The sequence below is a fragment of the Harmonia axyridis genome, chromosome 7 (assembly GCF_914767665.1).
Source record: "Harmonia axyridis chromosome 7, icHarAxyr1.1, whole genome shotgun sequence".
NCBI classification, from domain to species: Eukaryota; Metazoa; Arthropoda; class Insecta; order Coleoptera; family Coccinellidae; genus Harmonia; species Harmonia axyridis.
The window spans coordinates 31,473,700-31,762,057 of record NC_059507.1 but is presented as its reverse complement, the minus strand read 5'-3'; the positions used below and the strand labels follow the sequence as shown (position 1 = coordinate 31,762,057).

The following is a 288,358-nucleotide window of genomic DNA, read 5'->3' as shown; positions in this document are numbered from 1 at the left end:
CTCTATTGTATATTCCCGAGAACCTTATGAATAAGAAAGTTGTATGCACAAGTATCACGAAAGACCATTGTTACACTAATGCAGGTACATTTATATCAAGTATTGTGCCGACAATTTCGGATAAACACAGACATTATGTCTAATTGCTTTTTGTCGCCACATACTGTTTAAAATTGAATTATTTGATTTGTTGCTTTTTTTTCCATTTATGTATTCAGATGAGACTCTAAAAACTGATTTTTAGGGGTGGTTTCGCTTATTGGGCAACAAAACTCCTACCCAGGTTTCTACAAATTTAATAAAATTAAAATATATCGATCCTTTTCACTCTAAACAAATAATATTGAAATAAAAACTCAACCAGAAGCAGTTTTTTATGAATTACTGTGTTATTAGGATGGAACCTCTTCTGTAGATTATTTTCAGCCTTCTAAACACCAGATCTTAGCAGAAAGCTATAATACTGCAATTCCTATTCAGCGAAGTTGATGTAATAACGCCAGATATTACGAAGGTATTCTCTCAGTTTCAGGAACTAAAGTGGTTTACCGTACGTACTATTCCAACTTCCATATCTCAAGGAAGTATTTTTTGATATTTTTCAATCCCAAGATAGGTTTTTTGTTGTTTCAATCCCACGGGAGGTGCTTTGGGAAAATGAATAACGATATTAGAATATGAAATTAAAACTCATTCTCAGATTTCTAACCACGAAGTTATAAAGAAATGATCATATTTATCATAAAATAAACCTGAGAACGAGTTATGTTGAAATTATTTGACACAAAAAGAATTCTACCAAATCTGTTTCCACAAGATGGAAATAAAACTAAAAAAAAACTACTGTTTCAAAATTAATCAATTTGTGCTGGTGAGATTATTACATGTTGAATGCAAATATTCGTGTCAACGCCATCCCGACAGAATTCTCGCTGATAAATAAAATTCAAAATCTCAAATCCAACTAGAAATGGCTGAAATCTAAAACAAATTACGTATCTTTCCTGAAGTCTCGATAATTATTGAAAATCTTTCAGAAAATTCTCTGTTTCCTTCTCTAGATACGCGCATCCGCATCCAGACCAATGACATATGATGAATTGACAAATTACCACTTCTTTGAAAATTCCAGTAGCGTAATATGTACTGAAGCGTGCAAAATCGTTGCAGTGTGCACCGAAGAGAATTTTGCAGCTGTAAATGTAGCTACGCCGCGCTTCTCATCTTGTTGGCCATTCCTACATGGAAAATTGTTCGTAAGGATCTTGGCTCACGTGGCTCACTTTACAAAATTGAATCCAAATGACCATCGTTCACAATGGATTTTTTTTGATTGGACTAATTTTAAATTGACCGAAAATGATCATTTTTATTGAAGAATTGTCTTTAGTGATGAAGCTCATCTGTGATTAAATCGCTTTGTCAATAAGCAAAATTGCCGTACGTATCATGGAGCAAACACAATCCTCAAGCCATTAACGAATCACCATTACATTGAAATTAACTATTTGTTGATTTACACGCTGGCGGCATTATCAGTCTTTATTTCTTTCGAAATGAGGAAGGAGCTGCTGTTACGGTGAATGGTGAGCACTACAAGATTTTAAGATCTTTGAGAAACAATCATTAGGGTGAATGTGTGATAGATGCCTTAAATACACGTGTAACGCTTGTATGAATTCTATATTTATTTTCAATGTTTCATCTATTTTAATCAGACCTCTTTCCTCTTACCATATATTCTAAGATTTTTCTTGGAAATACGAATCGAATGAGAGGAATTGAATATTGTTTGAATATTTTTCGAACGGTTTTTAATAAAATTGAAGGACAATAAGAGATATATGCCTAAGTTTCTGTGGATACGATACGAAAATTAAAGATAAAGCTACTCCTAACCTACCATGGAAAAGTAGCAAACATCCTAGAAAATTGGCGACGAATAGGATTGGAGAATCTCTAGGAAACTTATAAAATCTCAACTTGTGCTTCTGATCATTTTTCAGTGGAAAATTAAAAACTACCTTGTTGTCCTGAAAAAGACACAAGAACAGAGAGCTAAGAAATCGGGATTAAAAGAAATAATCAATACCCAAGCCTTAACAACAGACGAAACTTTTTTGGATGAATCAGATTATGACGTTTATTGCAATCGATGTAAACGCATGAAGACATCAGACGAAAAATAAAACCAATACATTGTGAGAAATGAAGAAATAGATGTAACTTTTGAAAATTATATTCTATGAAAATGTAAATGTACTAAATTAATTAATTCAGACAGAAAATACTAGTACCTTTAGGTACTAGTTTTCACAGAAACGCTAACAACATAAAATAATGTTGGTGAAGCATTACCAGGAGATGAATTTCCTTACAGCTCCAATGTTACATCACGGGTCCCTCCACATTGTCTACCAGCTCATAAATGATTCATAGTTTGCGCACATTTTTCACATGGTAATATACGAAATATTCAGGGATTAACCAGTTCAAACATTCATTAATGCCCAAAATCATGCAACCCAATTACTATATGGCTTCGTTATGTCGAAATCCCGACACTGAGTTTACTTTCGCTCCAAACATAACGGCTCTAGCGGAAAATGACTACCATATTTGCATGGCAAGCGGTCTACGCGGTGTAACTACGCTGTCAGCTGCTATATTCGATTCTAATATCGGATTGTTTCCGTCACGATGGTTCAGATAATCCAATATATCTAGGGTAGATCCTCAGTTGCATCTAATTATGACGCGAATATTTCTTCACACCGTTCCTTGCAATATCAACAGTTTAATATCCTGGATGTCTCGATGAAGGGAACGATTCACTCTAGTCGTTGACTATTAGGTAGTATTGAGGAAATGAATGGATAGATAGATATCCTTTATTCTCTCTGAGAATAAAAACATCACTTTATATTATTCTATTCATGAAGAATATTGGAAATGAATATTTCCGTGATTACAGATCAGATCAGGTTAAGATTTTACGTGTAAATTCATTTTAAGCAAAATTCTAGGATAGCGCTATCACAAGCAAGGAAACTTGGAGCAGAATACCACAAATAAAAACCTAAATTTTCATCAAGCAGAATTCAAACACTCTTGCAAAATTAGTTAGAACCATAACTTTTCAAGCAGAATATCGAAAAAATCCTTGGACTTGGAATTCCATGGAATTCTGGCTTACACTCAAAATAAATATTATCACAATTTGAATTAATTATTTCATGGCTCGCACTTGATTACGACTTTTAAATTTTTTGATTTTTTACATGAAATTTATTTATTTTATTAATGTTCCATTTGTTGTAATTTATCTTTATTTGTCTATTTTTTATAGTGTTAAATGGCGTGATGAATATATTAATGAGAGAATAAATAAAGGAATTAAATTAATTAAATGAATTAATCATTAGGTGAATATTAAATATATGAATTGATAAATGAATTAATCAATAAATAAATGAATAAATAAATAAATAAATGAGTGAATGAATTAATAAATATATAGATAGATAAATGAATAAATAAATGAATGAATATGTAGATAGATATCATATAGATCACTTTCTTACCAACTCAGTTTTCCAAGGTTGGAATTCGTTACCTAATGTGTTCAAGAATCGATTAGATCTTCTTAGCTTATATATATGTTTGATTTAGTCTAGTGGTATATTTTATTTAATTGGGTTAGTTCTTTCGGGATTGCGTAAATTTTTATTGAGTTTGTTGGTACATAGTGAGAGCATAACCTTTTTTTTCTTCACATGTTTCGATTGATTATTTAGAATTTTGTGTTCATTTTTGTTGAATTATAGTATTTTATTGGGTTTCTACCTCAACTCTTTTCTGTGAATAAATGAATGAATAGATAGATAGCTTGATAAATAGATAAATAAATAAATAAATGAATGAATAAAATATATAATTAATATTTTAATAATGAATAAACTATGGTCTATCATGAGAGGTGTGGGAAGAGTGCCATGAGGAATAATATTTCTCACAATATGAACAATACGTGGTTTTTAAATTGAGTAAGCTATGAACTATACGCTTCTTCTCGTAGAAGTTATAGAAAAAATTAATTAATTGAATAATTAATAGATAAATGAAAAAAATTGAAGAGCAAATGAATGAATAAATAAATATATTAATTAATTGATTTATCAATTTATTAGTTCATCACTCAATTTATCAATTAATCAATAAACTGATTAATTGATCAAGTAATAAAATATGAATAAATAATTAAATATGATATAATGAATGAATACATAAATAAGTGAATTAATAAAGGAATGAATGAATAAAAAATGAAGGAATTAATCAATTAATTAATAAATAAAAAAAGTTAATAATCACTTATAAAAAACATAACAGAAATAAATCATCTACCAGCTCAACTCAAAATGTTTATTTATAAGTATTTGTATGTATGTATCAGTTCATTATCAGATAAATAAACTGATATTATATTATAACCACCTCAAATAGGTAACCAATTCAAACATAAAAACTGATCAAAAATTTACATGATACCTTTGCCAAAAAATCCTACCTCTTACACTAACTAAAATGAAATTAACCAACTGAGTCAACATTTTCTTCAATTCGTACCTGTAGATTTTTTATCTACTGCAATTTTGAAAATTTGGAACGCTATTTCAAAATGTTCCGCCATTAAATATGAGGCTTCATGCAATATGGATGACGTCACCAAAGAAATTACCAATAATTTCGTCAAAACAGATCAAACAATGTTGAAATTTAGTGTAAATAATTATGGGAATTGTGCTTCAGAACCTCTATTTAAAAATGAATTTATTTACAAGGTTGAATGCTCAAAAAAAAAACTAAAAATAGATTAGATAACCGAGAGGCTGACTTAGAGACTTCCTTAGCGACTTCTTAAAGAGTGAATATTTCTCATTGACTTTCTTAGAAATTGTTTCAAAAACAATACATTTGGTTATTTATAACATTATCAATGGCAAAATGTAGTGTGATCATAGACACCACCAGCAAAATAGTAGATTCAACAAAGTACAAATAACAAAGGATTGATAATACAACGTGTAATTGAATGAGAGAAGTATGAGGCCCACATTACTTCGTACGTCAAAAATAGTGGACTATTTATCTACCATGAAATATGCAATGCATTGTTAAATAGAGATTCGAAAATATGTCGTATGACTTTATATGAAAAATAAACCTCGAAAAATCATGCCTAATTTCAGAAGTATCATATTATCAGAATCTCTTAAATAGATAAACTTACGACAATGACTACATCATAATAGATCACATCTTATATGAAGTTGTATAAGATCTCCAAGGTCGCAATAAGTGTTTGAATGAAAGAGCGCCCAAAAGCTCTTGACGCTAAGTGAGTGTTCTTCTAAAATTTTTCATACACAAGCAGGCAAATTATATTCCCAAATTATATCGCGAATTCCCTAATTAAAACAAATAGAAAGGCAAGAGTGCATGAGAGGTAATTGAAATAGAAATCAGAACTAAATCAGCAAACCCTTCAAACCCAGGAGCGAAAATCAGGATGTTTGAGACTTCATTTCCTGGGACGAATATCTCCTCTATTCTATTCCACTATTAACCTTCGTCTCCAACTATAACACGCATTTTAATCCCCAATTCAGATGCAAATCTCTTTCATTGCTACTTGCGAGTTTATTAGTAGCGGGAGTGGAGCGCTATATGTATGCTAATCTGTCATTTTGGCAGCCTGCAAGCAAGACGGTTCGTTAACTTGCATCCTTGCCGGATAAGTGCTCAGCCACCTTTGGCAATCCCCTGGAGCATGCAACCCATTTCGCCGTTTTTCCTTAGCTCTCCCTCCAAATTGAAAATCATAAAATAACAGTTTCAAACTCATAAAACAAGTTTATTACTTTCGAAAATCACTCATGAAGTATTTGGGGAAAAAATGTGACATATTATTTACCTAGCTTATTATTATATTATATTGAGAATGAAATGCGATAATCGATGTGGAAAATATTGATGAACAGTTACATTTTAGCGTTCTACATGACGACTTCAATCGCTAGTTTCCTATTTCACTGATGAATGAAGAAATTTATTTGAGTAAAGGGTGTTTTTTTAAAGCTATAGAACTTTAAATTACAATAAAACAACGATGGATTATTCGATTGCTATGAATTTTATTTATCTGCAAGATAATCTTGTGGCATTACATTTTAAATATGATTTCTGGTATATGACCACCACGGCTGGCTCGGATGTAGTCCAATCTGGACGTCCAATTTTCGATGACTTTTTCCAACATTTGTGGCCGTATATCGGCAATAACACGGCGAATGTTGTCTTCGAAATGGTCAAGGGTTTGTGGCTTATCCCCATAGACCAATGATTTTAGATAGCCCCACAGAAAGTAGTCTAGCGGTGTTAAATCACAAGATCTTGGAGGCCAATTCACAGGTCCAAAACGTGAAATTAGGCGGTCACCAAACGTGTCTTTCAATAAATCGATTGTGGCACGAGCTGTGTGACATGTTACGCCATCTTGTTGGAACCACAGCTCCTGGACATCATGGTTGTTCAATTCAAAAATGAAAAAGTTAGTAATCATAGCTCTATACCGATCACCATTGACTGTAACGTTCTGGCCATCATCGTTTTTGAAGAAGTACGGACCAATGATTCCACCAGCCCATAAAGCGCTCCAAACAGTCAGTTTATCTGGATGTAACGTTGTTTCGACATACACTTGAGGATTAGCTTCACTCCAAGTGCGGCAGTTTTGTTTGTTGACGTAGCCATTCAACCAGAAGTGCGCTTCATCGCTAAACAAAATAAAATGGACGTAGTGCGCGATACGTATTCCGCACAAAACCATTATTTTCGAAATAGAATTGCATTATTTGCAAGCGTTGTTCAGTCATGAGTCTATTCATGATGAATTGCCGAATCAAACTGAGAACTTGACAACTGTTGAATCGGTCGCCATCTTGAACAGTAATGCCAACTTAAAGTTATATACCTCGAAAAAAAACATCCTATATGTCAGTGTGTTGACATATGTTCGATCGTATGTGTCGGAGGAGATTTTTTTTTCGGTTCCTGATTCAGTCTTTTTTTTGGTTGAACAATTTGCAACATTTTCTCCTGGATTATTTGTAGTACATTCCTGATATTTTTTGCTGGAGTTTAGGAGCTTTTCCCTACTTTGTTGAACGGGTAGATATCGGCTGTTCCAAATTCGTTGTCGAATGAGAAGATCTCTGAATCCATTAGAGCTTGAAAAAATAGATATATTTTTGAAATATTCATGAGAAAACACTCACTAAAAATATTTACAATAGAGGTAAAACTATAATTTGGTGGGCGTAATCGTACTATGGGCTTTCCTCTACTTATTTGTTTCGAAAAAAGAAATAAGATAAAGTGAATGTACAACTTCGTACACCGTACAAAGTTTGGTAATTGCAGGAACGCCAGAGTGGAAATGAATGTGTACCAAATTTTGACTGATACGCGAAAAACCACGTGGTGATAATCCCTCTTAACATGTTCGAATTCCATATGAATGTCAATGGAAATATGTTTTTCGAAAATCACAGCAATAGTCATCTCAACGACAAGAACAATACTCTCCTAAAAACCTCATCGAACCTAGAACTATCTATGTTGAAATAAATTTCAAATCACCATAAATACACCAAACTCTTTTCTGATTAACGATAAATTTAAAGCATAAGTAGTAAATACTGTACCTAATAGTTTGAATAATAAGACAAGAAATCCACGAATCTAGTAAAAAAACTATATTCACCATTCTCACAAAAATTCCAAACATTTCAGATGCTCCGACTACCAAAATTCTGTTTACGGTTCCAGTAGTTAATCCGAATCGAGTGAATTATCGCCTGATGACCTCCTTTTGTTTGAGATAAAACTTTCGTAAAGAAAAAGAAATGAATTGGCCGAATTCTCGAATATAGCGGACGAAACTACTAAAACAGAAAAGCAAGATCCTCTTCAGATAAGGAAAAGAAATGGATCTATATAAGACAATAAGGAGGCATTCACACTCTTTCAAAATGGCCTATCAAGATTTTCTTTCGGGACGAAGATTGGAAAGCTCCAGTTTAGATAAACACTTAACGAATGAAGTCTAGTTTTATGGGCACAATATTTCAGATTTTCTAATTTCGTTGAAGGATATTTTCTCTACCTCATACAGGGTCTTCACAAATTATAGTAACATAATACACACCTTGGAAATATTCTTCATGCCCTAATCTAAGGGTGAAAATGGAAAGTTAATATAATTTCATTGAAAATTGGTTCTACACAATTCATAATGATCAAGTTTAAAATTTATTTTATTGAGAATAGTAGCTAATATCACTGAAAAGCGGTTAAGAACATGGCTGAATTTACATCAATTATAACAACCCTTTATATTGTCTATAGGAGAGTCAACAAAATGCTCCTTATTTTAGTACACAATCAACAGAGAATACAAAAAAACATTTTAATAATAACGAAAATAATTTCCACACATATTTGAACATCCAGTTATGAATTCTGCAAAAATAGTCATTTCCAGAACATTTTAGACGATACAGCCTACTTGATTTTGTCTACAGAATCCAAGCAGAAAGCTACATATTTCACATAGATACCAGTATATTAAATCATATAATAATCAATAATACAGTTTATAGATTTTACAGGGAAACAATAAGTTAATTATTTACGATTAAAAATATTGCACTCATACTTAGAGAGGAATCATGCAGTGCGTCAATTGGAAATGGTTCCACCTTCAATATATCGGCCACCATGCAAAATCTGCAGAAATATTGCAGGAAAAAAATAAATTTGGATTCGTAGGGGGACATTTTATATGGTTGGTTCCAATCAATTTGTATCACACTGTGAGCAACCCCTAAAATCTCAAATGAAAAGGAGGGTTAAATGACACCTTGTTTTGTAAGTACTTATGTAACATCAAAAAGAATAAAATAGACAATGGCTCATAGATCATTTCCAAAAGAAATGGATTGGCAGAAGAGGGCCAATTGAATGGCAACCACGCTCTTCAGACTTGACATCTTTAGATTTTTTTCCTCTGGTGAAATTCAAAGTCTGTTTCAAGAAACACACCACCAAGATGTGGAAGAATTGAAACTATGAATACGCACAGAATGCCGAGAAATTTGAAATGAAGTTCTCAAAAACGTGAAAGTTGAATTCGAAAGTACTAACAAAAAAGTCATCTTCATGGCAATTTTTAAAGGCCATCTAATAACCTTCGAAACAAGGTGTCGCTCAAACCATCTTGCCATTTTTGATTTTAGGGGTTGCTGTCATCATGCAATATGTGAACATATTTTTGGAACAAATTTCATGCAAATAGCTCTTTGGCGAAACGTTCTCGAGCCAAATTTACGTAGGTGCGCCGTCTCCCTCAGGATTATGCGTGTTTCATCCTGAGATCGCTGCTGGGCTCTTCAGTTAGACAATCCAGCAATTTCTGCCTAAGGCACACCCTCTTAAACTATCGTGGAGAAGTGACTCTGCTGCAACGCAGCGACCCCAAAACGCCACCTCTCGAGCAGATAGAGTCACTACAGCTCTTATTAGGTATTTCTGTGAAAAACAATGTATGACAAAGTGAATTACCAGTTCTTCAATTTTTGGATTCCGTTTATTGAAAAAAATATTAAGGGGATTTAATTTTGTTTTCTCCTCCGATTCTGAAGTTTTTTATAGAAATTAAAAATAATATTATGTAACATTTTCCTTACGATCTACCACCACTCAAACATATACATAAAAGTGAACTTTTTGACTTCGATTATTGTAAAGTACCATCAAATTGTGGTTTTCCTTAAAACCAGTAGGTATAAGGTGTGTGAATAAGTCTTTCCCGTTTTTTTTCAAATTTTGAGCCTTTATTGTGAAAAAATGGTTACAAATGAATTATTGAAAGTATTGGCCATCGCTAGCTACAACTTTTCCCCATCTTTCTGGCAACATACGAATCCCGTTGCGAAAAAATTCGACCGGTTTGGCCTCTATCCAGTCATCCACCCATTTTTTGGCTTCCTCGTAGGAATGGAAGTGCTGGTCAGCCAGGCCATGCGTCATCGATCTGAAGAGATGGTAATCAGACGGAGCAATGTCTGGACTATACGGCGGGTGGGGTAGGACTTCCCATTTGAGCGTTTCTAAGTATGTTTTCACCGGCTGTGCAACATGTGGGCGAGCATTGTCATGTTGCAAAATAACTTTGTCGTGCCTGTCGGAGTATTGTGGCCGTTTTTCTCGCAGTGCGCGGCTCAAACGCATCAATTGTCGTCGATAGACCTCGCCTGTGATCCTTTCATTCGGTTTCAGAAGCTCATAGTAAACCACACCTAGCTGGTCCCACCATATACAGAGCATGAGCTTGGCGCCATGAATATTTGGCTTGGCCGTCGATGATGATGCATGGCCGGGTAGTCCCCATGATTTTCTTCGCTTCTGATTATCGTAACGGATCCACTTTTCATCGCCAGTCACGATACGATGCAGAAAACCCTTTCTTTTATGTCGCTGAAGCAGCTGTTCGCAAGTGAAAAAACGCCGTTCGACGTCTCTCAGCTTCAGTTCGTACGGCACCCAATTTCCTTGCTTTTGGATCATTCCCATGGCTTTCAAACGCTTGGAAATGGTTGTTCGGTCAACTCCCAATGCTTCAGCAAGTTCTTCTTGCGTTTGAGACGAATCTTCATCAAGCAAAGTCGCCAATTCTTGATCTTCAAAGATTTGCGGCCGCCCGGAACGCTCCTTGTCTTCCACGTCGAAATCGCCACTTTTGAAGCGTCGAAACCATCCGCGAACACTTGAATCATCGACACAACCTTCTCCATAAGCTTCCTGAAGCAACCGATGCGCCTCGGCAGCAGATTTCTTCAAATTGAACCAATAAAGTGAAACTTCCCGCAAATGACGTCGACTCGGCTCAAATTTCGACATTTTCACGATTTCAAAAATTTATGATGCGAAAAAATTTCAACTAATGTGTTAGTGTGGAATTGTTGACAGATGAATAAGCTTTGATTATGACATATGTAACCATTAAATACTCGCACAGTATTGGTGGCGCCATCTCTTACAAAAAACGGGAAAGACTTATTCACACACCTGATACATCAACCTATTTCAATTAACCTTCGCGAGACGGAAAACGAAAATAAGGGATAAATTAGAAAATACGTTCCTGAAATCAGAAATCGGGCCAGGGAACGTTATAATCGGATTCACTCCCAGATAATTTAGAGATGGCCCTCTCCCCTTCCCTTCCACAGTCACGGAACATCGATTCCCTATATTTCCACCCCCTTATAATCATTTTCGTTCGGGCGTTCATCAAAAGATATATCCATATTTCAAGATTACTCCTCCATTCCGAAGTTCTAGCGAACGTCGGGATCCCCAGATTTCATTACCGAATTTATGGTCCTTATCAAAACGCATTTAATGGTAATTTGATGGAAGCTTTCCCATTTCAAGCCAAAAACTTGGGCCGCGATTAAGTAACTTTTTCATTCGGATTGAATCTTTGATGTAGAAAAAAATATCATGTGGCTTTAGCAACAACTTTAGCAGTGAAAAGTATTCGAGACTGGAAATGATAAATGTCTTTCTAGTTTAGTTGATATTCAGGATTAATTTTATCTAGAAAGAACTACAGATTAAGATAATATTTTTCAATTCTCATGGAAAAAACAGAAATAATTACTTCTATTTTCAATGTGGAAGAAAATTTTTCATTGTGATGCAAAGAGTAATAAACTCAGATAGAGTAATTATACGCAATTTTTACATGTCCCCAACATGGTTAGATTACGTTGTCGGATTGTAATATATTTTCAAATCAACGATTTTACTATATCATTATGAATGTATATTATATTGAATGAAATATATTTATTTGAGTGATTCCCAATTAAATATACAAATTTGAATATTTGGAATCCGATATTTTTCCTAATTTTCGAATTCATAATAAGCAGAATATTTATTATTTTCTGTATCTACCTGCTGAAATCCAAGGTTTGGCAACTTTTGCTCTCCTAATGTCATCTGTCGTTTCACGTCGTTTGGCGCGTTTGAGGTTTGTTTTCTGAATTTCGGATAGATTAAGGTATTTATTTCAATATATTTTGAGTTAATATGAAATGTTGATTCACTATGGACCTAAGAAGTGCGTTTTTTGTGGAGAAACTCGCGAATTGAGTGAAATATCATATCACTGATATGTCTTCATTTCCGCACGCTTCATGTCAAATCTGATAGTTCACGTTGGGGACAAAATTTGCTTACTGAAAATGACATATGCTCCCTCTATCTATGTTTATTCAATGAATTCTTATGTGATGGCCCAGGTTCCAGTCTCATCATATATACATACAGTATGGAGGAGGGAAGAGGTTTATTATAGAATCACTAACTGGTATTGGTTGTTTTTTTAAGAGCTTGATAATGAAAGTTATGATGATTCTTGAAAGACTTGAAATTGTATTCGCTCCATAAAGGCATTTTTGCTCATCATCAAGACCATTTGACCAGAAATTAGCTTCATTACTTCATTTATCCTTCGGTAAAAATGCTCATCTTCGGTCAGTTTCAAATCAGCCTAATCAGCAAAATGCTACGTTAACGATAGTCATTTGGATTTAATCCACAGGCACATAGGTCAAGATTAAAATGTTCCTCGTAGTCTAAGGACAAAGGCCAACAAGTTGGAAAGAGCGACGTATCGTCTTCCTCAACACTTCGGTCTACAGCATTTTCTCTTCGATTAGATTCTTCGATTTCTTTGTCGTGTTGATGGTTTTGTATGGGGAAGAGTAAAATTGATTCAAAAACGATCAATAACTTAAGGAATTGATTGCTGACTAGGCCGATTACGTTGACCTTAAAATGAATGAAGTGCTTTATGACCTCCGCGAACACAATAAGTTTTTCCAACTTGAATTTCCACAATGTGGAAGCGTTTTCCTGGCGTTAAAAGATTAATTATGAAATGCTAACCCTTACTGAACAGAAATGTCGACACAGTTTGACATTCTCAACTGTTAAACCATAGACATCAACTATCGAAACTTCTCCTGCAGCTAAAACAACACCCGTTACAAGTTAGTGATTCATTAAAAAGCCTCTATTCTTTCTTCCAGGGGTATGTATGTGTTTTATTTCTACCCTGCATATACGATGAGACTGGAACCTGGATAGAACGTTGCACTAGCTTCAATAGACTCGAATCTCCCTACTCCATATTATTTCAATCGAAACATCTAAACTCAAACACCCATAAGCCATACAAAATAACATGCAATATTCATAGCGAGCATATAAATATTTCATAATTCGCGAATTTATCCGTTCTTATGGGGGGAAAATTGTTTTTGTTTCCACGAACTTCATTCCGAATTAGGAGCATTATATTCTCGTTATGTTATACTCGGTATCGTGCAACCCCAAGTTTTTCTGCTTGCGCCCCTTCTAACCACTGGAAACAGGAAACTCGAATGTGTTCTTTTTATTCAGATGTAATTTCATTATCCTATTCGACGGTCAGCATGGCGCTGTGCGTTGCGACGCCGGAAACGACGGGTGGAGCGTATAGCACATCTTATTTCTTACGCGGAAGAAGAGGCAGGGCCGTACTGGAAACTTTTCGAATATGCATCTAAGCTGAAGGATCAAAGAAGTCGCATAATGATGAAGCTTCTAGTAGATTTTTGGGTTCTTGTGGTACTTATCAAGTTTATTCTTAAGATTAAGATATAATTTGAAGGGGTTTCATTGGACAGCGACCTTATGGTCTAATGTACCCCCCATTAGAGCTATCCTCGCCATTACGTTGTAGGGAATCTATCGATTCCTTCAAAAATATTCCGAGAACTGAAGAATTCAGTGTAAAAACTTGGAATGATGAAAGCCACACCTATAAGTGATCCGTAGAAAGGCTTTGCTAATGGTCGAATGGAAAACGGCCTGAATGCCCATAAAACTCGGCATTTCAGGGCGAATAATTCAATTGAGTTCAGACCAGTCTACAACTACAACATATGTCCAACACTTTCACCGACATCGAGAAGATTAAAGATTTTCACAACTGTTCTCGAGACCGACGAAAAAGTACCTGCAACGACCCAAGTGACCAGCGACCCTTAAGAAAATATCTAAATATCATCTTCTTCACATATTTTTAGTGGGTTGGAAATAAATTGAGTAAGTGTTTTTATCCCGTTCTTTTATTTCCCTAATTTGTCCTTGGCCGTGAACTACTTTAGTCACAGTATAAGGACCACACCCACAACGTTATCTACAGATCGCCTTCCAGTTGCAGAGTTCTGATGATTTTCTGTATCTGGGATGGCTACAAGTAAGCTACTTCCTCACTTCTTCAAGTTTCTTGTCCAAAGCAGACATTGCGCTGGTAAGTGATGGAGAGGCATTCCGTCACCAGGTGATCCAGAGTTCCTTAACTTTGCACGATCATACTCGGTTACACGTCGCTTTTGATTGGTCAGTATCGGGTTTTAATTAATGTATCCAATCAAAAACAACGGAAAAAAGATCGAAATGACAAGTATGACATTGCGGCGCCGCCACGAACTAAAACTGGTATTTTCAATTTGGTCGAATGTCATTGCATTCAAAATTTGACCAATTCACCAAGTGTTTAGACATCTTAATCACAATATATTCCACTTCATAATCCGTGAATCGATAAACATCATACTCTGCCTACTAAAAAAAAAAGAACCGTCAGAATGCAGCGTACCATCCGGTGCCTGTAGAACATTTCCTATAACAGCCATGCTCCGATCCTTTGAGAGCTCCTTCAGACTCGAACAGGAGCAATTAAAAGTTATTACTTCATGCCAATCAATTTTCAGGGCATACAACTCAGTTATTAATCGCAGATCCTCATCGGGCTGGATTAAATCCGCTGTTTTCCGCGTTGGAGATGCCCTTAAAAACAACGCAATTATTTTCGTCTAGATAGTTCAGACAGCCGATCTGTAGATAGGTTAATTGGTAGTACCTGAATGATTCTACAAACTGTTTGGAAGGGTTCGTTCGATTTTTGTGGATATATGGTTTGTTCATTGGTTTTTGAATGTTGAGAGCTCTGGTGAAGATGAAAAATATTGGCAAATAAAATAGGATTGAATAATTTTAAAAAATCGAGAAAAGCACTGACTCAAGCCTCAAGAGCTTTTGAGCACTCGTTTATTCATAAGCCGATTATGTTATTGTTAACTCTAGATTAGTGGGGCTAGAATAGTTATTTATAATACAAGTGCAGAAGGCATTGATATTCTTCCACGAGTTCAAAATTCAAAAACGAGCCACGAAGTGGCGAGTTTTGGAATGAACGACTGGTAGAATGAGCCTTCTGTACGAGTATTATACATTATTTTCTCTAATTTATTGCATTTTCATTGAAATTAATGAAATATTTCCATAAATATAATTTAGTGATTTTTGCATTGAAAAATGTTGGTTGGCAGAACTGATTTCTTTAAGGCAAATTGATGAATTGACAGATGAAGCCGTGACGGAAAGTTCGGAGTACCACCATAGAATAATAAAATATAACCATGAAAACTGTGCGTTTCTGATATATTCTCGCACAATTTTGTTCTACAAGATGTGGAAGAATGAACGGAATAACCACAGAATTAGAGAAAAAATATTTTTTTCTTGACGGTTAACCAGTGGTGAATCTGCCGGCATAGTGAATTGTCCAAATGAATATATGTCCGGAAACATTTAGTTTCCAAGATATAAGGTGTTGAAGTTTAATTTTTATTTCCCTTTTTTTTTAATTACTTTCGAAATACTGACCTTAATTGAGCAGGAATTGCTATTGAAAGGTTTTTTGAGGTGTCGAATTCGAATCTGATGTTATTATTACACAACTACATCTATTTTTCATTTGTGGAAAAGTGCTGGTCAGCCAGGCCGTGTGCCATTGATAGAAACAAGTGATAGTTCGAGGGAGCAACGTCTGGAGAATACGGCGGGTGAGGTAGGACTTCCCATTTCAACGATGCCAAGTATGTCTTGTTATTCGCAACATGGTGTCGAGCATTATCATGCTGCAAAATCACTTTATCATGTCTCCCGTTGTATTACGGCAGTTTGTCTCTTAATTCTTGGCTCAAACGCATTAATTGTGTTTGATACCTACCGCCTGTGATTGTTTCAATCGGTTTTAACAACTCATAATGCACTACGTCGAGCTTGTCCCACCAAATACTGGAATTCCTTGGAAGCATGAATATTTGGTTTGGACGTCGACGTGGAAGCATGGCCGGGATATCCTCATGATTTTCTTGGGATTATCGTAATGGAGCCTTTTTTCGTCTTCAGTCACAATGCGATGCCGAAATCCCTTCCTTCTTTGCCTCAGAAGTAGCTGTTCTCAAGCAAACAAACGTCGTTCAACATCTCTCGGCTACAACTAGTACGGCGCCCAATTTTCCTGTTTCTGAATCATTCCCATGACTTTCAGGCATTTTGAAATGGCTTGTTGCGTCACTCATAATGATCCTGCCAATTCTTGTTGCGTTTGACACGAGTCTTGATCAAATTATGTCTTCAATTCTGCATCTTCGAAAACCTTCTCCCTTCCACCGTCATGCTGGTCTTCAACGTCGAAATCATCGTTCTTGTAGCGTTGAAACCACTCTTTGTAATTTCTTCCACTAATAGCGACCTCACCATAGGTATTTGATAGCATTAGATGAGCCTCAGCTACAGATTTCTCCATATTAAAGCAGCAAATGAAAACCTCCCTGGATGGACCAGAATTTGGCTCGTAAGCTGACATCTACAATCTATTTATTTTGACTACCACTTACCGCTGCAGCAAAACGGCGGAAGCAAAGTTGTGAAGAATCACCTCCTGAAGATTGTCAAAGTACTTTTGAATCATCCTGTTCACAGACCCAACTGGTAAAAATAATAAAATTGTTTGTACATCAGAATAGTTATTTATAATACAAGTGCAGAAGGCATTGATATTCTTCCACAAGTTCAAAATTCAAAAACGAGCCACGAAGTGGCGAGTTTTTGAATGAACGAGTGTTAGAATGAGCCTTCTGTACGAGTATTATACATTATTTTCTCTAATTCATTGTATCTTTATTGAAATTAATGGAATATTTCCATAAATATCATTTAGTAATTTTTGCATTGGAAAATGTTGGTTGGCAGAACTGATTTCTTTAAGGCAAATTGATGAATTGACAGATAAAGCCCTGGCGGAAAGTTCGGAGTACCAACATATAATAAAAAAATATAACCATGAAAACTGTGCGTTTCTGATATATTCTCGCACGATTTTGTTCTACAAGATGTGGAAGAATGAACGGAATAACTACAGAATTAGAGAAATAATATATTGATGCAGCGAAAACGTGTATCAAATTTCATAAAAATATCCAACGAACAAACCCGACCACCTAATAATTATAAATCGAATCCTAACCTCAAACTTCTCCCACCCATCCCGCCAACCCTTAGAGCGGACTATTGAAAGCCCGCCATAATCCCATAAAATTTCACGTCCGACCGCCATCCGGCTGGATGAACGTCATCGATAAGACCATAGAATACGATCATTAAGAGTGACACGTTCCATAAACCACCTTCGCGCTCTCCGTAAGTTCATCAGACGGGTAGGTTTTGGGCCCCGGCGGCGCTAATGAGATGCCGCAGCATCTCGCGTCGCGACGCGACCAACCGCGACAGTGGCGTGCCGCGGTCCAGGGACCTACCGGGACTCGATAAATCTGAAGATGGGAAAAAGATATCAGGTGGATTTATGGCAGGAGAGCCAGCCGCATTTGCCGCTCCGATGATCCCGAAAACTACATTACTGGCGGGCTCGGATGACGCCCGAACAAATGAAGTGTAAGGAATATTTTGACGGGATCCCTGGAAATTTACAGTCTGGAGACTTTTATCCCCGAGTATCGGGAGCAAATGTATCAATTCGGGGTTGCCGGTTACGGTGGATTTTATTGTCGATATTCGAAAGTTTGAGAAGTTGGGGACGTGTGGTATAAAATGTATTCTTTTATTCATTGGTGACTTTTGGGATCCACAGGGTATTTTTGAAATTTTAACTTAGGAGTGAAAATATGGTTTCCAAAAAATATAATTGAAGAAAACTACTAAGCTTGCAGATCTACCTACCACATAGATATATCTTGTTCTCAAATCTACTTGGTGGGTAGATCCGCGTAATTGGTAGCCGTAGATCCACTTTACCCACAATTCTACTTTTTCTACAATCGATAAACAAAGTTGGTATTTGCGCTCGTATTTAGGAGAAAGCCATTATGTTCGCTTATAAGCGACTAAATTTAAGAAAATGCTTGCTCTCCTAAGTCCTAACTATTAACTATAAATCAAATATGCATAGCCCAGAGTATCCAGTGACAACGAGTATATGACATCTTTCATTTGAGTGAAAATATTTGAGTCCTAAATAATAATCGTATGTTGAATAATCATTGTTGCTAGTGTGGCACAAAGCGCCGTCTTGTTGAAAATAAACATCATCTACATCAATTCAATTCAATCAATTTTTACCTCAACAACATCCTTATTCCCAAGTTCGACGAGGAATTGACCAACTACGGGCTAGAGCCCATTATTCTCAGTTGTTTTTTAACAACGCACACGGTTTCGATTCCTTACATCACTAACTAATCTCAACAGTACAAATTCTTCTACCAGTTTCAGTATTGCTGGTCGAGATGGTACTTCACGACGACCCAAAAGTGCTTTAGTTTTGCAAACTGTGACTCCAAATTTTTTACCATTTCTTTAGCGAATTTTATCAATTTCAATGTGTTGTTTAATCGTGTACCATTCCATTTTCAATAATTACCTAGTTTTTACTTGTCGAATGTTAGCGACTTAGCTAGAATTTACTGAATAGTCAACTTCAATGCAATATTATTTTCACATTTTTAGACAACTGTACTTCTATATGGATCTCATAAGCTGAAGAGTTCCTTAAATAACAGCTTCTGCACATAAAACCAATTCAAATTCTATATTACGACCATCAACAAACTGCCATAAATCCACAAGACTGTACCACTATGAAGCAAGAGCATAAAATCATCTCTACCGAAAATAGAATCGGGTACAGCTACGAATCGTGTAAAACGGGCTTTATCGTCGAATGTCGCGTTAGGCAGCCGTGACGCAGGAAGCTGAGCCCTGGGTCTGTTGATTCAAGTTTATGATTCGGGTAACGGTCACTCTAACATTGTTTGGTGTTTGGTCAATTCGTTTAAGCGTTTGTCATCGAGGGTACGCCTAGGGGTGGACTGGCTAATCAAGCGACCCGCGCTCAGAATATTAAATGTAAATTCGCCTCGTTGGAGACTGTTAGGTCGTCCCGAAGGGTACGTGTTGATTGTGTTTTGTTTGGATGGAGCGGTATAGTTCTTATTGCAGTTTGGGCATCCTGAGTGGGGATGTCCATTTTGGGTTTTTTAGGGGAAGGGGTCTTTGCGAAAACTATTTTGAATGTGGATTTTATCACTAATTTATTCTCAACTAAGATGTCTAAAAACATGGTGAATGCACTCGTTAAATTTTGAATGCAATGACATTCGACCAAATTGAAAATATTAGTTTTATTTCGTGGCGGCGCCGCAATGTCATACTTGTCATTGCCGTTGATTTTGATTGGATACATTAATTAAAACCCGATACTGACCAATCAAAAGCGATGTGTAATCGAGTATGATCGTACAAAGTCGTGAAACAAAACACGAAACGTTTACTGGAATGAATTCAAATATTTGTAATAGAGAGAGTTTATTGGTATTTCAATTACAAGAATTGCTTCCATAGATCATAACTATAATGAAAGATATACATATAGGTACATAATGGCACAAACCTCGTAAATAATAAATAACAAGAATCTCAATTTGTTGATAGCGCTACCTACAGTTGACATGACGAAGCTTAACTAATATTCTCAAAATTGGCAAAACAAAAGCTAATCAGTTCATACACCTGAATTTTAGACATCTTATTTTCAACCTTTGAATTAAACTGGTAGTGATTATGAAGTAAATGAATTGTGTATGTTAGGTCCTTAATTCAGAACTTTTCGGCAGCTTTTAAGAGATTAATTATCAGCCAATTCATTTTTAAAATCTACCTACAAAATTGTTCCCGATTCATTACTTGAGAAAGCTTATTTTATGAAAAAAAAAACTTAAGGGTATTTTTTTAGAGCTATAGAACTTTAAATTGCAATAAAACAACGATGGATTATTCGATTGACATGAATTTTATTTATCTGCAAGATAATCTTGTGGCATTACATTTTGGATATGATTTCTGGCATATGACCGCCAAGGATGGCTCGGATGTAGTCCAATCTGGACGTCCAATTTTCGATGACTTTTTCCAACATTTGTGGCCGTATATCGACAATAACACGGCGAATGTTTTCTTCCAAATGGTCAAGGGTTTGTGGCTTATCCGCATGGACCAATGACTTTACATAGCCCCACAGAAAGTAGTCTAGCGGTGTTAAATCACAAGATCTTGGAGGCCAATTCACAGGTCCAAAACGTGAAATTAGGCGGTCACCAAACGTGTCTTTCAATAAATCGATTGTGGCACGAGATGTGTGACATGTTGCGCCGTCTTGTTGGAACCACAGCTCCTGGACATCATGGTTGTTCAATTCAGGAATGAAAAAGTTAGTAATCATGGCTCTATACCGATCACCATTGACTGTAACGTTCTGGTCATCATCGTTTTTGAAGAAGTACGGACCAATGATTCCACCAGCCCATAAAGCACACCAAACAGTCAGTTTTTCTGGATGTAACGGTATTTCGACATACACTTGAGGATTAGCTTCACTCCAAATGCGGCAGTTTTGTTTGTTGACGTAGCCATTCAACCAGAAGTGCGCTTCATCGCTAAACAAAATAAAAAGGAACGAAGTGCGCGATACGTATTCCGCACAGAACCGTTATTTTCGAAATGAAATTGCACTATTTGCAAGCGTTGTTCAGGCGTGAGTCCATCAACAGCGATTATTAAAGGGTGTTTTTTTAGAGCTATAGAACTTTAAATTGCAATAAAACAACGATGGATTATTCGATTGACATGAATTTTATTTATCCGCAAGATAATCTTGTGGCATTACATTTCAAATATGATTTCTGGCATATTACCGCCACGGCTGGCTCAGATGTAGTCCAATCTGGACGTCCAATTTTCGATGACTTTTGTAGAAGTACGGACCAATGATTCCACCAGCCCATAAAGCGCACCAAACAGTCAGTTTTTCTGAATATTACGGTGTTTCGACATACACTCGAGGATTAGCTTCACTCCAAATGCGGCAGTTTGGTTTGTTGACGTAGCGATTCAACCAGAAGTGCGCTTCATCGCTAAACAAAATTCGCTTATGAAAATCGGGATACGTATTCCGCACAGAACCATTATTTTCGAAATAAAATTGCACTATTTGCAAACGTTTTTCAGGCGTGAGTCTATTCATGATGAATTGCCAAACCAAACTGAGAATAAATCACTTAACAGCTGTTAAATCGGTCGCCATCTTGAACAGTAATGCCAACTTAAAGTTATGTACCTCGAAAAAAAACACCCTATATATAGTAAATTCCTCGCTTTCTCTCATGGTTTCTTCTTGAATAACAGAAAAATTTTATCTGACACCACTAGTCTACAGAAGCAGATTAGTGATGAGAGTGATGGGATTGCAACCGATACGACTAAAGTCCAAACCCCGATACCCTAATACGAAATCGAAAAAAGTATGGTGCGTACAAGTCCTGACAGAACAAGTTTGGTAAACCGTTCTTCTCAGAATCAAAAAATCGGTCCTTCTCAGGACCACCACCCTGAAGACGGCAGGCGAATGCTTGCCGAAACGTCGGAAACATCCAACTGCACATATGATGGAAATAGCTCAATAAACCATCTAACAAATCATCAAAATCTAGACAACAATCATCCAATATTACTTCACATGCATCGAGGACATTTAAATAATGTTGTATATTGTATTCAACGCATAGTGGTTCAAGCAATATTGAAATAAAAATTTGCTCGATATTTTAAATGAAAGTTTGTTTCATCTAGGATAATCCTTCAAAATGTCACTGCACAACTTAAAATAGAGTTAGTTGTCTCTTAATATTCTCCTAACCAAATTTCAGTATTAACCTACACTTGCTGAAGTTTCTATCTGGCATTTGTTGATCAGAGGATCCAAAATCCATGGAAACCAAATGTATCTCATTAGTTGTCAGTGAATATCACTGTTGTTCTCTTATGTAGGAAGTAGGTACCAACATTCTATGAAACTATTCAACTAATCAATTGGTTAATTCCTGTTGGAGATGTGGAATTTCTCAACGAAACTTTATCGTCCTAAACTTACAGTGCAATAGTTCTTGTTCTCCAGAGAATTGCACTCGATAACAATTAGAGATACTGATGGGATGAGATATGGGATATTAGCAGACCAGTAGAATGTTGAATTAGTTCCAATTCTATGGTTGTCCTTCGTCAGTGATAGCGAACTGATAATGAAAAAAATTGAAGAGTTTGGAGTGTTGGGAGAGACAGGGCCGTCGCCTAGGGCGGCAAAATTCAAGGGGGGCATTTGAAGCTTGATCAAAAATTACATGTGTAGAAATTCTAAGTCCAAATGAGATTTTATTCAGTCAGCAACAACAGGAAGGAATACCGACAAATTTAATTAACATCAAAAACCATCAAAGACCGCATTATACATTATACTCATAAATATCCAAATGTGGCGTGCTGTTGACGAGTTATTGACACTAAAAAACACATGCACTCTTCAGGATTGTCGGCGTTCGCTTTCCGCTGCTGATTTTTATTTCCACTTGGGGTTCTGGATTATTTTCAAATCTCTAATCAGAATGTTGATTCCTCAAAATGGAATGCAAAATATAAGAAAACAATTCCATTTCATCACTTTCAACTGATCCTTCTTAAGAAATACATATAAGAGGCTAGTTTGTGCTATCGTTGTATTCCAAATAGAATGACACGCAATTTTCACTGACAATATACAGGGGGTGCCATTTGAAATAAAAGTGAGGGATAGCTACCACAGTGCTGTCAAATGTAAGAACCTTTTTTTATACAACATTGGAAAGGTACCTCGATGTTATTCAAAGCAATATTTTATTTTTTATTATCGTATCAAATGAGCTAGATATTGCTCGCATAATAACTTGGGATACCCGGTATATCTTTGCGCAATCTCAAACAGTTGTTCAAGGGCAATTTTTAGAATTCGAATGTTATTAACATTATTCTTCTCAATTATTCGATTGTTCACACTTATTGTTTCCCTTTACACATAGTATTTTTTTTCAACGATATATTTCATACATTTTTAATCATATTGCTTTCTTGTGCTCTTATGAAATGAGTTCTTGTTTTCGCACTTGCACGCCAATATAAAGCAGAGTCATTAAGAACATCAACCCAAAAATATTTTTCTGTAGTGAATCATTGTAATATTTAGTTTAAATTAATTGATCTTTGATTCATTTAGGATTTCTATTTTGAAATTATTATTCATAATTTTCAATACATGTGGCATTATTTAATTGCTGCAGATTATGTATTGGCAGATACTAAAAAATCTTCCAACTTCTCCCATTTTACATAAAAACTAAAATATGACTACAGGAAGTCAGAATCTCTTGTCCTCTCTTATCTTCGTCATGAGTTTCTAATTATACAGGGTGTCCCGGGAAGAATGCGACAAATGAATACCATGAATTAAAGTCATCAAGGAGGACACGTATCAAAAGGTTTCAATAACCTGAGTGCCTTCGTATCGGATATACAGGTTGATGTTCATCTTATGAGTGAAATTTCACTGTTGAATAAATCTTTAACTAATCGACCGAATAATTTCAAATTTTGAAGTTTTGTCACCCTTTTCTATCGCCTTCCTTAAATATTTCTGAATTCGAGAAAATCAGATCCGGACTAGGAAAATTTCAGACTTTTCCTATTTTCGTGAATATTGGATCACCCTGTACATGAACATTATGATTTTTTTCCATTTTCGGAACCACAAAGAATGAATTCATTATAAAAATTTTAAATCTTGGCTTGGCACGGTCATACAGGGGGATCAATAAACATTCCCTTATGAGTGAAATTTTTTTAGTTCAATAACTATTCAAGATATCCACCGAATAATATAAATGAATTGATTCTTTGTGGTTCCGAAAATGGGAAAAAATCATAATGTTCACGTACAGGGTGATCCAATATTCACGAAAATAGGAAAAGTCTGAAATTTTCCTAGTCCAGATCTGATTTACTCGAATTCTGAAATATTGAAGGAAGGCGATAGGAAAGGGTGACAAAACATCAAAATTTGAAATTATTCGGTAGATTAGTTAAAGAGTTATTGAACTGTAAAATTTCACTCATAAGATGAATATCACCCTGTATATCCCCAACGAAGGCACTCAGGAGATTGAAACATCTTGATACGGGTCCTCCATGATGATTTTAATTTCTTCCCGGGACACCCTGTATAGTACAAAAAAATGAATTTCAAGCGCCTTACCTCTCTGCTACTTTTTCTCACTTTTACAGCCAAAACTAGGTTATTCCACATCCAGCATAGCCTCTCTCACAAGCGTTAAGGGAGAACCACCGCAGATATCGGCTGAAAACGGGGAAAATCCCATCGATTAAACTTTGATTAATTATTTCCCGCATGCAATATGGTCCACTGGAGCGTACCCATATAAAACCCATTACTTTTCCTGACCGAGTAGATGAATAGATTTTTCACGTTTGTCAATGCAATATGTGCCCGCTAGATGAATCGGGAACGGCCATTTTGAATCATGATGAAGTAGTTTTCGGGGACACCAGGACAGCTCATACATCTCGGACTCCATGCGTAACATTTGCCTAATGTATCTGCGTTTTGACTGAATCGCGTAATAAGAGCAGGTAGGCATGACTTTTCAATTAAAAGGTGTCAGTGCCAAAATTGTAACATGACTTGGGCAAAGTGAAAAAAACAGAATCATTCTGAATCAAAAAAAAATATCAAAAATCCCTAAACATCACTAAAAACAAAAATTGAAATTACCCAATGGATATGAAACATGAAAAATCTAACATTTTCAAATCATTTACAATTTGATTCGCTCTTGTCTTCGGTGTCAGTTTCACCAAGATTCACAACCACATTCTCAAATTAAAAAATTCGCGAATTTAACAGAGGCCACGAAAGCAGGTCTCAACAGGTTGAGCCATAGAATGTCTTCCCTACTCTTCTGTAAAATCGTTTTAGTTCCTGAAACTTGCCGAAAAAGTGCATTTATTATAATGGACTAGTTTTCATTTTTTTGTTAAGGATTAATTCTAAAAATTCAAGTGAAATGAAACAAAAATGTGGAAGAATCATTGAAATATCTCTAGAAATGAAAAAGTTATGGGACTTTGAAGTTGCGCTTGGAAGAATAATTTCATAGTCTAGTGTGTGACGTCACGCCACTTACACGAGGCGATTGGTATTCGCAGAGTGCTTACGAATTCATTGGTGTACAATCACTTGTGCAGTTCGTGTCGTGTTTTGTTCGTTACACGACGGCTGAAATAAAAAAAAAATCCTACAAATATTGTATTGTGCCTATGTGTGCAAGCACGACAATTAAAAACCCCAATAAATTGTTTTTTCATGTACCAAATTACATGAATCAAAGAAAGAAGTGGTGCAAATTAATGAGGCGTGACTTAATTGGACCTAAAACTACTTCATATGTGTGTGAAAATCATTCTGATGTAAGTACCTATCAGTACTAGCTGTCTATTTCTGATAATAAAAATACTAAGGTGTAAGTTGGTTTGAAATAAGTTATTGAGTAAAAATAACTTTGTCCTTTCACGAAGCCTTCTTCCATTATAATAATAATAATAATAATAATAATAATGTTTATTTACTATAAACATAAAAAAATTACAGAGGTATTTATATTTCACGAAATATTTACCTGTGCGTAATTATAAATAAAAAGTGTTTCTAAAATATTTGAAGTAATATACATTATTTATGATATTTAAATTAGTAGTGAATTCTTTCCATTCAGACAATATTGTTTCACGTTCTAGTACAAGTCACTTCCGGGTAAAAGTCCAATCGGGTGGGTTTCTAAGATTCATTCTAGGGTGAACATAATTTCGGGGGTGAAGGTCCAATCGGTAGGTAGGTGTCCATATTCGGGTTCATAAAATGTCTCTAAATTGTAAGTATTAATTTCAAAATTTTTTTTTTTTATTTATTTTTTAATCTTCCTGATTGATTATTCTGCTTATACAATCTCTTCCTTTTTCTATTAACCATTGTTTAGCCTTTCTTCTGTAATATATATAATTTTTTATTTTTTTCAGATTTTCAGGAATTCTTTGATATATCCTTGGGGCTAGGTAAAAACAGGATCTTTGTCCTATCCTTTTTTTGGCTCTTGGTGTTTGGTAGCTATATTCTTTTTTTCTTGTAGAATACAAATGCTCTGTTTTATTCAACCTGATATTTCCTTTAAAGATGTTCAGGAGTATTTGGAGTGCATATGTCTGTCTAATATCGGGAATCCCTGCTATTTGGAATAATTGATCACTTGGGAATTTCAGGTTTTTTCCATAAATTATCTTCAATATCCATTTCTGTATTGTATTCAGATGTTTCAAGTGTGTGTCATAGACTCCTCCCCACCCTATAATTCCGTAGTTGATCTGGGATTGTATTAATGCATTGAATAACATCATTAGATGTTTAGTGTCATTCAAATATTTTTTCATAAGTTTGAACTTATATAGAAGTCCTCTCAGTTTTCTTACCGTATTTATTATGTGTTTATCCCATTTCAGATTAGCATCAATCATTATTCCGAGATATTTTATTGATGTTGTTTCTGGTATCCTTACAATTTCATTTATCTCAAGATCTCCCATTGATGGCATATCTGAATCATAGGAGGAAAAAGCCATGTATTTCGTTTTCTTTAAATTCAGTGTAAGTTTATTTGCTTGAAACCATTTTCCCAAAACATCAAAATCCTCTTCAACTTTATTTTTCAACTCATGCCACGTGGGAGCCGTGTAATGAATCACAGTATCGTCAGCAAAACTGAGTATTCCACCCGTGCTTCCGGACTTCAACAAGCTGTTGATGTAGATCAGGAACAGTAGCGGGCCAATCACTGTGCCCTGTGGAACGCCGTAATTAACCATTTTTGGGGAACTTTGATTTCCGTTTATATCCACAATTTGTTGTCTTTTGTCCAGGTAAGATTCAAGTAATTTAAAACTTGTACCACGAAATCCGTATCTCCACAATTTCTCGAGAAGTCTCCCATGGCATACAGTGTCGAAGGCCTTTGCAAGGTCAACAAAGATGCATAGGCTAGGAATCCGTTTATCCAAAGATTCATATATTCGTCCAGTTAGCTCTCTTATTGCATCCTCCGTCGACCTTCCACTCCTAAATCCATACTGAGCGTCCTCCAAAACATTATTTTTCTCTAAGAAGCTGACCATTCTATTCTTCAGAACCTTTTCAACAATTTTTGAAATAGCCGATAACAATGATATAGGTCTGTAGTTGTACATTTCAGTTTTGTCACCAGTTTTGTAGAGTGGTTTGATTAAGCCCACTTTTAGAATATCCGGAAAAGTACCATTCTGGAAGCAATAATTGATTATATAAGTCAGAGGTTTGGAAATTTCTACTTTTATCAGTTTCAACGTTTCTGCTCGCAAACCATCAATTCCGGGTGACTTTCCTATTTTGAGTTTTTCAATGTTATCTTCTATTTCTTGTGAGTCTGTAGGCTTCAGAAAAAAGGTTGTATTCTGCCAAGTGTCAATCTCTCTATAACCTTCAATATCTGGTATATTATCTGCATATTGTTGTCCTAATGTGCTAAAGTATTCATTAAATGCTTCAGCAATACTCGATTGATTGTCGATCGAACCATGTTCCGTTCTAATGTGATCTATTCTTGTCACAGGTGCATCCTCTCTACATACATTTTTCACATAATCCCAGATGGCCTTTGTTTCTGATTGGTTTTTTGCCATGAACTTTTCTAATTCTTGTTTTTTTTCATGTTTTCATTATGGTGACATAAAAACAAAACTCGAGTTAAAACTACACTGTACAACTGCAAACGGCGCGAGAGCCTTAGCACGGCTAAGTATTTAAACGTTATTTATGGTGTAGCGATCACAGGCAAGTGGCGTGACGTCACAGACGAGTCGGAGACCAAACACGTTCCGCGCTAAAATATGTAAATTTAAATAACCTATTTCTCAGTCATTTATTGATGGATTTTCAAAATTTTTTCACTAATTTATCAGTTTTGCTCTATATTTTGATTCTATCGTGTCAAATATAGTATTATCAACATCACTTAACTAGTCCATTCTAGAAGAAAATGTAGTGTTTCAGGAGGATTCGCTAAAGTGTCCATTACCAACACAAAAAAGTTCGACCAGCTTTCTTGAATTTTGATTGTCCTAGGATTTCCGACGACAATGATGCTCATTGGTTATAATTTCCTCAACTAGTTGAATTGCATATGGGTGTGCACTCAAATGCTTCTCAAGAATCGTCCAGTTTGATATGTCAGGTATGATAACCTAAATCTATTTTTAAGAAAAAACTTCACAGTGTGTCACATCATTTAAATGTACTAATCTCTATGATCCTGTCTAAAATCATTTCTACCGCAAAGTTTATGAGTCGGTCAAGAACCAAGACTCAAACAAAAATTACCTTGTCTTCATCAAAATATGTTAGTTGAACTTGAAACGGAGCTTTGTTTATACTCACGAATTAATTATGCCACCTCATGAAAATCTACTTAAGCCACGTCTACAATGTAATTAGGCAAGGTCTCCTAATTAATTATGGAAGCTGTTCGTCTTCAGATATGAACTCGCTTATGTTGAAGTCTGCCTTCAATGTCGATATATGGGTCACACAATCCAATTGTAAAGATCGATTAAAAGATATGCAACAATGCAAATTTCAAACTATGTTTTGCAATTTCCAACCTCGACACGTGAAAAAACGCATAAAAATACCCCGAAAATCAAATTTAATGAATTGATATCCAGCTGCGATATTCGATTCCGGTACATTCTTTACGAAAAATAAATACCAATTTTGAAAACTCATAATACTGAAACTTCAGAAATTAGAGGATTGCGGTAAGAAAAAATTGTATAATTATAGAAATCCATGTTCTTAACTCAATGATTATCTATTTGTTGTATGTTATCTCAAAAATGATTTTTTTCAATTTAATTCCCATTTATTTTCTTTTGAAATTCTTCAATCGGATCCTCAAGATGGATAGAGGAACTAAGATTCGTATAATTGGATTTTATTGAATTCCCAAACGTAAACTGCGAAAATGAAAGGTGTTTTTTTTAGAGCTATAGAACTTTAAATAGCAATAAAACAACGATGAATTATTCGATTGACATGAATTTTATTTATCCGCAGAATAATCTTGTGGCATTACATTTCAAATATGATTTCTGGCATATGACCGCCACGGCTGACTAGGATGTAGTCCAATCTGGACGTCCAATATTCGATGACTTTTTCCAACATTTGTGGCCGTATATCGGCAATAACACGGCGAAAGTTGTCTTACAAATGTTCAAGGGTTTGTGGCTTATCCGCATAGACCAATGACTTTACATAGCCTCACAGAAAGTAGTCTAGTGGTGTTAAATCACAAGATCTTGGAGGCCAATTCACAGGTCCAAAACGTGAAATTTGGCGGTCACCAAACGTGTCTTTCAATAAATCGATTGGGGCACGAGCTGTGTGACATGTTGCGCCGTTTTTTTGGAACCACAGCTCCTGGACATCATGGTTGTTCAATTCAGGAATGAAAAAGTTAGTAATCATGGCTTTATACCGATCATCATTGACTGTAACGTTCTGGCCATCATCGTTTTTGAAGAAGTACGGACCAATGATTCCACCAGCCCATAAAGCGCACTAAACAGTCAGTTTTTCTGGATGTAATGGTGTTTCGACATACACTTGAGGATTATCTTCACTCAAAATGCGGCAGTTTTGTTTGTTGACTTACCCATTCAACCAAAAGTGCGCTTCATCGCTAAACAAAATAAAATGGACGTAGTGCGCGATACGTATTCCGCACAGAACTATTATTTTCGTAATAAAATTGCACTATTTGCAAGCGTTGTTCAGGCGTGAGTCTATTTATGATGAATTGCCAAACTAAACTGAGAATAAATCACTTAACAGCTGTTAAATCGGTTGCCATCTTGAACAGTAATGCCAACTTAAAGTTATATACCTCGAAAAAAAACACCCGTTATAAGGAAAGATTGAATTTCAGACCTTTATCATTGGAAGTAATTAATCAAAACTCAGGTAATGTATAACGCCTTCATTCAGAAAAGGCGAAAAAAGATTGATATTGTTTTCATTCATTGAAAGCAATGAAGATCGATCAGTTCTGAATAAGTTATGCAAACTCATTTAGACGTTGTATCAGTTATTCATCAGATCGCTCAAATTAGATGAAAATAGGGTGAGCTTGCATGTTCGCCTAAAGCGATATGTGAATAACGCGAAACAATAATAAACAAAATGCGAAAATTTATCATAAAAAAACAGATAAAATTTTAGATCATATATCTATAAAAATTTCCCCAAAAATTTCTGAACGCTCGTTTCCTAAACAGATCGCTAGGTCATTTCATTGAATCTGGCATGGTCAAGAACAATAAGGTTAGACTCCATGGACGGGTTTATTTCTAATCGCTGGATATTCATAACAAAAATTGAAAAAACTGATTCTGCATATTTTCAACATGCCGGAAAAAATAAGAGGTATAAACCCAAAATTACTTGTTTCCAATTACATCTTTCAACAACCTTCACATCACACTGTCGGAGCAGAAAATAAATGTGATGTAAAAATACCTTCATGCTAAAAAATCGAAAAAAAAAAATTGAATAAGAATTCACGAATTCATTGATAACTAATTTTCGTATATTTTGGATTGCTTAATTTTCAATAACCTTTCTTTGATCATTGAATTATTTAATTTAGTTTAGAATTTCGTCGAGAATGATCTTTATTTATGGAATACACTTAAATTTGCAACCATCTACAAATAACCGAAATTATATTCTTTCATGATGGTCTCATTTGAGTTATTGAAAACTACCCTACATATGGAAAGAAGGAAGGAGTTCTGATGTTAGCTATATGTACGTCCATCAGAAATTCTTCTCCTTCATGAATTGGAAATGTAATCTTCCTACCCAAGATATCCCAATATCGTAAAAGTCAAAACTGTGAACTTTCCACTCTACATAATTGTCTAACGTTATGCGCCCTTTGGGTTTCACTTTACGGATACTAACAGCCCTCGATTTTCACACTCTCCCCGACATATATTTTCTTCCACGATAGTAGGAGTCTTTCAAGTTCATACTTTTTGGAAAACAGTTTTGATTTAGTATTCTTAATAATAGACTTTTGAAATATTCGAACTTACTCCTTGGGTGGCAAAGAATCTGAAATTAGACTGTGCGATGAATGTTTTTCTTAGAAAATAAAGAGCTAGACAGTAGCTCCTGGTGTCTGAGAGCTAGAGCAATTCCAATGTTCTGAGAATAAGGAAAAAATTGAATTTTTCAATATTTATAGACGTACTATTTTACAGGGTGTTACCAAATGTGAAATTTTTCAGAGGATGTATCTTATCTCTCTCATCTTAGACCTTCCTTTATAACCTTACACCCTCCATCAAATGATAAAACATTCCTTTTATTTTCTCTTGAAATTACTGACGAGAAATTCTTTGTGGGCATGTTTGACTAATGAAAAAACTAACTATAAATATTTCTTCTATTTTCTTGTAAACTTTCAAAGGGGTTGAATTTGCAATTCATAAGGCATTTTCAACCGAAACTTTTTAAGTAACCAAAATTTCTGAATGTAAAAATATGTGTTGAAAATAACGATTTATTGTAATACTTTTTGTTTTGTCCATATCGTTTCAAATAAAAAGTTAAATACAACATTGTACATTATATGTGAATGGATATCCTCAAGTTTCAAGAAAATAATGATTTTTTTTTTCATTTTTCGATGCGAATAACAGTATAAGGAGAGTTCCAAGAGCTTTTGTTTACTTGAGAGACCTTTTAATTTTTGACAAGAATTCCCCCTTAAAAATTTCGTACTTATTTGATAACACCCTGCATATTGTCTTGAAAACGAAAACGTTCAATTTTGTTAATTATCAAAAAGGAATATCCCTTCAACAAGGTTATTTTGAAGAAATACCCAATAATAACGTTGCTACAGATTCGATCGTGGTGAGAGTCTGCATGTAAAAAGAATAACTATTTTAAGCTTCGTGCAAAATTTCCATCAAAACCATAGAAAAGCAGCAGAAATGAGGAAAATCCTAATATTTCAGTGAATACAGATCCGATAAGAAGAGTGTTATGAAATTTTTTGTGTTTATAGAGAAATGATTCCAAGCTTCAAGCCTAATTTCGTCCCAATAGCGTCCTCAGAACTAAAGCAAATTCAAGCAGAAGATCTAAAAAGTGGAAAAAACACTCTTAAAAGTTTCAGAGAAATACTAAAAATATTTTAGATTTATCTGGAGAAATTTTAACTAGTTTGTAGAAGTCGTAGTTAGACATAACTCACAAAAAGTCTGGGGTAAATAAAAATATAGTCATCGTGACAACATCGTTCAATGGAATATTTTCAACAGCTAATATCAAACACACATACTTTTTTTTCATTGTGACATTTGTTTCCATTTCGATCATTTCATTTTTATGTTTGAAAAATATTTTTAGAATATACTCGTTTTTTGGTAAATCGTGTTTCCAGTTTTTCTTTCAACATTAATTCATTTCTACATTTCAGTTCTATCTGCAAATTTTCACTCTTCTCAAAATCTTCAATCATGTATTCAAAATTCTAATTTTTTCTATTCAAATAGGCAAAAAGAATAATATACAATTCAATACGATATACAATTACATATTTACGCAACAAAATTATTACATTACATCATTACATCCATATTATCAATAATATAGTATAATATTATATAATTATAATATCAATTCAATTATTACATATCTCTTTTAATGTTCTGAAGTCAAATAACATTAATTTAATCATGAAATATATCTCGTCACAAAGCTTCGACAACAAAACTCGGCTCCTTCGCCATTTTGCATCATTTCACCTTTCAATTTTTGTTATTGATTCATATTATTGTCATCGGTCTCTGATGACTGAAAAATTTGAATTGGATCTGTCGTTTTAATTACGAAAGTTCTTGGACAACGAGCTTCGGCAAAATTTTAGTAGTATTTTGAGTATTTTTTGACGGTAAGTGTAGATATATTCGAAAGTGAAAGTCTTACAAATGCTGTACTTAATAATTTGATATTCACAATACAAACGATTCAAAATATAGACAAAATTGCCATCTGTTCTCACACGAGGAGCAATGATTTCTAATTCCTGGCTATTCCTGGAATATCCCCGTGCCCGTAAATCGCACATAACCACGTCCGAATCCAATTTGGGCAAAATAAACGAGGCAAGGCAACAATGGCAAGGCATCCGCGCAAATGTCGGAATAATTAAATCGGATATATAACGTTATCTGCTTAACCGTTAATAAAATACAGAGAGAGGCCGAATCGAAAAGCCACTTCGAATGGTCCTAGGGCCAGCAGCCGAAATTTCATTATTCATCGAAATAATAATTGCGTTATTTCACGGACCACCTATTTGCGGTACTAGCAGTAGTAAAATTGAATCCAAATTGGATTTCCGGAAGTGTAACGATTTTTGCAAAGTGAATTCTGCACCAAGCACACGTCTATAATGAATATGCAGCGTTGGGTGAATGGAAAAATCGGTCAAATTCCTTTTTTTTATTTTTTCATGTTGAAAAAACGTCAACGTCAGGGCATCAATGGCATTCTTGAAAATTAAAGAATACAACGCACTGTTTCTTCCACTATAACAAACAAATCGTAATTACATATGCGTACAACTTTGCTTCCGATATTTGTTCCGAAATTCGAGGCTTTATAGTAGAAAACTGGTTATACATTTATGATTCAAAGTATAGTCCATCGCTGACCACTACTTTCTCCCATCTATCGGGCAGCGTACGAATCCCGCGTTGAAAAAACTGGTCATCTTTTGAAGCGATCCACGAAACCATGCAATTTTTTACTTCTTCATACGTCCTAGTCAGCCAGGCCGTGTACTATTGATCGAAATAAGTGATAGTCCGAGGAATAGAAAAAAAAGTCGTCTGGGGATTCCGTAAATGAAAAGCTGTGATATTCAAAACAAATGTTGGATTTATTTCATTTTCACGTTGAGTGAAACAATTTCTCTGCAAAATAACATAAAAAATACATATCTTTGTGCAGTAATAATATTTTTATTCAATTAAAGAGTCATCTTCCTCGCAATCTGAATCGGGTTCGAGTTGGAATCTGCCGGCAATAGCATTTCTATTGTTTCAGGACGAAAACTTTTTGATATTGATGTTTTTTTGGGCCTCAGACTGCTTATCAATGGATCCAAAGTCAAAAGTAATATGTGATGTACATCAAGGTTGCATTGTTCTCTAGAAAACTTTCTAGCGAAATTCTCACGATATACGCGGAAATGTTTATTACGCGCTTCTGCAGCCTCCTCCGACAATTGACCTATTGGTAGCAAAGCTTTTTCAATGATACGTTCTCCATGTATTAAAATCGTTGTTTAATTGTTTTTAAATCATCATCACTAGTGCCATAGTTCGATAGTAAGTGATTTTCCAGATAATAGAGTTTTGCTTAAAAATTTGGTGAATTTTGGTCTTTCATTATTCCATAAAGGTAACTCCGGGTAACAGTTTTCACACCTGATGTTCCGGCAGTTTCTAAAATAACGAAAAACAATGATTAGCGAAATAATAAAAATATTGAAATTTTTGTTGAAAAAAACTATGTCGTTCAAAATCGCCCTATTTTTATCATCTGCAAATTTCTGCAGGAAATTTTTGTAACATTTACTAAGGAAAGGATGGTACTTCATGATAAAAAAAGAATAATCACAAATTAACTTTTGAAGCTTAAAATTACTTCAAAATTTGTTTAAGAAAACTCTCTTTGTTATATACTACGTAAATATACAAATTTTGAATTGAGGCTAAGTAAATTATATTAGAAATGAAGAATATTACCAGGGTTATCGAAATCCATCACTTTCACTCAAAAAACTGACACCGGTAAAGAAATATTTATGTTCAAATTTGTTGTTGTTTCAAACTCTGTGATCTCGAAGAAGAGCGCACTGGTTGATGGTCAAGTTCCAACTATCTGCACGCTCAGGATGTATAATGAGTGATTTAGGATTACCTGGAATGTTTTCTAATCGACGATAATTTGTTTTAAATGATTATCGTTAGTTTTTAAAATCCAATTTTGGCCGCGTTGGTTAAAATTGACCTATGTGCGACGTGAAGAGGAAGAAGGGCCATTTCCACTTCGACGAAGCACGGCCCAAATCGTTTATTTCCCTACGTACGCTGCCCTGGTTCTCATTAAGGCCCTTCCGCAGTCTTGCCGGAGAAACAGCACCGAATTACGTCACAATTGAAAAGTAAATTGCACTATAAGGATATAATTTTAAGCGACTGGAATTGCGCAGCATGAGTTAGAGGAGTTGTCAGGCCGGGAGCGGGCTAAATATAATGAGCCGCCTGTAAACTGCACCTACAAAGGAACTTTGCAGCAACATTGTCCAGAAAGTGTAATCCTCAACGAGAATTATAACTCGGCCGTTCCAACGTGACTATTACCGCTGATTAAGATTATTATTCCCGGGTGTTCTCTGTGATCTCTTCTCTGTTGTCTGTAGAATAGCTGGAGGAAATTTTTCAGTCAAGATGGAATAAGTGGACTCAGGCTAATTGGGTCGAATGGCTGAAAAGGTTGAGTCGGCACGGAAAGAAGAGGGCTAGTTTGTTGAACTTTAGTCTCCTATAAATTATGTACTTCATAATGATAACTTTATTCAACCTGAATTACATAATTAACATCACAAGCCACAAGGTAAGAATAAAAGGTTTTCAGTAAAGCAACCATTGACTAAAATGAAAAGTCCAACTACACATGACCATAGAAGAAAACTACTAACTAAAGTAAGTGTAAGGAACCCCTAATATGACAACAAATAAAAGATTATCCATTTTGTGATTCCTAAAATAAAAGTAAATAAAACACACTTTCATTTGGAATATCGACATAACCACAATCCTTCACAGAACCTCACAAAAATCCAAAGACGATAAATCACAAGATCTTACGTATAATGATAATATTTCTTTCAATAAGCCAAAACGGATCATGCTGTGGGACCTGTTGCACCATTTTACTGAAACTACATATATTCCAATTCCAATCATTAATTTCAGGCCAAAACAATATCCGTAATCGTTATAGGCATGAGAATTGGCAGTTTGACTGACAATTCCCTCATTTTCGAAGAATTATGTGCCAATCACCACCAAACCAAATTAAGTACCATACTCTTACTTTTTGTAGATGTAATGGTTTCTCAGCAGTAACATAAAGATTTCCACTCCCCCATATGCGAATTTTGCTTGTTTACAAGCCACCGAGTGAAAAATGTGCTTCATCACTGAAGAACCTCGATGAGAAAACATATGTTCTACGCATTCCATGGTCAGCTGGCTAGTTCTTGTGTCAACTAAAGCTTATATAGATAGAGAAATAAATCCATATGCAAAATACGCCATAGCGTGTCGTAAGAGAGTCCCAAATGTTGTGCGCGCCAAGTAATGGATGAATTCAGATCTTTTTCAATACTTTCACTTACAACAGCAATAATAAATTGTAGGATCTAGACTCCCTCATATAAGCTATGAAGCATCTCTTTCCTATTGTATGCAGGTCATTGAGTGTGCCCCATGGGAAATTTGTTTGAAATATGTGACCGATAATTTGCTTTTCACTCTTGTATTTTATAGACCAAGAGAACACTTCGAAAGAAAAATAAATAATAAGTTCTTCATATTCTGGTAATTTCACCTCCTAAATATTTGAAGCTCATTGTCTGCTGAATGACGTTGCCTTCCAGTTCTAGTTTACTTATAAATATATCACACCCTGGTAGGTAGGTGCGTGAGTAGACAGTCGTAGCAAAAGAATTTAATCAAACTACTGACGATCGGTGGATCTCTTTTTTTCTTCCACTGCTTCTTGGCTAGCCTACATAGCCTACATAGAACATGTTCTTTACATATCACCATACATTTAGTTTTGTCACTAGATATCTTCATGTTGTGCCTCTGTAGATCATCCTCATTACCTGCCAAAAGAAGCACATCATCAGCAAAGCAGACAAAGTGTATGTGGCTTCCTAAGCGGTATCCCTGTCATATTCATGGATCGCTTCAAAAGATGATCAGTTTTCCCAACGCAGGATTCATACGCTGCCCAAAAGATGGGAGAAAGTAGTGGCCAGCGATGGACAATACTTTGAATCATAATAGTTATTTATAATACAAGTGCAGAAGGCATTGATATTCTTCCACGAGTTTAAAATTCAAAAACAAGCCACGAAGTGGTGAGTTTTTGAATGAACGAGTGGTAGAATGTGCCTTCTTTACGAGTGTTATACATTATTTTCTCTAATTCATTGCATTTTCATTGAAATTAATGAAATATTTCCATAAATATCATTTAGTGATTTTTGCATTGAAAAATGTTGGTTGACAGAACTGATTTCTTCAAGGCAAATTGATGAATTGACAGATAAAGCCGTGGCGGAAAGTTCGGAGTGCCAACATATAATAATAAAATATAACCATGAAAACTGTGCGTTTGTGATATATTCTCGCACGATTTTGTTCTACAAGATGTGGAAGAATAAACGGAATAACCACAGAATTAGAGAAATGTATAACCAGAATCTTACAATAAAGCCTCGAATTTCGGAAAAAAACACCGGAAGCAAAATTGTACGCCCATGTGAATGATTAACTTAAAATCTATATCTCCTGTAATATTCGGTGAGTTCTTAATTATCATGCTGTTTTTGTACTTGCTTATGCAGAGCACTGTTCCTATTTATTTGACTCAATAAGCCTGTTGGTTTTCGTCTTTTTATCTGAGATTACTAAAGTTTCTTTTATTTCACATAGACATCGATTAAAATTCAATGAAGTTTTAAATTTCAATTGTCTAACTTTATAATCCCTCCATCATTCAACCAATAACAAAACTAACGCAACATAAAACACCAAGCAGTTTATATCTCATCTCTCAATAACACAAACCAAAACTTTTCCCATCCAAATCCCACCCGACCATGAACAAAACAAACGTTAGCCCCACTCTATCCAGCAGCCAGAGCAAAAAGGAACATCGGCCATTCAATCGACTACCCGGCAACTAATTCAACACGGCCCCAAAACATACCTAGTGACTCCGAAATCCAAATCCAAATCCCCCCGAGGTGACGCCACTACGGGAACACTGAGAAAGAGCAAATGTTCGTCAGGGTCGGGGATTACAACGATCGAGAGTGCGACTCCCCGAATTCCTTGGGATTTGAATAGATATTCCGGGGCCACATGGCTAAGTCCGGGGATTCCCACGAAGGCTTTCGCAGCGCGCCCAGACCCCGGAAACGAACTGTTAAATTAAATACAATATACATTTTAAATTGTATCCGGTTGCACTTTCTGGAATAATGGAATATGAGAGCTGGAATAATGCGACGTTCCCACCTTTAATTCTAGCCCTTGCGCCCCTGGCTTTTGAATTAATTACTTTTGGGGAGCAGGAGAGATGGTTTGGAGGATTTTCACGCTGGAGGAATATCCGCGGGAGGAAAGGAAGTGTAGGGCATGGCCTTGCATCCAAAAAGCTTTCAAAGGGTTGGAGGTAGTCAAAATAACGGTTAAGTAAGGTGAGAAGAAATGCCGGACGATTTTTGAAAGTAGGTTTTTGAAAAGTCCCCGGTCTGGTGCACAGATGGCGGTGCTAGTATTAAATTCATATGATTTTTAGTTAGTACTAAGATGTCTAAAAACCAGATGTATGAACTGATTAACTTCTGTTTTGAGAATATTAGTTAAGCTTCGTTATGTCAACTGTAGTTAGCGCTATCAACAAATTAAGATTCTTGTTATTTATTATTTACGAGTTTGGTGCCATTATGTACCTATATGTAAATCATTCATGATAGTTATGATCTATGGAAGTAATTCTTCTAATTGAAATACCAATAAACTCTCTCTATTACAAATATTTGAATTAATTCCAGCAAAGGTTTCGTGTTTTGTTTCACGACTTTGCACGATCATACTCGGTTATACGTCGCTTTTGATTGGTCAGTATCGGGTTTTAATCAATGTATCTAATCAAAACCAACAGAAAAAAGAACGAAATGACAAGTATGACATTGCGGCGCCGCCACGAACTAAAACTAATATTTTCAATTTGGTCGAATGTCATTGCATTCAAAATTTGACGAGTGCATTCACCATGTTTTAAGACATCTTAGTTAGTACTAACCTTCAAACGATACGTGTCAAAATTTGACAGCAGTCCGACCATTAGTTTGTGAGATATTGCGTTGTGAGTGTAGCTACTTTTGTTATTTGAAAAAAGATGGAAATAAAAGAATTTTGTGTGCTGATAAAATATTGCTTTTTGAAGGGAAAAAATACACTGGAACCAAAATTTTGGCTTGATGAAGAGTTTCCGGGATCTGCACCAGGAAAATCAACCACCATTGATTGGTATGCTAAGTTTAAACGTGGTGAAATGAGCACCGAAGACGGCGATCGCAGTGGGTGGCCAGAAGAGGCTATCACCGACGAAACATTCAAAAAAGTTCACGAAATAATTTTGAACGGCCGTGAAGTGAAGTTGATCGATGATAACAGACATTTTGAAGATATCATCTCATCTCAACGTGTACATCATATCATTCACGAATATTTGTACATGAGAAAGCTGTGTGCAAAATGGGTGCCGCGCGAGCTCACAATCGATCAAAAGCAACAACGTTTAAATGATCCTGAGCAGTGTTTGAAGCTGTTTAAGTGAAATAAACCTGAATTTTGGCGTCGATATGTGACAATGGATGAAACATGGCTCCATCATTTAACTCCGGAGTCCAATCGACAATCAGCTGAGTGGATTGCACACGATGAACCAACTCCAAAGCGTGGAAAGATGCAACAGTCAGCTGGCAAAGTTATGGCATCAGTATTCTGGGATACGGAAGGTATAATATTCGTTGATTACCTCCAAAAGGGCCAGACCATCAACAGCGATTATTATATAGTGTTATTAGATCGCTTTAAGGATGAAATCATTAAAAAACTGCCCCACTTGAAGAAAAAAATCAATGAAAAAAATGGCAAAATTCCATGAATTGGACTTCAAACTGCTTCTGTATCCACCGTATTCACCAGATGTGGCCCCAGCAACTTTTTTCCTGTTCTCAGACCTCAAAAGAATGCTCGCTGGAAAAAAAAAATTAGCGCCAATGAAGAAGTAATCGCCGAAACTGAGGCCGAAACTTTGAAGCGAAAGACAAATCGTACAACGAAAATGGTATCAAAAAGTTGGAAGATCGCTATAATCGCTGTATCGCCCTCGAAGGCAACTATGTTGAATAATAAAATCGAATTTAGCCAAAAAAAATGTGTTTTACTAAGGTAGACCGGGGACTTTTCAATTGGCCTGTTATGCCAATGTTCCACAAATCGATTCAAGACCTTAAAGATGACATTCGTCTAGTTATCGATGGCAAACATCCGCAAATTTGCAAATTGGTCATGGAAAATTTCCTGACAAGGATGTTATGCTGCAATCATTGCCATGATGGCCATTTGGATAATATCTTTTTCCATCGTTAAGGGCGTACCTTCCAGATGGAATAAACATTACATTTCTCTTATAATAGACTCGTTTTTTTATATCAAAATAAAACGTCTCAATTTGACAATAAGGAGACTCAATGAGACAAGATGAAATACTCTCAAGGTAACCCTTCTCCAGTATTATTAATTGTATCCAGTGTTTCCCTTCCAGTCCAAATTAATTTGAAATCCACTTTATGTGTTCTACTGTATCAGAGTGAATACTCCAAATTCATCCAACCATTCTAATAAACAACATAAACAGACAGAATATACCTCATTACTTTTTGTTGCCAACATAACCAAATCAGAAACGATACAGCTGGTAAGCTCAACACCAGTTTTGGCGGTTCACACAAGCCATCCTTTACCAGGTACAACAGCATAATTTGCCAGAATAGATTATCAAGAAACAGTGGATTGTTTGCAGTTAATTCAGGGATATCTCATCCTGATATCGCACCATCCTCCGCTCCAACTTGTCCAAGTATCCAGACGCAAGAAACAGCGTCGGCACAAAGGATCTGGGAAGTTTAGGAACGAAGGATAAGGCCTGCGCCATATAAGGCAGGACTTTTGAACCGAAGGCGAAAGTTCCCGTTCTAATTACCTCTCCGGGGAGTCGTTCATCAAGGACCCGAGTAATTATGCGGACTACGTTTATGTTGGATCATAAACTAGCGTGGGATGTCCTCCTTTTCGGTTGAGAATAAACGATGGCATGCTGGGAATTGCGTTATTTCTGGCTGTAAGTTCGGATGGTGTCAGCGCTTGTTTTTCGTTTAATTGTATCATCGGGCTGGATAACATGATAAGGTTGAAGCTGATGTAGATGGGTGTCTTACTTAATTCTGTTATCGTATTAGATACTAGAGAATTATTGTTGTCTTCATAAAGCGAATTCAGGTAAAGAAGGTTCTAGCAACTTGAGGTTCATAGTTCAACCTTAAGATGGACTAGAGATGGACTTATCTTTAACGTTTCAGAGTTGATTGATGTGTTTCAATTGATTATCAATGTTTGGTGTAAGTCCTTGATTACCTATTCCGTGATAAACGATAAAAAAAACTTCCAACAGAGTAGTTTCATTCTGCAAGCTTGTTTCTAGTGTCAAACTAGAAAGCACTTAAAGTTGGGATGAGACGTCTTTCGAATGTGAAGTAAAACTTGGTCACATCAGAAATGAAGGAATAATTTCTTATTTTCCTCTCATCTCTTCTTCCTGACAGAATAATTTTTTGTCGTATGTAAGTAGAATCAAACAGTAGTATTTGATAAGAATTTTATTTTCTTGTGAATCGAAAAAACATTGATATGTTTGTCAATCACATAGTTGAATACACATATGTAACGGGTTTTTCACCATAATTTGACCCCCCCCCCCCTTTAATTTTGTTACTAAAAGAGGTACAAAAAAATGTTTTCTACAAAAGTTTCACGAAATCGACTATTGTTTTTTAAAATGATTTCACAAAACGAATAATATACAGAGTGGGCTACATATTTATTGCAACTTCATTTTTTCAAATGGAACACCCTGTATATTTTTCTATATTTGACTAGCTCTTTTTCCCCTGATTTCGAATATATAACATATTTGGACTATCTCTCTTATTCTGAGTACCATAGTGTTTCAAATTTTAAGAACCACCTGGCATGCTCAGTAATCAGTTTTCAAGTGATAGGCTACGATAACTCAAAATGCCCTTTTTTGAGTTATCTGGTTGGCAACGATATGACATACGTTTTTCACTATAAATTGGAATTGGATGATTTGGATGCAACTCCATATACCTATTCTCTCCTTGTAGCTTTCTTATTTTCATTGCTCTTCACATAAAGTGAATATATTTCAAATTTTTCCGCTTTTTTGTAGTGCATATTCGATGAATATTTTCACTCAATGACAAACGTATGTCATATAACGTTGCCAACAAGATTCAAAAAAAGGCATTTCGAATTATCGCAGCCTTCCACTTAAAAACTGATTACCTACTTAGTTTGCCAGGTGGTTCTTAAAATTTGAAACTCTGTGGTACTCAGAATAAGAGAGATAGGCCAAACATATGTTATATACTCGAAATCAGGGGAAAAAGAGCTAGTCAAATATAGAAAAATATACAGAGTGTTCCATTTGAAAAAATGAAGTTGCAGTCAATATGTTGCTCACTCTGTATATATTTCATTTTTTGAAATAATTTTGAAAAACACTAGTCGATTTCGTGAAACTTTTGTAGAAAAAATTTTTTTGTTCCTCTTTCAGTAACAAAGTTGAAGGGGGGGGGTCAAATTATGGTGAAAAACCCGGTACACATATAAGCCGTAAAAAATAGGTGATACTTCATTTCGAGTATCTGAAGTTCATGTATGCTGGAGTATGTAGTTGATGGTGAAAAGGTTCTCCATCATCATCTACTACCAACAATTTAGCTTTGGCTAAATGTTTACAGCTCTCTCAGAAAATTCATAGTTCAACGACTTTTCATTGCTGAAATAAATTGCTTATAGTTATAGACGGCCATCCAAATAAAGCTGAAGGTAGTTTTTGAAAAACATACCTCCAAAATCTCAGAAAACATCACTAGAATGAGGGCGTTTATCGAGTATTCTACATTTCTTTCCACACGGAAAAACTTTCTGCTCTTCAGATTCAAGCGCTACATTGAGGAAGATTTTGCATATTGGGCTAAAGATGTACCACATACAAAATGATGATTATTTAAGAATAGTCTTCAGCATGAATACGGTCCCTGGCATAATCCCACAAAAAAAATCCAACGACGATAAATCACAATATTTTGGTGGCCAATTCACATCGTCTAAACGAGATATTACGTATCCTGGGAATTTTTCTTGCAATAAAGCCATTTTGGGTTATATTGTGTGGTTTGTTGAGAGTTAACGCTTTGGATGACACTTTCTTCATTTACTCCGCCAGACCAAACTACACACCACACTGTGGCATATATACATAGACAATCAGCGAAAAATGTGCTTCGTTGCTGAAGAAAATTCGATGCGAAAAATCATCATCCGAACGTTGTTATTCAAGCTCAATCGGCATATGTTTCTGACATACGCATTCCATGGTCAAGTGGCTTCAGTTTTTATGTCAACTGAACCTTTCAAGGACAGAGATGCAAATCCAGATGTAGAAAACGCCATAGCGTGCCGTAAGAGAGGCCCAAATGTTGTGCGCGTCGGGGAATGGATAAATTTGGATCTTATTCAACACTTTCACTTACAACAATAGTTTCGATCCAGCGTGCATTTGTTTGACGAATGGACATTAAGATATCAAGATTACCAATTGTACACTCAGATTGACGATTATGTGCCGTAATGCATAAAACGTACTCACTACAAAATCATTATTTTTGTAGAAGTTGTCACAATTTTCACACGTTCAGGTAAAAGATCCATTTTGTTAAATGGCCTTCAACTAAAAATATGATGCTTCGGATAAGAGTTCCGTTTGACATATGTCATTGAAACAGGCCTGTGAAATCCGAACCACAGTACTTTTAATAAAAGATAATAAGCCTAACTCCAAGAATGCCATACTCTAACTTAAAACATCTAATGCCGATAACAACGAGAGGAACCTAAAGCCAAACTGCAGCCAAAAAGGAAACGCCATCGAATCTCCTCCACATCCATCAATACCCAACAGCGAAGTTCAATAAGAACTTATACTAATCAAGGATCCAAACCTTTCCATTTTATTCCGCGAAGGATAAACACAGGCTTCCGTCTGCCATCGGTATTTGCATGAAGAATGAGATATCTGCATCTGAGCAAAGGATTGGGGCGCAGCGCAGAATAAACCGGAAGAGTAAACAAAATGGTTTTGACTGTTCGATGCGAACGTATCGAATGAGAATAAGAATGAGCCGAAACAAAGTTAAGTTGAAATCACAGCTTTCGGGCGGTCGTAACTTTTCGACGTACAGAATCACTGAGGATAAACGAAGCTCACTGCGTCTAAGCGCAGATCTTTTGGAATTTACTCTGTGATCTACATATCCGTTCAGTTCAAGGCTGTGGGGTAGCTAGCAAGGTTTGAATACAGCATACAGCGTGTCAGAAAAGTAACGTAACTCGTCAATAATGGACTAGTTTAGTGATGTTGATAATACTATATTTGACACGATAGAATTAAAATATAGAGCAAAACTGATAAATCAGTGGAAAAATTTTCGAAATCCATCAATAAATGACTGAGAAATAGATTATTTAAATTTACGTATTTTAGCCCGGAACGTCTTTGGTCTCCGACTCGTCTGTGACGTCACGCCACTTGCCTGTGATCGCTACACCATAAATTACGTTTAAATACTTAGCCGCGCCAAGGCTCTCGCGCCGTTTGTAGTTGTATAGTGTAGTTTTAACTCGAGTTTTGTTTTTATGTTACCATAATGGAAGAAGGCTTCGTGAAAGGACAAAGTGACAATTTGCCTAAAATAGATATATTCGCAGTGATGGAGTTTTTTTCTCCAAATCCATCTTATGTCAGTTTAGAAATAAAAGGAGTTAAACTTTTCACACACATATCTTCATGATCTTCACACATATATGAAGTAGTTTTAGGTCCAATTAAGTCACGCTTCATTAATTTGCACCACTTCTTCCTTTGATTCATGTCATTTGGTACATGAAAAAACAATTTATTGGGGTTTTTAATTGTCGTGCTTGCACACATAGGCACAATACAATATTTGTAGGATATTTTTTTTTATTTCAGCCATCGTGTAACGAACAAAACACGACACGAACGGCACAAGTGATTGTACACCAATGAATTCGTAAGCACTCTGCGAATATCAATCGCCTCGTGTAAGTGGCGTGACGTCACACACTAGAAATTATTCTTCCAAGCGCAACTTCAAAGTCCCATAACTTTTTCATTTCTAGTGATATTTCAATGATTCTTCCACATTTTTGTTTCATTTTACTTAAATTTTTAGAATCAATCCTTAACAAAAAATGAAAACTAGTCCATTCTTGTAAGAAAAATTATTGGGGAAGATCCTCGCACCCGTCGATTTTTAATTTCAAAAACAAAATATTCTATCCTTTTTTGAATTTGATGTCCTCTACGCCCCGTACCTATCTATTAAATTTTTTCAAATGGTAATATATAATGATGGATTGTGATACATTACAAATTTTTTTTGAACTTCCAATTTACGCATTTACAATTTATACACTCTGTATATGTACAACGATAGAAGTTTCATCAATCTCCGATTCGAGTTTCCTAAATTGCATGAAACAAAATGTTACCGGCATTTTAAGATGAACAGTATTTAGCATGAAGATTTTTGAATAGTTGTAGTATCATTCAAATAATATCAAATGAAAATATATTTTTGAACATGTCTTTCTCTAGCCAAGTTACGAGGACACGAGGTGCGCCCAAGTAGTGTGGCGCGAACTCCCATAGCGCCATGTGTGACCAGACAGAGTCACTACAGAACGAATATGCAGAATTTAAATTAAAAGGAAAAATGGGTCATATTCACGGAATTAACTATGCGGAATTAACTATTGCGGGCAGACAGAATCGAAGTTGAGGACGAATTCGTCATCGAGTCAATCATTATCGTTTAGGACCAGCGCCGACTCAAAAACATTTCGACAAATAATGAAGCGAAATGTTGGAGAGCTCAAAATAGAGAATTCAAATGTTAAAACTAGTTGTACTTGAAAAGTGTGAATGAAACGCTCCGAGTCTGTCCACAGAAACGTTATTACAGCCGACTAAAGACACAACTGCTAACCTGGGTATATGAGTTTCGGATATTAAAAGTTGAGGAGGCAGAAACGGATATTGCAGAGCTCTCTGTAGGTGGAAAGGTTTTTCTTAGGTAGCGTTTCCCGAGTAGGGTTCGGATCTTATTATTCCGACTTTTTGTTTGTCCAAACTTTTCGCGTTTTCATAATAAATCCCCGTTCAAAGAAAGCGTTCGCTACTCGCAGGAACGATAACGTTTTTTTTTCTTTCTTCTTTTAATAGTTTGCATTCGGTGGACTAGTCTGTTTGTCAAAGTTCTCCAGATAACGAAATTACAACTCCTCCCTATTGAAAACTGAACGGAGGTTTCGTAATACCTTCAGTAGGTATCACGAAACATCCGTTGAGTTTTCAATCAAAAGTATTCTATAGAGAAAGTACAGGGTGTCCGAAATTCGATGCTCACTGAAAGCATCTCGAGAACTATAAGAATTAGAGAAAAATCTCTTTTTTCGAAATAATCAGATATCAGTAGGCAAATCATATACAGGGTGGCCACTTTTTCAATTGGATTGTATTGGTAACTTGAACTAAATGGAACATATTCTAATATGTTCCATATATCAAAGCAAGAAATAAGTAAAAATTATTTACATATTTCAGTTCATACTAATTAAACGGAACTATCATTTAATCGAAGAAAAATCAAATGATTATTCGGAAGTCCCCTTTCGCCATTTTTAGCCTCAATTTTAACAAATTGTCGCCACTATGTTGGATTTAGTCATTATATATGAACGTACAGTGACTCAATAAACCACAGTAGCGACAACCATGGTCTCGTTTTTGATTGACTGAGCCTAAATATGGCGGCTTATTGTTTACATTCTCCATTTACCTAATTTTTAAGATTTATTCAAAGCGTAAGGCCCATTTAATTAAGTCACTGTAGTATTCTTCAGTTAAATAAATTTGTTATATATACAATCCAATACTATCAGGCCCAATAATTTCAATTTTGACCTGTGTCAGTTGAGTTCAGTCAATTGTATTCCTAAGTTCTATGGTTCTGAGTACCTATTCGCCATTTTCAGGCTCAATTTAAAAGAAATGTCGCCACTATGTTTAATTAAGTCACTATCCATAAACGTACAGTGACTTAATAAATCACAGAAGCGACAAGCGTGGTCTCGTTTTTGATTGATGGAGCCTAAATATGGCAGGTTTTTGTTTACATTCTTTATTTACCTGATTTTTAGGATTCATTCAAAACGCAAGGCCCATTTTATTAAGTCACTGTAGTATTCTTCAGTTAAATAAATTTGTTATATATACAATCCAATACTATCAGGCCCAATAATTTCGATTTTGACTTGTGTCAGTTGAGTTCAGTCAATTGTAGTCTTAAGTTCTATAGTTCTGAGTACCCATTCGCCATTTCAGACTTAATTTAAAGGAAATATGGCCAATATGTTCAATTGAGTCACTATTCATAAACGTACAGTGACTTAATCAATCACAGAAGCGACAAGCGTGGTCTCGTTATTGATTGACGGAGCCTAAATATGGCGGCTTTTTGTTTACATTCTTCATTTACCTGAATTTTGGGATTTATTCAAAACGTAAGGCCCATTTTATTGAGTCACTGTAGTATTCTTCAGTTAAATAAATTTGTTATATATACAATCCAATACTATCAGGCCCAATAATTTTGTTTCGACGTGTGTCAGTTGAGTTCAATCAATTGTGTTCTTAAGTTTTATGGTTCTATGTCCCAATCTGCCATTTTTAGGCTCGATTTGAACGAATTGTCGCCACTATGTTCAATAAAGTCACTATTCATAAACGAAACACATAGCGTCCTCTTTATGTAGTAAAGGCAACCTGAAAATGAAAAATTTAACTTACAGAAGTCTTTAACAAAGAAGAATGACTTTACAGATCAACATTGAAGATGGCGCCTCCTGCACTGAAAACATATTCCTTCATTGAAAACATTTCGCCTCGTTCGCCAGCCGCTAGATGACGCAAAGTTGATTCAATCGATTCCTTTATGATAAATCTGACGTTTAACCTCTAATGCAAATGAATATAAAGGGATTTTTGTAATTTCTTCAATCATTAGACATCGTACTTGTATGCAGAGATATCAGAAAATGGTCCGAGACTTAGTTAGTGATATTAAACTTTTGAATAAAGTGAACGTGCACATAAAAGACAAAACTAAAGTGAATGAAATACTTGGTAAAATAGTAGAAGGAGGTTTTAAGCAATTACAAATTGTATCAGACTTTGATCAAACAATAACCAAACAACATGAAAATGGAAAAAAACATCTGAGTAGTTTTGGTGAGTCCATATTGAGGAAATTCGAATATTGTGGTCGTCATTAAGGGTGTCATAGATGTTAAGGCAATACAGGCTATTGGTCACAGATTTGAATTCTTGACGAGAACAACCATTCATAAAAATGCGATAGATGATATTACAACAGTGATGCAATATAGTATTTCTTGTTATCTTCACGTCACATCCCGAGAATTACGAACAGAGAGTTCATTCATTCTGCCTGATAATAATAATATAATATAAATCATTTCCCCAACACATGGATTTATTAATCATTTCAAGACCAGAATTTTTCCTTTTAAACTTATTCTGAGTCTTTCAATATGCTTATTCAACAATGTCTCATTCAAGATCACCGTTATTATAGCAGTACAAAGACGCAGTAATGAGGAAATAACAAGTTATATACACAACTAAATTTTCCTTGTCGCTATGTCGCTCAAGGGCTCTCTGATTTCTTCTTTGATCTCAACTTCCTTTCTGTTATTCAATAATGTGCCATTTAAATTATTTACGCTCGCTAATTCTGTTTAGTTGAGAAATATTACTGAGTTCAAATAATGAGATTTCACTTTTGAGAATTGATCTAGGTACTTCCACCCATGCACAAAATTCATGAATCTTCAATCAACAGATGGTATGTCTTGTTGATAAACTACATCCTTGATTTTTAATCATCGCTGATAAAGTTTCAATAAAAAGAGAATATTTCTAGAAAGCTATTGTCTGATATGAATTGAGATAAGATCAGACTCGCGCGTGTATAGAGTCTCAGAATTCTAAAAAAATACACACTAGTGAAATCATTATATCTTCAACATTATTTCACTTCTAAAGTAGGTATCCACATATCAGAATCTGATCCGTTTTTCTCAGAAAGCTCAAAGGTTGTTTTCCCAACACTTTTAGCAATTATTCTATTGAAATGTATTAACAATATTGATAAGTATACTCCATTCATTACATTCTTGCTAGAAAACTAAATTCATGAATTTTGAATAATAAGCCCCAAGGAATCAAATGAAAATTTCTCAAGAACTAAACGAATAACAAGGATAAAATTTGATGTATGTTTACAATTATGACAATTACACTGTTTACATTGTTCACGCATAGAACAATATCGTGTCAATAGTTTCGGAATAACTTATATGGACTTCGAAATTTTCGAATTTGGGAACAACTTATTGTGGGTTCAAAATTTTGTCGTGATATTCACTATAATGATTTTTGAGCGCTCGTCTCCAAACCAATCGATCTTTCATTTCATCGCAATGTCTGTATTTTTCGAATTTTGAGCCGGGAATGGTCTCAAACGATAATGTTCTACTCAGAATCTGTCCTCAAATTCGATTCTGTCCGGCCGTCCCTCCGTATACAAGGAAAAGCTGAAAACTTGAAATGTTCGAAGTATGTTCGGATGTTGGAAGAGTAAAATCCGACTAGGGGTTCCGCAAATATAGCCTTTAGAAATGTTATATTCGAAATTGCATAAAAATCGCGTGACCAGAACCATAGAAATGAAATGAATTAAAATAATTTCCACAATATTTTCAGAAATAACTGTGTTTTATTTATAACCGACAGAGTTGAGATTCTAGGAATTGATATGAAAATTATGACATAGCAATTTCAAGCTCAGTGAAAAATTTCGAGCCTATCAGAACCATAGAAAACTGAATATTCACGACAGTGATTCTCTGTTATTTTCTATTCAATAATTTCAATTTCATGAAGAAATTGATATTGAAGAATGGTGTGAAATTTGTATGTTTTTTTGCGAGTTTATACCTGCAGATACAAAAATCTAAGAATTCCTATATCGAATTTGTGGTAAATTTGAAATTCGATGCATTCCAAAACTTCAACTGTGAAAATTTCTAAGCGGTTGAAGTTTTTCTCAGATAATTTCGAAGTTTCAAAAAAAATGGCCTTGAATGCAATTTAATTTTTTCCGAAATGTTATGAACTTCCAAACAATCATAGAGGTCACAGGTAACTTCTGGAAACACCTTTAGTTTCTTTATATTCACAGAAAATATGAATTCTTGTATTAACATTTCATTTTTGCGAAATTTTATGAACTTCCAACATACGAAGGGGTGACAGACAACTTGTCAAAACACCGAGCTTTCATTCGAATTCTGGGAATCTTTCCATTCTTATTATTTGAAACGAAGACCATAAATAATTTTAAGAACCGCTTCCCTGTACTGAGTTAAAAATAAAATGGGTATTAAGCTTTAAATCCTTCAAGCCGACATCCAATATCTAGTAAGAAATTTAACGGTCATTTCTCTTTGAAATGAGCCATCAAATCGAATACTTTTCTGCAAATATGCCTTCAACACATCTTGGAAGTCTTCATGTTCATTTAAATTTTTTCTGTCACGAATAGAGTGACAGAAAAATCAGGAAAACATCGACGTGAAGGCAGGAGCTTTTGAGCGCTCGTTCATTCATATGCCAATTGCATCCTTAAGTACCATATAACTGTTATAGATCTATGGGTGGTCTCCAAGGGTACAATTTGCGCTTAAATGAACGAGCTCTCAAAATCTCCTGACTTCACGTCGGTGCTTTCCCCATTTTATTTTGGATATAGGTACTTCTTGAATTGTTACGATTCGGATAATGCTATTTTATGAACTTCCATCAGACAAAGGTTTGACAGATAACTTGTCAAAACATCGAGTTTCTATTCGAATACTGGAAATCTTTCCATTCATTTGAGGGAAGGCCATAAATAATATTAAGAACCTTCCGCTTCCTTGTACTAAGCTAAAAATAAAATTGGTAAGCTTTAAATCCTTCAAGCCGACATCCAACATCTAGTGAGAAATTTAACGGCCATTTCTCTTTGAAATGAGCCATAAAATCGAATACTTTTCTGCAAATATGTCTTCGACCCATGTAAGAAGTCCACAAATATATATTGGGTATTTTTTCAAAATATTTACTTTTTGCATTTCATATGGTTCTTATGATGTTATCAACTTGAAATTCTGCACGGAGCCCTAAAGTTGGGAAAGTCTCTCAACTCTTCGGCGTACTTGATTTTCATGATGAGGGACAAGTTGGAGAGTGCTGTGGTGAGAGCTCTCTACTTTGCTAGTTTCCAGTCTGTGCTGGCATATGGAATTATTTTTTGGGGCAGTTCGTCTGGTGCCGATGAAATTTTTCTCATCCAGAAAAGAGTGATGAGATTAATGAATAGGTTGGGCTTTCGTGAGTCCTGTCGCGGAGTTTTCAGATCCAATGGAATCCAAACCGTCTTTGGTCTTTACATTTATCGCCTATTTATCTTCCTTAAGTTACGGAAAAACTATTTTTTCGGCAACCGTCCGGGAAGTGAGCACTTCCCGGACGCTTTTTCTCTGAGAAAGTAGCATTTCCCGGCCTAGTCCCGAAAGTACGTACTTCCCGGACTAGGCCGGAAAAGAATCATAGAAGCCATAGCAACCGACATAACGGCTGACAGTTCATATGAAATTAGTTGTCAAAAATTTGCATGTTTTTTTATCGCAATCGCAATAAAATATGGAAAGCAGCAGCGATAGTGTTATTTTACATGGTTGCCGAAAAAATATTGTACGCAACACGCCCGAAAATGGTTTTTTTGGACTCACAGACTTCCAGGACTCGCTTACGCTCGTCCTGGAATTTTGTCTATTCGTCCAAAAAAACCCTATTTTCCGGACTTGTTACGTAAATTACTATTTTGCCATATGTCAATAAAAATAATACTCGTCAAGTTTATCCTTTCCTTCTTCCTATTCACAGTACTACTAGGTTTGAAAGGGGACCACTTTATATGGCCATGCGTTTATTTAATTTGCTTCCTAAGCAATTACAGATTGTTGAAGATATAACCTTGTTTAGAAGGCGCATTTACAATTTTATTTTGGATTGTGAACCTTATTCAGTTGATGAGTTCATTTCATTTTGTAGAAAATAAGCTCTTTTATGACTTGTCTCTTTTTTATTCGTTTGCATTGATTTTGATGTTGTGAATAATTTTTGAGATTAATAAATATTATATATTATATAAATAATAAATATTATTATAATATATATAAATATTATTATTATTATTATTGTAATTCTTATTTCATATCAATACCTAAAATCTCAACTTCGTCGGTTTGTCAATAAAAAGTTAGAAATTTGCACAAACATATTGAGATTTAAGTATCTATCATTTCCTCATCTACAAATATCACTTTTTCCAATATTAAGCAAAGGTATACCTACAGACCAGTTCTGATCGAAGATAAAGACCGTTATTTTGTAACAACAATCATCTGGCTTTAGCCCTCAATAGTCATAAAGATTCGACCTTCTTAAAATTGTGAACCCAACATTTGTTACAGTCAACAGCAATACAAAAGACCGAGTGTAACGGTTCAATAATTGTATTTTCAAAATAAACACCCGGTATTTCCACCGAACTAAGAAGCCCTTTGTCGGTAGATCTTTAACTTCTTGATTTCTGTCTTTATAGGTATCTTCAGGTGCTGTCCGTCGTTACCCAAAGAACACGTAGAATTAACCGATTCTTTCGCTAGGAAATACAAACCAATAGAATGCGATTTAACGATACCGATAGAAAAACGGAAGAAACATATGGAAGAATGGTATTCAGATACGGAAAAATCACTTAAGTAAGTATAGTCAATAAAAATAAATGTACGCAAAAAAAGCTATTAGAAGGAAAAAAACGTTTGAAAGTAGAAATCGACATTCAATCATTAGGAAGTTGGGATAAAAAAAACATATAAGAAACAATCATCGAAAATAAAACATTTGAATATCATTACATTTCAAGTGTAGAAAAAGACAGCACTCTAGAAAACATCATAATTCAATGCTCACGGCTAACTTGTTTCACTGAAAAAATGCCATCTCCAAGTAAGGTACCTACTGATAACAAAAGCACAAAGTAGAAATAATCGTTCGCTCATTTGCACAGTGTGAATCATTCCAATAGTATGTAGGCACCAACACTACAGGCTTTCACCCTGCAAATCTAGATCATAAAATTCTGATCGTTCGACAGATAACATATCATAAAATAAAATGGGACAACCTGTAAAAAAAGGTTGATATTTTCTTCTGAAATGCTACTAAGCTTTATTCTATCATTATCTGTTATCACATTGAAAATTATTTTCTCTTTAGGAATAAAATGGCTGATAAAATCAATCAGATGGTATAGAAATGTCCATTTGTAAAAATCTGAGAGGTCGGTTCAGAATTGTCAAAGATAGTTGATTATATCGTTATAAAATACTAATAGCTCTGATGTAGATAATCATATGTATTAGAATTATTATGTATGATTTTTTACTTTTATAAAAATTCTCGATGCAACGTCTAAGAGAAATTAAATGATATCGTTCGAATAGTGTAATCAAAGTTTTAAAATCTGTAATACAATAAATAGACGTGAACCTTTGGGGACGTGTAAGAATGACTCATTTGTCATCAGTGATAACCAAAAATCAACACTTTACGAAATATTTGAGTTCTACTGAAATTTCGAGTTTAATTCTAATAAAATTAATATCCTCTTTGCTTCTTTTGCCTTTCAAATCAAAATCTGCTGAAAGAAAACTAGTGCCTGCATTATAATGAAAAATTTTTAAGAAATAAAGAAGGAATTTGGCAAGTCATAAATAAAATGTCAAATTCGAAAGTTACAAACAAATTTATTTTAGAAATTTAATATTATTTTCTTCATTTACCAACTCTCAAATCATACTAATTCTTATTCAATATCTAATAAATCATAGTTTTGCTTTTTTCATACATATCAAATCCTTTTCTGATGGAAATAATCCAAAATTTACGAAAAATGAAGTAAAGCGAAAAAATTTTTTAAATCACACAAGAACTGAAATATCTCGGAAACTGTTGATTTTCGGTTATCAATAAATATGGTTCAATCGACAGAAAATGAGTGATACTAACACCTCCTTCAAGGTTCACGTCTAATTTGGAAACACCCTGTATTGTTCTAGAATATTCTCAAGGGGTTTTTATTTACTTTTTCGAAATGGTTCGTTATCGCTTCTTCACCTCATATTGTTTTATTTTCAGGGGCATTGAGATAAGCCCGGAAGAAATTAGTGACATAGCGAAAAAATATGGACCATGCCTAAGGTGAGTAATCTAAGGATAGTGTCGAGTCGACGTCTTTTCAATTCCAGAGTGGGTGACAAGAGTTACAGTGCCAATATCACATGTACAAAAATAATATTTAAGGTTGATCGTGCAATAACGCGTTTATGTTTATATACCGTTAGATTTCAATAACAGCACGTCTGATGTTTTCTATTAATCATTAGATATGCAATGAGGTTTGTGTTTCAACATGACCGCACAACACCAGATACTATTGAATACATATTAAAACAAAAGTAGATCATCATTTCTTATCACTTATCTCTCGGAAAAAGAGATAGCGACAGAAAACAAAACTGAAAATTTTTAAATTTTAAGGAAAAACCTTGATTTTATCGCATTTTACTTGTATTTGAAAAAGTCGTTTTTGAGCGCTCGTTCTTTCCATATTTCTTCACGATTTCAGTATTTGGATCTCTCAATTAAAATATGGGATCTTTATGTATTATATTTTTTTTATATTATTTATGGCTTTTCACTAATATTGACAACTATTCCATATGATAAATCTTGAAATTCACAAACACAAATAGTGTATTTTTATTTTTAATTCTTATTCAAATTTTTTCTATTTCCAAACCCGCAACAAAAAAACTTCGCCACTGCTTTGTAACAAACTTTTATGATGCCCTGGTACAAATTCAAATTTAAATTTATCTTATATAATTTCATAGAGTGATCAAATTGCCAATTCAGAAAGATTAATAGTAAATAGTTCAAATTTATAGGTACTTTTTTCCGAATTCAATTATGTAAAAATCGCAAACCTTCATCAAAAATGTACGTTGTGAAATAACAATTATATCATTATTATCAATCCAATATTATTCATGATGACATTCAGTAAAACAACGAAGGTTGGAACAGCTTATAATATAGTTGAAAAAAATCGAATTGCTTGGTTCTTATCACTTTTCAGAAATAGCTCTGTATTGTCAGTGAATATTGAAATAATAAATTTTACTCAATAGTATTGTATCTTTTTTATGATATATCTAGTACTACACTCGGATAAACAAAATCTTCGTTTTAATGATTATGTTATCAGTATTGCTCAATAGTCTTCTTAGTGGAGTGTTTCCAAATATGTATTCAGAATGTTGAAATCGATATCAAAATAACATAGTTCGTCGGAAAAAGATATTTTTCTGAAATTGTTGGAGAGCAAACTTTCCTGTACTGTTTTCTGTTCGGAAAAGTTAGTTTTACGGAAGCCCTCAAAATTTACCCCTACATCAATAACACACATTTATTAAATGTATTATTAGACACATATTACATATATGGAAGGCCAATTATATCTATTTTTGTATGATGATTTAATGAGTTTAATAAATAAATACTTTGATTTGTACATTAGACCAAAATTTTGAATTTTTTTTTGTTTATATTTGGCATTCTAGCGTTTCAAAAAACACGTAATTTAAAATATTCTGAAATATCAACATAATCTCTTGTACTGAGTCACTGAGTGTAGCTTTCAGCATAAAATATAATTTGACCATAATGTACATGTTTTCCATTTCATAGACAAGTGGGGGAAGTATTCAACTATTAAATTTTCAGATCAGGTTGTTTTTTTTTCTTGGCAATAATCCATAAAATTTCATTCAATATTTACCAACTCTGATGGTGTACCACACATCTGAACATCGTCATCCCTATTAATTTCAAATATTTATGAAATAATTATCTTTTTGTCACAAAGATCAATTATTAAGAAAAAACAATTTCGTAGGCAATAAGATTATAATAAAATTCGTTACTTATTTTAAAAAAATCCTTAATTTTACTAATTTTGATTGAGACTCCAGAAGGAATAGTATGCCTCGGCCAACAATTTACATTCTCGTCCAGAAAATTATCACCTTTACTACTATAAACAATGTACCTTTTTTGCTAAAATTCAATGTCTTTGTGAATATCAATATTACCATGAACTATTCAACATTGATGATTTTTGCATAGGGATGGCTGCAAAACTATATTTGAATCACTGGAAGAGAACAACGTGCCTGTACTAGTATTTTCTGCCGGACTTGGAGATACTGTGGCTGCCTTACTGAAGCACAATGGAATTTATCGCTCAAACGTTAAGGTAAAGAGACAATTATTTCACTCTATGACTAAATATAAAACGAACGATGTAAAATTTTATCTTTGACTACTATATTCTTCCAGGTTGTTTCAAATTTCTTGAAATTTGATGAGAACAATATTGTACAAGGATTTCAAGGAAAACTCATTCACATCTACAGCAAAAATGAGCATGCTCTCGAGGGTACAGATTATTTCAAACTAATTTCCCAACGTAACAATGTGATTTTAATGGGAGACTCGATTGGAGATGCTGGTATGGCTGATGGTCTTCCTGATACGAATGCTGTGCTCAAAATTGGTTTCTTATATTTTGAGTCAGATTTGGTGAGTTAAAAATCGAAAAATCATCTGCAATAATTTCACTAAATTATCTTTTTCCAGGCTGAAAAGAAGTTATCCGATTACCTCAACTACTTCGATATAGTGCTAGAAGATGACCAAACAATGGATGTGTTAGGATCCATTTTAGACCTCTTAGAATGAACAAACAAATATTATGGAGAGATATAATATATATTCCGAATTTATATACAAATGTTCAATTATTTATCTTCTTATTCATTTAAAAATTTTATTTTTGTAACAAAATGTATTTTGTCTGAGTTTATTTTGTTCGCTGAGATGTATATACTTATTTAATCTGAAGATGAAACATTTTGAGAACATGAGTTCTGTAATATACCTAAATCCATAAAAAAAGACTGATTCAGTTTAATTTAAATTCACCTTCCCTACATTTTTCATTAATTCATTTTGACGAAAAGGAAATATAATAAATCAAAATCTGAATAGCATTGTTCATTAAAATAAAAAAACTCTGATATAAGAAATTTACCCAATATAAGATTCACTCCATTAGTCCAATTTATTCGGAAACTATATTTTTGTTGGCTGAAGGACTTAGGTTGATGGCCATTTGATTGTATCAATAAAGAACAGTTATCTACCTCTCTATATTTTTTTTGCGTAGAAATAGTTGTTGCAGAATATGCATCGAAACGGCTTCATTTATATCAAATTACTTTGAAAGTTATTGAACTAAGCATATTCGAATACAAGTCGAAAGTTAGATCTATTTGAATAAATTTATATAGCAGAAAACACATTTCTATTTAATAATGAAATAATAAAAGTAATATAAAATATTTGACTTATGCAATTATATGTTTCTAAGGAATATGATGATCAATGATGTTGATACCTAGAATTTTTAAGAATTGTATGCATAGATAAATACAAAAGTACCCCTTATCTATGACTGTATGTGACTATAAAAAAATACATTTTCGGCAACCGTCCAGGAAGTGGTCACTTCCCGGACGCTTTTTCTCTGAGAAAGTAGCATTTCCCGGCCTAGTCCAGAAAGTACGTACTTCCCGGACTAGGCCGGAAAAGAATCATAGAATCCATAGCAACCGAGATAACGGCTGACAGTTCATATGAAATTAGTTGTCAAAAATTTGCATGTTTTTTGATCGCAATCGCAATAAAATATTGAAAGCAGCAGCGATAGTGTTATTTTACTTGGTTGCTGAAAAAATATTGTACGCAACACGCCCGAAAATGGTTTTTTTGGACTCACAGACTTCCAGGACTCGCTTACGCTCGTCCTGGAATTTTGTCTATTCGTCCAAAAAAACCCTATTTTCCGGACTTGTTACGTAAATTACTATTTCTAATCGTAAAAAAAAATTTAACGTAAACAAGCGCAAAATATAGGGAAGTAATGAGTTTTTTAATTTGAAATTTGAATGTTCTAGTGGTTCTATCAATGTCATTCAACTTGACAGTAATGACGCATAACCACAAAACTGAATGAAATTAAATTATTCAGAATATTCAGATGAACCAATTTTGAGAAATGGTATCATAATCAGTTACTTTTCAGCATATTCTATTAATTTGCATGATTGAAAGCAATTAATTAAAATATTTAGAAAATAACCTCAAAAGAGTATAACTTTATTTCTATGTTCCGCAGGTGTGCGCTACTCAAGCGACCTATTTTAGATCATATGAAATTCCCACAAACAAAAATATTCACAAACCGTGTCTATGAACTCTGTGGTGTACTTGACTGCTGAGGTGTTTGGTGGAAAACTCAAAACCGTCCATTGATTTTTGGGTTATTGTGTGGAGTGTAGGAGGTGTGGTATTTTAAGGATGAACTGTGACATGCGGAACGATAGAATTAAATGCTCAAAACAAACCTTTTCGTAGTGCCTCTCATTCAATTTTTTTTACGTGGAAGTACTCATGTATTTGTATATGAGAATGTTTTTATGAAAATGAGTGTTAGTTTATACCCCGGCGATCAGTGTGTTTATTATTATTGTTATCAGTATATTAATTAATTGGTGAAAATGAGTAGCTGGGCAGCTAGAATGCATAGACGTGCTGCTACCTTCAGTAACGTTGTGACTTCTTGTGGTCATCCCTCTGGACCTTATCCTCGAAGACTGGAAAAGGTTAAATTTGGGGTGCCCCTTGAAGAAGTTTGCAAAAATGACATACCGGGACCACTTTTAGTGAGTATTTTACTTATAATTCATTCAGTTTCTTAGCTAACTCCTTTATTTTCATTAGTGAAAATGTAGATCAGTTGTATTGACATCAATGAAATCAAAAGTTTCTTTGCACAACTTTCAAGTTAAATTGAGCGGATAATTGCTTTTGCGAAAGTAGGACGGGTCCTTTTCTAGCCAGAAATTCATTATGGCAAAATTATATGATATTAATTCAAAATCAATTTTTAAACGCTGTCATAATGTATGTTTTTATGTACGTCATGTGGGAATTTAATATTATATAGATATATTATTTGTAGGATGAAAATTGTATTGCAATTAGCAGTCCTAATGAAACAACCTATTTTATTTAATAATAATTTTTGTAGTTTCCAAAACAGTTTTGGGTCATATTAAAAATATGGAATATTTCTTTGGAGTATTTGATAATTTGAAACGTCTTTCTTAGTTCCTCATTAAAGGCAATATTTCTTCTTGAATCAAGGAATTCTAGTTCAACCTCTCTATTATCCTAATGAAACATTTAGCCCTTGTTTATCAGATGTAGGTATTCATTATGTGTTTGCTTGGGCAACAATCCTGCCCTATGCACGAAAAGCTAAGATACTTTTATTTGCACATGAATGGAATTCATACTAGATTCTAATGAGAACATTGCTTTGTATATGATTTGTTAAAATTTCAACGTTTTTGACAAGAATATCAACTCTGATTACTTCAAACCTTAACTTATTGTGAGTAATCTGCACTGTTTTTTTTTTTTTTTTGAACGAAATCATAATACAACGTACAGTACCGTATTACATATTTTTTATCAGACACTGTTCATGCCGTATTCTTCCAAGTTGGTGCTGTTATCAAAGAAAGATTTAGTATGAATGAACAACTACTATAAGAGTTGGTCATTCCACAAATGGTTATCGGTTCAGTTATTTTTTTATTTACCTTTCCTTATCTACAAGCGCGATAAAAACTCTCGTTTCCTTGAATTGCGATAAAAGATCGGGACGATCTTGATGTTTGATGTGGACTTCCCTGTAATTTTTTCTAGTTGTATGTAGACTTTCTCGTCACGGAAATGCCTCTGTAGAAATCGTGAAGATATCCGTTATTTACACATCTGCTAGCAAAGTTTGCTGGAAAAATGCCTAAATTATAGAGTTTCACTTGAATTACAAGGCTTTCCTTTTAATCAAGGTAACGCTCAGAGAGAATGAAACATATTCGATAAATCACTCTGATTTCGAATATTTACTTGCCCAACTGAAAGTGAAATTAGTACTGTACTACTTGTAATGAAATAATGATATTTGTTATACACAATAGATGATGACTAATCTGCGTTTTTTTTATAATAATCATATATCTGTTTGTTTCTAATTTGTCATTGAACTGATTCATTGTTCATGGTTTTTTCACATAATCATTGAGGTTCGAGAACAACCCATCAAGATATAATACTTGTATATCCATTGTCGAATAGGGACGAATATTGTTTTAATTAATTTTAGCCAAGCTACTCTGAAATTATTGCAGTTCAAGTTTTGAAACCCAAAATTCAAATAAGGGGAATTGTATCTAGAACTTTCACAGGAATTTCTAAAAGCTATTCACATGATATTCTTCAAAGAACGCAATTTTGATCCATGATTTAAGTGCTGAAAAAAATTAAAAAAGGGATTGAATAAAAAAATAATTGATATTCTAATTCTGAAGAATATCTTTCTCCTTTCGGAGAGCTACTGAAAGTAAATAAACCAAATCCTACAAGCTGAAGTCTGAATCTACAGATAACCACAGTACCAGAATAATTCATTTCGCAAAAACTAAACTATAATGTAATGTTACAAAATTGAAAAATCCTAATTAAAATAATTTTGGGGGATGTATCTCTATTTTGAGATGTGCAGAGAATAATTAAAATCCATTAGTAAAAATTGTTGTTTTCTTCATTCGATTTTCAGATTCTCTTCTTCCTGAACCAAAATCATTTGATGAATCAGATGTATGAACTTGGTTCATAAATTACATGTTTGAACCCGGTATTATTCGTTCAGAAATCCAAATATAGTTTTCGGATTTATTGGATGCGAAACTATTCTGTATTTGCAATAAAAAATTTATTCAGTTTCATCGCCTAAAATGCGACCAAGATATTCCTCTCAATTTTGAGGTGTCAAAGAGTAAATTTTTTTAAGTAGTATTGAAATATGCTTCCTCGGCAAAAATTCCCGAAAAATATTTTATTTGTTTCTCATTTGTAAACGTCAGTTTCCAAAAACACAATATTAATCAAGAAAGTTTATTTTATCAAGTCACTAACTTGTAAAACTGACAGTTAACTTGCAAAATTTTTACAAGTTAGTAGTATTATTTACATTAGAACATTTTGTTTTATCGTCATATATGTTGAAAATCATGGTACAATTGTTATTTCCAGTAACACAGATTTTTCCATGTGGGTATGTCAAAAAAAATCTTAGGCTTTCTGTTCCAGGAGGCCGAAGATTTACATATTGTCTGTATAACATGCAAGGCTTGAAGCTGCAGCCATCATCGGTTATGGTGAATCTTCTTGTTGTTAAATTTTTTGTTTGCCGCAATGTCACAATAACGTATTTTCCCTTATCTTCTAGATCATTCATGTTTAAGGAGAGAATTTCGTCACATCGACAACATCCAAAAATCCCAAATATTGTTACAATTTTAGCCAGCAACCACTAGTCATCAGGAGCATGTAAAAGAAATTGTTCAGCCTCTTCTTTACTTAATACCTTGGCCTTTTTTGGCGTATAACCCTCATTTTTTCGTTTCAGAAACGCTATTACCTTTTGAAATCTGCAAATGACAACTAAACGTCATATTTTTCAAAAAATTTTTTAAGGAAAACAAACCTGCGAACAGGGGCATTTTCTTTCATTTCCAAGCAGCTTTTCAGCCTAGACCATTTTGCCCATAAAGTATTAGGGTTGAATCTAGCTGATAGTTGATTCAAGTAGACCAACAAACATCTTCAGTTACCCCAATCACACTATTTTTGTTTTGCCATTTTTTGAAGCCGTCGTATTCTCGCTCGTACCTTGAAGCTGATTTTGCAGGTAATAAACTTGAAGCTACACTACTGGCTGCCTCAATAATTTCTTTTGGTACATTCATTCTCGCTTTCGCCAAAACAAATGTAAAGAAAAATAAACAGACATGTTCATGGCAACGCTTCCATAGACTTGTCTATGATAGCTTACGACATTTGAGACAAATTATTGAGATTTTTTTGGAATTTATCTAACCTTTTTACAAATGAGAAACAAATAAAATATAAAACAATACACGCAAGGTAACGGGTTTTACTGGCTCAAGGAGGTAACTGACTCGCCTGCGGCTCGTCAATTATATCCTCCATTCGCCAGTAAAAACCCTCTTACCTTGCTAGTAATGTTATATACTATATTCAGTTTCATCGCCTAAAATGCGACCAAGATATTCATCTCAATTTTGAGGTGTCAAAGAGTAAATTTTTTTAAGTAGTATTGAAATATGCTTCCTCGGCAAAAATCTCCGAAAAATATTTCCAAATATGTCCTAATCTTCCTTATCTGACAACCCTAGCGCCAACTCAAAACGTAAACAGACTAATCTCTTCCTAAATGTCAATGCCCCTAATATTTGACAACCTAATAAAATAAAAATATTTCAGGTACTAATCCTCAAACTGAATAAAGAAGCCCCCTACCGCAAGGACGTTTTCAGGGCGCCGGGCAATCAGGGTGTGATGAAAAAACTGATACACTTCCTACAAACAGGCAGACTGGTCAACATCGACAACTTCAGCGTGTACACCATCGCGAGTGTTCTGAAAAAGTTCCTCAGGAAAATACCGGGTGGAGTCTTCGGAAGGGAGTTGGAAAACCGATTTTTCGAGGTCATCGAAATGGACGATCATCAGCAGCAGAGAGACGAGATCCACAGGTGCGACATGATTTATTCTAATGCCGAACGGCAACAACGCATCAATATTGACTATTACTGGGCGTACCTGTCAACCTACGTTTGAACGCCTACACACATAAGAAATCCCTTCGTGCTAATTTCAACGCTTCAATGAGTAATTGAAAACGCTTTTTTTTATTGATTGCTATTTGCAGAAAGGCAACTACACAGGGAGGGCAAATTTGACAAATATTGACAATTATTCAGCCTACCTGTCAACGTACGTTAAAACGCCTACATACTTAAGAAATCCCTCCGTGCTAATTTCAACGCTTCAATGCGTAATTGAAAACGCTTTTACAACTTTTAAACCAGAGGAGATATACAAAATCTGATGCCCCATTCTCGATCTCTTTTTCTGAGAAATTAACTAGGGTAGTATTCATTTTTGGCCACCTTCTTTTGTTTTCGAGTTATAAGCGAAAATTGGAAAAATGGCGATATCGAAAAACATTTATTTCTCCGCTAATACTGATGATAGAGCTCTGAAATTAAAACATTATACAGGCACTTTTTTACGTAGAATCCAGTGGCGTACTTGACTTTTCAAAAGGGTTTTTAATTACGAAGCTATGACCCAAAGTTATGTTTTTTCAAATGGGAACACTAGATTTTTGTCCCATTTTTTGAAAGCTTAATTTTTCCTGATTTCAAAAATATATAACATTGTATGATTCGGATCAATATAAATAATAGAAATTGGCCAAAAACCTCTTTTCACCTAAGAGTCTCAATATTTCTATGGTTTCAACAGTTGATGAACACAGAAAAATTGAGCTTTCTATAACAAGAGCAGTGTCCTTCCGTCAATCTAATTATTTACATGCTTTTCACTTATTTCTACAAAATTCGAATCTATATTTATTTTATACAAATAGTTTCGAAAAGATAAACGAACTTGGAAAAAGTTTCTTAGATAGCTTAAACACAGTTTCAAATATTCATCTATTGAAATATCGAGAAGAGGTGTCGACTGTGCATTGTGCAATTGCTGCCATTATTAGGTTAAATTTTATTTCTTGTTTGTCCCTTCGTAATTAAATTGTTGAGTTCAATCATATATGCATTGTTTCATATGCTGTTTAAAATGGATTGGTACTTGTGCGTATTGATTCTGGAGACCTATGTAATAGTTATTTATAATACAAGTGCAGAAGGCATTGATATTCTTCCACGAGTTCAAAATTCAAAAACGAGCCACGAAGTGGAGAGTTTTGGAATGAACGAGTGGTAGAATGAGCCTTCTGTACGAGTATTATACATTATTTTCTCTAATTCATTGCATTTTCATTGAAATTAATGAAATATTTCCATAAATATATTTTAGTGATTTTTGCAATGAAAAATGTTGGTTGGCAGAACTGATTTCTTTAAGGCAAATTGATGAATTGACAGATTAAGCCGTGGCGGAAAGTTCGGAGTACCAACATAGAAATAATATTCTGATGCATGCATCTCAATACAACTCTTTCGATTGAAAAATTCGATCTTGTGGTTTCTCCGTTATTTCCAAGTCAATTTTTAGATAAAAAATTTATAAAACATATCTAGATTCGAATTTTGTAGAAATAAGTGAAAAGCATAGAAATAATCAGATTGACGGAAGGACACTGCTCTTGTTATAGAAAGCTCAATTTTTCTGTGTTCATCAACAGTTGAAACCATAGAAATATTGAGACTCTTAGGTGAAAAGAGGTTTTTGGCCAATTTCTATTATTTATATTGATCCGAATTATGGAATAGGAGCTCATTCTGCAACTTGCTTCAGAATATACCATTATCTATCTCCTCTGGTTTAAAAGTTGTAGTGCTAAAACATCGAAATTTGCCCACCCTGTACAGGGTGGGCATTATTTTAGCACTACAACTTTTAAATTAGAGGAGATAGATAATGGTATATTCTGAGGCAAGTTGCATAATGAGCTCCTATTCCATTACTAATACGAAATTCGAACTTATGAGTGTTGAATTTGCCTTCTGCAACGAGTATTAGACGATATTTTCTCTATTTCAGTCAAGTTAGTTTGGTGAAATATGGTCGAAATTCAATGAAAAATTCAGATTATACATTCTAGTGACTTTTGTATTGTTTCTTGGCCGTTGGTGTGACTGTTACGAAAATTGACAGATTATGGATTTTGAATTTGCATCGTACGTTTCGAATTTTGAAATAATTTATAATTACACATTAATTTCGTGAATTATGTCTGACGAAATCGATTTAACACCACCAGAATTAAGAGAAATTGCGAATAATATTGCAAATCATTTCACTATATCCAAATAACATATATTGACAATTGACGTTTGTTGATTTTGAATTTGATAGGATCAGAAATCAGTATAGACAACCACAAAACGAAAAATATAACTGAAAACAATGCTGTTCATTACAGCTCTGTTTTTGCTACTGCAATGAACTCATTACAATATTAAAACAGAGAATAGTATATTCTAAAACAAGTTGCAGAATGGGCTCCTATTCCAACACGAATGCGAAATTCGAAAACGAGCGATGAAGGAGCGAGTTTTGGAACGCATGAGTGTTGGAATTGCCTTCTGCAACGAGTATTAGACGATATTTTCTCTATTTCACTCAAGTTTTGCGAAATATTGTCGAAATTCAATGAAAAATTCAGATTATATATCCTAGTGACTTTTGTATTGTATCTTGGCAGTTGGTGTGACTGTTACGAAAATTGACAGATTACGGAATTTGAATATGAATCGTATGTTTCGGATTTAGACATAATTTACAATTACACCTTAAATTCGTGAATTATGTGTGACGAAATCGATTTAACACTATCAGAATTATGAGAAGTTGCGAATATGTAGCAAATCATTTCTCTATATCCCCAATTTATATTGACAATTATTGACGTTTGTTGAAATTTGATAGGATTGGAAGTCAGCATAGACAACCACAAAACGAAAAATATATCTGAAAACGATGCTGTAATGAGTTCATTACAGCACTGACTTCTAGAACTGTAATGAACTCATTACGATACAGAAAATCTGATTCTCGTTCGTTTTTTCTGAGAAACTTATAAGAGTAGTATTAATTTTAGTTATAAGCGAAAATTGGAAAATGGCGATATCGAGAAAAAATTATGTCCTCTGATTTAAAAGTTGTAGTGCTAAAACATCGAAATTTCACCACCTTGTATTGGAGTGAATGTAATGGGTCTTTTTGAACGCTAGTTCCTCAAACAGAGCGCTATACCATTTACGATGTGTGTATTCTTCGAATTTTGAGCCGAGATTCTAATCCTTGATCTAATTCAATTCTGTCCGTTCGTAAATACGATAACCTTTGAAAGGAGGAACCTAGAAACTTGAAATTTTAAATGCCGTAGTTGAGTTCGTTAAATTGGCGCACTATCAGACAATAGTGGTGCTTACCTCAAAATTTTTCAATGGTTCTACCAGATAATGTAAATAATAAATCGTGTAAAATGTAGTGTTTTGGTTTGAATTTCGAAAATTACAAACATTTTCAACGAAATTATCATAAACGATATCATATATGTATAATATTATATCATGACTGAGGACTACACATGAAAACGATTTCACTTACGTCCAGTGTAGTAGACCAAAAAAATTATTCCCTACATCGAGAATGTGACACCCATGACCCCAATTTTTAATTTCGTACAGCCACCTACCTACGATGCCTTGTTTATTACGGGCGGACGTGAGAATTCCTCAATTGTAACAATTTCTCATTAGTGAGTCAATAACAACGCTGATGTTTATAGCACCCATCGTCAATTACACAATCTACGTGTAATTAAAATCACGTAGTTCCGTGAACAGATCTTGATTGGATCTGTTGAGAAAGATTGCTTTCGTGCTGTAGTCTGTGCGAAGTTCCGAAATTGGCGAAATATGTTACAGTCTTTTTGAGCGCTCATTCCCTTAATCGATTCCGTCAAGTTGCCTGTATTTTTCGGATTTGTCATCAATGAGTCGAACCATCAGAGTAATAAACATGGATAGAGGGAGCATAAGGCATTATAAGGGGTATTTTTTTTAGAGCTATAGAACTTTAAATCGCAATAAAACAACGATGGATTATTCGATTGACATGAATTTAATTTATTCGCAAGATAATCTTGTGGCATTACATTTTAAATATGATTTCTGGCATATGACCGCCACGGCTGGCTCGGATATTGTCCAATCTGGACGTCCAATTTTCGATGACTTTTTCCAACATTTGTGTCCGTATATCGGCATTAACACGACGAATTTTGTCTTCCAAATGGTCAAGGGTTTGTGGCTTATCCGCATAGACCAATGACTACACATAGCCCCACAGAAAGTAGTCTAGCGGTGTTAAATCACAAGATCTTGGAGGCCAATTCACAGGTCCAAAACGTGAAATTAGGCGGTCACCAAACTCGTCTTTCAATAAATCCATTGTGGCACGAGCTGTGTGACATGTTGCGCCGACTTGTTGGAACCACAGCTCCTGGACATCATGGTTGTTCAATTCAGGAATGAAAAAGTTAGTAATCATGGCTCTATACCGATCACTATTGACTGTAACGTTCTGGCCATCATCGTTTTTGAAGAAGTACGGACCAATGATACCACCAGCCCATAAAGCGCACCAAACAGTCAGTTTTTCTGGATGTAACGGTGTTTCGACATACACTTGAGTATTAGCTTCAATCCAAATGCAGAAGTTTTGTTTGTTGACGTAGCCATTCAACCAGAAGTGCACTTCATCGCTAAACAAAATTAAATGGACGTAGTGCGCGATACGTATTCCGCACAGAACCATTATTTTTTAAATAAAATTGCACCATTTGCAAGCGTTGTTTAGGCGTGAGTCTATTCATGATGAATTGCCAAACCAAACTGAGAATAAATCACTTGAGAGCTGTTAAATCGGTCGCCATCTTGAACAGTAATGCCAACTTAAAGTTATATACCTCGAAAAAAAACACCCGTTAGTAGGGGCAAATTTTGTCCCCAACATGAACTATCAAATTTGACATGAAGCGCGCGGAAATGAAAACACATCAGTGATACAATATTTCACTCAATTCGCGAGTTTCTGTACAGAGAACACACTTCTTATGTCCCATAGTGAATCAACGTTTCATATCAACTCAAAATACATTTAAATAAGTACTTAAATATATCAGAAATTAGAAGACAAGCTTCAAGCGCATCAAACGACGTGAAACGACCGATGATACTAGGAGAGCAAAAGTTGCCAAATCTTAGATTTCAGCAGGTAGATACAGAAAATAATAAATATTCTGCTTATTATAAATTCGACAATTAGGAAAAATATCGGATTCCAAATATTCAAATTTGCATATTTAATCGGGAATCACTCAAATAAATATATTTCATTCAATATACATAATATACATTCATAACGATATAGTCAAATTGTCGATTTGAAAATATATCACAATCCGACAACGTAATCTAAACATGTTTGGGACATCTAAAAATTGTGTGTACTTCCCCTATCTATGTTTATTACTCTATGGTCGAACCTCATCGTTTGAGAGAATTTCGCAAGTAGAGCTATTTATCTAGCTAAAACTCTCTCGATTTTTTCTTGAAATCGGATGTACTTAGTTTTTCAAGTGAAACTAGGTGTATTTTTAGCGATCTAACATAAAAAGTACTAGATCATCACTCTCGTTGAATTTCTGGTTTTCGTAAAAATTAAAAGATTTGCAATGAATAAAAACAAATTATATGAATAAAAATCGATCGTTTTCATTCAAAATTGATAAATTTGTATGCTATGCGGAATGTTTCTGTATCATAATTCGGTAATTGGTGGTGATATAATGATATAATATCATGAAGGATAAAACGATGCCAAAGCTCCATAATCGGAAATACGAAACCCTTCATTTTTGCACGCCCCCTATACGAGAATTCCGCAGCTCCCATCTAATAATTTCCCGTGTCTAACAATACACATTCCTGTCGCAGCTGACGACCTGCACACAGCGCGATTAACCGTCAATTAGTTCAATAATAATAATAGAGACGACGATGACGGCCGGCGAATTCAGAGCGGAAAAATTAGGGACCATCAAACGGTACGATAAGTATGACGGTGGGTACTTAACCGTTCTGCGATTCGGGACGCGTCGCTGGCTTTCGACGTTTTCTGTGCCGCGGGTCAACGATCAGCAGGCGTTTTATCTACTAGTGCGACAATGAATAGGGCCATTGTAGACGGTCCTGCCTAAAACGATACTCTAACATCATTATCGCAACTCGCCATTGTTGTGCGTTACGAATTTCTCTTTTACCGTTGGGAGAAATTTTCTAGAGTTGAAACTCGACTCGGTGTAGGGAGCTTTCCAGCTCTCGTCGTCCATGCAACCTTTAGAGACCAAAAGATCGCAAAAGATCTTAGGCCTTTCCTCGCAGAGTTACACGCTTCCAAAATGCGAAACTTATCATTATTTTACAAAAAAACGAAAAACAAAATCCGAATAACTTCAGGAATTTTGCCCATGTTCCACAGGTGTTAATTCACAGGACAATGTCCCAGGAGTAAACCCGTCAATTTCCTCATATCTACACTGCGCAAAAAAATTAACGCACATTATGGAAATCTCAAATTTATTCTACAACTGAAGGTGTTCTCAATGATAATTATTTTTATCAGAATTATGCATGCATATGTTATCCACTTTCAACGTTTTTCTTCAATACAGATGTTTTTTCCCAGCAGGAATAAAAAAAGATGAGATTATCAGATTTTGAATGTATTGGCTCCATTCTGAAATCAGTTGTTCTCGATCAATTCTAGTGATCAATAGTTTTTCTTTCGTTTGATTTTCTACACTCGATCGCTATGCAACGCGAAACACGCAATTTGACCTAAGAGGAATGTGCTCAAGCGGTAGTTTTGCGAGAAGAAGGGTGGACATACACAAGAATTGCAGAAAGGTTTGGAGTTTCCCATACAAGTGTGTCCAGTGTGTTGCAGCGATTCAGGGAGACAAGTAGGTCCGAAGACCAGGACAGGGTAGACCATGGGTAACAACTGCCATTCAAGAACGTTACTTGAGAGTTTCTTCGTTGAGACAACGGTTTGCAACCGCTCGCCTCCTTCAAAATCAGCTTGAGCAAACTCATGGGGTGCAAATTAGCACTCAGACAATAAGAAATCGCCTCAGAGAATATCATTTAAGTCCTCGTGTCGCGGCAAGAGGCCCAGCTCTTACCCCAGCCCATCGAAGGGCGCGTTTGGATTTTGCGATAGAGCATATCCATTGGGAAGAGGCTGATTGGGAAAGAGTTCTCTTCACAGATACCAAGTATTAAATCACTTATCAGCATTCCAGTATTTTGAAAATTGTTTATTTCTCTTCTTTCACATAAGATTCGGTGAAATCCTGAATTTTTCTTCCATTTAATGTGTCTTGTTTCGTTCAAAACCTTCCCGAGAGAACATAAAAAATAAGTTATACAGTCAATGTACAGTTTACTTTCATTTAAATTGAGATTTTCAGAATGTGCGTTAATTTTTTTGCGCAGTGTAGTTTAACGAGTGAGATAACCTTTTTGGTTCAGGTCGTCGAGTAATTCTACCTTTGTCCACTGAGCATTGACCAGAACGCAAAGTTTCATCTTTTATTCCCATTCTGTAATTGCTATCGACCAATGGCTGGCTACGAATCGGAGAAGGCTCTCTCGCGAGCTGAATGCTGAAATACCATAAAGCTACCGCGCACTCCAGAGTGACGTTGAAAAGCATTTTGCACCACCGTTCTAGCTTTGACTGAACTAAGACGAATCAAGCTCTGGTATTGCTGCTCTGCTGTAAGATACCATGTATATTCTCTTTTTCTTTTCTCCTTATTGCGAGGATTTCTGCCTATAATTCCGAGAGACTGTAACCTATTGCAATGGCTAATTGTATTGAGAGGCCATATAATTCAGCTCAGACTCGTTCATCCTAGAGTAGCCAGGTCTAAAATGACCTACACATGAATGCTGTAGGTAGCGTTCATGTCATGGCAAAAACGCTTTTTTTGTGTTATTTGTCAAGGGGGCTAGATTTAAAATTCAAAGAAGGTTTCATTTCACTGCGACCTTATGGTCTATTGTGCTTCTCATTAGAGCTGTACTCACCATTAGTCGTCGTTGTCTACAGCTTGCCCTCCAGTTCTAGAGCTCTAATGAACTCCAGCGTCTGGAATGGCTTCAAGAAGGTTACTTCCTTACTTTTGCAAGTTTATTGTTCAAAGCATTTTTGATTAGCGATGGCAAGAAATTCCGTCACCAGGTGATCAAGAGTTTCTCCCTGCTCCCCGCAGAATCTGCACCAGTCGTTCTTGCTAGACTCATTCCCAAGAGGTGCTTCCTAAGGCGGTAATGCTCTCTAAGGAATCCAGTGAGAATAGGCAGCATGTTAAGTTTCAGAAACTTTTTAGATCTGACAGTATCAAAGTTTCGAAGAAACTTTTTGGAATGATCCAACCTAGGAAGATTCCGCCAGAGTTTTTTCCTTCGCTTGAAACTCTTTTAGATACATTTGCCTATACCACAAAAAGGTTCTGTGCTAATGGAAGGAGTTTATGCTGCTTTTCTGGCAGGTATATTGGTCTCTTCATTTCCTTCAATTCCCGAATGATCGGGCACCCAGACATAACAGACCTTGTTCTTCTTGCCTTTTTCATTGAGGTCCTTCGCCATTCTTAATTGTCATCGACTGATGGCTGGCTGGCTGGCTGGGAAACGCAGAAAAGCTTAGTACCCATGAAGGGAGTTGCCCTACCTTCGCTTGCCATCTGAATGCTGAAATGTCATTGCTCTAGCGGTAATGCGAATACCCTCTGGCGCTGGTGATGCTGCTCTGCTGCCAGATACTATGTATTTTATCTTTTTCTTGAAATTCATTCTTTATTGGAAGGATTTCTGTCTGGAATACCTAGGGACAGTTGTCCATGATAATGGCTAATAGGATTGAGAGGCCATACATATATTCTAGCCTAGGAAAAAACTAGAGTAGCTAGGTCCAAAATGAACTACATAGCAACGCTTAAACAGGAGTCTAGGTAGTGCTCTTGTCATGACAAAAACTTTTTTTTTTGTAATTTATCTAGTTACCTCGTCGGTATTTCAGCTCTTGGCCACCAGATGAAAGCTGCGTAGCTAACGATTGGTTTCACATAGCATTCATAAATCCAGTTGGCCAATTCGAGTTCGAGTCCCCACGTATTTTCATCCATCCTTAAACACATGCAGAGAGCTCTTTGCTTTAGAATGAATTCCTTCAAGAATTGCATTTCGGGTCCACTTTTTCATATTTCTCCTTTCTTAGGCACATGAATAAATAGTTTTTCAGCACTTATATGACCAGAAACAAAATTTTAATAGTTTACATCGGAAATCTCTGATCTCACTTTTTTTCCAGGATTTTGACGTCATTGCCAGTCTACACGCAGCGTATCCTAGTACTGCTCTTCGGTACATTCCGTGTAATTTCGTCAAACAGCGAGAAGCACAGCACCGGCATGACCAGCGAGGCCTTGGGTGTCAGTGTGGCACCTAGCTTTTTCCATTCCTGCGTCCACGATGGCCGTGTGGCCAAAATGGAAGACGTCATGAAGTTCAAGGTAAGCATAGAGCAATTTTTCTACGAAAATCTGCACAATAATACCTTAGGTTTTGCATCATAGCTCTTAAATTTCTGTGTGCAATAATAGAATGGGTGATTTTCCATTATTGTATCTACAGTGACTTGATAAAACACAGTGGCGACAGAAGTGGTCTCGTTTTTGATTGGCTACCGTTTTCTGAGCCTGAATATGGCTCTCCGTTCACCTCATTTTTGGGTTTTATTCAAAATGTAAGGCCCATTTTATTTAGTTACTGTAGTACCTTCAGTTACTTCTATATACAAATCTATCAGTTCAGTCGATTGTATTCTTAAGTTCTATGGTTAAGCCCCGCCTCATCCGCCATTTTTGGGCTGAATTTGAACTTATTGCCATCACTGTGTTTTATGATGTCACTGTGATTGTGTCCATGGCATTCTTTTTGTGAGTTGATAATTGTAGATTGACCTTTTTTTTTTCAATATTTGCTCTAGGAATACTGTGAATACTAGGTTAACATACACTGATATGGAATTCATGATATTATGTTTTGTTTAATCGGGTTGAACATATTGATAGCGCTCAAATTTGTAAAAATACTGTGAATAACATTCATCCTGAAGAATGGATAAATTAGGTGCACTGCACTAATTTCACTATCCAAGCCATTCGAAGACGATTTATCATCTCATAAGGGAGCACACGTTTAACCAATTGCCTAGTAACGTGATACGTTTCAGAATTTCCAAATTAGATTTTCTATTAAGTTTCACAGTATGCATAAATTTTGAAGCAGATATCAATAAGAGTTTTGGTGCACTAAACTGAATTTGGTAGCCTTAACACAAATCTGAAGTTGTAAAGATGCGTTCTGTCTTGGTCTGTTTGGATGTCATGAGGCTACAAATTTACAAAAATAGTCCTTATTAATGTCATTTTTTCCACAATAAAAACAATCAATCGCTAAACATCAAGTTTAAAAATAATCTTTGTAGATTTCCACATTAATGTTCAGATCCCAGCGATACCTTGTTATTATAGTGCAAAAGGTATTAAGAGTTCAAGATCATTCTATAACATTCAAACTTATAGTGTCGCGTTTTGACTTTAGATTCCGAAGACAAAATATTATAGTCGATATCGACAGGAGTCCTGAATTCATATCATAACAATTTTCTCTTTATACTTAATTGACCTTCACGAACCTTTGTCTAATATTTTTTCAATTTCTTCACGCTTTGCTGTACAATGCTTTCTTGCATATAAGGCTGAAGTGAACGTAAGTTGAAATTTATCATTTTGTTAAATAGAACAAGACGTGAGAAAAAATATCATCATGTAGTTCAATATATGAGTTCAAGGTCAACAGTTATCCTTCATATTTTGTTTGAGGTAATCACATACTATCAGCTTGAAGGAAAATAGTATTTTTTCAGATGGGAATAAAAAATAGATACAGGATGAATTATTCATGGAAAGGATTTCGAGGTTTGATGGCCTGATAAGATGAACAATCGAAAAATTTTGTCTTGTTATGAACTAGTCGAAATCTAGATAAATTTTATTCGTCTAAAATTACGTACCAGCGATTGTATTGTTTCAAGTGTTACGAACATACGTTAGGATGTGGTTAATGAAAACAGAAAATTGTTCACGAAGTAAAAAAAAATGAGAAGGTTCATGTCTGAATTGTTGGATAACTTTTTATCGATGATCTTTACATAAACACACAAAAATTTCAGTGAAATATGAAAAGTGGATTCTAAGATCGATATTCAACAGAAAAAAAAACTGCTAATTATTGAATCACCGCAAAATTTTACATATTCATTATATTATATCCATTATGTTGAAATTCCATTTCTCTCGTAAAGTTATTTTTTTATCAAAGAAAACAAAATTTCATATTTTTCCAACGCCGAAACTATTGAACTGATTTTGCCTACTAACAAACTGGGGTGTTCTTAAATTGGAGGTACAAAGAAAAATTAAAGAGTTCTTTGATAATTTTGGGAGAAAAAGTCCTATAAACATGGTCCCGCGATGTTTTAGAGATACAGGATGTTTCTTGTAGTCCTTCTTTCTTGTGATGATTATACCAGTTTATCGAATCTTTATTAACCTGCGCTACAGATTGAGTAAATAAGTACCAAAACTTATAATTAATTAATTCCTCACAGTCCTGGAATAATTTCGTAAAACAAATTTTAACTTTCCATAAAAAAACTCAATCATTTTCGAAACTCGGTTTTATAATAGGACGTGACGTATTCGTAAACCCTTCAGGTCCAACCGTAGGATTCTCCAGATATTCGGAGGGATTTCTGGACACCCGACATTTCATCAGAAGTGTCAAAATCCCGTCTGTAATTCAACTGGAGCCCCGAAACTGCCCACGTGACCTTTAACCTTTCGCGCTCTGTTGTTATTCATTCATTCTCGAATTCCGGATCTACCCCAGTCGTTTTTATAGTTCAAATCGGCTTCACCTACTAGCCTGCATTGAAAACAATCTGAAAGTGTCTGGCGTACGGTAAGATCGAACTAAATACCTGACTTGAGAAAAATTGGGTTTTCGGAGGCACGAATGATTTTGAAAATACACTGCGCAAAAAAATTAACGCACATTATGGAACTCTCGAATTTATTCTACAACTGAAGGTGTTCTCAATGATAATTATTTTTATCAGAATTATGCATGCATATGTTATCCACTTTCAACGTTTTTCTTCAATACATATGTTTTTTTCCCAGCAGGAATACAAAAAGATGAGATTATCAGATTTAGAATGTATTGGCTCCATTCTGAAATCAGTTGTTCTCGATCAATTCTAGTGATCAATAGTTTTTCTTTCGTTTGATTTTCTACACTCGATCGCTATGCAACGCGAAACACGCAATTTGACCCAAGAGGAATGTGCCCAAGCGGTAGTTTTGCGACATACACAAGAATTGCAGAAAGGTTTGGAGTTTCCCATACAAGTGTGTCCAGAATGTTGCAGCGATTCAGGGAGACAGGTATGAATGTCCGAAGACCAGGACAGGGTAGACCACGGGTAACAACTGCCATTCAAGAACGTTACTTGAGAGTTTCTTCGTTGAGACAACGGTTTGCAACCGCTCGCCTCCTTCAAAATCAGCTTTAGCAAATTAGCACTCAGACAATAAGAAATCGCCTAAGAAAAAATGATTCAAGGCCTCGTGTCGCGACAAGGGGCCCAGCCCATCGAAGGGCGCGTTTGGATTTTGCGAGAGAGCATATCCATTGGGAAGAGGCTGATTGGGAAAGAGTTGTCTTCACAGATGAGTCTAGATTCTGCCTCTACCATTGTGATCGACGTTCCCTTGTATACAGACATTCACATGAAAGATATGCTCAGTGTAATTTCCTGAATACTACTGGTTTCGGGGGAGGATCGATTATGGTATTTGGTGGAATATCTTTGACTGCTCGCACAGACCTAGTGGTCGTTGATAGTAGAGCTATGAATGCTGATAGGTATATAAGTAACATTCTTGAAGAGCATGTAGTGCCATTTGACCCATACATTGGTGAAAATTTCATTTTTATGGACGATAATGTCAGTCCCCATCGTGCGCGCATCGTTCGGGAGTACCTTGAAAAGGTTGAAGTCTCTCGAATGGAATGGCCAGCAAGAAGTCCAGATCTCAATCCGATTGAGCAGGTTTGGGACAACCTCACTAGAAGGCAGAGAAGTTCAGGAAATCATCCAGCTACTCTTAATGACTTAGGAATCCAACTCAGAGAAATCTGGGAAGGATTAGATCAGAAAATTTCAAGATCACTCATTTTGATTATGAACCTTCGTTGCCGAGCTGTAATGAACGCAAGGGGTGGAAATACCAAGTATTAAATCACTTATCTGCATTCCAGTATTTTGAAAATTGTTTATTTCTCTTCTTTCCCATAAGATTCAGTGAAATCCTGAATTTTTCTTCCATTTAATGTGTCTTGTTTCGTTCAAAACCTTCCCGAGAGAACATAAAAAAGAAGTTATAAAGTCAATGTAGAGTTAACTTTCATTAAAATTGAGATTTTCAGAATGTGCGTTAATTTTTTTGCGCAGTGTAGTTGATACATTTTTGTAGCCAAGTATTTAAATGTATATAATAACATTTTTTTTTATTATTGGGCTGCTTTCATAACCAAATTATATACGTCATTCATCTCATTTGTGCCGCTTTGTTTCAATAAAAATGTGGGCACTTTAGCAGCAGTTGTCCCTCCCATCTACATTTAACTATGAAACGTCCTGTATAGTGAACAAAACTGAGGAATGCCGATTAGTTTTCGGGAATGCGAATAATACAATGGCTTCTAAGAAATAATTGGTTCGGGTACTAGGAATATATTGTAGATATTTTAATTATCCTGAATGAAACATGGTGAAGCATTTCATGATTTTTGTTTATAACGAAGCAAATATTTGTCCTTCGAGTCATTTCATTCGCACTTGGAAAATATATTTATTGTTACACGAATTTTTTGAATTTTAATACTGATTTTCTTATTCATTGCGAAATGTGGATATATGTGCAAATTGAAATAAAATTAGTCAATTACTCATAATTAGACATTTTTTAAGGGTCTTCAAAAAAAAATGTCAATTTCAATGAAATAATCCATACATATTAGTCGGTTTTGGTTAATTATTCCCAGTATCATGAGAAAATATTTGTGCTCTGTATGTAATCCTAAAATATATAAAAAAAACTTATAGGTCACAAGCTTATATTGATTTTTAGTTTAATTGGGACTTGTGCTTCATTACAATTTTTTGTGATGAGTGCTGGTTCACGTACCAACTAGTAAATCTCTACTGCGGAAACTTTAATTCTCCTGCATATTGCACAGTTTACCTGCTGGTGCACATGTACTGACGTACATGTAATCTATCGTTCAGAACTGTCGATTTGCGAACTGTTTAGGAGAACTAGTTCACGAGCTAACGAATTGTATATAGGAACTAGTTTTCGAATGATACATGAGCATTAGTACTCGAACTATGTAAAACTAGTTCACAAACCATGTTCGAGAACTAGTTCGCGAACTAACGAACTATGTAGGAGAACTAGTTCGCGAACTAACGAGCTATGCAGAAGAACTAGTTCGCGAACTAACGAACTATGTAGGAGAACTAGTTCGCGAACTAACGAACTATGTAGGGGAACTAGTTCGCGAACTATCGAAATATCTAGGTGAACTAGTTCGCAAACTAATGTAATATGTAGGAGAACTAGGTCACGAACTTTTTAAGGGAACTAGCTCGCTAATAAATATGCAGAAGAACTGATTCATGAAGGCGCTGGGAACTGAATCAATCGCTCTTGTGTCAGCGAACCACCTTGGCCAACCCTATACCCTAATCGGAAATGTCTAGGACTTCAATCACTAAACCTTTCCCTCTTTCTGTTCCACAGGTAGCGTCCAAGATCGTCAAGCATCTGATTGAGGAGTTCGCCACCAGCGATCTCTTCGGCAGAGAGAACTACGAGTTTTATGCCAGGGTAACAGGGAGGGTGCTCAGGGTACAAGGACAATGGATCTGTTCCTTCCAGTATCCTCCGGTCAACGTCAAGGATCCTGTTTATCCCAACGAATTTATAGCCCTCGAGCCTTATCTTATAGGTGAGTTCGTTTTGATTACCGACATTCTATTTGTTTTTTGTTTTTTTTTACGTAGGTAGATTACATGTAGCTTTTTTGCCTAGTCTGTATTGTTTCTGCTGATCTGTGTCTTATTTGTGTGGTTGACTAACAGTTTCGATCTTCTGGTTGTTGTGTAGGTGCGAAGGTGTGTTGTTGTTTTTTTTTTTCAAACAAACTTGTGGATGTTTGGTCTATGGTGATTAGAACAAACTTCAATCATTGTTATGGCAACAAGACCACAGAGGATCCTACCCATCGATTCTTGGGAAGTCTTTTTTCAATTGTTTTACCAGTATTTCACTTTCCTCGATATCATTGAAGTAAACGGTCGAGCCGACACATTTTTTTTTTTTTTACTAAATTGATTCAACAAGTAACGTATACCGAGAGTGTTTGGTCCGCATCATTTAACTTCCATTTTTTTGTCGTTGAATCTTCGAAAATTCAAAAGGAATTCAATTCTACACGTTGTTAAATAATCCGAACATCAATAAGTAAACGTTTCAAAAGATTTAGTGAATTAATTGAAATACTCAAGAATTTAGACAATTTCACATGTTTCAAAAAATATTTGCTCATTGACCACTCGTTTCCCGAGCAGAGCACCATGTTTGTAATTTTGGGCTGGGGAAGGTCGCAAACGATAATTTAATTTGTTTAGATTTGATTATTTGGGATGATTGTTTACGATAATGTTTAATCCGATGATGGCAAATCCTAGGTCAAATCGATTATGTCCGTCCGTAAAAAAGATAACTCCCGAAAGAAAAGATCTAGAAACTTAAAAATAACTACGCATTCGATGAAGACGATTTAAAATAACAATTTTAAGCTTCGTGTAACAGATTCTATCGATTCAAAATTTTCCATGTAGTTGAGCAATAGTGATTTCAAGCTGTGTAGGAAATTTCATGTTGATCGCGTCGCCAAAACCATAGAAAATTCGAAAAAATCGGAATATAGATATCTATTACAACAGATTCGACTAGGTTAAATTAAATTTGTATAGGTATGTGTAAAATTTTATAAGTTCTGGTGATGCGATCGACATAAAATTTTGCATGAAGTTTGAAATTGTTATTTTTTCATTTTAACTGCGAAGTGTATCTCAATCGAATTGATAGTTTTGAAATTATTAAGAAAACCCCATTTTAAACGATCATCAAATAACGGGTGTTTTTTTTTCGAGGTATATAACTTTAAGTTGGCATTACTGTTCAAGATGGCGAAAGATTTAACAGCTGTCAAGGGATTTATTCTCAGTTTGGTTTCGCAATTCATCACGTCTGAACAACGCTCGCAAATAATTCAATTTTATTTCGAAAATAATGGTTCTGTTCGGAATACGTATTGCGCACTACGTCCATTTTATTTTGTTTAGCGATGAAGCGCACTTCTGGTTGAATGGCTACGTCAACAAACAAAACTGCCGCATTTGGAGTGAAGCTAATCCTCAAGTGTATGTCGAAACACCGTTACATCCAGAAAAACTGACTGTTTGGTGCGCTTTATGGGCTGGTGGAATCATTGGTCAGCACTTTTTCAAAAACGATGATGGCCAGAACGTTACGGTCAATGGTGATCGGTATAGAGCCATGATTACTAACTTTTTCATTCCTGAATTGAACAACCATGATGTCCAGGAGCTGTGGTTCCAACAAGACGGCGCAACATGTCACACAGCTCGTGTCACAATCGATTTATTGAAATACACGTTTGGTGACCGCCTAATTTCACGTTTTGAACCTGTGAATTGGCCTCCAAGATCTTGTGATTTAACACCGCTAGACTACTTTCTGTGGGGCTATGTAAAGTCATTGGTCTATGCGGATAAGCCACAAACCCTTGACCATTTGGAAGACAACATTCGCCGTGTTATTGCGGATATACGGCCACAAATGTTGGAAAAAGTCATCGAAAATTGGACGTCCAGATTGGACTACATCCGAGGCAGCCGTGGCGGTCATATGCCAGAAATCATATTTAAAATGTAATGCCACAAGATTATCTTGGGGATAAATAAAATTCATGTCAATGGAATAATCCATCGTTGTTTTATTGCAATTTAAAGTTCTATAGCTCTAAAAAAACACCCTTTATTAGTTCGGGAGTTAAATTGTTAACGGACGGACATTATTGAATTCGGTTATGGATTCGTCATCAACGAGTCGAACCTTATCTAAAAAAAATCCTAAATACAGATACCGTGACTCTATTCGGCGAAACGAGCGCACAAAAAAAAGTAGCCTTCTTCGGCAGGTGTATGCTTTCGACACGCGTCATTCTGGCCGAAACAATGAGCAAACGAGACCTAAATAACAATAAACAATGAGTCGGCCCGACACTGCGAATCATACCGATTATGACAGACATGACTAAATTCGATTCCGAGAAAACCGATTACAATATAGACCGCCATCTGACGGACGTTCCGCTCGATTATTATCACGATTGTCCGATATTATTTAATATTCAGGTATGCGCCAATGGATTCCAACACCTGGACTCGAATTAATCAATTCAATTGCATGTGTGTGTGTGTGGATATTGTCACGGCTTTATTAACCACATTTGAAAGGCATGGTGACTGGCGTGGTAATGACAACAGGAAGCTATTTCCCTAGAAAAAAGGGCGTCCGAATAATTATTTGTAGCTCAGTGCGTATGTGCCATATGGGATAATTTCTTCGACTTGAATATATGGCATTTTAATTGCTACTGCTACTACCACCGGCTCAAGAAACTAACGCACCACTTGGTTGATTTTAAATATTTAATTTTTGTGGAGTTAAGAGATATTTCCTAATAGTCTAAGATCCCGATATAAAACGACCTTCACCGAGATGCATATTTGATAAAACGTATTTTATATTCAATTTAACATCTCAATAAATATATCACATATGAGTTGCCTAACAAATTTTAGTCCAGAGTAGGTTTAATTAATAATTAAAAAAAATTTTTTTTTCGAACATTTCACCGGTTTGCTTATTAGATAAATTCTATACCAATCGAAAGTATGAAGCCCATAGAATGTGCAAACGTTAGGTGGCCTATTTTTTTCCGGTCACAACTCTCGGGTTGCCAGGTATAAACAGGTCAATCTATACTAGCATTTTGCAACGGTCTGACTATTTAATCAAAATCAATAAAATTAAAGATTATTTCATTATTAACACGGTGGTATAGGGTTGCCTGCGAAAAATCAGTGCAGAATCCCGGTTGTCGAATTTTAAAAAGTTAAATATTGCTGCGAGTGAATGTGTGCGACTGAGAGGTATAATACGAGTCTATCGCTATCCTTTTCATTTCCAAGAACAAATAGCATGCGCACTCTCTTTCTTTCACTGGACGGACTTCAAACATCTGCTATGCTGTGTCCTCTTCTATCGCATGAGATGGTTGATTGGGACCTCTCAGTCGCACACATTCACTCGCAGCAATATTTAACTTTTTAAAATTCGACAACCGGGATTCTGGACTGATTTTTCGCAGGCAACCCTATACCACCGTGTTCATAATAAGTACCTTACTCGATTCATACAAAATTGTTCATTTCTAAAAATAGGTATCTACATTTAACATTCGTTATTAAAAAAATACAAAACCATGAATAGATATCCATCTGTATTTCAGATAGAGTAATAAACATAGGTAGAGGGAGTATACGCAATTTTTACATGTCCCCAACATGGTTAGATTACGTTGTCGGATTGTGATATATTTTCATATCCACAATTTTACTATATCGTTATGAATGTATATTATATTGAATGAAATATAGTTATTTGAGTGATTACCGATTAAATATGCAAATTTGAATATTTAGAATCCGATATTTTTTCTGGTCGAATTTATAATGAGCGGAATATTTATTATTTTCTGTGTCTACCTGCTGAAATGCAAGGTTTGGCAACTATTGCTCTCCTAGTGTCATCGGTTGTTTCACGTTGGCGCGCTTGAAGTTTGTTTTCTGAATTTCTGATATATTCAGGTATTTATTTCAATATATTTTGAGTTCATATGAAACGTTGATTCACAATGGGGCATAAAAAGTGCGTTCTTTGTGGAAAAACTCGTGAATCACTAATATGTTTTCATTTCCGCGCTCTTCATGTCAAATTTGATACTTCATGTTGGGAACAAAATTTGATTATTGAAAATGACATATGCTTCCTCTATCTATGTCTATTACTCTGAGGACTAGCATAATTGGATATTTTCTATGACCGAGAAATAATATTATTTCTTTGTGTCATGATGTTCAACTACTGAACTACTACCTGTTGGCAATAAAATTTGAATTTTATGGTTATTCTTCAGAATCAACCCCACAAGAAATTCTTTCCATATTGAAGTTGCCAATGGAAGAAATGCAATATTACAAACGAAAATCCTTTAGATTGGAATTGCAGCCCCAAAGCCCCCCAATAGCTTTGCTGGTGATTAACACACTTCACAAAGGCGCTTCGAAATAAGTATTAGTTTTGAATTTAATGCAGTTTGTATCGAGAATCTTTAATTAAATTTTGTGGTGCGTTTATTTCTTGAAGCAGTGTACACTCAATTGAAGCATACTATTGTAACAATGTCACGAAAATAATATGTCATATATATCGCGAAAATAAATATTATGTCCTAGGTTTTTATTAAGAATATAGTTTACGAGAGGTATTTTTAGTCATTGCGCTAGTATCAAGCGTAACAGAATATATCAAATTCGAAGACGTCATTCTTATAACTATGTAAGCGATACTTCGACTAGGATAACACTTCACTCAATTAGTACCGGACTTTAGGATGAAAAAACAATTTTTTTTTATATAAATTAGACTTCATTCTACAACATAGTAATTCTCAACAGTGATACATGTACTCTAACGCTGCTCCAATTTTTCTGTGGAAATAATCGTCTTTGTCTTCATAAGAGCCAAATTTCTGTCTCTAAATCGTTCTTTTGAGTTCTGTGAAAAGGCATTAATCACTAGGGGACATATTCTGAATTTCATTCTGCTAGCGGAAAGTTTGAATACTGAGACCAAACGTTTTTTTTTCATCTCAAAAGTGGACCGGAACCAAAAATCATTGAAGAGATCTTAATCTCTGGTTCTAACTAGGGAATCCAATGCCGCAAATGCGGGATTCAATATTAAAATTGCATATTAGACAATAAAAGCACAAACGTCATTTGAAATGTCCCAGAAAGTAATAAACCACTCATAAGTTAGGGACGAAGATGTAACACTAGTAACTGCTAAAACTACACTACGATGATTCATGATCAGCAAATTGGAAAGTCATTATAACTCGATATTGAGTAAAGAAATGGTTAAAGCTCTACTTTCTAGGATAAAAGAGCGCCGTTTATTAATGACAAGTGTGGTACCCTATTTAGCAAATATCTGGAATTTCTGGGATAACAGTCAATGTCTGCAAGAAGTCACAACTGTACTTCATAGCAAATCAACATTACAAAATTAAATTAAGAGTTTGACTGACAGGCTGCAAATAGGGACGTCTTCAGAAGACAATACACAATCCTAAACCGAAGACAATTTCGCTTATGCTGATGAGAATAAAGTACCTTTATCTAATCTAGCAACGAGACGTGAACCATCGCCTTAGAATCATAGTACTGCGTGGGTACCAGAATCAAAGGCTCCTTCTATGGCATGAGTACGAATAACACTTGACCAGTTATTAAAAGTTGAAACATGAAATGACCCTTTTTGAATGCAGAAGGAATAAGGGTACGGGTACATACTTGGAAGCTGTTAATAACTCCGACCCCCGACTTAATTTCTACCAATCACAAATGCTCAATTTTGAATAATTTTGAATTTCTAGTTAGAAAAAATGTGAAACAGCACTTGTCGGCAGATTTTTCTAGTTCACTCGCGGCAAAACTTGACAGCTGTTGCCATGAAATAAACACTTTTATACTATAGTATGATATTAATAGCATAAGACCTTTTTATGAGCATGTTTAATAGGTTTTATATAATAATTTTTGTCCCACAAATTTGCTGGATTGGATTCCCTAATTCTTACATCTCTTATGCACAAATTTTTAGTTTAAATATTGCTGGATTGTTCCGAATCTTCTAATAAAAACACTATGTCCTTTTTTCACGTAGTATGTTTCACCGTTACGTTTATTGTGTAACACGAAAGTCTTTGTCTCTAACAAAAAAAATTAATGGATCGTGGTGCAGGTGTGGTGGGACCTTTGTGGTGCTTCGAAATATCTCGGTAATGAACAGTTCACACCGTTTTCTATCGCATTTTGATTTTTTTTTTGAAGGCCACTTATCCCTGGGCAGTGACACATGGCTGCGTTGTGATCTAGAGCTTTCGCAAACCGATTACAGCTTCGAAGGTAACATTAGCGCTACTAACACCATTTAGACGTAATTAGTTAGGTTTTCTTGTATCAGTAATTTTGGTTTTTTCCATTGCACTGTTAATTCACCCAACAGAACCCAAATTTGATGAGAGAAATGTTGTATATAATTGTGATTTGAATCTTTAATGTTGTTTTCTTTTTGTTGAATGAAAAATGAATGTTGTTTTTAGCGCGAATTTGTAAACAGTTTATTTTTCTTTCTAACTTGTTACATTCGTAAAGTAATGAATAATTTAATGCTGTTAGCGGTTAACCATTAATATTTTCATTTCATGCACAAGGACGAATAATTTCTCACAGTACGTTCATCAAATTTGCATTCTGAGTCTCAATTAAATGTATATAAAGGTTGCTGTGATATTATTTGTAATAAACCATTTTTATAGTGATTTGCTAATTTTTTATTACATAATTTTCTATTTAAATGTTAAATAAGAGTTGTCAATATATTGTATCATAATTGAGTTTGTATATTCCTAGATCTTCATATTTCATACTATTGATATGAACTTTTGTCAAGATCCCATGACATACTTTATTATTATCAAATGTTAAAATAGTTGAAATTTGAAAGCAAAATCGAACCAAGTGATATTATTTCATGAAATACTGTAATCACTTAATTCTAAATATAAACATTGATTACATATGGATTTCACATTGAAAGCTAACATTTATCCTTTGGGTTAGTGAAGCACCTGCTTGGAACAATCATTTACTAAGATTGGAACATCCTTTTTCCTTAAGCTGTAATTCATTTTCTTTGCATGTGTATAACATGGTTTTTGAAGTAGTTTGAAGCTAGAAGTATCAAATATTATAACAATGAAACACTTGCAATGTAAGTAATAGATTTTATTCATTAACTTGTACATTTAGTATTTTTAGTATCAAAAAGTGAAATCAGCAGAAACTTTTCACTCTAAATCTTCTCCACTAAATAATTTTTATATGGCAATGTTTGAAAATGTTCAAGTGAAGTTTATGGTTATGTGGATTTCACTTTCAAATAATAGACTGTCATCTTTATTAAAGCAATGATGAACTATTTTCAGAAAATTCCAACGTGGAAGAATGTCAATCCACTCCAGCTCTACTTGAGGTTACACAGCCTCAGGTTAGTTCGTCTTCCTTAGGAATAATAACAGAGCATTCCCTACTTGAGTCATGTACGAGGCTATCTATTTCCCTAGAACAAAATGGTTTATTCCAGGTAAATAAAAAATTCAACTGACTTTTGGCTTTTTCTGAACAGAAAATGTTTTTGAATTGCAGGCTGCAAACAATACATCCCATTCGTCTAGTGGTAGTCACAGTTCCAGAGCCAGCCAAAACCACTCTGGCCCCAAAATGACACTTGATGAACTGAAAGAAGTTAATAAGTACGCTGAGAGCACTAAAAGTTTAACTTACCTCCCCCAAGTACACGAGAGACAGACTGAGAGAATGAAGACTCGTTCACAATGGTTTTTAGCACCCTCTGTTGACTGTTGCAGTTGTGGAGGATCGGTAGACATGCTTCTTGAAGACATCGATGTGAAAACTTTAACTTCTGCTCTGGTGCGGAGATCTTCTTCTGGTACCATAGGTAAATTTCTCCATCTTACCTTGTCATCAGACTTGAAAGCGGTTTTATTTTTATTACAATTCTATATCCCTTATTAAAACTTAGAATATGTCCAAGACAATTATTTTTTAGTTCTATTCTATGTAGGCTTTTTTCTATCAAAATATATTTATAGTAGTAGTATTCTGCTCAAAATTGCCATAGGGTCCATGATGAGGACTAAAAAGTTGTTTCATTAGATTTTAAATGATTGCATGAGATCAAGTTTTCCTCTTAGATTCAACTGAGTAGTTTGTTTGTTAGTTGGAATTGCAGGTCTTTCTTTGAGTGCCGAATCTGTACAGAAGAGGCCAAGTATAAGGAGATCCAATTCTAGAGATAAGAGAAGTTATTTACATAGATCTACCAGTAGAAGAGCTAAACAAAACGGCTCTAGATCCAATAGGTTCGTACCTTCAATTCTCTTGTATGGGAATACTGATTTGATTTTATGAGATCTGAAAAAGTTGGTCTATTAAATAAACATCAAATCGGAAACCCGTTGTTAGCTGTAACAAGAGGTTTTTTCGTATTTTTAGAAGACAATAGGAAATATTTTCAATGGTTTAGTTTCATGAAATACAAATTTGATTTTCAGATGAAAATACCCAAATTAACAATTTAAATTCTGGGTCTCAAATAATTGAAGTTGAAGAAATAGAAGATTTGGCTCCGAGAAACAGAAAATCTTGGTTTAGAATCAGATGAAAAGAAAAAAGAAAAACTCATGAAGATACAGAAAATACTGTGTTGTATAAATTGAACTATAGTTTACATTATTGAGACAATGCTTCTACAAAATAGTTGCGGACTACTCAATAATTTTTTATGTGATTATAATACAAAAGGATATACTTCCTTTTTTTAATGTGAATAATTTAGTGAAGCGGTAAATGCGGTTCTTTATAATGTTTTATTTATGTGATGTTTCTATGATATAGTAGTAGTCGTGAATGTCAATCATTGCCATTAGCACATGGTCTTTGAAATAAGGTCCTTCGGCCTTCAGTAATATATTTCAACATTATCAGGTCTTGTATTTCATGAATAAGGTATACTTCCAACTTGGACAAAGTAATCTTTATGCAATTGTCTCAAGGAATCAAAATTCTGTTATCCTCATTAACAGGAGCTCTAAATTTGCTCCTTTATTGCAATGGTTTGTATAATTTTGTTAGCAATAAAGAATATTTAAAGTTTTATTTGAATAAATCACAAGTGACTTTATCAAACGGCAGTCCTAGTATATAAAGCTCTATCACAGATCTTAATGTTTGATTTAGGTGACACAATTCACATCTCTTCTCAAAATTTTCTGTGATACAATGATTTATTCAACTCATGTTTATTTTTTTTCAGTACTGCCTTATTTAATGTTTTCAATCATTGATTATTTTGTTAAATCGAATTCACTTACTATATTCAACTGATTCTTTTTTTATATATAATTGTACAATAGTTTATTAGAATAAGACACCGTTTATGTAAACACAGGTATTATTTGGTTTAGCAATCAATAGTGTAAGTTGAGCAAACAAGAATAAAAAAGCGGTTTTAATTATACTAGCAAAAAAAAGAAGGAAAAGTGGCTATTTTCATCACTTCAAAAAAGTTTTGATCAAGTCTGACAGAAGATAAATATCGACGTCTTTGAAAAAAATTCGAGGAAACCTCTTTGCATGCCATTTTATTGCAGGGTAAATCGAAAATTAAATATTGTTTTTAGTTTCAAGAATCGAGAGAGAAAGATATCCACCTCTAAATCTGGAAGCTTCAAGATGAAATATGGCAACATATCCAGATCCTGCAGTTTGAAAAATAAGGCGGAACTATGTTCATGCCCTTCCAACAACAACGAAGTTCCGCCTATGAACGAGGAGCCGAAATGCTCTGATCTACCTTCTACTGCCAAAAAAACCACCGAAACCATTTGTATAACGCTTACTTACAAGCCTCGAATCTAATGTATTCTCAATATCCAAGAGAGTTCCTCAGGAGATCTAAGTATACTTTATTCTATTTCAGTATGTCCTGAAAGTGTATCAACCTCACTCCAAACAGTTATTCTGGTGACATTGTTCAATAACTTCTTGATTTGCTCATTTTTGAAGAAAATAACTTGACACCACTTATTGAAGTTTTCATTGTTCAAGATTTTGACCGCACGTCAGTAAGTGCGAAATTATCACTAAATCATCACTAAATGTGCATCACATATTTTTAAATAGAATCTCAATGGAATTATTCACAAAATTTGGAATTGATGAATTTATAGTCAGCTAGTAATTGTTTTTTTTTTTTTAAATTTGATTTTATTAATTTTAATGAATCAATAGCTGATGATGTTGATACATTGTGCAAATTTTTGATGATAGTTATTCATCAAGCTTTCGGTAAGAAATTGTGATTATGTTTTTATTCCAATTTATTTATTTATCAAATAGATACATCCAAATTGGATAATCTGTGTTGGATCTTATAGATCTATTATTATTTTTAATGAATTATGAATCTTCTCTATACTCTCTTGGATTACTCATTCAAGAAAAAACTAAGTGAGGATCGCCAAAACATGTATGAAATACGCTGATATTAATTGAATGGAATTACATATTAGAATTTGAAGAATGAATTAATAAAAACTTTACGCTTATTAAAGATAATTAAAATCGTAAATGAGGTGATTATAAGCATTTATCTGTGCTGAAAAACATTTTGAATTTTTATGAGGATTCCTTGGAGATTATTGATAAATGAAACTTAAATTATGAAATAGATTGAATGAACATCACCAAAATTATATTGAACGAAAACCCAAACGTTCTTCCCGATTTTGTATCAATTCTGTAATTGATTGAACAATCCATATTTAACAATCGAAATATTTATACTTGCGTGTTTAATTGATTACACATAAGGGATGACATTTTCTGTGCAATTTTCAGCAATATTGTTCAGAGGAAAAAACTTCCAATAAGTACAAATATATAATTTATTTTTCTAGTTTATAGGTTGTTCAAAATTAACATTCCAAAATGATGAAATGTGTATTTCATATTGTTTTAATCAAACCTAATTTTAAGTTCACCTGTATGATTATATTTAAGCACTATATTTCACATTCATTCTTGTAAATAGCACCACTTTGTTATTTTTATATGGTATTTGTATTATTATATTCATACAGTATTGGTTCATTTAAGTATTTGGAATGAAAAGAGTCAGTATTTGTAATTTTTCTGAATTTTATATGAAATATTTTTCTAGTATTTTAGAGATAAATTTGGCTTTTATATTATTTTTCATTCATACCTAAATACTGTATAACAAAACATTTGAGGATTACCCATCAAGTATCATTTCCAAGAAGTCTGATTTGAAAAAATTAAGTAAATTATCGAATTTTTTAAATCTAAAACGTTAGTTATTAAGAGTTTGATAATGACAGTTTTCTGTGTATTTTTGTGATTTTTTACAATGATTCATATCTAACAATATCGACTATTTCATTCAACTGAGATATCACATCTTATTTTGAATCAGAAAATATTGAACTTAGAATCAAGGACAAAAGTACCAATAGAATATATTCTCTGTATTAATCTGTTGTTTCCGATTTGATGTTAAGTGTTGAATCCAGAGTCCCACAAAATTGTTGATAAATGTATAAAAGAAGTAACACCAATGATATATTAGGTCTATGTGAGATTACTGTATTTTTTCGAGAAATTTTATTGGACTACCTTTTGGCTCCTGCTTTGTAACTGTGTTTGAAGAGACATGCATTTTCCCGTCATGATATTTGGCCAAAGAGTTTTATCTAAGATTTTCAGAATTTTCTAATATAATTATGATCTCTGTTATAAATATTATTGTGTTCAATATTTATTATGTTGTGTTCTATGTCATTTTGTTTCGAATAAAATTTTAGCTGATATTTGTTTTAAATTGTGGCTTGAATAGAAACTATCCTCGAATTAATAAACTTATTTCTGATAAAAATGATATTTTAGGAGGCTTTGTTATGTGCGGTACAGAGTAATGGGATGCGGCGTTTGGAATGAAAAGAAACCAAATTATATATAATGAAATTATTGAATATCACAGTTATTTATAAATAAAATAAAACGAATTAATTTCCACTATATTAATATATAGTGGAAATTAATTCGTTTTATTTTATTTATAATGAATTTCCGCCAAGTAAGGACCGAATCCATTAAATATCACAGTTATTTTTACTTCATGAAAATGTGCTGAAGTTACTATCAACAGAATTTTTTGTTAGGCAAATATGATGTTTAATGTAGATCTATTTTGATATCCATCTGAATGGATTTTGCTATGAAAACTTTGTGAATAAACTTTATTTTGCGAATCAGATTGATAAGTGCAAAAACAAAATGTGAATACTGAATTATGCAACATTTAAAATGTTTATAAGAGACGAATATTCAATTAATTTCTTATATTTGGAAATACTCATAGCATAAGTTCACGTCGTCTGCCCTTACAAAAGAAAAGTATTGGCTTTCAATATCTGTGGTGAACTAATCATGAAGGTATTACAGAAGGCCTGATGCCTTAGGCTCTTGCATGAGCTGCAAAATAATCAGGTGATCATGATAGTTTTCAATCCAGATAGACAATTAAATATTCTTAATAAGGAGCCTGACGCAAATCTAGGTAGACTTGAACATAAAGTGCTATCTACAGTTTGAAACCATAACATTGAATTCATGATCTTTTATGGCACAGAAGCATGGCATCCAACGAGTGAAAATCAAAACATAGGATTTAAGGAACTCCGTTACAGCTTAGAATCTGCCATAACTCAGGATTGGTTGAACTTTAATTTTCTTCTAGAAGTGGAAATCGATAATTAAATGACCATTGTTTCATAGAAACGACAGCGAATCAAAATTCGAGAGCCAGAAACCAAAGATGTTTCAATAGTGAAACATCTTTACTAAAAACGTTTCAGAAATTGATGATTACTTCTTTTTTTATGCTAAACATAATTTAAATTAAACATTCATGGTACTTGGAATTCTAGAAAGCTGTTATTTCGGGTATAGATTATCAATATCCCCTGTATCATTTATGTGTAATATAATACGTCTAAAATCATTCAAAATTTTCAAAATCACATGCTTCAACGAGACATGCTATAATGATAAAAAGTAAAATAAATTTTGATTCAGACGATATAACATACCTACTCCTATACCTTAATGGTAGTGCCCTAAATAGATATAAAAAAGATATTGAAATTAAATATAATGAAATAAATTCATGTTTATTTTGGATATCCATATAATGTCATAGAACTTGTGATAATTTGACTTTATATGAAATAATAAACAAATAAACTGATAGAAATTTAGCAATCACTAAATTTCTTTTGAATCCTATGTTAATTTTCTTTGTATAAATACATAAACTGAAAATTTTATCGAACAAATTATTGAAATTTTGAATCATGTTATAAAATTTATCTTCGTTTATGACATGAAATAAATAGGAATACAATATACATATGGAAAATATAAAATGTTGGAGGGACATTGTAACTCAGCTGATCACTTATGAAAATCAAGAAACTCTATGTTTGAAGGTCAAAAGGTGACGTCTTGGAAACAAGGAAGGTCAAATAAGAATTTATTTATTCTGTTTACTTATAATTTTAGATTTTCCCATCTAGTTTGATAGTAATTATCAGTGATAACGTTGAACCAATTGAACCGACCTTGTTTCCTTCGACTTTGAAATCTGTTCAATCAAAATGGTGAGTTTGGTTGTATTAAAAAAAAAATAATTCTAATATAATTCAATTTGAAAAAATGGAAAATTTTGCAATACAATATTTTTTTAGGCGGAATCCATCAAAGTGGTTGTAACTGGAGCTGCTGGGCAAATTGCTTATTCTCTACTATACATGATTGCAAAAGGGGATGTATTTGGGCAAGATCAACCCTTGATTCTGCACCTTCTTGATATACCACCCATGATGGGGGTCCTTGAAGGTGTAGTTATGGAACTGGAAGATTGTGCTTTCCCATTATTAAGACAAGTTGTTGCAACGGCTGAACCTGATGTTGCATTCAATGATGTATCTTCAGCTTTTTTGGTGGGCGCAATGCCAAGAAAACAAGGGATGGAACGTAGAGATTTGCTTGCAGCAAATGTCAAAATCTTCAAAGTACAAGGTGAAGCCATTGACAAATTTGCTAGAAAAGATGTGAAAGTTTTAGTTGTTGGTAATCCAGCAAATACTAATGCCTTAATTTGTTCTAAATATGCACCATCTATTCCAAAGGAAAATTTCACTGCAATGACTAGATTGGATCAAAACCGAGCCCAGGCACAAATTGCAGCAAAAATTGGCGTCCCTGTTTGCAATGTTTCTAATGTAATAATTTGGGGAAATCATTCATCAACTCAATTCCCAGATGGTTCTCACTCTGCTGTAGAAATAAATGGTTCAAAGAAACCTGTGCCAGATGTTTTGAAAGATGATAATTGGCTCAGAAGCACCTTTGTTGAAACAGTTCAGAAACGTGGTGCTGCTGTAATTAATGCTAGAAAAATGTCTTCAGCTATGTCTGCTGCTAAAGCTGCAGGTGATCACATGAGGAACTGGTTCAAGGGCACAGAACCTGGAAAGTTTGTTTCAATGGGAGTTGTCAGTGATGGAGCTTATGGGGTACCAAAAGATATTGTATTTTCTTTTCCAGTTACAATTGAGAATAAAAATTGGAAGATTGTTCCAAACTTACCTATCAATGACTTTGCAAGAAAAATGCTGGACACCACTGCTAAGGAATTGGAAGAAGAACGCACTGAAGCTATCTCTATAATTGAAGCATGACTAGTTAGCAAGCTATGAACGCTTATAAAAAATGAATATTTTCTATTCAAAGTAAAATATCCAACCCGAAAAATACTCTTATGGAAATTACATTACTGAAGATTTTTAAAGCACAAATTTATATATTCAAAATATTGAATTTTTTTCAAATTGTATATAATATTTCGTATTGTGAATAGAAAAAAGATATTAGGTGAAGGAATTCCGTGAAACTATATAAGGTTTATGAAGAGCAAAATATATCTGAATTAAAAAATTTTCAATAAATCCATTTGTTTAATTCATTGATCTTCTTTTTGAAATGTTTATATCAATAATGAGTTTTTAGAATGTTTTCTATAACGCTGAGCAGCACACCAACTATTTGACTAGCAAAAGTTTGTGCTTTATGAAATTTCACATATCTGAATTTGTTTGTATATGTTACCTAACAAACCTAATAGCATGTACATTTTCAAATTTTTTCCAATTGTAGATGAGTAGCAGTCTTTTTCAGAAGAAAAGGGTAAAATATGTTTTCGTATGAAATAGCGATACAGATAGAAATGCAAACAGTTGTTGTCATTAGAAGTCGAATAATGGTCAAATAAATGAAAAATCTAGGCGTGTTTGAAATTGCTATTTTGAGTTGGGCATTATTTCAAAAATCTTTTTATAGTTGTAGTTCAATTTAAAATTTGAGTGAACTCCCCATAGCTTTAGAAGGATTCTAAAGTCAGACCACAGAGTATATCTAATGGGTCTGTATGCCAGAAGCAATGATCTAATCAAAAATATTCCATGTGAATACTAATACCAAAGAGGGCAGTAGTCGTGGAGATAAGGAGAATAATGTCTTATGGTAGAACTGTCCAGCGGAAAAGGTGAATAAGGGTTCAAAAATTCTTGGTAATTTGGCTTGTATAGTCTCTCATCCTTGTTTACTTCTTGCTTTATCTCTATCAGTACATGAAAAACGATTTTGTTAAGTGAAATGAATATATTCAAATCTGAAATATTCAGCTACTCAAATATGTCAATGAAATTCCAGTTAAAATATTTTTTTTTCACTAAATAGAATACCAAATATGGAATAATGGTATCGTACATAGTACTGAGCAGAAAATTATCGTACAAACGGCAACGCTGCATTAAGACATCTTACACGTGGTCTCCGACATAGAGTAAGTATATATAGAGGAGAAACTGAGGTACTAAACTCTGAAACAGTAATTTAGTTCCACCAACACCTTCCAGAGACCGCTCGCATCGCTGATTTTCTGTTTACCTCGAGAATTATTTACTTAACCTCAAAAATTTTCAGTTGATCCGTCGAACCTTATTTTTGGTAAGAGATTTATTATGTCGCAGTCAACTTTGAAATCCAACAAATATTGTGTTCCTAACTGTGGAGATATGTATAGTAAACGTCATCGTTTTCGAATGAAGAGAAGCAGCCAACAATTTTCAAACTTTGGCTCGAAAAAGTTAGTTATCCATTGCTCAACTCTAAAACTCCTCAACAAATTTGTAAGAAGTGAAATTAGATAGCCTTAAAGGAATTTGACAACTGCTATCCCTGAATTATTTCTTCCTGGTGAGTTAAATTTTGTTATATTTTCTTCTGTGTAAAAGTTAAACGATAAGCGATTAAGTATAGTCCTCAAGGAGAAGTGCTAACCGTAGACGAATGTTTCGGCTGTCCATAAATATTATCTTTGTTTAAAAACTTACCCTCAATAGTAGTTTTGCATATGTATATATAAATATATATGATTGGCAAGAAAATTATTATTTACTTTTCTATTTATATTTCACAGGATCTTCAAATCAAGGGGAAGATGGAGAAGTTCATGACACTGAAGGAATACATCTCCAAAGTGATGTTGAGAGGGAAGTATCAACAGAGACTTTGAAGAATTTTAAGCACCCTCAGAAAACTTCAATAATATATAGAAAAAGGTTAACTGAAAATGAACGTTATCTATCAAAATGTCTGATTGATCAGAGTAGAAAACTGAGAATTATCCAAAAAAAGTTTCATCATACAAAGAGCGGCTAAAAAATGTAGAGAAACTTAATTCATCAGCAAATTTCAGTAGACTGATGAATTATGTTTCTCCAACAGCTTTTAATCGGGCACACTTTTGGAAGTAGTTGTGAGTTCCAACATTTTAAACAAATGGTATATTAAAGTTTTCAATTCTGATTGAGTCAATTAAGAACTATTTATTGCAATAAATTTGATGAAAATATAAGTACTTATGAATGTTTTGCTTCCTACAGATATCGAGGACAACAATTAATTGACACTAGAGGCTGTGGGCACTGCAGAGCTGATGATTTTTATGGATAAGCTGTTTGATAGCCTGAATATGCAATTGTGAAGGACACATTAAAAATTTGGCATACTAGAAATATTTAAAAAAATGTAAAATTTTAAATAGATGATTTTTTTATATGAATTTGTGTTTTCTCTGAACTTAAGCCTCTATTCTTGTCAAATATATTGGATGTGAAAGAACTCGTACAGGAATATAATGGTAATATAGCTCATTCAAAAAGAAATGCTTATTACCTTATTTTCGTACGTTGTTTATTTTCACATTCAAAATCTTGAATTGAATTGAAATATTTTCAATACAAAGCATTTCAAATTTTCGCGCGCTCATTTTATAATTTCACAAACAACCGCAAGAGGTCGCTGAAAGCAGTGTTAATTTTATCATGAGAGTTTCCATTCTATACATACTTGTTCTATGGTCTCCGATTGTTCATCTTTGTCAAACTAGTGCAATTATGGTGGATTTATGCACCGTACCTAAGAACTAAGTACTAAACCTAAGAATTCAGTGGCGTTTATGCACTCTCTAGTTAGTTCTTAGTTAAGGCATGCGCACGTGCTCGAATTACTTTCTATTTGTTCTATACTTTGATGTTTGACGTTGATATTTATTGTGAAAAAATTAAATTTAATTTTTTCAAATACTCCTAATACTTTTCATCCATAAACACGAATAAAGAACATAAAACCACAGACTAAGTAATCTGTGATAAAACGATAGAAACTGGTACTCGTTAATATTGAATTTCTATGCGGCGCACGTGTACTTCTAATACTTCTATATTTTACCTGAGCCCTTAGTTCTTAGTTAACAGTTGGCCTGCTAGTGTTAGTTTTTAGGAAACGTGCATAAACGCCCTCATCATTGTTTAAGGAGAAGATAGTTAGTTACTTCGGTTCAAATATCATTGGAGGATATTGGGCAATATCGTTAGAGGGCGCCACTCCGGAAGAGGCCCAACATGATGGGTTGCCTATGTGCAATGTTGAAAATTCAGACGAGTATTAATTTTTGGGTATGGTGAACAACAGATGTCTCTAGTGCGTTTCTTGTTCAATCTTTATTCATCTTTCTGTCGTCGAGCAGGCATCGGAAGAAATTCTCTTGGCCGCAATAAATTTTTATTACCCTTGCCGCATGCCGGCTAGCTGCATGAAAAAGGGTAGAGTAGAGCTATTGTTCGAATCGTATTTTTGGTCATAATATTGTTTTAAAAGCTTCGTCGTCGTCGGAAAAAAGTAGTTACTTTTTTGCCGGATAAATTTCGTGAAAAGTTATATTTCTTTCACTATAAAATCGTCGTTTTTCCTGTCACAGAAAAAAATTGTGTATTATACAAGGGAAAAAGTATTAGATTTTAGCACGAAGTTATGTTGTCTCCCGACGCGGAGCGGAGGGTGCCAACAAACCGAGAGTTATTGTTTGTATAACTATATATGAATCATTGATATATCTATATATATATATATATATATATATATATATATATATATATATATATATATATATATATATATATATTATCAAAGAGCCCAATTACCATATAATGGTGTAGGGTGTTACATTTCAAATTAATTAATTTTCATTATATAATTTTAATTCGGAGCTCCGTAATCAAACTCGATATACTTGGAAAAAACGAGCGAGAAATTATTTTCAACAGTGTATACCATATTTGTTATGTGTACACTGAACGAGAAAATCATTGATACGAAATGCTCATTTCCTCTTTTACCGATTAAAAAAACAAAGCAAGTAGTAATCGAAAGTTTAATGTTTGCTGATTATATATCCCCCAAGAAATTATTCCACAATTTTATCAGATATTTCAATTTCTTTGAAAGAAGGATTTTTTCAATATTTTGTTGTATTCACATAATAAAATACCCATATTTCAGACGATTACAAAAATATTGTTTGTATTATAAATTCGTTTTGCCAGAACTCAATCGAGAGCATTCTAATCCGCATTCTTATAAGCCATTGAAAACAAACTCATTTCACACGAATACAAAAAAACTATGTATTTCCCCTTTGATCAAATTCGAGGTATTCTGAAGAAACTGAAAATACTTTTAATCAGATCAATACAAGCAATATCCGAAATTCCCACAAAACAACATCAAACCCTACGAAGGTTTACCTCCCCCAAAATAGAGATTTCTGTTTTCCTTCAACAAGCCGTTCATCTTCACCAGAAACAAATAATGTTTCTGCAGATAGCTCTTACATTGCAGATCTGGTAGATCTTTCATCTATTGATGAGTTTGAGGACGGAAAAAGGAAGAAAAGTATGGAAGAAGAAATCAAATCGTTGAAAGAAAAACTACAAAAATCGAGGAAAAAAAACAACAATCTGAAAACCCAAGTGACTGAAGCTAAAAAAAGAATAAAGAAACTCCAGGTTTCAAGAAAAATGCAGCCAGATACAACACTTTTGCCAGAATTTTCAAGAGCTATAGTTGCAATGCAATTCAAATCTCAAAAACGGAAATTGTGGACGACTGATGAGAAGAAAACGGCTCTTAGCATATATTATAAGGGACCTGCTACGTATAAATTTTTGCGTAGGAAAAACGTTGTTTTACCAGCCATTTCTACATTGAAGAAATTCCGTTCCTTTAGTTATAAGAACTTTTAATGTTGACGTCTTTTGTTATCCTGTATAAGAATTTGAAAAATAAATCTTGTTAAAATTTCATAGCTTGGTGTACTTCAACTTCATTGATTGGAAACCTTCCGAGGAATCTGGAATATTATTCAATGCTTAACGCCGATCTGAGAGGGGAAACTTATATGGAATTTTATAATTTTATTTTTCATGAAAAATCTCTTTGCAAACCAAAATTCGATATAATTTGTATCAAATATTCAGCTGAAAAGGTCTTATATGTATATTCATAAATTAAACATTCACGTCCTATCACAAAACAAATGAGATTTTCACAAAAAAGAGAATAGTTTTTTTAAATCAAATTTTCTTTTTCTTTTGGCAGTATTCCAATATTTTAGTTACCTATTTGAGGTAGATAACCTTAACATTAAACTATTCACTGATAACAATTTTACATAATCAATTAATTAAATTTAAAATTCTCTTTTCGAAAAACTAAAAAATAATCTTATATGTACTTATTTTTCTCCAATCACAGTATTTCTTTTCAAACGCAAATCAGATTATACATTCCCTTCACGATTTTCATTTCAGATAATCCGGTCCAGAGATATCGTGATCACCGCAAAATTGTTTTTTTTTGCGGAGCTCTAGGAGATCGGCGATAGCAACATTCGCGAAGATTATTGTGACAAATAAAAAATATGTTAATATAAGGTTATTATAATATGTACACCAATTTTCAAATTAATAAATTGAATTGTCTGCGCGAAAAAAATTCTTGAAAATCCGTCTTTCTGAAGCCTTCTAACTGTATGTAAGCCCTCAATAGAATGAGCGAAATCCGATGACATAAACAAACCCCGTTACGACCAAAGCAATAAAATCCCAAGCTCGAAACCTGGGTCATAAACTCAGTACTCAGTCTATTCAACATCGAAGTGTTTCTACTTTACTTGGCTCCGATTATTTACTCTTCACGTCAAGTTTTATACCCAACGTAGAAACCTCTTTACCGGCAAATGATTATAGAAATAGCCGCCTAGAGGGCGCATTAGGATGGACCCAAAAATTCTGAGTTTGCCACATACGCACATCCAATGCCCTTTGCAGGGCGAGTAACCAACTATCTTCTCCTTAAACAATGATATTACTTATTGATTTTATGACCAGCCATCTATATGCATCTTACTGAACTAATTATACCCGCGGCCCTACACATATAGAGTCCTGTGATCCGAACCTCCTCACCAGAACCGGTTAGAGCTACTCTTCCTAGATGGCACCACCGATATATCTGGTTCATACCATAGACCGAAAAGGTGAAATTTCTAAGGAAATAGCGCGTTTTTAATTTTTTTTGGAGAAATATTGAGTTCTTCGCATTAGTTGATTATTGAAATAGCTAAATGACTATGGGAATAAAGCGTTTTTAATTTTTTTTTAATGAGAAAAATTGAGTTATTCGGATGGAAATAGAATTGAAATAGCTATGGGAATAACGCGCTTTAAATTTTTTTAAAGGAAAAATATTGAGATATTCGGATGAGAATAGTATTGAAATAGCTAAATGAATCACATTTCGAAATTGTATGGTACAGATTTTCATGTTATCTAAAATTTCTTTCAGAAAAAGATGAATTTTATTGAGTTGCTACCTGAAAGAAAATATTTTTTAATTTCTATTCCAGAGTTTTTAGATAGTTCAGTATATCAATAATATTATAGATAATTAAATTTATATTCGATATAATTTAAGGTAGGTGGTAGCTTGGACATTGTTGACCAACTGTACAAGAGTGAAAATTGGCCTGAAAATATATCAATAAAAAGGTATCATTTTTTTCGAAACAGAGATGAAACCCAGAAAAAATAAATATATGGTAAACATGTTACAAAAAAAAAAGTACCATTTTCAATTGCGAACATTAACTTGCGATCCATAAAAAATAAAATTGATCATTTCTCGAGTTATCTCAATGATAATAAGTATGATTTGTGCTGTGTTACTGAGCATTGGCCATCAGAGGATATTTTGGGTCGCATCAATATTGCAAATTACACAATTGCAGACTCTTATTCACGATCGGGTGGCAACTACGGTGGGGTAGCAACTTTAATAAAAAAGACTGTACATTATAATAAATTACAGAGAAAGTAACACATCTGACCAAATAACATGGTTCCAGCAGGATGGAGCAACTTCTGCTACGAAATTTTTCCAAGCAAATTAGGGTAAATGCACTGGTTAGCCGACCGGAACTGGTTCTCGACCATTCCGTGATTTGAGATAAAATAATAATATTCAACTATGTAGTGGCAAAGAGGACAGGGAAAATGAAAATCCTTAATGAGATGAATATTTAAAGTCAGGACACGAATACCAATGATGAATGATAAAATAATAATAAAAATATATCATGTAGAGCAAAATATTTTCGCGGTACGTGTTCTCGACCATTCTACCCTTCCAAGATAGTTTGCATAGTAGTGGTATAGGTCAAAGTTTTTGCGCTAAAAATTAGTTTATAATCGTCTATCATAGAAAAGGGTTTTTCTCGTCCTCTCTTAGAAAAGTGCTTTGTGATATATGACCAGAAAATAGTAATTATTTCTTATTTTAAATGAGTTATGTGTGTATATTTTGTTCCATATCAACCTATAAGATATATCTTTGAGTGTATTTCAATCAAGAAGCGAATAAATGTATATTTTTTTGTTCACTATTCGTCGGTCGCGAATTTGTATCCTTTATTTCTCGACCAAAGTGGTCGAGAACCAATATGTTACTTTAATAATTGTTTATTTCAACCGATATATTTCTGTTGAATCATTTTCGTTTTTTTTTTCGGTGCCCTGATTCATTTATATATCTACTTTCTGAATATTAGTTTGCGACCATCGAATTAACGTTGAAACACTTATTTCTACCCTTTATTTATTCGCGATCGAGAACCAATTTTATTGTACTTAATTCTCGACCACTGGTGGTCGGTGTTTTATATTTTATTTACTCATTAGTTTCTAAATAGATATTAAGAGCAAAATAACCAAATCATGTTGTACGAGTTGCTATTTTGAAATATTTATAGAAAGTGGAAACTTTTGCAAAATATTTTTTTTTACTTTCCGAGTGTTTATTACTTGATTACCCCATATGTCACCCATGTGAGTCATAGGTAGTGATGTCGATGGTACGGTACGAAAGTAAGTACTAATCACTCATCTCGCTCTGAAATTTTTTATAAAATTTTCAAGTGGAGCGGCCACTATTATCAGTGGTCGAAAACTAACACAAAAATGGTCGAGAACTCTGCGGCGTGGTCGAGAACCGAAGGTTATTGAGATTTTCTATATGTTTTCACATTTCAAATGTTAAATGCGGAAAGAACGCTTAAAATTATATGACAAATCATTTAAAACTCGCCAAAGAATCGATGAACACCAACCGCATTAAAATTTGATAAGTTTATGTGCGAAAAAATCGTGCTCGAAATCGATGTTTCTGCATTTGTGCATTTACCCTACACTACGGGAGAGGTGACATTCATTTTAGCTTAGTGTTTCCTTGCAAATTTCAACATTTCCTAAAATAAAATATGTTAGTTCATTGAACATTTATGCATTAAAAACAGTTCTTACCTCAAACAGTTTGCTATAGTCCGAATGTAATATTTATAATAAAGTACTCAAAGTAGGTACTAACGAGATATTGAACGTTTCTTGTTGTTTGGACAATGTCTAGAAACATGTTTCGTATATTAATAAAACACGAGAAAAATACTGTGCAAGCAAAGTCATTACTTGGTATGTGTTATTCAGACTCCGCTCCATCGACAACAAATGTTTAAATGATATGCTGATTATAAAAATTTGGAAATCACAGATTTGCAGATATAAAGGTACTTTTGGACGCTCTTTCATTAATGCCCCAATTGGATAAATTTGGATAAATGTGTACACGTTCGTTTATTAGATTTAGTTTAGTTTTTCACCACATATTGGGAGGAATATTTTAACGTAATGAATACTTCTTTTTGACTTCAATCTTTCTCACCAATGGTTGAATAAATTCATGGATGTATTTTGCAAAACCGACAGGATTTTGCAGAATTATTGAACAAGCTATGTAGGTATAAGATAAAATATTCGAATTGTTATTATAAATAATCATGTACAAGAATGTTTTAACTTGTAGATATACACACATATATAAAAAATGCATAAAATATATGAAACATAAAATTTACTACTGGTTTACCTCAAAAATAATGTAATTGATTTTCACAATCTTCTAAGTTTCAAATCAAATATGGTACTTACGACTTATGTCTCAATACATATAATATATATTATAGTAGGATAGCATCGTTCAAATTCGAATTGACGTTCAACAGCACCATCTAGGAAGGAGTAGCCATACTATCCATAATTCATCCATGAAGAACAAAAATCTCCCTATAAAATGAACCAATAATAATCATTTTACTTTCTTTTGAAATCGACACGTCGGTAAAAAATCGGGACCGCTTTAAGGTTTATAAGTTTATTATCGCTTTCAAGATGAGTACTATTTTGCACTACGAACTCGTGCTTATCCGAGGTTTATTATTTTCCTTTATCTATCCGCTTTCTCGGCATCGCCCCTTATTTGCCATCTGTGATTTTTGCATTCGTCACATTCGTCGGTATACACTTACCTGTTGTTTTCGGTTTTTTGTATCATTCTCGTCACAAAATTTCAATATGTAGTTATCAAAGACCTGAACTCAGTAATTCGCATCAAAAAATTGTCTAGGCTGTGTTGTACAATTTATTGTGTTTCATTCAAATTGCAATTTATTTGTGGAGACATCAGTTTTGAATTGACTTAATCTACTGGTTATTCCTAAATTGAAGGTACAAATGAAAATTACATTCACGGATCATTTCATGAAAAAAAGTCCTACATAACATGAGTTTGCAAACGCTTTGTTTTTGAGATACAGGTGCTAAAGTTTAAGTTTTCTTCTCGTAGCACCTTCCCTTCTCAAGATATTTAACTTGAATTGGCGTAGATATTCCAATTTAAAGTTTTCATCATGTGATATCCTAATTATGAATGCAAATCTACAGGGTGAATTTTTTCTGGAAGGGTGCCCGCTTCTTTCCTCCAGAATTATTTTTTGTGAACCACTGGTAGTTTAGAAAAAGATACTTTGATTCAGTACTGCACTTTTTGGTTTGTTGTAGTTTTGTCGTATCTGCAATCGATTTCGAGAAAAAAATTCAAACAGCTTTCTATAGTCATTCTCAGGAAAATCCAAATTATTATAAAGATCCAGTTAGTAAGCTGTGATAAATAAATTAATTATAAGTTTTGGTACTTATTTACCAACTCTGTAGCGAAGATTAATAAAGATTCGATAAACTGGTTAAGCATCACAAAAAAGTAGGACTACTAGAAACACCCTGTATCTCGAAAACAAAGCGTTTGCGGGCTCATTTTTATGAGATACATTTTTTTTAATCTTTCTCGATACTTAGACATGTCAAGTATAGAAATTTCTAATTATCAAAATGATTATGTTCACTCAAAAAGGTCTGAATATGAAAAAATAAGATTCACCTCACACAAACAGTTTAGAAAACAGAGCACTGAGCAGTCAGTTTTTGTTGAAATCCCAAAGAAATCTCGATGAATATTGCGAACTCGTAATTATTAACTGCCCTAATATGGCTTGAATTATTAATAAGTATTATTCCAATCACAAAATAACACAAAAAAGTGAGACAATAGTCAATTTTGGTCCATAATAAATAAAAACATAAAAATTAAACATACAATCTCGCCAGTTTCAATTTGAAATCAAAGCTATTCCCGCTACGGCAGCGAGTAAGAGTGAGAAAGCTTTCCCACAAATGCTCTATTTCAGTCGGCCTCACTTTTCTGTACCTATGGGTCCCTTCCAGATTTTTCTTCAGTTCACTATGGGCAGTTATTATCATTAATTTATCCACCATTTATGTAATTCAGACCTGAAATACATTCAATCAATATTCAAATACAAGAAAGCCTTCTGTGACACATTTGGCTAGGCATTTATAGAAAAACTTTGTTGTGCAAATCACAAACAATTGAAGTCACTTTATTCTTCTTGTATGTACTGCATTATAAGTATATAATTACATATTCATTGATGGTAACATATTCCTACGAATTTCGAGACAACCAGTACCAGATATACAGTAATAAACATTTCACAAAAAAAATGTGATTTTCATAAGTGTCATCTATGTATATTATTCAACTATAGGATGAAGGTCTCAGGTTGTTGGTTGATGACCAGTTGCAGGCTCGATGATGGGTAGTTATCATCATTAATTCATCCACTATTTATGTAATTCAGACCTGAAATGCATTCAATCAATATTCAAATACAAGAAAGCCGCCTGTGATAAGTTTGGCTAGGCATTTATAAGAAAACTTTGTTGTGCAAACCACAAGCAATTGAAGTCACTTTATTCTTCTTGTATGTACTGAATTATATGTACCTATATAATTGCCCATGGTACCCAATGGTAACATATTACCACGAATTTCTAGACAACCAGTACCAGATATACAGTATTAAACTTTTTACAAAAAAAAATGTGATTTTCATGTCATCAATGTATATTAATTTAACTACAGGATGAAGGTCTCAGGTTGATGACCAGTTGGAAGCTCAATGGAGGGTAGTAATTTCTATTAATTCATCCACCAGTTATGTAATTTAGTCCTGGAATGCATTCAATCTTCTAGATCAATGACTTTTCAGTTTGAGAAGGCTTTCATTATTTCTTGTAACCAACTTGAATATCTGAAAATAAATGAATAATTTCATTCTGTACTCTAAGGTACTTACAATGAATATATCGAGTTTTTGAATAATAATATAATGTTTATTTATTATGTTTATAGTAAATAAACATTATATTATTATTATTATTCAAAAACTCGATATATTCATTGTAAGTACCTTAGAGTACAGTGACTTAATACAACACAGTGGCGACAATTCGTTCAGATTGAGCCTAAAAATGGCGAATGGGGACATAGAACCATAAAACTTGAATAAAATTGACTGAACTGACACACGTCAAAATCAAAATTATTGGGGCTGACAGTATTTGATTGTATATCGAACAAATTTATTCAACTGAAGAATACAACAGTGACTTAATAAAATGGGCCTTACATTTTGAATAAATCCCAAAAATCAGGTAAACGGACAATGTAAACGAGAAGCCGCCATTTAGGCTCCGCCAATCAAAAACGAGACCAAGCTTGTGGCCACTGTGGTTTATTAAGTCACCAGTGGTGTACGCAAGGGGGATGAGGCGGATATATCAATCACAAGAAGTGTCTGTAAATTCAAAGGACATCGGAAACGAATACTCAATTTTTTTTTCTTTATTTTTTTTTGTTTTCTTCGAGAAAGCACAGAAAACTACTTAAACTCAATATACCTACTTGACCGTAACAACCTATCGAAAAGAGGACAGTCTAACAGGCCAGGTGAAAAGTTCCCGGTCTACCATAGTAAAACACATTTTTTTGGCAAAATTCGATTTTATTATTCAACATAGTTGCCTTCGAGGGCGATACAGCGATCTTCCCACTTTTCGATACCATTTTTGTAGTACGATTTGTCTTTCGCTTCAAAATAGGCCTCAGTTTCCGCGATTACTTCTTCATTGGCGCTAAATTTCTTTCCAGCGAGCATTCTTTTGAGATCTGAGAACCGGAAAAGTAACTGGGGACCAGATCTGGCGAATACGGTGGATGCAGCTAGCACGGCACTTATTCTGCACACAGCTTTCTCATGTACAAATATGCGTGAATGATATGATATGTACACGTTCAGATGATATATTCACAAAGTCTGCTATCTCGATCAACTTAACTTACGGTCATTCAAAATTATTTTGTGAAATTTTTATTTTTTCGTCGGTGGCAGCCTCTTTTGGGCGCCCACTGCGTCCGCCGTATTCGTGGCTCATTTCACCTAATATTATCGCCACTTGAATAGTCACTATATATTATGTTTGTGTACTATGTTCATACCACTTTTTTCTCTCGTTACTATTAAGATTCAAAAGATGCGTGTCAAAATTTGAAGCATAGAGAAAAATGTGTTTTTACTGGTTAGGCCCGGTAAGTGTTAAATGTATAATAACAAATTATTAACTTACCTACCTTTTCCAAAACAACTCACATTGTTGTTTTTTAATTTTGGAAAATGAATAGTGAATGGAAGCAGATGTTTCGCATAGAAATAAGTATGAAATTATTTTTGGATTTTGGTTATGACAAATAAAAACATTTTTGTATATAAAATGGGACAATAAAAGCCAGGAGTATATTTGAACAATTTATCTAAAACTATTTACACCTATTTACAATGGATTGAATTGATTAACAATTCAAAAAATAAATACACAATTCTTTCTTACAAAAATGAATATTTTTCTCAACAAGGATACGATTTAATGAAAATAAATGAATAATTTTTCTTAACAAAAATAAACAAATACATAACTCTTTTGAACTTAAATAATCATTTTTTCATTTTTTTTTAAATAAATAAATAAAAAAAAATTTACAAAAAGGAAACAACTATTTACAATTAAAAATAACATTTCTACAGAAATAAGTCAAAATTTTTCTTTTCAAAATTTTTATTTAATTTTTTTTATTTATTGTTTTTTAGTTTTTTTTTTTCATTTTTAAATTTTTTTTTTTTCATTTTTCATTTTTAATATTTTTTTTTTCATTTTTAATTTTTTAATTTTTTTTCAACATAAAACGACTATTTACAATAAAAATAAACTTTTTCTACATAAATAAATCAAAATTTCTAAAAAAAAATAGGAGACAACTATTTACAAATCTCCGAAACTTACTTCATACTCCTCCTCTAGTAACACATTATTTGACAAAGACTAGTTTAGTGTTGATAAAAAAGATAAAATAGACTAGTTTAGTGATGTTGATAATACTATACTTGACACGATAGAATCAAAATATAGAGCAAAACTGATAAATCAGTGGAAAAATTTCGAAAATCCATCAATAAATGACTGAGGAATAGATTTTTTAAATTTACGTATTTTGGTCTCCGACTCGTCTGTGACGTCACGCCACTTGCCTGTGCTACACCATAAATTACGTTTAAATACTTAGCCGTTTGTAGTTGTACAGTGTAGTTTTAACTCGAGTTTTTATGTCACCATAATGGAAGAAGGCTTCGTGAAAGGACAAAGTGACAATTTGCCTAAAATAGATATATTCGCAGTGATAGAGTTTTTTTCTTCAAATCTATCTTATGTGCTGAAATAAAAGAAGTTAAACTTCACACATATATGACGTAGTTTTAGGTCCAATTAAGTCACGCCTCATTAATTTGCACCACTTCTTCCTTTGATTCATGTCATTTGGTACATGAAAAAACAATTTATTGGAGTTTTTAATATTCGTGCTTGCACACATAGGCACAATACAACACGAACGGCACAAGTGATTATACACCAATGAATTCGTAAGCACTTTGCGAATACCAGTCGCCTCCTCTAAGTGGCGTGAGGTCACACACTAGACGCTACGTACTATGAAATTATTCTTCCAAGGGCAACTTCAAAGTCCCATAACTTTTTCATTTCTAGAGATATTTCAATGATTCTTCCACATTTTTATTAAATTTTACTGAATTTTTTAGAATTAATCCTTAACAACAAAATAAAAACTAGTCCATTGTACAATTGTTTTTGCTTTAAGTATGTTTTCGTTACTGGTTCTGATACCTACTTGGTCTTTATTGATACGGTGATTTGTATTTTTCTGGAACACTCAATAACAAAATTGCCTGTTTCATTTCAATCCATTAAAACTTCGTTGAGCATATTGGAAAAAAATTATAATTTGGCGAAAAGAGGACTATGAATCGACTGAAAAGCTGTAAGGTTACAAGGGTTAATCTAGAACTGTCTAGAATATAATATTTATAAATAAGTTAGCAGAGTATATCGACTTGAAAATTGTTTTCGCGAAACCTACTTTGTCCTACTGTATTATCTATATACAATGTTGGAACTGTCAAAAATGAGATTTCATTGATACTTGCCGATACCTAATGCTAGCACTATGCCATATTTCAGACCATTCACTTTCTGTGGCATTGATTATTTTGATGTGATATATTTCATACGCTTAACAGTTCGTGCAAATGCTGGATTTACTGATCATGCAAACAGCAGCCAAGATACGAAGGTTTTGCGCCAGTCGCTGAAGACTCCTATCTGTCAACCCAGGAGCTCAAGCCAAATATGGGCATGCAACTGCGTTTGAGAGTCAAATTCAGAACCGATTCTTCTGTGTTTTGGAGCAAACCTGTCGTTCTTTCATGTGTGCAATGGCACTTAATATCGTACTTTCTGGCTTTTCATTCGGCAATTACTGATGAGTTTTCATCCTACGTGTTTTCCCTACAACTGCACTCGACATTTTAGGAGTAATCAGAACCTCAGATTTCGATCTCGAAGACGAATCGCGGTTGACTTCGAACTGTCAATCCAGGGGCGTGCGCAGGGTTCTTGTCTCACCGCTGGGAACGCAGTGACGTGCTGAACAACCCTGGTCTCACCCAACCATCTAAGTGAGTTCGATATGTGCGTCTTGATGACGATAAGTAAGCACCCTCCCCATGATTGTGAAGATCTATGGGTTCCAGTATTCATTATCTAACAGAAATTCCTCAAACAGAGAAAAATCCCTGCTCTCAAAAAATCATACCACGCTCATCCCCCAGAATAAGCTGCACATTTATTGATTGATCTAAATGGTTATTAGAAAACGATAAAACACTTTTCCTAAGTTCACATACACTTTTCCTAATATGTAAAGAAAGGGATTTGAAATTCGATGAGAATATTGAAAGAAACGAGGCGAAAATCAAGCACAAAATAAAGAAAAAGGAAGGGATCTGACATTCAATGAGAATACTGACAGAAAAGGAGCTAGAGCAAACATACAGAATAAGAATTTATGAAAGACAATTGTGTCATTGATTGTGGTACGCCAAAATGAAGAAATTTAAAAAAAAGAATATAGAAATAGACAATATGAAAGAAATGAAATACCACAAAAAATCGGAATCCAAGAAGCAATCAACTATTACCTTATATGTATGAAGGCAGAGGTGAAAAGACGCAAAACTAGATTTAAATGAACTTATTGGATGAAAAAAGAAGAGTGAGTAAAATGTGATGATTCGTATAAATTAAAAAGTAAAAAATGGCAGATGAATAGAAAGCTGAATATTGGAACTGGATATGATTTTTTTTTATTGAAAAATAAAGTGATTGCGAAATTAGAGAAAATTGAGTATATATTTTTGTATATAAAATGGGACAATAAAAGCCAGGAGTAGAAGCAATCAACTATTACCTTATATGTATGAAGGCAGAGGTGAAAAGACGCAAAACTAGATTTAAATGAACTTATTGGATGAAAAAAGAAGAGTGAGTAAAATGTGATGATTCGTATAAATTAAAAAGTAAAAAATGGCAGATGAATAGAAAGCTGAATATTGGAACTGGATATGATTTTTTTTTATTGAAAAATAAAGTGATTGCGAAATTAGAGAAAAGTGAGTATGTACCTATATTGCTTTGTATAATATTCCTTCTCTTCAATTTTCGTGTGAAAATAATAAGTTACAATGAAATCGCTGTATTACTACTATGAAAATAAATAATTATTAGTACTAACAAAACGGAAACGTTCAACTACTAAAATTATAAATTGATTGAAATTCCGACAGAATAAAATAATATAATATTAACACAAATCCAATGCTAAAGTTTTTGTTTTGATGAAAATTTGATATCCGGCTTAATGATGAAATTTTTCCCAAATCGCACCCACCTCAACATCTCACCAAGCCTCTGAAATTTCTTCTGTTAGAAGTTAGAAAGCTTTCCATGCCTGCATATTACCGGTAGCGACATATGGCCTGGAAACGGTAGCGACATATGAGGTTACATGTAAGAGTAGCTTCAAGCTAAATGTCGCCTTGTCGTATCTAATTGAAGAATAAAGAAAAAAAAAAAAAAACGATGGCAATAACTAAGAAGACCGCAAACCAGCTGAGGGTGATGCAGAAAGCGATGGAAAGAACTATCCTCAATGTCAGTCTTAGAGACAGAAAAAGAAATGAAGAAATCCGACAAAGAACTAGAGTCGTAGATATTATAGCGCGTGTTGCAGAATTGAAGTGGCAGTGGGTAGGACACGTGGCTCGACAAGACAAATCGAGATGGACATACAAAGTGACACACTGGCGACCAAGAACGACGAAACGCAGTGTGGGTAGACCACAGAGAAGATGGCTTGATGATATTAAGCAGTATGCAGGAAATAGATGGTTTCAGATAGCTCAGGGCAGGACAGCATGGAGAAACATGAAAGAGGCCTACGTCCAGGAGTGGATAAGGGAAGGCTGACGGAGAAGAGAAGAGAGAGAAGAGAAGAATCATTCTCACAATATTTGCTGTTATATGAGAAATGTGATGAAAATAGTGTCGCTTTCTCCTCGTCAGAACTAGCCCATTCTCCATTTGTCTTTTTGATCGGAGATTAACGCATTGCTGGCCTTTTGTATTTTTCGGTAGCCTTCCACTGTTGTTGTCAATATTTTCGATATGGTGTTGAAATTTTGAATTGAAGTACTCTTCCAGGATTCTGTGGAGTTTTCTTTTGTGGTAATTATATTCTCGTTTAGCAGTCAGGATCTCCGATAAAAATTTTTCTGATTTCAACAAACACTAGCATATCTTCATTCTTCTGTCGATAGAATCAATCAATCAATCAAATCACTAATGAAATTTTTTTAACTCGGTTTGCTTTTCGAAAAAAAGTTGATCGACCCTTACCATACACGATGCGATGAAGAGGACGACAATAAAGACATAAGATTCTCATGAAGAAAAATGAAATTAAGAAACTAGAAACATCTTAAACAGGGTAAAAATGAGGGAATGAAATAATTCTTAGCTGGATATAACAGGATGTTATTGCAACGAAGACATCATCGCAGCAAACAGCATTATTGCAAAATCAATGTAACATATCTACTTAAACAAATGACCATTCATAAAGAAGTATACAAAAATTATTGATGAGGAGTTGATTTATGTAGGAATATAATGATATAAGTGATGTGTGGTATCAAAGATCGACGTAGAACTTTACAACTTATTCTTATTAGATAATGTTCAGTAAGGATAATCTGTTTGCATCTTTGTGTTCCTTCAAAAGAATATTTCGAAAAGTGTTCCTACTTTCAAAAGATTTTACAAAGGTTAATCTAGAACTGTCGATGTAGAGAATTTCAAAATTATTCATGAAATTGATTTGTTGTTAATTAAATGAAAAATATGATCTGATTACTGTCTTATCCTGATTTGGTTTGAAGGAAGACTATGTAAGGAACTCTGAAAGACCTGCATGTTCAGGATTGACATTGCTTGTTATCCAACCAACACGAAATCCAGAAAATTAACATCGAATTGGTGATAAACATGGAAATGTTGATAGCCACAATTGCAGGCATATCTTTATTTCTATGAACAACAACAATTTGATTCCTGAATGTCATTATTCTATATTCATTAGGGTGAATAGCAATATTTTTAAATCAAATTAGTGGTGAAAATGGAAACATTGATAATTCACAACTGTTGACATATCGTTATTCCCAATATATTAGATTAAATTGAATCCGAATTGGCGGTGTTCATGGAAATGCTGATAAACCACAACTGTTGGCATATCTTTATTTCCATGAACAACAATTTGGTTAGGAAACATTATTTTAGTAGAAACTGGCAATTTTTAAATATAAATTGGTGGTGTACAAGATAATGTCGACAAGCCACAACTGTTGGCATGCGTTCATTTTCATGAACATCATCAATTTGATTCCGAATTGGTGATGTTCATGGAAATTCTGATAAGCCACAACTGTTGGCATATCTTTTTTCCATGAACAACAACAATTTGATTCCGAATTGGTGATGTTCATGGAAAACCTGATAAGCCACAACTGGTGTCATATCTTTTTTCCATGAACAACATCAATTTGTTTACGAAAGGTCATTATTTTATATTTATTAGGTTGAATAGCAACATTTTCAAAATCAAATTCGTGGTGATCAATTTGATTCCGAATTGGTGATGTTCATGGAAATTCTGATAAGCCACAACTGTTGGCATATCTTTTTTCCATGAACAACAACAATTTGATTCCGAATTGGTGATGTTCATGGAAAACCTGATAAGCCACAACTGGTGGCATATCTTTTTTCCATGAACAACATCAATTTGTTTACGAAAGGTCATTATTTTATATTTATTAGGTTGAATAGCAATATTTTCAAAATCAAATTCGTGGTGATCAATTTGATTCCGAATTGGTGATGTTCATGGAAATTCTGATAAGCCACAACTGTTGGCATATCTTTTTTCCATGAACAACAACAATTTGATTCCGAATTGGTGATGTTCATGGAAAACCTGATAAGCCACAACTGATGGCATATCTTTTTTTCATGAACAACATCAATTTGTTTACGAAAGGTCATTATTTTATATTTATTAGGTTGAATAGCAACATTTTCAAAATCAAATTCGTGGTGATCATAGAAAGATCGATAAGCCATTTTTCCATGAACAACATCAATTTGATTCCGAATTGGTAATGCTCATGGAAATGCTGATAAACCACAACTGTTGGCATATCTTCATTTCTATGAACAAAATCAATAGGATTATGAAATGTTATTATTCTATATAACGAGTGAAAAAGTGACATTTTCAAATATAAATTGGTGGTGTACATAATAATATTCACGGGAGAGCCTGTAACCCCTAGATATCTCGTCCCCAGGTAGCGGAACGAAGAAGAAATGTAGTGGCTCGGAAAATTTGGGATATCAGGTATGACCTGTCTTATAGAGGAGTGAAAAAAGATCTAAGTGGGTATATTGATTCGAAAAATCTTTAGAAGATGTATTACCTCTTGGGAGCCCATTGACCAACGATTCATAAATATGAACCTAACAATCAAAGAACAACGATTTTGGATAACAATTTTAGGAGTATATGGAATCAACGACGATCTATTGATTAACAACAAAAATGAATTCTTCGAAACATTGAATGACGAATTTGTTTACATAGGGACAACACAAGAAATTTTGTTGTTAGAAGACTTCAACAGTAGAGTGGGACGAGAATACGATAGCAAGGTAGTTATAACGGATGCAGATTGATAACAACATGCCAACAAAACGACCTGAAAATATTAATCAGAGTCTTTCCACACCGCGACATACATAAGTACACTTGAACGCAGCAGACTCGTATAGTATAGCATTATGAGACAAAATACAAGAATAGATAGATAGATATGAGTTTATTCAACATAATAAATTGTATAAACTCTGAAAAAACTGTGAGTTGTTATATACCTGTTTACAGTTGTAAAAAATCAAATTTGATTCTAACGACAGATGAAACAAAATCCAAAATTTTAAAAAAATATATAATAATAACACAAGATGTGCGAGTATCAAGGGGACCATCATGCGGCAGTGACCATTATGTTTCAAAATTGAAAGCCCTGCTCCCACTCATGTATGAAAAAAAAAACAGGAATGCTTGGAATCAAGTCATGAAATTACAGTTCTGTACAATTTGTATAGCTTACACCACGAGAGAATAAGAATAACCCAAAGAAATTTGGATAAGGGTCAAAATCATCTGAAAATCACTTTGAATGACGTTGGATACGAAATCTGATTACGTCAAATTGAGGATAATTTACTGTCGAATAAAGAATTCCTGTAACATTTTTTGATAATATTTGAAATAAAGTGGGAAAAAAAGAAAAATCAAAATGACATAATTTACTTTTCTTATGATATCTCAATAACCGGCCCTGATAATCTCGATTTGCTTGATAATGCTTCTATGCATGCAACTTTTTCTCTATTTGACCGACCTTCTAACCAATACAATCCCACTGAAAAAGTGGCCACCCTGTATACTCTATGCTTTGCAGACGACAAACTTTCAGTACCTCAAGATCAGACTTGAATTATATGACGAGGAAACTAATGGAGTAATACAAAAATTAGATCTCGAAGTAAACATAAAAAAAACTGAATCTATGTGCATTAGAGGGATATCACAGAAGATCATATTGAAAGATGAAAACAAATTAGCCATTGCCTAGATTATAAATACCTTGGTAAGAAACTGGCGCATGACGAAACACTTGATGCAGTTATAAAGGAAAGAAATGCGATATCCATGATGAACGGCATCCTATGCAATCAATATCTGAATATAACAAACACCGTTTATATAACACCATACTGAAGAGCCTAATTACATAATTATGGGAGCTCGACCTGGCAAATGAAGCAAAGTTTAAAAAATATGTTGCTAGCAACAGAGATAGATTTCTGGAGGTTTTCTATTTGATTACTAAATTTTATTATTTAGGATGACGTGTGGAATAGTGACATTTCGAAATATAAATTTTCGGTGTTCATGAAAACATTGATAAGCCACAACTGTTGGCATATCTTTTTTCTATGAACAACATCAATAGGATTACGAAATGTTATTATTCTAGATTATAAGTGAAATTTAGAAATTTTCAAAGATGAATTGCTGGTATACATGATAATATAGCCAAGACACAACTGTTAGCATCTCTTCATATCCATGAACATCATTGAATCGATTCTGATATTTTATTTTTCTGGATCTCGAGTTTGATTGGATGAAACGCAATGTCTTTGTCATGGTACATTTGGGTTAATAAAAGGATAACAAAATTAGAGTTTAAATAGGAAATGAACATTTCCATGCAAAATAAAGACAAAATGACACAACTCCAAAAACAACTTTGAAATTCTCGACAAGTTCTGGATTAATACCTTTAACTATATGATACATATGTAATATAATTTTCAACAAAAGAAAAAATCTAGAAAAATATACATGCATATACAACAGAATATTTGTCGAAAATGTGATGGCACATCATTTGAGATTTTATTTGAATGAGAAAATTTGCAAATGAACACTTAGAGCTTTGACACAAATCATTTTGATCATGAGTTGACTTATGGCGTAAAAGAGAAAACATTTAGGGCATTATCGCATTTCTATAGAATTCAGTGAATATTTCATCCGTATTATGGCAAAGGTAGAATAAGTTTTTTCCACATATCAGTATCCAGATAAAAAGCAATAATTATATTAGGTGTACAACTTTGCTTTCGCCGTTTTACAATAGATGGCTGTAACGGTAAGTGGTAGTCGAAATAAATATATCGTAGATGTCCTTAGCTATTTGTAAACATAACGCCATCGAAATATTAGTCGATTTGTACCTGCATCATAAAGTTATTCTCTCTTAAACTTGTCAACTTACGAGCCAAATTCTTGTCATTTGCGGGACGTTTCAATTTTCTGCTTTAATATGGAGAAATCTGCGGCTGAGGCTCATCGAATACTCTCAGATACCTATGGTGAGGCCGCTATTAGTGAAAAAAGGTGTCGAGCGAGGTTTCAACACTTCAACAATGGTGATTTCGTCGAAGACCAGCGATGGAAGAGGAAAGGTTTTCGAAGATGCAGAATTGGAGGCTTTACTTGATCAAGACTCGTATCAAACGCAACAAGAATTGGCAGGATCATTGGGAGTGACGCAACAAGCCATTTCAAAATGCCTGAAAGTCATAAGAATTATGAAACACAAAACCCCTGGGAGAGGGCGCACATTGTAACTTGGCTAGAAAGAGACTAGCCAAAAAGAAAATTGGGTGCCGTATGAGTTGAAGCCGAGCCGAGAGAGGTTGATTGGCGTTTGTTTGCTTGTGAACAGCTGCTTACAAGGCAAAGACGGATGGGATTTCTGCATTGCATTGTGACTGGAGTCAAAAAATGGGTTCATTACGATAATCTCAAGCGCATAAAATAATGGGGATATCCCTGCCATGCATTCACGTCGACGGCCAAACCGAACATTCACGGTTCTGCTCAGTATTTGATGGGGCCAGCACGGCGTAGTGTATTATGAGTTGTTAAAACCGACTGAAACAATGGCAGACGATCGTTATCGAACGAAATCAATGCGTTTGAGCCGAGCATTGAAAGACAAACGGCCGCCATACAACGAGAGACATGATAAAGTGATTTAACAGGATGACAATGCTCGACCGCATGATGCGAAAATGGCCAAGACATAATTGAAAACGTTGAAATGGGAAGTCCTACCCCACCCGCCGTTACTCCCTCGGACTATCACTTGATTCGATCAATGGCACACGGCCTGGGTGACTAGCACTTCCGAATTTATGAAGAAGTAAAAAATTGAATTGATTCGTGGATCGCTTCAAAAGAAGACCAGGTTTTTCAACGCGGGATTCGTACGTTGTCCGAAATATGGGAGAAAGTAGTGGCCAGAGATGAACAATACTTTGAATCATAAATGTATAACCAGTTTTTTATAATGAAGCCTCGAATTTCGAAAAAAAAACGGCTGAAGTAAAGTTGTACGCCTATGTAGATTTTTGGTAAGCAGAATTTTTGAATTGCGATCGATCTATTGATCCTACCATTGAATTTACATTGATAGATATACCCTTCTTCGAAAATAATAATTTCACGCCAAACATGAATTGTAAGTATATAATAAAGTATTTATATATTTCCTCCTTCTAAAGATTAATTGATTGATCCTTTCGTACAAAATGAACTCCTGATGAATAAGATCCAATGTCAGCTAAGCTTCTCCTCCAACGTGTTTGTTATCAGATTATTGTCTATGGAACCTGTCGAGTTAAAGGACACTCTGGTACTTCCTTCTCTGAAGATGGATAATATCCTCATTATTCCTACTTGTTTCCCCCATGTTTTTCCAAAATAATGTAAAACTGATTTTTCTTTAATCGAAATTTCGTTGGAACTACTGCCTTGTATTCTTTGCGAGTTTTAGTAGTAATGAGTCATTTCAGAGAAAGTATATACTTTATTTTTTGATGACATAAAGGAAGTGTATGTCTTTCCTCCCAATAATCTTGGGACAATCTTCATTAATCTTAACATACAACTTCTTTTCAATCGTAGTCAACTCCTGTGGCTATGTTAGAGGGTCGATATTTCTTTGTTGCTTACTTTTCTTGTCTCGTTTCTACCACTTCCTTCGTATGAATATACTACTGCATGAGTTTTGTATAGAGCTGACAATTTGTCACTTATAAACGAGACTCCTTGAGCCCTCTCCTCTTTAACATCATTATGGACGAGGTGATAGGGAAAATACGGACACTAAAGGGATACGGAATGGGCGACCGTGAAATAACAATTCTCTGCTATGCCGATGACGCCGTACTGGTGGCTGAGAGTGAAGACGACCTCCAACGGCTGTTACATCGATTCAATTGCACTGCCAAATAATTCAATATGACAATATCAACCCAGAAAACCAAATGCATGACAACATCGAAAACACCATTAAGATGCAAACTGGAAGTTGACGGCAATATCATCCAACAAGAAATGAAATTCAAATACTTGGGCATAGAATTATCAGGCTGTGGTGATGTTGAGGAGAAAGTGAGGGCACAAACTGTGAGGGCAACAAGAGTGGCGGGATGTTTGAGTGACACGGTATGGCGAAATAAAAATATCAAAGTGGAAACAAAGGCCAGAATTTATAAAGCAGTAGTAAGACCAACTATGACATACACCGCTGAAACTAGACCAGACACAGCGAGGACAAGACAACTACTGGAGACCACAGAAATGAGCTCATGTCGATCTCGACGAGAGAGCCCTTGATTACCTGAAAAAGATTCCAGTTGATGGATTGTCTTGGTCGATTTTTGGAGTTTAACCTGGAAGACAGCTACTGGACGTCAGAACTCTGAATTCGGTCAATGTAGGCAGCAATCACAGTTTGTTACTTGCAAAGATCAGAATGAAATTCATACCCAAAAAGAGTCCATTACAAGTATATGAGGAAGCAAAAATAAACATCGAATCACTGTGAGACTCGTCAATTAGGCAATTATACGAAGATATATTGAAAGAAAAAATTCTCGAAAACCGAATAGGAGAAGAGGATAATATTAACGCTTCCTGGAAGAAACTAAAGAACAACATTAGATCAGCCGCCCATGAAGCCCTAGGCACCCGAATCCTAAAAAGGAATAAGAACACTAGAACAGACAGGACCCCATGGTTTCGCCCAGAGATTCAAGAAAAATGTAAAGAAAAGAAAAAAGCATATCTGACTCATAGAACATTGAAGACATCAGAATCCTACGAGAGATATAAACAAATCCGAAATGAGACCACAGCACTGGTAAGACGAATAAAAACCCATCACAATGAAAATCAAATACTTGGGCATAGAATTATCAGGCTGTGGTGATGTTGAGGAGAAAGTGAGGGCACAAACTGTGAGGGCGACAAGAGTGGCGGGATGTTTGAGTGACACGGTATGGCGAAATAAAAATATCAAAGTGGAAACAAAGGCCAGAATTTATAAAGCAGTAGTAAGACCAACTATGACATACACCGCTGAAACTCGACCAGACACAGCGAGGACAAGACAACTACTGGAGACCATCGAAATGAGGGTACTTCGCAGAATAGCTGGAAAGACACTATTCGACCGGGAGAGAAGTGAAAATATAAGGAGAACATGCGGGGTGGAAAATATCAATGAGTGGGCATTGGGTCGAAAGAGAGAATGGAACGACCACTTAAGTAGAATGGACGAAGGAAGGATAGTCAGAATTGCACGCGATAAATCACCACTAGGTCGCAGAAGTTTAGGACGCCCTCGAAAGCGATGGAGCGACAATTTGTCAGTGTAGGCAGAGATTCGACGGAAAGAAACAGGCGAATCGCCTAAAATGAAGAATGAAGAAGAAGAAGAAGAAGAACCTGGAAGATGTCCCGAACAAGTTGCCTTATTTGTGCGGAATCATGAGATATTACATACAGGAAAATCGAGTTGGTTCAGGTCAAGGTGTTGCTGCTCCAACTCCAACACCAATCACGAAGGGGCCCGATGAAGAAAAGATTAAGCAAGTTTTAGATAGGACAGGTTACACTTTAGATGTTACAACAGGTAACGATGACAGTATGAAACTCCATTTCAACAGAAAAGCGGGAAAATCATTTTTCACATACAAGGCCAATCGCTTAGTGTTTGCGGGATAAATTTAGAAAATCATTGTCAAGGCTCGGGCTCCGCGAGGTTTATAGCAAAGAAAATTAAGGAAAAATTTCAACAGAAAAGCGGGAAAATCATTTTTCACATACAAGGCCAATCGCTTAGTGTTTGCGGGATAAATTTTGAAAATCATTGTTTTTCACATGGGCAGTTATACGTTGGAAAGGTTTCGGGCTCCGTGAGGTTTATAGCTAAGAAAATTCAGGAAAAATTTCAACAGAAAAGCGGGAAAATCATTTTTCACAAACAGCGCCAATCGCTTAGTGTTTGCGGGATAAATTTAGAAAATCATTGTTTTTTACATGGGCAGTTATACGTTGCGTGTTCACCGTACAAAGTTTGGTTATCGCTGGACCGCCAGAGAGGGAATGAATGGGTACCGAAGTTTGACTGATACGCGAAAAACCACGTGGTGGTAATCCCTCTTTAGTGCGGAACATGATTGGAAAATTACAACATCTTGCGATTTCATTGTGATTGAGTAAAATTTGTTTGGAAAAAACCGAATTGAACTAACTATAATATATACCTATGTTATGATATACAACGGTTGTAAAAACGAATCGGTTTCATCCGTATTTAATTTAAATTTCCATTTTATTTTTGATTCTGTGAATCAAAGAATTTTCTTCTTCTTAGAAATAGTTGCGCGAATGAAGTAGGCTAAATTTTTAGCATATTCTTATTTGCCTATAATTTCGCGCGTTTGTTTGTTACTCTCCAATTGTAGATAAACCAAAAAGAAAGGAAGTAGAAACATGAAATTTTTGAAAAAACCATTTGAATTCAAATCAGCTGAAAAGTCAGCTTATAACATTTCAGCTACAAAATGTTTTCGGGAGGAAAGCAATTCACTCGATATTTCAAAATATTTTTATTCTATCTGAAATTATAGGTGGATACTTAGTCGTAAAATGATGTTTATGTTGAATTTACACCTAAAGATAAAAGGCATAGTTGAAATTCATAATTACAGAATCATATATGCTGATACATCACAAATTTGATCTGTTCGACAAATTATCACATAAAACCGTGATAACGTGACATGTATACAATACACATAATTAAGTATCCGATATTTTTTAATTGTCTATAGAAAACAACTATTAATTAAACCGCTGAAGGAGCCGCCTAAGGAGATTCAATTTATAATAATCGAAGTAAACTTGATTGCATTTTAAATATCACAAAATACACTTATTCATTGCAATTTCATTGATCTTGGAGACTTTTCATTCGTGATTAAATGAATTTATGACATTGAACATTTGCCTACAATAAAAGTCTAATATTTTTTATAATCGGCAAAATATCTCATGGCATAAGTTAACTTCTCTGTGTTTCTTTTTTTTTCTTGATACATTTCCAATTTTTGAGCCACCATGACCAATTCATTTAAATGATGGAATCCCATTAGTGACTCTTTCAGGGTACCCTTGTCTCATTAATATTTCAAAAAACTATTTTGAATTAATCGATAATTTGTCTACAGTTAAATTTGTAAGTTTAGCAAAATACCTAAAGAAGTAAGAAGATTCACTTTACTAATGAAAATCTGTGGGGAGACGAGAGCTCAAAAAAAAAGTTTTTCAATGATTCTGAGAAATAACATTATTGAAAAAAATTTGAATTATTAAATTTCAAATTTTTTATTTGCCTATTGAAAATATGTGATAATCGAAATATAAAGTTACAGAGAGGAACAAAAATAGAACAAGCGCGCGAAAGATACCGATATTTTTCTATATTATTCATTTAAAAAAATGAATTGAAAAACTTTCCAAACACGTGCAAAAGATACAAACATGTTTGTTTTATGAAATCAATTGAACTCAAATAACTAACTTTAAACGCTTTTGTCTTCCATTCACTTCTTTAATCTACATATACGACAAAAAAAAACACATTTCTACGGTCGAAATGTAAAATTAAACTTGACAAAACAATTATTGTTGATTTGTTAATATTGAAATATTTGTGGAAATTTATTTTGTTTTATTTTATTTGAAAATGATATGCAGGGTGTTCCTAAATTGGACGCATAAAGGAATAATTTGAATGATTGAATAATTTGAAGGAAAAAAAGTCCTATATTAATGGGCCACAAACGATTTGTTTTCGAGATACAGGGTGTTTCATTTAGTCCTATTTTTTGAGATTATTATAACAATTTACCCAAAATTGATAATGAATTTATTCAGCTTACTATCTGGATCTCTATAATCATTTGGATTTTCCTGAGTATTAAGTATAGAGAATTGTTTAAAATTATTAAAGAGCTGTGATGAAAAAACTTGAGGAAAAAATCAAAAACAGTCTGTATCCCGAAAAGAAATGGTTTGCAGGTCCATGTTCTTAGGACTTTTTTTCCTAGAATTATCCGAGGAATTTTAGTTTGTAACTTCAATTTAGGTACACCTTGTATCTATAAATAAAATGAGAAATGCAAAGTGATATCCAGATTCGTTTTTTCAAGCCGTTGTTTCACGTTAATCTAATATCCAAAATCGCAAAAAATGTTTTCGAATCCCCAATCAAATCAACCAGCAGTCGTACAACCTACTCAAAAGGATAACCACGATCTGATGTTCAATGAAGGCAAAAATCACCTCTATTTGAGGAATTTCTGTCAGAGAACAAACATTGGAACACACTGAACCTCGCAAACATGAAGACAACAGGAAGAAGATAACCCTTCCGTTGACTTTGGATAAGTACCTCTCACCGCCAAGACGCTCGAACCCACATGGCGATGGTAAAGTAAGAACCAGTGGTGACCAACACGTCTTGGCGTTCCCATCAACGGTGAGACTTACACCCTGCGTACGCCCCTGGATTGCAGTTTGAAGTCGACCGCAACTCGTCTTCGAGATCAAAATCTAAGGCTCTGATCACCCCCAAAAATATCGAGTGCAATTGTAGAGAAAAAACGTAGGAAGGAACCTCATCCGTAATTGCCGAATGAAAAGCCAGAAAATACGATGTTGAGTGCTACTGCACACATCAAATAACAACAGGTTTGCTTGAACACACTGGAAAATCTGTTCTGAACTCGATTTTTTATATTTATATAAATCGGTGGCGCCCTCTAGTGGCCGTACTCATAGTCGATACTGCGTGCCTAAGAAGTGCTCAACTTAAAATTATTGTTTTCTGTCATTTTATCTCGTAACATTACTCGAAATAGTAATTTTTTTGTGTTCGTTGATAGTAATTGTGAAAATAAAATGTGGCTGATGTTGTATTATTAGTTATTGAAGTTACTGTGGATTTGTGGAATACAGTTGAGAGATAATAAAGTCTCACATATTCTTTCCATACTTTGGAAATAATCAGCGCTGAAATTAGTTATCATCGTCGAAAATCAAGTGGACTTATTTATTAATATAACAGGCGATTGGGACAAAGAGCGTTTAGGATTTCTAGAATTCATTGACTTGGTAGAGAAGAAATCGATCCCGAAGATACATTTTGAATGTCACAAGAGAATTTTTAATCGAATGCCCTTTTTTCTTCCTAGAATATTTATAAACAAATATTTTCGACCAATTACAGAGAATCTAACTTGAAATGAATAATTATCTCTAATGGATTAATATCTACTGTTCCAAAAAAGTTTCAGATTGTGACACAAAGACAAATTCGAGTTTATTCAATTTGACGACTATGGGAACAAATGAATAATTCTTAACTATTGTGAGTTTTGATTTTTAATCACAATTTTTGAAATAAAAAGCAGGTCATTCATGCATGACTGCTATGAAAAAGAGAAATGTCAACCAACTATATTTGAACTATTCATTGAATAATACAAGGAGATTAACTCCGTTTTCTACTCAAGCCATAATTTTACTATGAAATAGAAAAGGGCTTTTTATTGTTCAAAATATGTACGTTAACAGCATTCCGTTAAATATCAGAGCACGAGTTTGAGTTTCGACTATGAGTACGGCCATAGGAGTCTGTTTGGAGATCGATGATTTCCCATATATGGGGTCAATTCTATGCTATTTGTCCCTACTTTTCGTCTTTATGGAAGGCGCTCAATTCATCTACGTTCCATATCTCGGCAGAAATCGGAAAATTCTAAACAATCCGTATCAGGTATTGGCAAGTATTAATGAAAGCTCATTTTTGACAGTTTCAACATTGCATATAGATATAGATAATATAGTAGGACAAAGTTAGTTTCGCGAAAAGAATTTTTGAGTCGATAGATATTCGGCAAACTTATTAATGAATTTTGATTATATTTCACTAACTTTAAACAGAATTATAATTTATTTGTGCTCAACGAAATTTTAATGAATTGTATTCTTGGATGACTTCGATTTTCGGCGAATCAATGAAAGCCAAGTAGGCTTTCTGGAGAGGCACTGATAACAGATTAGATGTAATTTACATACCTTAATTCCAGTATATATGTTTATATATCAATTAAAATATATTACTAGAGAAAGAGCATGAAAGTAAGTCCGGGTGATACAGAAACATTTTTTTTACATTACAGTTTATGCCTCAAGTGCAAATTTCCTTGGGGGGAATATAGACATTTTCCTGATATTTTTAGGGGTTTTGAGACTGACTTGATGTTTGGTCGATGCACGCCTGCTAGCACGGGTCTTCTTGGGTCTGAGGTCTAAAGCTTGTACGTTTTGTTTTTGTACAACTTCCTCAATGTATAACGTAGCAATTGTCTCACGCCACAAACTTCAGAGAGGTTGGAAGTTATTCGCCTACCTCTCTATGTACGCCGGGTATTCTTCTTTGTCTTTGGCTTTTCTGTAATGAAATATTATAATCAGTTTCAAGAACAATAGTTTTAAATTTTTGTGATACAAATAAATATGAATTTTGCAAGATCCATTTTTCATTGATTTGAACGAATCAAGCGCGGTCCGGGGGGGGGGGGGTCAAGGGGGTCATGACCCCCCCAAAATAGAACCACCTCACACTTAATATGCGGTTCATGCAGACAATCTACGAAATGGTCCCATCAAAAAAATTGAAGCCCATAACGGCGACCCCCCCCCAAAATTTGAGGCTAGAACCGCCCTTGGAACGAATCAAATTTCACCAAACCAATTTTATGAACGGAAATATCGAAAACATTTTATCGCTTGAATTGAATGTATGCATCATTTTGATGATAATAACATAACACATCTAATAGTAAAAGCCATGCATACTTTCTCGGAAAACCAAATAAATGATTTTTCTCCCTAAAATATTTTCAGTCTCTAGAACTTCCGGTTATACCGGAAACAGACTACTACTACATTCTTTTTTCAAGTGGCACACCCAGTATATTATTGCATCATTAGATAGCCTTTTTTGATGAAAATTGCAGCTTTATGCCATACTTTGGGCAAAAACTCAACGGTAAAGTTATGAAATAAATGACGGAGAAACTTGAATGCTGGCCATAAGGCCAAACTCAGAACAATTCAACGATTAATGGTCAAAGTTAACAACAATTTTTGTTTACATCACTAAGTAATTAATTACATTTTATTTGATGATTGTTTTTGGTATTCCAAACTTCAACACCCTGTACTGTAATTCCAAAACTAATCATTTTTGGCCTATCGCTTATTAATTATTGGCGGTATACTTTCGGGACACCCTGTATGCGTATTTTTAATTTGACCAATTCGCGGTACTTTTTTTTAACAAATCACTTACTCTTTTCATTTTGGTGTTACGTTTACGTCCAAAAAGTTAAAATGAAAATCGGACTCTGGCCATGGTAAAACCTTGGTTAAAGTAGATGGAAGGAATTACACATTCTTGAACTCAAAATGTGAGAGGGCCCATTTATTGAGGAATCCAAGGAAAGTAACATGGGCCATCCTCTACAGAAGGAAACATAAGAAGAGTCAAGAGGAGGAAACTACCAAAAAACGTACCAGGAGGACTCAAAAATTCCAAAGGGCTATTGTAGGAGCTCCTCTAAATGGCATTATGGCTAAGAGAAATCAAGGGCCTGAAGTGAGGAAAGCTCAGGGAGAACAAGCCATCGGGGCTGTCAAAGAGCAGAAGAAGAGCCAAAAGGCTACCAAGAGGGCTGCCGCTCCACCTAAACCCAAAGCTGCACCTAAACAGAAAGCAGCCAAAAATGTAGAAAAGGCTGCACCACGTGTAGGAGGCAAACGTTAATTTAAGATCCTCAATAATTCAACTTACTTGTACTCATTTCCAGCTGCTCACGTTGGAATCGGACTGGTGACCTACTGGCCCGAGTAGACCTTCTCAAACCTGAAGAATAAAGAAATATATTTCAGAATTAAAAATTAATTTGAATGTGAAAAATTGTTATTGTTTGTCTTCTTTATGAATCGATTATGTTACACACAAAAGAAAAGCGATAACATAAAATCCGGATCTTTAAGAAGCTTGTGAAAAATCATCGGCCGGCCGTACAGAATTGATATTCTTCCAGAAAACAATTCTTCGGTATTAAATTTATCAATAACAGATTATATAGATTTATAAATTATGTGATGATTCATTAATAAAATATTTTAAATCAGAACCTACAACCTCTGAAAGTTTATTGGTTATTCATTAACCCATATAATTACCTTTCCTTAATCTTACCTATCATCCCACGATAGATTTTGTGATAATTTGTGATATAACTTACCTTAAAGTAAACACAAATCTTTTTTCAGGATATATAGGCTGTTTATGTAAATAACACCAATTTTTAGTTCAATCTTATTCAAAAATTTTGAATGTTTCCCGGCTCATTCATTTTTCAATTTCAAAAAATGTGATGATATTCACTATATCTAAATCTCAAACGATTTATTGGATGAATTTCGACTTTTGTTTTTGCCAATTTAAAAACTACTGAATCTAGGGCAATCATATCATCAGATGATGACGATGACATCTTTCACGCTCAATGTTTCGAACAGAACTACCAGTTTCAGCCAGCAATTACTCTTTCCTCCATAGTAGCGAGAAAACAGAACCATTTATTGAGGAATCCAAGGAAAGTAACATGGGCCATCCTCTACAGAAGGAAACATAAGAAGAGTCAAGAGGAGGAAACTACCAAAAAACGTACCAGGAGGACTCAAAAATTCCAAAGGGCTATTGTAGGAGCTCCTCTAAATGGCATTATGGCTAAGAGAAATCAAGGGCCTGAAGTGAGGAAAGCTCAGGGAGAACAAGCCATCGGGGCTGTCAAAGAGCAGAAGAAGAGCCAAAAGGCTACCAAGAGGGCTGCCGCTCCACCTAAACCCAAAGCTGCACCTAAACAGAAAGCAGCCAAAAATGTAGAAAAGGCTGCACCACGTGTAGGAGGAAAAAATTATTTTAAGATCCTTAATAAATCATCAACTTACTGGTACTCATTTCCAGCTGCTCGGAATCGGACTGGTTGCCTTCTGGCCCGAGTAGACCTTCTCCAACCTGAAGAATAAAGAAAAATATTTCAGAATTGAAAACTAATTTGAATGTGAAAAATTGTTATTGTTTGTCTTCTTTATGAATCGATTATGTTACACACAAAGGAAAAGCGATAACATAAAATCCGGATCTTTAAGAAGCTTGTGGAAAATCATCGGCCGGCCGTACAGAATTGATATTGATCACGTATTCTTCATCAGTGAATCGAACCAAGTCGATTTAAAATCCCGCCTGGTATATTTTATGATTTTTTTCATCTTAAAAATGGGCCATGTTGTTCTGAATTTTTGTAATGGGTGTTTTTTTTCGAGGTATATAACTTTAAGTTGGCATTACTGTTCAAGATGGCGACCGATTTAACAGCTGTCAAGTGACTTATTCTCAGTTTGATTTGACAATTCATCGTGAATAGACTCACGCCTGAACAACGCTTGCAAATAGTGCAATTTCATTTCGAAAATAATGGTTCTGTGCGGAATACGTATCGCGCACTACGTCCATTTTATTTTGTTTAGCGATGAAGCGCACTTCTGATTGAATGGCTACGTCAACAAACAAAACTGCCGCATTTGGAGTGAAGCTAATCCTCAAGTGTATGTCGAAACACCGTTACATCCAGAAAAACTGACTGGTGCGCTTTATGGGCTGGTGGAATCATTGGTCCGTACTTCAAAAACGATGATGGCCAGAACGTTACAGTCAATGGTGATCGGTATAGAGCCATGATTACTAACTTTTTCATTCCTGATTTGAACAACCATGATGTCCAGGAGCTGTGGTTCCAACAAGACGGCACAACATGTCACACAGCTCGTGCCACAATCGGTTTATTGAAAGACGTTTCACGTTTTGGACCTGTGAATTGGCCTACAAGATCTTGTGATTTAACACCGCTAGACTACTTTCTGTGGGGCTATGTAAAGTCATTGGTCTATGCGGATAAGCCACAAATATTGTGTATATATTTGGAAGACAACATTCGCCGTGTTATTGCCGATATACGACCACAAATGTCGGAAAAAGTAATCGAAAATTGGACGTCCAGATTGGACTACATCCGAGCCAGCCGTGGCGGTCATATGCCAGAAATCATATTTAAAATGTAATGCCACAAGATTATCTTGCGGATAAATAAAATTCATGTCAATCGAATAATCCATCGTTGTTTAATTGCAATTTAAAGTTCTATAGCTCAAAAAAAAACACCCTTTATATAGTTAAATTTTTTCTGTCATTGGCTAAAAGCTTTGTGTTATCTACTATCTATATACAATTATTCGCCGAGCAGGGCCGGCGTTAGGGGTGAAACAGTGAAACTCCTTCCTCAAGTTCTTGCATCAGTCCGAATAATTTCCAAAATAATTAAAAAAAAACTGCAAAGAAGAGAAAATTTCCATAGTTCCAATTTTGTAAATTATTTCTACTGTAAATATCGTATGCGTTAACTCGATTCACATTTTCGAAGTAGAATAATGTATCAATATCTTACATCTTTAATTTGAAAACTATTATCACAGTGTTTCAAATGTTCAAGAGTTATTCGAGATTTAATGAATTTATACTATACCTAGAGTAAATTTCTTCGCTGATTTCAATGAAATTTGTTATCCTATTCGGATTGTAGGTAGTCCCAGACGAATTTCATATTTTCGAAATATCGAAAATCTTAAAATTCATGAAATAATCCACCTATAAATTGCAATAATTCAAAGTTGAAAACCCTCGACCTCTCTCGGAATTTATTGATTTATTGTACATCTCTATTTCTTGAATGAAATCATCCCCAAAATATTCAGATATAATTTCCATTTTGGCATTTGAATCAGATTCATTGCAGAAATCGAGGTATTCCAACATTTTAAACTAATTGAATCAAAACAACTTCCCTTTTTTTTATCTAGGTGCACATAAAATTCCCACCCAGATGTGAGACCTACTTCAGGTCATAAACAGAAATGAGTGTTTTACAACAACCCTAGGGCTTCAATACAAAGAATACCGAAACCGATCCCACCGATGTCTCAATATGCGACTGTGAATCTGAGGTATTTAATACCCAAATGCAGTATCTAGCAATGTCTGGCATAGGCTCACAATATGCGCCCGGGCGCATATTGAATGCCAAATATTTTGAGCGGAACACATGTTTGTAATCCTTATCAGTTCTCGAAGCAATACTGAAACTTTGCATGTCCAACCGCTGTTTGTAGGTATCTTGTGATGTGATAGGTGATCAGCTGTTTTATTAATATCTTTTAGACACATAATATAGAAAGAAGTTGAATTTTTTATGTCTACGATATACTATGTGTAGTTTGATATTTTTGACATATGTATATGTATCTGTTCTGTTTTGCTGTTTAATTGTATTCAAGAACCTTGGAAACACTTGATATAATATTATACATATATTAGAGTATTTCAATCCTCTCCATTCACTAGAATTTTACTTTTTTACGCACGATTGCAAGCTTCGTCATCGGAAGCAGGTACTGTTTTTTTTTAAGAAGGGTGGGGGTGGTTATGAGGAAATTCATGTTGCTATTGATGGTTTTTAACCAAGGACGCCTAAAAATTCTTAGCTTCAGGCGCTAAATTACAAATGTCACCACTAGACATAGTAAACGTAAGTACCTAACTTACCTTCTGTGGCAGTGGGCGATTGCGTTGGTCTAGGTATCGATACATCAACTTTTTTTTAAAGCCGGGCGCCTCCATTGGCCGATGTATCATCACATCAGCCATTTTGGTAACTCCGCACTCGAGAATGATAGTATTGGGTAAATTTTGACTTGTCTCAGGATCTAGAAAAAAAAAATTTGTTTAAAATCTGGACCATCAATTAAATTTGTAACCATCATAAAGAATATTTTAATAATAATAATAATAATAATAATATAATATATAATAATATAGTTTATTCTCAGAAAAAAAAACAAAATTTCTCAAAATGACATCAATTCCCAAAATCTACATACTATGAAAATAAACATCACACAATCACAGAAGTAGCGTTGCTACTTGTAAGTGATGTTCTTTCACTTCTACATATCAACGAGGTCACAACAATGCTGATCAAAAATAACAATAAAAAAAGAACGAAAAACAATTTTAAAAAATTCAGACTCATAACAGAATCACAATATCCTATCATCAATATATCTCTTCTAATTTTTGAGTACAAGTTATTTGTTGTTTATCAAGTCGTAGATAATATTTGTGTCTGAACATTGAAGCCATTTCCTCACTTTTCTCTTGAAATTAGGGTGGCGTACGGAAGATTTATATTCTCCAGGAAGCAAGTTGAACAACTTAGGAGCTATATACTATATATAATATATACTATATATAGTGTATATAAAGTGTTTATTTATGAAATAAACTTTATTATTATTATAAGAGGATATTCAAGAACAGCGATAAATATACGCAGAAACGATTATACTCCTGATTATAGTCCTGGAGTTGTCAGTCTACTCGTGTTGCACCTTTAATCTGCCGTCTGTTGAGAATTCGTGGAAATTACGTCAAGACTTTCAAACTTGTACTTTTTTTTTTTTTTTAGTTCTCACACAAGGTTTAATCCTCCGGGAGCTCACCTTCGAGAAAATTTGATTTCTGTTTGTTTCATGTCACGATTTTCTTTTTTTTCTTTCAATATTTTCTTACATTGTAAAATGACTGTATTTTGTTTTGAATGTAGACTAATCATGAAATAAACATTATTACTATTATTACTATTACTATTACTTAGGGTGGGGGCAAAACCATACTGAATAGATCTCCATCTGGGGAATACATATCTAGCCAAAAAAAATGTGGTTTGTAACTCACGTTATTCATATAATTTTTTGAATATCCACTTGAATTTTGCATGAGTTAATTCAAAAGACGTTCGAAGTCCTCTATGATAAAGAACAGACGTCTGTCAGGTGTTTACGAAAACAAATAGGTATATAATTTTTATCTTGTTCATCTTATATACTGGTGAAATATTTTGAATGGTTAGGTGCCTCTCAATCAGAGCTTTCGCTAACCAAACTGCCGCCCAACACTGAGAGAAGTATTTATTTGATATTATCGAGAATGTATAATAAACAATCAATCATTTAGTGGTCATATGGATAAATTGATATTTATTTAATGGCAATAAAGAATTTATTTAAATTTTCACCAATAATCATCATTAAAGATCACACTATATTCATTTACGAATACTTTTATTCAATAATGCTGCATATATATTTATTTGATTGAAAAACTAGCTAATATTTTAGAGTTCATATTGAGGGTATCCGGGTTTGAACCGTAGTCATCTTGATTGCATCTATTCACTCTAACCACTCTTCTGCCAACAACACTCATAACTAATCAGGTACAAACGATCTAAACCCAAAATTCAGTACAGATGTGCTAAGCGGCGTTCGATAAGCCCATAGTAACACAGATTTTATGTTCAAAAAGGAAATTCAAATCAGAGGAAAAGTTCAAGGACAGATCCTTCAAGGAGATGCGTTTCTCTTTGAGGGATGCGTCCTTAAACTTTTCCACAGATTGGATCGCTAGAATTTTGTTAGTTTGTTAATTATTCATAAGTCCTATATTCTGAGTGAATAAAATATTGAATTCTTGTAAGAGTTCATTCATAAATAACAAATGTTCATTAACTACCAGTTGAAAATTTGTTGATACTGAATTTATGTTATTTGTGGAGATAACGTAAGTTCATATGAATTATTTATCAACGAAATATATTAAATATTATCAAATACCTTGTAAACAAATATTTTATTCTCTATTAATAAAATTTTTTGAATGCTTAATTTAACTATTGATGAATATATCAAATATAAATCTGCTGTAATATTTGTGAATAAATAATCTCCAAATAAGTTCTTTATTAATAAAAATATATGGATTTCTCTCAGTGCAGATGGTAGTTGCTGAATCATATTATCACATTAGTGCTTTAAAATGTTTATGTTACTTACCAACTTCGGCTATTGTGGAGAGGTCGGGCACCCTCGACTTCCACAATAGCTTCCATCGAGACAAGTCAATCGCCTTCTCGTCCTTTTCTATAAAAAAAAAAATAGCGTATTAAGGAAACATTCTGAAATGAATAATTCATTTACATTAGCACATTACCAAGAATAGGTCATTCCATAAACACTCAAAGGAATCGAAATTCTTCATTTCGCTAAATGAGAACAACTGTTCAATAAAATCACGCGAAGTTGCATTGCTCCATTTTGACGATTGTATTTGAAAAGATTCAACAGAGAACTTGTTCTATATTTTGTAATGCAAAGAAATTTCATTAATCTTCATTTAAAAATTAACGAAAAAATACACCAAACCTTTACGGAACCCCTTGTTGGATTTTTCATATTAACGAATTCAACAGTGGCATTCAAAACCTGAGCACTTTAAAAAAAGAATATTCAAAAAAAATATTGGTCATTCGTTTCCAATGTCCTTTGATTTCTCAGCAATTCTTGATTTTGATTTTCCCATGTCGAATTGTAAACTGTTTTATTCAAAAGTAAGAAATTTGTATAGATTCGCCTGCAACAATTTTCCTTCTTCTAAAGAAGTTTTCCAAAACATAGCTAACTCATAAATTTGATTAGTTTCGAGATCATGCTACTCACACTGAAAGTTATACATGGAACATGATAAAGAATAAACACTGAGAGAAATCCATATTTTTTCATTAATAAAGCACTTATTTGGAGGTTATTTATTCACAACTATTACAGGAGATTTATATTTAATATATTTATTAATAGTTGAATTATGCATTCAAAAAAGTTCATTAATAGAAAATAAAATATTTATTTTCAAGGTATTTGATAATATTTAATAATTTTTGGTTATAAATAATTTATATGAACTTAGTTAACGAACATTTGCTTTCTATAAACTCAGGAATTCAATAATTTATTCACTCAGAATATAGGATTCATTGATAATTAACAAACTAACAAAATTCTAGCGATCCAATCTGTGGAAAAGTTTAAGGACACATCCCTCAAAGAGAAGCGCATCTCCTTGAAGGATCTGTCCTTGAACTTTTCCTTTGATTTGAATTTCCTTTTTAAACATAAAATCTGTGTTACTATGGACTTATTGAACGCCGCTTAACTTCATCTGTACTGAATTTTGGGTTAGGTTCGTTTGTACGTGCTTAGTTATTAGTGATGTTGGAAGAACAGTGGTTAGAGGGAACAGATGCGACCAAGATGACTAGGGTTCAAACCCGGATACCCTCAATATGACCTCTAAAAATTACCTAGTTTTTCAATCGAATAAGCAGCTTTATTGAATAAAAGTATTCGTAAATGAATATAGTGTGATCTTTAATGATTATTATTGGTGAAAATTTAAATAAATTGGAAGAACAGTGGTTAGAGGGGACAGATGACTAGGGTTCAAACCCGGATACCCTCAATATGACCTCTAAAAATTACCTAATTTGAAAAACGGTTCTTCTCAGACCCTAACATTCTGTTAATAGAAATAACCAAAATAATTATCTAAGGAATACGTTAACCATTACTGAATTGAAATATTTTTTTTTATTCAACATGCATGGATACATATAACATAAAATAAGGTTTATTAATTATTACTGAATGATATATTAACCTCAACGATATTTATTTCCTTCAAATGGATATTTCTTCAGCATTATTTTTATCAGTTATGCGTGAATAAATGAAATGTAATAATAAATGATGATTATTGGTAGGACTTCAAATGAATTATTTATTTCCATGAAACTAATATTTGTTTGTCCATATATCCAATACATGATTTATTAACTATAATGCATTTTCGATTATATCAAATAAACACTTCTCTCAGTGTAATAGAAAAATTTCACGTCATCCAACTCAAATTAATCCACAGAAAATACTCAACCTACTGACCTACCTTTGTGAGTGAAAATTTTAACGCAGTGACTAATGGAATCCGCAAAATGCCGACAAGCAGATTCTTTGCAATAAAGGGATAATAAGATATAATATGGTATTATTTGTATACTTTAGGGACCCAAAATTTTAGAGAACCATCAGGACATTGTGACGAACTGAGCGTAGGAAAAAAAATATGATGATTTGAATATTCGCGTAAGTTCATTGTTTTGAAATTGGAGTAAATTCAATTTTTTTATCGACCAATTCTTGAAAAAATAATTCGACATGGGTAGTACTGATACTTACTCTTTGTTATTGGTGACTCCATATTGTAAAGGACTGGCGGTCCCATAGATCGTGTTCTCCGAACTGGAAAATAAAAATGATAATGCTCTAATGAAATGAGTCCAGTCGGCGGCTTGTGCGTGCTTGTTCAAATAAGTTTTCAAACCATTTTTTAGCGAAATATCGCATTAATTAAATTCCCTAAAATTGTGGATACCATCTATAATTTTAGGTAAAGTAAAATATAAATATTTGCTCCGATTTTATCCTAGTTTTCAAAATAAGTATATGTGCCTTCAAGTTTATAATTCAACAAACATAACAGAAAACTTAGTTGATATTCTCAATTAACTTTAAATTTGATATAGCAAAAAATTTTTCATCCCTTTTTTCATATGGAGCGGTGTTTTTATGTGAAAAATAAAACATCTCAAATCATATTTTTCATTTATTTAATGAATTATTGATTATAATATAGATGTGGATAATATATTGAAGTTTAAATGTTTTTGTTCTCATATCAACGGCACCCTAAATAAAAAGGGCAATGTAGTTTCTACCCAAAATCAACCACTTAAAAAATTCCAGTGAAATTTGGTAAATAGATTCTGAGGAGTTTGTTCTCAAATACTGAGCAAACAAAACTTAATGGGGGTAAACCGAGATGTTCCGAGTGTTCAGACCCTGAAACTACCCTCATAATTTCAAGTCTCCAAACTCTCTGACTCCTTCCGTTCGACCTCTTTATGATTGCCTATACAATCATTCGTTTGAGACTCGCTGCTGAAAATTTCTACGTGAATAACATCAAACATTCAGCCAAAATGATATCCCGATATCTACTTTGAACAAGCGCGCACATTACTACGTAGCCCATAAAATCATCAAGAATTAGCTTCCACACAGAAAAAAACGCTAATGATAATAATTGTTGATTTTACGGACTTCGAAGATATCAAAAAACAGTAGGAATATACCTTTGGCGGGTGGTGTCGCTGTTGAACTATCTGCAGGCTCAGACCGCCTTCTCTTTCCTGGGATCAGAAATAGAGTATTAACAGAGAGAAATTTCAAAGGAAAAAAATAACCTTATAATAATATAGGGGCAAGGTGTACGAGTTGATGCCTTCAGGTAAGATGATTCCTTTCATTTACGAGCTCTTGAGCGGAGCTATCTAGTTGAATTCTATGTCGTTACGTACACTGAGAGAAATCCATATTTTTTTATTGATAAAGCACTTATTTGAAGGGGGATCATCTTGGGCACCTTACCCCCAATCCTAATAATAATAATAACCTAACCGTCATATTTAAAATACTTTATTTCTTCAGTTTCACTCAGGCATGTTGAAATTTTAGAGCCAGTTACATAATCCATCCGAAAAGGCTGCCCTTGGTGCCCTTTCATAAGAAAGTCGCCTTCAAATGGAGCTTGAAAGTGGCTACTGTTTCATGAATAAATTACAACCGTTCTTTCGAGAAAGCTTTCGTTTATTCGTGAATGTTAAATTTCTTGGGGTTGGCTACTCTGAGAACTAGTCATTAATTGCCTGCATTCGGTAATATTTCAGAGAAATTGAAATTTTGTTAAATTTAAATTGAAATTGAATTTAGATTTTGTGTATAAAGCGAAAATAAATAAAGGTCCTCAATTTCAAATATGATAATTTTAATGAAATAAGATTAAGTGGTAGAGAAAAAAGTGTGATGGAAATGACACAACAGAATGAGGTTATGTTTTGCATAAAGAAGATTTTTCACGGAAGACGAGACTTTACTTTCGTTTATGAAACTGGCCCTGAGTTCGGCAATTTACTTTTAGTACGAGGTATATTTTTTCGGAAATAGCGATCAACATCTTCAGAAATTTGAAATTTTTTTTATGAATAACGATTTTCGATTACAATCTTAGGGTACAAACACAGTGGAAGCCGGTACTGACCGACGCTAGCAAGCTTTATAAATTATTCTATATAATAATGAATTATCGATAACACAGTGCAAGCCGGTTGAAACTTGTCTGCGCTGACAATCCGCACCGGCTGACTTGTCGGTATTGCAATTCAGTTCTTTCAAGCCGATTGACCAGCGCCGACTGTGTTGTGTTCAAATTCTCCGGGCCAGAATACTCTTCCAGAAATCAATTCTTCGGTATTAAATTTATCAATAACAGATTATATAGATTTATAAGCTATGTGATGATTCATTAATAAAATATTTTAAATCAGAACCTACAACCTCTGAAAGTTTATTGGTTATTCATTAACCCATATAATTACCTTTCCTTAATCTTACCTATCATCCTACGATAAATTTTGTGATAATTTGTAATATAACTTAGCTTAGTGTATTGAAAAAACCTATCGTCATCATTTTTCAATTTCAAAACATGTGATGATATTCACTATATCTAAATCTCAAACGATTTATTGGATGAATTTCGACTTTTGTTTTTGCCAGTTTAAAAACTACTGAATCTAGGGCAATCATATCATCAGATGATGACGATGACATCTTTCACGCTCAATGTTTCGAACAGAACTACCAGTTTCAGCCAGCAATTACTCTTTCCTCCATAGTAGCGAGAAAACAGAACCTTTCGGTGCCGGTCGCCGGTAAAAGGTATACCAGCTTTCACTCTGTAGCTGCACTTATTGCCTTTAAAATCATTTCCTTGACAATCGATTCGTTAATCGTAGTGGCATGGTAAGTTGGTTTTAAGCGTGAATTGACATATTATCCTAAGTGAACCTTTATAAAAAACGAAAAGAAATGAATTAAAACAGCCTAAAACGGAAAAATAAATATTTCGGACCGAAAACAGTTCGGGAATGTGACGGATCAGACCAGAATTTGCCCTGTGAAAGTAGAGGAATTCTTGAAAAATTTCAGAAAAAATGTATTTTGTGTTTCTTCGATCTATTGCCGCTGCTTTGTTTGGCATAGTGGTTACAGTATATAATTTTTCCAGTAGTGATTATATTTTCTGAGTAATTTTTCTATATCAATATCATTCATTAAAGAGGAATTCTCATTATTGATAGAAGCATTGTATCATTTACATTTAACATTCAAACATAAAACTTACTTCTTGCAGTGGTGGCCTCGGGGACGACCTCGGGGACGACCTCGGGGACGACCTCGGGGACGACCTCGGGGACTGAAGGAGTTGGTACTGAAATAAAAATATATGAGTATATAATTTTTCTAGCAGTGAAGATATTTTATGAGTAATTTTTCTATATCAATATCATTCAATGAAGAGGAATTCTCATTATTGGTAGAAACATTGTATTATTGATTATATTTTTCGTTCATTTTGCTTGAATTTGTGGGAAAAGTGACAAAATTAAATTTTCACGGAGATGTTCCATTTTCAATAAACATTTGAATATCGTTTTTTCTGAATTAGGTTATCACCTGTATTCAACCTTTTCGAGATCCTCATAGAATAGGCATCTTTTCAACTTAATATGCAGTAAATGTCCAGTGCTTTTTTGTACACCACCTCAGATCGAATTCGTTACAAAAAAACACTTTCTCCAAAACGAGAGTTAAAAAATTTCATATCTATACAAAAAGAAGATGTATGCAAGGAAATATAGTAATTATACAGAAAAAAACACTAATCGGAGCAATCAATGCAGTTCGAAATGAAAACATTTCAATACAGACAGCTTCCGAAGTGTACAACATTCCCAGAAGAACTCTTTGGAATAAAATTAACAAAAGATATATGGGTGAACCCGAATGGAAACCTCGAACGATAATTAAAAATGCAAACTGAGTTTCATACTGTCATCCTTACCTGTTGTAACATTTTCGTCTGATTCCAGTGGCTCTTCCGGCACTTCACCATTACCTTCAGGCATAGCTGAAAATAATTCTACAATTACAAAGATTATTGAGAAAATAATAAAAAAAAGATTGATTGGATTTTTCAGATTGTCTCAAGAACAGTATGGTTTTCGAGTGAAATAATTCAACGCTGGGACCAGTGGCTGACCTGGTAGAAAATATAATAAAAAACAGACGATGGTTATTATGTTGCTACAATATTCACAGATCTTAAGAAAGTATTCGATACAATAGATCATCACATTCAGATTCACACAGTAATAGAAACGACAAGAAGCTCAGAGGAAAGGGTATTGAAGGGAGTACCGCAGGGATCAGTGATTGGTCCATTGTTGTATCTCTGTACTATATGTTTGCTGACGAAACAGCGTTGCTCTACGAGGGTAGGGATTTAGACACTTAGACAGCAATGACAGCATTACCTTGTTTTGAACCAGCTCGATTTTCCAGTATGTACATTTTCATGACTCCCCACAAATAAGGCAACTTGTTCGAGACATGTTCCAGGTTGAATTCCAAAAATTGACCAAGACAATTGAGAGCTCCATCAACTGGAATCTTTTTCATATAATCGAGGGCTCTTTCCTCGAGATCGACATGAGCTAATTTTCCAGTTTTGTAAATCTCATCAAGCTTAGCCGCCACTTTTTCATCAAGACCATAGTCAATTAGTTTCTGGTAATCTTCGGTCTTTGGGGCAGCAAGACCTTGTTTTGAACCAGCTCGATTTTCCAGTATGTACATTTTCATGACTCCCCACAAATAAGGCAACTTGTTCGAGACATGTTCCAGGTTGAATTCCAAAAATTGACCAAGACAATTGAGAGCTCCATCAACTGGAATCTTTTTCATATAATCGAGGGCTCTCTCCTCGAGATCGACATGAGCTAATTTTCCAGTTTTGTAAATCTCATCAAGCTTAGCCGCCACTTTTTCATCAAGACCATAGTCAATTAGTTTCTGGTAATCTTCGGTCTTTTCGTCTGATTCGATTATCATTGGCTCTTCCGGCACTTCACCATTACCTTCAGCCATAACTGAAAATAATTCTACAATTACAAAGATTATTGAGAAAATAATAAAAAAAAGATTGATTGGATTTTTCAGATTGTCTCAAGAACAGTATGGTTTTCGAGTGAAATAATTCAACGCTGGGACCAGTGGCTGACCTGGTAGAAAATATAATAAAAAAAAACAGACGATGGTTATTATGTTGCTACAATATTCATAGATCTTAAGAAAGTATTCGATACAATAGATCATCACATTCAGATTCACACATTAATAGAAACGACAAGAAGCTCAGAGGAAAGGGTATTGAAGGGAGTACCGCAGGGATCAGTGATTGGTCCATTGTTGTATCTCTGTACTATATGTTTTCTGACGAAACAGCGTTGCTCTACGAGGGTAGGGATTTAGACACTTTTCAGCAGAGAGTTGAAATTGACCTTAGAAAGTTTCAGAAATGGCTAACTGAAAACAGACTTATCTTGAATGTGGAAAAAACGGTTGTTCTCCTTTTCAAACAGAAAAATTAACCCTCAAAGCCGCTGAATATCAAAATAAATGGAATCAAAATCAATCAAAAAAATTTGCACACCCACCTCGGATTGAATATTGACACAAAACTGGAATGGACCGAACATATAGAATATTTGTCACGTAAACTTACACCTCTTATTGGAACAATGAGAGCAGTTAGTCCCTATCTTAGTAAGCAAGCAAAAAAGACTTTATATTACTCGAATATTCATTCTGTGCTGGCATACTTGATTGGTGTGTGGTCAAATAAATCAGTCAGCAATTTACAGAGGGTACAAATATTGCAAAATCGAGCTTTGAAGGCTATATACAATCTACCATATGATACTCCAACAACTGGAAAATCATGTTGCTATTGATGCTTTTTAACCAAGGACGCCCAAAAATTCTTTGCTTCAGGCACTAAATTACAAATGTCACAACTAGACATAGTAGATACCTAAACGTTAGTACCTAACTTACCTTTTGTGGGAGTTGGTCTAGGTATCGACAAATTGGCCACTTCGTCCAAGCCGGCCCAGTCCATTGGCCTATGTATTATTACATCGGCCAATATGTGCACACCACAATTGAGCACGACTGGTTTACATTGACTTGTCTCTGGATCTAGAAAAAAAAAAATTGTTCAAAATCTGGACCATCAATTAAATTTGTAACCATCATAAAGAATATTTATAAGAGGATATTCAAGAACAGCGATGAATATAGGCAGAAACGATTATACTTAAGGTGGGGGCAAACCATACTGAATAGATCGCCATCTGGGAAATACATATCTAGCCAGAAAAAATGTGGTTTGTAATTCACATTATTCATATATTTTTTTGAATATCCACTCGAATTTTGCATGAGTTAATTCAAAGGTCCTCTATGATAAAGAACAGACGTCTGTCAGGTGCGCAGTGTTTACGAAAACAAATAGGTATATAATTTTTATCTCGTTCATCTTATATACTGGTGAAATATTTTGAATGGGTGCCTCTCAATCAGAACTTTCGCTAACCAAATTGCCGCCCAACACTGAGAGAAGTATTTATTTGATATTCTCGAAAATGCATAATGAACAATTAATCATTAATTGGTCATATGGATAAATTAATATTTATTTAATGGAAATAAAGAATTTATTTAAATTTTCACCAATAATAATCATTAAAGATCACACTATATTCATTTACGAATACTTTTATTCAATAAAGCTGCTTATTCGATTGAAAAACTAGGTAATTTTTAGAGTTCATATTGAGGGTTTTCGGGTTTGAACCCTAGTCATCTTGATTGCATCTATTCACTCTAACCAGTCTAACCACTCTTCTGCCAACAACACTAATAACTAAGCAGGTACAAACGATGTAAACCCAAAATTCAGTACAGATGTGCTAAGCGGCGTTCAATAAGCCCATAGAAACACAGATTTTATGTTTAAAAAGGAAATTGAAATCAAAGGAAAAGTTCAAGAACAGATCCTTCGAAGAGATGCGCTTCTCTTTGAGGGATGTGTCCTTAAACTTTTCCACAGATTGGATCGCTAGAATTATGTTAGTTTGTTAATTATTAATAAATCCTATATTCTGAGTGAATAAATTATTGAATTCTTGCAAGAGTTTATTCATTACTGTGCACAGTTTATATTTTTATAAAACTCTACAGTAGTATAGAGTTTATTGAATGTATTTTCATGAATAAACCATTAATATTATTATTATTATAAATAGAAAATGTTCATTAACTACCAGTTGAAAATTTGTTGACACTGAATTTATGTTATTTGTGGAGATAACGTAAGTTCATATAAATTATTTATCACCGAAATATATTAAATATTATCAAATACCTTGTGAACAAATATTTTGTTCTCTATCAATAAACTCCTTTGAATACTTAATTCAACTATTGATTAATATATCAAATGGAATAAATAACCTCCAAATAAGTGCTTTATTAATAAAAATATATGGATTTCTCTCAGTGCAGATGATAGTTGCTGAATCATATTATCACATTAGTGATTTAAAATGTGGCTTAGAGTTATTTTACCAGTTTATGTTACTAACCAACTTCGGCTATTGTGGAGAGGTCGGATAACCTCGACTTCCATAATAGCTTCCATCGAGAAAAGTCAATCGCTTTCTCATCCTTTTCTATAAAAAAGAATAAATAGCGTATTAAGGAAACATTCTGAAATGAATATTTGATTTACATTAGCACATTACCAAGAATAGGTCATTCCATAAACACTCAAAGGAATCGAAATTCTTCATTTCGCTAAATGAGAACAACTGTTCAATAAAATCACGCGAATTGCATTGCTCCATTTTGACGATTGTATTTGAAAAGATTCAACAGAGGACTTGTTTTATATTTTGTAATGCAAAGAAATTTCATTAATCTTCATTTAAAAATTAACGAAAAAAATACACCAAACTTTTACGGAACCCCTAGTCGGATTTTTCACATTTACGAATTCAACAGTGGCATTCAAGACCTGAGCACTTTAAAGAAAGAATATTCAAAAAAAAATATTGGTCGTTCGTTTCCAATGTCCTTTGATTTCTCAGACACTTCTTGATTTTGATTTTCCCATGTCGAATTGTAAACTGTTTTATTCAAAAGTAAGAAATTTTTATAGATTCGCCTGCAACAATTTTCCTTCTTCTAAAGAAGTTTTCCAAAACATAGCTAACTCATAAATTTGATTAGTTTCGAGATCATGCAACTCACATTAAAAGTTATACACGGAACATGATAAAGAATAAACACTGAGAGAAATCCATATTTTTTCATTAATAAAGCACTTATTTGGAGGTTATTTATTCACAACTATTACAGCAGATTTATATTTAATATATTCATTAATAGTTGAATTATGCATTCAAAAAAATTTATTAATAGAGAATAAAATATTTATTTACAAGGTATTTGATAATATTTAATAATTTTTGGTTATAAATAATTCATATGAACTTAGTTAACGAACATTTGCTATTTATAAACTCAAGAATTCAATAATTTATTCACTCAGAATATAGGATTCATCAATAATTAACAAACTAACATAATTCTAGCGATCCAATCTGTGGAAAAGTTTAAGGACACATCCCTCAAAAAAGAGAAGCGCATCTCCTTGAAGGATCTGTCCTTGAACTTTTCCTTTGATTTGAATTTCCTTTTTAAACATAAAATCTGTGTTACTATGGACTTATTGAACGCCGCTAACACGTCTGTACTGAATTTTGGGTTAGGTTCGTTTGTAGGTGCTTAGTTATTAGTGATGTTGGAAGAACAGTGGTTAGAGGGGACAGATGACTAGGGTTCAAACCCGAATACCCTCAATATGACCTCTAAAAAATTACCTAATTTGACAAACGGTTCTTCTCAGATCCTAACATTCTGTTAATAGAAATAACCAAAATAATTATCTAAGGAATACGTTAACCATTACTGAATTGAAATATTTTTTTTTATTCAACATGGATACATAAAAATAAGGTTTATTAATTATTACTCAATGATATATTAACCTCAACGATATTTCTTTCCTTCAAATGGATATTTCTTCAGCATTATTTTTTTAAGTTTCTGCGTAAATAAATGAAATGTAATAATAAATGATGATTATTGGTGGGACTTCAAATAAATTATTTATTTCCATGAAACTAATATTTGTTTTTCCATATATCCAATAAATGATTTATTAACTATAATGCATTTTCGATAATATCAAATAAACACTTCTCTCAGTGAAATAGAAAAATTTCGCGTCATCCAACTCAAATTAATCAACAGAAAATACTCAACCTACTGATCTACCTTTGTGAGTGAAAATTTCAACGCATCAGTGACTAATGGAATCCGCAAAATGCCGACAAGCAGATTCTTTGCAATAAAGGGATAATAAGATATAATATGGTATTATTCATATACTTTAGGGACCCAAAATATTAAAAAACCATCAGGACATTGTGACGAAATGAGCGTAGGAAAAAAAATTAGATGATTTGAATATTCGCGTAAGTTCATTGTTTTGAAATTGGAGTAAATTCAATTTTTTTATCGACCAATTCTTGAAAAAATAATTCGACATGGGTAGTACTGATACTTACTCTTTGGTATTGGTGACGAGACTGGTCCCATTCTGCGAACTGGAAAATAAAAATGATAATGCTCTAATGAAATGAGTCCAGTCGGCGGCTTGTGCGTGCTTGTTCAAATAAGTTTTCAAACCATTTTTTAGCGAAATTTCGCATTAATTAAATTCCCCAATATTATGGATACCATCTATAATTTCAGGTAAAATAAAATATAAATATTGGCTCCAAGTTTATCCTAGTTTTCAAAATAAGCATATGTGCCTTCAAGTTTATAATTCAACAAACATAACAGAAAACTTAGTTGAATTTCTCAATTAACTTCAAATTTGATATAGCGAAAAAATTTTCATCCCTTTTTTCATATGGAGCGGTGTTTTTATGTGAAAAATAAAACATCTCAAATCATATTTTTCATTCATTTAATGAATTATTGATTATAAATAATATAGATGTGGATAATATATTGAAGTTTAAATGTTTTTGTTCTCATATCAACGGCACCCTAAATAAAAAGGGCAATGTAGTTTCTACCCAAAATCAACCACTTACAAAATTCCAGTGAAATTTGGTAAATAGATTCTGAGGAGTTTGTTCTCAAATATTGAGCAAACAAAACTTAATGGGGGTAAACCGAGATGTTCCGAGTGTTCAGACCCTGAAACTACCCTCATAATTTCAAATCTCCAAACTCTCTGACTCCTTCCGTTCGACCTCTGTATGATTGACTACAATCATTCGTTTGAGACTCGCTGCTGAAAATTTCTACGTGAATAACATCAAACATTCAGCCAAAATGATATCCCGATATCTACTTTGAACAAGCGCGCACATTACTACGTAGCCCATAAAATCATCAAGAATTAGCTTCCATACAGAAAAAAACGCTAATGATAATAATTGTTGATTTTACGGACTTCGAAGATATCAAAAAACAGTAGGAATATACCTTTGGCGGGTGGTGTCGCTGTTGAACTATCTGCAGGCTCAGACCGCCTTCTCTTTCCTGGGATCAGAAATAGAGTATTAACAGAGATATTGAAATGTCAAAGGAGAATAATAACCTTATAATAATATAGGGACAAGGTGTACGAGTTGAAGCCTTCAGGTAAGATGATCCCTTTCATTTACGAGCTCTTGAGCGGAGCTACCCAGTTGAATTCTATGCCGTTAAGGCGGCCACTCACGAGGCACCAATGTTCGAGTTTTCGGATAATTTTACAGTCGGGCAGCTCAGGACACGACCGCACGACTGTAAATCAGAGAAAGAACTTGACCGCCCGACTGGAATCTCTTGGACGCCTGACGTTCAAAGTCTCGAAAAAACGCTTCGTGAGTGGCGGGCTTTACGTACACTGAGAGAAATCCATATATTTTTATTGATAAAGCACTTATTTGAAGGTTATTTATTCACAACCCTCACAGCAGATTTATATTTGATATTTTCTTTAGTAGTTAAATTATGCATTTAAAAAAGTTTATCAATAGAGAATAAAATATTTGTTTACAAGGTATTTAATAACATTCAATATTAAGTGTTTTATCAATAAAAAAATATGGATTTCTCTCAGTGTGATGGGGGGCACAATAAACCATTAAGTCGCAGTGAAATGAAACCTCCTCAATTAAATCTTATTCGAGGAAACTAAGGAATTATGTCAATTCTTGCTTAGGGGGATCATCTTGGGCACCTTTCCCCCAATCCTAATAATAATAATAACCTAACCGTCATATTTAAAATACTTTATTTCTTCAGTTTCACTCAGGCATGTTGAAATTTTAGGGCCAGTTACATGATCCATCCGAAAAGGGAGCCCTTGGTGAAGACCTTTTCATAGTTTATTGGTTATTCATTAACCCATATAATTACCTTTCCTTAATCTTACCTATCATCCTACGATAAATTTTGTTATAATTTGTAATATAACTTAGCTTAAAGTAATCACAAATCTTTTTTCAGGATATACAGACTGTTTATGAAAATTACACCAATTTTTAGTTCAATCTTATTCAAAAATATTTGAATGTTTCCGGGCTCATTCGGGTGTATTGAAAAAACATATCGTTATCATTTTTCAATTTCAAAACATGTGATGATATTCACTATATCTAAATCTCAAACGATTTATTGGATGAATTTCGACTTTTGTTTTTGCCAATTTAAAAACTACTGAATCTAGGGCAATCATATCATCAGATGATGACGATGACATCTTTCACGCTCAATGTTTCGAACAGAACTACCAGTTTCAGCCAGCAATTACTCTTTCCTCCATAGTAGCGAGAAAACAGAACCATTTATTGAGGAATCCAAGGAAAGTAACATGGGCCATCCTCTACAGAAGGAAACATAAGAAGAGTCAAGAGGAGGAAACTACCAAAAAACGTACCAGAAGGACTCATAAATTCCAAAGGGCTATTGTAGGAGCTCCTCTAAATGGCATTATGGCTAAGAGAAATCAAGGGCCTGAAGTGAGGAAAGCTCAGGGAGAACAAGCCATCGGGGCTGTCAAAGAGCAGAAGAAGAGCCAAAAGGCTACCAAGAGGGCTGCCGCTCCACCTAAACCCAAAGCTGCACCTAAACAGAAAGCAGCCAAAAATGTAGAAAAGGCTGCACCACGTGTAGGAGGCAAACGTTAATTTAAGATCCTCAATAATTCAACTTACTTGTACTCATTTCCAGCTGCTCACGTTGGAATCGGACTGGTGACCTACTGGCCCGAGTAGACCTTCTCAAACCTGAAGAATAAAGAAATATATTTCAGAATTAAAAATTAATTTGAATGTGAAAAATTGTTATTGTTTGTCTTCTTTATGAATCGATTATGTTACACACAAAAGAAAAGCGATAACATAAAATCCGGATCTTTAAGAAGCTTGTGGAAAATCATCGGCCGGCCGAACAGAATTGATATTCTTCCAGAAAACAATTCTTCGGTATTAAATTTATCAATAACAGATTATATAGATTTATAAATTATGTGATGATTCATTAATAAAATATTTTAAATCAGAACCTACAACCTCTGAAAGTTTATTGGTTATTCATTAACCCATATAAATCACCTTTCCTTAATCTTACCTATCATCCCACGATAGATTTTGTGATAATTTGTGATATAACTTACCTTAAAGTAAACACAAATCTTTTTTCAGGATATATAGGCTGTTTATGTAAATAACACCAATTTGTAGTTCAATCTTATTCAAAAATTTTGAATGTTTCCCGGCTCATTCATTTTTCAATTTCAAAAAATGTGATGATATTCACTATATCTAAATCTCAAACGATTTATTGGATGAATTTCGACTTTTGTTTTTGCCAATTTAAAAACTACTGAATCTAGGGCAATCATATCTTCAGATGATGACGATGACATCTTTCACGCTCAATGTTTCGAACAGAACTACCAGTTTCAGCCAGCAATTACTCTTTCCTCCATAGTAGCGAGAAAACAGAACCTTTCGGTGCCGGTCGCCGGTAAAAGGTATACCAGCTTTCACTCTGTAGCTGCACTTATTGCCTTTAAAATCATTTCCTTGACAATCGATTCGTTAATCGTAGTGGCATGGTAAGTTGGTTTTAAGCGTGAATTGACATATTATCCTAAGTGAACCTTTATAAAAAACGAAAAGAAATGAATTAAAACAGCCTAAAACGGAAAAATAAATATTTCGGACCGAAAACAGTTCGGGAATGTGACGGATCAGACCAGAATTTGCCCTGTGAAAGTAGAGGAATTCTTGAAAAATTTCAGAAAAAATGTATTTTGTGTTTCTTCGATCTATTGCCGCTGCTTTGTTTGGCATAGTGGTTACAGTATATAATTTTTCCAGTAGTGATTATATTTTCTGAGTAATTTTTCTATATCAATATCATTCATTAAAGAGGAATTCTCATTATTGATAGAAGCATTGTATCATTTACATTTAACATTCAAACATAAAACTTACTTCTTGCAGTGGTGGCCTCGGGGACGACCTCGGGGACGACCTCGGGGACGACCTCGGGGACGACCTCGGGGACTGAAGGAGTTGGTACTGAAATAAAAATATATGAGTATATAATTTTTCTAGCAGTGAAGATATTTTATGAGTAATTTTTCTATATCAATATCATTCAATGAAGAGGAATTCTCATTATTGGTAGAAACATTGTATTATTGATTATATTTTTCGTTCATTTAGCTTGAATTTGTGGAAAAGGTGACAAAATTAGATTTTCACGGAGATGTTCCATTTTCAATAAACATTTGAATATCGTTTTTTCTGAATTAGGTTATCACCTGTATTCTTCCTTTTCGAAATCCTCATAGAATAGGCAACTTTTCAACTTAATATGCAGTAAATGTCCAGTGCTTTTTTGTACACCATTTCAGATCGAATTCGGTACAAAAAAACACTTTCTCCAAAACGAGAGTTAAAAATTTTTTTTTCGGGGTCCCAGTATAATATTTTGTGCTAATCTTCAGTTAATAAATTGAAGCAATCATTCAAAAATATTCACGGAAACTGATTCGTTTGACGTGGTCTTTTTGGGACACCCTGTATACTAAAGAAGAATTGAAAATGTTGTGAACTCTCTCAGTACGGTAGAGCGGTGTGACTTTGTCAACGGAGGTACTTTGAATGGTGTGCTAAGGTACGTTATGTGAGCTGGTAATTTTTTAACGTGGGTATATATGCGAAATACTAGGAGTTGTGCAGAAAATATGGCGAACGGTCTATCAAAATATTTTTAGCAGCTTACTCTACATTCATTTAGAATGTAGTTAAAAAAAACTGAAAACATTTGGTTGAGAGGGTTTCGATATTTTGAGAAATTTTTCTATTGTGGCACTTTGACGGGAGACTTTGCCACTTACCAAATTTGTTTCACCTGCGTTATTTTCAGGCACAATTATGGGTCGTCTATACAAAAAGAAGATGTATGCAAGGAAATATAGTAATTATACAGAAAAAAACACTAATCGGAGCAATCAATGCAGTTCGAAATGAAAACATTTCAATACAGACAGCTGCCGAAGTGTACAACATTCCCAGAAGAACTCTTTGGAATAAAATTAACTAAAGATATATGGGCGAACCCGAATGGAAACCTCGAACGATAATTAAAAATGCAAACTGAGTTTCATACTGTCATCCTTACCTGTTGTAACATTTTCGTCTGATTCCAGTGGCTCTTCCGGCACTTCACCATTACCTTCAGGCATAGCTGAAAATAATTCTACAATTACAAAGATTATTGAGGAAATAATAAAAACAAGATTGGTTGGATTTTTCAGATTGTCTCAAAAACAGTATGGTTTTCGAGTGAAATAATTCAACGCTGGGACCAGTGGCTGACCTGGTAGAAAATATAATAAAAAAAACAGACGATGGTTATTATGTTGCTACAATATTCATAGATCTTAAGAAAGTATTCGATACAATAGATCATCTCAAGCTTATCGGAAAACTGGAGCTACTTGGAATATCAAGACCAGCCTTGAAACTTATAAGATCATTTCTATTAGACAGATCTCAATATGATACAATAAATGTAAAATAAACTGGAAAAAGAAAAGTCAAAACCGTTATACCCCAAGGTACCTGCTGAATGTTGAGTGTTTATCAAAGGTGAATCTACCAGGAAAATGCTATATGTTTGCAGGCGACACAGTTTTATTGTTTTATCACAATGATCTGAAGGAACTTGAAAGAGTTGCGAATAGTGCTCTGCTTACTTTCTATAAATGGTTGTGTTGCAACAAACTCGTAATTAATGAAGATAAGGAAGTCTACATGTTTGTCTGAAAAATCACCAATAATCTCATGAAGAACGGCCTAACAATGGAAAACAACATCATCCGTCAATATAATACAAGAAATAGAGATTCAGGTTGGATATAAACACAAAAACAAATTATGGTAGAAAAAGACCTAACTATGGCGCTGTAGAACTTTATAACAAATTACCCCGTACCATCAGATTATCCATATCACTGAGAACATTTCGAGCTAATGTGCGAAAAAATTTAGTGGTGTAATTTTATTTTGAAATCTGAATACTAACAAATTCAAATTTGTAATAAGAAATTTATATCGCACATTCATTTATATTTTGTTAATATTTCTGTGAGAAGAACTGTATGTTGATCAACAGAATAAACTGTATTTATTTATTTAAACTTGACGCTTCAATGAGAATTCTACAGGGCGATTCACCAGGATGGCCTATTGGACGTTTATGGAAAATAAATGATAATTTTAAGCTGAAAATTTGCATATTGGGGTTGAGACAATGATCTTTTTCCCTGAAATATTTTCAGAGCTCTACAACTTCTGGTTATACCGGAAACAGAGTACAACTTACTCATTTCAAATGGCACACCCAGTTTATTATTGCATCATTAGATAGCTTTTTTGACGACAATTTCGGCAAAATGCCATACCTTGGGTGAAAACACAACGGTTCATGAGTTGATGCGATTCTTATGAAAAAAAATTTCTTATGAAAAAAAATGGTGGCATTGATGAGGACTCCCATTTTTCAAATTTTTCGATTCTGCAACACTGTTTTTATTTTGGACCAAAAACGTAATTTGACAATCTTGAGTTTTGATGAATATGAGTTGTTCAAGTTCATGCTCTTCTTATAAACACCCTGTACATTTTTGGGTCCAAACCACAAAAAGTATTATAATGCTACGTATTTGCAGAATCGAAAACGAAAAAAATGGTTTGGAAAAAAGCTTTTTCTGCCGAAATATTCAAAAAAATGTGAGTTCTCATTGCCACCATTTTTTTCATAAGAATCACATTAACTCATAAACCGTTGGGTTTTTACCCAAGGCATGGCACATTGCCGAAATTGTCGACAAAAAAGGTATCTTATATTTAGGAAGAAAGATCATTATCTCAAACCCCTAAATGCAAATTTTCAGCTCAAAATTATGATCAGTTTTCAATAAACGTCTAAAAGGCGATCCCGGTGAATCACTCTGTATATCCTAGATATTTTAAAAAAGAAGAATAGCACCGTCTTTGCTTTCATTTCGATCTCTCGTTCATACACGCGCTTCTTGCCATCATTTAATAAAAGTTTGAATTCGCAAGTTGAAATCAATAATTTCATCTACAGTTTACTGAAAAAAATTTGAAAATTGAGCTAAAAATAAGTAAACTGAGCCTAGTAATAAAAGGATAGGGATAAGAAGAAACAGAACTAAAACGAAAACTTACGTGTTTCGGGCGACCTACACCTCAAATTATACCTCCAATGAGGAGGAGCCCTTGCTCTTGGGGGCTTCGGTACGTGTTGGGGTCTTTCGTAGGGCGCTGTAATTTTTTTTTTTTTAGAATTTAGCTTATCAATACAATTTGTACCTCATAAAGAGTGTTGAATCCTCGGCAATTCCTAAATGAGAGCTTTTGAAATTTTCACTGATTTTTATCCAAGGTTGAGTAAATAATAATTATTTCACGTTTTAGGGATGAATTTTTGACAAAGCTAATCGAAATGTGTATTGAAGGATCAAAACGAATATTTACAAAAACGATTAAAGGTATTCACAAACTTTACTGTGGAAATTTCAAGAGTACCTTTTCCCTCGACAGTCTCTCACAGGAATGGGATGATTTTTACTTTTTTATAATTATGATCGAGTGATTTCATGAATCTATAGTTCCATTCGAAGAGGTTCGATGGAATAAGAATGAGAATTTCAAACTCGGGAAATTTCAGAAGGATTGCTAATTATTTTTCGAAAAGTTCCGAAGACCTTTGGAATGAAATGGATATTTATTATTTGTAATAATTATGGACGAGAGATTCTAACAACTGGATATATTGATAACCTAAACTATTTTTCATTTAGGGATTCATCAGGCCAAGTATCTAGCTTGATATTTTAACCAACTACTTGACTTGAAAATCAAGCTCGTGAAAAATTACATACTTGATCTTACCTTGACTTGATTTTAGATATTTATTGCTTGACTTGATATCAAGCTACTTGATATTACTTGAGCTTGATATGCACGCGTCGCACGGCAAATATTTCTGCAATCTCGTGCGCACTTTATTAGTAATTTTCTCACATTTCTACGAAATCTATTGGTAGATTTTGGAAGTTTCAGAAATATCTTTCCAAACTTGGCCAAAATGGCCAAGGATTTTATATGAACGCCAGCATCTTCTGAACGATAATTTTCCTGTTGAAAGACAATTTTCCAGAGCTTCTCTTACAGTTACAAAAGCCCGCAATAGGTTAGGCGACAAATCTATAAAGTGCCTCATGTTTCTCAGATCCTGGATGGAAAATTATGAAATCAAACAAAGCCTGGAGGTTTCTCAATTTTAGGAAACTTTATTTCTTTATTATTTTCCATTTTATTGTTCTTTTATACAAGAAGTTCAATGAATAAAAGTGTTTTTTTGTGAGGTTCCTTCTCATTTCAACATTTTCTTATTGATGTGACATTACACAACGAAACTGCTAAAAATCAAGTAGCTTCATATGTTTATTAAATACTTGACTTGACTTGAGATTTACTTGAAATCAAGTCAAGCTCAAGCCAAGTAGCTTGAAAATCAAGCCAAGCCGTGAATCTCTAATTTCATTCCAAAGAGTCAATACAAATTGAAAAAGTTAGAGTTAATTGCAGAAAAAAATGTATCAATAACATTTTGATGAGTGAAATAATCAGTGGAATAATATATTATTTCGGAATGCACTTTCTTTGAAGGACCAAAAAGGGATATATTTTTATTTCATTGACGAATTGCCGGGATTGAAAATAATTTGAAAACTATAACTTACTTTTTTGTTTGGGGGGACCTCTTACTGGGCGATCTGGAATAGACAAAATTGTTTTCAATATATCATTCAAACTGTTGTGGAACAAAAAAAATTCTCAAGTGTTTTCATCCGAATTGAAATTTGAAAAAAAAATCAATTCAGAAATTCAGATGAATCTGCAACTGCCTCCCTCGACTTCCTATCTATCACACAAATTGGACTCTGGAGCAAAATTCAGGAACTTACCTACTGGTCGCCTGCCGCCTGGAAAAAAAAATTGATATCAAATTTCAATTAATTAAATTTTAATCTGGGATTGATTTATGGGAATGACAATACTTTTCTCAACGAACAATGGAATATCTTGTACCTCTACTTAGAAGTAGGTGTAAAAAGATGAAAAATTATGTTATTACCAAGGGCGTAGAAATGGGGGATACCGGGGGTAAATACCCCCCAAGATTTCCAAAATATAAAATTTCAGAATCCTCTCAAAGACGAAGAACCAAAATCTTTTTTCTTTCCTTTAAAATCGACACGGCAGCAAAAAATCGGACCCTTTTACGGTTTAAAAGTTTATTCTCGCTTTTATTGGACTACGAGTACGTCCATGTACGAGGTTTATTATTTCTACCCACTTTGTCGACGTCCCCCTTGTTTTGCCGTCTGTGATTTTAGCACTCGTCATCGGTAAATACAAAATTTTAATACTGCAGTTATCAAAGAAGGAACTGAACCGAGTTATTGGCATCGAAAAATTTTCTGTGCTGTTTCACAATTTGATGTGTTTCATTCGAATTGCAATTTATTTGTGATGACATCAGTTTTGAATTGACTATAAAGGGTGATCCTAAATTGGAGGTACCAACGAAAATGACAGATTCCTCGGATCATTTTAAGAAATTAAGTGAGTACTACAACAGGGGTTCGTAAACGATTTGTTTTCGAGATACAGATAGCACCTTTCCTTCACAAAAAATTCAATTTAAATTTGATATAGATATTCAAATTCAAAGTTTTCATCATATGTGAAAATTGTGGGTACTTGTCAAACAATTATTCAGTAATCCTCAGGAAAATTCAAATTATCATAAGATCCAGTAAACTTTGATGAATAAAATTAATGGACTTGTTTTCATTTTTTCGTTAAGGATTAATTCTAAAAATTTAAGTAAAATGAAACAAAAATGTGGAAGAATCATTGAAATACCTCTAGAAATGAAAAAGTTATGGGACTTTGAAGTTGCGCTTGGAAGAGTGCTTACGAATTCATTGGTATACAATCACTTGTGCCGTTCGTGTCGTGTTTTGTTCGTTACACCTACACATACCGGATTTTATACGGGCAGTAAACATTACTTTTTTCTCTTTCTACTTTTTACTCCTCACATAAATATGTTTTGCCATTGATAATTAATGGATAGACTTCAACAACCAGTACTCAACTACAAACTGTTGATGAAACGTTTTTTAAATAAATCATCGTTATGAGTTGAGCCATGATGAAGCAAACTCAAGAGTAGATACTTATTGGAAAAGTTTAACTCCTTTTATTTCAGCACTGACATAAGATGGATTTGAAGAAAAAAACTTCATCACTGCGAATATATCTATTTTAGGCGAATTGTCACTTAGTCCTTTCACGAAGCCTTCTTCCATTATGGTGACATTAAAACAAAACTCGAGTTAAAACTACAAACGGCGCGAGAGCCTTGGCGCGGCTAAGTATTTAAACGTAATTTATGGTGTAGCGATCACAGGCAAGTGGCGTGACGTCACAGACGAGTCGGAGACCAAAGACGTTCCGCGCTAAAATACGTAAATTCAAATAATCTATTTATTGATGGATTTTCAAAATGTTTTCACTGATTTATCAGTTTTGCTCTATATTTTAATTCTATCGTGTCAAATATAGTATTATCAACATCACTAAACTAGTCCATTATAAGTTTTGGTACTTATTTACTAAATCTTGAGAAGAAGATTAACAAAGATTCGATAAACTGTTATAGGAATCACAAAAAAAAAGTATAGGACTCCTAGAAACACCTTGTATATCGAAGGCAAAGCGTATAGACATTTTATTCTTGAAATTATATCATAATTTATTCAATTAAGAAAATAATAGTATATAAAAAAAAAGTATATTCATGGAATCTCCCATTTTTCTTCGTACCTTCAATTTAGGAACACCCTGTATAAGGCAAGAACAATCGAATCGGTAATCAAAAAAATGCTACTATTTCGAATACTTTTTGGTTCAAACTTACATTACAGATATGGGTGAACGTTGTAGTCAATAATTTTTTTTTATTACCCCCAGCCCCAAAAAAAGGATCTACGCCCTAGGTGTTTACTAATAAGTATAAAGATTTTTCTTACTTTTCTTGTTCTGCCGCTTTATGTAGTTTTCTGGATATCCCCAGCGATCCGGAGCAGTACGGATTCTTTGTGATCTCCTGAGACCTGTAAAACATAATTAAACAAATTTTAACCAAGAATGTATGCGGTGTCTCAAATTCGTTATCTAGTGGGGGTATATCAGAATCCCTTTGAGCTACAAGAAAATGAATGGCACATTTACGGGCTCGGTTTTTGACAGAATTAGTTTGGTGAAAACCGCAACCTTTCAAGTCAAAATTAGAAAATGGCTTGAAATAAAAAGTTCTCATAACTTCTCATTACTGGTTCTATTAGTTTTGAAGTTATTATACAGGGTATCCCGTAAAGACCACGTCAAACCGAGGGAGAATGTAGATCAGAGAATAAACCACCTGCTATGACAAAATTCCCATTATAAAAGTATTACCGTTTTCGGGATATTTTTTTTTTTGAAAAATAATGAATTTTTCCCCTTTCAATAGTTCCTTACGGTTGGTACAATTTTACACCTTTTTGGTTAATTTTTTCAGTAAAATATTGCTGAAGAATGAATACAACGTTTACATTAAAAACTTCCTGCGAACATTTTAAAGGAGGGCTATGAGAAATATTTTTATTGGAAATGTAGGTAGTGGATTATTTTGTTCATGAAGTTTAGCCCATCGTAGTGGAACCAAAATGTACCGAGCAACTGCTGTACATTACACCAATAAATTGTCTATTTTATAGTGATTTCAAAAAGGTATCACACAAGTCATTTGGTATTCAAAGAAAAAAGATATTACTGTTTTTATCCGAATGGGTACGTTTCTGACAAAATCAAGTTTGTCAATTCTGTTAAGAAATCTTCGACGTTGCATTACTTAGTGAACAATGGCAATTGTTTACGTGCGAAAATATTACTCGCATAATTATTCACCTAAACGAAATTCAACTTTGCCGGCAAATTTCGCGAAAACATCATGCAGATCCAGATTTTTTTAGTAAGATCATTTGGAGCGACGAGTCTTCCTGTTCCAAGGATGGGTACATGAAGACCTAAATCCTCTGGACTTTTAATATTGGGGCTGCCTAAAAGACAAAGTATACGCAACACCAATACGTGATGAATCCGAATTGCGAATGCGTTCTCTCAATTCGGCTTCATCACGTATGGGTGTTGCGTATACTTTGTCTTTTAGGCAGCCCCAATGATAAAAGTCCTTAGGATTTAGGTCAGGTGAACGAGGAGGTCACAAAATTTCACCTCCTCTTCCAATGCACCGGTGGGAATCAGTTCTATTCAAATGTGCGGTAACTTCGAGTCCGTAATGTGCTGGGCATCCATCATGTTGAAACCACTGAATACGTCGCAGCGCCAGTGGCACATCTTCCAATAAAATGGGCAGCTGGTTGGTTAAAAATTCCAAATAATTGTTTGCGTTCAGTGATGGCGGCAGTTCGATCGGGCCCAAAATTGCACCATTAAATATTCCAGTCCATAAATTGATCTTGAATCGATATTGTGATCTATCTTCTCTCACCTCGTGTGGATTTATGATATTCCAGCTATGCAAATTGTGGAGATTCATGTACTCATCTTTGGTACAGGAAGACTCGTCGCTCCAAATGATCTTATTGAAAAAATCTGGATCTGCATGATGTTTTCGCAAAATTTGCCGGCAAAATTGAATTTCGTTGAGGTGAATAATTATGCGAGTAATATTTTCGCACATAAACAATTGCCATCGTCCTCTAAGTAATGCAACATCGAAGATTTCTTAACAGAATTGACAAACTTGATTTTGTCAGAAACGTACCCATTTGGATAAAAACAGTCATATCTTTTTTCTTTGAATATCAAATGACTTGTGTGATACCTTTTTGAAATCACTATAAAATAGACAATTTATTGGTGTAATGTGCAGCAGTAGCTCGGTACATTTTGGTTCCACTACGATGGGCTAAACTTCATGAACAAAATAATCCACTACCAAAATTTCCAAGAAAAATTTTTCTCATAGCCTTCCTTTAAAATGTTCGGAGGAAGTTCTTAATGTAAACGTTTAAATCATTCTTCAGCAATATTTTACTGAAAAAATTAACCAAAGAAGTGAAAAATTGTACCAACCGTAAAGACAAAACTATTGAAAGGGGCAAAAATTCATTATTTCCCAAAAAAAAAAAATCTCGAAAACGGTAAGACTTTTATAATGGGAATATTGTCATAGCAGGTGGGTTATCCTTTGATCTACATTCTCATTCGGTTTGACGTGGTCTTTACGGGACACCCTGTATAATACAAATTCGAAAATGTTTGAAAAAATCTAAGTCTTAATTCCGGAAACCTTATTGATCCACCGAATTTCTTAAATATCTTGAATATATCATGTTATAATATAACATAATGATATATATTTTATTTATTATAGACAGTTTTACGGCTTACATTAAAAAAAAAACTAAAGTTTGTATCATAACTTCAAAATTAATTGCAATGAAAAAAAAATAATTACACCAATGGATTTTACTGAAAAAATGTTCTGTAGAATAGTTTTGTCTCCTGTTTATAATACCATCGGTATTAAAAAAAATATCAGAACTTTTAATTTGACGCCGTTTTCTAATTTTCCCTTACAGCTTGAAAACAGTTGAACTTAGTATAAGATTGCGGTTTTAACTTGTCAATTATCTCACAAATCGATCCCGAAAATGTGCCTTTCATTTTTTTCTTGCTTGAAGGGATTCTGACATCACCTCACTAGACAAAGAATTTGGAACACCCGATACAGGATGTTTGGTAAAGATACCTTTGTCAAAATTGAAGGAGCGATTCCTTGATTGACATTATATCTATATTACCGTTACAATTTCATCTGAATTTTTTTTTGTATTGAAGTAAAAGAAGAAAACTCAATTTGAAAAAAACAGTTATTTTTACCAAAGCTGAGAGATTTCTAGTGAAACAATTTTTGAAAGGAATATCTTCAGTTTCATATAGAAATAAAAATTCGGTAAATAAATGCAGAAAAATTTCAGAAACTGCAGATATTCCTATAAAATGCGGATATTCCTTAGTTTTGGTTAAACCCAAAAGAGAAGAGAAAAGACCTTATTTCTAGTTGTAATTGAAGAATCACCTCCTGAATTTTTTTCATCTTTTCCAAACACACTGTATACGAATTATGTATGACCGGATATTCTATGTTTTTCTCAACAATAAATAACTAATTCAAAAATGAGAATAAACTAATGAAGTTTGCTAATTTTCATGCTACTTTAACCTATCGATAGATTCAGAAATTGAATTATAAAAAATCAGCAATAAAAGGTATTCGAATAAATTCTTTTCTGATAAAAACTCAATGAGACCCAAATCATATTTTCCAAACGATCATAAAAATTCATTACATAAATCGGTTTAAAAGTATTTTTGAGCCGATAGAGACAGAAGCTCTTCGTATCGTGCGGATATTAAAAACATCAAGAAATTATTACAAACAAAAATCATAAAAGGTTAAAAAAATAAATGGATGTCTTCAATCTTACCTACGGTACCATCACTCTCCAGACCCTGAAAATAAATCAATATTTTAGTAAAACCAATATACAGCAGGAATAATATTTGTTAAATAATATAATAGAAAAAATATGATCCAACAGAATTGAGCGGTTTCGAAGAAATGACTGACATAAAGGGAATTTTTGTGGTCTAAAAGGGCGCAATTAGTGCATGAATTTCGAGTGCTCAAAAGCTCCTAACTTCACGTCATTGATTTTTTTCTATATGACTCTGACAAACTGATATGACAGTTCACGCAGATAACACAAAGCTTGAAATGATTATTCTATGTTGTGTTGAAAGCAAATAAACTTCATTATTATTATTGTTATATGTATACAGGTCTCATTCAAAAGTGTCCTGCACCCTCAATAATACAATAACGAATCAGAATTAGTGAAAATTGATTCTTGTTGACGGGGGAGATGATCTGGGATACAAAACTTGTTTCTACTAGAAACCCCCTGGAGAGGGTTGCAACCTCATCAGGAATTTGAGTAGAGAAAGTGGGTAGTTTTGTAGCACAAATGTATGCATTCAATTTTCATTCAAATTTGTATGAACCTGCAGTTTGTGTTCTATAAATTGAATATTCACAAAGTTAGAGGGTGTTTTTTATGGAATTATGGTATAGTATATCCAAAGTCACTTGAACTAGTCTATAAAAACGCTTCGCAAGAGATAATTGCAAAACAGTCATAAACCATAGGCGCACACTTTTCAAACCCTTGAGTTGAAAATAATATTTTTGCGTATGTATGGGACTCAGATTTCGATTATTTCAGAAGTGACGTAAGTAGCTTTCGCTGTTACATCAAAAATTATACTATGTCATTCTACGGTGTTATAATTTGATTATTCTTTATTCTCGACCTGTAATATACTATCAAGGAACGTTATCAACGATGATGAACTGATCGTTGCATTGAATTATAAGAGCACGATGTTTGAGATTCGGAAATGTTCTGTCTGAAGATAAGACAAACTAGGGTAGAATAGGTGCATGACCTTGAGGTCCTGAGTGACATCAAGTCACTCGAAAAGTTTTTTGAAAAAAACCTTTATTTTTTATTCATTCAGTAAATTTTACGTAGGTATAAAGAGTGAGGGGTCTCAAGCAAATCCTATACTCAAAGAGTTATCGAGAAAAAACTTGAACTAAGGAAAACTGCAATTTCTCATTGAATAGAGTAGTCTATGATTTCAGAAAACATAAAAAGAAATTAAAAAGTCGAAATTTCATGAATTGTAATAAATTATTCTTTAAGATGGTTGAAAATCCATAAACCAATAAAATTTTCAATTACGAATAATTAATGACATTTCATGAAATGTCAAATTTAGTTATCCAAATTTCGATTTTAGTTTCTATGTTTTCCGGAAGTCATAGACCGAGTCATAGACTACTCCACTCAGTTAGAAATTGTAGTATTTCTAGTATTAAATTTTTCGTATTCAGAATCAGAATAAATATTCAAAGATATATGTAACCTATTATCAAAACTGTCCTGACTGAAGGCAGGAAATGGTGAAATATTTGTATTTTATATAAAATACTTGATTGATTTTCCGATCTGGCTACGTAGTTGCTAATTTGATGTACTAAGAGCCTCAACATCATATGCCTATTCTACATGATTTCTCAAACCAGTAATAACATTGCTAAAATCAGAAAATGTAATGAAAATTTTGTTGGTTAATCTCATTTTAATCAATTCTTCCTTCAGTGGAATGAAGATATTTAGGATGCGAAATCATTTTCTTCAGAACCCGTCATATATCAATTCTGACTTTGAAAGTAAACGGAGGAATATATTTGATTGTGAAATATTCATCTTTTTTTACATGAGCCATAGAATTGTGCTGAACATCATAGTCGAAATCATTAAAAGCATCAGTCACACAACGAACTAAAACTACGTAAAAATGCATTTCAATGATACCCCTATGGACCACACTGGTCTATGCGAATTATTAGAAAGTAATTAAGAAGTGACAGATGCAGCCAATGAGTGTAACCAAAAACGCTCTCTAAGTGGAAAGGGGAATACGAGGGAAAATATTCAGCCAATAAGATCAATCTAATCGGGACATTCTTGTTTCCAAGACGATTTGCTAAATACCGGGATTTATTTGAGAGTATTGATAGTTCCAAAGGAATTTCTAAAAACTTGGACAACCCTTGTATGATTGAAATATTCAGGCTGCCTCCAAGTGACTTTGGAAATACTATACCGATAAAACTAAATGAAACAGAGATGTTCAAATTGATGGGATAATTTCTATTGAAAAAAATATATTTTTAACAAACACTATTATTCACCACAAATTCTCAAAGTTCTCACCATTATTGTTGACACCCTGTATATTGATATTTTGCGTATAGGTATATTGTAATATACCTATAGGTACGCAAAATATCAATCCGGAATCTGTAATTTCGGAAACATTGGGTACTTCTTCTCCAATATTCTTGAGTTTTTCATGGTTTTGGTTGGGAGAACAAGAAATTTCATTCTATATTTTCTTCATTGAAAATGCCAATTTGTGGGTATGAGAGAGATATAAAGCAAGAAATAAATTATGTGGGCGTGATTATGGTGGGACAGTACCCACCTATAGATAATATATCAGAGAAGAGAGATACAAAAGGATACATATGTACAAAATTAATTCGATAATGTGATTCGATTCAATAAGGTGTTAAATTGATGAAGGAAAATGGCCGAAACTGGAGAAATAAAATCTAAAATCTATATCGCACTCAAGGGCGTAGAAATGGGGGAGGCTACTGGGGGTAATTACCCCCCAAGATTTTCAAAATATAACATTTTAGAAATATCGCAAAACACGAAGAACGAAAATTTCTCTATAAAATGAACCAATAATAATCATTTTACTTTCCTATGAATCGACACTTCCGATTTTTTACTGCAGTAAAAATCGGACCCCTCTACAATTTATGAGTTTATTATCGCTTTCAAGATGAGTACTTTTATTGCACTACGAGCTCGTCTTTTCCGTTTTCTCGACATCGCCCTTAATTTGCCATCTGTGATTTTTGCATTCGTCATCGGTACCTTACCCCTTGCTTTCGGTTTTTTGTATTTTCTCGTCACAAAATATCAATATGTAGTTATCAAAGAACTGAACTGAGTAATTCGCATCGAAAAATTGTCTGGGCTGTGTTGTAGAATTTATTGTGTTTCATTCAAATTGCAATTTATTTGTGAAGACATTGGAGGTACAAATGAAAATTACAGATTTCTCGGATCATTTCAAGAAAAAAAGTCCTATAACACAACAGCTGTTAAAGTTCAAGTTTTTCTCTCATAGCACCTTCCCTCCAAAAGATATTTAACTTGAATAGGCATAGATATTTCAATTTGAAGTTTTCATCATGTGATATACTAATTTTAAATGCAAATCTACAGGCTGGATTTTTTCTGGAAGGGTGCCCGCTTCTTTCTTCCAGAATTATTTGTGAACCACTGGTAGTTTAGAAAAATTTTAAAAGAAACTCTGGTTCAGTAGGTACTAAACTCTTTGGATTGTTGTTGTTTTATGGTATAGTATATTCAAACTCACTTGTACTAGTCCATGAAAACGCTTGGCCAGATGTCCTTTCAAGTACCTACATACCGCGATCCGCTAAATACTGGGGTTTATTTGAAAGTATAAGCATTAAATTCACAGGCCCAAAAGGAATTTCTGGAAACTTGGACAACCCTTGTATAATCGAATGGCTTTCTCCAAGTGACTTTGGATATACAGGGTGATTCACCGGGACGGCCTATTGGACGTTTATGGAAAACTAATCATAATTTTGAGCTGAAAATTTGCATATCGGGGTTTGAGACAATGATCTTTCTCCCTAAAATATTTTCAGATCTCTACAACTTCCGGTTATACCGGAAACAGACTACTACTTCCTTATTTCAAATGGCACACCCAGTATATTATTGCATCATTAGATAGCTTTTTTGATGGAAACTTCGGCAATATGCCATACCTTAGGAAAAACTTAACGGTTCATGGGATTCTCATGAAAAAAATGGTGGCGATGAGGACTCACATTTTTTTCAATATTAGGTACCGCAGAAAGAGCTTTTTCCAAAAAATTTTTTTTCTTTTTCGATTCCGCAAATACGTAGTATTATAAGATTGTTTTCGGCTTGGACCAAGAATGTAAAGGGTGTTTAAAAGAGGATCATGAACTCGGACAATTCAAATTCATCAAAACTCAAGATTTTCAAATTAAAATCTATATTTTTTAGTATTTCAGTCGATTCTACGTACGAAATTAGTGGGGGTTACTTAAGCAAACCCTATACCTAAAATGAATACTCAAGACTTATCGTGAAAGAACTTCAAATGAGGAAAAACCGCTATTTACAACTGTGTTAATAACTGTCTGTTACTTCTGGAAAACACAGAAAGAAACTGATATTCGATGTTTGGATAACTAAATTTTACATTTCATGAATGTTAATTAATTTTTCGTTGGGATTGTTGAGGAATCCATAAACCAATACAATTTTCAATTACGAATAATTCATTACAATTCTTGATATGTCAAATTTAGTTATGAAAACATCGAATTTTAGTTTCTTTTTGTGTTTTTCGGAAATCGCAGACTACTCCACACAGTTATAAATAGCGGTTTTTCCTCATTTGAAGTTCTTCTTCGATAACTCTTAAAGTATTCATTTTAGGTATAGCGTTTGCTCAAGTAACCTCCACTATTTTTGGACGTAGTATCGACTGAAATAATTAAAAATATAGGTTTTAATTTGAAAATCTTGAGTTTTGATGAATTTGAGTTGTCCAAGTTCATGTTCCTCTTATAAACACCCTGTACATAATACTGCGTATTTGCGGAATCGAAAAAGAAAAAAAATTTTTTGGAAAAAGCTCTTTCTGCGGTAATATTGAAAAAACTGTGAGTCCTCATCGCCACCATTTTTTTCATAAGAATCCCAATAACTCATGAACCGTTAAGTTTTTCCTAAGGTATGGCATATTGCCTAAATTTCCATCAAAAAAGCTATCTAATGATGCAATAATATACTGGATATACCATTTGAAATAAGGAAGTAGTAGTCTGTTTCCAATATAACCGGAAGTTGTAGAGATCTGAAAATATTTTAGGGAGAAAGATCATTGTCTCAAACCCCGATATGCAAATTTTCAGCTCAAAATTATTATTAGTTTTCCATAAACGTCTAATAGGCCATCCCGGTGAATCACCCTGTATAATATCTGCAATCGATTTCGAGAAAAAAATTCAAACAGCTCTCTATAGTACTTAATTCTCAGGAAAATCCAAATTATTATAAAGATCCAGTAAGCTTTGATGAATAAAATTAATTATAATTTTTGGTACTTATTTACTAAATCTGTAGGGAAGATCAATAAAGATTCTATAAACTGGTTAAGCATCACAAAAAAGTAGGACTACAAGAAACACCCTGTATCTCGCAAACAAAGGCTCATGTTTATGGGCCATTTTATTTCAAAAATTATCCAAGGAATCTCTCATTTTCGGTAATTTGGTTCAAACTTCGTTATCCAACCACTTTTTCTCACATTATAAATATGAGTTAACAATGTCATCAATTTTTTTTTTCTATTACCTCCCCCAAGTAAAAAAAAATCTATGCCCTTGATCGCATTTATCTTTCTAGCTCTAGAACACCATTGCTGAATTTCGAAGACATGAAAAAAATAGTTTACACGTTTACCCTCGCATTTACCTATACAATTAATACTTTTCACCGTTGGAAATTCATAGTTTAATATTTTTGTCACTTATCGAGATATACCTATTCAGAGTTGAGGTAAAACTCAGCCATAATGGCGTATATGAATCTAGTAAGCCGTTATTTGAAAACAGGTGCTTCAATATTACCGAAACCTATTCGAAGATAAATAAGAGACATTTTACAACTTTGAATTTTCTGAAAAATCCACAGTTCCCCATTAATTCATTAACACTATCATTGGATATTCGAATTCAGAAATGGGTTAATATGCAACTATGAAACTTACCATGAGGCGGCCACTTCTCCCTGTAGCACTCATTCTAATTCGAACAACAAACAAACCAACAAATTCCATCCACTGCTCATAACGAACTGAATCTAATTGGGCGCGAACATGATAGCCCACAAATCGCGCGTAACGAAGATGACCATAGAATGATAATGAATCAAAAATATGTTCTCAAATGTCTAGACGAATACATAAAGGACTTTTGTGAAAATTTGACTACTTGCATGTCGGAAGAATGTTTTTTTTCTAAATATAGGAAAAAAACAATTAATTTCAAAAAAGTTCTAATCGATTCGTTATCGATTGTAATCGAAGTTAAAGGGTAAATCAGGTAGAGATGACGCAATCTGATAATTCGCGATGTTGGTGCACGAGGCGCTAGTTGTCCAAGACGAATGCATGCAGTGCAAACGGTTTTTTCTTGACGTTCGAGCATAGTATATTCAAAACAAGTTGCAGAATGGGCTCCTATTCCAACCTAAATGCGAAATTCGAAAACGAGCGAGGAGGTTGGAATTGCCTTCTGCAACGAATATTAGACGATATTTTCTCTATTTCAGTCAAGATGTGTGAAATATCGTCGAAATTCAATGAAAAATTCTGATTATTCATCCTAGTGACTTTCGTATTGTATCTTGACAGTTGGTGTGACTTCTAGGAAAATTGACAGATTACGGAATTTGAATTTGAATTGTAAGTACGTTTCGAATTTTGAAATAATTTATAATTACGCATTGAATTCGTGAATTATGTCTGACGAAATCGATTCAACACCAACAGAATTAAGAGAAATTAAGAATAATGTCGCCAATTATTTCACTAAATCCAAATTATATTATCTTGACAATTGACGTGTGTTGAATTCTGATAGGATTGAAAGTCGGTGTAGACAACCACAAAACGAAAAATATAACTGAAAACAATGCTGTAATGAGTTCATTAAAGCACTGTTCTTAGAACTGTAATGAACTCATTACGATACTGAAATAGAGGAAAATCATTTTGAAAGTGAGATATAGGTACTTACAAGATATTTGGTGATATATGGTTGATAAGTAGTGTCCGAGAAGTTAGCACCCACTTTTTCGAAAATTAAAAGTTTTTTTTTGCATTCGTTAGTAACTATTTATAACACAAAAATTTTCGTTTGTACCTCAAGGATACTGGTAGAAAAACATCGCATTTCGCTGGGGTGCTAACTTTTTTTTTCAATTTTTTGCAAAAAAAATTCCGTTTGGAAGTCCATCGTTAGTACCTAAATATTTGTAACACAAAAATTTTCCTTTGTACCTGAAAGATACTGGTAGAAAAACATCGCATTTCGCTGGGGTGCTAACTTTCTTTTTCAACTTTTTGCAAAAAAAAATTCAGTTTGAAAGTCCATCGTTAGTAAATATTTGTAACACAAAAATTTTCCTTTGTACCTGAAAGATACTGGTAGAAAAACATCACATTTCGCTGGGATGCTTACTTCACTATTTTTTTCGATTTTCTTGAAATTTCTCAAAAAAAAAATCAAATTGAAAGTCCATACTAGTAACTGCTCATGCCGTTTATATTTTCACAAAAATTTTTGACTGAGATTTATTTTATATAGTTAGGCTATAGACAGAGTAACCCGGGAAGAATGCGACAAACAGATAATATAAATGATGGTCATCATGGAGGACTCGGTATCAAGATCGCCTGAGTGTTTTCTTTCGCTCAAAAAATTGTGCTACACTTATGTAAAGAAAGGTAGGTATTCCGTAGAAATTTCCACAAGAAATTATTCAAACACAAAAAAAATTGAAAAAAGTTAACCCAGCTTTGGTCTTTTTGAACGAGCATTGTTTTATACAGCGTGAGTCTTTGACTTGTACACATATTTCAACCGAGGATTCCTGACGTCAAAGGAAATACTTTTTTCCTATACCATTCTTTTTGATTCGCCTCGGTTGAAAAGATATGGGCTGTTGAAAATCCATAAAAAATGTAATCTTCAGGAGTTATCTCTCTATATATAGGTACCTATATGAAATGTGTATTTAAGGTATAATATATATATATAATATATAATATTAAAAAAAACAAACTTATATTTCAGAGACAATAGATCCGAGGAAATTGAAATTTTATAGATGTATATATTTAGATGTAAATACATTTGGTTACAAAATTATCACATCAATATACTTTTGAACTGCAGGAACTGTTAAGTTTGGAGAAATTATTTCATTGAAAATTCTTATATATACCTACATATACTTATAGGTTTCCCAACCTAGAATATTGATTATTCAGGTGTATATACCTAATAACAAAATTTTGTTTAAGGTACAAATAATATATGGATATCACTTGTAAATCTAACACAAAAGTTAGTGGATTTGTGAAGTAGGAATGAAAACAATAACAAACTAGGCCCGTTGCTACCCAAGGACATCGTAGTATTTTCCTATTGGTCGTTCACGTCGACGTGAATCTGGAAATTCGTCGGTAAATTTCCCAAACTTTATCCGTTCATTCCCAGGTAATCCCGAAAAATCGGGAAACGGGAATATCCGCGGGAGTTAATTCGACATTTTCTCTTTCTTCCCGTACTTTTAGTTTTTCTCGTATCTCTCCCAGAGCCGAGAACACTCGACCGCAAAATCGGTCCAAAATCGTTCGATTTTCGGTGGGAGGAGCGCTTACGAGTTTAATATAGTATAGACATGGCCAAACTACTGAAGCGCCACCTGTAGTTCATCAATAGTGTGGCAATAACGCAACCTAGAGCCACAGACTAAGTAAGACTAGTAATCTGTGCTAGAGCGCTTCAATAGTTTGCCCATGATTGTATGTTCTGTGATCTAACATCTAACCTAAATTCACCCAATAGGTACTTATTCGAATTTCAATCAGCGATGTAAACAAAGTTATTGTATTGTGAAACTGTTGCTCACCTATTATTTATTGAAAAATAACAAGAACCAACCAAAGTATCGACGTTTATGTATCTAATAGAGTAAGTATCCCATCAAATCAATTGATATGCATTTGTCAAGGAAGATCATCTGTTTGGGAGAAAAGAAAAACGATTTCTCTCAATAAATAGTAGAAGCCTTGATGGAAACCAATGATATGAAACTTTTTTGAACGCTCGTTTCCTGAACAGAGTGTTATGGATATATATAATTTCGTCACAATGTCTTTATTTTTCAGGTTTCGAGCCATGTATATTGTGTCAATTCGAACAGAATGTCGAAAAAAAATTATCTAATATTTGCCTATAACAACAGAGCGGTTTAGGTTGAACTTTAGTTTCTGAATGTAAAATAATCACCCGAATTTATGGAGGTTTTATCATCAGGATACTCCATCCAGAAAAATTATTGTCAGTTTATTTTTTATCAGGGTTCACCTATTCTTCTGGTTATTTTTTTGTACAGGACGTTCCCCCTGAATCCACGCTTGGTACTAAAACATTTATAATGGAATCGTAGATGTTAATTTTTCAAACCTCTTACATTTTATAAAGATCATTACTGATGAACAGTGGCTTTATTGTTTCAGTTTCATGTTTTTGTAATCCCATTCTTCCATATTGTTTTGAATTCCAGGCTTCTCCGATATTTCAAGATATTTATTATTGTAAAAGAACAAGTTTTCGAATCCAAAGTTTGGAGGGTCTTTAGCGTTATATATATTTCAATATTCTGACTATTTTATAATGTCTAGATCTCTACGAGAAATCAATTTTTAGCCTAATTTTCACGAACTTGATTTGAATGATGAATTGAGAATTAAACAAATAATTTCAGTTTGAATATTTATATGGATATTTGCAATTGCATTTGAATGTAATAGGTATGTAGTTTTGCAAAAATTTTGTTTCGTTGAACATGAAAAAATAGTTTCCAGTAAAGAGCAAATAATTTCGAAATACGACCCAATTGACTATCAATTTTCAATTGGGGGAGGGGGGGTGCAAGACGAAGAACGAAATTGATGATCTACCTGACGAACTTCTGTTTCGGTTACCCCCCAAAGAAAAATACTATCTACGCCCTTAGTAAGATATAATATAATATACAACCTACCTATTCAAGAATATTTCGAATCTACTATTATTTTGTCTGGTATTTCTTGGGAACAATGTAATATACAGGAATTAAATTAAATTGACCCTAAGTATTTATAAATTCATAAAATCTCGAATAACTCTTGAATTATTGAATTTGGGAGCATAATCATGTTTGGACACTACCCTTATTTTCCTCCATAGAATCCAACGCAATCATAAAAATATAGGGTTCTAATTTGAAATTCGAAAGTTATGATCAAATTTTGTTCACAATTTTTGGCACAATATTTGAAACACCCTGTGATGATATTTCTCAAGTTCAAGATATGCACGATATTCCTACATCATTCTAGTTCGAGAAAATGAATCGAGTATATGCATAGTATATTCACAGTAAAAATAATTTACGTAATTGTGACTAAGGAAATTCTCGTTTTTTCTTAATATTTTGAAAACTATAAGGACTAACGCAATAATTTTAGGAAGAAGTAATTGGGAATGAAAAGCTTGATAATATCTGAGACTTAAATTAAAAAAAAAATTTTTTTGAAAAAATTTTGTTCATTTCTTATACAGGGTGTTTCAAGTTCGACGGGCTATTAGACGTTTCTGGAGAACGGGGCCGATTTGAAATCTGAAAATTCGGAATATGACATTGTTCCTGATGCTCTATTCAGCTAAAATATTTTCGAAGCTCCGGCACTTCCGGTTATACAAAAATTGAAAAAAATGTTTTAAAAAAAAAACTTTTTTTTCATTTTATGTCTTAGATATTATCAAGATATCCATTTTCAATTACTCTTTTCTAAAATTATTGCCTTAGAACTCATAGCTTTCAAAATATCAAGGAAAAACCGAAAAAAAGAGAGAATTTCCATAGTCACTATTACGTGAATTATTTTTACTGTGAATATCCTATGGGTATACTAAATTCACTTTCTTAAACTAGAATGATGTAGGAATATCCTGCATATCTTGAATTTGAAAAATATCACCACAGGGTGTTTCAAATATTGTGCCAAAAATTATGAACAAAATTTGATCATAACTTTCGATTTTCAAATTAGAACCCTATTTTTTTCTGATTTCGTTGGATTATACGGTGAAAAATAAAAATATTTTAGTTGAATAGAGCATCATGAACAATGTCATATTTCGAATTTTCAGATTTCAAATAGGCCCCGTTCTCCAAAAGCGTCTAATAGGCAGTCGAACTTGAAACACCCTGTATAACTACAACTGAACTAAACTCCAACTTCACGATAAGCATTAACCGACTTTCTTAGATATTGTCGAGTTTTAGGTTATTTCTATTGGTTAGGTTGGCGCATGCATGCATTGGACAAATCGGCTATCGCCGCGCATAGAAAATGGCGGATTAAAAATGGCGACCTATTCGGAGAAAATCAATTATAATCTGGACCATATAAACTATATTTCTATCGGAATACATTTTAAATTATGTTTACATAATCCCTATATATATATATATATATATATATATATATATATATATATATATATTAGGTACTCACCCGTATCCCATACCTAGTGCACAAATTTGCCTAGCCTACATACTTCTATACCTCGTCAAAAATCTATCTCGCTTACAAACATAGGTACATTGTCTATAAATCTATCTTCCATATAATACATAGATCTCTACCTTTCCTATAAATAAATCTATTTTGCCTATATATATATATATATACCCTGTCTACGTACCTATCTTGTCAACTTATCTACCTTGCCCACATCTCTAGCTACATCTCTAACTTGCCTACATCTTTTCCTTGCTCATAAATCTAATTTGCCTATAAATCTACATTGCCTTTAAATCTTTTTTGCCTATATAAATCAACCTTGCCAACATCTCTAACCAACTCTGCCAAGATTCCTGCATTGAGTATGACTGCGCATTTCTACGTTGACTAATTTTATATTGTCTATACCTATAGATCTATGTTGCCTATAGGTATAGATCTATGTTGCCTATAGGTATCTATCTTGCCTAGATATGTAAATCTACCTTACCGGTGTAGGTAGGTACCTATACCTTATACTTACATCTCCACCGTCAACCGTGCCCATCACATATCTACTTACTAATTGTCTATTGTCTATATTTGTCCTTGTCTATACCTGAAGCCTACGCGCGTAGCAACTAGCAAGTCGTTTCAGAGTCACGCTGAACGTCGTGAGGTACAGTCATGCCCAACCACAACTTCAATCACACGACCAGTATCAATATCGCGATTCTTTGTTGCGTTGACTGTCCCCGTCAGCGCGTGCGTTTTACGTAACACAGTAACGATAACTGAGCTCGGTAGCGCGTCGGCGCGGCGTGGTCAGCCGCGCAGACGCGTTGCGCGTACGAGCTCGATGCCTCAACGCTGAGCCGTCGGCGTTATTCTAAAACGCTTTATAAGTCAACCGTGCCCATCATAATATCTACTTACTTACTACTACCTACTTATAAATCTGTCTTGCCTATAAAATATAAATCAACCTTAGATACGTACGTACATCGCTTTAAGGTAAATGTCCCAATTATCGACACAATAGCGGGCTAGTGAGAATGACAAAGAGTTTTCTAATATACAAAGTCAATTTTTATGTAGTTGCAATATACATTTTCCCATTCTTTGAACCTTCAGTTTCAATATACAGAGAAAAAAAAGAATCATGATATAGTAGAAATAATTTAAATTAAATAAATAAAACACAACGCATCAGATGTCCAAATCATCGACATGTATACGTGATATGTTTATATTTATATAAATTCAATCTATAATAAAAACAGGAAGGTAAATATAAATTCTTAAATAAACTTGAAGAACAAAAAAAAGGCTTTGGCACACAATCAATTTTCAGGAATTATTTTCTCCATTTCAGGTACTTATTCCTCGTTTATGCAATTTTTTTCGGTTCCGCAATGATACATACGATTAGTTTATATCCTAAAATATCATCGACATTTGGCCTTATCCTGTTCTAACTACGCCTCGCCATAGATTTTATAGTATATGATTTTTAGGAGATGTCTGTATAACTAAACAGAAACGATCACCATAGTCATCTTTATCATATTGGTCAGTTTCCGAAACAAAAAATTATTTTCTTTCTCAATTTCTCCCTTATTTCTAGTTTTCTGTGTATTTTTAGTTTTTTTTTTTGGTAATTTTCTCTCGTCTTCTTGATTCATTGTGATTACGAAAACGAAAAAAAACATGATATCAACATACAGGGTGATTCAATATTCAAGAAAATAGAAAAGGTCTTAAATTTTCCTAGTCCGGATCTGATTTACTCGATTTCAAAAATATTGAAGGAAGGCGATAGTGAGGGGCGACAAAACCTAAAAATTGAAATTATTCGGTGAATTTCTTGAAGAATTATTGAACTTGAAAAATTTCACTCATAAGGGAATGCTTATTGATCACCCTGTATGACCGTGCCAAGCCGAGATTTAGAATTTTCATAATGAATTCATTCTTTGTGGTTCCGAAAACGTAAAAAAATCATAATGTTCACGTACAGGGTGATCCAATATTCACGAAAATAGGAAAAGTCTGAAATTTTCCTAGTCCGGATCTAATTTACTCGAATTCAAAAATATTGAAGGAAGGCGACAGGAAAGGGTGAAAAAATTTCAAAATTTGAAATTATTCGGTCGATTAGTTGAAGAGTTATTCAACAGTGAAATTTCACTCATAAGATGAACATCACCCAATATATCCCAAACGAAGGCACTCAGGCGATTGAAACCTCTTGATACGGGTCCTCCTTGATGACTTTAATTCATGGTATTCGTTTGTCGCATTCTTCCCGGGACACCCTGTATGTACATTCTTTTTAACCAATGCTTTTCTACTGTATTTCAACCCATTTGTACATTTACGGATATAAATAGTTTTATATTTTCTATAAATTTATCATTTGTCGCTTTTTATTGTCACTAGCGAAATTATGAATCTATCATTTTCATTTGTATTAAGGAACACATTGTATTTTGACAACCCCATAGATTACAGTTTCAATGAATATTTTCATTAATTCTGTAGAAATAATTATCAAAACGAAATGATTGTAAACACCTGTTAATTCATTGATGAAAACCAAAACTCTTTCCAGTCTTTGCTTTTTCTTTCCAGCAAGTTGTCTAAAAGCTGCTTTGGCAGTTATGAAAACCCGCAATAGATTAGGTGACAAATCCATAAGATGCCTCATGTGTTTTATAGATCCTGGATGGAAAATTATTGAATCAAATAGTGCTTGGAGACTTCTGAATACTAAGAAACCGTATTTTACTACTTTTCATTTTGTGATAACTTATAGTGATTTAATTTGTGTTTCCATTTTCAAATAGTTAATATTTTAAGTTCTTTTATACAATAAGTTTGATAAATAAAAGTGCTTTTAGCAAGGTTCCTTCTCATATCAACATTTTTTTTATTATGTGACGCTATACAATAAAACTGCTAAAAATCAAGTAGCTTGATAGAATTCAAATATTTGATGAATAAATAGTTAACCTGACTTGATTTCAAATCAAGTGTAGTAGCTTGAAAATCAAGTCAAGCCGTGAATATCTACTTTCATTATATATACTTATTATGAATTACAATTGACTTTTTCATGGAACTTTCGTACACTTTTGATTCAGTGTGTGAAACATTAATTTCTCCTTCAACTGTAGCATATGAAGTGCTGCAATTTCTCTCAAAATTATAAGATATCCCAATACTTAACTAAAAAGAGGAAAGGCTCATCAGAAAATCATGCAGTGTGTTCTTAAACAATATATCATCTGTCAAGAATTCACTACAGGTGTATTCATTTTGGGCATAATATGTATAGACAAAAAATGGAAACTATTCACTAGGCTATGCGATAAGCAAAAAATCAGGGCATGCCATTTGAAAAAATGGACTTATTGACATTTTTTATAGGTCATTTTAAAAAAAATGGAAGTGTTTCTCCCTTTCGGACCACATGTAGAGTAATTCATAAATTTGGAGAAGACTTTTCAAGAATTCATTGAAAGATAAATCGTACGAGTAGATACAATTAGGTATCTCGACAGGTTTTCAAGATAATGATCTTTAGTTTAAACATTATAACCATCGAAGTTGGGAAAACCTTTACTTTCATACCTATAGTTATTTTTTTCATTTTGAACTATGAGAACTATTATGGAAATTATATAACCATTAGCCACTAATGAACATTCTCTCTCTCTCTCTCTTCTCTCTCAATAAGGAGAAACGCCTTCCAACAGTATTCAATTGTGCAGTGTGCTCAACTCACTGAATTGGGAAGGGAATTCCCCATAGGAATACTCTTGGACCGGTTTTATCGATCCAGCATGGCGGTCACCTACAGCAGAGCCACCAATGGAATGGAGTTATGGTTAACATCGGAAATACATAAAAGAAGGGGAAAATGAGAAGGACGTCTATCCTCTTGTTTATTTTGAAGGGAAGATAACGAATTTCTCATTTTGATTATTTTTATTATCTACCTGAGTTGATTTGCAAAAACCTACAATTTTAGTAGCTTAAGTTATGAAATAGAATTAGGGAAAAAAATTACAACAGCTATGAAAACGCAAAAAAAATCGATGGATCGGTTTTCATACAATTTCTCGCAGAATTGACGTTTCACAATGGAAACAAATCAAAGAAATATAAAAAGGTATACCTATACCTAGTGTAAGCTTGGGCAAGTTGATAGGATTAATAAAAAAAAGTATGTGGTCTCCAAGGCTGCCTTTTAGGCATAATAACCTGCTAAGCCGATCTTGTGACATACTATTTCTAACGTATAATTTTATTAATTTTAGTATTTCCCAAAACTTATTGGGATTCAACGGATGAAATAAATTTTTCCTACAACTGCTATGAAAAGTAGCGAATTCTGCATAGCTAAGTCAATTGAAAAACTATGTATTGCTCATACTGTGGGAAATATTATTCCCCACGGCACTTTGCCCACACCTCACTTGGTAGACCAATGAAATTGGGCTTTTGGGTCGTTTCTATGGAAACGCAATAAATTAGCACATACTGTCAACGAAGGCCATTTTGATTTAAATCAAGTCCATTACTTGAATTATTGAAATTTGTGCAGTGGTAGGAAAAGTATAGTGTGCAACATGTGGAGAAAGTCCTTTTCTCGCTCGTGTGTTTGCGGCACTCGCCTTTCAGGCTCGTGCCACAAACTTCCACACTCGCGAGAAAAGTTGGACTTTCCCCACTTGTTGCACAATATACTATTTACTACATGTACTGAATATTACAAAATTCAATTAAAAGCTAGGCCAGCATTCATTTCATAATTTTTTTTGGTTTCACAGGAATACTCAAAAATTAGAAAAATATCATCCCAGCACATCTGTATTTCGATTTTTCTTATGAAAATATGTGTAAAAATTGTGCTGCACTTATGGGAAGTTGTGCCCCTGACATTTCCGTAAAAAAAAATTGAAGAAAGTTAGTCCTGCATTTTCGTTTTTCTTCGGCGAAAATTGCTTCAGATACTTTTGCTACATTTGTGCAGTTGTCTTGTTCTGGTCAGATTTTTATAAATAACTCTACTTTTTCTTCAAAGGATGGAAATCAGTTATGAGTAAATTGTTTGAAAATCTTACAGACATCAGTCAGCAGAAATATGTAGGTATATAGCCCAACTATACAGGGTGAGTCTTTGCTGGTACATATATTTGAACCGAAGTTTCCCGAGGTCGAAAGAAACACTTTTTTTCCTTACTATTTCTTCCGATTCGTTTTTTTTCTAACTAAGTATACCGGACTTTGATGGAATTTCATGTTCGGAAAAGATTCATCATGTCAGTAAAAACCATATTCATTTCCACCAATTCCATTCCATTTTCGAGATATAACTGAAAATAACAATTTTTTTATGGATTTTCAACAGCTCATATTTTTTCAACCGAGCCGATTCGGAAAAATGGTAAAGGAAAACAGTATTTCCTTTTGACGTCAGAAATTTTCGATTGAAATATGTGTACAAATCCAAGACATCAAAGTGTATAAAACAATTCTCGGTCAAAAAGACCAAAACTGGTTCAAATTCTTCTAATTTTTTTGTTTTTGATTAATTTCTTGTGGAAATTTCTACGGAATAGGTACCCACCTATGTTAAGGTGTAGCACAATTTTTTGATGTGAGTTTAGTTGACCCAGCACATTTGGATTTACGATTTTTTTTTTCGAAAATCACAAGGTGCTGGACCAACTTTCCACACAGTGTTGCTAGTGATTCTGATTTTTTTTATTTTCTGCATATGGGGGAGAAACTTCGATTCGTTTTTTTCTCACTTAGTACACCGGACTTTGAGGCGATAGTAGAGTGACTTCGGTCGATTAGTTAAAGAGTTATTGAACTGTGAAATTTCACTTATGAGATTAACTGATTAACATCACCCTGTATATAGCAAATGGCGCTTTTGAAATGAGTCCTCCATGATGACCTCCATTTATGTATCCATTTGTCGCATTCTTCGCGGGATACCCTGCATATAGCCTAACCAAAAAAATATTCTGAGACAAAAACTTTTGTGAAAATATTAACGGCAAGAGAAAACGAAAAAGCTAGATTCCTTGGATGAAAAAAGTCCTATGAAAATTCAGCCACAAACGTTTTGCGATTGATCAACATGTTTAAAATTCGGAATGAGATTTAATTCGGTCATAAACAACAGGCAGGAATACCGACAAAGTTAATTCCCATCAAAAAGGAGCCGCATCATAGTCATAAATATCTAGATTGACGCAGAAAGACATGTGCAGTCATCAGGGCTGGTCGGCATCCCTTTGTGCCAGTGTTGCCGAACGTCTGAACTCAATATCGGTATAAATGACTGCGCAAAATCGGTGTATTTGGGGTAGAAATCGGTATAAGGAAGATTTTTCCAAGAATATCAATTTTTTAAATAAAACATAAACAAAAGAACATTTAATTATCTAATAATATATTTTCTTCTAACCAAAAATAACATAAAGTAAAAAAATAAATAAAATTTCTTGACTAAAATCAAAATAGTTAGGTCCTGCTGTTCTTATCTTTTTTTTTTGAGTGCAATAAACCGGAAGTTGTTTCAGTTGAGAGTCTGCTGCACTAACTCGTTTTCATGTGATTAATGGCAGAAAAAATTCTTTCCACGTTTGCTGATGAATGAGGTAACGTAAAAATATCGAAAAATTTAGTCACAGTCGGAAAAGTGGGAGTGCTATCACCATTCTTAATCAGAGCTACTTCTTTCCAATACTACACAGTATCATCAGGAAAATCTTTAATTTTTTTTGTATTTCGCAAAGTTCTCCATTGTGTGTCACATTCTTGAAAATCTTGAAAATCACTTATCAAACGGGGAAACCGACATACTGGAATCATAGAGGCAGTTTTGCTATCCTTAACATTCGTGGCTTCAAAAATATTCAAGTCATTAATGATTTCATTTTTTAATGGGAATCTAGTAATTATTTGTTGACAGGCCTCTATATGAAAATCCAAGCACCTGACTTTGAAAATTTTTATTTGTTCTTCGTAAGATGTTCGTTGCCACTGAGAAGATAATTCGTAACAGCGGCACCATAATATTTTTTCATTCCTGACCCTTAAACAGCAAAAAGCTCGTATATATCGTCAATTTCTAAAAATTTTGAATTGAATTGAAATTACCTACCGGTACCATTGCGTTAATCCTATAGAGTAATAAACATACTCGTAAACATATATAAGCCAGAAATCCCAGAGTTACAAGTTTCTAGGAATTTCGAAAACTCCGTTGGTCTTTCCGGTAATAAAGGCTCACGACCCTTGTGAATCTTGAGCTTAATTCATCTGAATTGAGCAAGATATGTTCATCTTATCTCTTCTCTATGCATCTTATTATAAAAATTAATTAAATTTTCGGTAAAAGATTCAATTTCGGCATGATACCTATGAAATTTATCACCTTTCGGTATATCGGGAGAGTAGTTGTCAAAGCGGTATAAATACCGATAAATCGGTGTGTTCGGCAACACTGCTTTGTGCCGACGAAGAAACAACATAAATTCTGAAATGTTATATTTTGGAACTTTTGGGGGTAATTATCCCCAGTACCAGTCAGTGGCGTACCCAAGGGGGGGGATAAGGGGGATATATCCCCCTCAGAAGGAATATCCATTATATGTAACAACCTTATTATGAGTAAGCAAAATTCTTTGGAAAACTTCTTCAAAAGAAGGAAAAATTGAAAAAATTTCTCTTTATCCCCCCCAAGGATTATGTCTGGGTACGCCACTGGTACCAGTAATACCCTATTTCTATATAACATTCAGTTTTTTCATGAAGCGAGTTCAAAAATATTTTCTTCATTAAAATATTATTGATCAAGTAGAAAAACAACTTCAATGACTATCCGGTATGGTCTAGTGGCTAGGATACCTGGCTTTCACCCAGGAGGCTCGGGTTCGATTCCCGGTACCGGAATATTATTTTACATTTTACTCGCTCTTTACATGGGAGCAGATCATTAGCCTGATATGTAAAAGATTGGATTCGACTCACTGATGATTAAGCGATAATTTTGACTGATTTCGATGTATATAAAACTCTTGAATGCAATATGTCAAATTTTTTTAATGTTATGTGAATAAATTTAAACTATTTTTCCACTTTGGAGAGATTCATTAATGGTCTAGAATAATTTAGTGTTATATTTAAATGAGATTATTTCAACTAAAACTTATTAAAGACGCTTTTTCGAAGAAGGATTTCAACATTATAAGTAAAAATTGATGCAACATTCATAATGCAGTTGCATAATGTTGCATAATAATAATGCATAAATTCGATGGTGAGGAATATCAGTCACAAGGAACAGTTGTATACAATTTATTCAATGGCAACGTTTCTGAGCATTTAGCTCCTTCATCAGGCTAAAAAACAAAAACCAATTTATAAAAAACGGCATGGATCATACAATTGGTGTAGCAATAAAGATAAAAAATACATAAAATGATGTCGCTATACAATAATAAATATGAAATATAAACTAGATGACAAATAACAATGAATATAAATATAAAGCAAAACAACATGAAACAATTAACGCCAGGTCGGCCAAGGAAACAATAAGTTTACAATAAAAAGCGATCTCACCCTATGAATAACGGTTATAAATCATTCGAATACATCGAAATCATCAATAATGCATAAATTCCAAAGGAATTTCTGAAAACTTGGATAACCCCGGTATAATTGAAATATTCGTGCTTCCTCCAAGTGACTTTGGATATACTATACTAGAGTTGGACTTTGAATGCTCACGTTGCTCACAACTTTCAAATTGGAAAGGGGTGTGGGGTACATTTTACTTGGTGTCATAATTCTTACTAAATTAATAATAACTTGATCGATCACCCCATAGTTAAATTAATTTTGATCCATAGATTAGATTAATTAATTTTAAGGTGAAAACTTTTCGGCCAGCCCGCATTTTTCACATTTCGAAATTATCGTCGCATCCGAGAAAAGCGATCGCAGCGCCAAATTTTCAGTTCATTTTGTCCAACTTTTGCGGAAAAAGGCTGAACTAACGCAAGAATCACCTACTAAATTCAAACCTTGAAAATTTCATGGATCTAGACCTAGGAAATTTCTCGAATTTTTTTAAACTGGTTTTTTGTGGTGTATTTCGGTATTATTTAGGAATATGGGGACATGATGTTATTTTAATTGAATTGGATTATTTTCTTCAAAAATTGGAATATCTTAACTAGAGGGTTTCTCGAACAGACGAATCCTCCATTCCAATCCTATTATTAAAGTAGAAAAATTTATCCAAAAATTTGAAATTCTCTAGAATCAGACTCCAATTTTTGAGAGAGAACCATAATCACAATGAATGAAAATCATACTATTATTAATGGAATTCCATGAAATCGTTAAATATGTGTAAGGGAAATCCTATATAAACGAACTCCACCAGAAAAAAGCAGTTCAAAAAATTCAAGAAATTTCTGAGGTCTAGACCCATGAAATTTTCAAGGTTTGAATTTAGTAGGGGATTCTTGCGTTAGTTCAGCTTTTTTCCGCAAAAGTTGGAAAAAATGAACTGAAATTTTGGCGCTGCGATCGCTTGTTTTCGGATGCGACAAAAATTTCGAAATGTGAAAAATGTGGGATGGCCGAAAAGTTTTCATCTAAAAATAATATACGGGGGCCGACTAGTTATTTTTAATTTGGAAAGAATGATGATGAAGATGATGAGCATCCAAATATAATTTTTAATCCATATACAGGGACAGATCAAGTTATTTTTTATTTAGAAATGTGTATGACATATTAAAGGATGTTCCCCACTCCTATGAAAGTGGTGAATGAGCATCCAAAGATACTCACAAGTCCAGCGCAAGAGTCAAGAGAAATATTCCTTATCAGAAAGCGTGAAGTATATCGATAATTATCATCATTGCATTGCAGCGGAATTCACCTCTTCAAAGTTGGAAATTTTCGCTATTTGAAGCTAAAAGTTCTAATGTAATGAGTAATATCATTGTTTAAGGAGAAGATAGTTAGTTACTTCGGTTCAAATATCATTGGAGGATATTGGGCAATATCGTTAGAGGGCGCCACTCCGGAAGAGGCCCAACATGATGGGTTGCCTATGTGCAATGTTGAAAATTCAGACGAGTATTAATTTTTGGGTATGGTGAACAACAGATGTCTCTAGTGCGTTTCTTGTTCAATCTTTATTCATCTTTCTGTCGTTGAGCAGGCATCGGAAGAAATTCTCTTGGCCGCAATAAATTTTTATTACCCTTGCCGCATGCCGGCTAGCTGCATGAAAAAGGGTAGAGTAGAGCTATTGTTCGAATCGTATTTTTGGTCATAATATTGTTTTAAAAACTTCGTCGTCCTACCTTCAAACAGAAATAAAAAAAAAATTTGGCACGGGAAAAAAATTAGACATTCTATCTCTGTTGACAGGTAACAATAGTTATTTATTATACAAGGGAAAAAAGTATTAGATTTTAGCTCGAGGTTTTGTTGTCTCCCGACGCGAAGCGAAGGAAGACAAAAAACCGAGAGCTAAAATCTAATATTTTTCCCGTGTATAATACACTATTTTTTCTGTGACAGGAAAAACGACAATTTAATAGTGAAAGAACATATTATTACAATATATTAAAGTCAGAATGTTATCGATATGAAATTTGAATTTTTAAACTAGTAAGCTGCAATTAGACCTGCATTGCTAAGGGAAACTTCAAAGTAATCAAATATCTGTCAATTTAATTTTGTGATTTGTTTCAAAAATTGCGAACTCAGTAATAATTGTTTAGTAGTTATTTTGTTGAATAATATAAAGTTAAAAAATGTCTGATTCCGAGTTTTCTCTGACTCCACTGGAGTTGATAGAAGCAGTGCAAGTAGCGTCACGAAAATTATTGCCAGCTAAATCGCGGAAAATTACGAAACCGCGTATTCAAGATTTATGAAATGGAAAATGAAAAAGACATGCAGTTCTTTCTCGGAGACAGTGTTATTGGCTTATTTTTCGGAATTGGCACAACAACAAAAGCCATCAATAGTGTGGTCGAATTATTATTATTCCTTTATCTATATGTAGATAAATATATATCCGGGAAAAAAGTACTCACTTTTTTCCCGGGGAAAAAAGTAATTTCGTGAAAAGTCATATTTTGTTACCTGTCAACAGAGATAAAATGTCAAATTTTTTTCCCGTCACAGAAAAAAATATAACTTTCTCGAAATTACTTTTTTTCCCGGGAAAAAAGTGAGTGTAAAGATTATACAGGGTGGCCACTTTTTCAATGGGATTGTATTGGTAACTTTTAAACCATAATAGTTAGAAGGTCGGTCAAATGGAGAAAAAGTTGCATGCATAGAAGCATTATCAAGCAGTTCAAACAAATCGAGATTATCAGGGCCGGTTTTCGAGATATCATAAGAAAAGTAAATTATGTCATTTTGATTTTTCTTTTTTTCCCACTTCATTTCGAATATCATCAAAAAATGTTATAGGAGTTTTTTATTCGACAGTAAATTATCCTCAATTTGACGTAATCAGATTTCGTATCCAACGTTTCGTACTCTCTGGGCCACCCTCAACCTCATTTTTTTCAATACGGACCTGCATATTTTATGACATTTTTCGAAATAACTTTTAACGCTGAATTCAACGATATATCATACAATGTCATTCAAAGTAGATTTTCAGGTGATTTTGACCCTTTTCCAATTTTCTTTGGGTCGGATCTGTATTACCTTCATTTAGTTTAATTAACAACATGCAATATGCAATAAATTTCGATAAGAAAATCAACTTACCCATCTTGAACTAAATGGAACATATTAGAATCAAAGTAAGAAACCAGTATACTGGTTTCTTGGTTCTACTTTTATAATAATCATTTAAATATTTCAATTCATAATAATTAAACGAAAGAATCATTTAATGAAAGAAAAATCAAATGATTATTCGAAAGTAAATGAAAATTAATGAAGTAATTGTTCGAAATGTCCACCATTTTGTAAATTGCACTTTACGGTTCTGGAACCCATACTTCTTATACATTTGCTTGTTTGGTCTACTTGAATACCTTCGAAAACATTCTCCATTTTCTCGCGAGGTATCACTATTGTTGTATTTGTCATTTGAATGGTTGAAACAAATTACAGAATCGAACTTTATTTTGAGATCATTACGATATAATTTTTGCAAGGCTTGGTATTCAAATTTAAAATCATTGTATTCGTGTCTATTGACTATTTTGTTTACAGCAGTTTCTGAAAAATTCCATTCACTGGCCACAGTTCTCGATTTTTTTTCTGGGTTCGATTGAATTTGGGTAAGAACATTGATATCGTTAATAGACTTGTTTTTTCTTACATACACACCATTAAATTTGGATGAGGGTCAAAATCACCTAAAATCAACTTTGAATGACATTGTATGATATATCGTTGAATTCAGCGTTAAAAGTTATTTCGAAAAATGTCATAAAATATGCAGGTCCGTATTGAAAAAAATGAGGTTGAGGGTGGCCCAGAGAGTACGAAACGTTGGATACGAAATCTGATTACGTCAAATTGAGGATAATTTACTGTCGAATAAAAAATTCCTGTAACATTTTTTGATAATATTTGAAATAAAGTGGGAAAAAAAGAAAAATCAAAATGACATAATTTACTTTTCTTATGATATCTCGAAAACCGGTCCTGATAATCTTGATTTGTTCGAACTGCTTGATAATGCTTCTATGCATGCTACTTTTTCTCCATTTGACCGACCTTCTAACTCTTATGGTTTAAAAGTTACCAATACAATCCCATTGAAAAAGTGGCCACCCTGTATATCCGGGAAAAAAGTAGTTACTTTTTTGCCGGATAAATTTCGTGAAAAGTTATATTTCTTTCACTATAAAATCGTCGTTTTTCCTGTCACAGAAAAAAATTGTGTGTTATACAAGGGAAAAAGTATTAGATTTTAGCATGAAGTTATGTTGTCTCCCGACGCGGAGCGGAGGGTGCCAACAAACCGAGAGTTATTTTTTGTATAACTATATATGAATCATTGATATATCTATATTCACTGATAACAATTTTACATAATCAATTAATTAAATTTAAAATTCTCTTTTCGAAAAACTAAAAAATAATCTTATATGTACTTATTTTTCTCCAATCACAGTATTTCTTTTCAAACGCAAATCAGATCATACATTCCCTTCACGATTTTCATTTCAGATAATCCGGTCCAGAGATATCGTGATCACCGCAAAATTGTTTTTTTTTTTGCGGAGCTCTAGGAGATCGGCGATAGCAACATTCTCGAAGATTATTGTGACAAATAAAAAATATGTTAATATAAGGTTATTATAATATGTACACCAATTTTCAAATTAATAAATTGAATAGTCTGCGCGAAAAAAATTCTTGAAAATCCGTCTTTTTGAAGCCTTCTAACTGTATGTAAGCCCTCAATAGAATGAGCGAAATCCGATAACATAAACAAACCCCGTTACGACCAAAGCAATAAAATTCCAAGCTCGAAACCTGGGTCATAAACTCAGTACTCAGTCTATTCAACATCGAAGTGTTTCTACTTTACTTGGCTCCGATTATTTACTCTTCACGTCAAGTTTTGTACCCAATGTAGAAACCTCTTTACCGACAAATGATTATAGAAATAGCCGCCTAGAGGGCGCATTAGGATGGACCCAAAAATTCTGAGTTTGCCACATACGCACATCCAATGCCCTTTGCAGGGCGAGTAACCAACTATCTTCTCCTTAAACAATGCCCTCATTGATTTGTTAGCCTTCAATTCTTTTATATAATTGAATGATTGAATATCTTCATAAATTATTGAAAAATATTACGTTGTTTAAAATATTAATTAGCAATTCAATGATTCATTGTTTCCTCTAGTATTGTATTGTATTGCATAGTAATAAAAAGAAGAAGAAAATGTTTAGTACTTTATGTTCCTAACCTTAATTTATGAAGGGACCCACTGAATTGAATAACCTTATCATCACCCATTCAGTTACTGATAACAGAGTTGATAGTAGCATTCAAATTGCCCGCTCGTCAATAGTTTCACGTGATATCCGCTTTCATTCCGATCAAGTCCGAAATTAACTTCGTTTGCAGATATTTTTATCTGTCAGTTGTGAAAAAAAAGAAAGGTCACATTTTTTTAAAAGGTATGTACTGACAATATTTCATATATATTTTTATCTGAATATCGAAAAAAATATTGATGTTTGCTCTTAAGATTTTATTTGGTTGTCATTCGTGTGCAACACAATCTTTTACTGAAACTAAATTTGAAAAATTTTCAAGATGCCTCTCAATTATTATTTGTAGGTTCTATAACATATTATTAACGATGTTGATAGGAATATTATGGAATTTTTAAAATATTCATTAGATTTTTAGCATTGTTGGAAAATAAAGTTGAATAATTTTCTAACCTCAAAATGATAATTTTTAATTCTTTTTCAGTGCTGATAATTTCTTCAAGAAGATGACAGATTTAGATTCACCCAGAAGAAATAACGATTGTTATTTTTATTACTATTCCACTTGTACCAAAGTAAGTACATAAATACATTCTATCAGCCATATGTTTCATTATTATCATATCTAGGCCCTTATTGGAATGAAATTGCTAATTATACATTATTTTAGGGCGACAGCTGTACCTTCAGACATGAACCTTCGGCTTTAGGATGTGAAACAATGTGTTCATTTTGGAAAGAAGGAAAGTGCTTAAACGTACATTGCAACTATCGTCATATGGAATTGAGGAAAAACAGAAAGGCAATTCAGTGTTATTGGGAAACACAGCCTGGTGGATGTTTGAAGCCTCACTGCCCATTTTTACACCAAAATGCTAGACAATCAATGACCAATTCACACAACAATAGCGAAGTTACCGCTAGTAGTTCAAATAGTACACAAAATATCGAGGGTAAGTACATTTTCAAGTTAAAATGATGCAAATCACTAATTTGATCATCAAATTTCAATTGTTCAAGAATATAAATCAAAGGCTTATTCTCTATGTTGAAGTCTAGTTTATTTATGACTAATTTCATGTCAAACATTAGTTCCTCACGGTTTGCTATTCTAGTGGATTTGTTGGTACAGTAAAAGGAGAGTTAGGCATTTCAACATGATGTCACAGTGCAATTTGTCAAAATTCATTAGAAGCACGTGTTCAATTATTTAATAGATAAACCATCTTATATAGTAATAAAAGAATTCTCTTCTTCTTCTTCTTCATTCTTCTTTTTTAGGCGATTCGCCTGTTTCTTTCCGTCGAATCTCTGCCTACACCGACAAATTGTCGCTCCATCGCTTTCGAGGGCGTCCTGAACTTCTGCGACCTAGTGGTGATTTATCGCGTGCAATTCTGACCATCCTTTCCTCGTCCATTCTAATTATGTTGTCGTTCCATTCTCTCTTTCGACCCAATTCCATTCTCTTCTTATTTAAAACAAAATCAAGCACCTGAATTCTGCTAGGAACAAATACTTACACAGTACTGTGTTCTGAGTATCCTGATTGAAAGAATGTGTGCCCCTCAGGAAAATTAAGGTGAAATTTTTAGTCCAAAGAAATTAGTACATTGGGTTAATACAACCATAATTAAAAAGAAATGATTTGCAGTATGAAAATTTAGTTCCATACCATGAACATCTTTTGCAAATGAACATTTCAAATTCAGTTGTTGCAATGTTGCAAACGAATATTATGTTAGCTGTCTTGTATTTGTTAATGATTAATTGAGACTTTTTATGGGCCAAGATCAACATATTATGAGATAATAAGATTCAAATACATCAAGATTCATTTCATTGAACTATTTGATATTCGATAAATGCCACAAATTAAAGTTATTGTTTCCAAATTTTATATATATATTCTAGGAAAAACTTCATTCATTTCATATTCAATGCACTATACTTTGGATAGCATAAAACCCCGCTGTGAACCAAAATATCAGTTGGGCTCAGCAGTGCTATGCAGCAGTGTTATGCTATGTAGCCATAATCAAGTAATATAAGACTTTAATTCATTCGGTAACAGTGGAGTGGAATGATTTCTGGGGTCACGGAGTTTAGGATTAACCTATATCATCTCGCGGAGACAAACACATTTAATAACAACAATCTTCAACTTTTATGACGATTTGCAATGTTGAATACTACTAAATATCCCTAACTACAATAATATTTTCAACAGTTATATAAAATTTTGAACTCCAAAATGGGACGATAGGAAATGTAGTTGTCTCGCCGTACAACCATTTTGGAAATGTAGGAAAACCTTGCACACTTAAATTTCTCTTCTTGGTTTCAGAGGTTACACAGAGTCCCACACAAAATGACATTGGCAGTCAATCATCTGAGAGAAATTTCAGAAATCAAGTTGATTCTCTTGTTGTGACTTTTGAAGAAGGTATGCAGCTTGTTAATTAATCTCTGATTGAATGGAAATATTTGCTATAAGCATATTGTTATATTACTGTTGTGTTTATGCATTAACGTTGTTTTCCTAACATTAATTTTATCATGACTGTGAAACTGAGTTATTTTATAAAATTTAAAATAAGCAATTGATAATCCATTGATATGTATTGTGTGGTTGAATTTTTGAGAGGGATATTTATAGTTATAGATTTTAAATAGGGGTTTTGCCATACAGGTATTTTTCATTTGGAAACGTTTTAATTTTTTTTTCAATATTTGAAAGTCTACTAAATCAGATTAGATGAAATTTAATTTACTTCTGATAGTATTATATTTGTATAAAAGTATTTTTTCTATGAAGAATGTATGAAATAGTTTTCTGCATTTTGTTGGGGACTAAAAAGTGAATATTTTTTTTAAAAAATTTTAGTCCGTAGAATTGATTCCATCAATAAAATTTACTTGAAGATCTGTTATAATTTTTTTTATTTTGTTCGTCTAGGTTTAGGAAATTCCAATAATTCAAATGTTCCGGAAGCAATTCTTGTCCAATTATTTTAAATTAAGGGACTTATTTCATCTGAAGATGATATTAAGGAAATATTTGGACTTTATTAGGCCATGCAGAGCTAAAGCAAGATATAATTAAACCAGGAAACCCCAAAGACACAGATCCTACCTCATTAACTATCATCCATTGAAATGAGACAAAATCAAGAAACTTGTGGAAGAACAGGCAATCATTTAAGTGTCTCGGGGTTTCCAATAAGTCCTTATGTTTTCTTTTCAACTTGTGATGAAATGTGTATAAAATTCATTGAATAAATTAAATGGAATCTCATTGCAATATTTGAAATCATTATATGTGTTGAGTCAGTTTACACTGAAGTGAGCTTTTTGTGGTAAAAGTAATTATTCTGGAGCAATTGGTCAGATTTTGTGAATCTGGACATGTTTCCAAAATCAGCCAAAACTTGGTTCATGTTTACACAGAGTTCATCCATCAAAATGATCAGTTTTCTTATACTTTTAGTGAACTATTCCAAGTCTCATTGTTGTTTAACTCATCTAGTCTTCGATTTGAAAGTATTTTTATGTCCTGGAGAGTTGTGCCAAAAGTTGATGGTGAATAATGTTCAATCGCAATCATGATACAATTTATCATTTGAATAAAAATTTTTTATGTAACTCGCTACTAACGGTGAAGTTTGTCCAAAGTTTGGATACTAATTGAAAATGAGATATTTCTTATTTCAATTGTTTCTTCTCAATAAACTCATTCAGGTATCTGTTGTGATCATATGTTTTTCCAATATTAATACTTTTGAATTTTGTTTACTGGCAATGATATTGCTGTGTTTTGCTCAACTTATATTTTATTCTTGTTGTATCATGTGTTTCAATTATATTCTATTATTTATTATTATTGTTTGTTTCTTTATCAGATTTCTTCTATTGAGGTGTGTTTTGAATTTTGGGTAGGGTTGAGGAAAAGAACAGTTTTGAGTTACCTGTCATTTAACTCAGAAAGTAAAAAAGATTTACTTGTTTTTTGTGTGCATTCTTGTAGGTAATATTTCTGATTGCAGTAAAAATACATCCATATATATATATTGAAAGTTTATATAATAGTTAATAACCATCTAAGGCCTTAATTGGGTGGTAATTTATTGAAATAAGTGAATACATAGGTATATCGGTAAATGAATTTTGTAAACATCTGTCCATATCAGTTATTGATTATCTGATCAACTCTAATGAAATAGAATTTCGCTCTCACCTTAGAACATAAGAGTGATAAATTTCTAATGGAATCAGTTAAAATTGAAATAATATTTTCAGTTGTACAGAAAAATTTAATCGTTATAGATTGTACTTAATTTTTTCTTTGGTCTTGATTTCTTATTCTCCAAATATCAACTGGTTTCTACTTATTTTTGAATTATGTGTATTCTTAAGTAGTAGTTGAGTGCATCAAATCAAATTTCTAATCTAAATTTGAATCAATATAATCTATATACATTTTATATAAAGAATATTTAAGTTAGAATTAATGAAGTTAGTACCTTGGCTCTTTAAAAATTCATATTTATGTATTTATAAGAGATATTTACTTTGGTTACATTTTTCTGTATTCACATAATTATATCTTCTATAATTAAAATTTTTACTGTTGGATTATTTTGTTGTTATTTGAAACTGCAAGAATGCACCTGAATGTTTGAAAATTTTGTTATTACATATTTCTTCTTGATATCATTACTAAAATGAAGGTGTATTCTTGCAGAGTCTGATACCGAATCGATTCCATCCAGATCACCTAGAAAACTCCCCCAAAAGAAAGTGAGGGTGAAAACTTTAGAGGAAATTCGACTAGAACGTATTCAAGAAGAATCGGCCGCTTATTTTGCCTATAGTGAGTATATTTATTTATATTTTTATACCAAAAAGTTGAGAACAATCATGTTTTCAATTCATATTGATCTCTCCCCAAAACATCTATGGATAATAATTTAAATCACTAATAACTGAGTTACTTGCAAAAAAATACAACAAATTTTTTTTTTAGGTCTAGATTGCCCAGAAAATGATACAGTTGAAGATCTTCGAAGGAATCTAATAAGAAAGAGGAAGAAAGATAATGAAGAATATCCCTTGAACCTAGCAAAAAAGCTGAGATTGGATAACTGTTCTGATAACAACACTGAAATATATCTGGATTCAAAAATGTGCAATGTTTTTTCTAAAATTAACAATAATGAACAGGAAGAAATGACCCAGGAACAAAAAAAAAGTGTGTATGCGAATAAAGGAACTCTAAGGGATCGCAAAATAAAGAATAATGACTTATGTAGTATACAAAGTAGAGGAATTAAGAGAAATACAAGAGGAGCAAAGAGAAAAATGGAGTCTATAAAAATCAAAACTCTTGAAGAAATCAGAGCGGAAAAAATGAAAAAGAAGGAAAGTGAATCAACAGAACTAGTAGAAGAGATAAGCAGTACAACAAAAGATGTGGTAGAAGAAAAGACGACAGAAACTATTTCTGTTCAACCATCACCACAGAAGAAAAAGCTGAAGTTAGTTCGTTTGTCTTCTACAGACCTGAAAGAATTGGTGAAAAATGAAAATGGGTCGACTAAAGATAAAGAAATAGAACAAGTATTGCAAAATGATCACACTATTAATGAAAGTCTCCCTTCACTTAACAGTAAAATGAAAGAAGATCACGAAAGTTGTGTACCAGAATCTAACTCAATAGATGATCGAAGTTGTAGAACAAAAAATGAAGGAGAAAAAATTATTGGTAATGAATATGAAGAGGAAATGTTGCTAATGGAGGATGACTTAGATTATGAGGATGATGGATTAATGAATGAAATAGATTCTATTTTGTCAAAATAAAATTTTGTAACAAAGTGGTATTCAAAAAACTTCAAGACAGTCAAAAGAACAAGTATAAATATAAACCTTGTTTTACTATTGATGGATCAGTGTGAAGTATCATTTTTTTATGAATAGTCAAGGTGTCAATCTTATGATTGAAATAGCCAAAATATTGTTTTTCTGAAACAATGTATCTTGTTTTCAAGATCACTAGATTTTTATCAAATGTTGATATGAGTTGATGTTTTATATATCTATTATGTAATTATTGTTGATTTTGTAAATATGGCTATGGAATATCTGCGAATACCTTTTATTCAAATATTATTTATAGTAATTGTAAATAGGAATTTTGTACATAAACATAGATTTGAATAAAATTCATAAACTAATGTAAAAGCATTTTACACTTAAAATTATGTTAGGCTTCACATTATTGAAATTGATGATACACAAGTATATATAATGAAAAAAAATCAACAAACATGTGCATTAATAATAAATTATAAGTATTTTAGTAAAAAATCTTGATATTTTTTTTGATATTCCTACAAAAATTAGATCAAACTTTCTTCCTGTCCCTGAAAAAAAGCTATATTGTACTTATATTCTTAATGCCGACTCTTGTTCTAATAGTTCTTGGGTTTTGAAATTCAAGAATAATTCTAAGGTTTAAATTGATTTTGGAAGATCTCTTATTGGTAATTATCATTTTTGGGATAAGAGAATAGTTGCGAAAAAATTTAGAGAATGATTCCTTGTAAAAAAAGGGTGGATCTTTCATACAAACTTTTTTTCTGGACCCCATCTTAGTTATAGTCCTATAGAATTGAACTATGGTAAGCGGATGGCATCTTGTTATGACAACTGACTAATTTTGATTGATGATAATATTCAATATTCATGGAACTTGGGACTCCTAGTCAGATTTTGCTCATGAATGAATTTAACATTCGAGATCTGAAACTGCCATAAAAGTTTCAAGGTATTTTCATTCAAGAGTTATCGTGTAAACGAATTCATCATCAGAGGGTCGAACTACATTTTTTTAGATCATTTTCGGCTTGAAATTCGAATATCACAGATATCCTGACGAAATAGATGAATCAATCTGTTTAAAGGAAGCATCCCCCGATCATTTTTTCGATATTTTCAGTAGAATGGTTCAAATTTCTTTAAAATAAGTAGTGTTCTCAGTAAATATTTGAATTTGTCTCAAACGTGAAACACTACAATCCTATATTACCTTCTTAGTATATTACCATAGTATAAGGAAAGGATAGTAAGCCAACCGCCGTTTGACGGTAAGGAAATAGTCACCAAGGGTCATTACTGTAGTTGGATTTGGAAAAGTAACTCGATAATAGATAGCGCTGAATCATGAGCTATAGATGGCGCAGAAATAATACGATAATTCATTCAGTGGCGTGGTTGAAAAGGGGTCGCATGACATTGCCAACAATTTTTATGTTATTATTAAGTTATCACAAATACACGCCACTGGCGTAAATGCTTATTACAGAGCAGAAAAAATATCAAAATATAGAAATCTTCTGACCACTCTATTTCAAATATTTTGGTTCTTCAAAATAACACCGATTTTTTCAGAGGGCTCCACTTTACGGACTAATTTTTGACAGTAAAATTCGAGTAAAACGTGAGTACAACTAGATGGCGCTCAACATCAATTAAATCGAAAAAAGCACTACACTGGCTTACTATCCTTTCCTTATACTATGATATTACATAACAATAGTTGTAAGAAGCATATTACGCACATGACTAGAAAAAGTTACACGTAATTCTAGAAGTGCCTAATTGTCGTACAACTCGAGTTGTGTACAATACTTTTTCTACGACCGCATTCATTTTCATCCGTTTTCCACGAAAACGTAGGCAATTTTTCATTTGGATTTCATAAAAATTAATAGATAAGTCAACGGATCAACTTCAATCTCTAAAATTTAAATGCGCCACTGACTTATTCGACCAATATATATTAATAGGAAAAAATCATAAAAATCAAATTATTTGAAATAACTGGATTTTATCAGTCAATATAATTTTATTTACATACAATGAAAATAATTTTCAAAGAAATTATAATAATTTACTAAAATTAATCATATACACATGAAAATATTTATATAAAACACATGCATTTCTTTTCCGAAAAACGAGTCATTTTTACAATATGAGATATGTAGATAAATCTATCTAGAATATTCGACAATATATCGTTACAGTTATTTGCAAATACAAAATTGATCACATATACTTATTAATAATTCAACATTAATTCTTTGGATAAGAAAACTGGGATTATTCCCCAAATCAGACACAGCAATCAAATAATACTTAACAATGAACAATTGGAATGTAGAAAAGGTTTGGCACGTTTAGCAATTGAATGGTTTTATCTACTTTTCTAATTCATCAAAAGGATACATATGTTTTAAGAGTTCAAATTATATCTTTTGCAATGTTTGTTATGAGTCAAACTAATCTGATTCCTCAGAAATTATATCATGTTATGAGTAGAATTATTTCATTCTTGGAGTATATTCTCTGAGAGTTTTAATTCGATTAACAATAACACCATAACAAAAAAATCACATGAAGATCTAATGGAGAAAATTTGATATAAATTTTTGAAAAAAAACCAATTGAGGGTCCTGATGTGGATTTCTGAATAAATAAATCTATATTTTTGCTGTAATACATGTAGAAATTGAAAACCCCACTTTAGCAAAGAAATACTAAAATTTCTTTTATGATGAACACTTTACTGTCGGTGAGCTACAGAACTAGGTCTGAGATCTCATATTTCACTAGTAATATTTCACTGATAAGAAATAACGTACATTCTTCAGTGACTAATTTAATAATTTAGAAATATTGAAAATTCCATTTACATAAATACAAAACTTGTACATTTTTTTTTTGGTTTTTGCGCATTACGACCACCAAGGTCACTGTATACGTGGCCAATATTGAGAAGCCATATCCGTTTGTCCTGGTACTGCAATTGGGACTGAGACTCCTGGTGAAATCAAACCTGAAGCAATAAATACCATTATTGATTTTTATTTTCAATTGCAAAAAATTGTTTTATATTGTGTTTGACTACCATTTACTATTGTCAGCCTTGGTAGTTCTTTCATGCTTGAGTAACGAACAAAAATTATTATTTGCTAATACGACACACAATTGATCATCAAAGAATAGCTTCATGATGCTAGCCGTTGATTAAATAGAAAAAGGCAGAAAGAAAGAGAAGGAGCCAAAACGTTTTTTCCTTTATATAAGCATTTCTCACGATATACTTCTGGACGTTGTAATAAATTTGGAATAACTATTCGGTTTTTTGTGTTTCCTTGATCAACTTCTGGTAGTTTTTAACATATTAGGCCAATTGAAAAGTCCCCGGTCTGATGCACAGATGGCGGTGCTAGTATTAAATCCATATGGTTTTTAGTTATTACCAACCTTCAAATGTGTCAAAATTTGACAGCAGTCCGGCCATTAGTTTGTGAGATATTGCGTTGTGAGTGTAGCTACTTTTGTTATTTGAAAAAAATGGAAAAAAAGAATTTCGTGTGCTGATAAAATATTGCTTTTTGAAGGGAAAAAATACAGTTGAAGCAAAATCTTGGCTTGATGAAGAGTTTCCGGGTCTGCACCAGGAAAACCAATCCATCATTGATTGATATGCTAAGTTTAAACGTGGTGAAATGAGCATTGAAAACAGCGAACGCAGTGGACGCCCAAAAGAGGCCGTCACCGATGAAAAAATAAAAAAAGATTACAAAATAATTTTGAATGACCGTAAAGTGAAGTTGATCGAGGTAGCAGACATTGTGAAGATATCCTCTGAACGTGTACATCATATCATTCACGAATATTTGTACATGGGAAAGCTGTGTGCAAAATGGGTGCCGCACGAGCTCAAAATCGATCAAAAGCAACAACGTGTTAATGATTCTGAGCAGTGTTTGAAGCTGTTTAAGTGCAATAAATCTGAATTTTTGCGTCGATATGTGACAATGGATGGAACATGGCACCATCATTTCACTATGAACCGAATCCAAAGCGAGGAAAAACACAACAGTCAGCTGAAAAGGTTATAGCATCAGTATTCTGGGATGCGCAAGGCTCGGCGCAAGGTATGATATTCATTGATTACCTCCAAAAATGCCAGACCATCAACAGCGATTATTATATAGCGTTATTGGATCGTTTAAAGGATGAAATCGTTAAAAAACGGCACCATTCGATAAAAAAAAGGTGCTGTTTCATCAAGACAATGCGCCGTGTCACAAATCAATGAAAACAATGGCATAATTGCATGAATTGGGCTTCGAATTGCTTCTGCATCCACCGTATTCGCCAGATCTGGCCCCAGCAACTTTTTTCTGTTCTTAGACCTCAAAAGGATGCTCGCTGGAAAAAAATGAAGAAGTAATCGCCGAAACTGAGGCCTATTTTGAAGCGAAAGACAAATCGTACTACAAAAATGGTATCGAAAAGTTGGAAAATCGCTATAATCGCTGTATCGCCCTCGAAGGCAACTAAGTTGAATAATAAAATCGAATTTTGCCACAAAAAATGTGTTTTACAATGGTAGACCGGGGACTTTTCAATTGGCCTGTTAGTAGTATATGTCTTCAATAAGTGAAGATTTGTTGAAATATTACGTTATTAGTATAACTCTAATGTTTTGTTGGTATGAAGAAAAAAAAATCACCTGTAGAGGATGTCCCATTAGAGGTATACTGATGGCCATTCATTTGATAGGGCTGTGAAGGACTACAGGGCGATGGTCTTCCTCCATAACCCAAACCGATGTCGTAACTATGTGGTCTTCCCATACAGTAACCTCCCATTGCGCTTCCAACACCAGGAGACTCCCTCTGTTGCAGACAAGATCCATGAGAGGGTCCCATGCTTCCAGTTCCAATTCCTCCATGAGAGAAATTAGGCATCGTCGGCATTGAACTGAAAAAATAATTTCAATTAAAATTCTACACTTCCCATATTCCTATACAAATTTTAAATTATAAATAAATAAATAATATAAATTATTTTATATTCTTTTGCTATTAATAATAATAAAATAACTCCATAACTCCAGAACGCCTGAAGCTATCGCTTTGCGCCTTTTTGGTTTTTTCATACAAATTTGATGGGATTTCTGTTGCTGTTAGAACTTAAAGACACAATTTGGTTTTTAGCAGTGCATCAGTTGAAGAATATCTTCTTTCGGCCATAACTTCAGAACGTCTGAAATTATCGCTTTGCGACCTTCAGGTTTTTTCATGCTAATTTGATGCAACTTCTATTTCTGTTAGGAAAATCCTATCATTACATTTGAAATTTCGTAGTAAAATGAACAAAACAATGAACTTCTGACTTAGCGCCCCCTATCGAAAGCAGCAAAAACAAATTTATCATGACTATATTTTGTCCTCAATCAACAAGATATTATCTTTCAGACTAGATCTAATTTGCTCAAAAATGTTGAGCCAAACTGAAGTTGCAGGCGTTTCAATCAGTCAGATTTCTCCCTTGCACCTACCCTTATTTGATGTCGTAGAATCGAAAGTGACAATTCAAAAAGATAGAGAATCTTCCAAGGATTACAGTGATGATATTTTTTCTTCAACTTCATATGAAACATTTTCGAGTAAAATTCATTTTTCTACTCGACGGTAGCTATTACGCCCCCTAGCGGTAGAGGTATGAACTTCAAAACAATTTCCAGTGTGTTTTCTTGTACACATTAGTAGTAAATTTTTTACCGCAAGTCTCTACGATGAGTGGATCCTGAGATATAACCGCTTACCTCGCTTATTTGCCCACCCTGTACCTTGGCTTCATCATAATTTACAGCCATTGCTCTAAGGGTCGGAAGAAGCTAAATGCTGCCCATTTCTGGCAAACAGCCACTCTAAAGAAATTGCCATTTTCATTTGAAAGGCACCTTCCGTCCACATTGAAGAGGCGCTTTATTCGTCATAATATCCAGCTTGAAGAATATCAATTCCTGACTCACCTATACGTATCAGCTATGGACATTGGTGGCGGTATAGAAGAATACATCGAGGTGTTGTTGAAGGTCTGAAGTCTTGTAGGAGACGGTGTGGGTCCAGGATGTTCTGGTATGGAAGAACCTCTCCTTTGGTTCCTCAATTTCTCTTCTCTTCGCCATTTGGCCCGTCTGTTCGAGAACCACACTTGGATCCTGGCTTCTGGAAGTCCAATTTTAGCAGCTAACCTCTCACGGGCAAACACGTCAGGGTAGTGCGTTCTCTCGAATTCTGAAAAATGAATTTAAGGAATTTAAACTGCAATAAGATGTGACAATGAAGATCATTAAAAATATTTTGCTTTCAGTATAAATATTTTCATTTTTAAACTAATAGGTCGAGTGTATATGTCTACAATATTTTCTCTAATTCTGTGGTTATTCCGTTCATTCTTCCACATCTTGTAGAACAAAATCGTGCGAGAATATATCAGAAACGCACAGTTTTCATGGTTATATTTTATTATTCTATGTTGGCACTCCGAACTTTCCGCTACGGCTTTATCTGTCAATTCATCAAATTGCCTTAAAGAAATTAGTTCTGCCAACCAACATTTTTCAATGCAAAAATCACTAGATTATATTTATGGAAATATTTCATTAATTTCAATGAAAATGCAATGAATTAGGGAAAATAATGTATAATACTCGTACAGAAGGCTCATTCTACCACTCGTTCATTCCAAAACTCGCCACTTCGTGGCTCGTTTTTGAATTTTGAACTCGTGGAAGAATATCAATGCCTTCTGCACTTGTATTATAAATAACTATTCTGAATGACTTTGCGTTTGGATTTTGAATGACAATTCAAGAAGAATATAGGAAAAGTTAATTATAATACAAGTACAGACGGCATAATATTCAACCACGAGTACAAAATTCAATAACGAGCCATGAAGTGGCGAGCTTTTTGATGAAAGTGTTAGATTGAGCTCTTTATACATATATCATACATTATTTTTATCGAAATTAATGGAATATTTCCATAAATATCGTTTAGTGATTTTTGTATTGATAAATGTTGGTTGGCAAAACTGTTTTTTGTATCACAAATTTGACAGATAATAGATAAATCCGTGACAGGAGAGTTGCGCGTACCAACATATAATAATGAAATATAACCATAAAATATGAGTGAAACTGAGATATTCCTGAACGATTTTGTTCTACAAGATGTGGCAGAATGAACGAATTAGAGAAATAACTATTCCGGCAGAGTTATTATTATGTAACTAATTTTAAAGTACGTAGTTTATTGATATCTTTGAAGAACATCGAATACATATCGAGCTATCAACTGTCATCTAGTAACACTGAAAAATTGAAGGATACACGCCAAATACCGAACCACACACGTTAACGTTTCGATTCGATCAAGATTCGTCATCAACCGTGAAAATGACAACTTACCTTTTTCTAGACTGTCGATCTGATCATTGGTGAAAGATGTCCGGTTCCTTTGTAATTTTCTCTTGAGCCGTAGCCTGGCCTGATCGTCGTCAGGACCGATGCTGGAGCCGGCGTTCGAGTTGTCTCCTGAATTTGTCTCGTCTGAATGAAGACCGTCCAGGTCCGTCACTGAAAAAAAGGAAAGATGTGGTCAAAACGAGTATTTTGGTTAGATATGTGCAATTTGTTTTTTCGACGAAACTTACGATGGAATATTTGAAATAATTCTCGATACTTTTTGGGCGTAGGAACTATAAGAAAATTGTCTTTATATTGCTACATACAATATTTCTCACCATAAAGAGAATGTGATGTGATACGGAGAAATATGTAATACCCTCAATTAGAGTATGTCAGAGAAAGAGCTCACTAATAAAATTATGTGTAGTATAATATTCCTCAGAAATTAGGAAAATTGTGTTTCGATCCGTTGCACAGGACAGGATATCTTGTGCTCTTTTTCCTGTAAGGATAAGATGAAGACAGAAAAAAAAATTTGAATTAATTTCAATATGTATAATGAAAGAAAATCAGAAATACACTTATTTTCGGCTCAGCTAAGGCTCTTTGAATTGATGAAAAATTGTGTAAATTACAAGTTCATCAGTCTCAGTAATCATTTAATTATTTGTTGAACTGGGTGATCCTTGCCAAGACCCGGATTTTACAGCTCTGTTTCAATGTCAAATGTCAAACAAAACTGTCATCCACAGCGTCATATGCTAAGTTGAAGGTTAACCATTTAACAATATGGATCGTTTATCTACTGCTGAAGGAGTGAACATTATGTAAACTTACTACAAAAGTAATGATTCTGTAGTAAGTACGTTTCGTGCATTATGGGCGAAGTGAAATAATTCGACTTGGATCTGCTACTGATTTCTTGAGGTCATACATCATCGAAATGCTGGCTCGACCGAAAATATTGCTGGTGTAAGTGAGAGTGTTGAAGAGATCCAAATTCCTCGGCTCGCTCAACATTCGGGCCTCTCTTACGGCACGCTATGTCGTATTTTGTTTCTGGATTTCTGATATATTTAGGTATTTATTTCAATATATTTTGAGTTAATATGAAACGTTGATTCACTATGGGAAATAAGAAGTGCGTTCTTTGTGGAGAAACTCGCGAATTGAGTGGAATATCGTATCACTGATATGTTTTCTCTTCCGCGCGTTTCATGTCAAATTTGATGGATCATGTTGGGGACAAAATTTGCTTACTGAAATAGTTATTTATAATACAAGTGCAGAAGGCATTGATATTCTTCCACGAGTTCAAAATTCAAAAACGAGCCACGAAGTGGCGAGTTTTGGAATAAACGAGTGGTAGAATGAGCTTTCTGTACGAGTATTATACATTATTTTCTCTAATTCATTGCATTTTCATTGAAATTAATGAAATATTTCCATAAATATAATTTAGTGATTTTTGCATTGAAAAATGTGATTTCTTTAAGGCAAATTGATGAATTGACAGATAAAGCCGTGGCGGAAAGTTCGGAGTACCAACATAGAATAATAAAATATAACCATGAAAACTGTGCGTTCCTGATATATTCTCGCACGATTTTTTTCTACAAGATGTGGAAGAATGAACGGAATAACCACAGAATTAGAGAAATGATATTTTTACTCTGAGTTCCTAACCAACTTAATTTCGATTTTCCACCACCGTCTGGGATGTCAATATTTCCTGAACGGACTTTTATATATCAGAAGATATTCAATGATTTCAATGTAAGGGTATATTCTATATAATTTATTCGAATAGAATGTTAGTAAAATCTTTAATATAATGTTGCTCATATTTACTAATTTATAACTTTATGAAGGAAACTGCCCGTCTAAAATGCTTTCCACCCCCTCCTCCCCTTTGGGATGAATCAACCTTAAAACTGTCCACAGACGGCGTACAGAGCGTAATGTGAAAATGATTCCAAAAGAGGGGTGCATACGCACGGCCCAACCATTAAGGGGGTTGAAGGGGGTTGTAAGAAAGATATCGGGGGATGAAATTTCAACTTTCACCGAAACTTTCCTCTCTCGGCGCGGCAGCGTTACACATTATAAAATGTTCATAACATCGTGATATGCGTGTCCCTCCTCCACCGAGTTGGGGGTGCAGGGGGGTGCGCCGAGATACGAGCGTCGACGAGGGGGGCTGAGGACGCGAGCGTAGCGATGCCACGGCGGTGACTTCGGCGGGTCCTTATCGCGAGTTTCTAGTTGGCTGGTTTCGCCGTAACGCAGATCGGTGTGTCTTATCTTACCGCCCACCGGGGTGGCGAGGTCCCCCAGGTCCCACGGTGGAGTAGGGATCGGGAGCAGGGGCGGGATCAGGGTGATTTTGATTGCAATATGCTGCAGGAAGTCTATGCTTTTTGGTTGTTTTTTTGGGTTTTTGTGTTTACCGATTTGGATTTTAGTGATAGGACTTTTTTGCTCCTCACCTTATTCATGCAAGTTTTGATTTTTTTTTTGGTTTGCCTTCGATGGATTCTTTTAGAAAATGAGGTAGCGTATAGCTGCCTGATTAGATATTAGAGTTATCGGTATTAATTTGTTCCTATTCAGTATTGAGTTTTTTCATGAATATATTTTCATGTTATTTTTGCTTTACTTATGTAAATGACTAGAGGGATGAAAGAATGACTTTGAGTCGAATTCCTACCATTTATTTGAAATTTTTCTTTATGTGAATGAACGTTAATTATAATTAACTAGTTAGGTGATAGAACTGAAGAATATTATGACCTTGTATTAGGAGTAGAAGTGTGACATTTTATGGCGAGACTTCAAAAAGTGCCTGCGCGAATCGAGCTTCATTTCATGTTGCAACATGGAGCTATCCCAGTGAGGCTTTATTGTGGGACTTATTATTTTTGATCAAAATATTTATGTGAAACTAAAATATAAAAAAATTATCCCCGTTCATGACATAAGTAAGTAAAGCCACGAAGTGGCTATTTCAACAGTCTTTTAAATACAAATCTGGAGTCAAAACGTCCTGATCCAAGGTGTTAGTATATAATATTTTTTGAACTGTTCTCGTATCAACGATTCTAATTAAAAAAATCTAAGAAGAAATTGTCAACACGACATTTCAAAGTCACTAACTACATTTCTTGAAAAAAAACGTGTTTCTTAAAGAATCACGTTTTTGTGAGTTATAGAACGCAGACAACACTTTTGGAGGATTGCCAAACAAATAGCAGAATATCTCAATTTACGTCGATTTATTTTCCTGCAAGGACCACTGCCTTAGCAACGCATGTTTGCTGGTCCATACAGGTGTGGATTTTAGCATTATAAAACACCATGGTGGCTGGAAATCTAGCATTATTTCAGAGAGTTATGTTGAAAATTCATTGACGAATTTGGTGATGATTGCTGAAAAGATTTTTGTGGTAAAACACAATCACCTCCAACGTCCAGCGAGTGACTGAATGGATATACCAAACAATGCAACTAATTCACTTCATCTTTTTTCGTTATCAGCAGTAGTTACAATATTGATGGGTATTCAAAAAATATAATAAAATAATTCGATATGGCTAAGCTATTTACCCGAGGGAGTAAAATACTTATTTTACTTCGATGTTTGCGGTAGTAAAATATTTTATTATAGCTTATTAGAGGTCGTGCAAAAAATTATTTCTTACTTAAAGGAAATATTTTAAACGAAAATTATGGATAGATGTGTAATATCGATGAAAAAACATTCATTAAAACTCCCAATAACAAATTCTCATGACATTTTTTTTTGCTATTTTGTAACCGATATCTAAATGTGATGGATATTTCTTTTAATTATTCAAAAACAAAATTGGTGTAACTCCAGAACCATGAAATGAATATTATCCATTATTATCGTGGACACCGTTGCTGACTGTCGAACGGCCAGAATTGATTTCAACTTCAATTTTTCATCAGTAAGTCATCAGTCAGAATGATTCAAGGCCAGTCTCAACCCCAAATTCGAAAATTACAAAAAAAAAGACAGTGGGTCTTGCAATTTTTATCAACATGGAACACTGTAGGAATTGAAACTTATTCAAGTATTACAATATTTAACTACAGAAAAACATTCGCGTAGGTACTGTTATTAATATTCTATTTGAATGACTATCAACACCTTGACTAATGTTTAAGAAGTAGAATATATAAGGAAGTAAAAACCTCCGAGTAATAACCTAGATAAAGGGAGCATATGTCAGTTTCAGTAAGCTTATTTGACATGAATCTCGCGGTAATGAAAACATATCAGTGATACAATATTTCACTCAATTCGGGAGTTTCTCCACAAAGAACGCACTTCTTATGCCCCATAGTAAATCAACGTTCCACATTAACTCAAAATATATTAAAACAAATACCTGAATATATCAAAAATTCAGAAAATAAACTTCAAGCGCACCGAACCACGTAAAACAACCGATGACACTAGAAGAGCAAAAGTTGCCAAACCTTGGATTTCAGCAAGCAGATACAGAAAATAATAAATATTCTGGTTATTATAAATTCGACAATTAGGAAAAATATCGGATTCCAAATATTCCAATTTGCATATTTACTCGGGAATCACTCAAGTAAATATATTTCATTCAATATAATAAACATTCATAATGATATAGTAAAATTGTGGATTTTTAAATAAATCACAATCCGACAACGTAATCTAACCATGTTGGGAACATGTAAAAATTGCGTACATTCCCTCTATCTATGTTTATAACTCTACGTTAAAAACTAATCGATGGAAATTGGAAACGCATTACACAAAAGTATCAGACTATAATTTTGTTTTCAACATCCAAATCTGAAACTTCTGCATTTCGGAAATCTCCAAACCAAACATTGAGGTTGGAAGTAGCGTTGAGGCCAACAAAGCCCGTTTCCTATGTTTGGTAAATATCTATTTATCGAATAATTACTGAATACTGTTGGAATCAGGTTAGATTCGATAGGAGTACGGTTAAACGCACTGCATAAGGCCTGTTCGCCACGTTAGGCAGAAGTGAACATCAGGGGGTTGGTTATTGGATCGAGGGGCTGGATGATATAGGCGAGGGGAGCGGATGTCAGGTTGGGAGGTGTATCCTTCCGGCTATTCCGTTCACACATTCATTTCGTTGGATTTGTCGGTTTGGTACTTACGAGAAGTTTTGACGCCTCTTTAGTAAACCTGATGGCTGGAGGGGATTTCGAGTGAAAGTAGCTGGATGAGGGTGCATAATTATTATAATTCGAAGGACTATTGACAAAGTGATTGAAAAAGTTCAACCGAAAAGACTTGAGATCAAGTCAAAATACGGTGGATAAATTGTAGCCAAGTACGATTTGGTGTTTTTCGAAATTATTTATGTAGAATTATACACCTGGAATAAAAGCATATGTAGTATAAGTGTATGTATTATTACAATTGAACCAAACAAATTAAAATGCTTTGTTGCCTATTCACAGAAAAATATTCTGAAAAGTTGAAAGAAATTTAAGAACCTAGCGCATTCACCATTTTGCAACCGAATTAATGGAAGTTGTACCATAATTAATTGAATGACGATTTATATACAATTTGTGGCTATAGAATAGCCAATGGACATATTATACTGATTCACTTGAAGGTATCGATCGATAAATATTAAATTACAGTTGAAAATTCAAAACACGAAAGAGATATTTCACCTGTAATGAGTGTACCTACATTAATGTATGGATAATCCGAACAGAAAGTTGGCAGGACCCGTTCGGTTCATCAAATCATTCGGATTATAGGAATCATATTGAATGATATATATATATATATATATATATATAATCCGAATGTTGTTCGGATTATAGAAACATTTCTAGAGCGTGCAAACTCCTTTTTATAAAAAATGATGTACTTTATATACAAAAATATGTATTTCTGCACATAAAAACATGAATTGAATGATATGATCGCCTCTTGGACACTTTCTAAACAGGTTCATCTCAGTTTACGGAGCTTTTATTTTCCTCAGCGACATCAGCAATTATCTCATTACCTTCCTAAAACCCTGTGTCTCAATTTTCTTCACCATTACCTCGTGTCCATTTTTGATTTTCTTTTTCATTTATTGGATCATAGTACGATTTACTTGAAGTAAATAAACGTAGATAAATCGAGCATATTATGTCATTTTCAGTGAGCCAATTTTGTGCCAACATGAACTATCAAATTTAACATGAAGCGCGCGGGAATGAAAACATATCAGTGATACGATATTTCACTGAATTCGCGATTTTCTCCACAAAGAACGCACTTCTTATGACCAATAGTGAATCAACGTTTCATATCAACTCAAAATATATTAAAATAAAAAATTAAAATTAAAATAAAAAAACCTATTCTATTTCAAATTAAAAACCTAAATATATCAGAAATTCAGAAAACAAACTTCAAGCGCACCGAACCAAGTAAAACAACCGATGACACTAGGAGAGCGAAAGTTGCCAAACCTTGGATTTCAGCAGGTATATACAGAAAATAATAAATACTCTGCTTATTATAAATTCGATAATTAGGATAAATATCGTATTCTAAATATTCAAATTTGCATATTCAATCGGGAATCACTCAAATAAAAATAGTTCATTCAATATAATATACTTTCATAACGATACAGTAAAATTGTGGATTTGAAAATATATCACAATCCGACAACGTAATCTAACAATGTTGGAGACATGTAAAAATTGCGTATAATTCCTCTATCTATGTTTATTACTCTATGGATCATTTCATTGAATTGAACCTACGGAAGAACAGAAACCCGAATTCGAGTGCCCACAATCATATAGTACAAAAAGTTATTCATATAATGGGTGTTTTCTTTCGAGGTATATAACTTTAAGTTGGCATTACTGTTCAAGATGGCGACCGATTTAACAGCTGTCAAGTGATTTATTCTCAGTTTGGTTTGGCAATTCATCATGAATAGCCTGAACAACGCTTGCAAATAGTGCAATTTTATTTCGAAAATAATGGTTCTGTGCGGAATACGTCCATTTTATTTTGTTTAGTGATGAAACGCACTTCTGGTTGAATGGCTACGTCAACAAACAAAACTGCCGCATTTGAAGTGAAGCTAATCCTCAAGTGTATGTGGAAACACCGTTATATCCAGAAAAACTGACTGTTTGGTGCGCTTTATGGGCTGGTGGAATCATTAGTCCGTACTTCTTCAAAAACGATGATGGCCAGAACGTTACAGTCAATGGTGATCGGTATAGAGCCATGATTACTAACTTTTTCATTCCTAAATTGAACAACCATGATATCCAGGAGCTGTGGTTCCAACAAGACGGCGCAACATGTCACACAGCTCGTGCCACAATCGATTTATTGAAAGACACGTTTGGTGACCGCCTAATTTCACCCATTTTGGACCTGTGAATTGGTCTCCAAGATCTTGTGATTTAACACCGCTAGACTACTTTCTGTGGGACTATGTAAAGTCATTGGTCTATGCGGATAAGCCACAAACCCTTGACCATTTGGAAGACAACATTCGCCGTGTTATTGCCGATATACGGCCACAAATGTTGGAAAAAGTCATCGAAAATTGGACGTCCAGATTGGACTACATCCGAGCCAGCCGTGGCGGTCATATGCCAGAAATCATATTTAAAATGTAATGCCACAAGATTATCTTGCGGATAAATAAAATTCATGTCAATCGAATAATCCATCGTTGTTTTATTGCAATTTAAAGTTCTATAGCTCTAAAAAAAACACCCTTCATATGGAATTTTGAGACATTTTAATTAAATCCTTTTTACTAGACATTATATCTAAGTTTTCATATCGTATTGTTATGGGAAAATCGTTTGCCAATGAAATGTTTTTATCCTCGCTAACCGATGAACATAAATTAAGGTTCAGGTCTGATTGTTGTCCAAAATTGGGCGGAGCAAAACGGTTCCACCTCCGAATTGTCTCCAATTCGACTGGCGATAAGTCCAAATCAACAAAAACCGAACCGAACAATCTCAACCTTCGATTTCCATAGCCGAGTTCCACCCATATGCCCACTCGACAATATCGATTTTCCATATTGGAAAAAAAATCAATTTTACGATTCCGATACAAGTACAACAATAATAATCCGATACAGCCGTTTTATATTTCCACAGTAAATCCCAATAATACCAGCGTAAAGTCCCATATAAACGACAATAAAGGGCACGTGGGCTCACGTCGAGTCGTTAAGTCAACTGGCTCAATTAAAAGTAAACAATGCCGTACCTACTCGAAACAACAATAGTAATAGAATACCAGACATCGGATATAGAGTTACAAGACCCGGAATGTGCTAAACCGTTGTTCATTGGGGTAGCACAGGCCTGTAATAGAGTTATTCGCTAGAATGATTACGTGAATCGGGCTTAATATCAGGGACAGCAGAGGCGGTGATAGTTTCTTCACTATTTCTTAGTTCGCTTCCATCAAATAATTTAATTTATAGTATTGGACAGGAGCAAGTATGTAAGATTTGAGTTTCAACATCCAAAAATATATTCGCAAAACGTTGATATGATATCGTATAGTTTGATCCATTTAAATTCATAGGTTGACTGGCTAGATTATTTTCAGAATTATGCAAAAATACATTCTCGCTGCTTTATTGATTCTTTATCGACAATTTTCTGTACGGTGGTCTATGTGTTTAACTATCAAGTGTAATACCTAAAAGTGATAACTACTGTGCTTTAATGTTATCAGTAGTTTTGGTTTTTTTTCTGCATTGGCTGACAGGTTATTTTGAACAAACCAAACTATCCCCTGCTTTTCCGATTATGCCATATTTCTCTCAAGTATCCTCGAGTTCTCTGATCCTCTCAGAAACGTAGAGTCATCCTCAAACAACTCCGTCTTATCGGAAACATCATAAAAATTTTAGATATTATTGGACCACAAATGGACTCTTGCGGCACTCCCCTATTGATTGTTCTCTTGGTGATGTGGTGCCTTAAAGATCGAGTACTGGGCTTTTCACACCATGGTCCTCTAGTGTGTCCAAAAGTTTTTCATCTATACAGTCAAATACCTTACTAAGGTCAGTGTATCTATCATTAAATTCTGCTTTTCATGCAGTGTGTCGACCAGACAGTTCATTACCTCTATCAGTGCAGTTTTTGTGGATTCATCTTTCGTGAATCCATGTTGGTTTTTGTTCAACGCACAAGAAAATGCTACAAACCGTAAATTTATGAACGAAGTAATTTCTGAGTTTCATCTGACCAAATTGAATGTCAAATTATTGAAATAAACCGAAACGTGCGTAGTTCACCCCGAGCTACCCTTTCCTAACATTTTGCAGATCTTTATTAGGGCGAGCTGACGGCGACAATGCTAATTTGACGCACCCAAAAAGTAGAGAAAGGGCGAAACGAAAGTATAATAAAGCGCAACGACTGCCATATTTCATAACCGCTACTTCACTACACCATTGTGGGGTAAGTTACATATTCGCAGGGGTAAATGCGAGTACCGCCCAGAGTGTCACTCTAGAAGTGCTCGGCATTTGATATATCAATATTGCTATTATTGTGGCAGTCCTTCGTAAATGGCGTTCGTTACGTATACAGGGGTGTCCTAATGACCGGATCAATTTCAATTCTACCTACCAGGGTAGGGGAGGTACTTGGTTGAAGGCTTTGTATAGTTTCGGGAGGTTTTCGCTTCGTTGGATGATGGATATGCCGGTGAACAGCACATATTTTTTTCTTATTGTTTTTGGTAAGTTCGTTGGAAGTAATTCTAGTGTGTTGGTAAGAGTCGCCGTCTGCAGCATGTAATAAGAGTTGGGAAATTCAGTGAATTCAACAGTTGCACACAGCATAAAGTTTCTTCAACGCTTGTCTCCCGAACAGAGCGCTATTCATTTTATCAGGATCTCTGCAAATTTGGAATTTTGAGCCTGAATCTCAGAGTAATAAACAAATATAGAGGTAGCAAATGTCATTTAGAGTAAGCAAATTTTGTCCTCAAAATGAACTATCAGACTTGACATGAAGCGTGCGGAAATGATAATATATCATATATAGGTATTCTGCTTTTTATAAATTCGACAATTAGAAAAAATACCGGATTTCAAATATTCACATTTGCATATTCAATTGGGAATCACTCAAATAAATATATTTCATTCAATATAATATACATTCATAACGATGTAGTAAAATTGTGGATTTGAAAATATATCACAATCCGACAACGTAATCTAACCATGTTGGGGACATGTAAAATTGCATATACTCTCTCTATCTATGTTTATTACTATATGACCGGATCACTAAAACCGATAAAAATTCAAGCGGAATATAGAAAAGAATCCAATATTTCCGTAAGAGTTCGGTCAAGGTTAAAATTTAGTTTGTATATAATATAAATGAATATAATATAATAAATAATATGGAAAATAACAGTTAGATTTAAATTGCTTGTAAAATTTCATGCGAATGGCTCCATCAGAATACAAACAAAATTCAGGAGTTTTTTAGCGGTCCATTCATGCGCCAATTGCACCCATGGAGACCACATATATTTAGTTATGTCGTTTTCAAGGGTGCTATTGGTGAATGAATGACGAGTGTTCAAAAGCTCCTGAATTCACATTAGTCCTTTCATCATTTTTATTCAATATAATATTTATTGTAATATAAATACAATGCTTACTTCTCGGAATCAGTGAATTTGGCAAATTCGCCAACAATTTTCATTTAAGAATTTTCCAATTCACATTGAATAGAATTAGTAATCCTACTCATTGAGAAATATAAACAATGATTCTTTTTATTATCCATAAATTTTATTTCCACGATATCGATAGGTATACCTCTTGGAATGTGATGTATAAAATAAATCAATAAATATCACAATGAGAGTAATATTTTGTTTTATCAAAGGAATACTCGATGAAATTACATTGAAATGAATTGATATTGTCGTGTTGATAAAAATACAAAATTTGTTTATATTCCATGAGCTTATACAGAACACAACCCTTTTAAAAGGAATTTAAAACGAAGGAATAAATGTCAAGTCAAGCAGTGGCGTAGCTAAGGTAGAGTGATAAATAGCAGAAAACAAAAATTATTTCATTAGCAATTGCAAAGGTATCGAAGTTTTCCACAGAGATATAGATATAATAGGAAATAGAATTAGTTGGTACATCAGAATGTTTTAGATACCTATTAGCTGTCACGCCACTGACTTTTAGATCACTAAGATATTCGCATCTGCTCAGGAGGAGATTCGAATTTAATATTGAATATTTTTATTATTATTATTATTACATGGAATAAGAGCTGAGGTTGGTAACCTATAAAAGCTCAGAAATGGAGAAAAAAAAATAAAAATAAAAATTAAATTAAACAGAAGTACATTACTAAACTAAACTAAAGTAAACCAAAAAGCACAAAAGTAAATATACAAAGTCACCGCCGAGTACACCATCCATCGTATAATATATATAATTGGTAATTCGGAATAAGGACTACAGAATCAGAAATATCAGTATGCAATCAAGATTCAGTAATGAAAATGAGCGATGGACCATGCACTCTAACAAATGAGAGAAGTTCATGATATTTCGAATGGAGAGATTGAATGTAAGTATAAATAAAACTCTTTTCCTGCATGGCACCACTACCACTCAGTTTTCTGGAGTCTGGGATACAATTGTTGGCTCTCCCCTGACGTACTTTATTGTCAAGTCCCTTTCTCCGGACGTTTCGCGTTCCTTCAGATCAAGGCGAAGCTGACTCAGAGTTGCTAACTGGTGAGGAGTCTTGTCATCAGAAACTACTACGCGCTTGAAATCTCCAGAATTGAGAAGCTTCTTCTTGTTTCTCAGCAATGTTCCCACAACCCCGTTGTTCGAAAAGGAAACCCTCAATCGCACTTTGTATAGAGTTATCAATCGATTCCAGTATCTTGACAGCCACGTCGGTGTCACCCTCCTCTGGGTCAGATTCAGGTACATTTTTAAGCAAAATGTTATAAGAACGTTTGACTCGCTCTAAAATCTCAGCGGAATCCAAAGAACATAGAGATGGTAGTCTATCGGGAGCAGCGGATAGAGTAGATTTAATCTTTACTATATCGTAAGTCATCTCATCAACTCTCGAAACCACAGCGTTCTGTGATGACTCTATTTGAGACAACTTAATTTGACACTCGTCAATAATGGAGCTATGGCTACTTAACTGCGAGGTATGTTCATCGAGAGTTGTTTTGCATTCACGCAGCTCGGCCAAAATTAGAGACTGATCGGATTTTATTGATTTTATATCCTCAGATACTGAACTCATTTTACTCATTAGGAGAGAAAAATGTTCGAGTGTTACAGGCTGATCAGATTGCGAGTTACTCCGTAGCAATCGTTTGCTACTCAGGCACGGCGGACAGCTCCACTTACCCTTCGACTCCCTCATAAACTCAGAGTCAACGGGCGATATATCAACACACGAAGCATGATAGAATATGCGGCAGGTAGAGCATTTTAACACATTTTTATCTGATTCGGTGGCTCTTTTCGAGCATTTAAAGCAGTACGAGGGCATGATTAGTAGAAAAATATTAATTTAAATAGGAAAGGAGAGGCAAGTAAACTTTTCACTCTTGTGGGTCGATACAAGAGACTTTCACAGAGAGGGAAGACCACGGAATGATAGGAAATGGTGATCAGGCCGCGAAATAATTTGTTACGATTATCGGTCTGCTGAATTTAAATATTATGATCCAGTGCGGTCCAAGCGGTTCCCACGACAGAGCCGAGAGAATGAAATATGTAAAGATTGTGAAATGTGGGGATCAAAAACCGAAAACCAATGAGCGTTCAACGAAGGGGGGGAAAGAACGCCAGGATCAACAATTATCTGCGCGGGTGGGATGCTAATATCGACCTTAGAGATGTAAACAAAGATCAGTGATGAAAAAATCGACAGAATTAAGACAAAGATTTACCAAAGTGAATTGGAAAATTTTATTATCCTACCTGAGGAAATACTGAAAACTGTATCATTCAACACTAAAATATCAATGTAGAACACAGATAACCATCTATTAACTAAAGTTGATTGAGAGCTACAGCAAAACGCGTATAGACGAGGCAGTACTTCGATGAACTATGAATCTATCTATTTATCAGCATTGGCTACTTATCATCGGGATCTCTGTCTTTTCGAATCTTAATTAACTCGAAGTCATGAAATCACTGAACGTAGGACCATTATTATAGCTTCACGCTGACTGAATCGATGTCAAAGTTGATGAGGCGGACGGCGCTTCGAAAAGAAAGGTCGTAATAATTCTTTATTTTGATACGTTTCGTTATTTTTATTTCGGATTTTGAATTGGGAGGGTGAATATATTATGGAAATGGTTTGTATTTTTCCTTATATAGTAAAGGTTTTTCCAATAAGAGGTTTCATTTTGAATAGCCTACTGTCTCGACAGCTGTCACTTTTGAAGATGTCATTTTTTGACATTCGACAAGTAAAAACTACGCCATTATTAAAATTGGAACGATAATCGCTTCCACAACGCAGTGGAATTTAATTACAAAATTTGTGAAAATTTTGCAGTCCCAGTTCGTAAAACTGAAGCACATTGAGTCGTCGTAAAGTATATTTTCGGCCAGCAATTATGGAAAAATTCGAGCCTTTGGAACATGTTAGTAGTGCGAAGAATCGAAACCGTGTGCCTCGCTCAATAACAACTGAGAATATTGTTGCTGTAGTACGTAATGATTACGAAAAACCAAGTTTGACGATTGATCTTGGAAAAAAAAAAAATTCATAAACGAAATCACAGCGTATTTTGCATGAAGACGTTTGTTTCGAACAAGACGGCGCTACGTGCCACACAAGCAACGAAACAATCGCAATTCTGTGAAATAATTATTGCATTTCTGAAATTAACAGAGCTTCTCGAAAAAAAGGTTTCTTGAAATGAGTACAAAAATTGACGTAGTGTATTATATCGCTTTCAGATGGCATTTAATTGATTATATAACTCATGTTTTGTGAACCAATAGAATCCGTAAATTTCCCATGGTGGCGGCGTATTGATAAGTGTATAGATGACGTGGTATAATCGTTTTGGTGTTTCGCCTCCTGCCATATTGTGATCATTCCCATAGTATCATTCCTGGACGTTCGACAAAGAATAAAAGTCAGCTCAGCGAAATGACATTGAATTATCAAAATGCAGTGCTTTGTTTATGGTCATTGAAATTATTCGTTATAAAGGGTGTTTTTTAGAGCTATAGGACTTTAAATTGCAATAAAATAACGATGGATTATTCGATTGACATGAATTTTATTTATCCGCAAGATAATCTTGTGGCATTACATTTTAAATATGATTTCTGGCATATGACTGCCACGGCTGGCACGGATGTAGTCCAATCTGGACGTCCAATTTTCGATGACTTTTACCAACATTTGTGGCCGTATATCGGCAATAACACGGCGAATGTTGTCTTCCAAATGGTCAAGGGTTTGTGGCTTATCCGCATAGACCAATGACTTTACATAGCCCCACACAAAGTAGTCTAGCGGTGTTAAATCACAAGATCTTGGAGGCCAATTCACAGGTCCAAAACGTGAAATTAGGCGGTCACCAAACGTGTCTTTCAATAAATCGATTGTGGCACGAGCTGTGTGACATGTAGCGCCGTCTTGTTGGAACCACAGCTCCTGGACATCATGGTTGTTCAATTCAGGAATGAAAAAGTTAGTAATCATGGCTCTATACCGATCACCATTGACTGTAACGTTCTGGCCATCATCGTTTTTGAAGAAGTACGGACCAATGCTTTCACCAGCCCATAAAGCGCACCAAACAGTCAGTTTTTTCTGGATGTAACGGTGTTTCGACATACACTTGAGGATTAGCTTCACTCCAAATGCGGCAGTTTTATTTGTTGACGTAGCCATTCAACCAGAAGTGCGCATCATCGCTAAACAAAATAAAATGGACGTAGTGCGCGATACGTATTCCGCACAGAACCATTATTTTCGAAATAAAATTGCACTACTTGCAAGCGTTGTTTAGGCGTGAGTCTATTCATGGTGAATTGCCAAACCAAACTGAGAATAAATCACTTGACAGCTGTCAAATCGGTCGCCATCTTGAACAGTAATGCCAACTTAAAGTTATATACCTCGAAAAAAACACCCGTTATAATCGTAACGAATACCACTCGAGCATAGACAATATATTTCGATTATACGAATCTCTTCACTCGACGTAATTCGCGAAACACCACTCGAGCTGCGTTCTCGCTGTTTCGCGAATTACTTCTCGTGAATAGGTGTATAATCGAATATTGTCTCTGCTCTTGTGATATTATAATTGCGTGCCTAAATATATTAATCATTTCAAGCTTCGTGTTGATAGCGTTATTAGTTAAATAACTGATTTCCATCGGAGTCGGAAAAAGGATGTCCCCTCTCAAGTAAGTAACACATTTGGGGGTACCGTTAAAAGCGAAAACGACATGAGGCTGTGACAATGGGGACCCGCCAACTAGGTCGGATAAGTACATTTTTTAATATCCGCGTCAATGCACAATAATATATTCGAAAATCCCCCATTAAACGGGCACCTTTTTCAATTATATTCACAATCTAGCATCTCTCGCTTCGCTGCACAAACCGAAAACAGTTTTTCTACCGACTTAGGGATGGACATGTGCGTTTTGTGTTCTGCAGCCCTGTTACAAGCGTTCTGATATAATGGATGTTAATATTTACGGCTCTCCTGGACTGTTTTGACCCATCAACGGCGAGGACCGGTAGATGGAATGTTTTGTGTGGAGCAAGATGCCAGGAAGTCGGGAAGAATGGGATTTTGAAGAGATAATAGAGATCCTTCAAGATGTTGTGGTAAAAAATTATTACAACTGCAAATTTTAGGTTTTTCGAAAAAATCGAGAACTGTCGACTTTATTAATCCTTGTTCAAGAAGTATGATTTCAAATACGTCATTTTTAAATTCGTTATTCACTTAGAGTAATAAACATAGAGAAAGTATACGTGATTTTTACATGTCCCCAACATGGTTAGATTACGTTGTCGGATTGTGATATATTTTCAAATCCACAATTTTACTATATCATTATGAATGTATATTTCATTGAATGAAATATATTTATTTGAGTGATTCCTGATTAAATATGCAAATTTAAATATTTGGAATCCGATATTTTCCCTAATTGTCGAATTTATTATGAGCAGAATATTTATTATTTTCTGTATCTACCTGCTGAAATACAAGGTTTGGCAAATTATGCTCTCCTAGTGTCATCGGTTGTTTCACGTCGTTTTGCGCGCTTGAAATTTGTTTTCTGAATTTCTAACTTTAGGTATTTATTTAAATATATTTTGAGTTAATATGAAATGTTGATTCACTATGCGACATAAAAAGTGCGTTCTTTGTGGAGAAACTCGCTAATTGAGTGAAATATCGTATCACAGATATGTTTTCATTTCCGCGCACTTTATGTCAAAATTGATAGTTCATGTTGGGAACAAAATTTGCTTAATGAAAATGACATATGCTTCCTCTATCTATGTTCATTACTCTGAGGGCAGTACAGTTCTCTGTAACACAAATTTGACAGATAATAGATAACCGTGGCAAAAGAGTGTCGAGTACCAACATATAATAATAAAATATAACCAAGAAATCTGCGGTATTCTCGCACGATTTTGTTCTACGATGATGTGGCAAAATGAATGGATTAGCCACAGAATTAGGGAAATACTTTCACCTCCCATCACGATCGAAGCTGTGAGTTATGTCAGTGAAATCAAAGAAATTAAAGAGGAAAAGCAAATATTAGTTTGAATTTGGAAATTTATAAGCGACAATTATTAATGCCAAAACTGAAATATTTGAGATTCAAAACATTATCCATGAATTCAATAGAATTTTGGTATAGTTTGCCAACAAAATATTTCTCGATTCTTTACTTCCTTATTTCTGTTATATCAACATCTATAGAATCTTACTCATTAGAAGCTTATTGCATACTGCATGCATGCGAGCATATTATGGATTAAGGAAACTGATAAGGTATTTAGGTTTTCCGATTATTTGCATTTGTTGCCAGAATCCTTTTCCACTTCTGGGAAAAAGAAGTCAATAGTGAGTCTACCAGGAACAATTGCATATGCCTCTTTTCTATGCATTATTCAGAAATATTGCTCGCTATTTATTTTCACTTATTTGTTATTAGTTTAATGACAGTTTCGATATGGCTATGTGCATGTGCAGTGCTAACTAATTCAACAAAAAAATTCCTACATATGCAGTAGTTTCATCAGGGGTCTATCAAAGGTAAGTTCTGGTACCATTCCTCCTCAGAACCATAAGATATCAAATATACAGTCCACTCTCTACCAATAATCAGAGTTATTAGTTGCACTAACATATAGATACGGAAAAAAACTGTGACCACGTTGAAGAAAAGAGTTCCATAATATCATTCATGTCCTGGAACTCAAAAGAACTCCACCACATATCGATAAAAAACTTTCTAGGGCAAACAGCAATTGGTTCGACAAGGAAATATAAAAATCAATCAAATATAAAATTAAAAAACCAATTCCGATATTAAAATGATACCATCACCTAATATGGAACGAAAAAAAATTGTCTTTTTGCAATCCAACTGCGAAACTAGATGAATAGACTGGGTCAGAGTTTCACAGCTATAACACGTATAACGCATTGTAAACTGCACAACGGTGGCTCAAACAGCCCTTCTTTTGTCATGATATTGAAATGGAATCATTTGGGCGTTAATAATTTGCATTGGTAGAGCCGTGCAGAATCTACGAGAGTATGCGTTCGAGGATACCCCTGCTAACCCCCTTTGCCCTGGTCCCCCCTCTACGAGGAACAACTGACAATTTGTTGGCAATTCTTCCGCCTATTCCCCACCCCTTGTTCCTGTCTGCACTCATATTATCACATTCCCACTGTTATTTATCTACAAAGGTTTTTTTTTTGGAATCTGTTTACTCGGATCTGTCGATTCAAGGAAATCATTCTGATTGGTATTCATTAGGAGGCAACGCAGGTTTTTTTAAGAAAAAAAACTCATGTGAAGTCAGGAGCTTTTGAGCGCTCGTCATTAGATCATTTTATTAGACATTCTGTATGATTTTTTTTTTGGTTCTGAGGAAGCTATCATCATGAAATTTCGCACGAAGCTTGAAAATGTTATTCTCGAAATGTACGAAAAATTTTAACTCTTTCAAATTAACTGTCATAGAAATTAGTGGTTTTTTGTTGATACTCTGCTTAAAATTTGTATGTATCTACACGAAATTTCGAACAGAGTTTGAAATTGTTATTCTTTTAGTATATAAACGCAGAATTGAATCCTATCCTAATTGAAAAGAAAACGACACTAACAGCACACATGAATTGCAGGTAATAAGTCAGATATTATTGAGACTAAGAATTTTGGTGGACATTTTTTTTTCTTATTTGTAGATTCTTCTAAGAATCCCTTAGCAACAGCAGTTGACTTTCAACCTCCTAAACGTTTGATATTTGTGATACCTTCTCCACAACTGAAGAGGAAACTAGCCTAAGAGCGCCTGAAACTGTGACATGTAGATACAGTTCTAGATTTTATAGGTTTAAATAATCTGCAATTTTATTCGGTTCATAGGGCATTCAATTTAATCTTCAATATGGGCTTGTGGAAAAAGCCGCTGCTATTTCTTTTACGCAAGCACTTGCGTGGAGTGGAACAATGATATGCGAGCAGAACTGATGACAGTTTAGGAAAAGAAAATGGACTGGTTGTTAGCCTTCAAAACATTCAATGTACCCAGCACTTAATTAAGCCTAAATTATTTTGTTTGTAGTTATCAGTAACATCATTCAGGAAATGCTTAAGATTTTCTAAATATTTATTCAGAAGTATTGAATGAAGCTGCGAGAACCTTTGCCCAATCACTGTCTTAGATCCCTATATGTTTCTATAGAGGGCTAAAAGTATTCCTTGCAACTCTAGTATCATTTTTAAAATTTCCTTCTGATGTTGCTTTCGGAGTAAGTTCAACTCTTCTTGTATGAGTTGACTATTGGCTTCTACAGTTATTTCGTTTTACTAAGAGGTGCATTTTGTCAGTCTTGCTGATAGGGATTTCAATATTCTGTTCATTTAATTATTTGTATGTTCTTATGTGTTTCGATAAATCTTCTGCATTTATGACTTCAGAAATATACAGAAGATACGAACTGATTAATTATTAATGAACTATTTGAAGATGAACAATCCTTGTCCCTTCATCAAATCTTCACTTAACTCCTAGCAAGAAAAGGTAATGAATAATCGAAGCCTTTGTCGGCACTCAACAAGTAGGTGCTAATAGATGCAAATTGAGTCTCCTCGTCGGAAACCAAGGCCCTTCAGGGAGACTAACATTTAACAGGTGCTCCTTGAAGGGAGACAAACAACCGAATTATCTGCTACTGGGTCCTTCTAGCGGCATGTCCGAAATCATCCCAACAATTGGTTTTCAATAATGAGTTAAGTAGGTAGCCGAAATGCCGAAGAAGATAGTTCAATTGTTCCGTTAAGAAGGAAATATATACGGTCTATGAACATGGGATATTTTCCATTTAATTTCACGCTAGGATTACAAGGTATTAAGGTAATAACCTTTTTGTAAACAGGATATAGAGGTTTCCTATTTACCGTATATAATTACCGGACCTTTTCAACCAAATAAGCCTTGTTTAGCTTTGGCCTGCATAAGTTCCGAAAACGGATGCTTCAGGACTTGGTGAATGGAAGGTATGTATAAAATTATAAATTGAAATACAGGGGTTCCAAAAAAAGATGATGGAATCATATGAAATTTATGAATGATCAGAATAATATACAAATAATAATAATAGTAACTAATGAAGAACTTCATCAAAAAATCTATTTGGACCTCATCAGGTCCAAATAGATTTGATGAATATAAGTCTCCAAAACATAAAGGTTTTTCTCGATGTTTTATACTTTTATGTTTTTCTTCTTATCTTTTTTTTCTGTAGTTCGAACTTAACATATTGTTACTGTCTAGATTAGGGTTTTCCAACCTTTATATTGCAGAGCCCCCGTAAACCTTGGATTACATTTTCCCCCCTGTGAGTGTTAAGTACAAATAGAAAATGCAATCATTCTTATTGGAATCCCATAAAAAACAATATCGACACATTGTAAACTTATCAATTACTGGTGAAATACTCAAGCTTGCACGTTCTTTTCTTGTTGATCGATTCTTGGTTTGGTCTTTGCCAGAGCAATAGTTGAAATTTTCTGTGAGGAAAAAATAGTTAGAAACTATCGTGCTAAATTCACAATGTTTTCTGCAATAAATTAAAATGACAGAAACGTTCATTGGAATTAAGTCATCGGAATGAAATGCAACTGATGCATTTGAAATTTTTTAGACCTTGTTGTCCGAAATGCATTCAAGGAAAAAAAAGAAATATTCAGACTTATTCCATTCGTATTGAATATCAATTTGATTAAAGATTACAATTACAAGTTGGTAGAGAACTCCAATGAGAATTATGTTGTCATAATGAATTTATAATTCACTTCAGGTATTTTGTGCTAGTAAATGGAATAATGGGATTTAGGGTTTAAAAAACTCGACTTCAAATAAAACGCTGTAAACAGAATTAAGACAATTTATAATTTGTTAACGAATAATTGCAGTCTTATAATAAATAAAAGGCTGAGACGTTGAATCTGAATCTGTTGTTTATGATTTCGGATAAAAGGATACGATCTTAAATCAGGGACTAAGATATTTTTTCTGGATCAATGCTCGCTTCTTTTCTTCAGAACTTTTTTTTTTGGTGGTCCGCTGGTAGTTCAGAAAAATTGAAATAAAATTTTCGATCCAGAACTACACTTTTTGTTTTCTTGTAGTTTTGTCGTATCTGCTACCAATTTCGAGAAAAAAAGTTTTAAACAATGCTCTAGTAATCCTCAGGAAAATCCACATTATCATGAAGATCATCTGGTTAGTAAGTTGTGATGAATAAATGTATTATAAGTTTTGGTACTTAATTACCCAATATGTAGCGAAGATTAAGGAAGATTGGATAAACTGGTATAATCATCACAAGAAAGTAGAACTACATATAAGAAATACCATGTATCTAAAACAAAGCGATTGCGGGCCCATGTTTATAGGCATTTTTTCTCCTACAATTATCCAAAAAACATTCTATTTTCGAGAAATCATGTCAGGATAGAAGAACCTGTCTAATTTTTTTCTGTTTATTATCCCTAATCAAAAATTATGAACGAAATTCTGAGATAGTTAAAATTGAAGGGGTTCGAAATAAAACGTTGAGTCAACAGAGCGTCGAGAATAGATCATTAGTAAATCTGTACGTGTAATCTGGTTATCCAGATTAGGTTAAAATTCCCCTCGAGGAATATGGTGGTAAAACAGCGTTAAAAGGTCCCCTAGGCAGGAGGGTGGCTAACAAGGCTTGACTAGCTGTTGATGATTCAGTATACTATAGTGTCACGTTGAGGGATGTATTTGATTTTGTTCCTTATATGTAAATTGAAGATAACGAGCAATGAGTATTCAATATTATGGAAAATATATATCGAGAATTTATAAAAGAAATATCGTCATTAAAGAGTGAAAGTAAATATTAATTTCTTGGAACTTTGATGACGAGAATTATCAATGGTGAATTTGAAATTATCTTAGTTTTCACCCCACAATTTCAATATTTAATGGATTCGGTCCTTACTTGGCGGAAATTCATTATAAATAAAATAAAACGAAGTAATTTCCACTATGTTAAGTGGAAATAACTTCGTTTTATTTCATCAATTTCAATATATTTCCTGATTATTCTCTAATTCAACAGACTTACGATGGGTTTCTTAAAACTGTAATTGACCGATCAACTTGTTGATTGTAGTTTTTCAATCTATGAAAGAGTCAAAAATGAACTGAAATGATTTGATCGAGCAAATCACCATGATAAAAGATTTATGAAACCCATCATCAGAATGTGCAAAATTGCACAAATCTTTTTGCTTCCCTATAAGTCTGAATGTGTTCTTCCAGAAGGTTACTTCAGATCCCACTGACAGATCTCCGTCCTTTAGTGTTCTTTTCCAAGCCCATAGAATTTTTCTCGTTCAGCAAGTGTTACCTTTTATGCCTTTTACGCAAGTTCATCTGCTTTTCCAGTGCTTTCGAAGCCCTGGTCAATAAGTTGGTAATTTGATGTATTTGCTAATATCTAATCCATATTTGATATTCGGTAATGATTTTAACAATGAATATTGACACTATCTTATTGTATTCTTCATGTTTACTTCGGTTGTTAATTCACAATCATGAGATAGAAGCACATTCTCAACATTTTTTTAGAGGTGTCTGGCCCATCGTTACTATGTTTACTACTTTTTATTCTTGTAAATGGCTTTTTCTCCATTCTTTCTATAATTCTTCAAGTGAGCATTTTGGGTATTTCCGATACTCTTTTGAACGTCAAGCTTTTGTTATTCTTCCAAAATTTAACATTATCATATGTATTTGTCTTCTCTGACGATTCTGAGTTTTTTTAGATATTAGATATAATATATAAACGTATATACGAATTCTGTGAATACATTACGTCTAAAACGAAGTGGTCCTTATGTAAGATCTATAAGAGTTTTTCGAAACATTTCAGCTGAAGCAAGTAAAACCAAACCAAATTGCCTATTTCATTCCTATTTTCATTAGTATTACTTAGACGCATCCGAATCATGCCAAAATACTCATACTTCCACAGTTCATCAACACTGGGTCAATGTCGCAAACAGTTCTGCATATTTAAAAGACCTGATGAGGAACATCCACCATGCGTTGACTACTAATCGGTATTACTCAATGTTACTATTTGTAGATATCAAAATCGGCTATATATAATTTGCTCCCTAATGATAACCATCAGTGTTTTGTTTATTTTCGTCTATCGTTGAGGTAGTTTAAGCGACAATAACCATGAAGGTGAGTACCTCCTCCAATCTACTCAACCTGGTATTTAAATGACGCAAGTTATTTGTTGATTGATCAGTTGATTAGGTGAGATGAAGAAAAAACATACTAGTGTGAATCCGGACAAATGGGATATGTATACGATTGCAGATGTGGGTATATTGTTCGGATAATTTTTGTGTTTTGTTGTGCTTATTTCTGTTATTTATATATGAAATATCATATCTTTGATATACGGTGATAAATCAATTTAATAACTGAGCAAGTGGAATAGTGTTTTGATGGAGTAAATTCTTCTTCTTCTTTAACAGCCTTTCAGAATCCACTCCTGGACATAGGCCTCCCCTCTTTTCTTCCACTCTTCTCTATCCCTAGCTGTTCTACCAGTTACGACCCGCAGTCTCTCTAATGTCGTCCATCCATCTTCTGGGGGGTCGTCCGGACGGAGTAAATTCATTTATTATAAATTATCAATATTTCTACTATTCTGACTATTGAAATACAAATGGACACTTTTGCGTCTGTTCTTAATCGTATCATAATCGTGTTCCTTAGTCAACCGAAGAAAGAATACGAATGTGAACATTTTCGTCTCAGATTTCCAAATTTACGATCGAGAATGCTTCTCAAATCATTAGGAAGAATTTTGGTTTCGTGTTCGCAAAGTTACACTACTTTTGCGATTTCGATATGGTTACCCTAGTTTGACCATACCAATTCCAGTTTTCACGGATATAGTTTCCTTTCATGTTTTGCGTTGTAGTGCTCCAATATTGGTAAAATTTGGTATGTCCGAATCACGCATTATGGAGGGCTGATTTTTCCAGAGCGAAAAATAGAAATCATATCATAGTACCACATCTATTGGTACAGTTTTCACTCTCTTCATTTTCCAAATTTTCCACAGCAGAAAACACGATATAGTCGATAGTTTCGATATGCATTTCAGAAAAGGGAGTTAGATTTTTATCGACCCTATGGTGTGAAACAGCTTTCTTGAATGAATATGAGGAAATTTGCTCGTAATGGGAAAGCAAGGTGAAATTATTCATCTTAATAGGCCTTTCTTGGTTTGTATATCTGCTGTTTTCTTAATGAAGGAGAAAATAATTCTATTTTCATTCAATATTATTTCATTAGTATTGCGTCAAAAGAACATTGAAAAAAATCAATGAAGATCTGACAGAATAGACATTTTGCGAACAGTTTCAAGCTTGATGCAAAATGTTTTGTTGATCAGAGCGATACAAAATTCAGGCAGAATATGAAAAAAAACAATATTTCGGAGACAACATCCTGAGTCAAAGTTTTTCTTAAATGTTTTCTTATAATGATAATAATTATCAGCGTTAGAAATAAGTATTCCGTTTTTTGGGCACCAAAAGTAAATTTGTTGCATAAATCATAGTCTATTTACCTCAGTCAAAGCTATCAAGAAATTATTGAGGAATTACACACATTTATGAAATATTTCATAGCCATAATTTCTCAATAAGTGTTTTTCCCATAGATATTAGCAGCATTCACTCTAATAGTAATTTCAATGGCATCAGCTGAGCCACCAAGGTACAGGCCTGTACTTGCTCGTCAAGGTCAAAGTCCTGATACTGCTCCATATAACCCTAGCGGGTGGAGACCATCTGGTCCACCTTTCAACACCCCTCAACGACAACAGAACTATCTCCCACCAGAGCCAAAACCATCCTACGGACCACCACAAGAACCTCAACCCTCCTATGGACCTCCAGAAGTAACCACCACAGAAAATCCAACCACTACTACCGAAGTGACCACAGAAACAGCTGAGTCCAACGATGCTCAAGTGAGTAAAACAAGTTTTTCTTCTGTATTTTTAATGGACTAGTTTTCATTTTTTTGTTAAGGATCAATTCTAAAAATTTGAGTAAAATGAAACAAAAATGTGGAAGAATCATTGAAATATCTCTAGAAATGAAAAAGTTATGGGACTTTGAAGTTGCGCTTGGAAGAATAATTTCATAGTACGTGTAAGTGGCGTGACGTCACACACTAGACTACTGGTATTCGCAGAGTGCTTACGAATTCATTGGTGTACAATCACTTGTGCCGTTCGTGTCGTGTTTTGTTCGTTACACGATGGCTGAAATAACTTACTATATACATACATATAAATTACTTTTTTCTCTTTTTACTTTTTACTCCTCACATAAATATGTTTTGCCATTGATAGACTTCAACAACCAGTACTCAACTACAAACTCTTTATGAAACGTTTTTTAAATAAATCATCGTTATAAGTTGAACCATGATGAAGCAAACTCAAAAGTAGATACTTACTTGAAAAGTTTAACTCCTTTTATTTCAGCACTGACATAAGATGGATTTGAAGAAAAAAACTCCATCACTGCGAATATATCTATTTTAGGCAAATTGTTACTTTGTCCTTTCACGAAGCCTTCTTCCATTATGGAGACATAAAAACGAAACTCGAGTTACAACTACACTGTACAACTACAAACGGCGCGAGAGCCTTGGCGCGGCTAAGTATTTAAACGTAATTTATGGTGTAGCGATCACAGGCAAGTGCCGTGACGTCACAGGCCAAAGACGTTCCGTGCTAAAATACGTAAATTTAAATAATCTATTTCTCAGTCATTTATTGATGGATTTTCAAAATTTTTTCACTGATTTATCAGTTTTGCTCTATATTTTAATTCTATCGTGTCAAATATAGTATTATCAACATCACTAAACTAGTCCATTACGTAATTTAATGACTGTTTCAGGCTGAAGCTATCAAAGTAGATCCGCGAACAGGCAAAGTATCAGCGGCACTGAAATCTGCTGAATCACCTCAACCAGGAGCTTACTTCGTGGTTCTACCTAGAGTAGAATCCAAAGCTGCCAACTTAGTGGCACCAGTGGTTGAGCAGAAAGTTGCTTTCGTAGCACCATTCACTCAGAGTTACGTTGTCCCTCTAGCTGAGGTACCGAGGAAAACTGCTGCTTTAGTATCTGCAATTCCAGCACCACTTCAAGTCCAAAGAATTGTCCCATTCAATTCTGCTTATAGAAATGAGATATACACTCCTTTCAGTTCTTCCATTGTTCAAATCTACCAATAACTTCCGATCGCCATCCAACATGACATAATGTATTATATTTATTTATTTCAGTAAATTTCATTTTCATTTAAGGTTGGTTTTTTATTTCATAACGGTGATAAGATTTCATTTTGCTGTTTCAATACCTGATATTGTTTTGAGTGAAAACTAAAATGTCCTAATTGAAACTTATTCCAAATGTGTAGACTGAAAGTATTCATAAAATAGGATTTGAAAAATATTGTGTAAAATTACAGCTATAAATTATTGATAGAAAACATTTTGAAACGTCAACCAATCTTTCTCAAGATAAAAGGTCTATTAGAGAAAAATCGAATAAAGAACCAGTAATCTTTGCAGTATCAGGATTGTGGATACCTCTTTCTGTTTTCACATTATTGTTATTTGAGTACAAGTAAGATGCGGTTTTCGAAATTTGTATTTTCATAATCTTTCATTTTCGTTTCAATATTCTGTGAAATTCTACGTTTTGAATTAATGACTCAGGGTGTGTAAAATAATAAGAGTTGTGAAGAGAAAATATCATTCTTTATGCATTTCAATTACTCAACTAGTCATCTAACTTATCAAATCTGACCCCTATCGAAATCAAAATCAATGGCTTTTTCACAATGTTTTTGACATCAATTATACACTTAATGAACAAAAAGACCAACACAGATATATCGGAATTTTTCCGAAAAGTATGGAACAAATTCATTTTCAGCTAAACACACCATTTTGAGGAATAATCCTGAAACACGTCGATTTTTGATTTTAATTTACCGTATTTTAAAACTGTCAAGAAGAAGAAGTATTTTAAAATAATAATCAGGGTGAATTACTTTCGAGTAATGACTTCACCATAATTTTTTTCAAAATGGAACCCCCATTTTGTCTCAATTTTCCGATTACTCTAGCTGAGCTAATTCCAAAAATGTATCACATGTTGATTCCAATTGGTACAGGGTGGACAAAAATACAATAGTTTTGTGTGTACTCATAAAGTAACGCGTAACATTCTTTATTAGTTAAATTAACAATATTATATAAAAAATACTTATTGTCTAGCGGCAATTGGCTTGAATGTAACACCCTGTAGTTTATTACATTTTTATAGATTAATAAAAATGAGCTGTTTCCAAACATATTTGTTACTTGTGGTCTAGCAGACAGAATATGAAAGAAATTCTTTCTGATCAATTCAACAAAAATATAGTCGTCTGGTTTTTTGTGAAATGTCATTATTTGTTCATTGCGCTAGACAATAAATATTTTTGATGATATTGTTAATTTAAGTGATAAAGAATGTTACGCGTTACTTTGTGAGCACACACAAAACTATTGGAATCAACATGTGATACATTTTTGGAATCAGCTCAGCTAAAGTAATCGGAAAATTGAGACAAAATGGGGGTGTTCCATTTAAAAAAATTACGGTGACGTAATTACTCGAATGTAATTCACCCTGTATATTTGATTATTATTTTAAAATAAGGTAAATTAAAATAAAAAATCGACGTGTTTCAAGATTATTTCTTAAAAAAACTATTTAGCTAAAAATGAATTTGTTCCATACTTTACGGACACAGTGTATAATCTAATTCTTCAAGATATTTGATCACAGCTTCCATCGATTTGAAAATTCTGTTTGCACGTTAAAGTCCTTCCAAATGTTTTCGTTTTCATCTCTTCAACTCGTTGAGGTTAGAAAGGAAAAGGAGAGTGGCTGAAGGGATAGAGTTCAAGAGGCGGATTGTGTATTTCTGGTAAGTTACAAAGCTGGCTGCTCAGCAGAGTGATCCCTTCTGCGGACCCCACACAGTCAACTAATCCTCTTCTGCGTCTAGATATTTATCTCGGACCACAAATTATTGGATTTTCCCCTTCTCTCTTTCGAAATAACGATGGAGAAACGAATGGAAAATGAAACCCGAGCAGAAATATGATTTTCATCGTTGACTTTTATGTACTTTCGGTTGGCAAACATGAGATATGGGTCTTCGTATTTTGGGCATGAAATATAGTTCTTCGGATTTTGGGCCGAGTAAGTTTGACGATAAAAATGGCAAAATATGAATTTTGAGTAAGAATGAATAACACAATAAAAAAAGGCAACAAAAAATTTTTGTTTTGGTGCCTGGGATTTTAGAGCTGATTTTAATTATATTTGGGACGCTTAATCTGGACATGCAATCCGCTTTTCTCTATCAGCTCTACTTTTTTGGATACATAAACTTATCTACCAATGTGGTTTCAGTATATTCATTTATGAGAGTTCTAAAACTATTATATATTCATTAATGTAGGTAAAATGGTTTTTTTGTCAGTATATAATTGATAGGTGAATCTATAAATAGCTGAACCATTGCCTATCAGGTACCTTATCTGACCCTTTTTTCTGTCGGGAAAGTAAGAGAAAAATCATACTTCCTCCGTTACATATAAAGTAACGCATAATGAAGAGATTTGTGAAGGTTTTTGATAAAAATGGTCATTCTTTGCATATACAGGGGTAAAAATGCATCAGTTGAGCACAGAAAAACTCAAAGCAGGGATATTTGACGGCCCACAAATAAGACAATTAATTATGGATCCTGCCTTCATAAATTCAATGAACGAGAAGCTTGGACATCATTTGTTGCAGTTGTAGAAAATTTTTTAGGCAAACAAAAAGCTCAAAACTATGTTGAAATGGTTAACAAGATGCTTAATAGTTTCAAATCCTTAGGATGCAAGAAAATTTGGGAGATATGAGTAGGGAATAAGCTGAAAGATTTCACCAAGATATTAAAGTTATGGAAGACCGCTACCAAGGAATGCACATGATGGCAGATTACTGCTGGAGTTTAAAAACGCACTGATTAAAAAAATATTCTAGAATGTCGCGGAAAAGAAGCTTTCGAAGTGTTGAGTGACTATTTGATTTCTTCAATGTTATTTTTCGTTTGTTAGTACGACATAATATTGTATTCTGTATAACTAGAATGAAAATTCCGTATCTACTTTTGTGTACTACACTTACGGATTTGAGTTAAAATAATGTAACCTATATTTCTCTAAAATTGTGTATCTTGAAAATTTGAACTCCTAGGTAAAATTGAATACGCTATTTGAGTTCAGGACATCAAATTGATATAGAATCAGCTCAAAAAACCTCGACACCAAAACGGCTGTTCCACTATGATCAATTCTTTCCAGGCATATTCTTAGGATACATTGAAAAATTAAAAGTTTTGTATGAAATATCCCAAAGGTTTCTCATTCAAAACGGCTTCAATTTCCAACGACGCCATTTTTAATGAGACTGTCATTTCCAGTATCCATCCAAACTGCAACAATAACAAAGGGTTCGCTCGAGGTGAGCTAACAGAAGAGCCAACTCACCGCAGGCAACATATAACTGATGTAATTAGTTGCATGCGTAACATAACCTAGAAAATACCGAATCTTGGGCGCTTCAATCTCGTACCTAAAACGAACAGAGAGAGAGCAATATCAGAAGTTCTGGCGCAAACTTGCTATCAAAGCTAAGCCGAACCACCCCAAGGCGCATCCCTCCGCAACTGTTTCATTTTGGGATCATCCTGTAAGTGACACATTTGTTAAAAATGCAAACGAAACAAACGGACGAACGTCTGGCCTACGGGTCGCGAAATAATTGAAATTATAACGTTCTGTTTAACCAATCTGGGAGCTGTTTCGTTTTTGCGTAGGAAAACGGACGTGTTTAATCGAATCATAGCGTATTAATTAAAATTCAACCCCCGCGCTTTGTGCTGCGCCCAGTTGCCGCTGACCGATGCGCATCCGTCCGTGCATTGTTTTTAATTGTCGGGGTAGAGGTAATCGAGATGGTTGTTAGTGAAGTTTTGGGGTAGGTTTTTGCTATGAAAAAATTGGAGTTTCTATTGGATTGATGTTATAGAGCCTATTCAATTCTGTATTGAAGGTGTACACTAGGTACTACTTTCTCATTAGGTTTTTCAGTGCAGATTCATTTTTATTCTGTGCGATAATAATCGTTGGATCGATTCTTTCAAGTTTTGGAAGAAACCTTCATATGGCAGTTTAGAGTAAAGTAATAGTTTTTCTTTCACAAAGAAATTCAGTTTTTGTGTTACATAGGCGTACAATATTGCTACCGACGGCGACGTCTTTTTTTTTCCGAAATTCGAGGCATTATTGTAAAAACTGATTATACATTTATGATTCAAAGTATTGTCCATCGCTGGCCACTACTTTCTTTCATTTTTCGAGGAGCGTACGAATCCCGCTTTCAAAAAACTGGTCATCTTTTGAAGCGATCCACGAATCGATCCAATCTTTTACTTCTTCATAAATGAGGGTCAGCGAGGCCGTGTGCCATTGATCGAAACAAGTGATAGTCCGAGAGAACAACATCTGGAGAATACGGCGGATGGAGTTGGACTTCCCATTTCAAAGTTTCGAAGTATGTCTTGACCACTTTCGCAACATGGGATCGAGCATTGTCATGCTGTAAAATCACTTTATCATGTCTCTCGTTGTATTGCAGCCGTTTGTCTTTCAATGCTTGACTCAGAAGCATTAATTGCGTTCAATAACAATCGCCTGTGATTGTTTCAGTCGGTTTTAACAATTCATGATACACTACGCCGAGCTATTCCCACTAAATATTGAGCATGACTTTGGAACCGTGAATATTCGGTTTGGCTTTCGACGTGAAAGCATGGCTGGAATATTCCCATGATTTTCTACGCTTGGGACTATCGTAATGAACCCATTTCTCGTCTACAGTCACAATGCGATGCAGAAATTCCTTCCATCTTTGCCTTGCAAGCAGCTATTCACAAGCAAACAAACGCCTTTCAACATATCTCGGCTTCAACTCGTTCGGCACCCAATTTCCTTGTTTCTGAATCATTCCCATGATTTTCAGGCGTTTGGAAATGGCTTGTTGCGTCACTCCCAATGATCCAGCCAATTCTTGTTGCGTTTGACACGAGTCTTGATCTTGATCAACATATCATATCATATCAACAAGAAAGAAGATGCAGAATTGGAGGCATTACTTGTAATGCCTCCAATTCTGCATCTTCTTTCTTCCACCGTGTTCGACGTAAAAATCACCGTTCTTGAAGCGTTGAAACCACTCTCGGCAAGTTCTTTCACTAATAGTGGCCTCACCATAGGTATTTGAGAGCATTCTATGAGCCTCAGCCGCATATTTAAGCAGAATATTAAAACCTCCCGCAAATGAAGAGAATTTTGCTAGTTAGCTGACATGTTTAATCGAGAATAACTTTATGATGCAGACACAAATCGACTAATATTTCGATGGCGTTATGTTCACAAATACCTAAGCTTATTGTATGATATCTACGTTCTATTTATTTCGACTACCACTCACCGCTACAGCCATCTATTGCAAAACTGCGAAAGCAAAGTTTTACACTTAATATTTCAATGATGAATTGCAAAATTTTTCAAATTTTTATATTCTGATGAAAAATACATACAATCTTTCAGAGATTTGCAAAAAATGAGTTTCGTGTATTTTAATTTGAAAATTCAGAATACAAATAAATAGAAAAATTTATAAATATAAAAGCGATTAATGACAATTGGCTTAAAGTAGTGTTTTAGAAAAATTGGTAATTCCATAATAATGACAACATTTTGAAATTAATCATTGAGATATCTGAGATACTATTGGAAAATGTTTCAATTTTCAAAGTGAACATTTTTTGTGAAAAAAAAGCGGTGGATTTATTCTAATCTGCCAAACGAAGGTTTCTTCCAAAAATTTGAAAACACACGATTGCCGCACAGAATTAATATGAATCAAGCTTCATGCAGGATTTCATGGTGATCGGTTCACCAAAACCAAAAAAAATCCAATTCTTTCCGAAAAAACTCAATATTTCAAAGAAAATAATATATTCGATCAAGTTAAGGTTATCCGGAGTGTAAAAAAACAAAAAACAACACTATCAAGCTTAATGTATAATGTAATGTTGATTGGCTCACCAAAAAATCACTCGAATGTTTATGCCGAATTTCAGATTCGATGACACTCTTCAGAATATCATTCCCAGTTCCCTATCGAAATTTGAAAAGAGAGAAAGAAGAAATGAAATGAGAAGTAATCGAAATCACAGATTAACACCATTTAGGAAGTTCCAATCTAAAACTTCCACCTAATAGCGCCGACAGAAAAACCGATTGGCAAATTAAAACTTTCCGTAGATTAACAGAGCATACTTGATTGACTACCGCCCCTAACTCTTCATGCCAACAGATGGAGGTGTCGAAGTGGGCATCTACTGATGAGTCTTAAGAATCGGATGACGTCACGGGTTTGTCTCTAGGGTATTGATTTCGACCAAGGGGATGGTGGTGGGATCTGTCCCGTCTCCCCAATCCTCTCAATTTCTAATGGCGTTTGTTTGTTGACACTTTGATTTCGGGGCGTCAAAGTAGGCGCTGATTTCCTGGTTTCCCGCACCCCGTTGTGGGGATGGTGATTTTCACGAAAATCGGTTTTACATACAAAGTTCCTTCGTCTTTGTGTGCCGAACGATGTAATTCTTTGATTTGAGAGGACGAGGGGTTGTTTTGGTTTATTATTTGAGGAATGAAACTTTCAAATCGTTTCCAGGAATACTCAAAAATTTTACAACTCATATTTCGTTATTGTCTTTTTTTTAGGTATAGGTATATGGTGGGGTATATGTAGAAAATCTCATATGTATATGAGAAAATCATAATGGTAAAATTCCAATCCATAATGGAATAATAGAGCTCATGAGCTTCCCAGGATTTGTCTTCTTGAGATTTTTTGTTAGAGCTTTTTTCAAATCCAACAAAACATATTGGTTTAATTGAGTATTTAAAAATTTTTCTTTTTCGCCTCAGTTTAGAATCGCATACAATAGTGTAGTGTTCCCAGGGTAGGTTTTCACGGCTTGACTTGATATTCAAGCTACTTGACTTGGGCTTGACTTGAAATGAACTCAAGTTCAAGTCAAGAAGTATGTTTTCAATGTCAAGTTAAGTATTTATTCATCAAGTACTTGATTTGACATTGAAAAACTATTACTCAACTTGAACTTGAGTTGATTTCAAGTTAAGCCCAAATCAAGAAGCTTGAATATCAATTCAAGCCGTGAATCCCTATACCCTGAAGGGACATGTAAAAACAAATAAAGTATACATTTAGACTTTGGACAGGTTACTTTAATCTGAAGTAGTCCTGACCAATAAGAAGCGTATTCCAGTCAGACGAAGTGTCCATCAGCAACTTTTCTGTGACATCAACTCTGAAGTTGACAATGGAAAATCTTTTCTATTAGTCATTTTCGTTCAATAAATTAAAAAAAAATGGTACCTGAGTAAAAACAAGTATCATCTTATTGTTAACGAATTTATAAATACGTTGACATTATCCAATAAGGCGTTGGAGTGGGGCCACTATCTTTAAATCTGTGTGATTGAGTAGTTTTGTAATTAAATCCAAGAAAAAAGGTATTCTATTTAAGATGAAAAAGTGGTCTAACGCGAAGGCCTAGATGATATTTGAATGTTTCTATATATAATATTATTATTGTTTAAATTCTTCATCTTTTATCGAAAAGTATGTCGAACACTAATTGAAAATTCGATGAAAGCACTGATTTGTTGTCAGAACAGTTCATTCCTGTGCCATTTTGCACACTTGGAGACCACATAACTGAAGTGAATTGTGAATGATTATAATGTCCTAGTTGTCGGTTTACTCTGATGAGAAGATTATCCTGAAAAGCCGGTACGAACATTCAAGTGATTATTTTATATATGAAAACTAGTATCTCCAGTTTTGGTATCAACTGAACCTTATAAAGATGGAGATGCAAAATACGCCAAAGCGTGCAGTAAAAGAGGCCCAAATGTTATGCGCGCCAAGGAACGGATTAATTTCGATCTTCTTCAACACTTCTACTTACAGCAGCAATATTTTCGGTCGTGAGTATATTTCGATGATGTATAGGCCTTGAGAAATCAGTAACAGATCCTGCATATTCTATTTTTCCACTGTCTTACCAATTGTACTCTCAGATGGACCATTATGTCGATCATAATCTGCCCGTAATGCACGAAACGTACTTACTACAGAATCTTTATTTTTGTAGGAAGTAGGGATTCATGGCTTGACTTGATATTCAAGGTACCTGACACTAGCTCGAGCCAAGTAGCTTGAGCTTGACTTGAAATCAACTCAAGTTGAAGTCAAATGACTAAACATTGAAAAAGTAGTAGTTTTTCAATGTTAAGTCATGTTACTTATAAGTAAAATGACTTAACATTGAAAAACTACTACTTGATTTGAGATTGAGTCAAGTAGCTTGAATCCCAAGTAGTAGGTTTTCACAATTTCTCACGTTCAGCAGTAGATAAAGGAACCATATCATTGATAGGCTAACCTTAAGCTAAACTAAACATATGACGTTTCGTATGACAGTTCTGTTTGACATATGTCATTGAAACAGGACTGTGAAATCCGGATCACGACATGGATAACCCAGTATAACTGCCGAATAATTCGCACTATTCAAAAAGGACCTTAAAGAGGAAACGATCTGGTTTAAATACCCCCCTGTGGCACTTCAAAGACCAGATATTAAATTTGTGGAATTTCGTGGTTCAGTTCGGAGCTCCTAACTGGCATCAGTGAACGTTAGTAATCACCCGGCAAAGTACGCAAATAGATTCCATTCATCCTATTCCATCTGATGCTGAATTACTTCCCCTAACAGTTGAGAACGTCCGGTGTCGAGTGAATTTACACAGTGAGTCTTGAAATTTTGGGTACGTTTCAATTATACATCGAATTTTCACTGTTTGTTGAATGAAATACTATTATATTTTGGTTGATTCATAATATTTCTTTATAATGAACAATATACAATAACAGGATTATAAAGGGTATTTTTTTCAGAGCTATAGAACTTTAAATTGCAATAAAACAACGATGAATTATTCGATTGACATGAATTTTATTTATCCGCAAGATAATTTTGTGGCATAACATTTTAAATATGATTTCTGGCATATGACCGCCACGGTTGGCTCGTGTGTAGTCCAATCTGGACGTCCAATTTTCGATGACTTTTTACAACATTTGTGGCCGTATATCGACAATAACACGGCGAATGTTGTCCTCCAAATGGTCTAGGGTTTGTGGCTTATCCGCATAGACCAATGACTTTACATAACCCTAGAGAAAGTTGTCTAGCGGTGTTAACTCACAAGATCTTGGAGGCCAATTCACAGGTCCAAAACGTGAAATTAGGTGGTCACCAAACGTGTCTTTCAATAAATCGATTGTGGCACGAGCTGTGTGACATGTTGCGCCGTCTTGTTGGAACCACAGCTCCTGGACATCATGATTGTTCAATTCAGGAATGAAAAAGTTAGTAATCATGGCTCTATACCGATCACCATTGACTGCAACGTTCTGGCGGTCATCGTTTTTGAAGAAGTACGGACCAATGATTCCACCAGCCCATAAAGCGCACCAAACAGTCAGTTTTTCTGGATGTAACAGTGTTTTGATATACACTCGAGGATTAGTTTCACTCCAAATGCGGCAGTTTTGTTTGTTGACGTAGCCATTCAACCAGAAGTGCGCTTCATCGCTAAACAAAATAAAATGGACGTAGTGCGCGATACGTATTCCGCACAGAACCATTTTTTTCGAAATGAAATTGCACTATTTGTAAGCGTGGTTCAGGCGTGAGTCTATTCATGATGAATTGCCGAACCAAACTGAGAATAAATCACTTGACAGCTGTTAAATCGGTCGCCATCTTGAACAGTAATGCCAACTTAAAGTTATATACCTCGAAAAAAAGACCCGTTATAATACAGGGTGATTCACCGTTCATTAGACGTTTATGGAAAACCAATCATTATTTTGTGCTGAAAATTTGCATAATGGGGTTTGAGACAACGATCTTTCTTCCTAAAATATTTTCAGATCTCTACAACTTCTGTTTACACCGGAAACAGACTTCTAAGTACTTTCTTATTTCAAATTGCTCACTCAGTATATTATTGCTTTGATGACAATTTCGGCAATATGGCATACCTTGGGTAAAAACTCAACGGTTCATGAGTTAATGAGATTTTTATGAAAAAAAAAAATGGTGGCGACGAGGACACACATTCTTCTGAATATTTTAGCAGAAAAAGATTTTTTGAGAAACCTCTTTTATTTTCGATTCTATGGCCACTAACACCGCAATATGCGCTTCGTCGTAGAGTGCTCAACAGCTCAAGACACCAAGTCAGCGTTTTTCTAGAATTTCCATTTAATAGCTGTCTATAGGAATAAAACTAATATTCATTCAGCACTTGGATAGTCAGAAAATGGAAAATTAACATAACAATTAACAGTAACATAATTATATGTATATTTTCGAAATAATGTTTGTACTCACTCTTCTTGGAATTCAGATCGTCGGATAATATTGAAGGCGGAGGGCTCATGGGTTGCAAAGGAAAGGTGCTATTCGTTGGCGAGTACCATGGAGAAGGTCTCCAACTTGCTTGGTTTCCATTGAGCAGCCTCAGCTTGTCGTACACACTCTCGTTCGACGTTGGTGTTGGTGAATTGCCAGCCTGTTCTTTCTGAGCGGCTAAATTTCTCAGTACCCTGTTGATGGAGGAAACCTGTAACAAAAATATGAAGATAAGAGGTGCTACTTGCTAAACCGACGACAGTCTTGCACGAGTGCTATCCTGACAATGTCATGGCCTTGTTTGGTGACAAGAATTGGCCGCCACGCTCTTGTGAGTTGATACTTTTGAAACTGTAGGGTTGTATCAAGATTTATGACAACAAACTCTCTGCCACTGAGAGTCGATATCAGACGCTGTATTGACGAAAATTCGTCAAATTATTTTCTGGATATACATAGGCCAGTAAAGCTGTGAAAGTCATTTACCGGATCAGTTGCAACAATTGACTTTATAGCCCAATTATAATATTATAATCTTTAGATAGTATAGAAAACCACTTTTTTGGAGATGACAGTTGTTTAGAACATTTTTAATTATTGATGGTTCTATAACAGTTCTATAAAAATTTTCTCAGATGTTAAGCAATAGGTATTTTATAAAAAGATTAAATCATTCTCTGGTGCATAATGTCTTTACTAAAAGAGTCAGAACAGTAAAAAGGATGATATAACGAATTTCATATGAAAAAAATTAGATTTCTTGAAGGTGATAACTCCGCATAAAAAAATAAACAGGATCTTGTAAATAAACCAACATATCGCTGCATATCTCTGGAACAGGTTCAGATAAATCATCTTTTTTGACATCAGTTTCTTACGAAACTAACGAAAGGTAATAGGATCAACCATACACCAGTGTAGTAAACAAGAGGAACTAAGGACAACCCCTTACTAGTTTAGTGGCAAAAAAGTACCCATCAGATGATTTCAAGAGGAAACAGAAGAATAGGATAACATGCACTGGATTCTGCATTTAGTACCGGTCAATATATAGTCAATAAATAGTCCTCATTACTGCATTTTTAAGAGATTTCAATATCTGAAATTTCGAAAACCATACCAACGAAAAGAAAGATGGTTAAAAATAAATATGTCTCCTACATCGAAGAAAGTTTCATTTATATTAAATTGTGAACCATAGTTTTTCAATGAATATCTGTAAAACGCAATAGAGAACTCTCAGTATTAAGTTGATTTTCAATTCATGATCTATTTGACTTGTTTTCATTTCATTATTGTACCTACACTATGATGATGATTCTGGAAGTAAATAGATATTATTATTATTGCGAATTTTAAATTTTATCATATTTTTAAGTTGAGGGATGAGGCAATCAAATACAGCATAAAACTCAGTAACTAAATAAGTAGTTGTTTAGAACGCACGTGAATAGAAAATGTTTGAGAATATTATGTTTTACTGCAGATTGATGATGCAATTACCCTTTTTATTCATAAATCTTCGAACTACCGCCGTCATAAAATGTAATAAGAACCCTTAGCAAGCGCAGGGAGCAATTTCAGGCAACAAGATATTAAGACTTCATACACCAGCATCGAATTCTCCTCACACCCTTCCTTATCTCTAGGGGCACTTTATTAAAATCTGTTCCAATCCGTCTCCCAGTGATAAGCTAATAACTTCTTCTGCATCGGGCTCAAGTCCGGTGTGGAAAACGGCCACGCGACCTGCACGCGGCCCCCCGTAGATTATTGCACATTAGTATTGAAAGGATCGGACTCGACTTCGACGGGGTTCGGCACCACCCCAACGAAAAAGCATTTTTACAGTTAAATATGCGAGTTAAGCCGCCCGTTTTAGAGAATTTATTGCTTTTCGGACACGTGCAGGTTCGGCGTTTTCCACAACGGTGTTCGAAACGAGCGTTTTGCTCATTGTGCGCGTTTTTTCAAGCATTCTGGAAACGGAAAGGGGTAGGGGAGTGTTGCAGGTCCCGATATGAGTGCGGATTACACCCCTGGGTTCCCACAAGCTTAAAATTTTGCAATTACTACGTTCGGTCCTCTGGGAGGTGGCGGTTTACCGGTTGAAAAGGGGTGAATTATTTGGGGGTTGGGTCATGACGTGAACATCTCAATTATTGGGAATTTGAATTGGGGGGTTGCTATTAGATGCGATCTTGGAATTTGATACTGAATGGATATTGCGAAAGTTATAGGTTATTAAACATGCTTGAAAATGAAACTTTTAATATTTGAAAAGTCCTCATATCAATGATTATTTAATGATAAAAATTTAGTTGACTGTAAAATCGTTTAGCAGAACTGCTCAGTGAAAAGAAGTAGAGAAAAATGAAGAGAAACGAATGAAATATATACAGTTATATCGACGGTAAAGTAGGCAACCGATCACTCAACATATTTCCAGAATAAATAACTACCCCGCACAAATTTAATACACTTCATTATTTATTCGAATATAATTTTCCTCGAGTTCTTGCCTTATTTCTGGTACATCAAATAAGTTGAATTTCGCTCATCAAATGCTCCATTCAGATTCAGCCAAGAAAAATTTGATCTCACTTTTATTTCCTTTTTCTTTATATTTATTGAAAACCTTGAAGAGTGATGAAGTGATCAGGTTTTATTATTTTTTGTTCCATTTTGAACAGAACGCAAGTACATGTAGGATCATATTTGCAAATACAGCTGCGCTTCGATTTTTTTTATATTAATTTTATTCTATCGTTTGAGAGTCGTTTACAAAAGAGTAGGATGATTTATTCGAAGGAAACACTTTTCCTTATTTCAGAATACATTCATCTGGCCAAGGCCTAATGACAGGTGGATGCAATAATAAAAACGAAAGATAAAGATTCATTGATGATGATAAATCGTTTGAAAAAAAAATAAACAAAAAATCTTGTGGCTTTTAGTTATGAGATTGTTATAACTCCTGCACATCCTTGATTAATGGCAGAAAAAATGATCATAGGAATCAGGTACCTCAATATGAAATATTGTATGTGATCTTGAATTCATCCAGTTCCAACTCAATCAATTATAATTTCTCATTCTCCATGAAATTATATTCTTCATTCAGTAGTTTTTATTGAATTTAATGTTTTTTTGTTTCTATTATATTTAATAATTCACATTCACTTCTGAATTATATCTTGGATTAATAATTCATTGATTCTAGACTTTTGCAACTCGACTCGAATTTTTTTTTAATTCTGACGTCTCTGATCGAACGTTCCTTGGCAATCGTCGATTGTAATCTTGCTTTCCGCCTTCGATGATGTTTCTTCAACTGTGTCGAATCTATGAAACTAATGTCTATGCCTCATCTATCAAACTGCTGTCACTTAAATTTTGGAATTTTCTTAAATCAAATGTTTTTCAATGCGCCATACTTAACAAATTTTCACTATCCAAACTTAATTCTAAATAATATTACGAAACATAATTCTAATTATGAATATATAAATACATAAATGTGAATTATTATTATAACACATTATCTAAGAATCTTGTTTCATAATTTTGAAATTAGGAAATATCCCATTTCTGACTAAGAACCCAGCCCAATTCTTAAAAATTTATAAAATTAATGATAGAAATTATAACAATTGGCGCCCAACGTGGGGCGTTAATTGATATGATTAAGTTTTTCTTAAATCTATCTTTTTATGTTGATTATTGATTATTTCTTTTAAATTTTGAAAATTGAGGTTGTTGAAAAATATAACAACATGAATGAAACTGATTTCAACCCTTCATGTTCAACTTAGTGTTCCATATTCTGTAATTTTTCATGTATATTTTGAATAAACATTATTATTACTTTTATATTAGTCAGAAAGAATTCCAAAAGGGATATAAGAACACCAGTTAAACCATATCCAGATAACTTTCTGAGTAGTTGTTCAATAATAATAATATTAATAAATTTATGAGACATACGATCGAAGGCCTTGCTAAAGTCTTTGTGAACTACATCAACCTGATTTATTGAATCGATTTTGAGGCATATTGTGCGAATATAGAGGGATTCGACACATTCCTACGAGATTGGACAAAGCCGATGACTCGTCTTTTTCAAATGTATTAAAGTGGAAACTTATAAATAAGCTTTTGCCTGAAATCAGTCACTCTCCTTGGGCCTTGATATTGCCAATATACAACAAACAATGGTGAAATAACTACCTTCTTTTAGTTGACTAAAACATTCTTTGAAAATCGAAACAACCAAAAATAGAGTTTTCTCTCCGGATATGAATATAGCAATAAAAGCGCGGAAATTCATTGCCGATTCTTATCATCGATATTAGTATTCATCGCTTCCCCATCTTCCTACATAGAACCCAAGTTGAACGCCGTCCAACTTTTCATTATAGACGTATTGTTCCTTGCATGTGACCCCAAGTCACGAAGGTTCTCATCGAGATTACATCGGCATTCTCGAAATTAAAATTCAAACAATTCAGAGGTACTTGATAGCTAGTGGAGCACTGTCGATGCTGTCAATGCTTACTTGCAGCTCGCACAATGCCCACTGGGGGGCTCTCTATAATGCGCTGCGCCCCACGAGGCCCTTTCAAGCCCTTTTTTCCTCAGTGGCATTGTCGGCCGAAGACGGAAAGAATGCAATTTGTGTTTTTACTTCTAACTAATTGAAATGTCTCCCCCCGTGCCCCGATTGCCGCCAGATTGGTTATTCCCGATTCCCAAAGAGTGGTGCTCGGGTGGTTGACATTTGACGTCGGCTGAATCGGTTTTTTCCTTCAATGACGATTGTATTGCTTACAGGTTGTCGAACAATGGACGAGAAAGGCTGGATGGGAATCGAAAGGTTCTGTTCCTTTGTGGATGGTGAAATTGAAACCATTTGATGCGAAGTGTGTTACGTTCAACAGTCTGATTGAACGGTGCAAGTCTAAGGAGATGCTCAAGAACGGCGGAAATGAGTCGAGTACATTTTTTTTCGATGAGTGCCTTTGTGGGATGGATTTGTCAACCGACTCGAAGAATCGTTGAAAGCTAAATGAAACCGGGTTATATTATCGCATTGCTTTGAGCTTCCATTTAATGAGAATTGAAATGAAGAAACACTTCAAAAAAATTGGCTTTGTTTTGCTTTTATTTATGTGATCTGGGGACTCTTCCTATCTCTCTCAAGAGATAATATATTTTTTGTATAATTTATTGTAATATAAAACGGGTGGTTTCATTTTCCCAAATGCTTTTGTTTGCAAATATTGCACCAAATGGTCTCAAACCTCAAGGTAGTAGTAGTAGTAGTAGGGATTGAAGGCTTGACTTGATATTTAAGTCATTTGACTTGAGTTTGACTTGAAACGAACTCAATTTCAAGACAAGTAGTAGTTTTTCAATACCTAGTCAAGTATTTATTGGTTGAGTATTTGAATTGACATTGAAAAATTACTATTTCAAGTCAAGTAGCTTGAATAACAAATAAGCCGAGAATCCTTAACCCCTAAAGGAAGTTTTGTGGTCAAATTCATTGGTGGGGTTCCGTTAATATAATAATATTCTAGGAAAACCTTTTAAGCAACTTCCTAAGTGTGTAAACGCTTCCTTCGAGTTTTTTGACTAATCAGTCCATTCTGCCACACATTGTAGAACAAATTGTGCAAGAATATCTCAGATTAATTGACATTTGACGTCGGCTGAATCGGTTTTTTTTTCCTTTCATGACTGTATTGCTTACAGGTTGTCGAACAATGGACGAGAAAGACTGGATGGGAATCGAAAGGTTCTGTTCCTTTGTGGTGGATGAAATTGAAACCATTTGCGAAGTGTGTTGCGTTCAACAGTCCGATTGGACGGTGCAAGTCTAAGGAGATGCTCAAGAACGGCGGAAATGAGTCGAGTACATTTTTTCGATGAGTGCCATTGTGGGATGGATTTGTCAACCGACTCGAAGAATCGTTGAAGGTTTAATGAAACCAGGTTATATTATCGCATTGGTTTTAGCTTCCATTTCATGAGATTCGAAAAGAAGAAACACTTTGAAAAAAATAGCTTTGTTTTGCTTTTATTTATGTGATTTGTGGGCTCTCCTCATCTCTCTCAGGAGATAATATTTTTTTTGGAAAATTTATTGCTATATAAAAGGAGTGGTTTCATTTTTCCAAATGCTTTTATTTGCAAATATTTTAGCCAATGGTCTCAAACCTTAAGGTTTGCGATTATAACATCGTTTCATGTCCATTTCTTCATCGAAAACTCCTTACAATTAGATTAAATTCAGTTTCTATATGTCGTAGATGGCTTCTGCATGACCAACTAAGGTAAATATTATTTGTTGTAACTAATCTCCGAATGACGCTTAGACTCAACTTCGAGTTAGCCCTTCAATTTTAAAACCATCAATTATTGAGCCGATGGATAGACCAGACGAAGGTAATATTATCCTGCAGCAATCAATTTCTAATGTTACCAAATTTCTGCGTGTATTGGGTTGTCTTAAAATACTGGTGTTCCAACTCACTCTTGAAGAAGCTTGATTAAAACTGACAACTGTTGAACGCTATAGCCTTCTTGAATTTTAAAAGGATTGATTTCAAGAAGATGGCCATTTTATTGAATAACAGCTTTTTGCTGTTGTCTCCATGAAAATTACGCTAATTTGAATAAGTGCTACCGACAGATCACCTGAGAAGTATCACCTGAGAAGTACCTACCGGCAATCTCGATTCTCGAATTGGAGTCGCCATTAGAATTATCTAAATAAAATCTAATCACTAAACACACCAAAATTTGTAGACATCTCCAAGGGAAGAAATATATAAAAAAAGTAAAATAGCTTGATGAGCAAGTTTCGATGAACTTCCCAAGAAAATAATTTGTTTCTTCTGTTTCAAATTCCGACTGAAATTCCGTGAGGCCACTGTAGTGAGACCTCTCAGTTGCATAGTTATTGGAAGAGAGATCATTTTTAGAACCAATAGAAATGCTTAGGAAATTCTTTGATTCCCGAATTGATCGTAATTCAAAGTTTCCACATATCCTCATCGATATGGACAATTCATTCTGATCCAAGAGATGAAGTTATTGTTCGAGAATTTACGAACAAGAGATTTAAAGTTTGGTTATTAAATGTTTTAATTTCCTACTCTCCTAGGTCTCTGTGATACCTCGCAGTATCACTTTTGAGAGTGATTAGTATAATCTTTGGAACCATTAGAAATGCATGGAAAATTTTTTGATTCAAAGTTAACTCTCATCCTCATCAATATTGTCAATTCATTCTGATGCAAGAGATGAAGTCATCCTTCGAGAACTAACGATCAAGAATGATCATTTGATTCGTCAACTAATGAACTATTTCACGAAAGAGTTGTGAAATCCTCAACATCGTCAATTGGTAAGCAAACTAATGAACTAGTTCACGAAAGAACTTGGAACTCTTACGAACTAGTTCAGGAATGAACTGGATTTCCTGTTGTCTTATAGATCGAAAGATAACGAACTAAACACTATTTCACCGCGTTGGTTCGTGAACTAGCGAACTGTTCAAACGAACTAGTTCGTGAAAAACTTTGGAACTAGTAAATATCGACAACTAGTTCGCGAAAGAGTTGAGAACTGAATTATTCTTTCTCATCAGTTCTCAATTCTAAGTTCGTATACCATTTCCATCGGATATGTTACGGGGCAGATTTACAGTTGGTTCGTGAACTAACGAAATATTCAAACGAACTAGTTCGTGAAAGAGTTGGGAACTATTCAAAAGGACTAGTTCGTGAAAGAGTAGGGAACTATTCAAACGAACTAGTTCCAGTAAGAGTTTTGTACTGAATTATTTTTTCTCGTCAGTTCTCAGCTCAAAGTTCGTATACCATTTCCCTGATCGGAGATGTTACGGGGCTTCACATTCACCACCCTCCTCCGTCATAACGCAGATTGACACACGAACATATTAGATAGCACCGGCACATAAAAGTCCACCGAACAATGGCCTATCTCGTTCGTCGGCGACAAAACACACTTTTCTCGGCGTGGCATCAGGAAGGAAGAAATGAAGTCGGGAGTCTGGAGGAGAATAACGCTGTGTAATGCAGGGCTGCAAGGGGTGGCGGGCAGCAAACCGTGAACAAGGCAAATTCCCTTCGAACTCCCCCGGAGGGTGCATAGATTTAGCGCCTGTTTGCGTACACATCCTGTCTTCCTTGTTTTTATTACGTATCTTGGCATGCGTCCCAGCTTCCCTGATTTGGTCGTTATTATTCCTGATAGGAGTGAAACTACTCTATTCGGGGTATAGCGTCGCGATGTTCTTTTTGCGGCTATATAGGTGGTGATGTATGGGCGTCGTTGTTTATTTGCAGGATATGGGAAATTGTAGTTTAACACGATAGTGAAAAGGTTATTTCTGATTTGTAATACACGCTTCTTGAGGTGTTGGTAGACCATTAGAGTTGTGTATTTGAAATATTTAGAAACACTGTATCCACTTGGTTAGATATCTCATAATTTATTTTCGATATTGCTATATGATGATAGCGTCGTCAGAACTGAAGAGAGCACTGACGTGGTGTAGGAAGAAAGAAGCACTGAATTGAAGCCGTGACTTGAAAATCAATCTCGTGACAAATCATATACTTGAACTTGACTGGATTTGAGATATTTTCTGCTTGACTTGATATCAAGCTGTTTGATATCACTTGAGCTTCTTGATTCGATCGAGTCGCAGCTGGTGTACACTTAGACAAAATAATCATCTTCGAAGGATAAATATCGTTTTCCTAAGTTTATCCAAGATATCTTCTGTAAATCGAGCAAAATGAAATGGCTTGACGTTATGGAATAGACAAATTGAATGATGAATGCGAATAGGGATTTGTCAAACTAGGAAGCTTGACATTTTAACTAACTACTCGATTTGAAAATCAATCTCTTGAAAAGTTACATACATACTTGAACTTGACTCGACTTGATTTTAGATATTTATTGCTTGACTTGATATCAAGCTACTTGATATTACTTGATCTAAATATGCACGAGTCGCACGATATATATTTCTTTAATCTCGTGTGCGCTTAGACTGAATAAAGGGATTCCTCGAGAGCCAAAACACTGAAGCATTTACCAGTGTGACTTTATTAGTAGTTTTCTCACATTTCTATGAAATCTTTTGGTAGATTTTGGTAGTTTCAGAAATATCTTTCCAAACTTGGCCAAAATGCCCAAGGATTCTTCATCTACGCCAGCATCTGCAGCTCCTGTTGGAAGAAAATTTTCCAGAGTTGCTCTTACAGTAACAAAAATCCGCAATAGGTTAGGCGATAAATCTGTGAGATGCCTCATATGTCTTAGATCCTGGATGGAAAATCATGAAATCAAACAAAGCCTGGAGGTTTCGTAATTTCGAGAAACTTAATTTTTTTAATATTTTTTATTTTGTTACGATTTATAGTGATTCAATTTATGTTTCTATTTCAAGAATTTGATATTTTCGGTTTTTTTAACAAAACATTGAATAAAAGTGTGTTTTGCAAGGTTCTTTCTCATTTCATCATATTCATTGATGAGCATACTACACAATGAAAAACTACTACTTGAACTTGACTTGATTCCAATTCAAGTGACTTGAATATCAAGTCCGCCTTGAATCTCTATTAGCGAGTCGAACGATTCAATCAATCAATCTTCATTAATCCTTTAAGACATAATATAATGTATCAGAAATGTCAACACAAGAATAATCACAATCGAAGAAAAAGCATATTGCCATAAAAATTAAATTGAAATAATAATATCAATATAAGGAACAAAAAGAAAAAATTATGAACAACTGATTCGAGGAGTCAGAGAAAAATCCTTCAGTGCTATATAAAAACATTTCTCAATCGACATAAACCTGATCCTCCCCTTTAATTTTTTGTCATCTAGAAATTTCAATTCACTTGGCAAATGACTGAACATCTGAATACCAGCAAAAGTGGGTGATGTTTCGTATTTATAGTAGTATGATGTCGTGGGATGCATATATAAGAGCATCATGTCGAGTCTGGTAATGATGAAAGTCACTAAAAAATTTCAAAGTTCCTGAATGTTGATCTACAGGACTTTTGAGGTCTTAGGCCGAAAATCAAGCAAATGATTTTTTTCTTGTGCGATGAAAACACGACCACTTGCAGAGGACGTACCCCACAACACTGGAAGCGAGTGTTCCAGACGATATATGGCGTACAAAAATTGATTCAACTTCTTACATAGATGGTCTATATGAAAGTGCCACCTCAAATATAGGCATGTCAACGTGAAGTCCTAGAAGTCTGATTCATTAAATAGACTTCAGACTACCATCTTCTGTGCTAAGAATAAATGGCACAATTCAACCCGAATCACGAATACCAAAGGACCCCGTACGTTTTATATGGGAAATGGCTTTCCGTGAATTTGGCTGAATTTTTGATATGTTGTAGTTCTTGATAAACTGATCAGAAGTGTCCATAGCCACAAAGCTCAAAAATGGACAGTTTTCGGGATATGGAGGTTTGAAAATGGATTTTTTGCAATTTTCGGGGTTTTTACTCATCAATCGGGGAGCTCTCATTTCTGGTTGGGATGGAATTTGGATGTTCGGCGGCCAGAACCCGACTGAGAAATGATCTTCCTTGGTTATATCAGGCACCGCCATCGATAATTTTTTATAAACTGCTCCACATTGGCTATGAAATGAGATACAAAATCCAAGATCTTCCATACATCTTTTCATGCCACAAGATGACGCCAGAATAATTCACATGACCGAGAAACGACATTACAGCTCGCGGTGCCTGGTTATGAACATTTTGGCTAACATATTTGATATTATTAGCATCAGATATATGAGGATTCAGTTATTATGGTCTCTCTTAATAAAATCTCACAATATGTCGTTTCTCGTTCATGTGAATTATTCTGGCGTCATCTTGTGGCATGAAAAGATGTATGGAAGATCTTGGATTTTGTATCTCATTTCATAGCCAATGTGGAGCAGTGTATAAAAAATTATCGATGGCGGTGCCTGATATAACCAAGGAAGATCATTTCTCAGTCGGGTTCTGGCCGCCGAACATCCAAATTCCATCCCAACCAAAAATGAGAGCTGCCCGATTGATGAGCAAAAACCCCCTAAAATTGAAAAAAATCCATTTTCAAAGCTCCATATCTCGAAAACTGTCCATTTTTGAGCTTTGTGGCTATTGACACTTCTGATCAGTTTATCAAGAACTACAACATATCAATAATTCAGCCAAATTCACGGAAAGCCATTTCCCATATAAAACGTGCGGGGTCCTTTAAGGACTTGACTTTTCTTTCCATTCACAATAAGTGAATTTTACCAATTTTACGTTTTGAAAAATGTGAATGAGTAGTGCACACTTTGTCTTCAATTCATCCAGACTATCAGCTTTTACAGCCAATGAAGTATCACTCCGGCATGGCATTAACAAACTATATGAAAAGTAGTGGCCCAAGGACGGATCCCTGGGGGACGCCTAACTTATTGTAATATTTCTTGTAAACATAATCAATTTGATTCTATTCGAAAATGGAAGCTCCGCTAGACACCTAAACATACTCATCTCAGGTGCGCCCGTCAACAATCGCGAAACGGGCATTCGTAGCGTCGTCCTCATCGGCCAGACGATGAAGCAATTACTTTCATTATCCCCTTCACGCAAACCCAAAGCGTTCCGGGTAGCGCGCGACGAGGCCGGGGAGCGTGTGCCGCATTGATTGGAGAATCTGCGGACCACTCAAGCGAGAGGAATCAACTTTAAAACCGTACCGAAACAGCGAGAAAGTATCTCGCTCATGGCCGTCCCCCCCGGACCGCGCGCGCGGGCGAACGAGGGTGCCCACCCACACCAGAGCGGCGGAAGGAAATCGCAGCGTGCGGCGGCTATCCGGGCTTAAGACGTTGCCGGCTGACGTCGTCTGGCATCCGAAGGGCGTTTAGGGTCGGGCGCCTCATTACAGTACAGGGTGTTTTGAAAAATGTGGAAGTTCTGATTCAGATGGAATAAGACTGAAAAATTCGAAATGCATTGACGGGAAGTTAGGAGCTTTTGGGAGCTCGTTCCTTCATGTGCCAATTGCATCCTTGTAAAGAACGAGCTCTCAAAAACTTCACATCAGTGTTTCCTCATTTTTGTTGTTGATATTCTACTTGAGTTTTCTGTGGTTCTGCACGAAGATTGAAATTGTTATTTTATTGCATAGACAAAAGCAAAATTCCAACGGATCTGTTGTCACTGAAATATTCATATTTTTTTCGATATTTTACTTGAATTTTCTATGATTCTGATGTAGAAATTTATGGCTTGACTTGATATTCAAGTTTGTTGGCTTGAGCTTGACTTGAAATCAACTCAAGTTCAAGTAAAGTAGTAGTTTTTCAATGTCAAGTCAAGTATTTATTTATTAAGTACTTGACTTGACTTAACATTGAAAAACTACTACTTGACTCGAACCTGAGTTGATTTCAAGTCAAGTTCAAGCCAAGTAGCTTGAATATCAAGTCAAGTCGTGAATCCCTATATTCATGCTACTTCACTTGATATTCGAACTACTCCAATGGCATGACTTGAAATCAAGTCAAGTAGTAGTTTTTCAATCTCAATTTAAGTCAAGTCAAGTATTTATTTATCAAGTACTCGAATCCTATCAAGCTACTTGATTTTTAGCAGTTTTATTGTGTAGTGTCACATCAATAAAAAAAATGATGAAATGGGGAGGAACCTTGCAAAAAACCCTTTTATTCATTAAACTTATTGTATGAAAGAACCGAAAATATCAACTTTTTTGAAATTGAAATATAAATTAAATCAATATAAATCATAATAAAATTAAAAAAATGAAGTTTTTAATATTGAGAAATCTCCAGGCTTTGTTTGATTTCATAATTTTCCATTCAGGTTTTAAGACACATGAGGCATCTTATAGATTTGTCGCCTAACCTACTGAGGGTTTTTGTAACTGTAAGAGCAGCTCTGGGAAATTGTCTTTCAACAGGAGATGAAGATGCTGGCGTTGATAAAAATCCCTGGCCTTTTTGGCCAAGTTTGGAAAGATATTTCTGAAACTACCAAAATCTACCAATAGATTTCATAGAAATGTGAGAAAACTACTAATAAAGTCACACTGGCGAATGCTTCTGTCTCTCGGCATTCGAGGAATCACCTTATTTAGTCTAAGCACGTACGAGATTGCAGAAATATATGCCGCGTGACGCGTGTATATTAAGCTCAAATAATATCAAGTAGCTTGATATCAAGTCAAGCAATAAATATCTAAAACCAAGTCAAGTCAACCTCAAGTATGTAATTCTTCACGAGCTTAATTTTCAAGTCAAGTAGTTGGTTAAAATGTCAAGCTATTTGGCTGGATGAATCCCTAGTTCTAGCGTCGCATCAATAGAGCCGAGCATAAGACAAGCAATGATGTTCATATAATTTGCTCGCGTTCTCCTTACTTGGTGGTGACTTTTTCCCACCTCTGTATGATGGCACCACACGCAACTCAGTACCATGTAAAACATCAACGCTCAGAACCGTTCTTTTGGCAAAGACGCTCCTCTACGAGTCTACGACGGTGTGGCGCGAAGTCGTGAAGATATAGAAGGCAAGGACCACTGAATAGCTTTGCTGATTATTTCATTGGGATCTCTGGATGAAATACCGTAACCACCCAAGAAATTAACAAGAAATGAAATGAACCTGTGAATTTTGCACTCTCATTGGGACCATTCATTTTTTTCCATTTTTGAAGATTTTTTCCCCAAACAGAAAGCCAGAAAAGATCAAAACGACGAACGGATGAACTCTTCTTTTCATTCTGCATATGTTTGCAAATATCAATTCAAATAATATCAGAACAATAATAATCCTGTAGGATTTGAGGTGTGTAATAGTAATACACAATTATCAGTTATAATATCACAAGAGCATAGACAATATTCGATTTTACTTCGATTCACGAGACGAAGTTCGCGAAACATCACGAGAGCTCAGCTCGAGTAATCGAAATACATTGTCTGAGCTCGAGTGGTATTCGTTACGATTATATAACGAATAATTTCAATAATTATAACCAAAACATTGCATTTTGATAAGTCAATGACATTTCACTAAGCATGACTCTTATTTTTTGGCGAACGGCCAAGAATGTTACTATGGAAATGATCACAATATGGCAGGAGGCGAAACACCAAAACGATTATACCACGTCGTCAAGTAGTATATTCACTTATCAATACGCCGTAACTATGGGAAATTTAGGGATTCTATAGGTTCACCAGAACATGAGTTGTATAATCAGTCGAACAAAACCCAAGATTATCTGAATAAAAACTCACCGAGAAGGACGGAAACAAAAGTTCGATTATTGATTATTCGAACATCGAACATTCACTGTGAACGACTGGAGCCGGACCTGTGCAACGTGGGCTGCTTTGTTTCGAAGATGACTAAATCTTCAGAGAACCGTTTATTGGATGCATGCAAATTTCCATAGCAACCACTCATCCCTGAATCCCCGATCTTCCTCAAAACAAAAACGTTATGGATTTTTCACGAAAATGCGCAAGTTCTTTCCCTTTCCTTTTCCCACCCCTGTACGTTTTGGCGCTGAGGGTATTCCAAAATTTACTGAAATATTTCCATTAAATTTCTATAGGGATGTGATGAACCCTTAGATGTTTGGAGAGTTCCATCTCAAATTATTTTCAATGAATTCATTACGATATTATCAAAGTTATATCAACATGAATTGCATTTCCAGTATGTTGTTATAACAATTAAGAGTGTTATTATTTGTATTTTGTCGCTGAGATAGAACCAGTATCCTTTTTACTCAAGCGCAGTTTGAGAACCATTTACTGTTTTGTTGTTTGTGTTTTTGTCAGTTCATTGGAGTGTGTTACTATTGCGGTTTTTACAAAGGATAAAAATTTCAATATTTGAATTAGAAACGGTATTTTGATTAGTATAGTAGTTTGCTTGGCGAAAAGTTTGTTTTTCGTAGGACCAGGCAACTGGTTGATTTCAAATGTTAGTATTGTTTTTGTAAACCATCAATAAGAAAAGCTGAGCAGAAGATTATGGTCAACACCAGTTCCCAAGTTACAGGGTTCAAAGTAGACATAGCGACGAAAGCTACATATTGAATATTTATTATAACTTTTGAACCAGGGAACATATTTTGGTTATTTTTTCGCTACATTGCAGCTAAAAGAGCTATTATTTATTGATCGCTAAGGCTATTTTTTTGGGAGTTTTTCTCGTCTTCATTTATTAGTTACATGTTTAGGTGGAAAACGTATCTCCTTATAGCTGTTTTGATGATAGAATGTTTTATTTGTTTCTTATTTCTCTATTTTCATTGGAATATCGAAGGAAAAAAAATACAATAACAGTGTTCTTGAATGTCATACTATTCAGTAGGGATTTATGAAGCTATGTAGCTGACATTTGAACCAACTACTTGACTTGAAAATAAAGCTCGTGAAAAATTATATACTTGAGCTAGACTTGGCTTGATTTTAGATATTTATTGCTTGGCTTGATATGAAGCTACTTGATATCACTTGAGCTTGATATGTACGCGTCGCACGACATATATTTCTGCAATCTCGTGTTCGCTTAGATTAAATAAGGGGATTCCTCGAGCGCCGAGAGACTGAAGCATTCGCGAGTGTGACTTTATTAGTAGTTTTCTCAGGTTTTTATTAAATCTATCGGTAGATTTTGCTAGTTTCAGAAATATAGTTTCAAACTTGGCCAGAATGGCCAAGGATTTTTCATCAACGCCAGCATCTTCAGTTTCTGTTGAAAGACAATTTTACTGAGCTGCTATCTGCGGCAAAAGTTGACAGCTTTTGTCATGAAAGATAACGATATTTTTGAAAACAAGTTATTATGGTTTCATGAAATAGTCTTGTCAAATACCATTCGGGCATTTAATTTTTCTTGTGAAAAAAATCGAAAAAACACAATGCAAACTAATATTTTTTCAAACAAAAATCATTCGTGTAGGTGCAAAAATCCTCGTCTTCGATTCGGATTTTTGTTGCCACCAGCACTCATGATTTTTGTTGAAATATTACCTAGCAACTTGTTTTTTCGATTTTTTTCGGAAATCATTAAATATCCGTATCATGTTACTTACGATAATATTTCCATGATTGGAATATCCGTTGGCATAAACGTTTTATTCAGAAAAGGACTTGAAGGTTGGAGGCGATACAATAGATTTGGATGAATATTAATTTTCTTTGGTTTCATTGATTCATTTTTTAACATCGTATTATGTATATTGATATGATTGTTTCATCATCAAACTAATTGCCGTAACAGTATTTTCAATGTGACTTTCAGGCCTTAAAGTTACACTTCAACCCCTAAAATTCGCATTGAAAACTTTCACATTATATCTACATTCACCTCCTAAAAACCTCCATAAGATGAGATTTTGAAGTATCAAAATTGCTAGCGGAGCAAAACGAAAGTAATGGTTCGAACATAAATCTTTCATCATCTTCAGGGACGTTCGTTCACGTTATCGCGTTTCGGGGGTTGATAAATTACAAATCTGCAAGCGTCGAGTATACGCTGATAAAGGAGGGATGATATCAGCTGCGAAGACGCGACAACGACGTTAATGCGTTTGAGAGGGGTGGGGGTGAAGAGGTTCGTCACCCAGGTTAAACCGATAATGACAAACTGATTAAACTGAACCGCCTGATGTTGTTATAAAGGGGTTTGTCTCGGAGCAAAGCTTTCCCTTTGTGTCTTCATAACCAACGTCGTTCAGATGAAAACGAACGTGTTCGAGAATTGGTGATGGCAATCCGTTTTTCTCTATCAGCTCTACTTCTTTAGATACATCAACTTATCTACCAATGTGGGTTTCATTGAGTATATTCATTTATGAGAGTTCTACAATTATTATATATTCATTAATGTAGGTGTAATGGTTTTATTGTCAGTCTGTATTGATGGCGTGCAGACATTTGGCTGGTAAGGCTTGGGGATGTAACCTAAAAATACTGCGATGGATGTACGTCATGATTGTGAGGCCGATGATAACCTATGGGGCTATAGTTTGGCATGCTAGGGAGAATCAGAACAGCACGAAGAAAGCCCTCGATACAATACAAAGGATAGCCTGTGTTTGTATCACTGGAGCTATGAGAACGTGTCCTATGGCATTGGAGATCATTACAGATCTCATACCTCTTCATCTAGTAATAGAGACTCTAAGACTATCCAGGGAAGGTACTGACAATGAGGGAATAAGGAATAAGAGAGCCTGGTCCTCCTTGACTAATTACATACCATCAGCGAACCTTCCCAGTGACTGGATGATAAAAAAAAATTAGCATCGAAAAAACCTTCATTACGATACTAAGTAGAAAAGAGGATTGGGAAAAGGAGTCTACAATCCCAGTTCTTGAAGAGAATACCATTAGATGGTACACAGATCTATCTTTCAGGCAGAAATACTCATAGAATCTCAATCTTGTCAGTCTGTAATTGAGTAATTTCCAGGTAAATCTATAAATAGTGAAACCATTGCCTATCAGGTACCTGAACTGACGCTTTCAATCCCCTAACTCAGTTAAGTAAGAGAAAAAAATCATACTTCCTCCGTTACCTACATATTAAGGTGAGCTTAACGAAGACTAGGTTTTGCAGAGATATATAACTGTAAAAATGCATCAGTTGAGCACAGAAAAAATCAAAGCAGGAATATTTGATGGCCCACAAATAAGACAAATAATTGAGGATCCTGCCTTCATAAATTCAATGATTCAAGTTGAACGAGAAGCTTGGACATCATATGCTGCAGTTGTAGAATATTTTCTACGGAAACATAAAGCTCAAAACTATGTTGAAATGGTTAACAAGATGATTAATAATTCCAAATCCTTAGGGTGAAATATAAGTATTAAAATACACCATTTACACATTTAGACCGTTTCCCACAAAATTTAGGAGATGAGTGAGGAACAATGTGAAAGATTTCACCAAAAATATTAAAGTTATGGAGGATCGCTATCAATGAAGATGGTACATGCACATGATGGCAGATTACTGCTGGAGTTCAAAAAGCTACTGTTTGAAAAAACAGCGAAGTTTCCAAAAAGAAGTCCCGTTTAGAAAAACTGAATGAAATAACTGCAAAAAGCATTTAAAAACTCATATGAGAGAAGTAAAGCTCATCCCTAAATTGACGTTAGAATAAAGTGTCAATATTGTTTACCTAATACAATAGGCGTAGGAAAGGAATTTCGGTTCTCTAGTAAACAAAAAAAATATATGTGTGGAACAAAATTATTTGCAGCGATTTAATCTCTTAACAAAAATTCTGTGGAATTAATGAATACTCTTATATAGATATAGTCATTTCGCTAAGAATCCAGGTATGTAGGTATACAAAATCACAACCTAAACGGGACCATCTAAAGCAAAAATACTTCCAAACCTTTGATTTTCCTCGCGGTTTTCGGGTATACGGGGTGTTGCGGATTATTTTGACATTCAACTCTCATTCCTCTCTGTGGGCAATTTGAAATTATCACAACGAAAAATCAACTGAGGATCACAATCTCATATTTGATTAGTTATTATCTCGATAATTTAGGTTTGATGTCTTTTTTAAAGGAAATTTGATACTCTTTCTTTCAATCTTTTTTGTCATAATGTAAAGTTATTTGCATCAAATATTTTCATATGGGTAGGAGCTCAACAGTAGGTCCTAGGCAAAAAGTCATATGGAGTACCCCTCCTAGAATCAAAAGAGTATACCGGGTGGAGCGTCTAAAATCAGCTCCTGGATGTCAGAAATTTTTTTTTTCTTGACGGATACCCAGTGTGAGATCTACCGGCCTAGTGACTGGGTCCAAGGGTCGGAGCCTCTTCGGCGAGCAAAGCGAGTCAGGAAATATAAACCTATTGAGATTCAGTACTTGCACCAAATGAGAGAAAAATAGCTCTCGATGGTGGAAGATAAAATGTAATCTCTTGCAGAAAAACATATAAAAAAGAAACTTACACTTGGTATGTTATCGTTGGTACAAACGCCTTCCTGCAGCAACCGATCCCTGATTTCCCAAGCGAATATTGAAGGACACTCCCTCTTGTAGCTGGAGATTTTGCTCACCACTTCGGCAGTGGCTACTCGAGGCTTAGAACCTCCTATTGCACGTGGTCTAATAGAACCTGTCTCGTAGTACCTAGAAAAATTTGAATTTTCAAATCAAGAGTCTCCTTCTTTAATCCTAATAGAATTATAGCCTCAAAAATCTCGCAAGGAATATCACATAGAGCAGTACATATTTGAGTTGGTTGTATAGCTCGATTATTGTTGAGGTTTCATGTTGTGATTGGAACTACATACATTCATTTAATATGCAGAAATGGCTTTGCGATATATAAGTTCCGTGGATCACAGAATTATATGTATATAAAAATATACTGGAAAAATTAAAATTGAAATTTGAATTTGAATTTAGAGCAGTACATATTATACCTAGGTAAAAGAACCAGTGGAAATAAAAGGTCATATAAATTAGTATCTTATGAATTTCTCTATCACTGAATGCGCAAAAATTTCTAACAATTATTATCAAAATATTCGGACAACAAAACATGTCTTTACAGGGTGTTGCATTACTTATTAACAATATTCCTTTATTTTAGAAAATTCGAGATCAGGCTCACGACTCAGCCAAACGATAAGGCTCGGACATTGTTCGGTTAAAAGCGGCTACAAAAAAAATGTAAACACAAAAATATAATATTTATCGGAATTCATTGAAACGGATGAAATGAAACACTAGTTATACACTGTGTCCGTAAAGTATGGAACAAATTCATTTTTAGCTAAATAGACCATTTTAGGAAATAATACTGAAACACGTCGATTTTTTATTTCAATTTACCGTATTTTAAAATAATAATCTAATATACAGGATGAATTACTTTCGAGTGATGACGTCACCGTCATTTTTTTTTTGGAACACCCTCATTTTGTATCAATTTTCCGATTACTCTAGATGAGCTGATTCCAAAAATATATCACATGTTGATTCTAATTGGTACAGGGTGGACAAAAATACAATAGTTTTGTGTGTGCTCATAAAGTAACGTGTAACATTCTTCATTAGTTAAATTAACAAAATATTGTTAATTTAACTAATGAAGAATGTTACACGTTACTTACTATTTGCCGCTAGACAATAAGTATTCCTGATATTCCTGGAATACTTATTGACAATAAGTATTCCTGATAATAATCAGGAATACTTATTGTCTAGCGGCAATTGGTTTGAATGTAACATCCTGTAGTTTGTTACATTTTCAAATAAACAAAAATGAGCTGTTTCCAAACATGTTTGGTTCTTGTGGTCTAGCAGAAAAAATTTGAAAGGAATTATTTCTTATCAATTTAAAAAAACATACTCGTCTAGTTTTCTGTGAAATGTAATTATTTATTTATTGCCGCTAGACAATAAGTATTTTTGATAATATTGTTAATTTAGGTAACTAATAAAGAATGTTACGCATTACTCCATGAGCACGCACAAAACTATTGTATTTTTGTCTACCCTGTACCAATTGAAATCAACATGTGATACATTTTTGGAATCAGCTCAGCTAGAGTAATCGGAAAATTGAGACAAAATGGGGGTGTTCCATTTAAAAAAATGACGGTAACGTCATTACTCGAAAGTAATTAAACCTGTATATTATTTAAAAATACGGTAAATAAAATAAAAAATCGACGTGTTTCAGGATAATTTCTTAAAATGGTCTGTTTAGTTAAAAATGAATTTGTTCCATACTTTAGGGACACAGTGTATATGAGAAAAATAAGGCGAATAGTTTTGAAGAATGGGATAAAAATAATCTATAAATAGCGAGCAATTTATCACAGGAATTTGGACAGAAACAACAAATAATCAATTATGATTTTGCCAACGTTTCGGAACGACTTGTTCCTTTTTCAAGGCTGAAAATAAAGCATTTATTAATCATAAATAGAAACATCAAACATTTGATCTCATACCTCATCATACAATTAATAAAATATATATTTAAAATAGTCAAAGTGGAGAATAAATAAACGGTCTCGACGTATGTCAGTCAATAGATTAAAAACAAAGAAACTGAATCGGAACTACATATGTTCTGGTGCGATGTATCATTGACACATATTCTCAATTTTAGTCTCGGCTTATTCAACTATTCGAACCAGCAAATACACAGCACAAAAATAAAAAAAAAACACAAGAGGCGAACATCAATCTGGCGACAAACATGAGGTATGAGATCAAATCTTTGATGTTTCTATTTATGATTAATAAATGCTTTATTTTCAGCCTTGAAAAAGGAACAAGTCGTTCCGAAACGTTGGCAAAATCTTAATTGATTATTTGTTATTTCTGTCCAAATTCCTGTGATAAATTGCTCGATTTTGAACATGGACGTGAATGGTACAGAATCTATAAATAGCATTTCTTGCTTTAGGTTCACTATGGGGAAAAATTACATCCATCGTCATACCTGCCAAGAATCTTGGAGACACAGCCGTTGGAAACCTGCAGAATTCTGGAGATGTCGCAGGGTCTAGCTCCTGAATGCGCCAACTCAACAATCTTCTGCCTCGTGGAGTCTGGCAGGGGGCGCCCGCTGACAAACACCCCTCCTAGCTGGTTCACACCGCTATGACCTGCACAACAATAGAGTCCTTCCATTAGACTCAATATTGACTCTCTCAAATCAATCTTGGGTGTTTCTAGAAAGTGTGCACATCATAGTCAAGTGGGCACAAGCTAAGAACGAGCCCAGTCAACTGACACAACCTTGCGCACTATGGGGATTCCATCATCTGGTCGACATCTCGAGGATGCCTCAGTTTTCAGCCCGTTGACAAAACTTCAGTGGAAGCTAAATCTGAAGTCATTTAGGTCGATTATTTTCAACAACGGTTCTGAATGTCACTGACAAGGTGATCAGCTGCCAACTGTCTAACTGCCTAACTAGATTTGACTTTATATTTACGACAGTGCAGCTAGCAGCTAAGTTCACGGTTTCAGTTAGCTTCCAGAACTGGAGGTGAAAAGACCCAACAATGATTATAAAATGAGTCGTTTTCATGTATGTGTATTGTTGTCCTGAATTTTTACGTTCAATTGAAAACCTAATTTAGATGTCTACAACTCGATACGTGACTTTGGTATTTCTTCAATTAATATTAGTTCGAATGACGCCTTTGATTGTGGATATGTATTGAATCCACGAAAACATTAATGGATCAGCATCTGATGGAAAAGTGGATCTTTATAGTTTGGGCTTTCCAAGGTACTTAGTTCTTGAAAAATCAATTCCAAAGTTCACTTTTTATGAGAATCCAATACATTAAATTTAAATTTTTCTTCAAATGTTGTTTTACAAATGCACTTATGTTAGATACTTCATTATTCAAAATGATCCAAATTTCCAGATTGAAGCACTAACGCAGTATGATAAATATTCTGAGTAAATTTGGTGGTCAAAGTCAATTGATAATTTTGAAGTTATTTATTTTTCTGTAACTACCAATGAACATTAATTACATTTTTTAGACAATGTTCAATGAAGCATCATGAAATGGTTGGATCTGAATCATTTTTAGTATAAGATTGAAATCTACCTGAAATCAATTGATCATCTTCCAATCAAACAAAAAAGATCAAAACTGAAGAAGAGAGAAACTTATGTTTTATTTGTATGTATTTCCTTTTAAAATCGGAATGAGTTTCAGTGATTCGCCTATTTTTGAATTTGTCTCAAGAAAAACCCCAGAAAACATTCAAATAGAAACGAAAGAGAATTATAAAGTTCTCAATAAGGAACGAGTTTCAGAAAAATTATTTTCATAATTCAAAATATTTGATTTTTTTCAACAATTTTATCTATTCTAGTAGTTCAATATTCAAATATTGGGAAGTTTTGTAAACGGATAACTGAGCAGCCTCGGCACCAGATGATGGATTCCTCATTTATCACTAATCAAGATGAAGAATCATCTTGAATTACCTGAAAAAGAGAACTGATTGAAGTAGTGAAATCTGAAAAATAATCTAAAGAATTCATTATCTCATGAATATGAATAGCAAAGCTTGAAGTGTGTTTCCTACATATATTATCTCGTATTATGGCGATTCAAGAAATGAATTAACTTCAAATATGTCTTTTCAATTGCATAATATTCTGTCAGTGCGATCTCATTGGAATTATGATAACTATTGGATGAAATATATGAATTACGTTGTGAACTACATAGACGTACAACTTTGCTTCCGCCGTTTTTTCCGAAATTCGTGAATATTCGGTTTGGCCGTCGACATGGCAGCATGGCCGGGATATTTCCATGATTTTCTGTGCTTGGAATTATCGTATTGAACCCATTTTCCGTCTTTGCCTTGCAAGCAGCTGTTCACAAGCAAACAAACGCCGATCAACATCTCTCGGCTTCAACTCGTACGGCACCCAATTTCCTTGTTTTTGAATTCCTATGACTTTCATTCAGGCATTTTGAAATGGCTTGTTGTGCCCCTCCCAATGATCCTGCCAATTCTTGTTGCATTTGACACGAGTCTTGATCAAGTAATGTCTCCAATTCTGTATCTTCGATAATCTTCCCTATTTCACCGCCATGCTGGTCTTCGAAGTCAAAATCACCGTTCTTGAAGCGTTGAAACCACTCCCGGCACGTTCTTTCACTAATAGCGGCCTCACCATAGGTATTTGAGAGCATTCGATGAGTCTCAGCTGAAGATTTCTTTATATTGAAATAAAATTACAACCTTCCGCAAATGACAATTTGTTTACAAATAGCTAAGCTTATTCTATCAACGATCTATTTAATTTGACTGACAATTGACGCTACAGCCATCTATTGCAAAATGGCGGAAGCAATTATCATTATCATTAATATTTGTTTCAAGAAAACAAAGTAGAAAGAAAGCAGTTGAACCTCTGGGTAGAAAATTTTAAATCCATTTGATCGAACTAGTAAACGGCAAGCTAGAAAAGAAACTATAAAATAAATAAGGAAAAACGAAATTATGAATTAAATGAATGATCAATTCCGATAAAAGCCGATTGAGCCTGACCAGAGTATGCAGTTTCATCCTAACCCAGCCGGGATGGAATAAGATGCAGCCTTCATCATTGAAATTCAGATCTCATCCGACACAATTCATCAACATTTAGGAAAAGGAAACCGATGAGTGACAGGGTTTGCGCAAAATACTTCAATTGCGGATTTCTCGTGATTCCCTTACACTTGTCAGTTCGTTTCCCTGAAGAGGCGTCGACAGTGGGGCTCTTCGCAGTCCCCGCACGTATCACGGTATAAATTGCAAAAAGTCCCGAGGGAACAGCCCTTCTTCGGCTGTCGATGTTCATCTGGATGCGGTTGAGCCTAGACTTGGGGCAGTGGCGTTGGGATAACGTTCTATACCCGTTATCTTAACTATAATAATTCTCAATTCATATATTGGCAAACATTCCAGCGATGCTCTGGCACTGACAACGCATTAGAAGCTTTCCAGAAAATGTGGCTACTCTTGAGTTGAGTTTTTCAGTCCCTTTTATGTCATAGATCTAGAATTAAATTTGTATTTACGACAGTGTGGTTGGCAGCTGAGTTCACGGTTTCAGTTAGCTCCCAAAACCGGAGGTGAAAAGACCAAACAATGATTATAAAATGAGTCGTTTTACTATTTGTGTATTGTTGTCCTGAATATTTACGATTATTGAAAACGTAATTTAGGCGTTTTCCCGAAAATGTGGCTACTCTTGAGTTGAGTTTTTCAGTCTCTCTTCAGTTTGTTTTGAAAATAAAACATAAGTGATTACTCTTACAAGTCGAAACATCCTGTTTGTTGTTTTGACAGTGTAAAGCCATACAAAAACATAATCAAGAGAGTCTCATCCATAAAATCTTCTTGGTCTTAAAATTAAAAGAAAGGTTATCACTTTTACAAGTCAAAACAACATGTTTGTTGTTTTGTCATATAATTTGAAGACCAAGAAGATTTTATGTATAATAGACGTGACTCTCTTGATTATATTTATTGTTTATTCCTGACTGTTATTACGACTTGTATCTAATGTAGGTATGTTGTATTGTATTCGTTAAATTGAAGACCAAGAAAATGTGACTCTTTTGATTATGTTTCTGCCTGACTACACTGTAAGGTTTAGATTGATTTTCCCTGAAGATAGCCATATGAATGGAAGAAAGCTTGGTTTCATTTGATAAGGAACATAACTAGAATCCCAAAGTGACTTTCTACCCCATCCATAATTCTTTTAGTTCAATTTACAAAGTCGATATTTCTTACAACGTGTACCTTTTATATGAACATTTAAGTCTGAACAACCGCGCAAAAGACTCTTAATTTTCGTGTTGAATCACTTGATGATCTGTAGACATGGAAAATAAATGAACATACATATACTCATTTGTTTTATTAGTTCTTCTTTCGTTAGTGGTATTCTAATCTTATCCTTGTAATTGATCAACAACAGGCAATGGCAGCTTGAGGAACGGTGAAACAGCAAAAAAGAAACTAAAACCTCTAAGTATTAAAATTGCCAACGTTTCGAATCTTCATTGATTCTTCATCAGGGTCCTTTATCAGGTTTTATAGATTTTTTCACCAAATTTCATGTTAGTAGTGGGAAGTTAGTGAGTTAGTAAGAAGTAGAAACCTTATAATACCTACGCCACTGTTTCGTCACAGCTGGGAGTAAAAACAACCCGGTCGAGAAGTTCTGATTATAGTAGCGAACCCTATAGTAACGTGCTTATAGAGGATTAAACGGTGTATAGTTCTACTTAATTATTTTCGAATTAGTAATGCTTGCATTGTGGGGGTTGCAAGTTGTATCATAAATATTTGACAATAGTGTATCTGAGAATGCAGAGTGTTGATTTAGATATTTGTTCATGGGCTGTCAAATGTTATTTACAGAGTGATATGTACGTACACGAGGGTGTTTTGTGATAGGTATTGACGTTATGGATATGAGGAAAAAGAGTTTTGATACTGAGATTATATATTATTTTTATTTATTCAGTTCCATATCAACACCATCTAGCTAGACGTTCATTACATGTAAAGTAAGAATTACAAAAAAAAATTGATGAAGTTCACATAAAATTCAAAGAGAAGAATAAAGAAAAATAAATAAGGAAAACTCTTACGCAAAATTATGAGTTTTTGTGCGCCAATTGCGTCCTTGGTGACCACATAACTGTATAGAGAGATATTCAAGGAAACAAGTGGCACATTGATGAACGAGTGCTCAAAAGTTGACTTCCCGTTTGTGCTGTATTAATTTTTTTAGTTATTCTGATGATGCTATCAATACGAAATTTCATACGAAGCTTCAAATTGCTATTCTATTCCTGATCCAATATTCTTCTTGATTTTTTCATGAAGTTATCAGTTTGAAATTCAGCAAGAAGTTTGAAATGATCATTTTTTAACCATTTTGATGTCTCATCTACGTCGTTTTGGTGGTCATGGAAATCTTAGGTAATCTTTCTTTAATATTCTTTGGTTCTGGTGAAGCGATCAATGCTTCATTATGAAAAAGGATTCAAATTAAAATTTAATATCTGAGTGCAAAATTTTAATTGGAATAAATTTGTGGTTTTGAATTAATCGGGAAAACAAAAACCAAATTTGGAACGTCTATATTTATGGAACCCCTATTCAAATTTTGCTCAATAAAAAACTAAACCTAGGCTTCCGACCTTTGAAATTTTTAAGTTTCAATAAAGTGATCGAGTTCATTTGAAATAGAAGAATTTGGAATAGAGGAATTAAGGGAAAAAATCGAATCTTACATGGATGTATTTGTTATTTCTTTGTGCTTTTTTGTTTCCTCAGGAAAATTGTACCAACATAGTTTTGAATGACATTGTGTTTTATGCCATTCTGAGTTTTCAAGGCATGTCATTTTGCAGGTTAATTGAGTTATTGTATATTGAAGTTTCGACTACAGATCTTCAGAAGAATTCGCTAATGCGCAGTGGCGACGCCAGCTTTAAAAAACAGGGGGGCCAAGGGGGAGACGGATTTTTTTTGGGGGGGCTAAGGTAAATCGAAATAAAACGTGAAAATTATAGTTCTGCTGATCTTGTAATTATTTTAAGCTTTGTGTAGCAAATTTTAGGGGGGCTCGGGCCACCCTGCCCCCCTCCTAGCGTCGCCACTGCTAATGAGGAAAACATATTTTCTCTAATTCTGTGGTTATTCCGTTCATTCTTCCACATCTTGTAGAACAAAATCGTGCGAGAATATATCAGAAACGCCCTGTTTTCATGGTTATATTTCATTATTATATGTTGGTACTCCGAACTTTCCGCTACGGCTTTATCTGTCAATTCATCAATTGGCCTTAAATAAATCAGTTCTGCCAACCAAAATTTTTCAATGCAAAAATTACTAAATTATATTTATGGAAATAATTCATTAATTTCAATAAAAATGCAACGAATTAGAGAAAATAATGTATAATACTCGTACAGAAGGCTCATTCTACCACTCGTTCATTCGAAAACTCGCCACTTCGTGGCTCGTTTTCGAATTCGTGGAAGAATATCAATGCCTTCTGCACTTGTATTATAAATAACTATTCCTGAATAACTACATAAATAAAAATCTGAACGAAGTATTTCACATTTTTCCTAATTCTTGCATCTAAAACGAAACTGTCAAAATTCAGAAATGTTAATTCTCTTTCTCGGACCAACTTTATCATTGAAAATCACAAACCGAAATGAATGAAACTGGAACAAAACCAGATTCAAACAAAAAACAGACGCCGAACAACAGACAAACGAGTCGAGGGAGGACATATCGAAAGGGAACAAAGGACGTTCTCGCTGAGATGAGAATATTGAAATGTTCAACACCCTTGTCCAGGACGAAAAAAACCGTAACAAATTGTAACTTTCACAAATTCACGTTTGTTGACCGGTAGTAGGCTGTGTTGTTCGATGAAGTTCGGTTTTGTGGGTTGTTCCCCATCGGGTTTGTATTATTGAACATCCAATTGTTCGATTTCGGTCTTTCCACCACGGTTGAAGGGAGTATGTAGGCTATGTCAAAACCTACTGAGATGGATGTTTTTGTAATTTTGTAATTGAAATTGTTTATCTTAGTAGATAACTTATTAAATTACTGTTTAGTGCTAAGAGACGTGGCCGAGCCGATAAGTTCCCACAAAACATAATTTTGAAGATAAAAACCAAAAATGCCTCAAGAGGAAAAAATGAATACAAACTGAAAGAGGAGAGATCTCTAAGTGGAACAATCGCACTCACAAAATTCTTGCTTCAGTCGTACGAATTCGTGAACGCGTTCATCGAACTGGAAGCATAATGATGTTAGAAAAATACCATAATATACATTTTTTAATTGATTTGGAAATGACAAATTATCAAATGAAACAATATTTTCATAAGCTTGTTAGTACCTACATGATTACAGGCTCTTCATACTATCAAAATGAATTGTGATACAATTTTCAGTTTGCTGGGTTCACTATTAGGAATGTTATAAAACTATTATTATTTATGATTAATAAATGATTTGTTTTCAGCTTTGAAAAAGGAACAAGACGTTCCGAAACGTTAGCAAAATCATAGTTGATTATTTATTATTTCTGTCCAAATTCCTGTGATAAATTGCTCAGTATCACTATATTCACAAAAGAACTGATAAATAAATTAAATAAGTAACAGAAGAAATGTTTTTGAAGCCTCAAGTAACTTTTTCAGAAAGTGTTTCATATTTGATAGCTCTGTCCGTATCCAATTATGTTTTGGTTTTAGTGCTACATCATTGAAGAGTGGCCACTTTGTACTATGACTTGCTGGCCTATTGAAAGTAAGTATTGTAAAACCTAAGCCAGGAAAGAAATTTCTTACTGATGAGTGAAAAATTTACAGTCTTGAGCTTGAAGTGGCAATGGGACACACTCACAAAGACTACACAGAAAACAACTGGTTCTACCAACTTATACAAGCTCCAAGCTTTTGAAAGGTTTCATAGAGGCCAGAGTTTGGGGCAGTTACGGTAACAAGAGGAGTTCGACAGGGATGTGTGTTATCCCCACTATTATTTAATATCTATTAGGAATGTATCCTTAAAAAACCCTTGGGGAGAGTGGTTACGGCATTGTTGTGAATGGAGCAATAATTAAAAATATTAGGTATGCAGACGACGCATGTGATATACATGGGTTGCAGAGGTTGATGGATGAAATTGTAAAAGTGAGTGCAAAATATGGACTACATCTGAACATGAAAAAAACGAAATTCATCACAAAATGAACAACTAACCGCTTGATTGAAGGTCCCCAACAGGTTTAGATAGATATTAACCAGTTATACGTATTTAGAAGTAAAAAAACATCAATGAAGAGTGGTATCACTCTATTGAGGTGAACTTCATGAGCAACTCAGCTATAAAGACCAAAATTAGTCCAATAGGTGCTATATCTTTCCAGTTTTTTGTATGGTGTCGAAGCATGGACATTAACAGGAGTGTCCTGCAGGAAATTAGAGGTGTTTTAAATGTGGTTGTATCGTCGTATTCTGAAGATCTCATGGGTGGACATCATGTCCAATGAAGAAGTTCTCAGGAGAACAAGTTGAAAAAGCGTAAACTTGATTATCTTGGTTATGTTATGAGAAACCAGAGAAGATACCCTACTATTTTATTATCGATTGATACGTTAATAATCGGTACCCCTTCCTACCCCTTACCATATTAAATATGGAGGTAACTAAGGTGAAGGGAAGGGAAGATACCGGTTATCAAGGTATCAATCGAAAATAAATTAGTAGGATTCAGGCTCAGGAGGGGAATTGACTTCTACAACTCATACTCCAGGGAAAAAGAAGCATTGGACAACGAAGGATATCGTGGTTGAAGAATTTGCAAGTTTGGTTCACCTCAAAAACCACAGGGCTATTTAGGTAAGTAAGGTAGTAATTGATAAGGGCCGTGTCACATCATGTTAGGTAGGCAGCATCCAAAATAGATAGGCACTAAGAGAAGAAGACAAAGGCCAAGTAGAGTTGGGATAAAAAACATTGAAAGGAAAACTTTTTCTAAGAGCTAAAACCTGAATATTATTATGCTAAACTTGTATAAAATATGCACAACATCAAATTCTATATGCCCTCAATGTAAAATAGCTTTTTGGTCATTCCAAAGGAACTAATATAATCCAACCCTGAAAACCAATTGGCTTAGCCGTGGTGTAATAGTCCAAACCCAAAGGAACACGGATCTGTCTGCTCGGAATTGGCATCCTGGTTAAGCCAATTCATCGGATGTTTGTCGATATATACGAGTGTTCGTGCCGACTTGCCAATGGCCCTTTGTAAACGGCCGACCTATTATGCTCGGTGTGTTTACGATATAAATCCGAATCATTTGAATTCATTACTACCCGTTTCTACCAATGTACCTACTTATTACCCCATTTCTGTGACAACGGCCTCGAAATTTGCCACCGAGGAATATTTTGGGCCTATTCCACAATGGGTTAGGTGTGAAAAAGGTGAGTTCACGGACTGATTATTTACCTTGAATATCCTTTTCGGGAATTTTACCCTTATTACGTTAAAATGTATGAGTTTATGTTACCCTTCAAACTGAGATTATAGAATACAAAAAAAAAACTTCCAGAGGCTCCTTGTATTTTACTCCTAAAAAAATCAGTCATCAACAGTAAGTTATTTTCGGATTTTTAACTCTATTAATTCCAGAGAAGATTTAATTCACGCATGGGCAAACACACAGTATTATACGAACAGCTAAATATCATTTGGAATATTTAATATCCAAACACTTCTACACATATTTCCAAAATTTTGCATATTTGATCAAAATCGGATTATAAATATTGAGATCCCAGTTATTTCATTTTTCGGTAAGAGCAATATGTACTAACTTTTCGATTCATATATCCGTTTCGACGTTCAACATCATACTAGACTACTAGAGTCTCAAATATAACGGTTGCTCTATGCGCAAACTATGCGATTTACTCTGTTTATATTGCTCCGTCTTTTATTTGAATTGACTCTAGTAGAACACAAGATATCTATGGAATAATCGAGAATGACCGTTCTTAATCTGATAGAGCTGAATGGAATCATCTATGGCTCAAACTGAATGTTCTCACAAAGTTTCATCAAAATCGGAGAAGAATTGTAGAACTTAAAGCTGTTACAAGAGTTTGTCAACACTGACCGGGAGATGTACACGAAACCAAATTTGTTCAGGATGGTCTGGAATCTGAAATGCATTTTGTGAATGCAACTTTTGACATGTGAGACCAAAAAATTTTTTATCCCCAAATTGATCACAATGCTTTCATTATCTGCGGTAGACTTGGTTAACTTGTTGAAAGAGATTTGAAAAAAAGTTGAACTTCCAATAGTAGTTAAAACTTCAGAGCAAGAGTATTTAAAAGGCAGTTCTTAGTAGCGTAAGTGGAAGGAATAACAATGAAATATTTATATTTCAACTACCTCATATCTCGTATTTCTAATTTATATATTGTTAATGAGTTTCTTATACTGTTTTCCACGAAATTTAAGTTGGAAATCTGATGCTCAATCTTCAAAATCATAATATTTATTTTTGTAACGAAGCGCGCACATGAGTGAATTGATTGGAGTGATTTCTAGTGAATTTGAGCAAATTTTGATACAGCACTACCAGATTACGTCAGAACCATGATTGAACATTCTTTCCTCTTGTCTCTGAAGATAATTCTCAATTATCATTATCAGCCGAAGGTTCAAACACTTCAAGAAGATTGAGTTATGCCGGATTGCTGAAGTACTAGGTTTATACATAGACGTATCAAGAAAAGACGCATAAATAGTATACGTTGATAAAATAACAAAAATAGACAATACAAAAAATACGACCCAAAATATTGAAAATTCAACCGTTCTTCTCATTTTCAGAACGAATGCTGAACCTGCAGCATTCTAACTATTTGAAATCACCGCCACAACATAACATTTGAACCAGCCCTATAAAATTCCATATTGAGTATGAATATAACATGATGGTGTGGATATCATAATTACCAGAAAGTATACGTAAAACCTTGAAAGTAATCCTTAACCTTCATTTTCCAACCTCACAACCTTACCTCGTTCAAAACTATTAACCGAGTATCAATTTACAACTCGTACAAACATTCGATCTGAGCAGAGAATCCATTCCTACATGAGTTTTACGATTTGCAAAATGTATAGCCGTAATTTTATATTGAACATTTACTTCGCTTCTCTGCTATTTCACGATTGCATTGCTCTATTTTCCAACAGGTAATAAAACGATTTGAATAACATCAGCAATATGCCTTTTATATGGATTGAGATCTAACACTCGTAATAATACTGTTACTTTTATGAGTTTAGCTTCATACAGTTATATTATATGCACAGCAGTAGGTAAGAAGTAAAAGTTCTTTCTCTATTTCTGTATCGTAATGAGTTCATTACAGTTCTAAGAAACAGTGCTGTAATGAACTCATTACAGCATCGTTTTCAGATATATTTTTCGTTTTGTGGTTGCCTATGCTGACTTCCAATCCTATCAAATTTCAACAAACGTCAATAATTGTCAATATAATATACTTTGGGCATATAGAGAAATGATTTGCTACATATTCGCGAATTCTCATAATTCTGGTAGTGTTCAATCGATTTCGTCAGACATAATTCACGAATTTAATGTGTAATTATAAATTATGTCTAAATTCGAAACATACGATTCATATTCAAATGCCGTAATCTGTCAATTTTCGTAACAGTCACACATTCTGCCAAGATACAATACAAAAGTCACTAGGATATATAATCTGAATTTCTCATTGAATTTCGACAATATTTCGCAAAACTTGACTGAAATAGAGAAAATATCGTCTAATACTCGTTGCAGAAGGCAATTCCAACACTCATGCGTTCCAAAACTCGCTCCTTCGTCGCTCGTTTTCGAATTTCGCATTCGTGTTGGAAAAGGAGCCCATTCTGCAACTTGTTTTAGAATAAACTATTATTTAACCTCTTCTAGTCTGGGTATTCAGAAGTGATCAATTCAGCAGAATCGGAATGAAAATAACTAGGAACTTAGGATCCACTTCAGCTTATTCTGTAGATTCTTCAGACTAGGTAGACATTCAATTCCAAATATTGTCACCTTCAATAAACCTTCAGAATCATGTGAAGAAACAAATATTGTGCGTCTCCAGATTATCAGTAATTCAAAAACCCTCAAGAGAAGTATCTCTCACCCCAAATTGCAAGATATCATTACAAAGCAGAAAAACTCTAGAAGGTGAAGCATGTTTATTTCTCTTGAGTCATTGATTTCAAAATATTGTACTGTTTGTAATGTTTCAAGTGAATTTCTTCAGAATGCTCATATTTCACATGTAAGTATTCAAGAGGGACTTATAGTCCTTTTTCTGAGTAATATTGGCTTCTTGTCTTCTTTAATTTCAAAGTGTCAGAGAATAAATATTCTGTTAGCAAGACTGTGCTGTTCTTATCAAGTTGAATTGTTTTACCAAAATATTCTCGTTAAACATGTATATAACTTTGATTGTCACTCTAGCATCAAATTCCTCGATTTCTGCATTCTTAGAAGCAAGATAAGGTGCTGCACTCTCATTAAATTTGTGAAAGATGAAGATGCTGTGCTCTTAACTAATTTATTCATGGTGGGAATAGTACGTCATCAAAGATAAAACCTTTGGAGCATACTTGGAGAAATGGAATTTTTCCAATGCATACAAGGGAGTGAAATGGAAGATTGATATATGAATGATTTGAATGGTGATCGATATTCAGTTCTATTATGCATTTTCCATCCTTGTTCCTAGGCGTATGTTGAAGCTCGTCTGTACTTGTCCTTGTTGCTTCTGCACAGGCTTCTGTTGGCAATTATAATATATTCCACTTTATGTAGATGTGCCTGTTCACCGTGGAAATCAGTTTTCTTGGCAAATATTTACCTTGTTTCTCGAGTAAACGCGGAAATATCGATTGGATACCACGAAGCTAACATGCCGGGTTTCGATTTATTTGGACACTTAGAGTGAAATGAAATTAATGTTGGGAAAATAGCACGAAATCCTATAAAATCAGTTATTATGTTATTGATGTTAGTCAGTTAACAGCTTATTTCTTTCTAATATTGTCGACAAAATCTTTTGAAAGGAAATGTTTGGTTATATATTACACAATGGCGCATTAATATAGTTATTTTCATATACTATATACAAGTGGGATGAGAGCATCATTACTTTATGTTTTTGTAAGAGCAAACGAGTAGGGATTCATCAAGCCAAGTAGCTTGACATTTTAATCGACTACCTGACTTGAAAATCAAGCTCGTGAAAAATTACATACTTGGGCTTGACGACTAGAATTAAGATAATTATTGCTTGACTTGATATCAAGCTACTTGATATCACTTGAGCTTTAGGTATATGCACGCGTCGCACGGCATATATTTCTGCAATCTCATTAGATGTGCGCTTAGACTAAATAAGGGGATCCTCAATCGCCGAGAGAGTGAAGCATTCGCCAGTGTGACTTTATAAGTAGTTTTCTCACATTTCTATGAAACCTATTGGTAGATTCAGAAATTTTTTCCAAATTTCGCCAAAATGGATTCTTCATCAATGCAGCATCTTCAGCTCCTGTTGGAAGAAAATTTTTCAGAGCTGCTCTTACAGTTACAAGAACCCGCAATAGGTTAGGCGACAAATCTATAAGATGCCTCATGTGTCTCAGATCCTGGATGGAAAAATATGAAATCAAACAAATCCTGGAGGTTTCTCAATATTAAGAAACAATTTTTTTATTATTTTTCATTTTGTTATGATTTATAGTGATTTAATTTATGTTTCTATTTCAAAAAGTTGATATTTTCGGTTCATTTATACAATAAGTTCAATAAATAATAGTAATTTACGTAACAAGTCCGGAAAATAGGGTTTCTTTGGACGAATAGACAAAATTCCAGGACGAGCGTAAGCGAGTCCTGGAAGTCTGTGAGTCCAAAAAAACCATTTTCGGGCGTGTTGCGTACAATAGTTTTTCGGCAACCATGTAAAATAACACTATCGCTGCTGCTTTCCATATTTTATTGCGATTGCGATAAAAAAACATGCAAATTTTTGACAACTAATTTCATATGAACTGTCAGCCGTTATCTCGGTTGCTATGGATTCTATGATTCTTTTCCGGCCTAGTCCGGGAAGTACGTACTTTCCGGACTAGGCCGGGAAATGCTACTTTCTCAGAGAAAAAGCGTCCGGGAAATGAGCACTTCCTGGACGGTTGCTGAAAAAGGGTTTTTTGCAAGGTTTCTTCTCATTTCATCATTTTTTTTATCGATGTGATACTAAATAATAAAAATGCTAAAAATCAAGTAGCTTGATATGATTCAAGCACTTAAAAATAAATACTCGACTTGACTTGAATTGAGATTGAAAAACTACTACTTGACTCGAGCTTGACTTGAAATCAAGACAACCACTTGATCAAGTATCATGTCATGTCATTTTCAGCTGGTATTTGATGTGTTTGGTCGAAAGTAGTGATTCAAAAAAACTTCCACCTTATATAGAACAAGCAGTGTCGGTTATTGCTCTTTGAGAGTTTTAATTCTTCTCGAAAAAACGTGCTATATAATGAAGTTTGAGTTGGGTAATGAGTTTCATAACGTAACTCAAATGGACCAAATTCAGTGGTCAAATAGCTTCAAAATGAAGCAGTTGTAGATAAAAAATACTGTTATGAAAGCACCATTTCGTAGTGGTGAAATTACTAAAACAGCTCTGAAATAATTTCTAAAAACCTGAATAAAATAATCGAAAACTAGATCTCTTAGGCGAAGAAAAGAATACAATATATATCATAAGAGTCAGAATGAACCCAGAAGACTCCACATATCCAGCTACGCTTATCTACTGAATGGAGTCGTCACATCATTATATCATCTCTTTTAATAAAGGACCCAGAGCCTCAAAACATCCAAAGCAGGCCGAGGCGAGAGAGAGTTATTGAAGAACCTAACGTTGCCGGTGATAAATCAGATTTCAGCAAGTGATGCCAACACAACAATAATAAATAATATGAATGGCTGCACAAAGGGGGTAACACAGAGGTTCTAAAGCCAGAAGATGAGAGGGATGTCTTTAGGTCTTTGTGGAACACCCCGCGATTTCCCTGCCATTCTATACACACTCCTGATTTCTTACCGTGGAGTGCTTCCTTCCTCCGCCCATTGCAGGACCGGTTTAGCTCCAAAAATATTCCGTTTGGCTTAGCGGAGAAAACCGGAATTTTGCTTTTATCAATGGATGGCTTGTCTAATTGGGAATATGGATGAGGAAAGCTGCGAATATTTCCTTTTAACTGAAAATAATTGCGTTTTCTAGCTGGATGGGCTTCGAATTCGATCGTGAGAATAAGGAGGTTGAAGAGAAGCAGATCATTTCACTAACGCTTTTGTATCATTATTTCTAATAATAAACCCTTGAAACTGTTTGTGATTTTTATAATTGATGTTCTGGAATGTCAGAAGGATAAATAAATAATCAACGTTTCAAGATGAAAATTATTGTTGATCGAGTTAAGGTCAGGTTTTAGGTTCATCAAATAATAATAATAATATTAATGAGTGTAAGAGGACCAGAAGTTCGTCGAGAACCAGGGGGACCACAAGGACCGGACACGACCGAGCTCTGCCCTTCTGATATTTTAAATATCTGGGATTGAGTGAATGTTCCTCTTAATAGCGAGGAGTGAGAAGCCGACGCCGACGGCGAGGAAAAATCCTACGCGTATAGGCAAAAGTCGTTATGATAAAGGCCTGTATTTATAGACAGTATGATACAATAGAAACTTGTACAAATTTTAGTTTAGAAATTTTGTTGAGGAAGAAGCTCTGATGAAGAGGAATTGTATAAATACAAAAATTCCCATATCTACTTCAATGTAGTTGTCTAATTCTGTGGCTATAACTGATTCATTTCTGCCACATCTTGTAGAACAAAATCGTGCAATATATCAGATTCGCACAGATTTTATAGTTATTTTTATTATTATATGCCACGGATTTATCCATTATTTGTCAAGTTTGTGTTACAGAAAACTGTTCTGTCAATCCACATTTTTCAATTCTAAAATCACTAAACTATATTTATGGAAGTATTTCATTAATTTCAATGAAAATCAGTGAATGTGTAAATCTCGTACAGAAGGCTAATTTCTACCCTTTTGTTTAATGTATATTCTAACAGTTTGTTTCGACGGTGATTGCAATTTTATAAAAGATTTATTTAGTATTTATTCCATTGTGTCTTAGTTTTTATACATTTAACAAAGTGTTACTGTATATTTCCAATATTCTTTGTACTCAAATTATTTCATCTGTATTCGACTAAATGAACGTGCCTTGATAAAGTCTAAAAAGTCTAAATATATAGACGAAACGTTGCCTTAGTCCAAATTGGTCGACTTATTTCAATAGTCCTATCCCTGTAAATCGAACATCAACATAAATAAGAATATCGGACTGGCAGAAGTCTAGGTTAACAGTTAGGAAAACGTACTGTCATCGAAAGTGAGTAGCGATAGACTCTTTTTTTTTTCTTTTTGGAAATTGAAAAAGAATGAAACTGTTATATCTCTACTAACCTCCGATAACAGCATGATTTCCTTATTCCTATATGGTTGATTCTCAGTCTAGATTTTTGTCAGTCCTATCGATGTTCTCAATAATGTTAAATCAAGAGGGAACACCATCACGTGGTTGCTTGGTTGGAAACGCAATTAGAGATATGTATTTCTTCTTATAAATCACCGATATTTATTAGGTTTTCACATAATTTCACCAGAAAAATAATCTACACGAGAGAAAATAAATAATTTTAATTCGCGAATGAAAGAAAATAAAATTTTTGGAAATTTACCGTTTTTCGCAAAAAAATTGAAATGTACTTTGTACGAAGCACTGATATATCTTCAACATATTCGTGAAATAAACTAAGTATCAAAAATCATTACAAGAGAGGTAAAATTATAATTTCGTGAAAGTGGTCGTACAGTGCTGTCCTCTACTTATTTGCTTCGAAGAAGTTGAAGTGAGTACTTCTACACCGTACAAAGTTTGATCATCGCAGGAGCGTCAAAGGGGAAATGAATGAGTACCAAATTTGACTGATACGCGAAAAACCACGTGATTGGAATCCCTCTTAATGAAAAATTATAATTTTTATTGCATAGCTTCGGATATTTTATTATTGTTTATATATTTCAGATAAAATTATTATAATTGTTTATATATTATTTTCTGATTATCAGCTTTGAAAACGTATGGATACTTTTCTCAAACTTTAAAGTTTAGTTTCTTAAATGTAATTTTGGAGCAAATTTCATGCGAATAGCTTTTATAGTTTCTATGAAAAGTTGTGAAAAAAATCAATTAAAAGATAATAAACGATGAGCACTAGAAGATGCGGATCTGTTAGAGAGAAAAGCCAAAAAGTCAAAGTGAAACCTCATCCATTAGTCACTATTTTCACTCTCATCCCCAAAACTGTCACGTGGTATTAACGGTCCTGCACTCGGGACGATGGCAACCTTCCACAACTTTTCACCCCCTCGCAACCTTGCTGGTCTTCCATCAAGGCAGATTTCTTCATGCGTGATCTGCTCGATATATAAAAACGGAAAAGTGCTCACCTTTCACTACCAGATTCCATTTGTCACGAGGAGATTCGAATAAAAGGCTTTTGTGTTTTCGAAAGACTGATTTTCCTGATTTACGCGCTTTCTTTCCCGGAGGCGATATAGCTGATATTTTATATTTATGGGAAATTCTCGAACGGATCTTCGCTAATATGTGCCGATGAGACTATAATAAGACGATACAGCATTGTGGGTGTGAGAATAAGCTGCAGAATGTCACTTAAAATATAACTGGCTAGTTTCATTGTGTTCATTTATCGTCCAAGGGATTTATTATTTACTATTTTCGGTTTCTCCCCGTAAAATTCGAAATATCGACAAATTTCACCCTGTACAGGGTGGGCAAATTTCGATGTTTCAACATTACAACTTTAAAATCAGAGGAGATAGGACCAAATCTCCATTTTCGTTCTCTTTTTCTGAGAAACTACCCAAAGTAGTATTCATTTTTGGCCACCTTCTTTTTTTTCCGAGTTAAAAGCGAAAATTGGAAATATGATGTTATCGAAAAAAAGTTATATCTCCGCTATTACCTACTGATGAAAGAGTTCTGAAATTAAAACATTCTATAGGCACTGTTTGACGTAGAACCCAGTGTCATACTCGTCCTTTCAACAGGATTTTTCTTTAGGAAACTATGACTCAAAGTTATGTTTTTTTTTAATGGGAACACTTAATTTCTGCCGCATTTTTTGAAAGATCAATTATTTATGATTTCAAAAATATACATCATATGGTTTGTGTTATCCCTATTAGGTCTCAAATATTATTTCTCCTTTGTTTCTTTCCTAATTAAATAAATGAGTTTAATCATATATGCGTTATTTCTTACAATATTTGAAATTGATTTGTACTTGTGCGCATTCATTCTGGAAACCTATATGAAAATGATCTTCTCATCAGAACTCATTAGGATTTTTTCGATATTGCCGAATCCATTTTGAGATAAAACTTATATGATGAAAACATAATATAATTTGGTAGAAATTAGTCAAAGTATAGGTATAGAAATATAATGATATTGGTGGAAAGAGGCGACTTTTGCTATAGGAAGCTTTATTTTTCTCGTTTTTTTTTTGCTCAACAGTTAAAACCATAGAAATATTGAGACTCTTAGATGAAAAAAGGTTTTTGGCCACTTTTTCTGACATATTCATATGGATGCAAACCATACGATATTGTATATTTCTGAATATCTGTAAAAATTAACCTTTCGAAAAATGCCAAATACAATGGGTACCTACCATAAAATTATCATTTCAAGAAAAAAAAGGCCCGCAAACGCTTTGTTTTCAATACAGGGTGTGAAGTTATTTTTTCATAACACCTTTCCTTCACAAGATATTCAACATGAATTCTGCATAGATATTCAAATTCAAAGTTTTCATCACGTGATATAGGTACTAATTCCGAATTCAAATCTACAGGGTGATTTCTGTCTTAAAATTATACCCAAGAAATCTTTCCTTTTCCTTTGTACCTCCAAACTAGGAACATCTCCGAAACCATTCGTATAAAAACTAAGGAAATCAAATAGTAAAACATTTATCTTAATTAACACTGTCGACCAAGGTACGCCCGAAGGCGTGTGTGACCAAAGTGCTTCCGCGCCCCAAAACTTCCCACAATAATCCACAGGGTGTTCCGTGAGACCAACCTTGTAATTACTGTAACTAAACTTCAATTGATCTGAACTTCCCGCTGATGAGAAAAGAACAAGATTTAGGGGTCATTTCTCTGCAGTCACAATGAACTGTCGAAGTATTGTGAAGATATAGACCCTACCTCTACTTTCTTCCCTGTGTGCCGGTATGTGTCGTACTCTAGCTCAGCAGGGTGCCTATTCGAGGTTATTTTTGTTGTCGGTATTGGAAAAGGCTGGGAGATTATTCGAATGATAATTGGCAATTCGGTTATTGCGTAAGGGTTGATAATAATAAACGTTGGAAAATTCCTATAATATCTCACAATGCAGTAAAACTTTTTAATTCCTTCAAACCGGAACTATCAATACCAATAACCAAATTTAGAAGAGTAATTAAAAATGAACTGCTGGATCAGCAAAGCTAGCCACATTGTTGTCGCATTGTATTTTTATATTATAGTACTTACTAGTTTATTTGTTTTATTTTCTCTTCTACTGAAAATCAAATCAATATTATTTAAATTGTAAAATGTTATTTTTTGTATTATTTTTGTTTAATTTGTTTTTTTATCTTGTAAACTGAAGAGGTACTTTTTCCGGAATTGAAAAATTGTCTGACTGCCGTAAAATTAATTTGATTATTATTAATGTGACAAATAAACTGAAGCCACGAGCATAGACACCAGAGGTCATAGAACCAGCATCACCCCAGCCTTCGGGACGTAAAGAACCGTCCAAACAATCGATGAAACGAAAATGGTTTCTCAGTCGGTGAATTTCCGTGGAAAGTGGCGGAAGGAAGGGCCGCCGAATCATAAAAAAAAGCGTCCGAGGACCGGCGTCGAAGATCACCCCGTCACTCTCTCTCGGGGGGCGACGTTGGTCGGCAGGGAAAAGGTTTATATCGACTATTGAGTCTATTTCCTATTCACACCCCAGTCCGACGCCGCCGCCGGGGGACGTCAACCGAGATTTGTCGTCGGCGTCACGCAAGGACGATCAATTCGTCCTGTCCACGAGACGCCCCAGCTTTATCTTACCGGAACGATTGGATTATGCGGATCTGACGCCGGTAGGTTATTTAACGGTTTTACGATTCGCGGACGCTGATACTAGCGTCGATGTGTAATTGGCGGCCGATAAACGGATGGAGTGGAAATCGGATCCCCACGTATATGGAAGCTTTATACAAAAATTTTAAGCGGACCATACACGCACAATTCAATGGACTAGTTTAGTGATGTTGATAATACTATATTTGACTTGATAGAATTAAAATATAGAGCAAAACTGATAAATCAGTGAAAAAATTTTGAAAATCCATCAATAAATGACTGAGAAATAGATTATTTAAATTTACGTATTTTAGCGCGGAGAGTCTTTGGTCTCCGTCTCGTCTGTGACGTCACGGCACTGGCCTGTGATCGCTACACCATAAATTACGTTTAAATACTTAGCCGCGCCAAGGCTCTCGCGCCATTTGTAGTTGTACAGTGTAGTTTTAAATCGAGTTTTGTTTTTATGTCACCATAATGGAAGAAGGCTTCGTGAAAGGACAAAGTTATTTTTACTCAATAACTTATTTCAAACTTACTTACACCTTAGTATTTTTATTATCAGAAATAGACAGCTAGTACTGATAGGTACTTACATCAAAATGATCTTCACACACATATGAAGTAGTTTTAGGTCCAATTAAGTCACGCCTCATTAATTTGCACCACTTCTTCCTTTGATTCATGTCATTTGGTACATAAAAAAACAATTTATTGTGGTTTTTAATTGTCGTGCTTGCACACATAGGCACAATACAATATTTGTAGGATTTTTTTTTATTTCAGCCATCGTGTAACGAATAAAACACGACACAAACGGCACAAGTGATTGTACACCAATGAATTCGTAAGCACTCTGCGAATACCAGTCGCCTCGTGTAAGTGGCGTGACGTCACACACTAGACTGTGAAATTATTCTTTCAAGCGCAACTTCAAAGTGCCATAGCTTTTTCATTTCTAGAGATATTTCAATGATTCTTCCATATTTTTATTTCATTTTACATAAATTTTTAGAATAAATCCTTAACAAAAAAATGAAAACTAGTCCATTATCTGTGGGCAAAATACACAATATTTCCGCGACAAAAACGATTGTCTTGTTTAAATTTTGATTGTTGATATAGAATACCTATATCAAGCTTCCTGCAAAATTTCAAATTGATCATTTAATCAGAACCAAAAAATATGCAAGAATATTCGAAGAAAATACTGAATATTTCCGACATTAGAAATCCGGTCTAGTTGAGATTTTGCCTGTATATAAAGAATAACAATGTCATACTCCTTTCAAAATTATTTCTTCATATGATAACCAGAACCATAAAAAAAAATTCAAGAAGAGTATCGAAAAAAATACTCAAATTTCCACAACGCGGAGTTAAGATGAAAATTGGAGTGAGAAATACCACATATTTTCATGGCTAGATAACCATTTCAAGCTTCGTGCAGAATTTCATGTTGACCACGTCATCAGAATTTTAAAAATACAAAATTCAAGTACAATTCCAAAACATAACTGAGAGAAAAGCATTGACGTGAAGTTAAGAGCTTTTGAGCGCTGGTTCTTTCACGCACCCTTTGCGAACACATTGTACTTATATATACAGGGTTCAATTAGCGAAGACACACTTTCACATTCCAATTTTTTTTTGTATAATAATTGTTCCGATATGAAAAGGAATTATAACGTTATATATTAGCGATTTTATTTGATTTCCATCTAGCCCTAAATGTAGACGAAAAGAGATCTTTTTTATGTATTCTCCATACATTACCTTTACCTTTATGGGCCATATCGTCCATGGCGGTTAGGGCGGTAGGCCATGGTGCCACCGCCGCCCCCAACTGCTGTGCCGGTAGAATGATGGCGACGTCCTTTCAGAAGCTCCCACACTAAAATTCACTGCAAAAAATTTCAATTTATTACAACCTTAAAATGAACAGTAGTTTGATACAAGTGCATAAGTGAACATTTAAAACATGCGCAATGCATTTCAGAGCACGATGCGTAATGCCTGCTTTAAAACCGATTTTACACTTTTACTTCCGACTTCCGAGGGTTCCGAAGATATCCAATCTCCCATTCTACTGGTCTGATGTTGATGAAAATCGAGGGGAGCTGTTAGGCGTTGAAGCAGAATTGATAGCAGAAAAATTCAAGGATTCATTTCATAGAGAATGTGAAATGATAAAATAATTTTAATCACGGCTTTTTAGTGCATAAAACAAGAAATATGATGCAGGAATGATAAAAATAATATTCCAACCTTAACTCATAAAATAAAACAATAAAAATTTTAAACGTTTGGTTTATTATTGCCTCCTATCTCAAATTCAAATATCATAAAGAATGCCATGCTGCGGGTATTGAACCTATGTTCATTTGTTTCGAATATCGAATGAAATTTTCAAGTTTTAGGTTTTGAAGTAGAGTTCTTCAATAGTACTATTCTGTAGGATTAAGTAATTTTTCAGATGAGAAATGAGTTGTGGACAAATAAACAATATACAAAAAATACCAACAAAGGGTTAAATACACAGCCCAAACTCTGCATAGATAAAATGAACAACTTTATTACTTATAGATAACTCGCTTTGCTCACTGAAGGTGCTCCACCTTTGAACCCCTTCACTATGCCGATATAGGACCTACCGTTTGGCCTTTGCCCACATGAAAATATTTGAGGCAAATAACTTTTCATTATGACAAAAATGGTTGAAAGAAAGAGTATCAAAATTTCTATCATTAAAGAAAACATCAAACCTCAAATATCGCGATAATAACTAATTAAATATGAGATTGTGACCCTCAGTAGATTTTTCAAATTGCCCACAGAGAAATGAGAATCGAATGTCAAAACAATCCGCAACACCCCGTATACTCGAAAACCGCGAGGAAAATCGAAGGTTTGGAAGTTTTCCTGGGGCTTCGAGATGATTTCGAGGGGGGTCTTATTCTTATCATTTTTGATCCAGATGGCCCCGTTTAGGATGTGATTTTGTATATATCAGTACCTGGAGTCTTAGCGGAAGGGCTATATCTATATAAGATTCAAATTCGCAAAAAAATGACGAACGGCTGTTTATATATATTAGACTCGCTCTGCTCGCCTTCACTTCACTGTGTATCAGTCAAGAAAATAAAAGATTTCTTTCGGAAACCTGGTATCGTTAGCTGATTTTAGACGATTCACTCTGTATACTATGCTATGTATATTCTAGGGGGGAATTCAATATGATTTTTTTCCTAGAACATACCATTTCGCCCTTGCCCACATGAAAATATTTGATGCAAATAACTTTCCATTACGACAAATCAAGGGCGGTCCTAGCCTTTAATTTTGGGGGGATCTATATAATATTATCTGCTCCGAATTTGGAAAAATACGGATCAGGTAAAGTCAAGATTTGAATCGACGAGAGCATCTCCAGTTACCTCCGCCCACCACTTAACCGAAGGGTAGATAGGTACCTATTTATTCAAGCGTCTGAAGGTTGATTATACGAACAGGGGTGGACACATTCAAACAGCCGACGCCGTTGACGCTCTCAGGCTTGAGCGTCCGTGTCACCCCACCGAATCACATTTACGGCAGCGTCGGGGACGCTTCAGAGACCACAGAATTCAATGAACGAGGGTTTTAACTACCTCTTAGTTTCATTGTCGATTCTCTTATTGATAAGGTTAATGAAATTAATCCCTGCGCTCTCTTCGGTCTCTTGGACCCGGAGTCTGTATAGTGTCGCCCCTGATCCAGATCCTCCTTCATTTGTTTGGATGAGAGGGATTGTGATTCTACGCAGAATTTTGTTTTCGGCCGTCGGCAACGGTTTTGTTTTTATTTTATTTTTATAGATAAAATATTTGGCACTAATCGATTGAATACTGTTTTATATAAGTGCATACCTATATTTCATACGTTCCGAAAAAATGATTTAATTTAATTTTTTAACCGTGATCGTTGAGATAATGTAGGTACCTATCAGTCATGACAAGTAGAACGTTACTGCTCTTTGACTGATAGTTCCGTTCGATTTTCAAAAATCTCTGATTACCTACTCATTGACGTAGGGATTCATCGAGTCAAGTAGCTTGATAATCAACTGTTTGACTTAAAAATCAAGCTCATGACAAATAACATGATTGACTCTTGACTTGATATCAAGCTACTTGATATTACTTGCGCTTGATATGCGGGAGTCGCACGGCATATACAAGTGAGTTTATGTAATATAGTAGCTCATTCTCAATGTTCAAATGGTATCTATAATTTTATACTTGGTAAAACACCAGTGTGCAGGTTTCTAAGGGTGGCATAGCTCATTATGAAAATTTAAAATGGCTATATCTTTTCATCTAGGCCGAATCAGGAAAAATGGTAATGGAGAAAAGTGTTCTTTTTGACCTCAAGAATCTACGGTTGAAATATACACGAGTCAAAGACTCACCCTATATTTCTGCAAGCTCGTATGCAAGCTTAGACAAACTAATCATCTTCAGAGGATAAATACAGTGAGTTTTACCTCATTGTTACTATAGTTGTGAATATTTGACAATTTCATTCGGACACCCATGTTGACAGGAATAGTCATAACCGAGATCTTATGACTAAACGAAGTTAGTATGTTTTTTAGAAGCAATTAAGAAAATATGCGCCAATATTTTTCTTAGAATCAATATTTCTCACCTATAGATACCTAATAAATTTGGTTGAATTATTGAATTTTGAATAGTCGATTGGGAATTTAAAGTATCCAATATAATAACGCTTCAAACCTCCAAAGTTTATTCCGACGGGATTCAATTCAAGACTTTCTTCAATGAATTTGAAATATTTTCGTCTCTACCTCAGTACAGAAGTACTGAATTGTATGAAACTATCTCTTGTATATTCCGAAGTATTAAATATGAAAAGTGGAGTTTTATTTTGCCCTTATCTTCTTATCATGCTTCTTTATCTTCAAAGTATAAATCATCTGTATATGTATTTCCATTGAAATTTCACAGTAAAAATCTTTGAAATCTTTCTTTAGTAAATTTCAATACTTTAATAGGTACTTCCGGTGAAATAGCTAAATACTTCTAGTACCTACCTACATCTACAGACTCGAAAAATTTTGATGTTTAAATGTTAATCAGACAAATTTGTCGTCAACATTGGAGGTTATTAAAATAAGTTAAATAAGGACTTTTGAAAGAACTACTTAGATATATCCACATATAGGTACCTATTCGAGAAGAAATATTGTTTTGGTCCAGGAGTATGGTAAGTATCTAATAACTTCATACTGGAAGATGAAAATGTGAAAACAGAATTCAAAAACTTCAGCGTCAAATACTAAGTTGATCAATTCAATTGAATGAAATTGGAAAAGCTAATCAGAAGTGGCCAAAAACAAACTAAAAAAAAATATGGATTTGAAAAAATCCACATCAATAGTGTTGAGAAGGTTTGTTCTAATACACCAAGTACCTATTTTGTTGAACCCTATGACTACAGATATTTCATAAATTGAATAATTGCTTTTTGTCATTAATCAATTGATTGTCAGTTGAAAAAATCAAATATGTATATATTGTCTTTCCTGTTGAATAAATTCTTCATACCCATTGCTACATATTCAAGTTTCCAACAAATGGGTATATAGGTACCTACAATTATATATCTATCTTTTTTATGAAAATTTGAGGATTAAAAATAATATCTTATCAAAACAAACTTCAAGTACCTACCCATTAGTGGGTATAAAATATTAGATTACTACTTATATTGCTGATTATTTCTGTAGTTCAGTAGTCTTATCTTGATGTATCTATCATGCATAGGTGAAGTACCTATTTGTGGTATACAGCTACACATTGACGCGCAAATGCTGTCATACATATAAGTGTATAAATTTATCTATAGATAAATTAAAAAAATTTGAATTGTTTTGTATGTATGTATGTTGTTATTTTGCTGTTTATATTTTGTTCAAGTGAAGGTACCTATATGAAGAGAATTAAGACTCATTATGTTATGAGGCATGAGTACCTGCCTTGAGCTAAATTTATGCCTAGAAAACGTAACAAAAACCATTATGAAGATGACTTGAGAAGGATATTATATAATGAATTATAATATAATTAAATTTCCTGATATATTTCTGTGTAAGTAGGTACTCATTTATTTCACATACCTAGAGAGTTTGTATAAGACGCTTTCAAAAGAAATTAGGTACCTAGTTAGCAGAAAATAAATAGATATAGAATGTGTACCTATATTCGAGCTTTCAGATTGAAGTGAACGTATTTTATTATTCATAATAAAATTAGTGAAAAGCAGATAAGTTAATCAAAAACTTATGAATTGAGTACAGATAGATATATAATGATTGTTCCTGATTCCAATATCTCATGTGATGCCCAAAGCACTTCACGCATGCAACTTTAAAAGACTTAAGAAGTTCTACTCACAAGCAAAATATTTTCGAAGTGTTTCTCTTGTTACTAACAAGTGTCACTGAACATAATCACAAAAAGTCACCAAATAAATTAACCAACAAAACTCAAAATAATCGAAAAGCAACGAAATTGAATTATTCAGAGGCAATTAAACAATTCGGAAATAGTTGATTGGAACTCTTTAGAGTCAATGAATCGTTAAACAGCAATTTCACCGCGGTCGAATCACCAGTGCCTCAACCGGACAAACGAGCGACTGACTCTCTAAATGCACACGACACTACACCTCTCTAGGTGTACACAACTGTCATGTTCTGACTAAAGGACCAATCGTCGGCCCATTCATTCCGTACACAGACTAATCCACTCAAAGGACACCAATAAGACGAGGCCTGGGCGGGGCCATAAATCGATCTGTTTATGGAATTGCTTATTGGAGCGTGAGTCTTTTTCCACGCTGAGAGGGAGCCACTACTCTCTACACCCGTCCGTAGTAGGAGCGCCAACCGACGGAGGTCGCTTTGGTGTACACAGGCACGGTTAAGGGATGCTCGGGGCGCATTATACGATACAGCCTCTAAGAGTCTCATTAATGAAGTGGATGATTCGACTAGCCCGATGGCTACAGGCAAGGTGTTTGGAGTTCGATAAGGGGTTGGTATCCGAGGAAGTGAAAAATTGAATTAGGATCGGATTTATATCCCTTATGGACTTCAAGGAAAACGGTCGATATCAAATTTATTGACTGAGATCAAAACGGAGTCGCCCTACGAAGCGTTAGGTTAGTTTTCAGTCAAATGTTTGTCACTTTGACGAAAGAATACCTGAATTCTGTGGTTAGTGCTTGACATACAAGGCTGGTGATGGAGTATCAACAGGACATAGAAAAGGATTTTGTGTATTCAATCTTCTATACATATATACCTAGTATTGAGAAAACAATTAGGCGGATATGACGGATAATTATCAAAATTAAGACAATGTTTCCAACTTCAAGCATTTCAATAGATTGAGATTCAATTTGAGGGTTCAATTGCACTGCGACCTAATGGTCTCTTGTGACCACCATCAGAGCCATTGCCGCCATTACGTAATCTACTACAGCCCGCCTTCCAGTTCCAGAGTTTTCCAGTGTCTGTGATGAAAATCTTTCGGAAAATTCTCTTTGTTTCTTTCTCTAGATACGCGTATCCATTGGCACTTCATCGGCGACCAACCACACATGATGAATCGACAAACAACCACGTCTTTGAAAATTCCAGTAGCGTAACATGAATTTGAGGGTGCGAACCATTGCAAACTTTCTGTGGCCAAAGAAGAATTTGCGTTGGATAGTGCATTCCGTCACAAGGTGATCCGGAGTTTCTTCCTCCTCACCACAGTATCTTCCCTAGTCAATTTCTGCTAGGCCCATTCTCATGAGTGCTTCCTGAGACAATGCTCTATGAAGAAACTCTTCCTAAGATTCAGCTACTTGGATCTCGCAATGACAAAGTTTCGAAGAAACTTTTTGGAATGATCCAAACCAGGAAGATTCCGCCAGAGTGTTTGTCTTTCGGTTTTTTCCTTCTCCTGAAACTCTTTCTTCTAGGTACATTTGCCTATACCACAAAAAGTGTGCAACGATTTTGCACGCTTCGATTCATGTTACGCTACTCGAATTTGCAAAGACGCGGTGGTTTGTCGATTCGTCGTGTGTGGTTGGTCGCCGATGAAGCGCCAACCAATGCGCGTATCTAGAGAAAGAAACAGAGAGAATTTTCTGATTTTCAATAATTATCGAGGATGGATACGTACCTACATTGTTTTAAATTTCAACCAATACTAGTTTAATTTGAGATTTGGAATTTAATTTATCGGCGAGAATTGTGTCGGGATTCCCGGTAAGTGTTGACATGAATATTTGCATTCACCATTCAACAAGTAATAATCTCACCAAGACGAATTGATTAATTTCGAAACAGTTGATTTTTTTAGAGTCATCCATCTTGTGGAAACGTATTTCAGGTTTGGTAGAATTATTATTGTGTCAAATAATTTCAGCAAAACTCTTTCTCGGGTTTCTTTTGTAATAAATGTAATCATTTCTTTATAATTCATCAGTTAGAAATCCGAGAAGGAGTTGTAAATTCAGGTTAACATATTCCAATATCGTTGTTCATTTTCCCAAACCCCCTTCGTGGGATTGGAACAACAGAAACCTCTCTTGGGATTGAAAAATATCAAGAAGTACAACCACTCTTGTGATTGAAATATCGTGAAGAACTTCTTTGAGATATAGAAATTGGAATAGTACGTACGTTAAACCACTTTAGTTCCTGAAACTGAGAGAATACCAGCGTAATATCTGGCGCTATTACATAAACTTCGCTGAATGGGAATTGGAGTACTACTATATATACTATACTACTATAGCTATAGCTCTGGGGTACAAAAGGCTGAAAATAATCCACAGGAGAGGTTCCATCCAAATAGCACAGTAAATCGTTAAAAACTGATTTGAGTTGAGTTTTTATTTCAATATTATTTGTTTAGAGTGAAAACGATCGATCTTTGTATGTTTTAATTTCATTAAATTTGTAAAAACCTGGGTAGGAGTTTTGTTGCCAAATTCCCTCTAGGAATCATTCTTAGAGCCTCATGGACAATTGTAACGTTATACAAGTTTCTGGGCCAAAACAAGAGTATGTGCTTCTTTTCGGTGATTTGTGAGAAGAAATGTTTTTTGTTCTTTGGACTGAGAGTCACATGGTGGTGGTCTCTCTTTAATTTGATGAATTTAAGTGCCCAGTAATATTTTCATAACTAGTTGAGATATCCTATTTAATTCCAATAAAATTGGCGCTTGACATTTTTTTTATCTTACCTACTACAAAATATTTGAGTACATAATATTCACACAATAGGGATATTATGGAGTGAAGCAGAGTAAAGCATTCTGCTCTATTATCTGTTCTGAAAAGTTTGAGATCATCGGCATGCAGATGAAACCCTTTAAAACATTTCCCCATATATGATAAAAACAGAGGTCCTAGGGTTGACTCTTGAGACACCCCGAAGTAAGTACTATAAAATGAAGACGATTGAACATCATCTATTGAAACAAATGGAGACTTGCTAATTATATAAGAGGAGATCCATCTCAAGCAAAACGTTATACTTATTTTTATCGAAAGTCATTACAGATGACATGGACTTCAGTTTATTGGTAGATATTTTCTTGAAGATGCTCAGAAAAAGTTAATAGATTGTTTTTTCTTCCTGTTATGCGATTATCAAGTGTTTAGTGCGATCGAAAATATATTTGTAGAACAATGAGTAGTGATTCTGAAATCTTCGGGGATAACGGTCATTATGCTGATTGGCCTATAATTTTCAATATTTTGATGTGACCTTTTTTTATACAACTGGGTGATTGATGCGATCTTCGAATGCTCCGGAGATATATCAAAACTCAACGATAACTGAATAGGTATGTGGAGAAGTAATAAGGGACCCGAAGACAATTCTTCAATAATATTGGGGGAACACCTATTCGGTCCTGCACCCTCAGTACAATCTAAGAATTTTAATGAAAATCATTAACTGGGTAGGTACTTACTCGTCGAGAAAATTTGGTTATGTACATCATAGGTATATAATATATTTCGGTTCTTGGTGCTAACAATTTGCTATTTCATCAGGATATTTTCCTTTAGAGAACCTCATGTGAAACAAACTGAAATACTAGATAGGTATTGAAATTAAGGTTGAAACTTAACGAAGCCGGTGACGCAAACTTTTCAAAACGTTCTTCTCGAAGTCAATGATTTTACCACTGCAGTAGGAATAAGTTGCGCTGTTTGCTCTAATAATTTTCGAATGATTTGCTATTGAATGAACAAGTATGCAGTAAAAGAAATTGAACTGTTTAATTTTTTATTTTCAACATATCAACGACTTGAATAGGTACATGAAACATTTTTTCTGGATCACATTCAGCTTCGTTTGTTCAATGAATCAATTGACGTACACACAATAATTTTCTTCATCCATTATTATAATTCGATTTTCAATTCAATCGAAAGGTAATTCAGGTGTTATATTTCCAATGAATATTTATAGTACATGGGATCACGTAGCTATATGTATCCACTTATAAAGGTATCGATGGAATTCATTGTATCGAATAAAAAAACAAATCATGCGAAAAAATCTTACATAATTTTATGAATAAATTGAATTGAAACAAGAACATGCCATTCTAGAAAACAGTCAATTATTTTATTATGATGAATTACCACTTTTTATTCCAATTAATATTACAAACATAATCTTTAGACAGTAAGTTCTTTTCTGAAACCAAGAGTTTGATTTTTTCCGAGAGAAATTAAAATAAACCCATTTGCATTTAAATTTGTATATCTAGATTCACAGGTATCTAGGGGCGTTAGGCCAGTGGTTAGCAACCCCTATTTCCAAAGACAAAGGTCTGGAGTTTCTGATCCCGTCCAACCTATTCGCTGATAGTTAAAAACTTTAGAATATCAAACTTCTTACTATCACCAGAAATGAATGTGTTTGTGCTTTTGTTAGCTAGTACTGAATTTCCTAGCTGTTCATTCTGTTACCTAGGGATTCTGAATATTTCTTCTTGATTAGTTTATGTTTGTTTGTTTTATTGAAACATTCGAAATCGCGAAAGGGCTGAGAAAACTTTAACTTGTTTAATTAACTTTAACTTTTTTGAAAAAAAAAAATCAAATCAATATACACTGCGCAAAAAAATTAACGCACATTATGGAAATCTCAAATTTATATTACAACTGAAGGTGTTCTCAATGATAATTATTTTTATCAGAATTATGCATGCATATGTTATCCACTTTCAACGTTTTTCTTCAATACAGATGTTTTTTCCCAGCAGGAATAAAAAAAGATGAGATTATCAGATTTTGAATGATTGACTCCATTCTGAAATCAGTTGTTCTCGATCAATTCAAGTGATGAATAGATTTTCTTTCGTTTGATTTTCTACACTCGATCGCTATGCAACGCGAAACACGCAATTTGACCCAAGAGGAATGTGTCCAAGCGGTAGTTTTGCTAGAAGAAGGGTGGACATACACAAGAATTGCAGAAAGGTTTGGAGTTTCCCAACAAGTGTGTCCAGAATGTTGCAGTGATTCAGGGAGACAGGTATGAATTTCCTAAGACCAGGACAGGGTAGACAACAACTGCCATTCAAGAGAGTTTCTTCGTTGAGACAACGGTTTGC

The 288,358-nt window shown here is 34.3% G+C and overlaps 12 protein-coding genes, 2 long non-coding RNA genes and 1 other non-coding gene across 22 annotated transcripts; 13 read left to right on the top strand and 2 right to left on the bottom strand.

The window, feature by feature from the left end:
* The first annotated feature begins 49,021 nt into the window (after positions 1–49,021).
* Positions 49,022–58,254, top strand: LOC123684415 (7-methylguanosine phosphate-specific 5'-nucleotidase). The gene is made up of 6 exons (XM_045623666.1): positions 49,022–49,267; positions 53,772–53,931; positions 55,370–55,432; positions 57,422–57,551; positions 57,635–57,877; positions 57,935–58,254. Exons 1-6 carry the CDS (start codon positions 49,057–49,059, stop codon positions 58,034–58,036), a joined length of 909 nt encoding a protein of 302 aa, XP_045479622.1. The 5' UTR covers positions 49,022–49,056; the 3' UTR covers positions 58,037–58,254.
* A 1,328-nt stretch (positions 58,255–59,582) lies between these two features.
* Positions 59,583–91,307, top strand: LOC123685483. Of its 4 annotated transcripts, none has more exons than XM_045625189.1 (8): positions 59,583–60,081; positions 63,776–64,047; positions 73,493–73,694; positions 79,119–79,326; positions 86,809–86,966; positions 87,029–87,341; positions 87,636–87,765; positions 89,086–91,307. In XM_045625189.1, exons 1-8 carry the CDS (start codon positions 59,917–59,919, stop codon positions 89,321–89,323), a joined length of 1,686 nt encoding a protein of 561 aa, XP_045481145.1. In that variant the 5' UTR covers positions 59,583–59,916; the 3' UTR covers positions 89,324–91,307. The 4 variants fall into 4 exon arrangements, with proteins under 4 accessions (XP_045481145.1, XP_045481144.1, XP_045481146.1 ...); XM_045625188.1 differs by having other exon boundaries at positions 87,624–87,765; XM_045625190.1 differs by lacking the exon at positions 89,086–91,307 and adding an exon at positions 87,958–87,976 and having other exon boundaries at positions 59,584–60,081; positions 87,624–87,765.
* Positions 91,308–92,976: 1,669 nt separating this feature from the next.
* On the top strand, positions 92,977–94,497 carry LOC123685484 (malate dehydrogenase, cytoplasmic). Its single transcript, XM_045625192.1, has 2 exons — positions 92,977–93,147; positions 93,235–94,497. The coding sequence occupies exons 1-2, from the start codon at positions 93,145–93,147 to the stop codon at positions 94,228–94,230; spliced, it is 999 nt and encodes a 332-aa protein (XP_045481148.1). The 5' UTR covers positions 92,977–93,144; the 3' UTR covers positions 94,231–94,497.
* Positions 94,498–95,394: 897 nt separating this feature from the next.
* On the top strand, positions 95,395–96,674 carry LOC123685485. The gene is made up of 3 exons (XR_006748304.1): positions 95,395–95,806; positions 96,030–96,171; positions 96,496–96,674. It is a non-coding gene; the product is annotated as an uncharacterized LOC123685485 (long non-coding RNA).
* Positions 96,675–118,732: 22,058 nt separating this feature from the next.
* Positions 118,733–119,110, top strand: LOC123685380. Its single transcript, XM_045625034.1, has one exon. The coding sequence runs from the start codon at positions 118,733–118,735 to the stop codon at positions 119,108–119,110; it is 378 nt and encodes a 125-aa protein (XP_045480990.1).
* A 551-nt stretch (positions 119,111–119,661) lies between these two features.
* LOC123685379 lies at positions 119,662–120,153 on the top strand. Its single transcript, XM_045625033.1, has one exon. The coding sequence runs from the start codon at positions 119,662–119,664 to the stop codon at positions 120,151–120,153; it is 492 nt and encodes a 163-aa protein (XP_045480989.1).
* Positions 120,154–126,248: 6,095 nt separating this feature from the next.
* On the top strand, positions 126,249–127,014 carry LOC123685378 (60S ribosomal protein L24-like; the record flags this gene model as incomplete). The annotated part of the gene is made up of 1 exon (XM_045625032.1): positions 126,249–127,014. A coding segment is annotated over one exon (429 nt), but the record flags the coding sequence as incomplete, so codon positions are not given.
* Positions 127,015–127,354: 340 nt separating this feature from the next.
* LOC123685377 (60S ribosomal protein L24-like) lies at positions 127,355–127,951 on the top strand (the record flags this gene model as incomplete). Its single annotated transcript, XM_045625031.1, has 1 exon — positions 127,355–127,951. A coding segment is annotated over one exon (597 nt), but the record flags the coding sequence as incomplete, so codon positions are not given.
* Positions 127,952–130,478: 2,527 nt separating this feature from the next.
* LOC123685376 lies at positions 130,479–144,679 on the bottom strand. Its single transcript, XM_045625030.1, has 10 exons — positions 144,649–144,679; positions 141,008–141,151; positions 139,426–140,040; positions 138,954–139,019; positions 138,234–138,320; positions 136,123–136,179; positions 135,167–135,229; positions 132,929–133,015; positions 130,581–130,741; positions 130,479–130,505 (listed from the first exon to the last, which is right to left on the bottom strand). Exons 1-10 carry the CDS (start codon positions 144,677–144,679, stop codon positions 130,479–130,481), a joined length of 1,338 nt encoding a protein of 445 aa, XP_045480986.1.
* A 2,105-nt stretch (positions 144,680–146,784) lies between these two features.
* Positions 146,785–147,482, top strand: LOC123685375 (60S ribosomal protein L24-like; the record flags this gene model as incomplete). Its single annotated transcript, XM_045625029.1, has 1 exon — positions 146,785–147,482. A coding segment is annotated over one exon (489 nt), but the record flags the coding sequence as incomplete, so codon positions are not given.
* A 20,737-nt stretch (positions 147,483–168,219) lies between these two features.
* On the top strand, positions 168,220–173,888 carry LOC123684934. The gene is made up of 2 exons (XR_006748207.1): positions 168,220–168,382; positions 173,599–173,888. It is a non-coding gene; the product is annotated as an uncharacterized LOC123684934 (long non-coding RNA).
* Positions 173,889–178,872: 4,984 nt separating this feature from the next.
* On the top strand, positions 178,873–178,944 carry Trnae-uuc. The gene has a single exon. It is a non-coding gene; the product is annotated as a tRNA-Glu (tRNA).
* A 6,089-nt stretch (positions 178,945–185,033) lies between these two features.
* Positions 185,034–191,378, top strand: LOC123684233 (zinc finger CCCH domain-containing protein 11A-like). 2 transcript variants are annotated; one of them, XM_045623410.1, is made up of 6 exons: positions 185,034–185,192; positions 185,494–185,584; positions 185,680–185,962; positions 187,357–187,455; positions 189,754–189,882; positions 190,036–191,378. In XM_045623410.1, exons 2-6 carry the CDS (start codon positions 185,516–185,518, stop codon positions 190,869–190,871), a joined length of 1,416 nt encoding a protein of 471 aa, XP_045479366.1. In that variant the 5' UTR covers positions 185,034–185,192; positions 185,494–185,515; the 3' UTR covers positions 190,872–191,378. The 2 variants fall into 2 exon arrangements, with proteins under 2 accessions (XP_045479366.1, XP_045479365.1); XM_045623409.1 differs by lacking the exon at positions 185,034–185,192 and adding an exon at positions 185,210–185,351.
* Positions 191,379–193,809: 2,431 nt separating this feature from the next.
* On the bottom strand, positions 193,810–283,363 carry LOC123684586 (paired box protein Pax-6-like). Of its 3 annotated transcripts, none has more exons than XM_045623898.1 (9): positions 283,114–283,363; positions 278,432–278,559; positions 256,651–256,816; positions 254,138–254,318; positions 235,019–235,250; positions 198,352–198,519; positions 196,909–197,173; positions 195,601–195,851; positions 193,810–193,911 (listed from the first exon to the last, which is right to left on the bottom strand). In XM_045623898.1, the coding sequence occupies exons 2-9, from the start codon at positions 278,457–278,459 to the stop codon at positions 193,826–193,828; spliced, it is 1,377 nt and encodes a 458-aa protein (XP_045479854.1). In that variant the 5' UTR covers positions 278,460–278,559; positions 283,114–283,363; the 3' UTR covers positions 193,810–193,825. The 3 variants fall into 3 exon arrangements, with proteins under 3 accessions (XP_045479854.1, XP_045479855.1, XP_045479856.1); XM_045623899.1 differs by having other exon boundaries at positions 278,438–278,559; XM_045623900.1 differs by lacking the exons at positions 256,651–256,816; positions 278,432–278,559; positions 283,114–283,363 and adding an exon at positions 256,154–256,328.
* LOC123684588 (proteoglycan 4-like) lies at positions 221,351–224,647 on the top strand. Of its 2 annotated transcripts, none has more exons than XM_045623902.1 (3): positions 221,351–221,484; positions 222,983–223,294; positions 224,238–224,647. In XM_045623902.1, exons 1-3 carry the CDS (start codon positions 221,479–221,481, stop codon positions 224,574–224,576), a joined length of 657 nt encoding a protein of 218 aa, XP_045479858.1. In that variant the 5' UTR covers positions 221,351–221,478; the 3' UTR covers positions 224,577–224,647. The 2 variants fall into 2 exon arrangements, with proteins under 2 accessions (XP_045479858.1, XP_045479857.1); XM_045623901.1 differs by lacking the exon at positions 221,351–221,484 and adding an exon at positions 221,517–221,624.
* Positions 283,364–288,358: the final 4,995 nt, after the last annotated feature.

Excerpts from the sequence above, each read along its gene's own strand:
- LOC123685376 (XM_045625030.1), bottom strand. The coding sequence starts at position 144,679 with ATGGGACCAGTCTCGTCACCAATACCAAAGA. Across the intron at positions 140,041-141,007 it reads TAGACCAACTCCCACAAAAG|TTATGGCTGAAGGTAATGGT; the intron begins GTAAGTTAGGTA and ends AATTATTTTCAG. Across the intron at positions 130,506-130,580 it reads ATCGCCCACTGCCACAGAAG|GCGTCCTTGGTTAAAAACCA; the intron begins GTAAGTTAGGTA and ends AAGAATTTTTAG.
- LOC123685380 (XM_045625034.1), top strand. The coding sequence starts at position 118,733 with ATGACAATATCAACCCAGAAAACCAAATGCATGACAACATCGAAAACA.
- LOC123684586 (XM_045623898.1), bottom strand. The coding sequence starts at position 278,459 with ATGGACGATATGGCCCATAAAGGTAAAG. Across the intron at positions 198,520-235,018 it reads CGATCTGAATTCCAAGAAGA|TGACGGACCTGGACGGTCTT; the intron begins GTGAGTACAAAC and ends CCTTTTTTTCAG. Across the intron at positions 193,912-195,600 it reads TAATGGGACATCCTCTACAG|GTTTGATTTCACCAGGAGTC; the intron begins GTGATTTTTTTT and ends TTATTGCTTCAG.
- LOC123685483 (XM_045625188.1), top strand. The coding sequence starts at position 59,917 with ATGAGTAGCTGGGCAGCTAGAATGCATAGACGTGCTGCTACCTTCAGT. Across the intron at positions 73,695-79,118 it reads AAGACGTCATGAAGTTCAAG|GTAGCGTCCAAGATCGTCAA; the intron begins GTAAGCATAGAG and ends TCTGTTCCACAG. Across the intron at positions 87,766-89,085 it reads AACGGCTCTAGATCCAATAG|TTTCAAGAATCGAGAGAGAA; the intron begins GTTCGTACCTTC and ends TATTGTTTTTAG.
- LOC123684415 (XM_045623666.1), top strand. The coding sequence starts at position 49,057 with ATGCAGAGATATCAGAAAATGGTCCGAGACTTAGTTAGTGATATTAAA. Across the intron at positions 49,268-53,771 it reads AAAACATCTGAGTAGTTTTG|GTATCTTCAGGTGCTGTCCG; the intron begins GTGAGTCCATAT and ends CTGTCTTTATAG. Across the intron at positions 57,878-57,934 it reads TATATTTTGAGTCAGATTTG|GCTGAAAAGAAGTTATCCGA; the intron begins GTGAGTTAAAAA and ends ATCTTTTTCCAG.
- LOC123685379 (XM_045625033.1), top strand. The coding sequence starts at position 119,662 with ATGAAAATCAAATACTTGGGCATAGAATTATCAGGCTGTGGTGATGTT.
- LOC123684233 (XM_045623409.1), top strand. The coding sequence starts at position 185,332 with ATGCCTCTCAATTATTATTT. Across the intron at positions 185,352-185,493 it reads ATGCCTCTCAATTATTATTT|TGCTGATAATTTCTTCAAGA; the intron begins GTAGGTTCTATA and ends ATTCTTTTTCAG. Across the intron at positions 189,883-190,035 it reads GGCCGCTTATTTTGCCTATA|GTCTAGATTGCCCAGAAAAT; the intron begins GTGAGTATATTT and ends TTTTTTTTTTAG.
- LOC123684588 (XM_045623901.1), top strand. The coding sequence starts at position 221,565 with ATGAAGAAAAAACATACTAGTGTGAATCCGGACAAATGGGATATGTAT. Across the intron at positions 221,625-222,982 it reads ATATGTATACGATTGCAGAT|ATATTAGCAGCATTCACTCT; the intron begins GTGGGTATATTG and ends TTTTTCCCATAG. Across the intron at positions 223,295-224,237 it reads CTGAGTCCAACGATGCTCAA|GCTGAAGCTATCAAAGTAGA; the intron begins GTGAGTAAAACA and ends TGACTGTTTCAG.